Genomic DNA, 274,464 nt, shown 5'->3' with positions numbered 1-274,464 from the left:
AAAAATTAGTGGACATGTGTCACTAGCTAGCTTAATGATGCCACCTAAGTTTGCCCTAAGGATGACACCTAGCACTTTTCATGCATGCTTGCTACCTTGAAACTTTGCAACTCTTGTGTTAACCAAAAGTAATTAAGTAAGAGATTAAAGGAGAAACTAAATGTAACCTTCAGATGCTGCATCCAACGTGAGTTTAAGAAGAGAATAGAAGGGAAGAAGAAGAAGAGGAATTGAAGAAGAAGATTTGATTGAGGTTTTGCATCAACTCCCCCCATTTGGGAATCAAATTTGTTTAAGGCAAGTGTTCTAATCTCTTCCTACAGAATTCTTAATCTTTGTTTTCCTTTTAATTCTTCATAATGCAAAAGATTTCAGCTTAGTACCAAACCGTTCTTTCCTTTTGATACAAATCCATGAATCTGAAATTTTTCGGTAATCTGACCTCTATTCAATGTTTCGGTCATAACATTTTGTAATAAACTCTGATTTAGACAAAACCTATTCCATTTGAAAGTAGACTCAAATATCTTTATTTTGACAATAAGATTGAATGATTCGGAGTTTAAATGCCTACTAAGACTTCTGTTTCAATTAACCCTATAGATTCTGCAAAATAGGGACTGAAATTTCTGACCTTCTATTACTAAATTGCTCATAACTCTCTAGAGAAAATTCTAAACTAAGCAAAACTTAGTTCTTTGGAAACTAGATTCGTGTATCTTTCTTTTGACACCTAGTTGGAAATTTTGAAGTATGTTTGCCTTCTGAAACTTCTGTTTAAATCGATTCTATCAAGTCTGCAAAACAGGGATGATCATTTCTGACCTTCCTTTACTCTATTTGTTGTAACTTCCTGTTGAGAAGTCAAAAAAAATTATAAATCTGAGTTCATCGGAAAATAGATTGATACAGCTTTCCAATGACACCTATTTTTAGTGATTTGGAGCATATTTGGTCACTCAAACAATTCAGAAACTATACCATTCAAATCCTGTCATAATTGAAAACTTTGTTGGGATTTGCCTATTCAATTTTCATCCTATTGGAAAATTGATTTCTGCTAAATTCTTCTTCAATTGAGCTTTATATTAGTCCTTTGAAGTTCTTGTATTGTTCATCCTGAAATTATTGAATATCTGAAATTTATTATGTAATGCTTTGTTTGCATTTCCTTGTTTGATAAAGGCACATGCATATCTTCGTTGTTCCGCTTGTGCTTCTGATATGTGTCAATGTTATTGTTCATACTACCCTTTTGTACTCTGGTGTCTTGTGGGATATTATGAACCTTTGCCAGAAATGGTAAAGGGAGTTATGCTTAGAGCCCGCAATTGCTCCGCCGGCCCCATTGACTTCACTCAGACGTGGGTGGATGGAGCTCCCAGACGTGGGAGACTTATGCTTTGGTGGTCATCCAGAAATGGATGAATCACATTATGTATTGGTCCCACAGCACCATCTATGTTTATTGATATGATATCCAAAGCTTTGTTTATGAGTTCATATTATGCTTTGGATAAAAATGGAATGCATGCTACATCAAAAATGACATACAAGCTTGTGTTTATTACTCGGTTCACTTGTTATACCCTGAAGTGTTTCGTATGTCATTGTTATGCTCTCAAACACTCTTATGCCTTTGATATGTACCTAAATGCTTCATGTGTCATTTGATACATGCCTAAATATTTCTTTTGCCAATGAAATGCTCCAATTTCCTTTCTCCTATTGTTATGTCTAATGCCTGTTTTTGAACGAGGTAAACCTTTGTGATTTTATATCAAGTGAGATGACTTCAAATGAACATTTGTATTTCTACCTTATAACTTGATACTAAACCTGCTTGAACTTCTCCTATCATCATGGATATGTTAGACACTTGCTGAGCTCTTTATGCTCACCCCGTTGCTATATAATTTTTTCAGGGTAGCTTGTCACGCACTGAAAAGCTAGAATTGGGTTAAAGCAGTGAAAGGCTAGAAGATTTTCGAGCTAATCTTTGTTGGATGATGGTTTTTGTTGTATAGTAAACTTTACTTCTGATGTAATGTTAAGGATCTGTTGATACTTATGTGTTGTAAAAGTTTAAAGGACCGCTCATGTGTATGGAATGATAAGTTTAAGTTGTATAAGGATAAGAACTCATGGTAAATAATTATCTTTTTGTGATTGTATATACTTCTATGTTTATGGATTTGTGTTGTAGTTGATGTTTAGTTGGGTTGCCTTTAGATTTTTGTGAATCTCTAAGTGAAGTGGATTATGATTTATGTAACGTTCAAGTTTATGAATTGTGAATATTGATTTTTGAATGATTCTTAGTATCCTCAAATTGTTAGATTGGATCCTGGATTGAATTGATGATGAATTATAATATTATTGATTTTTAGATAGGTCACACCTCCTGAATGTGATAATTCGGGGGGGGGGGGGGGGGGGGGGGCGTGACAGTTGGTGCTAGTCATGGGTGCCCAACAAGCCAATCACGTGAGTGATGGCACGTGTGACATGATACAAAATATTTTTGCTTATTATATTTTAGCATTTATCACTTTATATTAACTATTGCATATATGCATGTATATATTGTGATATCCTTAGATCTATGCAATGGGAATCGGATCGTGATGAGATTACGATAATGAAATCGATTCACCTTTAAACACAGATCCTAAATAATCCCGGTCATAGGTTACTCGAGAGGGATATCGTGATAACCGGACAGACTGGTGTGCTATATACTCGTCCATATGATGGATATAGCTAGTCTCATAGTTGCTCGTGTAGGGATACTAGGGATATAGTACAGGTGCTCATTAGAGAATAAGTTCACTGATTGATCCATTTACGTAATGCTAAATGGTTGATGATGCCTTATTGTCATACAATGATTATGTAGTCCTAGTGGTGTATTTGGTCCTTAGACTTGAGACACCAAGGATGTCCTGTATAAGTGCTCCACTCTTTGTTATCAGACTTATAGGTTTGGATGTCCCAGATCTAGTACAGTTGGTCATTACAGTGGTAGTCAACCTTATGAGGGCTATTGATTATCGATAGAGGATCATCTACTCTCGGCATCATGAGAGGAATATCCCATGTATTCTTGCTCAGACAAATCCCTAGCTAGGGTCATTCAGCTTGAGAGAGAAAGAGTTCTTTGGGAGAATCCGATTAGAGCGAGAATCGAGAAAAAACTGTATGGGTCTGATAGCACCATGCCCGATATACGGTCTCTAGGATATTAGATGGATGAGGGACTATAGGTATATGGTAACTAAGGACAGATAGGTCCAATGGATTGGATTCCCTTGTATCATCTGGGGACTACGACGTAGTGGCCTAGTACATCCGTAGTCGATGAGTCGAGTGAATTATTATAGAGATAATAATTCACTAAGATAGAAGGAGTTCTGACAGGTATTACTCATGGCCAACTTGATAATGGGCCTAGACTATCACATATATATGGTAGGCATTGCAATGAGTAGAAGTTCGGATATAAGATATCCGTCGGAGCCCCTAACTTATTGGATATCCAATAAGCCCCTGAATTATTGGATCCCATGGACGAGATCCAATAAAAGTCCAGGAGAGATTATTGGATAGAGATCCACTAATATAAAAGGCTTGGGTAATTGGATGCAGATCCAATACCCACTAGGGGAGTATCTATTAGGGTTTGATAGGGGACCTTTATAAATAGGAGGGATTCAGTGATTCATAGGCTAGAGCCTTTACTTGTCTCTCCTATTCTCCTCCCCATCTCCACCACAGAGTAGGCCTGGAGTTTTGAGGAGCATCGTTGCAGCCCTACTGTGTGGATCACTGCTAGAGAGGAGGATACTTGACCTCTTTCACCCTCTCCTAGAGATCTACAGGAAACAGGGATATACGATCTCCCTAGGTAACACAATCTATTCTATCTGCGGTTTGTTTCAAGGATTTTTGCACACCAATCTTCGCACGACGACAAACATCTTTTTGGGAAATTGGGGATTTTGTTTCTTGTTCTTCCGCTACGCATGTGATGTCACCCCAAAGATTTCCCAACAGTGATATCAAAGCCAGGTTGTTCATGCGAATGATTAGTTTTGAACTACGTGTGTTGTATTTAGGAAGAATTTTGGCATCAAATTATTAACGTTGCTGCCCTTGTTGCGCTCGAAGATGGCTGCCTGCTTGCTGCCATCTTTATGCAGGCAGGCCACCTACAGCGGTGGCGCGCAAGGGCGGCGCTTGCGGGTGTTGGACCCATAGGCAGAGGTGCTGTAGGGGTGGTCGCCCGGCGGGGCATTACCGTCTGTGGGCGCTGCCTTGCAGGCAGAATCGCCCGCGGAGGTGGCGGCGCCGGCAAGCGAGGGCAGCGCCCCACCCTCCGCCACACGGCCTATCGCTAGCAGGGTGGCTGCGGCAACAGTGGCTGCAGCATGGGAAAGGGAGAAAGGGGCTTAGGGTTTTTGGGGCAAAAGATAGTTTTACCCTTAGAAATTTAAGAAATTTCAGTTTCTGTCCTTTGTCCAAATTATGAAAATATCCTTAGGAATTCTAAAATTCCCTGCATGTCCCTAATTTCAAAAAAATATTAATTAATTAAAAAGTTTAATTGATTATTATTTTTATTATTATCTAGTAGACCTACATGATGATGATTTATATATGTGATGTATGATGTGTGGACGGATGATCATAGACCGTGTGATGTGTGTACTTATGATTATTATTATTGGGGCCTGCGAGCCTCCATTATATTTCTCGTTTATTGTCAGGGCCTGCGTGCTTATGATTAAGTTATAATCACATGAAGAGGCGCAGCGAGAACGTGGTTACGATAGCAGGAACCACGAGACGGACGATCGCGATGCATCGAGATGCATCAAGATGTCGACGGAACCGATGAGGATGAGATGGATGATCACAGGGCATGGAGATGCACCATTGCACACATAAATCTTGATGTGAGTGATTAGGCCTACTGGCTCTAGCCGGATCACATTATGTTATGGTTCATGATCATCTGGTGTGATTACTTATACACATACTAGATTTGTATATATATTTGCATGCGATGTAGATATATATTAAATATGTATATGTATGATATGTTATATTAGGAGACCAAATTATAGAAACCTCTCTCTTGATAATATTAAGTTGGTAAACGTGAGGCAATTAGATTGACCCACGTGGCCTTCCATCATTATAGGTAGGAACCGATTCTCGGTGTAGGTTGAGTTGGTTGAGTCCCTCGAGGCTCACATATATTGTGATTCGCTATCTTGCTTACAACATAGAGATGTCACCGGTGACCTGAGGACATGGTATGCTTGGTTGAGTCCCTTGAGAGTATATCATCAAATCAGACTCCTTGTAACGAAGGTATTGACTTAACCGAACATCATGGTTGGTCGAGTCCCTCGAGACCATGGTGATTCGAAGGCCGAACAGGATGGAAATCATAAAGAGTTGTGATCGGCAAGAGTTGTCTACATTTTGAGCTTAGTGTGATTGGTCGAGTCCCTCGAGGTTACACTACGATGCTGAATGGATCCTAATCCCCACTAGAAGTCTATCAGAGACTTTCATTTCACATGTTGAGGGTATCGCAAGACTCGCTCATAAAATAATGAGAGCATATTAAGATAGAAGTTCATATCTTGATTGTTTATTTCTTATAAAATCTGCATGTTATTCATTTTTGCTGCATCTTTATTTTTAAAAAATATAGCTTTCAAATTCCTTACGTGACATACTTGATGTCAACCGCCTCACTAGTCCAAATTATACGGATTGGCTCCACAACTTGAGAATTATTCTCACGACGGAGAAAATCGTATATGTCCTTGATACAGTGATGTCAACGCCTGAGGAATGGTCAAGCAAGGATGAGATTGCTCGCTACGTGAAGTACATTGATGACTCCACTCTTACTCGGTGCTACATGTTGGGCTCTATGACTCGTAAGTTATAGAGACAACATGAAAAGATGGATGCCAGATCCATTCTCCTATATGTTAACAAATTGTTTGAGGAATAGGGAATGACTCAGCGATATGAGATATCCAAGAGCCTCTTCCACGCTAGGATGACTGAGGGGGCACCAGTTCAGAACCATGTCCTAAAGATGATTGTGTGGATAGAGAAACTCACAGGTCTAGGAATGGTCCTAGAGGATAACTTGTGTGTGGACATTGTGCTTCAATCCCTACCAGATTCCTTTTCATAGTTCATAATGAATTTTAATATGAACAAGCTTGAGGTGACTCTCCTAGAGCTCCTTAATACGTTGAGGGAGGCAAAGAGTACTATCATGAAAGAGAAGCCAGTTCGCTACACTGGTGAGACCAAAAAGAAAGGGAAAGCAGAAAAGTCCCTTAAGAAGGGCAAGGGCAAGGGTAGACCAGGTAAAGCAAAGGTTGCTAAGAAAGACCCAACAAAGGACAAAGGCTAGTGCTTCCACTATGGCAAAGATGGGCATTGGAAGAGGAATTGCAAAGAGTACCTTACAGAGAGGGCAAAACAGAAGTCTTGAGAAGCTTCAGGTACATTCATGACCAATCTCTAATTGTCAAATTTTTATGATAGTGCATTGGTATTGGATACTAGCATTGCTTATCACATCTGCAATTTTTTGTAGATTCTGGAAAAGCCGAGGGGAGATTGGTGAGATGAATATTACATAAAGGTTTGTTTATGCTAGACACTACTCCACATATCATGAATGAAAGTGTGTCTAAGAGAAAACGAGATGAGGTGAACAATGCATACCTTTGGCATTGTAGGCTAGGTCACATTCATGAAGGAAGGATTCAAAAGTTGCTAAAAGATGTATATCTAGATCCATTTGACTATGAGTCATATGCAACTTGTGAGCCTTGCCTCCATGGAAAACTGACCAACTCTCCATTTAGTGGAACTGGAGAGAGAGCCACTGAGCTGTTAGAACTCATACATAGTGATCTATGTGGACCCATGTCAACTCATGCCATTGGTGGTTACTCCTACTTCATTACCTTTACTGATGATTTCTCAAGGTATGGATATGTGTACTTAATGAAGTACAAGTCCGAGGTCTTTGAGAAATTCAGAGAGTATAAGAATGAAGTGGAGAACTAGACTGGAAAGAGTATCAAGACTTTTCGATCAGATCGAGGAGGTGAGTACTTAAATACAGAGTTTACTTAGTTTCTCAAGAACCATGGGATATTATCCCAATGGGCACCTTCTTATACACCTCAGCTCAATGGTGTCTCTGAAAGGAGAAATCGTATGCTATTAGACATGGTACAGTCCATGATGAGTTTCGCTTATCTACCCATCTCATTCTAGGGATATGCTCTAGAGACCATAGCTTACCCTCTGAACAGAGTTCCAACTAAGTTGGTAGTGTCTACACCATATGAGATATTGAAAGGGAAGAAGCCCAATCTTAAGGTTGTTAAGATTTGGGGCTACCCTGCTCACATTAAAAGGCACAACCCCGGTAAGTTAGAATCGAGAACAGGGTGGTGCATGTTCATGGGATACCCCAAGGAAAATTATGGGTATTATTTCTATCATCTCGAGGACCAAAAGGTCTTTGTAGCTAAGAAAGCAGTGTTCCTTGAGAAGGAACATATTCTTAGCGGAAATAGTGGGAGCATGATAGAGTTGAGCAAGGTTGGAGAACCAAGCTCAAGCACCACTCTACAGCCCGAGTCTGTTCAGGTACCTAACATACAAGTTTCAACTTTACATAGGTCTAGCAGAGTATCTCATCCTCTTGAGAGATATGCGAGACATATTAGAGGAGAGAATGTTGAGGACACTGATCCTCAAACCTACGAGGAGGCTATTATGATTATAAACTCCGAGAAGTGATAAGAAGCCATGAATTCTGAGATGGATTCTATGTACTCCAAGGTTTGGAACCTAGTTGATGCACCCGAAGGTATTGTACCCATCGGTTGCAAGTAGATCTTTAAGAAAAAGATCTGAGTAGATGGAAAAGTATAGACCTATAAAGCAAGGCTAGTGGCTAAGGGGTATCGTCAAAGGCAAGGTGTTGACTATGACGAAACCTTCTTACTCGTAGCAATGCTAAAATTCATCCGAATTCTATTGGCTATTGCAGCACACTATGATTATGAGATCTGGTAGATGGATGTGAAAACTGCATTCCTCAATGGGAACCTCGAGGAGGAGGTGTATATGATACAACCTGAGGGATTTGTGTCGAAGAACTACCCAAATATGGTGTGTAGGTTGCTTAGATCCATTTATGGACTAAAGCAAGCTTTCCGAAGTTGGAACATAAGATTTGATGAGGCAATCAGATCTTATGACTTTGTTAAGAACGAAGATGAGCCTTATGTGTACAGGAAGGTAGGTTGGAGCACTATCACCTTTTTGGTGTTATATATGGATGACATCCTGATCATTGGGAATAACGTAGGAATGCTATCCACAGTAAAGGCTTGGTTATCTAAACACTTCTCCATGAAGGACTTAGGGGAAGTATCTTATATCTTGGAGATTCAGATCTATAGAGATAGATCCAAGAGGATGCTTGGCTTGTCCCAATCCAGGTACATAAAAACCATTGTCAAAAGGTTTGGTATAGAAAATTCCAAGAGAGGTCTCATACCGATGAGACATGGGATATCGTTTTCTAGGAGTATGTCCCCAAAGACTCCTGAAGAAAGGGCAAACATGGATATGATACCATATGCCTCAACAATAGGGTCTATCATGTATGTCATGCTATGTACTAGGCCTGATATAGTGCATGCTCTAGGTGTCACGAGCAGGTATCAGGCGGATCCAAGCTTGGAGCATTGGAGAGCAGTAAAGTGTATCCTTAAGTACTTTAGAAGGACTAAGGATCTTTTACTAGTATATGGAAGTAGTAGCCTCATGGTTAAAGGCTACACGAACTCAAGTTTTCAATTTGATGTCGATGATAGCAAGTCAAATTCGGGATATGTGTATACCTTGAATGGAGGAGTAGTGTGCTGGAAGAGTTCCAAGCAAGATACTACTGCTGACTCAACCATAGAGGCGGAGTACATTGCTGGAGTAGATGCAGCAAAGGAGGGAGTCTGGATGAAGAAGTTCATCACAGATCTAGTAGTCGAGCCAACTAGTGAGAAGTTGATTCCTTATATTGCGACAACTACGGGGCGATTACTCAAATAAGGGAACCCGAGTCTCATCAGAAGTGTTCTAAAGAGGTTCCAGCTTATTAGAGAGATCATAACCCGAGGAGATATAGTAGTGAAAAGAGTTCCGTCTGAAGATAACATTACAAATCCACTAACAAAACGATTGTCTCAGATTGTCTTTGAGCGTCACAAGGGTCTGATGGGGATTAGATACTTAGGTGATTGGCTTTAGGTCAAGTGGGAGATTACTAGTCATAAGTGCCCAACAAGCCAATCACGTGAGTGATGGCACATGTGACTTAACACAGAATCTTTTTGGTTATTATATTTTGGCATTTATCACTTTATATTAACTAATGCATATATGCATGTATATATTGTGATGTCCTTGGATCTATGCAATGGGAATTGGATTGTGATGAGATCACGATAATGAGATTGATTCACTTTTAAACACAGATCCTAAATAATCTCGGTCAAAGGTTACTCGAGAGGGACATCGTAATAACCGTACAGACCGGTGTGCTGTATACTCGTCCATATGATGGATGCAGCTGGTCTCATAGTTGCTCGTGTAGGGATACTAGGGATATAGTACAAATGGTTATTGGAGAATGAGTTCACTAATTGATCTGCTTACGGAATGTTGGATGATTGATGATGCCTTATTGTCAGACAACGATTCCGTAGTCTTAATAGTGTATCTGGTCCTTAGACTTGAGATATCAATGATATCATGTATGAGTGCTCCACTCTTTGATACCAGACTTATAGGTTTAGATGTCCCAGATCTAGTACAGTTGGTCATTGGGAGTGGCAATCGACCTTACGAGAGCTATTGAGTGTCGATAGAAGATCATCCACTCTCGGTATCATGAGAGGAATATCTCATGTGTTATTGCTCAGACAAATCCCTGGTCAGGGTCATTCGGATTGAGAGAGAAAGAGTTCTCTGGGAGAATCCGATTAGAGTGAGACTCAAGAAGAAATCATATGGGTCTGATAGTACCATGCCCGATATACGATCTCTAGGATATTAGATGGATGAGGGACTATAGGTATACGGTAATTAAGAATAGACAAGTCGAATGGATTGGATTCCCCTGTATCGTCTGGGGACTATGGCGTAGTGACCTAATACGTCTATAGTCGATGAATCGAGTGAATTATTATATAGATAATAATTCATTAAGTTAAAAGGAGTTTTGACAGGTATGACTCACAATCAGCTCGATATTGGGCCTAGAGAGTCACATATATATGATAGGCATTGCGATGAGTAAAGGTTCGGATATGAGCTATCCGTCGGAGCCCCTATCTTATTGGATATCCAATAAGCCCCTGAATTATTGGATCCCATGGACGAGATCCAATAAGAGCCCATGAGAGATTATTGGATAGAGATCCACTAATCTAAGAGGCTTGGGTAATTGGATGCAGATCCAATACCCACTAGGGGAGGATCTATTAGGGTTTGATAGGAGACCTCTATAAATAGGAGGGGTTCAATGGTTCATAGGCTAGAGCCTGATTAGATATAATGTGGAATAACCTTTGTATATGAACAAGTACTAGAAGACTATAATACGCAGCAGAATTAAATGGAATCACAATCAAATAGAACACCAAGATATACGTGGAAAGCCCCATCAATGTGAAGGGTAAAAACCACAGGGCAAACCAGAGATAATCCACTATAATAATAATGAATATACAAATCTCAATCTCTTGCCCAAAACCCTAACAACAATTACAAGAGAATAACTAGGATACAAGGATCACGTCACTGTGCTCAATATCTAAATCCTCCTTAATTCTCCCCAAGTAATCACAGTAAGAATCTACTGTAGATTTGATCTAACCTAAGATGAGAAAACTGCTAGATGATTGAGAACGGTCTCTCTGCATTGTCCTTGTTTTCTTCTCTTTCTTTCTCCTTAGATTTTTATCTTTTTCTCCTCCTTTTTGCTAAAACGTAGCCACCACACACCCCTTATATTGATCTAGGGTTAGGTCAAAGGGGTATGGGCTGTGGGCTGATAAAGCTTACCATTGGTTGAACCCATTATGGGCTATCAGCCCAACAACCTCCCCCTTCAGCCTATAAGAGAGGCTATCCCATGACTCCTCAATGTGAAGCCATGCCGACCAGTTGTTGGCATATCTCCTATCTTTCTTTTGGTAATGTCTTTATCAACATGTTTGCTCTGTTGTCATTTGTGTGAATTTTCTGAAGCTACAACTGCTTCTCTTTAAATACATTTCGAATCCAGTGGTATCTGACATCTATATGTTTTGGCTTGGAATGAAACATTGGGTTCTTACATAAATGGATGGCACTTTGGCTGTCACAATGCACCACATAATTTTTCTATTTCAGCCCTAATTCTTATAAGAATTCTTTCATCAATAACATTTCTTTGCTTACCTCTGTAGCAGCAATATATTCTACTTTTATGGTGGAGAGAGCAATACATCTTTGCAACCTAGATTGCCATGACACAGCTCCCCTTGAAGAAGTAAGTACATAACCTGAAGTAGACTTCCTTGTATCTATATCTCTTACCATATCTACATCTGTATAACCTATCAACACATGTGGTCCACCTCCAAAGCTTAAACAAACCTTAGAGCTCCCTCTGAGATATCGAAAAATCCACTTCACTGTTGTCCAGTGCTCTTTGCCTAGATTTGCAAGAAATCTACTAGTAACACTAACTGTATATGCGATATCTGGCCTCGTACATACCATTGCATACATTAAACTCTCAACTTCTGAAGCATAAGGAACCTTTTGCATTTTCTCCTTCTCATCATCACTTGACGGACTATGTTCTTAGCATAACTTGAAGTGACTTGTAAGAGGAGAACCAACTGGTTTTGTATTGCTCATACTGAATCTTTCCAATACCTTCTTGATGTATTTCTCTTGTGACAATCAAATCTTCTTATTTTTCCTGTCACGCGAAATCTACATACCTAATATTTGCTTTGCTGGCCTTATTTCCTTCTTTACAAAAGACTCACTCAGTTCCTTCTTCAATCTGTCAATTTTAGACATATCTTTCCCAAGAATAAGCATGTCATCAACATAAAGTAAGAGAATAATAAAATCCTCACCAAACCATTTAATATACACATAATGATCTGAAGCCATTCTTTTGTATCCATTTTCTATCATAAATGAATCAAGCTTTCTGTACCACTATCTTAGAGTTTGCTTTAGCCCATACAAGCTCTTCTTCAATTTGCAAACAAAGTTCTCTTTACCTTTAACTTTGAAGCCTTATAGTTGCTCCAAAGTCAATACATTTCTTTTGACCAAAGTCTTTCACAACCAATCTAGCTTTATACTTTGGTTGAGAACAATATTCTTGAGTCTTCAACCTGAAAACTCACTTATTATTCAAGGCCTTCATTCTATTTGGTAGTAGCACCAAATCATAAGTGTGGTTCTTCTAAAGAGCATCCATCTCTTCTTGTATAACAACTAACCACTTCTCTTTCTGCTCATTTTCAACTGCTTCCTGGTACCTCTGGTTCACCTGCATCAGTAAGCACCACATACTTATCTGTAGAGTATCTTCTGGAAGGTTGACGTTGTCTAGAAGATCTTCTTAACTGAGGTTCTGCAGGAAGTTGCTCTCCAACTTCTTCTTGTTCAACATGTCTTGCAGGTAGATCAACATCAGGCTCTACACCATCTTCCTGCACATCTCTCCCATCACCCTGATATAGTGAAGGAGTAACTAAGTTACAATATGCTAATCCTTCTATAGAAGTCTTGGCCGGTGTCTTCTTCTTCAAATCTTCAAAGGTTTGATCCTTAAAGAAGACTACATCTCTGCTTCTGAACACCTTCTGTTTTTCTGGATCCCAAAGCCTATAACCAAACTGATCATGTGAGTAACTAAGAAAAATACATTCTTTAGTCTTACCATCCAGCTTGGACCTCTTATTGTTTGGAACATGTGCAAATGCATGATAACCAAACACTCTCAAATGCTTGTAGAAAACATATTTCCCTAACCATACATGCTCTGCAACATCACCATCTAGGGCTGTACATGGTGATAAGTTGATCACATCAACTACAGTCCTCAAAGCCTCATCCCAAAATCTTTTGGGTAGATTGGCCTGTGAAAGCATATATCTGATCTTTTCCATGATGGTGTGATTCATCCTCTCTGCAATTGTATTATGCTGAGGTGTACCAAGAACTATCATCTCATATTGGATCCCATGTGACCTGCAATAATCATTAAATAATCTTGTATACTCATCACCATTATCTGATCTTATGCATTTCAATTACCTTTTTGTCTCCCTTTCAACCTTGGCATAAAACTCTTTGAAGATATTAATAACCTGATCTTTGATCTTTAAAGCATAAGCCCAAACTTTCCTGGAAAAATCATCTATAAAAGTGACAAAATAAAGTGCACCACTTATACCAAGAATATCAACAGATCCACCAGGAGTTTTTATCCTTAAATGACCACATACATCTATATAAACACGGTCTAAGGCATGCATTTTTCTAGATAAAGTAGGACTAGCAAATGAAACTATGTGTTGTTTACCAGTCAAACAATCAATATAAGGGTTCAGATGTATACCTTTGAGGTCTAGCAATACCTCTCTCTTGGAAAGAGCTTGCAGCCCCTTCTTGCTCATGTGTCTCAGTCACCTATGCCACAACTCCATGCTGAAGTCTTTTTCTATAGCATTTAATTGCTCACCATAAGCTTTAGCCTGCAACCTGTATAAAGTATGACATTTCTTTCCACTAGCTATAACAAGAGAACCCTTACTGAGCTTCCATTGCCCTCTGTGAAATCTACTATCATAGTCTTCATTATCTAGCCTTCCAACTGAAATTAAATTCAGCCTCAAGTCAACCACATGCCTCACATCCTTAAGCACTAACTTGTAGCCAAGGTTGGTCTTTAAATGGATATCACCGATGCCAATGATATCTGCCATGCCATAGTTGCCCATCTTGACAACACCAAAATTTTCAAACCTGTATGTAGCAAAAAAATCTCTCCATGGTGTAGCATGATGAGAAGCACCTGTGTTAGTCACCCACTCAAGATCCTGACACACACAAGAAAAAATATCATTAGAAGGAGATAAAATCATATAATCACCATCCTGCACTATTGTTGTGATATTATCTTTTGACTCTATAGACTCCACTTCTTTTCCCTTTTTTTTACTATTCTTAGGTTGCTTACATTGGTTCTTGTAATGTCCTTTCTCACCATAGTTATAGCAAACAATATCTTTTCTTGATCTTGACTTGCTCCTACTCATGCGTGAACTGCTTCTAGACTTTGACCTTCCTTTGTTTTCTGAGATAAGTGATTGTGAATCATTCTTAGATGTTGCTGAACTCTTTCTTCTCAACTCCTCATTCAGCAAACTACTTGTTACTTGACTCATAATGACAACACCATCTGGCGCAAAATTATTGAGGGAAACCACTAGTGTCTCCCAACTTTCTGGTAATGAATTGAGAAGTAACAATGCCTGCAACTCATCATCAAGAGACATTTTCATAGAACATAACTGGTTAGTAATACTCTGCATTTTATTCAAATGCCCAACAATAGAAGCACCCTCTCTATATTTTAGGTTCACAATTTTTCTGATTAAAAAAGCTTTGTTGCTAGCTATTTTTCTTTCATAGAGACTTTTCAACTTTTTCTAAAGAGAATATGTAGAAATTTCAGTAGAAACATAGTGAAAGACACTATCATCAAGCCACTGTTGAATAAACCTAATTATTTTTCAATCTAATCTCTTCCACTCATCATCTGTCATAGTTATGGGTTTTGCACTATCCCCCTACAAAGGTTCATACAAATCTTTGCAATACAAGAGATCTTCTATTCTTGGTTTCCATATCATCTAATTGTTTCCATTCAAATTAATCATGCGAGAAATACTACTAGCCTCCATGTTCAAATACAAAATTAAATCACCAAAACCCTACTCTAATACCAGTTGATGAGATATAATGTGAAATAACCTTGGTATATGAACAAGTACTAGAAGACCATAATACGTAACAGAATTAAATGGAATTATAATCAAATAGAACACCAAGATATACGTGGAAAACCCCTTCAATATGAAGGGTACAAACCACGGGTCAAACTAGAGATAATCCACTATAATAATAATGAATATACAAATCTCAATCTCTTGCCCAAAACCCTAGCAACAATCACAAGAGAATAACTGGGATACAAGGATCATGTCACTATGCTCAATATCTAAATCCTCCCTAATTCTCCCTAAGTAATCACAGTAAGAATTTACTATAGATTTGATCTAACCTGAGATGAGAACACTGCTGGATGATTGAGAACAGTCTCTCTGTATTGTTCTTATTTTCTTCTCTTTTTTCTCCTTGGATTTCTGTCTTTTTCTTCTCTTTTTTGCTGCTATAAGGATCACCTCATTGCTGCAGTTTTTCTCCCGAAAACGTAGCCACCTGCCCCTAAAACGCAGCCACCTGCCCCTAAAACGCAGCCACCACACCCCCCTTATATTGATCTAGGGTTAGGTCAAAGGGGTGTGGGCTGATAAAGCCCACCACGGGTTGAACCCATTATGGGCTATTAGCCCAATAGAGCCTTTGCTTGCCTCTCCTAATCTCCTCCCCTTCTCCACTTTAGAGCAGGCCTGGAGTTTTGAGGAGCGTCGTCGCAGCCCTACTGTGTGGATCACCACTAGAGAGGAGGACACTTGACCTCCTTCACCCTCTCCTAGAGATCTGCAAGGAAACAAGGATATACGATCTCCCTTGGTAACACAATCTATTCTATACGTGGTTTATTCCGCGGATTTTTGCACACCAATCTTCGTACGACGACGAATATTTTTTTGAAAAATTGGAGATTTTGTTTTCTTGTTCTTCCGCTGCGCATATGATGTCGCCCCCAATATTTCCCAACAGTTGGGATGATAAACTTGGGAGAAATAATCCTTCAATCCATAGGTGAAGCAAAAGGAAGATTCTCCCATTGAAGCCTGAGGCCTAGTCTAGTAGCTCCATCGGATTCTCAGATGTCTAAACTCTCTTTGCTCAACTAACATACTTGCACAATTCCCTCCAAGATGGCTCAATTAGTGACTTTGATAGACCATTAGATTCAGGGTGCATTATAGAGTTGAATGGAAGAGAAATCACAAAAGTATAGAACTCTTTAAACTCGCATTATTGATTTAGTTACATTGTCCATGATAAGAACATTCGAGACTCCATATCGGGATATTATAATTTTTCAAATGAATCCTTCAGCTTGTCAATTCATAACAGTTGTATGTAGTTCGACTTAAATATTTTCAATGTATTAATGCTATGAAAATAGTCAGTTTTACTAGCATAAATTACATCTCAAGACATAATCAATGACATAGTGACAAGTTTCTTTTAAGTAGTAGCCTTGTCTAAGACCTTATAGGCTAGAAACATCTCACTAATATGTTCTCCACAAGTTTCTTCGAGAACTTTAAATAGAATTTATTCGACCTCATTAGACCGAAGATATCTCTTAGGACCCTTTTTATAAGCTTTTGAATAATGTTTATTGAGTCTGGTTAGTCTAGTTGTTTATTGAGTTGATTTGGTTCAGTTAGAGTTAAGTAGAGGTTTATTTAATATTTATTTATTATTAGAGTTCAAGTCCTGATGGACTTTGGGTGGAGCTCTATAAATAGGGATGTAATTGCTTCTTTTCGGTAATCTATGAAAAATACTATTATTGTCTTTAGATAAATCCTAGGAGGTCGATCCCCTCGAAGTGATCAAGGAGGGTCGATCCCCTTGAAGAGATCAAGGAGGGCCGATCCCCTCGAAGCGATCAAGGAGGGTCGATTCCCTCGAAGCGATCAAGGAGGGCCAATCCCCTCGAAGAGATCAAGGAGGGCTGATCCCCTCGAAGCGATCATTATCATTCCCTTTTCTCCCATTTCTTTCACGATAAGACCTTAGGATCTTATCATTTGGTATTAGAGTGACGATAAGACCTTTAGGGTCTTATCATTTGGTATCAGAGCGACGATAAGACCTTTAGGGTCTTATCATTTGGTATCAGAGCGACGATAAGACTTTAGGGTCATACCATTTGGTATCAGAGCAGCGATCCTCGGCGTTCTCGCTATAGTTCGTCATCTCGTTCAAAAAAAAAAAAAGGAAAAGGAAAAGAAGAAACACGAGAGGAAGAAGAAGCCGCAGCCACCCCTGCGTCCCCTGCTTCCGGCCAGCACACCCGCCGCTGCTTCTCTCCGGCCAGCGCCCACCATCGCCCCGCTTCCCGGCCGGCGACCACCGCCGCCGCTGTTCCCCGGCCAGGAGACGACGCTGCCAACGTCCATCCCAGCCCTACTACCGCCGCCCGCCTCCCCTTGCGTCGCAGCGCAGCCGCTCGACCTCTCCTCCTCGGCGATCGTTGGTGACGCTGCTCCTAGCCGCGCCACCACCGCTGCCTCTCCACCGCCGCCCGCCTTCCCTTGGGTCGCAGCCGCAGCGGCCGATTGTCGCCCTCCTTGCGGCGACCGAAACAGGGCAACTCACGGATTGCCCTTGTTCCCAACCGCATCGCCTCCGCTCGATCACCTGGCCAGCGACCTCTTCTCCTCGCGTTCCCATCTCGCTCGAGCGAGAAGGACCGCCGGCACCGCAGCCGCAACCGCCGGTTGCCGCAGCCCCTCCTTGCAGCGGTTGCAGAAACAGAGCTTCCTCTGTTGCCGCAGCCCCTCGTCGATCGCAGCCACGCCTCGAGCGCCGTCGCCTTCCAGCCGACCCACCACCACTGCCAGCCACATTGCGGCGACCGCTGCTCGCCTCCCAGCCGCCGCTCCCCCTGGCTCGGGCGAGAACGACCGCCGCCACTCACCCTTGCTCTGCCCCCTTGGTGACCGAAACAGGGCAATCCTCTTGCTGCTGCGAACGGTTGCCACCACCGTCGCCGCTGCTGCCCAGCCAGCGACGACGCCGCTCGCCGCCCAGCCTGCCACCGTCGATTCCTATTTTTCCCTGCAGCCTCAACCTCGGCAACACCACCGCAGCCTCCCTCCAACAGCACACGCAGCAAGCTCTGTTTCGGTCGCTTCAACGACACCATTGTGTCCTCAACCGCACGCGATCCATCGACGTCACCAACGCCTTCGTAGTGCGGTAGAGACAGAGCAACGCTGCCTTCCATCCGCACCGTCGCAACCACCGCAGTGACAGGCCCTTGGCGACGCTGCCCCCAGCTGCAGCCACATCAACGCAGTCACCTTCCAACCTCGGCGCTCTCACCCTACGCCTTGATAGAAACAGGGCAGCTACTCTTCCTCCAACACAGCGACTGCAGCACTGCCCTTGGCGTCCGCCTCCTCGGTAACTTCGCATCTACAGTGTTGATGCCCTTGTCCGACACCAAAAACATGAGTTGAGATTACAGATTTGCAGTCTTACGCAATAGCCACCGATAACTCAGTGAAAGCACAAATGGAAGCATTGAAAATTAGAATTGAGAACCGATTACAAGAAGTACTTAATAATTTCAAAAAGGATTTACTGGGGAGCCTTAGTAAATTTCAACAAGGTGGGAGCTCAAGTTCTACATTGCATAGATCTGAAAATACAGGAAAAGGGCCCCAAGATTGTGACACAATCTACTCATACATGAAGGTGGATGGACAGCTCTCAAAAATTTGTCAGACTTCTACAATGTTGGAATATCAGAGTAGGTTTGAAAGATTATCATATCAAGCTAGAGATTGGTCGGAACGATAATTTCTGGATACATTTATTGAAGGTCTTATTCCAGAGATCCGGTGTGAAGTTAAGGCTCGTCAACCTCGCACTATGATAGCTGCGATCTCATTCGCACATCTACATGAGAAAAAAATCAACAGGAAAAATCATGGAAACAAAAGTGACAACCACCAGATGATCAATATGCCACCCACCATATCTATTCCCAACAAAAGCCTTGACACCCAAGGACTAACCCAAGAAGAACTCAAGAAAAATTCAGCAAAGGGTTTGTACTATGATGAAAAGTGGAGTATGGAGCACCAATGTAAACAAGGGCACCATATGTTGATTGAGCCAATTGGAGAGGAACCAAAAGCAGAAGAGTTGGACTTCGATCATGAAGGTATAAATTCTAATGAAGACGTTGAACCTACCATACATACAATGCATATATTAGTCGATTACTCTAACCCGCAAACTATGGAAGTTGGTGAAACTCTGGAACATCAGCCTGTTATAGTTTTGATTGATACTGGTAGCACTAACAATTTTATGGACAGTGAGACTGTTGACCGATTGGCCCACCACATTGAAGACTATGACAGATTCGAAGTAAAAATCGTTGTTGGACGGATTTTCACTTGTGATAGCAAAGGTTCAAAGATAAAATTGATTATACAGGGCCAGAAGTTTCATGCAACGATTGCTATATTGAAAGACCGACTTTTTGCTTACACTATCAAAAAGTGGAGATCATACTTACTTGATCAACGGGTTGTGATGCGTTATAGATAGTCTATGGCTAAAGTGCTGAAAGAGAAGCTCCCCGAGATTGATGCTGCTCAGCCTTGAGGACAAGACTGATTTGAAGAGGGAGGAACTGTTAGGACCCTTTTTATAAGCTTTTGAATAATGTTTATTGAGTCTGGTTAGTCTAGTTGTTTATTGAGTTGATTTGGTTTAGTTAGAGTTAAGTAGAGATTTATTTAATATTTATTTATTATTAGAGTTCAAGTCCTGATGGACTTTGGGTGGAGCTCTATAAATAGGGATGTAATTGCTTCTTTTCGGTAATCTATGAAAAATATTATTATTGTCTTTAGACAAACCCTAGGAGGTCGATCCCCTCGAAGTGATCAAGGAGGGTCGATCCCCTCGAAGAGATCAAGGAGGGCCGATCCCCTCGAAGCGATCAAGGAGGGCCGATTCCCTCGAAGCGATCAAGGAGGGCCAATCCCCTCGAAGAGATCGAGGGCTGATCCCCTCGAAGCGATCATTATCATTCCCTTTTCTCCCATTTCTTTCACGATAAGACCTTAGGGTCTTATCATTTGGTATTAGAGCGACGATAAGACCTTTATGGTCTTATCATTTGGTATCAGAGCGACAATAAGACCTTTAGGGTCTTATCAATATCAAAAATAAATGCAAAAGTATAATATCTTTGGTACAACTAGGGATAATGTCATGGTTGTGTTGATTCTTCATATTGTCAAGGGACTGATTGGGTGGGATCTTGTTTTCAAATAATTAATAATACAATCCATCCAAGCTTGGTTCAATTGTTGGAACAACAACTTATGCTTTGAGATTCCAACATTTCCACAATCACTTGGCTCCTTGAAATTAGATATGCTCTCAATGCGAACTTAGAGAGAGCCTTGACTTTAAAGTCTTGCTCGAACTTGGCAATTTCAAACTTAGGGAGATCGACGATCAACTAATTTACCATGAGTAGACACTTCACTATAGTGGGGAATCAGGCTTCATGGTTGTTAGTAATCTAGTTTACCTCCACTTGTGAATCATTATTGATCGCCATATTGGTGACAAAAAAGTCTTTACATAGTTGAAGTATAGTAAGTAAAGCTTTATATTAGACTCTATTATTGATAGCTTAGAATCAAAGGTTTCCTTAACCAGTCATGCATAATCAAGCCTACCCTATCTTTGGAGTGTTGAATCTCGTATTTTGATGATGAAACCAATTAATAATTATGTTTATGTTTAACTGCATTTTGAGTGATGCAGGTCTACTCGATCAGGATTAGACAGTTAACTCAGGAGGAATTGACGTTGCGCCGGAGGAGATCACATCAAGATATTGGACGGCAGAAGGCTTCGGACGTCGGGCATCGGGCCAAGGAGAGCGAAATTACGCCAAGGATATCGGGGTTACGGAGGTCAACCGCCGATTGGGCAACAAGCTGCAAGAGAGGACGATGCACCGAAGAATCGGACGAAGCGCCAACTAATGACGTGCCGGGCAACAGAATGTCAATTCGCGTTGTAATAATTGTCTAGATCGGAGTAGAGTTTTAGCTTGTGTGTGCAGGATTAACTACGATAATGACGAAGACATAAAGCAAAACAAAGTGTCAGAGTCAAGCACGAAGGATTCATTGAGAGTTCAAGAGTTCGACGGAAGTCCGAAGGTTTGTCGGGAATGCTACCGGAACTAGCCGAGAATGAGTAGGGAGCTTGCTGAAGGGTTTTTCGGAAGCTCGCCAGAAGGTTCGTTGGAAGTTCACGGAGCTCGCCGAGAAAGATCGGAGCTTGCCGAAGAAGCTCGTTGGAACTCGTCAAGATCAAATCGTGAAGTCTAGGAGCTTGCCGGGAGTCCGTAGAATGGTTTCCGAGAGTTTATCGGAAAACCGTCGGAAGTTTGCCGGAAGCTTGTCGGAAAAAGTCTTGACTTACGGACTTTGTAATAGCTTAGAAAATGTCCTTAAATTCATAGTTAGCATGTTAATTAGGGTTAGGATTAGGTGTTAATCTTATAACCCAAGTAGGGGCCAATTGGGCCCGAGTTTGGACTGGTTTGGGCCAAGCTTGGAGCCCAACCAGTGAGCTGAATTGGCCTAGGCGGTGGCACCGCCTAGGCTGGGCGGTGACACCTCCTGGGCTGGGCGGTGGCATCGCTTGGCTGGGCGGTGGCACCACCAGCATCGGGAACATAAGAGAATTCAAATTTTTGGAGCCCAAATTTGAATTCTCTTGAGGCCTATAAATACCCCTCAAGTCTCAGCTGAGAACACAACTTTTTGAGCAGCAAGTGATTGAGAGAAAAGTCTTAGAAGAGTCTTTGCTAGTCTTGTTTCCAATTTGCTAGTGTTCACCTCCTTCTTTCTTGCTGAAAATCTGTAAGAGAGTGAACCGCTTGTAAAAGTTGTAAGAGGGGTATTTCCCCTTCCCTTTCAAGAGATTTGCTAGTGGAAGGTGGGAGCCTCATCGAAGAGGGGCCTTGCAAGTGGATGTAGGTCATTTGACCGAACCATTGTAAAATCGGTGTAATCTCTGGTTTGCATTTACTTATTGTCATTTATATTACTGCAAACCATTTGCACTTTAATGCTATACTGCTTTGTCTCTGTCTTACTTATCTCTTCAAGTTAAAACGCAATCGAAACGGTTTTAAACGAAAACGTTACTTTTATCGTACGAAGTTTTCGAAAAGTGTTTAAATCGTGAAAAGTTTATCGCACTTCACCGCTGCACTAATTCACCCCCCCCTCTTAGTGCCGCTCCGATCCTAACAATTGGTATCAGAGCCCGGTATTTCTCATTTCGGATTTACACCCGAGAGAAATGGCTCTTCATGGCTTTCAAGAGGAATTATCGGTTTTTCATCCACCGTTGTTTAACGGATTGGACTACACTTATTGGAAAACTCGAATTAGAGTTTTCTTGATTTCTATAAATTTGGATTTATGGAATATCGTTGAAAACAGTTTTCAACTTCCCTCTAAACCGATGAACGAATGGTCAGATTTGGAGAAGAAATATTTTTCTTTAAACGCAAAGGCTATGAATGCCTTTTTTTGCGCTTTGGACAAAAATGAGTTCAATCGGATTTCTACGTGCGAAACGGCTTTCGATATTTGGTGAACACTTGAAATCACGCACGAGGGAACTAGTGGAGTCAAAGACTCGAAAGTTAACATTTTATTGCATGATTTTGAGCTTTTTCAAATGCAACCAAACGAGACTATAGGCGACATGTACACCCGTTTCATGGATGTCGTCAATAATCTAAGAGTTCTTGGTAAATCTTTTTCGAATTTTGATCTCGTAAGCAAGATCTTAAGATCCCTTCCAAAAAGGTGGGATTCTAAAATAACCGCAATACAAGAAACAAAAGATTTAAATATTTTTCCACTTGAAGAACTAATTGGTTTGTTGATGACATATGAAATGGTGCACAATGCACATGATGAACAAAATCACCTTCCAAAGAACAGGAAGGATTTGGAACTCCTGACAAATGGATACCACTTGAGCAATGACTCAAGTGATGAGGATAATGATGAACTTGAATTTCGAACACTAAATCTTAATAAGTTTATTAAACAAAAATCTAAAATAAATAATGAACTTGAACGGAGGAAGAGGCCAAAGATGAGGAAGGCAACCAAGGATGAATCAAAAACTTCCAAAGGTGAAACGACGAATTGGGCTTTGACGGGCTTCGATTACAAGGTAAGTAACTCAACTCTCTTGAATTATTTTGAAATTACTTGATGTTTTCCATGATGCATTTTCTCTTTTCTTTTGAATAATTATTTTTCTTGAAAATTGTATGTTTTATGTTAATAGAATAAAATGTTAGATTTAAATAATCATACATATGTGCTTGAGAAGCAAGAATGTGTATTTTGATGATTTCCATATTAACCTTCAATGATGATGCATGATTTTTATATGGAAGGCTTGATGATTTTTTTTAAACCTTGTCTTTGGTTTTCAAACATGATGTATGCTTTTGACATAAGAACAAAACTTGAGCATGCTAATATAAAGTCAATCACATAAATTAAAACTAAAGAAGTTTTAGTTATCTATAAGAATCATTCAAAATTATGTTCAATAAAACCATTGCATAATGATGTAATGAGAATATTAAACATTTTGAAACCATGTTTTAGTGTCATGCATAATGATCATGCTTAATAAATTTCGAAATTATGCATATGAATCCTATGATTTATGGATTATTGATTTTTACCATAATGAAAGTGCCTTATTAATCTTTGTTGTAATAAATCTTACACTTTCGGTTTTAAACATTATACATGTTTTTATTTGGTATAAGTGAAATAAAATCATATGAATTGAAACAACTAAAAAGAGTAAAATATTTTTTCCTTGAAAAATTATTTTTCTCTATCCTATTGATCTTGATGTTTATTATGATAAATCTATGTATACCATTTTGAATCTCTTGAAAGTAATGTTGATATTTTGATGATTTTGATGATTTAAATTTGAAATGAGTTTTATCAAAATCATGATATTGATTTCTTGGAATAACATGAGGTTACCTTTGATGATCATTTTGATTCATGGAATTTTGGATACATGATTTGGTCTTACATTTGTTTATGAGATGGTTGAAATCTTTGTACGTTTGAATTCTTCCCTTCTCCTTTCAATTTATGCATGTTATATGTTAAAGATTTAAAACCATGTTTTGGTATCATGCATATCTAAGAAATATTGATGTGACAAATTGAATAAGTTGAAAATGAATGATGATTTTTCTCTTGAATATAACTTGTGATATTTTTTATATAAATCATCATTTTGATTTCTCGACATTCGATACATAAGATTTTATTATAAATCAAAATTTCTCATTAATCGATCTTCTACGATTTTACTTGCTATTCTCTTGAGAGGAGATTTTCTAAATGAATCATGATTTTTCCTTGTGAGTTCTTGGAGTTATTACTTGATTTTTCTTTTAAAACAAGATCTCTTCTTTGTACTCCTATGATTTTTCTTGATATTTTATTTAAATAAGATATTTACTATATGAATCATGTCTTTTGGTATTCAAATGATTTTATCCTTCATGACATGATTTCTTTGTATTTATGGCTTGCATGGCTTGAAATGTTTTGGTATAATGCATGCAATGATGAAATATTCATAAAGTTAAAATGATGTATGCAATACTTATGATAATAATGTACATGATGTATTTATTGCATATGATGTGTATCATGAATGCTTTAAATGATGAATGTTTGGTATCATGATCAACATGTTGATAAATGCTTAAAAATTTTAATGCTTGAGTATCATGTATGATATGCTTATTAATGATGATTGATTTATTTTTCGGTATCGTGCATGAAAAATAAGGTTATTGAAATTGTGTATGTTTTAATTTGAATATATAATGATGCACAAATAAGAATGATACTTATCTTTGTCATAATATGAAAATTAATATAAGGGTCTTCCCTTCTTTTTGACAATGACAAAGAGGGAGCAAGAATTTCTAGCATGGACATCATGAAAAGAGGCAAACTAACTAGCTTGCACAATTCAAGATGAAAGCAAAAATTGCACTTCTCAAAAGAGAAGATGCAAATGTAACATTTGCCAAATTGTTTGCTTGCCTCATGTAAAACATTATCTCTTGCTAGTTTGGCATTTTTGCTAGCTTGTATGTTGCAAAACTTGATCACTTTTTCAAATATTTTGCTAGCTTACACTTTGCAAAGAAAGCAAAAATGACACTTCTAGAAGAAAGAGCTTGTTATTTTGAACATCACAAGCTTGCCTATCTTAAGAAACAAAAATTGCAAAAGTGCTATCTTGCCTATCTCAAGAAGCAAAACTTGCAACTTGCACATTGCAATAGGAAGCAAGAATTATGAGCTTACACAAGAAAGATATCTTGCATTTGCTTTCGAAATTTTTGCTAGCTTGTATATTGTGAAACTTACATATCGTAAAAATTGCTAGCTTGTAGTCTAAAGAGAAGCAAAAAGTTGCTATCTCAAAAGAAGCAAATGTGCTATCTTGCCTATCTTAAGAGGCAAAAATGCTAACTTGCACATCTAGCAAAACTTGACAAATTTGCATATTTCAAGAAGCAAGAGTTGCTTTCTTGAACATCTCAATATTGCTAGCTTGCATGATATAGAACTTACTATCTTGAACAATACCAAAAGTACTATCTTGTATGCTGTAAAACTTGCATATCTAAAACTTGATAGCTTGAATGTCCTAAGCATGATGCATTACTTGCTAAATTTTCTAGCTTCAAAACTGCATCATGATAAAACTTAATATTATGTTTTTCATGCAATGAGTTGAACTTATATTACAAACACAAAGAATAGTTGTACTTCTCCTTTTTGTTGATGACAAAGGGGGAGAAGTATGTTAATGACATGATATGCATAAGTCTATGCATGAGTTCATAATGACGTGTTGCAAGTATTCATGATGATTATTGCAATGACTTGAATTCAGTTTGAATTCAAGGTTCTATCAATATGGCATATTGATAGGGGGAGTTTGTTTAAACTCCGGGAGTCAAGTTTAACTCCGTCATCAATTGGTTGTCATCATCAAAAAGGGGGAGATTGTTGAATCTCGTATTTTGATGATGAAACAAATTGATAATTATGTTTATGTTTAACTGCATTTTGAGGGATGCAGGTCTACTCGATCAGGATTAGACAGTTAACGCAGGAGGAATTGACATTGCGCCGGAGGAGATCACATCAAGATATTGGACGGCAGAAGGCTTCGGACGTCGGGCATCGGGCCAAGGAGAGCGAAATTACGCCAAGGATATCGGGGTTACGGAGGTCAACTGCCGATTGGGCAACAAGCTGCAAGAGAGGACGATGCACCGAAGAATCGGACGAAGCGCCAACCAATGACGTGCCGGGCAACAGAATGTCAATTCGCGTTGTAATAATTGTCTAGATCAGAGTAGAGTTTTAGCTTGTGTGTGCAGGATTAACTACGATAACGACAAAGACATAAAACAAAACAATGTGTCAGAGTCAAGCACGAAGGATTCATTGCGAGTTCAAGAGTTCGACGGAAGTCCGAAGGTTGGTCGGGAATGCTACCGGAACTAACCGAGAATAAGTAGGGAGCTTGCCGAAGGGTTTTTCGGAAGCTCGCCAGAAGGTTTATTGGAAGTTCGCGGAGCTCGCCAAGAAAGATCGGAGCTTGCCGAAGAAGCTCGTTAGAACTCGTCAAGATCAAATCGTGAAGTCTAGGAGCTTGTCGGGAGTCCGCAGAATGGTTTCCGAGAGTTTATCGGAAAACCGTCGGAAGTTCGCTGGAAGCTCGCCGGAAAAAGTCTTGACTTATGGACTTTGTAATAGCTTAGAAAATGTCTTTAAATTTATAGTTAGTACGTTAATTAGGGTTAGGATTAGATGTTAATCTTATAACCCAAGTAGGGGCCAATTGGGCCCGAGTTTGGACTGGTTTGGGCCAAGTTTGGAGCCCAACCAGTGAGCTGAATTGGCCTAGGCGGTGGCACCGCCTAGGTTGGGCGGTGGCACCGCCCAGCACCCGAGAGCTGGGCGGTGACACCTCCTGGGCTGGGCGATTGCACCGCCCAGCACACGAGCGCTGGGCGGTGGCACCTCTTGGCTGGGCGGTAGCACCGCCAGCATCGGGAACATAAGAGAATTCAAATTTTTGGAGCCCAAATTTGAATCCTCTTGAGGCCTATAAATACCCCTCAAGTCTCAGCTGAGAACACAACTTTTTGAGCAGCAAGTGATTGAGAGAAAAGTCTTAGAAGAGTCTTTGCTAGTCTTGTTTTCAATTTGCTAGTGTTCACCTCCTTCTTTCTTGTTGAAAATCTGTAAGAGAGTGAACCGCTTGTAAAAGTTGTAAGAGGGGTATTTACCCTTCCCTTTCAAGAGATTTGCTAGTGGAAGGTGGGAGCCTCATCGAAGAGGGGCCTCGCAAGTGGATGTAGGTCATTTGACCGAACCACTGTAAAATCGGCGTAATCTCTGGTTTGCATTTACTTATTGTCATTTATATTACTGCAAACTATTTGCACTTTAATGCTATACTGCTTTGTCTCTGGCTTACTTATCTCTTCAAGTTAAAACGCAATCGAAACGATTTTAAACGAAAACGTTGCTTTTATCGTACGAAGTTTTCGAAAAGTGTTTAAATCGTGAAAAGTTTATCGCACTTCACCGCTGCACTAATTCACCCCCCCCTCTTAGTGCCGCTCCGATCCTAACATGGAGGTCATTGTTGAATCATCTACATGAAGTGTCTAAGGTTGCAATCTTGTATTGCATCTGCTGAGTAAGTCAGCTTTACAACAAAGTTTGTCGAAGCTTGAGCCTTTATAATAGTTTAGGACTAATGCAAGATATCAATTTCACTTAGTTCCATTTATTACTTATAGAGTCGGTTTATGAGTCAGGCTCCTAAAAAACTTATCAAAGAGGTTGATCTATCATCACATTTATGGTGTGTACTTGGAAGTATGATCGACACCAAAGTTTTGGTAAGAACTGAACTAAGGTAAACACCAAATTTTTAAAGAGCCTGGAAGTATGATCGACACCAAAAAGTCCTTATAGTAAGAACTGAGGTAAACACCAAATTTTTAAAGTTAGGTAGCACTTTTCATCTTTCTTCTCTTCTTCTCGAGTCAGTACGAAACTTATGATTGACCCTATATCAAAAGATAATATAAAATTCTTGAGCTAAGATACTCATTGGAAATTCTTGGGTCATAAGAGTGCCTAAAAGATAGGTAGACACTTGTCACAAGTGATTGAGATGGATCGGATCAAAGTTGCTATGTGCCAAGTGCATTGTTAGACTTCCTTTACTAATGAAAGAGGCTTCATCTCTGATACTGCTTTAACCTTCTTTGAGTTAATGTTGATTCCTTTTTGATGGATCATGATGCATAAGACTTTACTTCAGTGGATACTGAATGCATACCTAAAAGGGTTTTGGCACATATGAAACCTTTTATGGTGTTAAAGGTTTCTTCTTGGTTGGATAGATGGTTGTGAATAGTTTGAATTTTCATCGTCATACCATCTATATATGCCTCTATGTTGTTGTTTAGGCCTTTAAACATATTATTATCTACTCTTTGATATGAGCCCTAATGTTTTTTTAATCCAAAGGGAATAACTTTATAGTAAGAGAGCCCTCAGCCGAAGTAAATTTCTTATTTTCAAGTATCATCTTAATTTGGTTATACCCTAAGAGAGTGTCCATGAATATCAATAGTTCATTTCTAGGAGTCATGTCTAAGAGGACAACCTTTATTTATATTAATGTAGTCAATGCACATCTATTGTTTTTCGTATCTTTTTCTTACAAGTATGATGTTTATAAGCCAATCTGGATATTAGACCAAGACCTAATACTTTATCAACTTCTTCTAGAATGGATGATTGTTGATTTAGGTAAATTCCCTTCTTATCTATTGAATCGATTGATGAGTTAAGTCAATGTTGAGGTGATGCTAAGTCATGGTTCGATCAATATCGGGCACGTATCACTCGGGGATCAAATAAAGACTTTTGAATTATCTCGCAAGAAGTTGATGAGTTCAATTTTCTAGTCTTCAAGCATGGCAAGTCACCCATGAAGTTTATGAGTTGGGGTCCATGATTTGGTCATTATAGGCAGCCAAATCACACATGAAATTTGTCAGTAGAGAACATTTGGAGCAAGTCTTTATCCCTCAATCTGATCATATAGAAGGTATCATAATAGAGTATCTTAGTTGAGCTTCAAATATCTACCAAGATTCTCTCCGCCCAAAGGTTTAGAATCATAACTAAGATGATTAGGATATTTAGCTTCCTCTTTAAAAATTATCTTTGGATCCCCATTCAGTCTATGCCTTGTGGTCGAGGCTTTTCTAGCATAGGACTATAGGTAGTGCTGCTATCTTTGCCTAAAATCAATCCATCAACTATAATATCAACTTGACACTTGATTGGATCGTACCTTGGGGGTCAGGGTAACACTTCCCTTGATTGGTTGAGATATATCATATGAGATGATCACGTAGATTAATGTTTTGTTTGTCTTTATTTTTCCTACTAAGAGGGATTCATTAAAAATTTACTAATTTGCTTGATATAAGTTAACTAATAACTTCTTGACGACCAACCAAACCAAGCAAAAAGGGACAGACCATTGATGAAGGTTTAGATGAGCATTAGATTAGACATCATCCTCCCTTCATTATTGAATTTGGTAAGGCAGTCAAACAACTTGCATTTAATGAAGTTGAATTCAAGTCCACTAATTTACTGAATTTGGTAACGCAGTCAAACGACTTGCATTTAATGAAGTTGAATTCGAGTCCACTAATTTACTGAATTTGGTAAGGCAGTCAAACAACTTGCATTTAATGAAGTTGAATTCGAGTCCACTAATTTACCATCATTCACTTACATTTCCGAGGAGAAAATTGGGAAAGGCAAACATTCTTTGAGTCAATGACGAGAGACAGGACGAACCAGAGCTAGAATTAAAGGTTTCTAGACCGGACAAGCGCGAACCTTTGACCTCCAATCTCGTTATCTCGTCCTGAATGGAATGTTCCAAGTGAAAGGAGTCTTCACATACAACATATTAAGCTTCTCGAACTACTAAATAGTGTTAATATATATATATATATATATATATATATATATATATATATATATATATATATATATATATATATATATATATATATATATATATATATATATATATATATATCTGCTATTGCTATCTTTGTCCCACAACTTTTATGGTTTGGATTCCAACAAATGCTGTATTGCAAAACTCAAAATGGTCATTCTGTAATATATTGTTGATACAGAACTTTGGCACATGCTGGCAAACTAGATAATTAGAGGTTATAGACATGGTCTCTTCGTTAATGGATTTCCTCCTGCACAAAGGGAAGGGTAGAATGGTATAAATCATATTTATGACAACGATGAAACAAAAGCATGACTACCGGTCGCTCGTAGATCATCCTTAGTCCTCGATCTGCACAACTAGTAGCTCCGATGGAAATGCTAAAGAAGCTGAGTAGGAAAAGGATCTGCTAATAAATTATCTTTTTGGTTGAAAAAGAAAATTACTCATCTCAATCCATCATAATGCATAAGCCAAAACCTTTCGTGTAAGCAAAAGTTAAATCTAAGAAAAAAATAAAAATAAAAAAGCATAATTGCATTAATTTTGTTCGATTCTGAGAAAGCAGCTTGTTGATTCACTCGCTAAAGGTCTTGCCCCTTCTTGGACAAGCCAACAAACTTGATTCAAGATTAAGTTCATATGCTTTTACGTCAATCAAATCTAAGAATAAAATTATCTTTTGACTGACTTGAGCACCGAGCTTAACTTTGTGACTACAAGCGCGGGCAGGCATTCACCTTTCAAAGATTTGGTTGCTTCCAAACACCAAAAGTCAAGATGCCAAGAATGATGGAACAGATGCTGCCCACTGCTAGGGTTTAATAGACATAGACAAGCACGCATTTGATGAGCCTGTTGACATCCAAATGCCTCGGCATAACCACAAGAACTTGGGAAGCTGAGCTTGTACTTGATGTGGAGGTGTCCTCATTCTCATATCAGGCGGAAGCGAAATGATTTTAAGAACCTTCTACAGTAGTATTCTTCGATAGCAAAAACAAGATTTCGAACTTGATCTGTTGAATCACACTGTTAGATAGAGTCAAGTACAAAAACAAGATTTCAAACTTGATCTGTTGAATGACTGGGCTTGTTTCTTCTCACTAGGGGAGTGAAACAATTTGGAGAACCGCAAAGGGTTTGATATGAGAGTGACAGGTAAAACAAACCCACAGAACTCTTGTGATGCCGAGCTTGTGTTTGATACCGTGGTTTTATCTCTTTTTCCTATTGGGCGGAAGCAAAATGATTAAAAATTGTCTCCAATGTGGATTGATTGATACTGTATTCTTCAATCCCAAGTGCCTCCCTGAGATACAGAATTACACAATTAGGAAGGGTAAGCACAAAAGAATAATACTTGTTTGTTTAGGAGCCACTGGATACCTGTTGTGCTCTATGTGTCCAAATATGTCAGCAAGAGATGAGCCTTCACCGTATGGCAACTGAAAATTTCACATACTGTTTTAGCAGAAACAAAAGGATGAATTGATCTTCAAAGAATAACATGTAAACATCAAGGTCGTTGGAGATGGCTTGGAACTTCAGTTATCTTATACATGAGCAATCCTTATTTTATGAACATGATTTGTTGGCTAAAAGCAAATAAAATACTCAAGAAGGCTTCCAAAGTATCAAAAGATTTTCTAGTTTATCTTGTGATTCTAGTTCTGGCACTTCTTCAACAGAAGGAACAATATAATTCTTCTTGAAGAAACATAAGATGATTACTGTATTTACATTAGAAACACTGGAACAATCAAACAAACATTTACAAATAACAACCACGATACCAAGAGTGTCATTATTTGCTATTATGGTACTTTCATCGACTTTTTAAATAGATACCTTACAAACTGATTCAGCCTCTGTTGCTTTTTACGGAATTCATTATTTAATACTGAAACAAGTTTAACTCATAACATCTTATTTGAACTCCTGACAATGTTCCAAGTAAATTATAGTGCAGGTTCTTAATTAATGTATTAAAATAGGAATGAAAGGTAGTCAGAAACAATTTACCTGGTATCTAATGCTCAAGCCATTGGATCCATGAAATGTAGCACCAGGAAATGAAGAGAGAAAAAATGAATCAATTAACAATAGCTTTTGTTTGGCTAACCACCACTCAGAAAATATTCTCAATGGTATACCACCTGTTCATGAGAGGGAAAAACAACACAGAACATAAAGACTGTGAGCATAATCTTGTTAGTCTTTAAAGCGACAGACAAGTCAAAAAATGAAAACACACTAGAAGATTTTACAACAATGTTACTTATTCTGAAGTTCAAAGAACATTCATTATTAAATAGTTCATTAGAGTCCAAGTAGCATCTTTATCACAATTGTTACAAGCAGAGCATTTAAATGAGTAGCATCAAAATCAGCAGAATTGATCCAAGTTTTACATGAACCTGGAAATCATAAATTTTATATATTAAAAAACTGAGAGGGTTAAAGGTGAAATTTTATTATAAGAAAATCAATGATCCCTATCATGCTTGAAACCAACATTCATTAGATTTAGTGGGTTTTTTCATGCTGCTTCATCCTGCAGCAAGACAAATGAATCATTATGACGACACAAATTATTCTTTAATTTCAAGCGCAGAAGTATGCCAATCAGTTGAAGTCCTTTGTACGTAGATCACAAAGAGGTTTAAATTAAGGGCAAATATTTGCATATCCAATCAAATAGTCAATTATATCCTTTTTTACTTCTAACTAAGTACCACTCCGTATCGCTAGGTATGGGCAATATAAACCGGTCCGATAGAAGATCGGTATAGGCAGTACATACTGGTCTGATAGGGGACCGGTATAAGCAGTACATCGGTATATCGGTACGCTCGGTATAACTCGGTACGTACCATGCCGATAACTAATCGATGGTACAGGCAATACATACTGGTCTAATAGGGGACCGATATGAGTAGTACATCGATATATCGGTACGTCGGTATGACTCGATACAGCTCGGTACATACCGTGCCAACAACTAGTCGGTACACTGGTACAGACCGATCAAGCGAACCATGCTTCTAACTCTATATGCACCTACATTTTGTATTTGCTTTGTATGTACATGTGAAGCCTATGAAAGAAACTAGTTCTGATATCTAGAAATTTTAAATTCCTTTATTATATATTTAATAGAACATATTTACAAAGCCCTACCATCAAATTTTTCTAGTAAGATAGAGGAGATAGAGGATTCAACTAAGGTTTGATGTACCGAGTTGTACAACCCAATATGAGCAGTATATACCGGTCTAACAAGGGACCGATACGCGGATCGCCCTATACCGATGTAAACATGTGACCATTAGCTGTTGTCGCACTTGAGCGTCACATCACAAAATTTCGTACTGTTTCTTAGAGAACAACCATGTGTGGATCTCCTTGATCTCCTCGTCAAGAAATTTCCCGCCAATCTCAAAAGGAGCAAGAGGTTTAATCTAAGAAATCATGCTTTTAAATGATGAACACCATAAATCCATATGGTGTCATTCAGGTTCATCTCATACATTTATAACACTGAGAATAAACTTTAGTAATTCTAACTGAAATGAGAATGTTGAGAGACAAATGTAGGCAGGATAAAAGAGAGCAAAGGCGACCTCTAACTCAAATTTACAGATTAGTCAAAAAACGCTTAGTGATGAAACATCTGTTGAATCTCGTATTTTGATGATGAAACCACTTGATATATGTTTATGATTTAATCTGCGTTTTGAGTGACGCAGGCTGCTTCGATCAGGATGAGACAATTAAAACAGGAAAAATCATGTTGTGCCGGCGGAACATATCAGAAGATTGGACGTCGGACCGGTGGATCGGTCGACGTATCGACAGAAGGCTTCGGGTCGTGGACTCGGGCATCGGGCCAAGAAGAGCGGGTATTGTGCCAAGGATATCGGAGTTGCGGAGTCAACTGGCCGATTGGGCAATAGGCCGCAAGAGAGGACGATGCGTCGAATAATCGGACGAAGCGTCGAGGGACCAATGACATACCGGACAACTTGGTTAATTGCTTAGGATTAATTGTCTCGATCGAAGTTTTATTTTACATGTGCAGGATTAACTACGATGGAAGTAAGACATGCAGCAGGAGTTGTGCCGGAATCAAGACAATGATCACGTTGGGAGTTCGAGAGTTCGACGGAAGTTCGGACAATCGTCGGAGGTTCTGCGGGAACGAATCCGAGAAGTCCATGAGCTTGCCAAAAGAAGCTCGTCGGAACTCGCCAAGTGGATCGTCGCAAGTCCAGGAGTTTGCCGGAAGTCCGCAGGAGCATCACCGAAGGTTCATCGGATGATCGACGGAAGTTCGCCGGAAGCTCGCCGGAAGAAGCGATTGACGCACCGGAGCAAGTTGCAGTAAATATCTTAGGAAAAATCGTAGTAAGCACAATGATTAAGTTGGAAATGGGAGGTGATCCCATTAACTTAATCTTGGGGCAATTGGGCCCCTGAAAAACCCAAATTGGGCCGAATGGATCAACCCATTCGGACCCTGATTTCTGCCAGGCGGTTGAACCGCCCAAGCCAGGAGGTGGCACCGCCTGGGCTAAGTCTCCGAGCGAGACTGGGCGGTGCAATCGCCCCAGCCAGGAGGTGGCACCGCTTGGGCTTAGTCTCCGAGCGAGTCTGGGCGGTGCAACCTTCGCTGACAGAGGTGGCACCGCCTGGGCTCGGTCTCCGAGCTCTGGCTGAGCGGTGCAACCGCCTCAGTCAGGAGGTGGCACCGCCTGAGCTCGGTCTTCGAGCTCTGGCAGGAGGTGCAACCGCCCCTGACAGGAGGTGGCACCGCCCAGAGGCTCAGTCTTCGAGCTCTGCCAGGCGGTGCAACCGCTCCAGTCAGGAGGTGCAACCGCCAGATCCCGGAATTCCGGGAATTGACAGTTTTGAGCTCCAAATTCGAACTGGGTTGGGGCCTATAAATACCCCACCCATTCAGCACTGAAAGGGCACTGAACATACACCGAAATCTAGATCTTGTTTTGTGATTTTTAGAGCTCAAAATTGTTGTAAAGGCCAAAAGTTCTTCTCCCTCTTTTCTTCCAAGTTCTGAGCTTTAAAGAGAGGAGAGAAAATTCTGTAAGGGTTGTCTCCTAAGCCCGTCAAAAGGAGTGAAACTGTAAAAGGGTGGTTGGCCTTCGCCTATTGAAGGAAGGCCTCTAGTTGACGTCGGTGACCTTGTCGGTGGAGGAAGCCAAAAGTGGAGTAGGTCAAGATTGACCGAACCACTCTAAATCTCGGTTTGCATTTACTTTGAGCATCTTATCCTTACTGCAAACCTCCTCAATAGCTTACTGCCTTCTGCGCATATACGATCGTGTTTCAAGCTCTGCATTTTCCGAATCAACGTTTAGACGTAAATCGTTTTTATCGTACGAACATCATATTTCAGTTTGCGTTTACGTTCTGATTTCTATCTTAACTGCCAACTGCCTTTATATCTTTGCTTTAACTGCATCGTGCTTGGTTACAAGTTAAAGTGATTTACGAATCGGATTTTCTACCGAAATCGCTCTTATCGTACGAACGCGATTTTAATCGTCGAAAGTTTTCTGCTGCACTAATTCACCCCCCCCTCTTTGTGCTCTTGATCCTAACAATTGGTATCAAAGCCCGGTATTTCTCATTTCAGATTTACACCCGAGAGAAATGGCTCTTCATGGCTTTTAAGAGGGCTTTTCGGTTGTTCGTCCACCGTTGTTTAACAGATTGGATTACACTTATTGGAAAACTCGAATGAGAGTTTTCTTGATTTCTATGAATTTGGATTTATGGAATATCGTTGAAAACGTTTTTCAACTTCCCTCTAAACCAATGAACGAATGGTCGGATGTAGAAAAGAAGTATTTTTCTTTAAACGCAAAGGCTATAAATGCCTTATTTTGCGCTTTGGACAAAAATGAGTTCAATCAGATTTCTACGTGCGAAACGGCTTTTGACATTTGGCGAACACTTGAAATCACGCACGAGGGAACTAGTAGAGTCAAAGACTCGAAAGTTAACATTTTATTGCATGATTTTGAGCTTTTTCGAATGCAACCAAGTGAGACTATAGGCGACATGTACACCCGTTTCACGGATGTCGTCAAAAGTTTAAGAGCTCTTGGAAAATGTTTTTCGGATTTTGAACTCGTAAACAAGATTTTGCGTTCTCTTTCTAAGAAGTGGGATTCAAAAGTAATTGCAATACAAGCTAAAAACCTAAACAACTTACCACTTGAAGAACTAATTGGTTCGTTGATGACATATGAAATGGTGCACAATGCACATGATGAACATGATGAACAAAATCACCTTCGAAAGAACAGGAAGGATTTGGAACTCCGGACAAATGAATACCACTTGAGCGATGACTCAAGTGATGAGAACAATGATGAACTTGAACTTCGAACACTAAATCTTAATAAGTTTATTAAACAAAAATATAAAATAAACAATAAACTTGAACGAAGGAAGAGACTAAAAAAGAAGAACACAAAGTGGGATGAATCGAGCTCCTCCGAAGACGAGGAGAAAATCAAGAAAGGCGAGGTGGCAAACTATGCCTTAACCGCTTTCAATGATGAGGTAATCGAAATCCCCCTAATTTATTTTGAAATTACTTGATGCTTTCATGATGTATTTTCTTTTTTAGTTTAGAATTAATGTTTAAGAAAAAAAAAATTTATGATAATGCTAGTAATTTCGAAAATGATAATATTGCATATTTTATGATAAACAAACAAAATAATTTTGATTGAAAATATGAAATCATGGTTAAGAAGTAATAATGTGTATCATGTTGATGTCCATTGTTATTTCTCGATTTTGAGTATATTAAATCATGTTTAATTTGAAGTTATGATTAATGAGTATATATTTTTGAAATTATGTATGATGATTCTTGATAATTATGGATTATCGATTTTCATGATAATAACAGTGGCTTTAACAATTGATGCATGTTTTGATTTGACATAAATGAAATAGGCATGGTTATATGAAATAGTGTAAGTGTCATGCTTGACGATTGTATACTCAATGATGCATAATGATGTAATAAAAACACTAAATGTTTGGATACCATGATTTATGATTTTATGCATGAGATTTTAAAGTTATACATGATGATTTTTGTGACTTATTGGTCTTGATGGTTTTATGATAAAATTCATTTTACGATCCTAAACGTTGATGCATGTTTTCATTTGACATAAATGAAAAGGCATGTTAACATGAAATCGATCACTTAAGATTGAAACACTTAAAAAAGGGGGAAAAATATATTATTAATGAAATCATGAATCTATTTATGTTATAAATTTTGTGAGCCATAAAAATGATTTTGATAATTTAAATTTGAAATGAGTTGTTGCTAAAATGAAGTATTATAAATGTTGATTTAATGTCATGAATGCTCTAAATGATGAATATTTGGTATCATGATCAAAATGAAGTGATAAATACTTAAAAAATATTGATTTAATGTTCGGTATCATGAACACTTTATTATCATACATGAAAATAGTGATAAATACTTTGAAAATAAATGTTTGTATCATGTTAGATGGTTTGACATATTGTGCATGATAAGCTATAAAGATGATTGAAACAATGATTGAAATAATAGGAATGATGATTTGGAATCATATAATAATGAGTTTATATGTTTTAAAAATATATATGATAATAATGATGCATGCAATGATGAAATATTCATGATAAAATAATTGTTTTGACATTCAAGACTTGAATTTTCATCAATGCTATTTACCTTTGTCATAATTTAGAAATTAACGTAAAGGGTCTTCCCTTCTTTTTGACAATGACAAAGGGGGAGCAAAACATGCATGAAAGCTAATTTGCTAGCTCATATAATTCAAAAAAAAAAGAAGAAAGAAAATAATTACACTTCTCAAAAGAAAAGGAATTGCTATCTTGAACATCACCAAGAAGTGCTATCCTGCAAATCTCAAGATGTACAAATGCAAACATGCAAAATTTGTAATTTTGCACATCATTAAAATTTATGATGCTTTGGTGATTATGCATGTTCTAAAATGTTATGAGATTCACTAGCTTGCATGATGTAGAACTTGCTATATTGAACATCACCAAGGAATGATATCTTGCAGAAGCAAAAAGTTAACTTGCACATCTAGCAAAACTTATATTTCAAGAAGCAAGAGTTGCTTTCTTGAACATCTCAAAATTACTAGCTTGCGTGTCTTAAAATTGTAAATTTGCCATCGTACTACCATGATGATGAGCATGCCTTATCTTCATGATTGTATTTGAAAAACTATGGCAAAAATACGTCCGAATGATTGAACGTGTTAAAATTATTTTTTGAACTTTCTTGATTGAATGATCAAATTACTTGATTGCCATAATGATTTTACACAATTACATGTTGGAAATTATGTGCTTGAATACAAAACTTCCATGATAACAAGCATGCTTTACCTTCATGATTGTAATTGAATATCTATAGCAAAACCTTGTCCGAATGCAAGAAAGAGTCAAATTTCATTTTTGGATTTTCTTGATCCTAACAATCAGATTTTCTCGATACATTACTCTCTTCCGAACTTAACAAGCATATGTCATATCAAGTTTAGTTCATATCATTGATTTTTGACATATGTAATCAACTAGCAAATACATCTCTCATACACATATCATGTGAAAAATATTTTTTTGAGAAATGGATTTGATGAATATGGATGAAAGTGTTTTTACTTGCAAGGATTTGTTTCACATACATATCTTGATCCTTGTAAAAATGAAGCATGATTTAATCTCTCATCGATTTTAACTTCACTCGAAGTAAACTCACAAATAGCATGTATCACAAATAGTCTTCCTCCTTCATGCAAAAAGATAATAACAGATAAAAAGGAAGAAGTTTTCAAAGCTATCTCCATGTCATGTTTTCCTTGAGATGTTTGTATAATTGATATCCTATCACTCACTGTTGGAAAATGACATGAACCTAGTTATGACATGAATAATTACAAGCACTTATGCTTAAAATTTGCTTGTATCGTTCTCCTTTTTGTTGATGACAAAGGGGGAGAAATATATGAATTGATGCTATGAACAATGATGCTATGATTATGCCATGCTTGCATCATCAAGAGATATATGAATTGATGCTATGATTGCCAAATTTGCATTATGTCATGTTTGCATCATGCGTTAAGATATCAAGAACTTGTATCGTAATTTTACGCGTTGATATCTTACCATGTGATGAAATGTTACAATTGATAAACACTTGAAATGTTTGCGTTATGATATCAAAAACTTACATCGCAATTTTACATGTTGATATTTGATAATAGCAAACTTGTATGATGATAAAACTTGATATTATGTTATTCATGCAATGAGTTGAACCAATATCACAAACACTTGATTGTGGTACTTCTCCTTTTTGTTGATGACAAAGGGGGAGAAGTATGTTGATGACATGACATGTTATGCATAAGTTTATGCAAAAGTTTATAATGACATGTTGCTTGGACTTTTGAATCCAAGAGTTTCTATCAATATAGCATATTGATAGGGGGAGTTTGTTTAAACTCCGGGAGTTAAGGTTAACTCCATCATCAAGTAGTTGTCATCATCAAAAAGGGGGAGATTGTTGAATCTCGTATTTTGATGATGAAACCACTTGATATATGTTTATGATTTAATCTGCATTTTGAGTGACGCAGGCTGCTTCGATCAAGATGAGACAATTAAAACAGGAAAAATCATGTTGTGCCGGAGGAACATGTCAGAAGATTGGACGTCGGGCCGGTGGATCGGTCGACGTATCGACAGAAGGCTTTGGGTCGTGGACTCGGGCATCGGGCCAAGAAGAGCAAGTATTGTGCCAAGGATATCGGAGTTGCGGAGTCAACTGGCCGATTGGGCTCGGTCTCCGAGCTCTGGTTGAGCGGTGCAACCGCCTCAGTTAGGAGGTGGCACCGCCGGAGCTCGGTCTTCGAGCTCTGGCAGGAGGTGCAACCGCCCTTGACAGGAGGTGGCACCGCCCAGAGACTCAGTCTTCGAGCTCTACCAGGCGGTGCAACCGCTCCAGTCAGGAGGTGCAACCGCCAGATCCCGGAATTCCGGGAATTGACAGTTTTGAGCTCCAAATTCAAACTGGGTTGGGGCCTATAAATACCCCACCCATTCAGCACTGAAAGGGCACTAAACATACACCGAAATCTTGATCTTGTTCTGTGATTTTTAGAGCTCAAAATTGTTGTAAAGGCCAAAAGTTCTTCTCCCTCTTTTCTTCCAAGTTCTGAGCTTTAAAGAGAGGAGAGAAAATTTTGTAAGGGTTGTCTCCTAAGCCCGTCAAAAGGAGTGAAACTGTAAAAGGGTGGTTGGCCTTCGCCTATTGAAGGAAGGCCTCTAGTTGATGTCGGTGACCTCGTCGGTAGAGGAAGCCAAAAGTGGAGTAGGTCAAGATTGACCGAACCACTCTAAATCTCGGTTTGCATTTACTTTGAGCATCTTATCCTTACTGCAAACCTCCTCAATAGTTTACTGCCTTCTGCGCATATACGATCATGGTTCAAGCTCTGCATTTTCCGAATCGGCGTTTAGACGTAAATCGTTTTTATCGTACGAACATCATATTTCAGTTTGCGTTTACGTTCTGATTTCTATCTTAACTGCAAACTGCCTTTATATCTTTACTTTAACTGCATCGTGCTTGGTTACAAGTTAAAGTGATTTACGAATCGGATTTTCTACCGAAATCGCTCTTATCGTACGAACGCGATTTTAATCGTCGAAAGTTTTCTGCTGCACTAATTCACCCCCCCCTCTTAGTGCTCTTGATCCTAACAACATCAAATATATAAAAATGAGACCCTTATGTACTTGAACTATGTGAAATTGATAAAAGGGTTTATATCTAGGTTTTCTCCGGCTAGGTAACAATTTTAAATCCAACACTCAAAACTTGTGTGTTTTAATATTGACAAAACAGGAACATGTATTATCTAACAAATATTAATATAAAAGCTTGAACTGAAAATTTAATTGGTAACAAGAAAATAATAAAATAGACTAGATATCTGGTAAAGCAATTAACACAAATATGGAAAAAGTTAGTACCATCTCGAAATAGTTGCTCTGAAAATTGTTCACCATACAAACCATCACTAGAAGGCACAGGCAAGACAGTCATCTGGGTGGATTCTTCATTTCCAAGCATGCGACCAATTAAATTTATCATTTCTCTTGACAAACTAATTTCTGATATGTTTTGTACGGATATTGTTCCAGTGCCACGAATGCACATCTCAAGGTCCGAAATTATACTTTTTGAATGACTTGGGATGTCAAAGAGATTCTCTTGTATTTTTTTACATAGATTTTCTATCTCCATGGAGCTGACATCCGAAGGCTTTAACTGAAAATTATAAAGCCAAAACACATCAGCTGTGCTTAATCTATTAAACAACAAAAAGTCATGATTAAGGAAGCACCTCAAGCTCAAGATAATTTCCGAAACGCGTTTTCAGATGCTGTGGGCTTCCAAGGCATTTCAGTTGGCCACCAACCTTTATAAAGAAGTGAAAATGATGAAGACACAAAACTTAAATTTCACTACTATTGACCATCATGATATTAAGCTTGCTGGATCTAAGGTTACTTTGAGAAATAGTACCATAACACCAATCCGGGTACAGAGGGCTTGAGCTTCATTCATGCTATGTGTAGTTAAGATAACAGCAGTCTTTCCTTGCCTAGTTGACAAGCGAGATATCACATCCCACATGAACCGTTTTGCAATAGGATCCATGCCTAGAATGGACATAAAAAAATGAGACTCAATACACAAACAATGTTTAGGTAAAGAAGTGAGAAATACGAGCATATAACATCAAGGTATTTAGTTGAGCAGCTATTTTTGTACATAATATTACCAGTAGATGGTTCATCAAGAATCACAATTGGAGGATCACCAATCATAGCAATAGCAACAGACAACTTCCTCTTGTTTCCTCCACTTAAACAATATGATGGTTTATCTGCATACTTCCACAGATCAAATTCAACCATCTTCTCCTTAACAACCTACCATATTTGGAAAGATGTAGGAATTAATACAAAATAACATGGTTTCTTTTGCATCATAATCTGATTGGCGATTTGAAGATTATGCAAGTTACTCTAGAGTTGAATTATTGTACATCATCTAGGTTGATTTCAGGAACACCCTTTAATCTTGCATAGAGTTGAAGATGCTCACGAGCTGTCAGATTCTCGAGAAGTGCATCAAACTGTGGGCAGTAACCAATCTTTGGAAAAGAGAAAGATGGAAGGAATCATAAGATACCATAACAATAAACAAACTATTCAGTATGGAAAACAGTTAAAGAAAATAATGATTAAAATTACATGACGACGAGCAGCCTTTGGATACAATCTTATGTCTTTGCCAAAAATATATGCAGTTCCATCTGTTGGTTTCTCTTCTCCTGCACAGAAGCAAACAGAATCAACAGTCCTAAAAATAAGTTGGTGCCTGCATGCTAACTCAGTTTGAAGACATCTAATGTACATGCATTCTCGTGAAAATGTTTGCAAGATCACAAACATATTAGCAATTATGCATTATTGTCAACATCTTTTGCAAGCAATAGGGTACAATCAGAATTGCACAGGTGATTTGACTTTTGTGCAAACTAGGATATGTAAAGCAGCAATTATACTATAAATCAAAAGATTCAAGGCATCACAATAGGAAGGATACTAATAACAGCATACTGATTTTGTCTCCATATGCATTAACATGAGTCTTTACATACATTGAAATGGCACAGAATATATTGCAAAGCACTGTGCTACTAAGTGATAGCTGGGTGGAAAACTAACAAACAAGTCCTATATTCAAGATGTCCTAAATTTAGAACCCAATGAAGCTATTTGCTAAACTGAGGAAATAAAAGAAAATAAACATGGATGAGAATGATTCAACAGCAATAATGATAAACAAGAGTAGTTTAAAGAAAAATATCATAATGATGCTAGTATAAACAAATCACATCAAGGAACAGAAAAGATAGAAATCATGTGTTTAAATTAACATTCTAACAACATAAAAATATTTCTGCATATATTTTAGCAATCCCTACAGACACTTTTCAAGGTGGTTCAGCAGTTTGATAAGATTGTCATTGCTTGATATAAAACATTTTTTTCAACTGGAAACTTGTATTATGGTAGGTATATGCGGAAGGCAAGAATATACTGGAGAAATTTTTTGGTCATAGTGTTCAAAATGAATGAACAACTCCACCATTAACTCCCAACTTCATGAAAATAAATCTTGGAAGAAAATTACAAATAACATGCAGTATCACTCATTACAGTCTTTTGCCTCAAATTACCATAATTCTTGACACACCTTTGCTTTATGGTAGATTAAACAAACATCACCTCATTTAGTAGATAGACAATGTTAGGCCTCAATCATGATTACTAAATAGGTGTGACAATGGTCAAGGCATCAACCAAGTTGTGCATGGATAATTGGAATCAAAAGTAGCCTCACTTTCCCACAAGTCAAAGGGGGAGAACCTCATGGAATTGTCTAGTGTTGTTGATAGATTTCCGGAGTTCAAGAGCAAGACCTATTTTCTTTAGTCAAAAAACTTGTTCAAATGACCAAATGCATGGATTTAGGTTAGTCCTAATCATAGTTACCTGGAACACGGAATGCTTTGGATCATGGAATGGGTAAGAGAACAAAGAACAAAACTTGGTTTGGTATATGTAGGCAGCACTGTGGGTGTGGGTTGGTTCGTGGCTAATAATGAAGCACATTTTAGCCACTTGCTATGTTAGTTAAGAAACAGTGGGTTTGTTTGATATTACATATAAAAAATTCACATCTAAGTCATTTGCAACATAAATTAGGATATTTTAACCTAAGTGATTATTAATGTGGTATCAAGTGAACAAAAAGTGATGGTAGAAAACCTCACAACTACCTTGCTTGGTGATTCTAAAGTTTCTATGTTAGCGAAATTTTGAATAGTTATGTCTACAAAATTTAGCCATCAGCTTATATCTATACTCTGAATTTTACAGAACTATCCTCAATTTTATATTCTGCATACCAGACCATGATGATCATAGAAGCAAAAGCAACAATAATTAGGATATGGAACAAGGATGGTCGATTCAGGGGAGCTAATTGATCTTGGTAACTGCATTACTAATCCATGCTGGGTTAATAGTGATAATTAATCTTAAGATCAGAGAAACGAAAGCTTGGAAATGGAAGACACATACGGGGTTGGAAAATATGGACCTTACTGACAACCAAGGTTTCAGATCTTAACAACATCAGTCTGCACGGACCAGTTTTTATTGGTACAACAAATATCAGTATTGAAACCATAGCTCGATATCAGTACAACACTACTGATTTTTATTTTTTTATTATTTTATTCAATGATATTGGACTGTGTAGGTCAGTATACCACCCAGTATAGTGATTCTGTATCAATCTAGTATATCATGACTGAGATTTAATCCTTGCTAGCACCAACTAGTTAAGGATGACAATTTGCTTATCTAGCCTTCTATCCTCATTTCACACTTATTCTCTAGTTGTATTGGATGCAACTAGACCGAGCAATACCAATTTTGTACCAGGCAAGGTTCGTAATTTCGGTCCGTACAAGCATCCCAAGCCTTGCTCGGTATGGTACATACCAAGGTGTACCAACGGTATGCCTAAAATGAGCTGAAAACCCTCCAAAAATACCTGAAAATAGAAAAGGAAAGTTATGATAGGGGTGAAGTGGCAAAAGCTTCCTAGAACATAAGCCTATTGGGAGCCCGAAGTCACCCTACAACATAAAGAATCAGTAATTAAAGCCTACCAGCAAGTGTCAAGATAGACATCAACAGATTAAGTGGGGGAGAATATCACGGATGTCCATTGCAGACCTGCATCACCTTCATCAACAAACCGTTTGTCGCTTATGTTTTGCTTGTGCAGTTGTTTGGCATTGTGTTTGGCCTTGTTTTTGAATGTTTTTACTGGGATTTTATAAGCAGAAGCAGTTTGCAAAGCTACACAACAATCACTCGCCAGACTGGGCAAAACTATCCTAAAATGGCCACATTTTCGCATGCTATGGTATGTTTTCACAGGCCGTGGTGCGGTGCAAAGCATCAACCATCTCAAACCCATGGAACCACCCGAGTGGCACAAGGATGGATGGGGCTTTGGGGTAATGTTGAGCCTTGTTTGGATAAACAAGTTTGTGCACAAAGTGTGTGTAGACTTGCATTACACCTTGACACTTAATTGAACGGCCGTTTGTGGACTTGCTATTATTCTTTTACTTTCTAAAGTCCCTGTTTTCTTTCTCTCTCTTTTTTCTCTTTGCCCACCAAGTGTTTACTGAATTGCTTGTAAGCTGCACTCTTTTGCAAGACATCAGGACTTATCTGTTACTCATTTTTTGAATTGATCAACTTTGGCTTTTACAAATCCTTCAAGACCTATTCGAGATTGCTTCTAGGGCAACCCTTTGCGGATGGATATTGCAAGGGCGTCTCATAGCTTAGATAATTCTAGCTAGGTCCATGATAGGGTGTATTTTCCGGTTTATCTTGGTATCAGATTGATAAATACTGTCTATGCCGAATCGTACCAAGCAGTATTGCAAACCTTTTAAACCCTCTAACTGTATCCTATCTAATCCTAGAAAAATAGCCTCCTAAAGTTTAGCTAAGTTTAAAATATTATAATAATAGTTAATGATTTAAAAATGTCTAAATTAAATTTTGCAGGCCTTGTTAGACTATTATCACAGATTCCAAGATACAATAGTTTTCATATTAAATGATGTCCAGAATCTGCTCAAATAGATTATTGTCCTTCCTTGTCCTACTCCAACCATACATCGTCTGGTACTTTGCTGACTTCATATAAGAATCCATGACTCCTATTTCTCAGATGTCAGGTGACTATATTTCACAGCAAGTGGGACTTCTAACTTTACAAGGAAATGGTTGGGGTTCTCAATATCTTTGTCCACCTAGGCCATGGGTATGGCAAGTCTTTATGGATGGCTCGGTTAGGCTTGGTCCAACTAGGCCCACATTGTAACATCCAATCCAGTATTGGGGTTGGTTCTAGGGAGGAATCCAAGAAAGTAAACAATAATGAGCCTCAAAGCAACCTATGGATCAATTGCATCTTATTAATGACAATAACTGCCTTGTTTTTGCTTGGGTTCACAATTGATTTAAGAATAAGAACGAGAAAGCTAAATAAAAGAAGTCGAAAGACATCCACAATAACTTAGATTACAGAACTATGAAGTATATACCAGTTAACATTGATAATGTTGTTGTCTTCCCTGCACCATTTGTTCCAAGAAAACCAAAGCATTCTCCTTCCTGAACTGAGAATGTCAATGAATGGACAGCAACTTTTCTAGCATGGTTTTTCCTGGCATGATAGACCTGATATCTGGAATTGGTTAGCTACAAGTGCATATATATGATGACCGAAATCTATTTATATCAAAATGGAAATCTATGTCCAACTAATGTTTTATTGTCACTCAAAGCATGCATGATAGTGAATCAAAAAGCAATGATCATCAGCTATTTAATTAAGACCAAATGTTTCAAAATAGACTTTAAGGAAAATAAGCACCTTCCGCAGATTATGCAGGTAGATTATGGCATTATCAACAAGGCCACTATTTATCCTCTGCCTTTCTGCTTTAACATCAATGTCCTCATTAGCTATGGAAGATGATGAATCTTCATATGATCCCAGAAGATGCTGGAAATGGTCATTGGATCCGTCATGCTGGAGGGTGAGAACATTTTGCCACCACTCTTTGATTGCCATCAAATTTAGCTTTTGAAAGGGAAGAATTTCAAGTGCAATTGTAAAGAGGAAGTACATAATGCTCTGCGATTAAGAAGGTAAAACATTCTTACAATGCCATAATAAACATAAGACATGTTGCAGCAACAAAACACATCTTCTATGTGGTCATTCATAAATGATATGTATGTAGCCTTTGTTCTTGAACAGAGAGAATGATTCACAGAACAAAATACTGTGCTAATATGCTTAGAAGATTATATCATGCCATGATCATTAAGCAAAAAATATTGAAGTTGGAGAAACAAATGGACATGAATTGATTACAGCAACAATGACCATTGGGATAATGTAACCATGTCAGGAATGGTAGGGAGTCCAAAGTGGGTGCCATGGATTTCAGATAATCAGAAAACTTCAGAAAAGAGATAAGGAATATGAAAGAGTATAATGGAAGTTACAGCATATCTAATTTTGTTTCAGCATATGATTTGAGGAACTTACTTCTAGGTCTGAATCTCCATTCCTAAGCATTTTCCAAGATAGTTGTGACTATATAGGCCTGTCATTATCGTTAAATTTCCAATTCTAGTCAATCAACTTGTACGGAAAAACTTTTAATATCCTATGATCGTCAAGCAATTACCAGTGAACATTCAACTGATCCCCTTCTATGAAAGAGTTGAGTAGATTCTTAAATGCCAGTTTGTTTACAATTTTTGTTCAATGAGTATAAAGGACTGAAGCATATCTAACTTTGGCTCAGCATATGATCTGAAGAATTTACTTTTAGGCCTGAATCTCCATTCCTAATCTTTTACCAAGATAGTTATGACTATATAGCAAGGTTCTCGATTTCAATCTGTACTGGTGTACTGAGCCCTACTCGGTACAGTACGTACTGAGGCATACCGACAGTATGCTGGGGTGTACCGGCAATATGCTCAAAAAGAGTTTAAAAACCTCCAAAAATACCGAGATGGACCAATTGATACACATCGGTAATGGTAAAAATCCGAGGTGCACCGATCGATACACCTCGGTAACGATCGAAATCCAAGGTGTACCAATCAGTACACCTTGGTAACGATCGGATTTCGACTGTTACCGCCCAGTACAGATCCTGTATCGCCTGATATGGGGTCAAAACACTGATACCACCCGGTAGAGGGCGGTCTGTGTACTGGTATCCTTGTGGACCGGTACATACCGCCCATACTAAGCGGTACACATCAAAATTGAGAACCCTGCTATATAGTCACTCAACTTGCATGGAAAAACTTCTACTCTGATTGTCGAGAAATTACATATAAACAACATTCAACCGATCCTCTTCTATGAAAGATTTGAGTAGATTCTTAAATGTCAGTTTGTTTACAAATTTTGTTCTTGTAGTTGCCTTTCATTCTTTTTTTTGTTTTGGGAGGGCAGAGTAAGCAACAAACCACCACTAAAAATGGTTAACATTATGAAAAAAAGATGACCAAAAAAGTTCTAATGGGAGGGTGGGGGGAGAGTAAGCAACAAACCACCACTAAAAATGGTTAACATTGTGATAAAAAGATGACCAAAAAAGTTCTAAGTAGTCATATGAAGAGCAAATACAAACTTCATATAAGTAAAAAAAGTATATGACGTATATCTTTCATCCAAAAACATATTAAAAAGACTAATAGCTAACACTAAAGCATTGTAGTTTAAGAGAAAGAATCTGGCTTAAATTTGAAACTAAATACAAAGAAGCAACTTTAACATACACCAAGGCCAACCTTCAAACTTGAATCTGCATAACCACATAAAAGATATCTGAACTTGTTGTCAATAACAAAATTATATGGCAAGAAAAGCATTTTTATGTACTCAGTTCTTTTATACATAACTATAAAATCAGAATTTGGCTTCTCCATAAAAGAAGATTGAGTCATAAAGTGACAAAATTATGGTAAACACTATCATTTCTGCACCCATCGCATAAAATCCAGTAATTACATAGGCCTTAAAAAAAAAACGTAAATTTGTAAATGAATAATGTGGGCCTAGTATCTAGCAAGGTTTTGAAACAACAGGAATAATTCCTATGGACATGTACATAATGACACATTACAATGTATCAAGGTACACAATAAACTAAAATAAATACCTGTATGGTTAGAGCATTAACATACAGGTGCACTAAGCACAGTACAGATACCACAGTATCTGAAACCATCGCATCTAGGACCATCAAAAAGGTAACTTCATGGATGAGGTCTTAATACGAGGGATGTTAAATTTGAAGGAAATGGGAGGCATACTAACAAGAGTTCTTTATTGTGTTTGCTTGGTTCACCAATGTTTCTAATTGTTCATGGTACTCATGAAGAATTCTTCATGCACTTCATCAAAAAACAGGCAGTAATAATAGATGATGCCCAAATAGCTCTCACTATGATAATATATGAATGTGGCTGACAAAACTATCTTGCAATTGTCATCCTAAAGAATCTCATCAGATAACTCTCAAACTATATTTTAAAAAAGACTGAAACATTTAAAAGACCATATGTAAATTAAATAACCTCAAATGCTAAATAGCAGATAGAAGCCCCAGTCACATTCCAGTCAAGGGTACTACTTCCAGATCCCTGCTTCATTCCTTGACGTCTAAGAGCAAGTGATGCAAGGCCATCAGCAAAGCAAAACCCAGGTGATAACCTAAAGAAATTCTGCAAGAATTGCTTAATGTGAAATAATGAACATCAATTCACAAAACTAACAGAACTGAAATCTTTGCAAAGGATGATAGTACATGGTTCATAGTATAATCCATATTAAGAAGGTACAGCTTAATTTTCTTTCATAATAAACCTTGAAATTGCATAATTAACCTCAAAATAGCTTTAAAAAAAAATCAGAGTCCAACAGCATTTTGATGAGCCATTAATCAGCATAAACCACTAAAAGATTCACACAAGATGGAAATTTGATTTTCCAAAGTAGAAATATGCTACTTGAAACTTGCACCTGCAGATGTGCAATTTCAACTTTTGCAGGAAAGCAAAAAGGCCTAAATGAAAATACAAACAAAAGAACTGCATCACCAAAATTTGACTTTTTTTTTGTGCAGCTGAACAACAAAAGTTAAATTATCAAGAGAGTAAAGCTAGGAGGTATTCTCTAATACACTGTACCAGGCAGAAAGAAGGCAATAACACTGTACAGTAGGTGTAACACTAGTATATATTAAAAAAATACTGTACTATTGTTACTTCAGTATGATCAGAATGTCAAATACTAATATTGAGTCAGTCTGATGAATGCTGGTCTCAAAAATCACTAGGTCTCAGAAGTTAGACAACTCCTTGGAATGGTCACAAGAGGCAATTTTATTGCTACAACAAGTCCTTGATGATGAGAACAATTTCAATAATAGCTTTAGTGCACCGAATCACTAGGTCTCAGAAGTTAGACAACTCCTTGGAATGGAGACAATTCTTGGTTTGGTCTTCCACTTTAATCATAGTAAAAGAGATTGTGGATTGACAATGTGATACAGGTATTGTGCACAGCAGGACAACATCCTCATTATGCAGCATGATGAGGTAGCCAGTTTATTTATGCTTTAGGCAACATGTAAGGGGCTTGCAATAGGCTTAGCAGCTCCATTTTGATTCGGTTTTGTAGTCATTTCTGACTAGTAAAGGCAGCCTATGTGCAGTCGTTGCATAGAGGCAAAACTATCCAAAAACGAGTGTTTACCATAGGCGAAGGGTGGCCAAAATGTGAACCATCTCAGCACCCTAGAGTTGCATGGGTGTTTACCATAAGCGAAGGTCGGCCAAAAATGTCAACCATCTCAACACTCTAGAGTTGCATGGGATGGGCTTCTGGGGTAGTGTCTTGGTTGGTCCATCACATGGTTCTACAATGGTGTCGCATGGGCACTCATTAATAGGCGACTTTTGATCATGGAAAATTGCCTTGAACCTTTCGTCGCACGACCATTCAAAGCTTGCAAAGTCCATCTTTCTATATACAGAGTGTTTGCTGAAATATTTTCATGTGGAATCTCGAATTAACGCTTCCACTAATCCATTTTCGATATTTTAGGTCCTTAGGGAACCTACGAGGTTACAAAGGTCGATCCTTTACGAACGAACATGCAAAGGTACTACAAGATTTCAACATAACCAACTAAGTTTGTGAGATTAGAGTAATTTCTAAGTTATGATTCATTTTATTTGTTGTACAAAGATAAATTAACACAAACACACACACACACACACACACACACAAGTGAGTTTTACCAAATTTCAATATATTAAAAACCAAGGTTTTAAATTTCGGGTATCAGACCCCTATTGGTCCAAGCCATTTTGGGTACCAAAGTCATACTCTTACAAGCTATAGGACACCGTTCTCATTATGCAGTATGACGAGGTAGTTTGATTTATGGTACTTTTCTAAATCATGATTCATTTTATTTATTTATTGTACAAAGATAAATACACACACATTATATTTACTTTTTAAATGACTTCACCAAATTTTCTAGTGGGATAGGTATCACACAGTTTACCCTGTTTTGCTTGGTAGGCTATTGGAACTAATAAATATCATTCGTACCCAACCATACCAAGCAGAAAGGTCCGCAATTTTGTGCAGGGGTAGTGCATAGGCTTGGACCTATAATAAAAGGTTCACCATGCAAACCTGTCCCAGGTGATACATATTAGTCCGACAGGATCTCGGCATACAAACCACGCTGTATTGGGTGGTCCATAACAAGGGACTCTGTATCGCCCGATACGAGGTTTGTACCAAGGTTTGAAATTTCGTACCGTACCGGAGTTTCGATGATCTCTCGGTACGGTACGGAACGATATACCGCTCGGTATACCGAGCGGTATACCGAGTGATATATGTATATATATATATAATATATTTTTTTTTTTTATTGGCCGACGTCGCATCGCCTCGGCGACGTCGCCTTTTCCTTCCCCACACGGGGCGACGTCGCCGAGGCAACGTTTATTTAAATTATATATATATATATATATATATATATAGCGACGTCGTGTCGCCTCGGCGACGTCGTGTCGCCTCGGCGACGTCGCCGAGAAAGGAGACGTCGTGTCGCCTCGGTGACATCGCCGAGGCAATGCGACGTCGCCTCGATTTTATTTAAATTATTAATATATATTTATATATATTTATATATATATATATATATATTATTTTATTATTATTATTCGTTCCGCCCGGTAACGGGCGGTCCGCGTACCGATATCCCATCGGACCGGTACGTACCGCTCGTACCGGGCGGTACGGGTCGGTATGGCAAACCTTGATTTGTACTACTCAAAACAATTGAAATCCGACCATTACCAATTTATATCGATCGGTAACGGTCAGATTTCGACCGATACTGCTTAATGGTTCGGATTTGTTGAATTAAAATGGTCCATTTGATAGTTTGAACTAGATCTAAGAGTTCTTAAAATCTCTTTACCTACTTATTCGCTCCCCTTTCACTCTCTCTAACTCATCTACTCTCTCAATCACTTTCTCACTCAAATTTTTCAAATTTACTTATTTGCACTCTCTTGAACTCCACAAAGCTGTAATTTGAGGATTGGATCAAGCTTGGGAAGCTAATCAAGGAGCATTAACACCTAAATTAAGGGAAGAACTCTCTAATCAAAGGTATGTAGATAACTTCTCAATTATATTCAATAACCCGCTCGGTCCGGAAACATAGCAACAACATGGACAACAATGCCTCGATCAACGAACGCAGCGACATCAAGGAGTCGATGGTCCGATCTCCACAATTTGAGGGTGTTGCATAGACCAAGGAGCAGAATTTTACACAAGCCACCCAACATTCAAGTCATGAAGTTCAACATGATAGTCGGTCATTCTTCTCCAAGCAATAGTACGGTGATCAATCTTATGATACGAGAGCAAATCAGAAGTGAACATAGAAGTTCTGACATTCTCCATACTTTGCACCAATACATGCCACAATCATACTTGTCTCGAGAGCCGCCTCAAACACATGTGGTTCATGGCGCTCAGACTACGACCATCATCCCATTGATACACCAATAACATACGATGTATCTATATACTGTCATAAGATCAATTTCGAGATTTGATCCGACAAACATATCAAATTGGTATGCAGATACATAAGATTAGCAACTAATGCATTGTCGAGCGATATTCAAACTTTGTAAAAGACTATTTCAAGAAGAATGGAGAAGGGAGAAGTACTAAATGTCAAGGGTGGTGGGCAGCATGATAGTGAGTGGGCAGAAGTGGACGATTCACCAAATTATGCAATCTTGCCTAGTCCGAGTTCCATCGAAAATACTATGCATTTCAACCAATATAATCAAATATAAAGTCTTTGCTATATATGTTCAGTCGGGCTGCAACCCCACCAGTGGACCTAACAAAAGCTGCACCAGCCAAATTTTTCTTAGATTTCATGTTCTCTTTAGATTTTGTGTCAGATATACGAAGGACTATAATAGACTTTCAAATTAATGATTGAGTCATCCAAAAGCTTATCTTGAGATATCTTGTGAGAAGAAAAAGAGTCTTTCACCTGCAAAATTTTGAGATAAGTGCTACAACCAGCAAATCTTTGAGAGTAAAAATAGGAGAGAATCGAGAGATTGACCTACATTAGCAAAATTTAAGAGAATCTCATCCCTCATGCTAGAATCATTCTAAGTGATCCTTTGTTCAATTGTTCACTCTAGCTTAAGACTCAACACTCCTTGTGAGTTTGATTCAAAAGGTGAGTGTCACCTTTCTTCTAAGAAATCTTATAAATGATTATCTCTAAGCTTCTAATAAGAAAAAAAAGGTTTTCCTTCTTCAAAAGTGATGGCTTAGCTTTGAGATGGAAAAAAAGAGTGCAGGTTTTAGTTCCTAAGCCAATAAAAAGGAACCAATTGGTTTTGGTTCTTAAGCCCGCGAAAAGTAACCGAGGGGGTTTTGTTCTTCAACCTAGGAAAAAGAACAAGTTGTGGGTTCCATCTCATTCTTGTGAAAAACGTTATTTGTTTGATCTCTGACAGTAGAAAATGATTGTAGATTGACATGCCTCGAGCAATTATGGGGCAATTAGGAGTGGACATAAGCCACTGTGTCAAACCACAATAAACTTGTATCTTGATTGTTATACTTCCCTTTCTTATACTTGCTATTAAGCTTTTGATATGACTTGCTTTAAACAGTTTTGAATTTTTTAGACTCAGTACATACTAACACAATCTGAGACTCAGTTGTGCATATCAGAATGTACAAAATTTCATTTGTTACTTGTGGACTCAGGGACGGTGTAAGGAGTATATTAAGCATGTAAGACCAGAAGGGACAAGAATATAAAAAAGAAATAAGAAAAAAAATCATATTAAGCATGTAAGACAGGAAGGGACCAGATTATAAAAAAGAAATAAGAAAAAAAAACATATTAAGCATATAAGACCAGAAGGGACTTGTAACATCCTTCATTTTTGAAAATTTAGTAAATGCATGTTTGTAAATATGAGGATTATTTAATAATTTTTTTTATTAAATGATATTATATTAAAAAATTATGATTAGAGACCTAAGAGTGAATATTAAAAATTTGATATGATTTATGAAAGATTCAGATTTAAGTTAAAGAAAAAAAAAATGATGGACATGTGTCACTAGCTAACCTAAGGTTGGTGCCACTTATGTTTGCTCTAAAGATGACACCTAGCCCTTTTCATGCATGCATAACACCTTGCAACCCTTGTATTAGCCAAACCTAAGTAATTAGAGTAATTAGTTGAGAGATTAAAGAAATGAAACTTAAGTTTCTGCAACCAACGTTAGTTTGAGAAGAGAAGGGAAGAAGAAGAAGAAGAAGAAGAAGAATAGGAAGCTTTGCTTGAGGTTTTGCATCAACTCCCCATATTTGGGAATCAAACTCTTCTAAGGAAAGTGTTCTAACCCCATCCCACAGTAATTCATAATCTCTGTTTTCTTTTTAATTCTTCATAATTCGAAAGATTTTAGCTTAGAACCAAACCTTTCTTTCGTTTTGATACAAAGCCATGGATCTATAATTTTTCAGTAATCTGACCTCTATGCACTGTTTCGGACCTGACTTTTAACACTAAACTTTGATTTATACAAAGCCTAATCCATTTGAAAGTAGACTTAAAAATCTTCATTTTGATACTGAGATTGAATGATTTGGAGTTTAAATGCCTACTAAGGCTTCTGTTTCAATAACCCTACAGATTATGCAAAATAGGGACTGTAATTTCTGACCTCTTGTTGCTTAACTGCTTATAACTTTCTGCTGGGAACTCAGATTCATACAAATTATGATTTATTGAAAACTAGACTCAAACCTCTTTTTGTACTTGTCTGATTTGAAATTTTTGGAATACAAATGCAAACTGAAAACATCTATTTTTATCGACCCTGTGGATTCAGTAAAACAGAGCCGATGTTTTCAGACCTTTCAATATGAAATTATTTGTAACTCCCTATTGTAAACTCCAATTCTAGCAAAACTTGATTTATCTGAAAATAGATTAACACATCTTTCGAATGACACCTATTTTATATAAATTGGAGCATAATTGGTTATCTAAATAATTTATGCAATATGCCTCTTAAATTCTGCCAGAATCGAGCTTTGGTCGATTTTGCCTCCTCTTGTTTCTTCTTTTTTGAGATCGATTTCAACAAAAACCCTTACTTAAGTTGACCTTTATATTATTGCCTTGAATTCCTGTATACTTTTGTCCTTCAATTATTTGTATACCTGCATTTATTATGTAAAGTTCAAGTTTGTATCGCAATGTTTTGTATAGGCATATGCATTCCATTGTTTCCGTATGTGTTTCCGATATGTCCTAATTTTATTGTTCACTATCCTTTTGTACTCCGGTGTTTGTGGGATAAATGTGAACCTTTACCAAAAATGGTAAAGGGAGTTATGCTTAGAGCCCGTGATGCTCTGCCGGCCCCCTATGACTTCACTCAGACGTGGGTGGATGAAGCTCCCAGACGTGGGAGACTTATGTTTGGTGGTCATTCAGAAATGGATGGACCATATTATGTTATGATCTCACTTCACCTTCTATGTGTTTGACATGATATAAAGGCTTTGACTGTGTTTCTATGCATGCTTTGGATAAGAATGAAATGAATGCAACGTCATGTGACATTTGAACTTCTATTCATGTTTTGTTCTTTGATATGTTTCCAAAATGTTTATATATCTTTGTTATACCTTGAAATATACCATATGTCATGGATATGCGCCTTATGCTAATGATATGCTCCAATTACCTTTCTATGAACAAAACATGCTTCGAACGAAATGACATCGTAATTCTGTATTCAAACAATACATGCCTCTGTTTTCATCTTGTATCTCTGCTTTGTATTTTTGATACCTTATTTGTTTGAAAACTATCCTCTTTGCTACGGATATGTTAGTCACTTGCTGAGCTTTATATGCTCACCCCGTTGCTATATAAAATTTTCAGGATAGCTTATCACTCGCTAAAATATGTAAATTGGGTTGAGGCAGTGGAAAGCTAGAAGATTTTGGGGCAAATATTTCGTACTTGATAGGTTGATGTTGTATATGTTCCTTTTGTGTGTAATGAAATATCAATGACAAATCTAGATCGATGTATCTTGTAAATATTTAAAAAGTACCTCTCATGTCGGGATTTTGGGAATGTTAAGTTTAAGATGTGTAATGATATAAACTTGTGGTATATGTTGGTTCTGTGATTGTATAGATTGCCACGCTTTTGAATTTATGATGTGGTTATAGTTTAGTTAAGTTGGCTTTGGATTTTGTGAATCATTAAGTGATACGATGGTAAGATTATAAACTGCACAGGTTTTATGAATTGTGGATTATATAAGTGAATTTTGACTTTAGCGTTTTCTTAGTGGCATCAAATGTGTGATTGGATCATGGATTGTTTGTTGAATTATAATATTATTAATTTTGAGTTAGGTTCACACCTCCTGAATGAGAATTAAATTTAGGAGGCGTGACAGGACTAAATGACAGAAAAGGAAATAAGCACAAATGGTTCCAGCACTTTCATTTCCGCATTATATCATAATTGCATATAATCCAAAATTTTGGCTATTGAATGGTTGTTTGCAAATTGCAAGAACAGATCAAACCCTAGAGAATTGATCGGTTAGTTTCTTGAGCAAACACTAAAATTAGAATGAAACCTAAGGATTATATTTGAAAAACACAAAACTAAGGGTATCACTTTCATAGAAAGTCATTAAAAGAAGTGCCAAAGCCACACTATGCAAGAACCTAACTGATCTTGTTCTCTACACAAGAAAACTACGATCTGTTAAATTCCTACAAACAAGATGAATTAGTTAAATTTCTGCTGTATGAAACGGTAGACACCAGAAAAGCTCAAAAGATATAACTTTAGCGAAGATACTGCCAATTATTTTTTAAAAACCAGATAGACCTTACATACCTTTAGCAGAGAGTTTGCACTTTTAGTGGCATCCATAAGCCCCAAAACAAATGAAATGACCATGAGAATAAGCCCACTAAAAAAGTGAATCAGCAAAACCACATTCTGCATCAACAAGCAAATCAAAATATCTGACGTCTAAACTAGCATATAAAAAGTCTAGATGAATCACAAAAATATCTGAAATATACCTGGGCAATTGTGTGCTCAGAAAAGAAAAATGTAAGGCAATATGTTGATGAACCAATTGCTAATCCATATTCCAAAAAGAGGACTATAGTTGGTAAGAAGCATCCAGTTCCAACAAACTGATTCAGATCTAGAAGCAAGATGGTTTGTTAAATGCTAGCAATTCTCTATAAAACAAAAGAAAAGCTCTAGAATGAAAAACATAATAAGATTGAAGCAGCAGAAATTTGGAAGGCCAGAACAAGAACTAGAAGAATAAACAATAGACAGGAAATTATTATCATGAAGTTCAGGAAGAGATTCATTACAGACCGAACATAAAAAATAGTATCACTGCAAGTGATGTCGGGAACAAGAAGCTGACGAAGTCCCATATGTATGTTGAAACCCAATAAGATAATACAGAAACCTGGGTAGAGGTCAATAAAAGTCAACTTGAGGAAACAGCAAATCAAGAAAATAACTATGATGTTTATTGATACCCCGCTAATTAACTGCTGGTGCTTTGCTTTGACTTCACGCTCCTACAACAATTTAAATAAGCACTCCCATCAGCCATCACAGTCAAAAATTGCAAAAGAGAAAAAGTAAGTGGAACATTGTTTACAGATTAAGATGATAGAAAAACACCTAACAGTTTGTCAGACCTCAATTTTTAAGTAACCAGTTATCCTTACTTCGAACAGTTTCAATGTAGCAAAGTACTGGATTCTTGAAGTCTTTTAGCTACAAAACTGACCCACATTAAACAATAAAACAAAGAATTATGATGGACAAGACCCATATTATGTACACATTCAATAAACAGATATATCTGCTACATTAACCATTTTTTCATTTTTTGTTTATAGGTCCTTTGCATAATATTTCAATTGGACCAAAAAAGATTTAATTTAAATTGGACCCAGAAAAGATTCATTTCAAATTGGACCAACAAAGGATTCAATATAACTTACTACTGAAAACTGTAGTGTTTCATTTCATCATACAGGAACACTAATCTTAACAGAGGATGTCTGTTAATGTGGATTTGAGTTGCCAGAGGATGTCCTGAGAAAGGATTCCACAGGTTTTTGTTGCCATTTAATGCTAATCAGGGTGTACCCTGCCACATTCTTCGAGCATAAAGGCATGGTAGTATAACATTGAGGTGGCACAATTCTTGTGCCAGATGTTAGGCTTGAATTACATAAGAAAACAATTCAAGGTGCAGCATAACTAAAATTTTGGTCCCATCTGCAAGGACACTTATGGTAATGGCTCTAGATGCATGCTAACACCATTATCCTCAAGCTGCCATCTATTATCATTCTCAAGACAGTAGTTCAAACTTCAAAGTTCAAACAGTTAAATATAACAAATTTCTAAACAACAAAGAAGTTACTGAATATGGTTCCAGAATTTCCCATGATTTACATAATTTACAAGCAACTTTTGAAGGTTTTAAGGATGAATACTAAAAAACACTTCAAACAAAAAACTTTGGCATGTTGCCTTCTCAAGAAACACCAAACATCAAGAGATCAGCAACTGTTAATTATCGCTACTTGCTAAAGCAATCAGCAGTTTGAAGGGCATGAAGAATAACAAAAATAAGCAAATGACATCAATGGAATGACCTAATATTCATGTATTTGAAGTTCCAAATTATGACTTGAAATAGTAAATTTTTCATTCAATTCCCAAAAAAGAAATTGCAATCAGAACAAGAGATAATTTTGATTGACAAGATATTATTAACTGAAAAGAAAAAAAAATTGGTCTATGGTTTACAAATGGCAAACAAACTAGGAGCTCAAAAATAATCCAGCAATAGGTCCTAGTGTCCTACTAAGTTGTGGATACATAGAATATAGGCGAACAAAAATGTTAAGATTTGTCAACAAGTTATAAAGCGTATCCTGTGTAGTTATAACATTTACATCCAAAAAGTAGCTCCTAAACTATGAATACAAACTAACAGAAGAATGGTAACTGATTAGCCAATTGGCCAAATAAAGGATGATTCATGCCATAAGATAGCAAAGAATGTTAGCAACAAAGAGTAACTCCAAAGATAGTAATGTGACTGAGTGAAAATTTGACATGATTTACGAACATCAGCTAAATACTGGAAGAAACAACAGTGGAAAAGTAAAAAGATTGTTGATTGGCATAATCCATATAGAATCCATCTAAAGTGCTAGTTGCAAACTGATCTACAAATAACAACACAATCAAGGATTAAACACTACTCTGATACTGATTTTGGTAACCTATCCAACGGGTATGGTACTGGTATATCTAAAAGTAGTATTACACCAACCTGCATCATCCAGTATCATTGAATAAAATAATAAAAAATCAAAATGAATGGGCATTGTATCAGGTATTGAACTATACGATCTGATACCAATACTTGGTCAGAATGATAAACCCCGAAAGGTACATACCAAATCAAATATGTGCCAACCCGAGTAGTATTTTAAATTCTTGGACAAAAACTATGATTTGACAAAGTAGCCTTAAGTATTAGAATCATACAAAGTAAATGTGCCACATCTGGTTCAAAACTCCTAACACTGAAAGCACCAGTTGAATGCTAGGTAAGACAATGTGGCAACAAAATTTGGTTTCCAAGACTGTACAGAGATATGCATAGACATTGAAAAACATATGGAGAGTCCACATATTTTTTTAATATACATGCATGAGGCTAAATATGGAACCTAACAGAATCATGTTAAATGTTAAAGAGTATAAGCTAAAAGAAATCTCACCTTAACTATTGTAACAGCAAATGATGCTGGGATGAAAGAAAAGGCAATATTGACAATGATTGAAGCAGAGAATGCATCCAAATCCTAGAGATAGTATGGAAAAACATCAATTCTCTCATGATAGAAATCTAGAACCAATTTAAGTGGGAGCATAATCACCTCTTCAATTGAATTAGTACATGACTCATTAATCAAGTAAACAAATTAAATGAAAAAAATAAATGCAGTCATTCATCACATCCAAGATAACAAAGATGAAACAGAAAAATAATGAGTAAAGTTGGTTGTCTTGACATATGCTCATTATGGCTCAACAGAACTAGTGTGTCATGCTGCTGTTTTTTTCTGTGGGGGGCATGGCCAAGATGTTTAGATATATATTCATTTGTTCCTTGGCCATCTGCAAAGATGAATAAAGGAGCTAATCTTATGCTGCTGAATGAAAAATAAACAGAAAACCTAGAGATAATCATCTTACATTGCTTAAATTAGAAGAAAAAAACAAAATCAAGATAAGTTCTTCCTCATGACCTATGCATTCTTCCCTTCTTTCAGTAATGAATTCCTCTATCATAATCCCTATCTTGTTCCCTTCTATTGCAACGATCATTTACTTAGTTGATAAACTCTGGATTTGATTTTGATTCTAGAACAGCATCTGATTGAAAAAAAGTTGTCTCTTCTTTTGTTATAACTTTGTATTTATGTAACAACTTGCATATAAAAATTGAACTGAGATGAACATTGATTTAGTAGGCCTTTAATCTGCTCAGATAAAAGTAGCAGTCAAAAAATTACTGCCCTAATAATCGTGTCAGTTTAGTAGGTTATTTCAGGATTTAATCTTGAGACTGGTGAATTATTATCCAAAAGATACGAAAGAGCTTATTTCTATTAATCACCTGAACAACTAAAAATTCACAGATATTTTCCCTTATCAGCAATACTATGTAGCTCACTCTTTCACTGGCACTGATATAAAAAGCAGGTGTTTACATACACCTAGGTCAATAATAGGAAAAAACAAGGAATCCAATTTCAGTTGTTTCACTCAGTAGGGTCTGTTATTTACCTGTCGACCTAAAGAACGGTACCATACAACATATGTTGGTAGTGGTATATACTTGTATATATATTTTTTGATACAACACATCAAGGTATAGAAGACTGCTCAGTATTTACCCATTTCGACCAACAACCAGCACTTGGACCGGGTAATTTGGTCCAAATTTGTATGAAACTTATATTTTTTTCACAGATATAATTGTGTTTTCTTTATATTACTTAACCTGAAAAACCATGTCCCATGTTCCTCTATCCCTCTGGACCCTCTCTGGCTTCGCCACTATGTCGTGTACAGCAGTAACAAGTCTACGATGCAGCACCTTCAGTTGTAAATAGTTAGGCCAATGGTAGCCCAACAACCTCATTTTGCATTATCATGTTCAGTTTTTGTTGTACATGTACAAGGAATGTCATATCACAAATTAGACCTATATCGTTTACTAGCTGAATCGAATCGTACCAATCAAGGAGGTGGTCAACGAAGAGGAGGAAGATGAAGGAGAGGACGTTGTGGAGGAAGTGAAAGGAGGAAAAGGAAGGAGGAGGAAGAGGAAGGAGGAGAAGAGGAGGAAGCGTACTTGTGAATGGCAGGTGGCAGGCAACAACAGGCCTGTCGACGATAGCCTGTTGAAGAAAAACATGAAGGGTTCACATTCGAGGCGAAGCGGGCTCGCGAATGTGAGTTCTAATGTTTGTTTCTAGATTTTTTTTAATGGTCCAGAATAAACCGCTCAAGAAGAGGGCGGTCCGCATCATGAACTGGTACATACTGCTTGTTTCATACCGATCTGGATAAAACGTCAATGTACGTGCAGTTTGCATAGGTTGTTATATTCTCTATCAATAGTCCCAGGCCAAAATTAACCCTGCAGCCCATGGCATAGAAAGGATTTTTTTGTGTGTTGTTGCAGCATAAAATCTCAGCCATCTCAGCACCTTGAAATGCTTGAATGACACCAAGCTAGATGGGAGCTTCAAGATAGCAGTAGGAGAGCTTCTGATAATCTATGAGCCTAGTAGTTGTATGTTCTTGCAAGTATAAGACTCTGTTGAGCTCTCCGACACTTAGGACTCTATTGGGCTCTCAAACTACTATCATTCAGAGCTACAGTTATCTTACTTTGGCTTACAATCTTTCCCTATGTTCAATTGTTTGTTAGTGTGTTTTGCTGGACAACAATAGCACATCATTCGCCTCTTCAACTAACTGTTTTCTATTTCATAGGTCCTTAGTTATCCGTTCTATTTCATAGGTCCTTAGTTATCCGTAAAGGGTCAGAACAATAGCACATCATTCGCCTCTTCAACTAACTGTTTTCTATTTCATAGGTCCTTAGTTATCCGTTCTATTTCATAGGTCCTTAGTTATCCGTAAAGGGTCAGAACTAGGTGAATTCTTTGCAAGCAAGCATCTCTAGGATGCCTCACGATTCAAGCAAATCCAACTAAGCACGTAATAGCCTGATGTCTAGCTAAGCAAGTGCTGATGCCAAATGCCTTGCCACAGTTCCTTGCATCGCCACCATGGCTTCTTTCTCCAACTCCAAGACTCCACCTCCTCCTCTCCAGCTCCTCCTCCGCCTCCTCCTCCCCTCTTCTCTCCCTATTTCTCTTTGGTCAGTGTTTTATGTCAGTACGTACCCTATGGGTCTCAGACCAAAACTTGAATCCTTACAACATCATATGTGTAACCAGTTACTAAAACCAATATTAGTCTGAAATCAAATTTGTCAGAACTCAGAAGAGTATCAAATATTTCTTTGATTAAAATTAAAATATTTTACTCGAACCATGAAATATTATCATACTTGTTTAACTTTATTCAGGAACTAAGACATTGATGCTGAGTGACTTGAGTTTGTTTCACAAAGAAAACAGAATTGAAATGGATAGAAAACTTCATTTTACAAAATATGATACAAAAGCCAGCTCAATGCTATGAGGAAGTGTCAGTTAAAACTCAAAAAGTTAAACAATAATTAATACAAGAATGTAAGTAGACTATAGCGTACAGTTGTAGACAACTATCAAGGTGAAGATAAATTAAAAATGAAGGCAGCCATGTCATGAACATATCCATTGCTGTCCACTAGATTAAGGAGATTCTTAATATTATGGTCTTTCATATTAACTTAGAGATCATAAGTTTCTGATTTAGTTTCTAAAGAGTACAACCTGTATAAATGAAAACTACTTCATTTCACAGAAAGCAATCTACATAACCAACATAACATGGGAGCAACATTGATAGATAAAAGAAAGATGCGTACATGCCGTTGTGACCGCTGTGATATTGTCATTGGCAAAGGGTGATTACGAGTTTGAATCATTAAATGTTCATTACCAGTTGCCATTTTTAAAATTGCAGCATTCATCAAATTGATATATGTCGGAGCTGCATGTTGACAAGAACTGTTGTGAAGCACTGTATATCCGACACTACCATCATTTTTCTGATCGTCCATTACGACAGCACCGTACCTTGAAGGAATATCAATGTAAATATGAAAGCAAAAAATTGTTCCAAGATCATGGACATGAAAAACTGAATATGATGCCACAGGCTACAAAGAACCATGTAGTCTCAGTCTGAGATAATATGTTATAAGAGAATTCAGAACTAATATAACCTAGCCTGTCATTAAAGAACTAAAAGTATTGAAGAGGATAACAACATAACTCACACAATCAATACATATGAATAATATTTAGAAAATATCAAGTTACTTAATTCTTCCAGTTCCAGGGAGTGAAGAATTTAAGTCAGCTTTTGCAAATAAAGATCGTCACAAATTGTCACAATCTATAGACTCTAATACCTCATATCTTGAGTTTATTTGTCACCATCACCAGTCCCAAACTAACTTTTAACAAGCTTTAATCCTCACATCAAGACTAGTCAATACATAGGAGCATTGAGATATTTCAAAGTTCAAATCATACGTGAGATAGAATTTATTGGTCCTTGGTTGACAAATTTGCAGACGAGACATTGATCCTTGGTCTAATTCCACTTAGGGTTTCCAAAGACTGCTTGAAATTTAGAGCATACACTAACTGGTGTAGATCTCATGTGAACTAACCAACTTTCCAGAGGATAGTTCATTATATATGAATATTATCATCTTCCTGGTCTATTATTTACGTTCTCCTTTTATGTTACTAGACTCTACTATCAATCTACATGCACAAATAAAGACACAGGAACACATTCACAAACAATACTTGCGTGCACTCACACAGGAACACACACAACAGAACAAAATACTATAATAAAGAAGTTATTTACCGAAGAACATTTTCATCAATAGTTATCTTGAGACAATCTGAAGTTTCTATATTGCCACACCTGAGATATCCATAAGGATTTATCAGAATAAATTGAAAAGTTATGCTCCAATTTGTTCTGCAATCTGATCCAAGAGTTTTAGAATATAGTGGCCATGTGGTATGATCCCCGCGCAACTTGGATCTTACAAATTGTACCACAGTCCCTTTTTTCTTCATAATTTTTTATAATATTTTCCTTAATCAGACAATGAGTTCCTTGGTGCTCCAATTTGAATGTTTTATGGGGCAATTCTTTTTCTGTTTTCAATCTGAAATTCAAGAGGAAAAAAAGAACAGTACTAAACAGAAATAGGCTTGGAGCAAGGACAGTCATGTAGGAGGATATTAGCTTGAATAGAAATTCTAATTATGTGCTAGTAATTGTAGAGTGAATTTGTATACAAGATTGTGTCAACACCAATATATTTAAAACAGTGATATTATGATAACATAGAAGATCACAACCTGATGACTCTTCAGGGCTTTATGTAGGCACTATCATTCAAACTGCTCAAAAAGAGGAACTAAGGTGTCCTTTCGCTGGCCTTGAAATTCATATACATGTACATATACATATAAACACACCTTACATATACTCACATAAGCATATTCAAGTAGATGTTTTAAAAAGTTCGAATCATACATACCATGAATATAGAATTGTAGTAAAAATATAACTACAAAAAAAATGGAATTGAAAAAAAAAACTATCCAAAATACACTAGAGAGTAGAGACTCGAGACTAACTAAAATCATATACATGTCTTTCCTACAGGGGTTCAATGCTCAGATCCTTTCAAATACAAATCTTCAAGCAATTATCTGGAAACAAAAATTAGAAGAGAGCACCAAAGGAGTTCCTTTTTATTTAGCGAAGAAGAGACCATGAAATCAAGTTTATGTGCCAGTAAACTAACCTATATCCAATAAAAGCACAGGAGAGAAAGCAAGGTGCACCTTGGCCAACCCAGGGAGAATTCCTGTCCCTAATCATTTCAGTCTAACATGGTCTAAGACTCTACAATAATGCACGTTATGTGCCAGTAAGCCTGCAATGTACCTATCTGATCAAGGTCTTATATGCCGGAATACTGCAGCAGAAGTCCAGTTTTGACCAAGGTTTACTATTTTACTAACTTTTTTGATTGGTCTGAGTGGTACCAACTACCAAACACCAATACCATACCAACTGGCATGTACCAGTCCGAGTGAGGTCCAATACCATTTTTTTTTTTTAACATGGCATATAAATGCTTGATAATGCAATATGAATGATGTATGAAGGAAATATAACATGGCATATAAATGCTTGACAAGAAAAAGTTCAGGCCAACATAGTCATGCTTGTATGAAGGAAATAAAAGATTGTGAATGTTGTATTCTGATTCAGTACAACATATAAAATACAAGGTAGAATAACCTTTTCATCCAAAATGAGAAACATTACCAAGAATCCAGTTCAACTGATATATTTCAAACAAAATGAAATGATTTTTACTGATTGTAAATCATGAATAATTATTTTATTATTCCAGACAGTAAGAAAAACAAAAAAGATAATACGACCAGAAATATTTCAATCATTAATACGACCAGTGATATGGACTCTGCATATGACAGGCAGGGAAGTCAAACAGGCATAGTGTTATAACTAAATGTAAAAAGTGCATTGAACTCTGCATGACTCAGAAGGTCAAACAGAAGCCTGTACTTATGATGATTGATCTGATTGACTTAAATTAATCTGATTCTTAAAATCATATTCACTAGGCTGGATAAAACCTATTTTAGCAGAAAAAAAGTCCTCTGTACCTCGACTGATATGATTCATTAAAACTAGTAATTAGGTACTCGCTCATGGAAAGAAGAGCAGGGCCCAATTGTGGCCCTGCAGCTTCAATAGCATCAGCTAATATCTTTTCAGAATCAGGAAACCTGTAGGACCTTGGCTCCTGTTTTTGTATCCAACCACCATGAACATGAGATGCAACCTACAAGATTATAATATATTGGACTAAGCAGAATTCCCTGAAAAAAAAGTACATAAATCACAGAAAAATATTTTTTAATTGCTATATTATACAGAGGAAAGTTTACAACATAAAATCATGCTTTCCCCAACATAAAATAAACCTTTTCAGCAATGGATAGAGAGAGATTGAATGGGATAGGTCCTCCACCACCACCACCATTTAGTAAGGGATTGAAATATGATGTTGTTAAGGTGATAGAGTACTGATCAGGATGTGGCTTAATTTTTAGAAAAAGCAAACCAAATAGTAAAAACAAAGCCGGAATGAACAGCTGGAAGATAACTGATCTTCTATCTCGACGACAATATATTGCCCTTTTTATGAGGAGAGCTTTGGAATGTTGCCAAAATATAGACCTTGGAATCAAGCCACAACTACAAAACTTGAGAGTAAATAATGTGACGAAACCACATGCTGCATCAAATATTGAAGTGCATATTCTTCCCAGAGTAGCACATATCCATCTGACAAACTTGAGATGAACTCCAAATAGAAATTTAGAATTTGGTGATTTTGTAAGTGTATAGGTAGATGCTTCAATAATTGTATTCATAGATCCAGTACGAGATATGTAATAACCATTCTCATCATCTTCATGAAAGTTATCTCCTGATACTCTCAAGAAAACCTCCTCCAAAGTTGTAACAGAGATACCATAACTTTCAATGCCCTGACAAAAACTAGAGCAGCTTTCCTGATACTTGCTTGGTCCTCTAATGTAGTTTTCAATCTCACGAAACATATTCTCAAACGAAGTAGATGATGCAAGAGGTAGTCTGAAAGATATTTCTGTACCTACCTGAGAAATAAAATGAAACAATGCTCATACATCATATACAGCTCAATTCTGCTCAGGGAATAATACAGAATATAACAAAGTGAAAATAATACAAATTGTCTTCTGAAATGTAATTTATCCAGAAAAGCAAGCTAAAAGATTGTCATAAATTGCAGTCTCAAAATTTGTGTCCAATAATTATCTAGGTGAGAAATGCTTCAAGGATAGTTCACCACAGTCCGTAAAGCTCAATTCACAACCAAGCATATAGGCCAAAGACATCCATGAACTATGGCCTTGGATAAGTACCAAAGGCAAAATAATAGTTTTTGGACAGGTTAGATTTAGAGCACTTAAACTAAGATTGCAAAATGCTCAATTTTCTAATACCAGTGAAAATCACTTAATCAATCTGATTATACTAACTATAAATAATATGAGAATATTATTTGCTCATAAACAATCACATGCACAAACAGTGCGCCAAAACATGAATGTGCAAAGCAGGGTTCTCAATTTCGATGTGTACCATCTGTATCGGACAGGCGGTACATACCAATCCGAGAGGATACTGGTATGCGGACCGCCCTCTACCGGGCGGTACCAATGTTTTGACCCCGTATTGGGCGATACAACGCCTATACCAGGCGGTAACAATCGGAATCTGACTGTTACCGAGGCGTATCGGTCGGTACGCCCTGGATTTTGATCATTACCGAGGTGTACCGGTCGGTACACCTTGGATTTCGATCGTTACCAAGGCATACCAGTTGGTATGCCCCGGTATTTTTGGACCATTACCTCCAAATATTTTTGGAGGATTTTTAACTCTTTTTGGGCGTACCGCCTGTATGCCTCGATATATCGATACGACCGAAATTGAGAACCTTGGAGCAAAGTACTACTTCAAGTCCAGTAACCTAGCAAACCTTTGACACATAGTCAAGTAGAGTTGTGTCAACATGATTTGCGCTTGGATCTTATAAGTGAAACATAAAATGCCCAACAAATATAATTCATTAATGAGAAAACAGTGTACTCATACAAGAAGATAATGTTTAACCATATTCCATATGTTATTCCAACATATTCAAATGGTAATCTGCCAATGCTGGTTACCAATCAAGTGCATACAAGCAGCTCTGAAGTATATTTATGTTTATACAAGCTTCAGGCTTGATTACTAATATGTGAGCTGTCAATACTGGATAGTTTCAACATGAGCTGATCTATCAAACATTTTCCAATTCCATAAGTTAACCTCCCAATGTATGTCTCCAAATATAGATATCAAGAAAATTTTGGCTTGACTGAGGTAGTGTTAGCATGGCATGACAAAAGTAGGATAACACGATAAGCTGGGAAGTGCTAAGAAAGAAAAGAATTTATTTAATATTTTATTTATAACCCACATAAATGGTTGAGACACCCTAAGAAAGAAGTAGACATGTAAAATCCAAATTTTTAGATGACCAAACACTACTTAGTGATTTATATATTGATTCTGCAATCTTTGAACATCAATCACTTCACATTTTGCCATAGTAAAAGCAAGGAAATTAGTTCAGGTTCATTAACCATATGCATAAATCTTTTCCACTAACAACATGAAGCACAAACAGAAAGTGATCTATCAGATGACAAAACCATGAAAGTTTTAGAGTAAGAAAATTTACATTTGACAAGCATGTAGCAGTTGGAACATGACGATGGACAATATCAGTAGCTACAGAGACACCAGGAGAAGTCTGCATAATAAGGGAGAATAATTTTGTCAGACAACAAGGGCAGGACTAAAATGATGGAGAAATTAAAGAATCACAAACCTGGACTATTGTGAGTGTATAACCAACCCCGTATCTGTGCTTTAAGAAAAGGGAACTACCAAAAACATAAAATTATGTTAATAAGACTCAAAGCTAAAACTGATAAAAGCAGTCACACAGTGTAAAAATTTTTAAAAGATAATTAGAACAAAGAAATAGAAACTGTTGGCCCTTGGCTTAAACTTTGTTAAAAGAACCAATAGAAATGACATCAGAGGCAATCTGAGTCCTTTTAAGATAACTTAATAGAGGAAACCAAAGTTAATTAACACAAGGACTTTGTAGAACAAAGTTATTTGAACTTGTGCCAACAAACTAAACTTAAATATAATGCAAAACACCAAGGCAAATGCATAAAGAATTAAGTTTATTTTAGTTATTTATAAATGACTTATCAATTTTTTACAGAATTTAAATGCGAGTGTTCAATTATTTAGTGACTATCACTAAGAAAAAGGAAAGCATACTTATTCAAAGAACCTCAATATTAGATTTAAACTCCACATGGGCATGCATTTTATTCAGGAGTTGTTTCATTGCCTACAACTAGGTTGTCCAGTTGGTGGTGTCAATTGCATACATTTTACCTGTCATAGGAGCTAGAAAATATAAATAATGTTTAATTTTGTAGAAATTTCTATATTTGATATGACAAAGAATAATCTAACCCCACCAATTTGCAGAATTACCATAATAAGCTGCACTGCTTGCAGCTAGTGAAATAGTTACTGTATGAGGGTGCAGGTGACCAGAAAGCTGATTGGACCATTACCGACAGACATTTATAGTTGCCTGCAATTATATTTATATACATATATAGATACAAGTGACAAAACATCCCTTAAAACTTTTCATTTAGATAAAGGAGATTGCATTACTAGCTGTCAGTCAATTTAGTATTCAAATTTATGAGCATGTAAAAACCTTGTCATTACCCAAAAGAGATGTGAACTGTGAAGCATCTTCACAAATCATCATCACATCAATGCATGGCATGATGCAAAATCCATATTGAACTGATGCTAACAAAAAGGCTAGTATAGTATTATATGATTATAGATTATCATATTAGAATATAAGAACAATTTGGGGAAACAGTTAAGAGTTTGTTTATAGAATGATTATGAAGAGACTACTCATTTGTTTACAAGTAAATGGTAAATGGATGGACGACATGATCTAGGGAGATTGACAACAGCAGATATAAACCTTGTAATACATGAAAAAAAGAATAAAATAAAATTCTGCAGCCATAGACAAGAATGAAATAAAAGTGTTATAGATGTAGAAAATGATATCTAGTCTGATCAGTGCTTGTGCCCCTCAAATAGGACAAGAATATGAGAAATTGTAATAAAACATCAATGGAATTATTTAATGAGTACCATAAGTGAAAAGGATATAACCCCAGAAGATTCACATGGTGACAAAAGGAAAGGGCAATACAAATTTAAAGTAGTGCATAAAGGTCATATTTATAGAGACAAAAATGTCGTGAAGTTAAGGTTTTAGAGTTTGCTATATCTTCTAATACATTATTGTCAATATTCACTTCAATAAAAGAAATGAGGATTTGTTACACGAGTGGGTCTCTCTAGCAGCTATAGTGATGCAAAATTAGACATGTACAATGGAGTTGCGACTATTGTGAGGATTGTGTGGGTTTTTAGCCTCTCACTATAAACTTGTATCTACTCTTCGATTTCAGTTTTTATCTTTGCACACTCTAACAGATGAACTTACAAGACATATACAATATAAACTTCCATGGTGTATGTTGTATACTAGTGATATTGTTCCAAATGTCAATGATTAATGTAGTTGGTTTCTAGCTATAAACAAAGACTCCTGACAAAGACCTGAAATTTTCTCTTTTGTAGACTCAGGACAAATTATTAGTTCGATACAAGTTGAACGAAAAGTACTGAACAATGAGGTTATATGTAGAGAAACAAATGGATTCATGAGAAACATACTGCCTAACAAAATTAAGAATATATTAGTAACATTAGGTCTTCTAGAATAATAAAAATCAAGAGGGCCCTATAAGTACTGAATTTTGGAAATGGTGCTAAAAAATAAGCCAAAAATTGAAAAAATAACTCTAGTTCAGGGTTCTTTGACTCCTGAAGTCACAATTCACATGTAGTCGAAAGTTGCAACTTTATGATAAGTTACCGTTGATAACCATTTGAACCTAGTACTCAGTTTTTAAAAGCAGTCTAGGCAGCTGCTTATATCGCAGCATATGCATATGCTGCTATATAAATTCATTGCATAAGGCTTATGCAAGTCAAATATGGAGTCTAACTACATACATGACATATGCAGTTATATAAAGATGTATATTTTTGCAGGCGCTTATGCAATCCAGATAACTTGAAAATCCAGTCATATATTGATTTAAACTTTAACCTCATTGCTTTTAAATTTCTGGTTTAAAATACAAGATGGAAGGTCCATAGTGTCTTTCTGACATTTCGCAATCTGACCAAGCACCAATGACAACCTATAAAACTTGGTACCACTTGCTATTCCGCTCAAGTTATTGTTTTCGTTCATTTTTAGTGATATCAGGTGGTACAAGTTGGTATATTAGTTGGTATCTTAGTTTCATACTCATCCAACATTGAAAACATTATCCAAACCAAGGACTGTTGCACCACCCAATATGGTATGAAATGGGCAGCATCAGCGATTTAAAAAGGCTCTCGGGCGCTCGCCTAGGCGCTCAGGCGAGGCGAGGCCCGAGCACCTCGCTAATCTTCCAGGCGACGCGCTTCAAAGAGGCGCCGCCTGGGCGCTCGCCCGAGCCCAGGCGCTGGGCGCTTCAAGCGAGCACCTTGGTTAACCAAGGCGACCGAACCAGGATTTTAGGTCTGGTTCGGTCCTGGTTCGGTCTCCGGTGGTTAGTTGGTTCAATCGAACCAACTAAAACCGATATCAGTGACAACCCAACCCTAACCCTCGTTGCCGCTGCCGCTCCCGATCCTAATCCCGCTGCTTGCCGATGTCGCTGCTCGCAAACGCTGCCGTTGTCGCCGCTCGCGCCTCCCGCTGCTCGTTGCTGTCGCTGCTCGCAAACGCTACCGCTGTCGCCGCTCGCGCCTCCCGCTGCTCGCCGCTATCGTTGCCGCTGTCGCCGCTCGCCGCTGCCGCTGCCTCCTTACACTCTGCTACCGCTACCGCTTCCTTTTTTCTCAGTCAGCAGGTTCAGCACCCCCTTACACTTCCTTGTTCTCCTTCTGTTAGCAATATATAGTATACTGTTAATAGTTTACTGTATACTGTTAATATTATTAGGTTTATTTAAAATTATTAATTTTTAATACTATTAATAGATTAATAATATATTATTTTGATTTTAATACTGTTAATTTTTATTTATTTGAAATTAGTGTTAGGTTTCAAGATAAATGGCAAGTGTACAGAACAACTCAATAGAGTCTCAAATGGCATCAAAAAAATATTCAATGAAGATGATTTATGTGAAAATAACGATAATATTGATTATGATGAATGACTTTGATATAAAATTTTATTGTTTGAATTTTGAAACTTTTTGTTAATGTGACATTGTGATTTTGTATCTTAGATTTTCTTAATTTAATAGCATATTTTAATTTAAAATTTTAAATAATTATATTTATTAATTATATTATATATTTTTATATTTTAGCACCTCGCTTCGCTCAGGCGAGCGCCTAGCGCCTCGGACGTTTTTTAAATCACTAGGCAGCATGCACCAGTCCCGGTCTGCCAACTGACCAATATATTGTCACGAACGGTCATCGCGCACCTGCATCAACTCCGTTCAACGAACCGTTCGTCGCTCTCGTCTACATGTACAGTTACTTGGCAACCTGTTTTGCCTTGATTTTGAGTCATTTTGCTTGTAAAAATGTAAGTTCGAACAAGCTGCAGCGTTACAAAGCGACCGCTCACCGAACCGAGCAAAACAGCCCCAAAACAGCTCCGTTTTCGTGTGCCGCGGGCTGATTTCTAGAATCTGTCTCCGCTCACCAAAACGTCAGCCATCTCAGCCCCTTTGAACCTCCCAAGTGGCACAGGGCTGGATGGGGCTTCGGTATAGTACCGGGCGTTGAACACTCATTCGCAAGTTCGCACGTTGCCTTGACGGGAACTTGTTGTCACGCTCGGGACTCGGTGAGCAGTTGTTTGTGGGCTTGCAGCTGTACGTTCAACCTTCTAAAGCCCTTGTTTTTCCCCTCTCCCTCTTTTCTCTTGTGCACGCAAGATGCTCGCTGAATTGCTTGTAAAGCTTCCCCTTTTCGCGAGACTTCGGGACTTGTCCGTTGCTCGTTCTTTCGAACTAATCAACTTTCTCTTTTACAGGTCCTTCGGGACCTACGAGAGGTTGCAAGTGGGCTGCTCTTTGCGGAGCAATATCACAAGGGCGAAGCGCGACTTAGGCAACGCAAGCTAAGTTCGCGTCTTGGCCGCAAGGGTGCCTCGCGCCTTAGGCAATTCCAGCTAAGGCCGTGACATTGTGGTATTAGAGCGGGCAAGCACTTCGAGTGAGCAGCGAAGGAACTTCGCAACTTCGCCATGGCAAAGCATCGTGGCGAATCAAGCAAGACGGGGCAAGCCGGACCCTTGCCCCAAGCAGCTGCAGGTGGGCTGCATGTGCACACTCGCTCTCATACTGTTGGAGCCGCTCAAGAGGAGCGCGGCAGCGAACATGATGAGCGAGAAGTTGGCTACTCTCCGCCAGTGATTGAAAAAGGCGCTCTGGCGCTCGCCTAGGCGCTCGGGCAAGGCGAGGCGAGGCCCGAGCACCTTGCTAATCTCCTAGGCAGCGCGCTTCAAACAGGTGCCGCCTGGGCGCTCGCCCGAGCCCAGGCGCTGGGCACTTCGGGCGAGCGCCTGGGTAAACCAAGGTGACCGAACAAAGATTTTAGGTCTGGTTCGTTCCTTGTTGGTTAGTTGGTTCAATCGAACCAACTAAACCGATATAACCCTTACCCAACCCTAACCCGCCACCGCTGCCACTCCCGATCTCGTTCTCGCTGCTCGCCGCTGTCGTTGCTCGCAAACGCTGCCGTTGTCGCCACTCTGTCACGGACAAACTTCTAAACAAGGTGTTTGATGTAATGCTTATATATGTCCGTGTCGTTTGGCATGTTCATGCCTTGTACAGAATGTAAAGGCTTAATAGTCCCATTTTAGTTGGGTTGGTGGCCTCTTTAGGCTTGTAAATAAAGGTTGTGTCATGTAGACACGTGCGAGAGCTTTTCGGTCTGTAATGGACCATTTTACCCTTTGTTGTGCCACTGTTCAGAGCTTGTAAAGTCTGTTTGTAATTTGCTTTGTCTATGAAGTGTTTTTCGGACATGTTTGCTTGTGGATCCCGTTTGAGGCGTTCTCTTTAACCCGTTCACTCTTTTGTTGGTCCTAAGGGACAATGGGAGGCTTCGGGGAGGCTGACCTTTACGGACGGACGCGCAAGGGTGCCGCACGACTTAGGCAAAACCAGCTAAGTCCGTGTCATATGGTATCAGAGCGGGACAAGCACTCATAGAAACACTTGACATGCAAACGTGGGGGACCTAGCGGGGCTGCGTTGAGGGCAGTCAGCAACGCGCGACCGTTTGAGGGAAAACGGGCATGGAGATGTAGGGAAAAGAGTCGCTCAGAGGAGCGGGCATCTAACATTGGCATTCAGAGGAATGGCCAACCCTTCGCGCAAGAGGCACCACGAGAACAGGCAAGCTTGGAAGAATGCGGAGCGCACAAAGGTTGGGATGGCTGAGTTTGAGCTACGGCTCAACGTTGACAACTTTACTTGATGGTGCTCAAGGCAAGCGAGGCGCTTGGCAAAGGACGAGACCATGCAAAGTTGAATGAGTTGCTCAGCGACCGAAAGAGTTGTGCGAAACTCACAGAGGTGAGGGGAATTGCTAACTCGAAGAATTTGGTACTCATGCATGGGCTTGTATGCGAACGATGGAATGTTCGTGGCCATCCCAAGGCGACCGAGACTCGGCGCCATGGAGCATTGAAACTTTCTCTTCGGCATGTGAAGGATACGTCCGTAGGAGGCTGAAGTGTGCAATGAGTTCAGCATGTTGCTAGGCCTTGAGGGGCGCAGTGGGGGCTGTATTGACGGGGAGGTGCAATCTAGCAAGTGCGTTTGCAGGAGGCAGAACAATGCACAGTTTATTCAGCAGATCGGAGTAGTCCAAGGGGATGGTGGTCTTCGAAACGAAGAGAGATGTTGCTCAAATGGGATAGTTATCCAGGAGGGATAAGTACCGGCTCTCCAGTGGGAGAATCATGTGCGACGGACTGCACATGTTGAGGAGGAGTACCTCAACAAACAACAACTCCACGAAGCTTGATGGACTGAGCAAGCGGCGAGGAGTCGTCGCATGATCTCGCTTGAGAGAATGCATTGGTGGATGCATTGCGAGATTAAGTGGGGGAGCAATCCAAAGCAACTCAAATGGAGGCACACTTGGAGTCGATATGGAGATCGGACTCAAGGGAGGGCTGACCCGTGGAATGGTGGGCACGAGGGCCACCATCGACTCAATGCAAAAAACGAGGAGCGGAGCAACTTGGGTGTAACTTGGCGAAGTACCCAAGCCGCATGAAGGGAGCCAGCATAGAAGTTGGAACATGGAGCAGAGGCACAGTGCTTTCCCTAGACAGAGGTCAAGGACATGAACTCTTGTAGAGACAGGAGTAGAATCATGCTGTTCCATGGGTCCTTCATTCTGACAGAGCGGACTCATCTTGCATGGTGCCAAAGACGAAGGGAGCTTCGGGGCACATGCACCTTATCTCGGAGGAGCATTTGATGGAGGAACTAAGGCGACTCAATTTGCGAAGGCGAAGTTGGGTTCAGAAGGCCTTAGCACGGGGCAAGAGGACGCGGAGGCGGGTACTCTTGAAGAATATGCCACAGTGTTGCCATTCAAGTTGCCATGAGGGAAGCGGTGCGCAGCGGAGATTGTGCTGGTTGGGGCAGAGGCCCAGGATCCAGACAATGGCGCACTAATTGCAGCGAAGTCGGGGGACTTCGGGAGCTACTAGGCGACGGACTGTCCTAGAGTGGTGCTTCATCTAGGTGTAACCCAAGAGTGGGTGGATGAAGGTCGATTGCCAAAGGAGCGAACAAAATCGAAGGTGGAGGAGACCCTGCGATGTATTGGCAGAGGCCACACATGGAGGGTTCACAATTCGAGTTTATTCCACAAGGATCAGAATGCAATGGAGATGTCACCAGGAGGCGACATGGTGCAGCGGATCGTGGTGGAACAGTTCGTGGCAATGCGACACACACGACACAGTCCCGGGAGGGACTAGATCATATGGAGGTATGATCGGGAGCTACTGGGAGCTCCGCTTTGGTGAACAACACGACGACAAGAAGGGCTATGGATTCATGGAGTGAAGGCCATGGTACCGCAGAGGCGGGTCTTCCGGGTGTGCACCGAATTTTGCATCGGATGAAAACCTTGGTCATCAGCATATGGGGGCTGGGTTCCACCAAGGGAAAAGTTCGAATGCAAGTACCAGTGAGTCCCATGAGAGGGACTTGATCATGCAGAGGTATGATCGAAGCAGCTGGAGAGTTGGACTGCTCCAGAGCTCATATTCGCTTAAGGGAGCCCGACAAGTCAAAGGACAAGGTCGAGTAAGCGAACGTTGCTACCAAGGAAGCTAAGGAGAACAGAATCGGTGCAAACCCTACAATGTGATGGCAGAGGCCATGCATGGGAGTTGCAGTCTGTCTTTCCATCGACCAAACAGACTGCTTGGAGAACACAGAGGTGTTGAAGCAGGAGGTCGAAAGGGGCGAGGAAGCGACGACAAGTCCAGAGGGACTTAGCTACCCAAAATCAAGCAATCAGTGAGAATGGAGGTGGACTCAGAGGAGTGTCACGAAGGCATATCTACTGATTGTGAAGAAAAGGGATGTAGATGCGAGGCGACAGATAGTAGAGCCATGGGCATGGCAGCGCCATGGTACCGCAGAGGCGGGACTTCCGTCAAAGTCATTGATCCCTTGCTCTCACGGAGGGAGAGCGCTTGGTCGTGAAAGGGGCCGAGGAGGTGGAGCATGCAGAGGCAATCTCCAAGTACCGAGACAAGGCTGAAGGGCAGAGGCCAAGAAACTTCGTAAGACCGGTGTCAACAAGTTTCTCATCAAGATAGCTGTAAGTGAAGGACTTCGGGTCATGCAAGAGTGCACGACCAAGGAACGAAGCAGGCAGTACGTGGTGCTGTACCTTTGCTACTCAGTGGAGTAGGCGGCAGGGTTGATGGAGAAAACGGTACAATCCCAGAGGCGACCTCATCTATCAGAGAATTACTCCAGGTTGGGGTGAAAACTTCCTGCATTCCAGAAGTTCAATGGCATTGAGAAGGTGAATCACAGTAGCTAACTCAACGCAAGGAGTGCAAACACTTCAAGTGCTTCAGAAGTGTGAGCAAAGAGCAGGCGAAGGCCAGTAACCAGCTCGATGCATGAAGTACAACCTCGAGGAGGCGGGCGAAGTCAAGTAACCTTTGCCTTCTCAACTCTTAAGAGAATGGGCGAAACCGAGTACCCCAGTTCTCTTATCTATCCAGCAGAGGAGCTCTGCACAAGTTCAAAGACCCTTCGAAGATAATGGAAGACAATAGTTGTCAAATCCTCACCAACGGTGATCAGTGCTACTGAGAGTAGATTGTCCGCTTCATTTCCCAACGAAATGCCAATCGAAAGCGGAAGTGATGCGAACCTACTTGGATGTGACAACTAACTGAAAGAAGAGTCCATGAGCAGATTTTGTGGAGGAAGGACCCAAAACTTCATAAGTTTGCGAGGCGATGCTCGTTAAAGCTCCAACAAGCATCCACCCAGTTCAAGCAGCATGTGGAAATTTTGAGAAACTGGCGCAGTAAGAATGGTCTTTTCCTTCATTTGGTGGATCAGCAGGAATCAACGAGGATCAACACAACTCAGCCAACCCCACACCAGAGTCAGAGTCATTGGCGAGTTGAAGCAGCATGGCGGATCAAAGGTTCGACTACTCAAAAACAGCAGCGGAGAGCAGCTGGGAGCCAGGAGGCGCATTGCAGCTGGAGCAGAAGATTGAAGACTCAGCAAAGGCGAAGAGTTGTAGTGTTCACAAAGGCTTCGACGAGGACGTCGAAGGGATAAGTGGGGGAGAATGTCACGGACAAACTTCTAAACAAGGTGTTTGATGTAATGCTTATATATGTCCGTGTCGTTTGGCATGTTCATGCCTTGTACAGAATGTAAAGGGGCGGCCGAAGGCTTAATAGTCCCATTTTAGTTGGGTTGGTGGCCTCTTTAGGCTTGTAAATAAAGGTTGTCATGTAGACACGTGCGAGAGCTTTTCGGTCTGTAATGGACCATTTTACCCTTTGTTGTGCCACTGTTCAGAGCTTGTAAAGTCTGTTTGTAATTTGCTTTGTCTATGAAGTGTTTTTCGGACATGTTTGCTTGTGGATCCCGTTTGAGGCGTTCTCTTTAACCCGTTCTCTCTTTTGTTGGTCCTAAGGGACAATGGGAGGCTTCGGGGAGGCTGACCTTTGCGGACGGACGCGCAAGGGTGCCGCACGACTTAGCCAAACCAGCTAAGTCCGTGTCAACTCGCCGTTGTCGCTACTCGCAAACGCTGCCTCTGTCGCCGCTCGCGCCTCCCGCTGCTCGTCGCTCCTGTCGCCGCTCGCCGCTGTCGCTGCTCGCAAACGCTGCCTCTGTCGCCGCTCGCGCCTCCCGCTGCTCGCCGCTCCTGCTGCCGTTGCCGCTGCTCGTCGCTGTCACTGCTCGCCGCTGTCGCTACTCGCAAATACTGCCTCTGTCGCCGCTCGCGCCTCCCGCTGCTCGCCGCTCCTGCTCCCGCTGCTCGCCGCTGTCGCTGTCGCCACTCGCGCCTCCCGCTGCTCGTCGCTCCCGCTCCCTTTCCCGCTGCCGCTGTCGTTGCTCGCCGCTGCTGCTGTCACCGCTTGCCGCTGCTTCCTCGTTTCTCAGTCAGCAGGCTCAGTATATAGTATACTGTTAATATTAAGTTTATTTGAAATGATAATTTTTAATACTATTAATAGATTTTCTTAATTTAATAACATATTTTTATTTAAAATTTTAAATAATTATATTTATTAATTATATTATATATTTTTATATTTTAGCGCCTCGCTTCGCTCGGGGGAGCGCCTAGCGCCTCGGGCGTTTTTGGACCTTGGCGCCTTTTGACGCCTAGCGCTTTTTCAATCACTACTCTCCGCGAGTGTAGGAAGCGCAATCTGGAGCGCTAACTGGGAAAAAGAGTCACAAGGAGAGACTCACAACGGCGGAAACCCGCCTGGATGTTCTTGAAGCGAGCGTGGAGGAACTCTACCATGGCTAACAAACACTTATCGGGGTAGAGAACTCGCAAGAGGAAGCGGAGTCCAGGATCGACAAGGTCGAGGCCCTAGTCGACCAATTGTCAGATGACACCAAGGACTCCGTGCAACACCTGCAGGAAGTTGTGGCGGAACTCACCTCAAGGGTGACAATGCTCACTAGAGCACTAAATGCGGGAGGAAGCAACACCCGCGTTACACCACCACAAAATTTGAGGGCACCCGAGCCTCATGGATATGGAGGGGCCAGAGATGCCAACGAGCTCGAGAACTTTCTGTTCGACATGGAACAATACTTTCGAGCCACGAGGCCCGATTCTGAAGATACCAAAGTTTCTATAGCAACAATGTCTCTGAACGGAGATGCAAAACTTTGGTGGCGAACTCGCTGGGAGGAGATCCAACAAGGTCGGTGTCGGGTTGACGCTTGGGAGGACTTGAAGCGGGAGTTGAGAACTCAGTTCCTACCGGAGAACACAGAGTTCGTCGCAAGAAGGAAGTTGAGACAACTCCACCAGAGTACCACCATCCGAGACTATGTGAAACAGTTTTTTGCACTAATGCTGGACATACAGGACATGTCCGAGAAGGACAAGTTGTTCAGCTTCCTCGATGGTTTGAAGCCATGGGCTCAACAAGAACTAAATCGAAGGAATGTTACCGATGTGGTCGGGGCAATTGCTGCTGCAGAAAGACTCACCGACTTTGTTTCCTCTGAAGACCCAAGGAGAAGGAAACAATCTTCAAGCAATCGCACTCCAAAACATTCTCGAGGGAAGGAGCTCGGGGGCGAACAAAAGAAGAAGAGTTCCCACAAAGGGCCAAACCCGAAAGGCAAGGTCTCAAAACCTGGAGGATGCTTCCTGTGCAGAGGGCCGCACCTGGTGAGGGAGTGCCCACAAAAACAGGCATTGACGGCTTCCATCCACCACCCCCCCCCCCCCCCCCCCGATCGGACAAGGGCAAAGCTGTTGCTCTTAGTTCGAGCAGTTTTGAATCCAGCAGCGACGACGAGGAGTCGCAAGGACCCCGGATGGGAGCAATGCGTTTGTTGAATGCCATGTGGGGTCAAGTGGGGGAGAACTTGAAGACAAAGCTACAAAAAGCAGGAAGTAGTGAACCGATGTATGTGGACATCAAGTTAAATGGCCAAACGACCCGTGCAATGGTGGACACGGGCGCTACCCACAACTTCATAGCCGATCGAGAAGCACAGCGACTTGGGTTGATCTTGGAGAAAAGCCCAAGCCGAATGAAGGCGGTGAACTCAGAGGCCAGGCGAATCTCCGGGTTAGCGAAGGGAGTCCCCATCAAAATCGGGACATGGAGCGGGAACACCAACATGATGGCAGTGCCACTGGATGACTTCCAAGTGATTCTTGGAATTGAGTTTATGCACGCGGCGAAGTTGGTGCCAATGCCGTTCTTGAACTCCCTATGTATGATAGGAGGTGACGACCCCTGTGTGGTTCCCGTCTCTCGGAGAGGAACCAAGGAGCCCCAACACATATCGGCATTACAACTGAAGAAAGGGGTGCGAAAAGGTAAATTAACATTTGTGGCTGCTATGAAGCTAGAGCAACTCGACGAGAAGGTCATTCAAGAACCTACTGTGGTGGCGAACGTCCTGAAGGAGTTCAATGTCGTTATGCCACCCGAATTGCCGAAGACTCCTCCACCACGCAGAGGCATGGATCACAGCATCGAGCTGGAGCCAGGAGTGAAACCTCCAGCGAGACCACCCTACCGCATGTCCCCGCCAGAGTTGGCGGAACTCAGAAAACAATTAGGCGAACTGCTAAGTGGTGGTCTCATCCGCAGCTCTAAAACACCTTTCGAAACTCTAGTTCTCTTCCAGAAGAAACAAGATGGGAGCCTCCGACTCTGCGTCGATTACCGAGCCCTTAACAAATTGACAGTGAAGAACAAGTATCCCATCCCGCTCATTGCAGACTTGTTCGACCAGTTGGGCAAAGCCAAGTATTTCTCGAAACTCGACCTTCGGTCGGGGTATTGGCAGGTGCGCATCGCTGAAGGCGACGAGGCGAAGACTACTTGTGTGACCAGGTATGGAGCGTTTGAGTTCTTGGTGATGCCTTTCGGCTTAACCAACGCTCTAGCCACGTTCTGCACTCTCATGAACCAACTATTCAAGGAGTATTTGGACAAGTTCGTGGTCGTCTAGACGATATCGTCATATACAGCCAAACGCTCGAGGAGCATGTCCAGCACCTTCGGATAATTTTCAAGGTTCTTAGGGAGAACACTTTGTTCGTAAAAAGGGAGAAATGCTACTTCGCCCAAACGGATATCTTATTCTTGGGGCATCGAATCGGTAATGGTTCCATTCGGATGGATAAGTCGAAGGTGCAAGCGGTTGCGGAATGGCGAACTCCAAAGAAGGTGCTAGAGTTGAGATCCTTCCTTGGTTTCGTCAACTACTATCGACGGTTCATAGCGGGGTACTCGAAGCGTGCAACTCTACTGACGGAGTTACTAGAGAAAGAGCAGCCTTGGAAGTGGTCTGATAAATGTGAAATAGCATTCTAAGATCTGAAGGCCGCTATTATGGAAGAACCAGTGCTCAAATTGCCAGACTATGGGGAGCCTTTTGAAGTCCATACAGATGCTTCGGACTTCGCTATTGGGGGAGTACTCATGCAGAAGGGTCATCCGGTGGCCTACGAGAGCCGCAAACTCAACGAGCCCGAGCGGCGGTATCCAATGCATGAGAAGGAGATGACAGCGGTGATCCACTATCTATGAGTTTGGTGACACTATCTCCTCGGATCGCGATTTGTGCTGAGGACGGACAACATCGCTCTGAGCTATTTCCAAACTCAGAAGAAGCTCTCGCCAAAGCAGGCACAATGGCAGGACTTCCTGGCTGAATTTAATATAGCAATGGAGTATAAGCCTGGGAAAGCAAATGTTGTGGCCGATGCTTTGAGTCGGAAAGTGGAGCGTGTGAATGCCGCACAATTGGAGGGCGGAGGCCAAGCAAGTCAATTACACTCCAACTTCCTTTCCAGGATCAGGGATGGACTGTATAGTGACCCCCAGGCAGTTATCCTAATGTAGCTCATCAAAGAAGGCAAGGCACGACAATTTTGGGTCCAGGAGGGACTCGTCTATACCAAAGGGAATAGGGTTTATATTCCCTGAGCGGACAATTTGAGGCGTGAACTCTTAAAAGAGTGTTACGATTCCCTTTGGGCTGGACACCCAAGTATTCACAAAACGTTGGCTCTCGTGGAGAGGGCCTTCTACTGGCCGAAGATGGGGACTGATGTGGAGGAATATGTTCGAACATGCCTTACTTGCCAACAAGACAAGGTGGAGCAGCGGAAGCCGGTGGGACTTTTGGAGTCGTTGCCCGTACCAGAAAGGCCGTGGGAGAGCATTTCCTTGAATTTCATATCAAGCTTGCCACTTGTAGGGAGACTCGGATCGATACTCGTGGTGCGGTGGTGGTCGATCGGTTTTCAAAGTATGCAACTTTCATTGCTGCTCCCCTACACTGTTCAGCAGAGGAGGCAGCCAAGCTGATGATGAAGGATGTGGTGAAGTATTGGGGAGTCCCACACAATATCATTAGTGATCGAGATGCTCGGTTCCTAGGACGATTCTGGACCGAGCTATTCAAATTGTTGGGGTCAAAGTTATACTTCTCGACAAGCCTCCACCCCCAGACGGATGGCCAGACTGAAAGGATAAACTCGCTCCTGGAGCAATATCTTCGGCACTACGTGAGTGCCAACCAACGAGATTGGGTGAAGTTGTTGGACATTGCCCAATTCTCCTACAACTTGCAGCGGAGCTCTGCATCCAACAAGAGCCCCTTCGAGATCATTACCGGACAACAATCGTCGACTCCGCACACCATGGCCATTAGGTATACTGGGAGTAGTCCGTCAGCCTACCATTTCGCAAAGGAGTGGCATCGAAATGCAGATATTGCGCGGGCTTACTTGGCGAAGGCGGCAAAAAGGATGAAGAAGTGGGCAGACTTGGGAAGGCGACCGCAAGAGTTCAAAGTTGGCGATTTGGTGTTGGTAAAGCTCCAACCAGCATCACTCTAATTCTTTAGGAACAAAGTCCACAAAGGATTGGTGCGTAAGTATGAAGGGCCCTTCCCAATTATCAGCAGGGTAGGCAACGTCTCTTACAAGTTGCAGCTGCCGGCGTGGTTCAAAATTCACAACGTTCTTCACGCCAGCAACCTAAAAGCCTACCACTCGGATCCGCAACATGCTTCCCGAAGTGTTCCAACTCGGCTACCTCCCATCACAGCCTCCTACGAGAAGCGAGTTGAAACCATTCTGGCGGACCGCAAGATAAAGCTACCCAACGGAGCTGAGCAGACAGAGTACTTGGTGAAGTGGCGAAAGCTTCCCCGAACTGAAGCCAGTTGGGAGCCTGAAGACGCCCTGCGACATGAGGAAGAAATCATCAACAACTACCAACAAGCGTCGACGAGGGCATCGACAGTTTAAGTGGGGGAGAATGTCACGAACGGTCATCGCGCACCCGCATCAACTCCGTTCAACGAACCGTTCGTCGCTCTCGTCTACATGTACAGTTACTTGGCAGTCTGTTTTGCCTTGGTTTTGAGTCATTTTGCTTGTAAAAATGTAAGTTCGAACAAGCTGCAATGTTACAAAGCGACCGCTCACCGAACCGAGCAAAACAGCCCCAAAACAGCTCCGTTTTCGTGTGTCGCGGGCTGATTTCTGGAATATGCCTCCGCTCACCAAAACGTCAACCATCTCAGTCCCTTTGAACCCCCCGGGTGGCATAGGGCTGGATGGGGCTTCGGTATAGTACCAGGCGTTGAACACTCATTCGCAAGTTCGCACGTTGCCTTGACGGGAACTTGTTGTCGCGCCCGGGACTCGGTGAGCAGCTGTTTGTGGGCTTGCAGCTGTACGTTCAACCTTCTAAAGCCCTTGTTTTTCCCCTCTCCCTCTTTTCTCTTGTGCACGCAAGGTGCTCGCTGAATTGCTTGTAAAGCTTCCCCTTTTTGCGAGACTTCGGGACTTGTCCGTTGCTCGTTTTTTCGAACTAATCAACTTTCTCTTTTACAGGTCCTTCGGGACCTGCGAGAGGTTCCAAGTGGGCTGATCTTTGCGGAGCAATATCGCAAGGGCGAAGCGCGACTTAGGCAACGCAAGCTAAGTTCTCGTCTTGGCCGCAAGGGTGCCTCACGCCTTAGGCAATTCCAGCTAAGGCCGTGATAATATGGAGTAGCCCGTTTTCAGAGGCATGCAGTTAGGGAGGGTGTTCCAATCGGTATGCCTCATGCATCGGCTGATACACTCGAAATTCAAATGTTACCTATCGATACGGGTTTATAACAATTGGATTTTAACCGCATCGGTCACCTCTCCCATCAAACCAAATTCCAATGGTCAATTGACCGTTGGACCTTATTTTGGCCCTTTAGATCCTCCACCCTCCCCTCTTTCACTAGCTCACTCACTCTCATTCTCGCTCTCTCTCTCACACTCAATTGTTTAATCAGCCTAATCAGTGATTAGTGGAAATCGACCTCTTTATTTGGATAAATGAGAGATTGGAACTTAGGATCTAGTGGAATTTCTCTCTAATTAAGGTATTTAGCTTTTTCCTATGTTTTATTTATCATTTCATATAATTAGAGACTTATTAATGAATATTTAGGCAGCTTATGCGTGATTAAAGCCATTCTCTTATGTTTAGGCCCAATTAGAGCCACTCTCTCAAGTTTATGCCCAATTAGGGGCATTTAGGACTAATTACAACTTGTTCTAGTTTTTTTATTATTAACTTATTGGTTTATTAATGGTTTTCTTTGTATCTAATGTAATTAAAATAGTATTAGGGCTAATTACACCTTCCATTTGAATATAATTTTTATTACAATAACTTAGGAAAAAAATCCAAAAATAGGGTTTTCTTAATTTCGACCAATTTTCAACCCTTCTCCGGAATACCATTACGTATTGATATACCAACACATGGTACACATATACCGAACAATATGACTAATCCATCATGAATATAGTTGGTTTTGCCTAAGCCGTGTCGTACCCTTGTATGTTCGTCCGTAAAGGATCAGCCTCCTCAAAACCTCTTATGGTCTCTTGAGGACCGACAAAAAAGAATATGGGTTAGAGGAAGCGTTTAACTTAGGATACCACAAGCAGATATTTCAGCAAACACTTGATAGACAATGCAAATTACAAATATATACTTTACAAGCTTCAAACGATCACGTGACAAAAGATCTAAGGTGGTCCGTTACGACCAAAAGTCCCCACAAGTGTCCACATGACACTACTATGGAACAAGACAACAAACCAACCCTAGACAATACCTCAAAGGCCTATCCAGCCATGTGCCACTCGAGCAACTCTAGGGTGCTGTACTGGCTGACACTCTGCACCATTCTCCAAGGCTAGAAAACCCCCAAAATGATTACCTGGATAGCTTATTTTTAGACAATTTTGCCTTCGTGCGATAACTGCACACAACCATCGTTTATAGGACTAAAACGACCACAAAAGCCAACCAAAATAGGGTTATCAAGCCTACTGCAAACCCTTTACATGCTATGTAAAATATGAACAAATTGAAAGACACGGGCACACACAAACATTACATCGAACAACTTGTGTACGGATTTGTCCATGGAATTCTCCCCCACTTCCTTCGATGTCCTCATCGAAGCCTTCTGTGTCTCCTCGCTTTTCCTAAATCTTCACTCTTTTGCTTTAGTTGCAACGAACCTCCCTCAGCTGCTCTCCACTATTGTTGCTGAATAGTCAAACTTTGATCCGCTAACACTGCTTCAACTCACTAGTAACTCTGACTCTAGTGTAGTGTCAATCGAATTGTGTTGATCTTTGTCGATTCTTGCGGATCCCTCAAATGAAGGAAAAGACCTTTCTTGTTGTGTGTTAGTCTGTCAAAAATCTCGTGCCACTTGAATTGGGTGGATATCTATTGGAGTTTTAACGAGCATCACCTCCGAGATTTTGAAGTTTTTGAGATCTTTCCTCCTCAAAATTTGTCCATGGATTTCTCTTCTACTTAATTGTTGCCTCCAAGTAGGTTATATCACTTCCGCTTTCAATTAGTATTCTGTAGGGAAAAATAAAGCGAACAATCTACTCTTCGTAGAACCAATCACCATTAATGAGGATTTGACAATTGTTGTCTTCCACTGAGTCTCTTCAAATGGGCTTTAAACATGTGCAAAACTCCTCTACTAGATAAATAAGAGAACTGGGCTTCTCGATTTCGCCCATTCTCTTAAGAATTGAGAAGGCAAATGTTACTTTAACTTTGCTCACCTCCTCGAAGGTTGTACTTTATACATCATGGTCTTTGCCTGTTCTTTGCTTTACACTCCTTGTGTTGAGTTAGCTATTATAATTCACCCCTCATTGCCATTGAACTTCTGGAATACAAGAAGTTTTGCTTGAAAAAAATAAAATTTCGCTCGAACTTAAAGCAAGTCTTTGATAGTTTTGATCACCTTTGAGATTGTACCGTCTTCTCCATTATTTTTGTTACTTCTTTGAGTAGGAAAGGTAAAACACTGTGTACCGCCTACTCTATTCCTTGGTCAAGCACTCCTGCTGACACAAAGTCCCTCACTTTTGACGATCTTGATAAGAAGCTCGTCGATACCAATCTGACGAAGTTCCCTGGACTCTGCTCTTCTACCTTGTTTCGGTACTTGGCGTTTGTCTTTGTATTCTCCACCTCCTTAATCCCCTTTCATGACCATACTACCACGAATAGTCGTTGCGGACTCGCAACAACTTCGTTCAACGAACCGTTCGTCGCTTTTGCATGCTTGAACAGAGACATGGCAGCCTGCTTTACTTTGGTTTTGTGTGTTTTGCTTGTAAAAATACATGTTCAAATAGGTTGCAGCGCTATAGTGCGACCGCTCACCGCGCCGGGCCAAAAAGCCCCTAAATGGCTCCGTTTTCGCGTGCTGCGGGTTGTTTTCTGTAGCTCGCTGCAGTGCCCAAAACGTCAGCCATCTCAGCACCTTGGAACCCCCCGGATGGCACAGGGCTGGATGGGGCTTCGGTATATTGTCGGGCGTTGAAAAATCTTCACAAGTTCGCATGTTGACTTGACGGAAACTTGCCTTCGCGCCCAGCACCCAGTGAGCAGTTGTTTGTGGACTTGCAGCTATTCGTTCAACCTTCCAAAGTCCTTGTTTTCCTCCTTTCTCTTTTTTCTCTTAAGCACTCAAGGTGCTTGCTGAATTGCTTGTAAAGCTTCCCTCTTCGCGAGACACCGGAACTTTTCCGTCGCTCGTTTTCAATCTAATCAACTTTTTGTTTTATAGATCCTTCGGGACATGTACGAGGTTACAACTAGGCTAAACCTTTGCGGATGCATATGTCGCAAAACCGCCTCATGACTTAGGCAATCCCAACTAAGTCTTAGAAATTGGCGCAAGGGTGCGTCGCGACTTAGGCAACCCAAGCTAAGTTCGCGTCTTTGCCGCAAGGGTGCCACACGACTTAGGCAATTCTAGCTAAGTCCGTGACATTGTGGTATCAGAGCGGGAAAACAATTCGAGCAAGCAGCGAAGGAACTTTGCAATTTCGCCATGGCAAAGCATCATGGCGAATCAAGCAAGGCGGGACAAGCCGGACCTTTGCCCCATGCAGGCGCAGGTGGGTTGCAAGTGCAAACTCGCTCATGTCGTTGGAGCCGCTTTGGAGGATCGTGGCAGCGAACATGATGAGCGAGAAATTGGCTACTCTCCGCGAGCGGAGGAGACGCAATCTGGAGCGCCAACCAGGAAGAAGAGCCATAAGGAGAGACTCACAGCGGCGGAAACCCGCTTGGATGTTCTTGAAGCGAGCTTGGAGGAACTCTACCAAGGCCAGTGAAGACTTCTTAGGGTAGAGAGCTCACAAGAAGCTGAATCCCGAATCGACGAGGTCGAGGCCCTAGTCGATCGTCTGTCAAACGACACCAAGGACTCCGTGCAACATCTGCAAGTTTGAATAGGTTGCAGCGCTACAATACGACCGCTCACCGCACCGAGCAAAACAGCCCAAAATGGCTCCGTTTTCGCCTACCACGGGCTGTTTTCTGCAGCCCGCTGCCGCGCGCGAAACGTCAATCATCTCAGCACCTTGGAACCACCCATGTGGCACCATGGGAGATGGGGCTTCAGTATAGTGTCGGGCGTTGAACAATCTTCACAAGTTCGCACGTTTTCTTGACGGGAACTTGTCTTCGCGCCCGGCACCCGGTGAGCAACTGTCTGTGGACTTGCAGCTGTTTGTTAAACCCTCTAAAGTCCTTGTTTTCCTCCTTTCTCTGTTTTCTCTCTTGCACGCAAGGTGCTCGCTGAATTGCTTGTAAAGCTTCCCTCTTCACGAGACGTCGGGACTTGTCAGTCGCTCGTTCTTCGAACTAATCAACTTTCTCTTTTACAGGTCCTTCAGGACCTGAGTGAGATTACAAATTGGCTTACCTTTGCGGATGCATATCGCAAGGGCGCGTCAAGACTTAGGCAACCCCAGCTAAGTCCGAGAAGTTGGCGCAAAGGTGCTTTACGACTTACGCAACGCAAACTAAGTTCGCGTCTTGCTTGCAAGGGTGCCTCACGACTTAAGCAATTCTAGCTAAGTCCGTGATAGAGCGGCGGTATCCGGTGCACGAGGAGATGACAGTGGTGGTCCACTGTCTACGAGTTTGGCGTCACTACCTTCTTGGATCGCGATTTGTGCTGAGGACAGACAACATCGCTTTGACCTATTTCCAAACTCAGAAGAAACTCTCCCCAAAGCAAACACGATGGCAAGACTTCCTGGCTGAGTTTGATATGGCAATGGAGTACAAGTCCGGAAAAGCAAATGTCGTGGCCGATGCATTGAGTCGGAAATTGGAGCGAGTGAATGTCGTACTGTAGGAGGCAGAGGCCAAGCAAGTCAGTTGCACTCTAACTTCCTTTCCAGGATCAGGGATGGACTGTACAGTGATCCCCAAACAATAACCCTGATGCAACTTATCAAAAAAGGTAAGGCACAACGATTTTGGGTCTAGGAGGGACTCATTTACACAAAAGAGAATATGGTTTATGCCCCTCGAGTGGACAATTTGAGGCGTGAGCTCTTAAGAGAGTATCACGATTCCCTTTGGGTTGGACATCCGGGCATTCACAAAACCTTGGCTCTCGTGGAGAGAGACTTCTACTGGCCGAAGATTGGGACTGATGTGGAGGAATATGTTCGAACGTGCCTCACTTGCTAACAAGACAAGGCGGAGTAGCAAAAGCCGATGGGACTTTTGGAGTCGTTGCCTATACCAGAAAGGCCATAGGAGAGCATTTCCTTGGACTTCATATCAAGCTTGCCGACAGTAGGGGGACTCAGATCGATACTCGTGGTGGTCGATCGATTTTCAAAGTATACAACTTTCATTGCTGCACCCCTACACTGTTCAGCAGAGGAGGCAGCCAAGCTGATGATAAAGAATGTGGTGAAGTATTGGGGAGTCCCGCACAATATCATCAGTGATCGAGACGCTCGGTTCCTAAGACGATTCTGGACCAAGCTATTTAAATTGTTGGGGTCTAAGTTATACTTCTCCACAAGCCTCCACCCTTAGACAGATGGCCAAACCGAAGGATAAACTCGCTCCTGGAGCAATATCTTCGGCACTACGTGAGTGCTAATCAACGAGATTGGGTGAAGCTGTTGGACATAGCTCAATTCTCCTACAACTTACAACGGAGCTCTACGTCCAACAAGAGCCCCTTCGAGATCATTACAGGTCAACAACCGTCGACTCCTCACACCTTGGCTATCAGGTATACTGAGAGTAGTCCGTCAGCATATCACTTGCAAAAGAATGGCAACGAAAGGCAAAAATTGCGCTGGCTTACTTGGAGAAGACGGCCAAAAAGATGAAGTGGGCCGACTTGGAAAGGCGACCGCAAGAGTTCAAAGTCGGCAATTAGGTGTTGGTGAAGCTCCAACCAGTATCACTCCAATTCTTTATGAACAAAATACACAAAGGATTGGTGCGCAAGTATGAAGGATCCTTCCCAATTATCAATAGGGGTAGGTAACGTCTCCTACAGCTTGCAGTTGCTAGCATGGATCAAAATTCACAATGTTTTTCACGCCAGCAACTTGAAAGCCTACCACTCAAATCCGCAAGATGCTTCCCGAAGTTTTCCAACTCGGCTACCCCCCACCAGAGCCTCCTACGAGATGCGAGTTGAAACCATTCTGGCGGATCGTAAGATAAAGCTACCCAATGGAGTTGAGCAGACCGAGTACTAGGTGAAGTGGTGAAAGCTTCCCTGAACTGAAGCTAGTTGGGAGCCCGAAGACGCCCTACGACATGAAGAAGCAATCATCAACAACTACCAACAATCGTCGACGAGGCGTCGACAGTTTAAGTGGGGGAGAATGTCACGAACGATCGTCGCGCACTCGCAACAACTTCGTTCAACGAATCGTTCGTCGCTTTTGCATGCTTGAATAGAGACATGGCAGCCTGCTTTGCCATGGTTTTGTGTGTTTTGCTTGTAAAAATACATATTCGAACAGGTTGTAGCACTACAGTGCGATCGCTCACCGCGCTAGGACAAAAAGCCCCAAAATGGCTCCGTTTTCGCGTGCCGCGAGCTGTTTTCTACAGCCATCTCAGCACCCTGGAACCCCCCGGGTAGCACAGGGCTGGATGGGGCTTCGGTATATTGTCGGGCGTAAAAAAATCTTCACAAGTTCGTACGTTGACTTGACTGGAACTTGTCTTCGCGCCCGGCACCGGGTGAGCAGCTGTTTGTGCACTTGCAGTTGTTCGTTCAACCTTCCAAAGTCCTTGTTTTCCTCCTTTCTCTCTTTTCTCTTGTGCACTCAAGGTGCTTGCTGAATTGCTTGTAAAGCTTCCTTTTCACGAGACGTCGGGACTTGTCCGTCGCTCGTTTTCAATCAAATCAACTTTGTATTTTACAGGTCCTTTGGGACCTGTACGAGGTTGCAACTAGGCTGAACCTTTGCGGACGCATATGTCGCAAGGGCGCCTTATGACTTAGGCAATCCCAGCTAAGTCCTAGAAGTTGGCGCAAGGGTCTTCAAAAGTCCTTGTTTTCCTCCTTTCTCTCTTTTCTCTTGTGCACTCAAGGTGCTTGCTGAATTGCTTGTAAAGCTTCCCTTTTCGCGAGACGCCGGGACTTGTCCGTCGCTCGTTTTCAATCTAATCAACTTTCTATTTTACAGGTCCTTTGCGACCTGTACGAGGTTGCAACTAGGCTGAACCTTTGCGGACGCATATGTCGCAAGGGCGCCTTATGACTTAGGCAATCCCAGCTAAGTCCTAGAAGTTGGCGCAAGAGTGTGTCGCGACTTAGGCAACTCAAGTTAAGTTTGCGTCTTTGCCGCAAGGGTGCCTTACGACTTAAGCAATTATATCTAAGTCCGTGACAATACGCTCTCCCTCCATAAGAGGAAGGGATCGATGACTCCACGGAAGACCCACCTTTGCGGTACCATGGCACTGCCGTGCCCACGACCCTATTATCCGTTGTCTCGCATCTGCATCCATTTCTTCGTAATCAGTAGATCCACCTCTGCGGCATTGTAGCACTCATCCGAGTCCACCTTCACCATTCCACGGATCAGCCCTCCATTGAGTCTGATCTTCAAAAAAATTCTAAGTGTACCTTTGTTTGGTATTGCCTAGGGCCACTCCCCCACTTGATCTTGCAATTTGTCAACCAATAACATACGACGACTCCTTACCGCTCTGTCACGGACAAACTTCGAAACAGGATGTTTGATGTAATGCTTATGTATGTCCGTGTCTTTTGGTATGTTCATGCTTTGTACAGCATGTAGAGGAACGGCCGAAGGCTTAATAGTCCCATATTAGTTGGGTTGGTGGCCGCTTTAGGCTTGTAAATAAAGGTTGTGTCATGTGGATACGTGTGAGAGATTTTCGATCTGTAATGGACTATTTTACCCTTTGTTGTGCAACTATTCAGAGCTTTTAAAGTCTGTTTGTAATTTGCATTGTCTATGAAGTGTTTTTCGGAGATGTTTGCTTGTGGATCCCGATTGAGGCGTTCTCTCTAACCCGTTCTCTCTTTTGTTGGTCCTAAGGGACAATGGGAGGCTTCGGAGAGACTGACCTTTGCGGACGGACATGCAAGGGTGCCGCACGACTTAGGCAAAACCAGCTAAGTCCGTGACAGATGGTATCAGAGCGAGACAAGCACTCATAGAAACACTTAGCATGCAAATGTGAGGGACCTAGCGGGGCTGCGTTGAGGGCGGTCAGCACACGCGCAACCGTTTGAGGGAAAACGGGCATGGAGATATAGGGAAAAGGAGTCGCTCAGAGGAGCGGGCATCTGACATTGGCATTCAGAGGAATGGCCAACCCTTCGCGCAAGAGGCACCACGAGAACAGGTAAGCTTGGAAGAATGCGGAGTGCACAAAGGTTGGGATGGTTGAGTTTGAGCTACGGCTCAACGTTGACAACCATACTTGATGGTGCTCAAGACAAACGAGGCGCTTAGTAAAGGATAAGACCATGCAAGGTGGAATGAGTTGCTCAACAACCAAAAGAGTTATGCAAAGCTCACAGAGGTGAGGGGAATTGCTAACTCGAAGAATTTGGTACTCATGCATGGGCTTGTATGCGGACGATGGAATGTTCGTGGCCATCCCAAGGCAACCGAAACTCGGCGCCATGGAGCATTGAAACTTTCTCTTCGGCATGTGAAGGATACGTCTGTAGGAGGCTGAAGTGTGCAACGAGTTCAGCATGATACTAGGCCTTGAGTGGTGTAGCGGGGGCTGTATTGACGTGGAGTTGTAATCTAGCAAGTGCGTTTGCAGGAGGCAGAACAATGCACAGTTTGTTTAGCAGATCGGAGTCGTCCAAGGGGATGGTGGTCTCCGAAATGAAGAGAGATGTTGCTCCAACGGGACAGTTATCCAGGAGGGATAAGTCTTGGCTCTCCAGAGAGAGAATCATGTGGGACGGACCTCACATGTTGAGGAGGAGTACCTCGACAAACAACAACTCCACGAAGCTCAATGGACTGAGCAAGCGACAAGGAGTTGTCGCATGATCTCGCTCGAGAGAATGCATTGGTGGATGCATTGCGAGATCAAGTGGGAAAGCGACCCAAACCAAATCAAATGAAGGCACACTTGGAGTCGATATGGAAATCAGACTCAAGGGAGGGCTGACCCGTGGAATAGTGGGCGCAAGGGCCACCATCGACTCAATGCAAAAACGAGGAGCGGAGCAACTTGGGTGTAACTTGGCGAAGTACCCAAGCCGCATGAAGGGAGCCAGCATAGAAGTTGGAACATGGAGCAGAGGCACAGTGCTTTCCTTAGACAGAGGTCAAGGACATGAACTCTTGCAGAGGCAAGAGTCTCTGCAAGAGTAGGATCATGTTGTTCCATGGGACCTTCATTCTGACGGAGCGGACTCATCTTGCATGGTGCCGAAGACGAAGGGAGCTTCTGGGCACATGCACCTTATCTTAGAGAAGCATTTGATTGAGGAACTAAGGCGACTCAATTTGCGGAGGCGAAATTGGGTTCAGAAGGCCTTAGCACAGGGCAAGAGGACTCAAAGGTGGGTACTCTTGAAGAATATGCCACAGTGTTGCCATTCAAGTTGCTCTGAAGGAAGCGGTGCACAGCGAAGATTGTGCTGGTAGAGGTAGAGGCCCAGGATCCAGACAATGGTGCACTAATTGCAGTGAAGTCGGGGGACTTCGGGAGATACTAGGCGGCGGACTGTCCTAGAGCAGTGCTTCATCTAGATGTGACCCAAGAGTGGGTGGATGAAGGTCGATTGCCAAAGGAGCGAACAAAATCGAAGGTGGAAGAGACCCTGCGATGTATTGGCAGAGGCCACACATGGAGGGTTCACAATTCGAGTTCATCCCACAAGGATCAGAATGCAATAGAGATGTCACAAGGAGGCGACATGGTGCAGCGGATCGTGGTGGAACAGTTCGTGGCAATGCGATACACACAATCTAGTCCCGTGAGGGACTAGATCATATGGAGGTATGATCGGGAGCTACTGGAAGCTCCACTTCGGTGAACAACACGACTGCAAGAAGGGCTATGGATTCAAGAAGTGAAGGCCATGGTACCGTAGAGGCGGGTCTTCCGTGCGTGCATCGAATTTTGCATCGGATGAAAACCTTGGTCATCAGCATATAGGGGCTGGGTTCCACCAAGGGAAAAATTCGAATGCAAGTACCAGTGAGTCCCATGGGAGGGACTTGATCATGCAGAGGTATGATCGAAGCGGCTGGAGAGTTGGACTGCTCTAGAGCTCATATTCGCTTAAGGGAGCCCGGCAAGTCAGAGGACATGGTCGAGTAAGTGAACGTTGCTACCAAGGAAGCTAAGGAGAACAGAATCGGTGCAAACCCTACAACGTGATAGCAGAGGCCATGCATGGGAGTTGCAGTCTGTCTTTCCATCGACCAGAGGGAGCTGCTTGGAGAACACAGAGGTGTTGAAGCTGGGGGTCGAAAGGGGCGAGGAAGCGACGACGAGTCCAGAGGGACTTAGCTAACCAAAATCAAGCATAAGTTAGAATGGAGGTGGACTCAGAGGAGTGCCACGGAGACATATCTACTGATCGTGAAGAAAAGGGATGCAGATGCGAGGCGACGGATAGTAGGGCCATGGGCATGGTAGCGCCATGGTACCGCAGAGGCGGGACTTCCGTGAAAGTCATTGATCCCTTGCTCTCATGGAGGGAGAGCGCTTGGTCGTAAAAGAGGCCGAGGAGGTGGAACATGCAGAGGCAATCTCCAAGTACCGTGACAAGGATGAAGGGTAGAGGCCAAAAAACTTCGTAAGATCGATGTCAACAAGTTTCTCATCAAGATAGCCGAAAGTGAAGGACTTCGGGTCATACAAGAGTGCACGACCAAGGAACGAAGCAGGCAGAACGTGGTACTGTACCTTTGCTACTCAGGGGAGTAGGCGGCAAGGTTGATGGAGAAGACGGTACAATCCCAGAGGCGACCTCATCTATTAGAGAATTACTCCAAGTTGGGGTGAAAACTTCCCGCATTCCAGAAGCTCGATGGCATTGAGAAGGTGAATCACAGTAGCTAACTCAACGCAAGGAGTGCAAACACTTCAAATGCTTCAGAAGTGTGAGCAAAGAGCAGGCGAAGGCCAGTTACCAGCTCGATGCATGAAGTACAACCTCGAGGAGGCGGGCGTAGTCAAGCAACCTTTGCCTTCTCAACTCTTAAGAGAATGGGCGAAACCAAGTACCCAAATTCTCTTATCTATCCAGCAGAGGAGCTCTGCACAAGTTCAAAGACCCTTCGAAGATAATGAAAGACAATAGTTGTCAAATCCTCACCAACGGTGATCAATGCCACTGAGAGTAGATTGTCCGCTTTATTTCCCAACGAAATGTCAATCGAAAGCGGAAGTGATGCGAACCTACTTGGATGTGACAACTAAGTGAAAGAAGAGTCAATGAGCAAATCTTGTGGAGGAAGGACCCAAAACTTCAGAAGTTTGCGAGACGATGCTCGTTAAAGCTCCAACAAGTATCCACCCAGTTCAAGCAGCATGAGGAATTTGAGAGACTAGCGTAGTAAGGATGGTCTTTTCCTTCATTTGGAGGATCCGCAGGAATCAACAAGGATCAACACAACTCAGCCAACCCCACACCAGAGTCAGAGTTATTGGTGAGTTGAAGCAACATGGCGGATCAAAGGTTCGACTACTTAAAAACAGCAGTGGAGAGCAGTTGGGAGCCAAGAGGTGCATTGCAGCTGGAGCAGAAGATTGAAGACTCAGCAAAGGCGAGGAGTTGCAGTGTCGACAAAGGCTTCGACGAGGACGTCGAAGGAATAAGTGGGGGAGAATGTCACGGACAAACTTCGAAACAGGATGTTTGATGTAATGCTTATGTATGTCCGTGTCTTTTGGTATGTTCATGCTTTGTACAGCATGTAGAGGGACGACCGAAGGCTTAATAGTCTCATTTTAGTTGGGTTGATGGCCGCTTTAGGCTTGTAAATAAAGGTTGTGTCATGTGGACACGTGTGAGAGATTTTCTGTCTATAATGGACCATTTTACCCTTTGTTGTGCAACTATTCAGAGCTTGTAAAGTCTGTTTGTAATTTGCATTGTCTATGAAGTGTTTTTCGGAGATGTTTGCTTGTGGATCCCGATTGAGGCGTTCTCTCTAACCCGTTCTCTCTTTTGTTGATCCTAAGGGACAATGGGAGGCTTCGGGGAGGTTGACCTTTGCAGACGGACACGCAAGGGTGCCGCACGACTTAAGCAAAACCAACTAAGTCCATGACAGCTCGCTTGGTCCATTGAGCTTTACGGAGCTATCTTGAGGTACCCCCTTAACAAGTACGATCCGTTACACATGATTCTCACTCTGGAGAAACAGGACTTATCTCTCTTAGATATCTGTCTCATTAGAGTAACTTTTTCTCTTCGCACCCTTTCTTATAGAAGTTTCGGAGACCATCCCCTTAAACTACTTCGTCTTGCTGAATAAACTATGCATTGTTCTATCACCGCGAATGCACTTGCTAGATTACGACTCTTCGCCAATACAATCTCGCTATGCCTCTCAAAGCCTAGCAACATTCTAAACTTACTACACACTTCAGCTTCCTACAAACGTATCCTCCCCATGCTAAGAGAAAATTTCTATGCCCCATGGCATTGAGTTTCAATCACATTGGGATGGCCATGAACAATCCATCCTCAGCATACAAGCCCTTGCATGAGTGTCGAATTCTTCGAGTTAACAATTCCCCTTACCTTTGTGAGCTTTAGACAACTCTTTGAATCGTCGAGCAACCCATCCCTATTTGCACGGTCTTTTCCTTTGACAACCACCTCGCTTGTCCTAAGCACCGTCAAGTTTGGTAAACAACATCGAGCCGTAGCTTGAACTCAGCCATCCCAACCTTTTTGTGCAACGTGTTCTTCCCAGCTCACTTGTCCATAAGGTAACTCTCCCGTAATGGGTTAGTCATTCCTTTAAATGTCAATCTCTGATGCTCGCTCCACTGACCGACTCCTTTCCCTACGTCTCTAAGCTCATCTCTCTTAAACATTCGTGCATGCTGGCTGCCCTCACGCAACTCTATTTGGTCCTCCACATTTGCATGTCAAGTGTTTCTAAGTGTGCTTATCCCGCTCTAATATCATTTGTCACTTAACTGATTTTGCCTAAGACATACTATCACGGACTTAGCTGATTTTGCCTAAGTCATACGGTATCCTTGTGTATCCGTACGCAAAGGGTCAACCTTCCAAAAACCTCTTATGGTCCCTTACAGACGTACAAAAGAAAAGACGAGTTAGAGAAAACATTTAACTCAGGATCCACAAGCAGCGATTTCAGCAAACACTTGATAGGCAATGTCAATTACAAACATAGACTTCGTAAGCTCTGAACGATCAGGCGACAAAGGGTCGAAAGTGGTCCGCCATAGCCAAAAGGCCCTACAAGTTCTAACATGACACTACTGCGGAACAAGGTAGCAAACCAACACAAGACACTACCCGAAAGGCCCATCAAGCCATGTGCCACTTGAGTAGCTCCTAGGATATGTGCTTGCTAACACTCTGCACCACTCTGCGGAGCTAGAAACCCCCAAAATGGCTACTTGGATGACCTATTTCTAGGCAGTTTTGCCTCTACGCGATGACTGCACACAACTTGCGTTTACAAGCTAAAAATGACCACAAAAGCCAACCAAAATGGGGCAACCAAACATGTTGCAAGCCCTCTACATGCTATGCAAAACATGAACAAAACGAAAAGACACAGACATACACGAGCATTACATCGAATACCCTGTTTATAACTTTGTCCGTGACAATGTGGCATCTTTTCGTGTTCATCCGCAAAGGGTCCATCTTTGGAACCTCTTAGGTCCCTTACGGACCTACAAAAGAGAAGATGGGTTAAAGGAAGTGTTTAACTTGGGATCTCACAAGCAAACATTTCAATAAACACTTAATAAGCAATGCAAATTATAAACATAGACTTCGTAAACTCTAAACGATCACGTAACAAAGGGTCTAAGGTGTCCACCGCAGCCAAAAGTCCCCACAAGTGGCCACATGACACTATTGAGGAACAAGGCAACGAACCAACCCTAGACAATAACCTAAAGACCCATCTAACTAAGTGCCACTTGAGTACCTCTAAGATGTTGTACTAGCTGACACTTCGCACCACTCAGCAAGGCTAGAAAACCCCCAAACTGGTTGCATGGATAGCTTGCTTTTCGACAATTTTTCTATAAGCAACTATTACACACAACCTATGTTTATAGGACTAAAATGGTCACAAAAACCAACCAAAATGCGGCATCTAAGCTTACTGCAAGCCCTCTACATGTTCTACAAAGCATGAACAAAACTAAAAGACACGCACATACATGAACATTATATCGAACACCCTGTGTACAAATTTGCCCGCGATAGATCGGCATGAGATAGAGCTCCAAGTTACGGGTTAATACATATCAGTCTTATGAATGTCTGTAAGAGAACCAACCCGTTTTGACGATACACAAGAAAATAAAGGCATACTAGTTGGTACGCCTCTTGTGTTGGGCTATATGGTTGAATGGTTAAGTTTCAACCAGACTAGTGTCTTTTCAATCCAGACCAATCCCTAACGGTCAAATTGACCGATCAAGGCTGTTTAAAACATATAAAAGGCTCTCCCTCCTTGCTTCTTTGCCCAATCTCACTCACTCTTATCCTTACTCTCCCACACTTTCTCTCTCATTCTCACACTCATTAAACTTTATTAAACACTCTAATCGACATTAGTAGAAATCAACCTCTTGAGAGAAAAGAGAGATTGGAATTTAAGGTCGAGTGGGATTTGTCTCCAATTAAAGGTATTTAGCTTCTCTCTATGTTTTCTTTAATATCTCAAGTAATTAGTGTACATGTGTTGTTAATGACAATGAGGCAACAACTATCACCATGTTAATGCATCAATAACATATTTTAATAGTAAAATATGTCATGGGAGAACTTCCAAGATTGTCTCTAAGAAACCTACTATATACACATACAACTTAATACGATTGAGGATCTAGATCCACTAGCTCATCGAGTCCAATAATTCAATTTGGTGATAGATAGGTATAATAGTTTATTTTGTCGATAGTTTGTTTTGCTCAAATCATAAAAGTTTCAACACCTAATCCAATATCTCAACTCTTTTCTTTGTAGGTGATTCAAGCATGGTTCGCCTTACCGGTCCGTACCAACATACCAACTGACCATCGATATGGTACGTACCAAACCATACCGATGTACTGACACACGGTATTATGAGGTATACCAACAAACCGGTATATACCACCCATACCGATCTCCTATTGGATCGGTATGTAGTGCCCGTGCTAGGCGATATATCTTGACACGGCGAACCTTGGATTCAAGAACAATAACATTCTTCGACAAAGAACCATGTGACATACTTGTTCCTCAACGAATCCAAAGAGATAAAAAATTTTCAACCCTTGCAGCCTAGAATTTCTATTCATCTATGACTTAGATATACTTTATTATTATTTAAATATTTATATATATCAAGAAATTAGGAGAAAAAAATTTAGAATAGGGTTTATATATCAAGAAATTCTACTGTACTAGTGGTACACTAATATTTCTATACCACTAATACTAATCGGTACATACTGATCCAACTAGAGATATGCTTGGTCAACACGATACAGTGTTGCTTGATTGGCATGACACAACGTTCCTTCATCCGACAAATATTTAAAACCTTCCTTAAATTTAATTACATTATTTAAAATATTTAAAAAATGCTCAACAACATACCCTTGTTTGGAATACACTTTAGATGTTTCTTATAACTTACCACCCAGGGTTCTCAATTTCGATGTGTACCGCCCGGTATGGGCGGTACGTACCAGTCCGAGAGGATACTGATACGCGGACCATCCTCTATCAGGCAGTATCAGTATTTTGACCGGTACCAAGACTTACCGATTGGTACTAAGGCGTACCGACCGGTACCGCCCCGGATTTCAATCGTTACCGAGGCATACTGATCGATACACCCGAGCGTGGTAAGTTAAGATATTTTTAAGGTTTTATGGAGTACCATCGATACGCCGTAGCGTAATGACGGTACGCCGATACGAACCGGTATTCAAAACCCTGTTACCAACTATATAATTGTTAGAAAGAAAGGTTTAATATCTCAATATACCTACAATGCTATTTATTTTTTATTATTCTATTCAATGATATCAAGTTGTACATGTTAGCATAATATACCACCTAATATACCAATATTGTGCCGTTCTAATGGAGTATTGAAAAAGTTGTTAAATCAAGAATTAAATCCTCGTTAAAAGGTCTGAATACTTGTGTTCATCCATTCAATTTTTTGAATTTACTTCTTGTTTGTTTTCGAATATGTTTTGGTGAATCTTCCAATATGAACAGCACTTGTGCCTGCATATACACAAATCTTCCCTGTATATATAAATTCATGAAAAATGTAGGCCATCAACCACAACTCACCAGCACTTCTTTTCAATTAATCATGCTAGATAACTTTTATTCAACAAACCATAGTACTCAAATGTCACATGAACTTTAAAAATTATGCATATGACTTCACATAATCATCAAGTCCTACCAGAATGTAATCTTTCCCTTGAAGTTTTTTAAGTTGTTTTAATAACAAATGCAATTTTCTTAAATTAAAGAAATAAAAAAAAACAGAGAGGTAACTGTAAAACACTTTGCAAATTGGATGAATGATGTACAGATTTTTGTCAATTATAAGAAAGGATAACAAACAAATGCAGCAAAACTGAAAATCTAATCATTAAATAACTAGAAAAAGATCACTCATGATATAATTAATAGAAATGAATGATTTTGACAAGATACTGACCAGTCAACTCTCCAAGAAAATATATTGAATACTTGAATAGTTCATGGCAAGCATGCTTATCACAGGTAATGTCATCATCATAAAGAACTATGAGGTATCATAGAGGTTACCTTCCACAGCATCTAAGACGACCATTAGCCATGATAGCTATCCGATCACCCAGAACATCAGCTTCATCCATGGAATGTGTGGTCAATAATACTATTCTCCCTTTCTTGATCTTCTTTATTAGCTGCCATGTTGATCTCATTGAATATGGATCCATACCACTAGTTGGTTCATCAAGGATAATAACCTACAAAATGCAAACCATATTCATATTCATGAACAAGAAGATTTTTAAAGAAGAAAGAGTTTAAATTTGTAATACCTTGCTATTTCCAATAAGTGCTATTCCAAGAGACAACTTTCTTTTCATACCACCAGAAAGTGCACCAACCATTGTATTAACTTTATCCATCAAACCAACCTGATCTCAATCACATTAGTGAAGAAGATATTCCACTTCTTTATCTCATGATATAACAAAACAACAGCACAGTTCAAGAGACTCCCACTAATGTGGGACCTTGGACTCAAATATATTATGATATCATAATTACATAAGACAAAGCAATAGAAAGTGCTGTGACCTATGACAATATAATGAAGCAATCAATTTAATCATGAGAAAAAATGGAGTTATTGGAGATATCAAAGATGGATATATCAAGACCTTGATTCTATTAATTTATTGTATATCTCATCCATCAATTATAAAAATTTCATAAATTAACTTTAATGGAATATTTTAGCACCTTAGAAATTAAAGAATAAACTCACTTCATCAATCATCTGAAGCACATTTTGTTCCAAGAAATCATCATCCACACCTTTCAGAATTGCAAATATTTCCATGTGTTCCTTCACCTAGAAGGTTCAATATAAAAGCTTAGGAAGAAGAATGCAAACCATTAACTACTTTGTTGATATGAGGAAAAATAATTTGAAAAGCAACAAAATCCACAACATGTGTATCAAGATATTAAAATATGCATGAACAAAATATAGACTGACTATAATATATAAAACCAGTAAGAATTTTGAATATATAACAAAATATATTAAATATTGGTAAGACAGGTTCAGGATATTATGTATATACAAAGGTAAGTCAGACCAGTATTATACCAATCTGATTTGAAACCAACCTAATTTTGTGCAGACCCAACCTAGATCCCTATAGATCTGTACTAGATTAATGTGGATCCATCTAATTTCCATATATCTTGGGTACAGCAGCATAGACCTATACATGGATCTGTGCAAATCCAACCTAGGTACAAATAGATTTTGGCTATACCGGCATAGTTGTAAACCAAATCCATACACGAATAAGAACTGACGATAGACCAGCTTCTTATGCTTGAGAATAAAAATGGCTCATTGTTTGATGAGGTAGGAGATTCACTATGTTAATGAAGTTCATTTGAACAAATGATGAGGACGATTGTTACATACATACATATATATATATATATATATATATATATATATATATATATATATATATGCTCATACCCGTTACATGATCTATTAAAGCTGCCATTAAACCAAGTGAAGTGCATGATTACTGTGGTTTGCAAAACTGACCAGAACAGTGTATACCGGTCCTAATGACTATAGGAATGTGGACCAAGCCTAACTGAGCAGTCCATGGTAACCTTAGCCAAAGAGACCTGTTATGGCTATTTGCTAAAGAAGAAGATTTAACTCCAAGATCCAGTCTGATTTCTCTCAATTCAAGGTAAACTTAGCCTAATTACTAACCTAATCAAGGACCCCAATGCACAATCATAGACTCATGTCGATTATTTTGATGATAGAAGCAAGTATATACTTCAATCTTGCCTCCAACTTATGATGCTTATATGTTACAATTCCTTTTGACATGTATGTTAGTATATAGTCATATCATCTTTTGATACCATTAGTGATCCTCGTAGTATTTATTGTTTTCTAGTTTGAAATTATTTTATTGTTATCAATATTGATTGTATTTGCCAAAAAAAGCTAAAAAATCCTATTTTTTGACTGATTTTTCAGTTTTTTTTTGTCTTTTGGTATGTACTGGTACATCATCTATTAATATATACCAACTAGTCTGAACCTAGACCAGTATAGATCCAGTACACAAACTTAAATTCCTTGATAGTAACAATTATTATTATAATTAAGAACATTAATGTAAATTAAAAGACTTAAACACACTGCCATTATATACTAGATAAGAATGAACTTTAAAAGGATGAAGACCCATCAACTAAACTTCAAATTGAAAGTTATGATCATTCTTACCAATCACTTCCATGAGGATGAAGTACTAGAGCTTATGATCCCATGGATCTTCATATCAAAATTAAATTCTCCTCTTTTTAATAACATAATTAAGGGTGTCAAATATGGCATGGTTATCTATCACATGGCAACTTGATAACATGTATCCTTAACCACTTCTGCATTCTAATTTGTCAAATCATCAATCTTTTTATAGAGGGTGCAAACCCAACTAGAAGCTATCAGTGGCAGATTATGGCAGAAATTATGGCTGAGATTACGAGATTTATTTTACCATAATTAGAGTGTATTAGTTGTGTATATATTCTTACCTAAAATAAATTATCAATAATCAGTGTATTAGCTGTGTATATGTTCTTACCTAAAGTAGATTGTACAGCGATTCTTATTTAATGGAAAGAATCATCAAGAGGAGGTCATTCAGCCATTTACTCAAAATTTGTCATGGTATCAGAGTCAGGTTCTCGAATCCATAACTGAATATTCGAATTACTTTGCTTCTGTCTTTCGAAGTTTTCTAGTCTGCTTTCATTTTTCTTATTCTGGGTTGATTAATTTCTGATCAACAACTTCACTTTGAGATTTTTTGATTGATCAACTTGTAGTTGACAGCCTCGCAATGAGATCTCTGCATTTGATTTTTCTTTTTTTAAGAATGTCTACTAAGAATCTTTTTGGAAAAATACCTACAAAGACCTTGGCTATCAAATTTACAGGAAAGAATTATGCAACATGGGAATTTCAATTCAAAATGTTTCTGAAAGGGAAGGAGCTTTGGAGTCCAAGGATGCTCTAGAAGATGATAAGGAACCTAGCCAATGGGAGGCAAAGGTTGCTCGAATTATCTCTTGGATTTTAGGATCTATTGAAGCTCATATTGTCATGGACTTAGCTAGAATTGCCTAAGTCGTGAGACACCCTTGCGGCAAAATCCCAGACTTAGCTGAAGTTGCCTAAGTCATGAAACACCCTTGCGCCAACTCCTCGAACTTAGCTGGGATTACCTAAGTCATGAGGCGCCCTTGCAAAATATACGTCTGCAAAGGATCAACCTAGTTGCAACCTCGTACAGGTCCAAAAGGACCTGTAAAACATAAAGTTGATTATATTGAAAACAAGCGACGGACAAGTCCCGACGTCTCGTGAAGAGAGAAGCTTTACAAGAAATTCAACAAGCACCCTGAGTATAACAGAGAAAAGAGAGGAAGAAGAAAACAAGGAATTTAGAAGGTAGAATGAACAGTTGTAAATCCACAAACAACTGCTCACCGGGTGCCGGGCGCGAAGGCAAGTTCCCGTCAAGTTAACGTGCGAACTTGTAAAGATTGTTCAACGCCCGACAATATACCGAATGCTAGTCATAGGTGCCCAGCAAGTCAATCACGTGAGTGATGGTATGTGTGACTTGACACGCAATCGTTTTGCTTATTATATTTTGGCATTTATCACTTTATATTGACTATTGCATATATGCATGTATATATTGTGATGTCCTTGGATCTGTGCAATGGGAATCGGATCGGGATGAAATCACGATAATAAGACTGATTCGCCTTTAAATACATATCCTAAATAATCCCGGTCATAGATTACTCGAGAGGGATATCGAGATAACCGGACAGACTGGTGTGCTATATACCCGTCCATACGATAGACGCAACTGGTCTCATAGTTGCTCGTGTGGGGACACTAGGGATACAGTACAGGTGCTCATTGGAGAATGAGTTCACTGATTGATCCATTTACGGAATGTTGGATAGTTGATGATACCTTATTATCAGACAACGGTTCCGTAGTCTCAATGGTGTATCTAGTCCTTAGACTTGAGATACCAAGGATGTCCTGTATGAGTGCTCCATTCTTTGATACCGGACTTATAGGTTTGGATGTCCGAGATCTAGTACAATCGGTCCTCGGGAGTGGCAATCAACCTTACGAGGGCTATTGAGTGTCGATAGAGGATCATCCACTCCCGATGTCATGAGAGGAATATCTCATGTGTTCTTACTCAGACAAATCCCTAGCCAGGGTCATTCGGATTTAGAGAGAGAGTTCTCCGAGAAAATCCAATTAGAGCAAGACTCGAGTAGAAACCATATGGGTTTGACAGCACAATGCCCGGTATACAGTCTTTGGGATATTAGATGGATGAGGGACTATAGGTACACGATAACTGAGGACAGACAAGTCCAATGGATTAGATTCTCCTGTATCGTATAGGGAATGCGGCGTAATGGCCTAGTACGTCCGTAGTCGATAAGTCGAGTGAATTATTATAGAGATAACAATTCACTGAGCCAAAAGGAGTTCTGATAGGTATGACTCACAGCCAGCTCGATATTGGGCCTAGAGGGTCACACGCATATGGTAGGCGTTGCGATGAGTAGAGGTTCGGATATGAGATATCCGCCGGAGCTCCTATCTTATTAGATATCCAATAAACCCCTAAATTATTGGATAGAGATCCACTAATCTAAGAAGCTTGGGTAGTTGGATAAAGATCCAATACCCATTAGGGGAGGATCCATTAGGATTAAGATTGACAGGGATCCTCTATAAATATGAGAGATTCAGTGGTTCATAGGCTAGAGCTTTTGCTTGCCTCTCATATTCTCCTCCCCCTTCTCCACCTCAAAGTAGACCTAGGGTTTTGAGGAGCGTCGTCGCAACCCTGTTGTGTGGATCACCGCTAGAGAAAAGGGCGCTTGACCTCCTTCACCCTCTCCTAGAGATCTGCAAGGATTCAGGGTTATACGATCTCCCTAGGTAACACAATCTTTACTATACGCAGTTTTCTATTTCGCGGATTTTGCGCACCAATCTTCGCACAACGATGAACATCTCTTTGGGAATAGGGGATTTTGTTTTCTGTTCTTCCGCTACGCATGTGATGTCGCTCCCAAAGATATCCCAACACCGAAGCCCCATCCAACCCTCTGTCACCCGAGGGGTTCCAGGGTGCTGAGATGGCTGACGTTTTGTGTGCCACTGCGGTTTGCATAAAAAAGTTGTGGCACATGAAAAAAGAGCCATTTTGGGGCAGTTCGGCCCGGTACGATGAGCAATCGCACTGTAGCGCTGCGAACTATCGTTGCTTACATTTTCCAAGCAAAAACACACAAAACCAAGGAAAAATATGTTGTCATGTCTTTGTACAAGCATACAAAAGCGACAAACGGTTCATTGAACGAAGTTGTTGCGGGTGCGCGACGACCATTCGTGACATTCTCCCCCATTTAAACTGTCGACGCCCTCGTCGACGCTTTTTGGTAGTTGTTGACGATTACTTTTTCATGTCATAGGGCATCTTCGGGCTCCCAATTGGCTTCGGTTCAGGGAAGCTTTCGCCACTTCACCAAGTACTCGGTCTGCTCAGCTTGGGTAGTTCTATCTTGCGATCCGCTAAAATAGTTTCAACTCGCTTCTCGTAGGAGGCTCTGGTGAGGGGTAGCCGAGTTGGGACACTTTGGGAAGCATCTTGCGGATCTGAGTAGTAGTCTTTCAAGTTGCTGGCGTGAAAAACATTTTGAATTTTGGAGCCACGCCGGTAGCTGCAACTTATAGGAGACGTTGCCCACCCTATTAATAATTGGGAAGGGCCCTTCATACTTGCACACCAATCTTTTGTGTACTTTCTTCTTAAAGAATTGTAGTGATGCTGGTTGGAGCTTTACCAACACCAAATCGCCGACTTTGAACTCCTATGGTCGCCTTCCTATGTCTGCCCACTTCTTCATCTTTTTGGTTGCCTTCTCCAAGTAAACCCGCGCAATATCTGCATTTCGGTGCCATTCATTTGCAAAGTGATATGCTGACGAACTACTCTCAGTATACCCGATAGCTAAAGTGTAAGGAGTCGACGGTTATCATGTGATAGGACCCTGGCAAGGTTGGGTCCTACTCAACCAAGAAGTAGCTAATAAAACCCTGTGAGATTGTAATAAACCCCACCTAGCCGTCGCTATCCTATAAAGAAGAGTGACTAGGGTTTATATTTGGACATTTGGGCTTCCTAGCCGTCGCCCCTTCTACTGGGCTGGTTGGTTAGAGTTGAGGGCAAAAGGGGTAACTCACTTAGGAAGCAGCCCCTAGGGCTAGGGTTAGGAGGTTATTTCTTAGAAAAGCATTAGGAGTTGTAAAGGAATAGGAGTCTTAAGGAGTCCTAGTAGGAGTTGGTTAGAAGTCCTATTAGGAGTTTGGGTTTAGAAGCCCTATAAATAGCCATGTATTCATCCTCTTTTCTTAAGCAATAGATGAATCTTTTCTGCAGCCTTTGAGCAGCAATTTGGAGGAAAGAACCCCTATAGAGTTCTAAGGAGGTCGATCCCCTAAAGAGATCAACCTCAAGCTTAGAATCTGCAAGGGTTCCAACATCCTGTAATGATCTCGAAGGGGCTCTTGTTGGACGCAGAGCTCCGTTGCAAGTTGTAGGAGAAATGGGCTATGTCCAACAGCTTCACCTAATCTCGTTAGTTGGCACTCACATAGTGCCGAAGATATTGCTCAAGGAGCGAGTTTATCCTTTCGGGGGTCATCTGTCTAGGGGTGGAGGCTTATGGAGAAATATAACTTAGACCCCAACAATTTGAATAGCTCGGTCTAGAATCGTCCCAGGAACCAAGCGTCTTGATCACTGATGATATTGTGCGAGACTCCCCAATACTTCACCACATTCTTCATCATCAGCTAGGTCACCTCCTCTGTTGAACACTGTAGAGGTGTAGCAATGAAAGTTGCATACTTTGAAAATCGATCGACCACCACAAATATCGATCTGAGTCCCCCTACTACTGGCAAGCTTGATATAAAATCCAAGGAAATGCCCTCCCACGACCTTTCTGGTACGGGCAACAGCTCCAAAAATCTATACGATGTGCTTTTATGGGTTATAGCACTGCTCAAAAGGGGTTTTTGTGTTATGATGTTGTTGCTAATCATCTGCGTATTTCTAGAAATGTGATTTTCTTTGAACATGAATACCAATTTCAGCAACATGTTTCCTCTTTCGACGGTGTCCTCCTTCCTAGCTTTTGATGATATCTCTCCACCAATTGAGTGTTTTAAACCCAGTATTGTCTATCAGCGACGACAGCCCCCATCATTACAAATCTTTCCCAACCTTGATCCAATGACTGCTCCAGTGGCTCTTCAGAGAACCCCTTGTATCAGTCATTCTCCTGATAGATATGGTTTCTCTGCCACTTTAGCTAATACTACAATTCCTATCTCTTATTCGCAATCAAGTAAACATGTATGTTGGGTGAAAGTTAAGCATGCTCCAGTGGCTCTTTAGAGAACCCCCTGTATCAGTCATCCTCCTAATAGGTATGGTTTCTCTGCCACTTTAGCTAATACTATAGTTCCTATCTCTTAATCTCAGGCAAGTAAACATACACGTTAGGTGAAAGCTACGCAACAAGAACTTCAGGATCTTTAAGAGAATCATACTTAGGATATTGTTCCCTGTCCTACTAGTGTTAAGCCCATTGGTTGGAAATGGGTATATTTCATTAAGCTGCGGTCTGATGGCTCACTTGACAGATATAAAGCGAGGTTGGTGGCACTTGATAATTGACAGGAGTATGGGGTAGATTATGAGGAGACATTTGCACCTGTAGCAAAGATGACGACTGTGCGACATGTTCTAACTATTGTTGGTTCCAAGGGCTGGTCATTGCGATAGATGGATGTTTCGAATGCCTTTTTTGCACGGAGATCTTAAGGAAGAAATTTATATGACTCCACCATTAAGATTATTTTCTACACCCTCTTCTGATGTTTATAAGCTAAAACGATCACTCTATGATTTGAAACAAGCTCATCGTGCTTGGTTTGATAAGTTCCACTCTACACTTATTAGCTTCTCCTTTTTGCCCAAAGTCAATATGATTCCTCTTTGTTTCTTTGCAAGACTACTAAGGGAATCATCTTGCTTCTGGTATATATTGATGATATTGTTATTACAGGGACTGACTCTGAATTGATTTCTCAACTTCAAGAGTGCCTTCAGGCAAGGTCAACCATACCGAATTGTACCGCCCGATACGGGCGGTACGTACCGGTTTGACAGGCTACCAGTAGGCGGACCGCCCGCTACTGGGCGGTACGCCCAAAAAAAACCCGTATCGAACGATACGGGGTAATATCGGGCGGTAACGGTCGAAATTTCGACCATTACCACCCGACACCACTCGGTAACGGTCGATTTCGACCGTTACCACTCGATAACGATCGAAATCGACCGTTACCGCACTGTAGCAGTGCTACAGTGCTCCAACGGTCAAATTGCCGGTTGGAGCCCTTTCTCCTCCTATTTAAACCATTCTTCTCTCCCCTATTTCAGTATACTCTCTTAAACTCTCTCTCAAACTTTTTTTTTCTCTCCTAAACTCTATAAAACAACGATTTATGAATTCAATCGAGGCTAATTTGGGAAGATTAAGATGAAGAACTTTCTAATCAAGAGGTATATATTCGTTTTCTTTAATTAGAGAGTAATTAAGATATTTAAGATTATGATTAGTATTTTTCATGTATAGTAAATTTTGAATAATATTTATGATAGTAAAATAAGTTTAATTAAGTTTTATTAAAGTTATTTAATGTTGCGATTAGTCATTTTAATGATGATTTAATCGAAATTTATTTAATTTTATATCAATTTAATGTCTTTAATACCTATTAGGATATTTGTCATGTTTATAATAGTGAAAAAGAAGTAATTAGTGAAAAATTAACTATATTAATCGTATAATTAGTGTAGATAAATTATAATTTTATCATAATTTGAATCATATTGGATTAAAATTATATATTTAATGTTTCTTTTATGTGTTTAACATATATATGATGGTAAAATAAGTTTAATTATGTTTTATTAAAGTTATTTAATACTGTAATTAGTCATTTTAATAATGATTTAATCGTAATTTGTTCAATTTTATATGAATCCAATATTTTTAATATCTATTAGGGTGTTTGTCATGTTTATAGTGTTGAAAGAGAAGTAATTAGTGAAAAATTAACTATGTTAATCGCGTAATTAGTGAATCTAATGATTTTAATACTTCTTTTATGCATGTAACATATTTATGATAATAAAATATGATTAGTTATGTTTTAATAAAATTACTTAATGTTGTGATTAGTGATTTATGATCGATATTTGGTCAATTTAATATGTTTATACTTTATAGTTTATTTGATTTAAATTTGGTAGGATAATGACACCAAAGGAACAGCCACATGATGATGCATGGGTTCATGCCCGAAAGCTAGATGGAAACCATCATCATTGGCAATGTATTTATTGTGACTACATTGGCAAAGGTGGAGGAATAACTCGAGTGAAAATACATTTGGCTGGTGTGTATCCTGATGTTGCAAAATGCAAGAATGTTCCAACAAAGATCCGTAAATTATTTCAAAGCAAGCTTAAACAAGCAAAGGAAGATACATTAAAAAAGAAGGCTAGAGTTGAGGACGAATATCATAGGGCTACATAGGAACCAGTTTATGATCAGTATGAGGGTTGCGGCAATGAAGTCGACTCGGATCTCACAGTTGGGATTCGTGCATCATTGTAGCATCAGTATACGGTCGATGAAGCAATGAGACATCGACGACCTGACTCACAATTAGAGCATGGCAGTGGTAGTGGAATCCAGAGGTCAACCAGCATGAGGCAACCAACTGCTCCTTCTCAGTTAGGCCGAACTAGTAGCATGAGGTATGGTGGACTCCGTGGTTTTATGAGAGGTCTTGGCAGGAGGTCCGCACCAGATATTGTTGATATTGATCCGCAAGTCTATCCCCCACAAACAGCGAAACAGACTCGGATTGACGATGCATACACAAAAGAAAAAAAAATGGGATATTGGGAAGGCAATCTCAAAATGGTTCAACTTTCATAGGATTCCAGCCAACACAGCCCAAGGTCCATATTATCAGAGCATGATCTCCTCTATTCAAAAGTCTGGCATGGGAATCCAACCTCCAACACCGAAGGAGATTTACGACGTGTACTTAGATGAGGAGGTGGCAGAACTAAAGGATTGGATCAAATCCTTCAAGAGGCAATGGGACGAATATGGGGGGACATTGATGTGTGATAGTTGGACAGGACCAACAAGAATGAGTATCATCAACTTTCTTGTTTATTGCAATAGAAGTGTGGTGTTTCATAAGTCCGTTAATGCTTCTGAAAAGATCCAAGATGCAAACTACATTGAGAGCTTGATGGACACTATGGTAGAGGAGATTGGACCACAGTATGTTGTCCAAATAATAACCGACAATGGAGCGAATTTCAAAAAGGCCGGTTTGCAATTGATGGAAAAAAGAAAAACTTTGTTTTGGACTCCATGTGCAGCTCATTGCATATATCTAATGCTGAAGGATATTGGTGAGTTGGATGCGGTCAAGAAATGTGTAGCTCGAGCACAATCAATTACAAAGTTTATATATAATCATCATTGGGTCCACGCATTAATGCAAAATTATGTAAACGATGAGATACTTCGACCTGGAATTGCTCGGTTTGTTACCAATTTTATTGCATTAAAATCATTACAGCAAAAAAGGTATGGCTTGAAGGCAATGGCTAGCTCACAAGAGTGGTCTGAATCCAGATATTCGAAATTGAGTGATGGAAAGAAGATAGAAAAGGTCATTCTTTCCTCTAGATTTTGGGAGACTATAGCAGAAATTATAAAAGGTGTGGAACCACTTTATATTGTCCTCCGTAAGGTCGATATGGACAAGCGTCCACAAATGTCGTATCTTAAATATATGATGATTTCAGCGAGAGAGGAGGTCAGGAAAGCATTCAAAGATGATTTTAAGGCCGACCAATACGTACGAATCATTGATCGTCGGACCGAAGTTCATATGGATCAAGATATCCATAATGCAGGTAAATTCATATTCAGAATAATTTAATTTATTATTATTTAGATAATAAAAAATCATACTAACAAAATTATGTTTTGCAGCGTATTATCTAAACCCGGTAATTTAATATTGATATGCTCTCGGAACACAATAATTTCCTAACGACACTACGAAATGTTATATATCGGCTCTTGCCAAACACTACCGAGGCAACCGATGCACTTATGGAGGATCGATTATTTCGAGAAACAGTTGGTTCATTCTCCGACGTTATAGCTGTATCGTGCCGTTACACTATGGATCCTGGTGAGGAAAAGTTATGCATATTGATTATCAATTATATTTAATGTTAATTATTTGTTATACTAATAAAATCTTATTTATATCTTTTTGCAATCGAGTGGTGGCTACAATTTGGTGGCAATGCACCACATTTAAAGAAGGTTACCGTTCGTATACTTTCACAGACAACAACATCTAGTGGTTGCGAACGTAATTGGTCAACGTTTGCATTGATTCATACGAAGGTCCGCAACAGACTCTCCAACAGACGGCTAGAGAAACTAGTATATGTCCATTATAATATGCGGCTAAAATTACGATGTGCTGAGTTGGATAAGGAGCCAAAAGAATCAGATATTGATCCCATTGACCTCCAATTCTACAACGAAGATTCAGAGCCAATGTTAGATTGGGTTGAAGTAGTAGAGAACCAAGAGGATCCTCTACTTGATGAGGCGGGAGATCCTCAGCGTCCTTCACGTTTTATCACCGAGGTAATAGAAGAAGAAGAAGCACAACCCCAACAGGTGGAAAATCCCCCTCGATTACAACATGGTAGGAGTCAAACTGCTCGAGGAACTACCGATACCCAACGGTCACACTCGTCTGCCCAACGTGCAAAGGCAAAGGAGAAAGCAGTAGCATCAGTTGCATCGTTGGAAAGAATCGAGTCGGGCGACAAGACACCTTCACAATCACATTCTCTTTCTCGCTCGGTCCAGAGACATGACAGCAACACGGACAGTAGTGCCTCAACAGATGATGGCGGTGATGTCGGGCAGTCGTTGGTCTCGTCTACACAACTTGAGGGTGGTGAATGGACTGAGGAGCAATATTTTACACATGCCACTCAAGAATCAGATCATGGAACTCGACAAGGTACTGGTCAAGTTTATGCGCGAAAGGGGAAGGGGAAGGGGAAGGGGAAGGCAGTGGATGAATATGAACAAATGCGACAGAGCATACATGATATAGACACAGAAAGAGACTCATCGTATTCACAGCCATCGTATTATGGAGAATCATACGGGCAACAATAGTATGGTGATAGTTGGTCATCCTTCTCTGAGCAACAGCATGATACAGAACAACACCAATATATGCCTAAAGAGCTGCCTCGGACAAATATTATTCATGACGATCAATCTACGATCAGCACCACATCGATGCATCAATGGCATACGGTGTATCAATACACTATGTCATGGGATCAATTTCATGATTGGGTCCAACAAACGTATCATATTAATATGTATCGGATCGAGGACCCCGATCCACCACCCGTGGAGGCCCGTCGTTCGTTTTGGTGGTAGAATTAACAATCAGGTATATCTAGATATATGATTATTTAATTTATTTGAATTTTAGAGTTTATATTGTAATAAAATAGTCTAACAATTCAACTGATTTTTCTGTAGATATTTTAATCTACAACGAGCTGAAATACGAACCTCGAACAAGACTACCTCAAAGCCCGAAAAAGATATGTGATACTATTCTTATCTAATTTACATTGATTTTGCTAAATTTATACTATTACTATATTTATTTGTAACTTGAAAACCCTATCCTAACTTTTTTTTAATTTTCAGGTATTTTCGGAGGGTTAAATCGGTGAAATCAGGTGTACCGCTCGGTACACCTCGATATACCGCTCGGTACACCGTACCGTACCGAGCCCGGGTCGAAACGCCGGTACGGTACAATACGGCGAACCTTGCCTTCAAGGTTCTTTTCATATGAAGGAATTCTGTCCTTTATAGTATTTTTTAGGCCTTGAGGCGCATTCTACCTTGGCTGGTATTTCTTACACCAGCATAAATACATCCAGGAGTTAATTGCTTTGGCTGACCTTCAATATGGTCGTTCTGTTGATACCCCCTTGGAAGCGAATGTTAAATATCGTCGTGATGAGGGTGATTTTCTCTCTGATCCTTCTTTATAGAGACAACTGGTGGGGAGCTTGAACTATCTGACTATTACTCGGCTTGATATTTCCTTCGTTATTCAACAAATTAGTCAATTTATGCAAGCGCCTAGGCACCGCGACCTGGCCGTTGGTCGTCGCATTGTTCGCTATTTGTAAGGCACTTCTACCTGAGGTCTTTTCTTCCCGGTGGACTCTCCTATTCGTTGGTTGCATATAGTGATGCTGATTGGGCTAGTTGTTCTGATACTCAATGTTCAATTACTTGTTGGTGCATGTTTCTTAGTATCTCTCATTTCTTCAAAAAGCAAGAAGCAAGATTGGGTGTCTAAGTCCTCCACTGAGTCTAAGTATCGCGTTATGTCCTCTGCATGTTCTGAAATTATTTGGCTTCGGGGACTATTGGGGGAGCTTGGGTTTCCCAAATTAAGCCTACTCCGCTCCATGCCAATAATACTAGCAGGGTCTGCCGTACCGAACCGTACCCCCCGGTACGGGCGGTACGTACCGGTCCGACAGGTTGTCGGTACGCGGACCGTCTGTTACCAGTCCGAGTGCACTGCAGCACTGTAGCAGTGCACTACAGCACTGTAGCAGTGCACTGTACTCGGCACACCTGAGTGTACCGCTCGGTATACCGTACCGTACCGGTACCGAGCCCAGGTCAAAATACCGGTACGGTACGGTATTGCGAACCTTGAATACTAGTGTTATTCAAATTGCTACTAACCCAGTATTTCATGAGTGCACCAAGCACATTAAAGTGGATTGTCACTCTATTCGTAAAGCATATGAAGCTTGCATCATCTCTCTTCCGCATATCACCATCGATCTCCAGCCTGCTAATATGTTTATTAAGGCTCTCTCCCAATACCGACATCACTTTCTTGTTGACAAATTGATGCTTTTTTATCATCCAACATCAATTTGAGGGGGGGTATCAATGGTAGAAATTATGGCTGAGATTACAAGATTTATTTTACCATAATTAGTGTATTAGCTATGTATACATTCTTACCTAAAATAGATTATCAATAATCAATGTATTAGGTGTGTATATATTCTTATCTAAAGTAGATTGTACAGCAATTCTTATTTAATGGAAATGATCCTCAAGAGGAGGTCATTCAACCATTTACTCAAAACTCGTCATAAGCCCTATCATAGAACCTACAGCATCTTAGATTAGCTCATCACACTCAAAGACCACCGCCTATGCATTAAGCAATGCAGGAGTAAGGATAATATAATTTTGATTCCTGGAATATATAGTATTCCCTTTAGCAAATCTATATACCAATGAACCCATATCCTCTTTCTCATAGGACCTAAACCTCATACATTTTAGGCAATAATCTTGATGAAAGGACAGAAACACGCATGGAATTTGACACCCTTTTTTTAAAGAAAACCACACATGAATGATTTCTTAACAAGAAATCCACCAATGGTCATTCAAAACTTTGACAAATGGCAAATAAGAGAGAGTGAGAGGCTACAAAATATACCACTAGTACCAGATATCCCAAAATAGACATTTTGAGAAAACATATCATTTTCCATATAGTACTACTACGAGAAGAACACAATTAGAGCAGAAAGCATAATATTCAAATGTAGAAAATGTACCAAATTTTTCTTACCGTTAGTTCTGGAAAGAGTATATCATTTTGAGGGCATACACCTAGCATTTTCCGTATCTCATCCTACAAGTAAAATAATAGAAAAAACACCAAAAAAATTTTAAATTGCCAGATATATGTGGATCTAGAAAACTTTATATAAATATACATAACATCTTCATAGACAGGTCATTTTTCCTTTAATCATGCAAACATTTACTTGTGTACCTGAATTTGTAGGAAATTTCGCCTTTAAAAAAAATACCGTTCAACATATCTACATGCTATTGCTCACAGCCCACTATTCAATGCATTCACTACAACCATGTCTGTTACAGTGGAGGAATAATAAAAGGTGGAGGTCAGCTCCCATGTTATTGATCTTGATCTCATGGCATTCCCCTTTGGTGTGCATCAATGACAATTATAAGAAAGAGATGAAGAGGTCTAAAGCCAGGAACTAAATTTCATGTTCCAGACATGTAATGGCCGATGCTAGGACTGGTATGAGCCCAGTGCGCAAGGCATATTAAGACAATACAATGATGCATACCAAGGTACAAAAAAAGCCAAAAAATAGGCCAGAAAACCTAATTTAAGATTCTTTCTCACCTATTCTTGGCATATACAAATATACAATCAACATTGATAACAAGTAAATGATTAATCTAGAAAATAATTATACGAAATCAAAACATAATAGCATATATCAGACAAGGATCACATGTAGTATATAAAGAACACATGTACATAGGAAGGAGTTCTAACTAACATATAAGCATAATAAATTATACCTGCTTGGCTGCCTCTACCACCAAAATGATCTACATAAGATAATGGCAGATATATTGGAGTGATCGATACGACAAAATTGTAGATCTATACAATACATCTGAAGGACTTATGACTCTCATGGCTAATACGGTAACGTGGTCGCATCATCATCATGAACATCCCTTGTGGTAGAAGGCACATCGGACAAGTAGGACCATGGCAAGTATAACTTTATGGGATGGAGTTCACTAGAATTGTCTTTTATCACGGTACTACTGTTATAATTATGCACCTCAGGTTGGATTTAGACCAATCCTAGTAAATGAGCACCATATTCCAATGGCAAGTACATATTTTATAGTTATGCACCTCAGGATGAGAATTTGCACAGGAAAATGACACCGAATCAATAGAGTACCAAACTATCATAGCAACATGCAAGTCACTTGGATAACTGCTATGATTGACAATGCATCCACTCCAACTGCATAAATCAAGATGGTTGAATAGCCTGCCTAAAACAGCATTTGACAGATTTTCCCAAATGTGGCAAAATATACAAAGGCTATGTAACAGATCAGGTGAACTTTCAAGGTAGATTAGATGCTCAGAAAGTATTAAGGTTGTAGCAAAAAAGCACAAAGAGAGGAGACAGATAGGCGGACATGTTAGCCAACAATCTGTGATGAGTACAAAGGTTGCAAGGACGATATTGAAGATAATTTCCAGAAATAGTACAACCAACATGATTATTTTCTGCTTCTAAACAATAATACAACGAACAGCATAATATGTACCACTTGAGGCTTTTAAAACCAATTGAACCATAACGTTTGAAGAATAAACCTATGCATAAACCAGTCCAAAATGATAAAACCTACTATTACCCACCAGACAAGCCATTTTAAGAGTTTTTACACTTTGTTCAGTGAGGCCTGACAGCCACAGTCCAATTAAAATTTACATGGAATTGCCTTTTTTAGATCTCAATTATCGTAGTCAGCCTCTGATTCATCATTTGAGTAGAATGGTGCAGGAGAAAGGAAGAAGACAATCAAAGAATAAGAGGAAATTGATATGATGAGATGAGATTGATAAGATTGATAAAAATAAGGAAATGATGATAAGATGAATCTGACTCTCACAAATAGAAGTCCCAACATCAATCCAAACACTGGCCTTCAAAGAAGATGAGAAGAATAGTAAGAGAATTACCCCCATTTTCTTCTTTTTTATATTTTGAAACTTTTTATCATATACCGAGTGGCAAGTATTCGTTTCAGACACTGGACCCATTTTGGTGATCTGGTCAAACCGGTACATACGAATCAGTATCAGTGTACAATGTACTGGCACACCGACACGTATTGGTGTTTCAGAGAAAAAGAAAAAGGAGAAGAGAAAGGGGCAGTGGGGGAAGAGGATGAAGGAGGGAGGAAGGAAGAAGGAAGAAGAGGAGATAGTGTAGGAAGACGAATGCATTGCATGGCGACGATGAGCGGCAAGGTCCCGACATGCGTGAGAGGTTGTGTTGAGAGACTGAGGGCGTGCAACAAACGTGAGAAGCGATTAGGGTTAGAAAAGTTTTATAAGGCGAACTAGATTGCTCGAAACCGGGGCAGTCCACATATAAATTGACCCGTACGTACCATCCATTTCTTTCCGGTATGAGCAAAATGTTATTCTATATCGAGTGGTGTACCAAGCAACACTATTGTAACATACTGATACAATCGTCTATCAATATTCAGCATGGGCTGGCTTTCAAATCCTTGATACCATTCCATTATAAAATACCATAGTTTTCCCACAGCAAGTCAATGCTAACAATTCCACAATTAAAAGGATTTTTGTTTTTTGTAAAAGGTATATGATAAATGCAGGATTTAATCCCAGAACCTTGCGGATCTAATAAGGCTTTATCAGCTAAGCTAGCTAACACCAATCGCTATTAAAACCATTGTTAAAAGCATGGTTTTTAATTTCAATATATACCGATCCGAGAGCCTCTCGACATGCGGACCGCCCGCTACCGAGCGGTACCAAATTTTTGGCCATGTATCGGACGATACGGGGATATATCAAGCGGTAACAATCGAAATTTTAACCGTTACCAACCTGTACTGGGCGGTACCAATCGATTTCGATTGTTACCAACTTGTACTGGGCGGTAACGGTCGAAATCGACCGTTACCGACCTTTTAGCTATTTTAACTAAAATAGCTAACATAGCTGAAAACACTAATACAATATGTATTAGTGTTTCATCTTTTTTAGGTGTACCGAGCCGACCGTTACCGACCTTTTAGCTATTTTAACTAAAATAGCTAACATAGCTGAAAACACTAATACAATATGTATTAGTGTTTCATCTTTTTTAGGCGTACCGCTCGGTACACCCTGGTGAACCGTCGACACACCTCGGTATGTACTATGCTGAGCAAGGCTTAGTATGCCAATATAGACCGAAATTACGAACCTTAGTTAAAAGGATTAACATTTAAATATTGTACATAGTTTATTGTAAGGATTGTAATTTAGATCCGCCCTAGTGTACCGAGCGCTTCTCAGTACGATACGTATCGAGGCATACCAAAGCATATCAATGCTATACCTAAAATCATAAGAAAAACCTTCAAAAATATCTGAAATAGAAAATAAGTTAGATTAGGGTTTTTAAGTTAGAAATAAATATAAATTTAGTATAATTGGACAAAAAATAATATAAATTATGAAAAATAGTGCCATATATCTTTTTTTATTATATTGAATTGATCTAATATCAATCAAATTTCGATTAAATCATCATTAAAACCACTAATCATAGCATTAAAAAACTTAATTAAAACCTAATTAAAGCTATTATACCATCACAAATTAAAGCTATTATACCATCACAAACATATGATTCAATCCTTAATATGCATGAAATATAAAGATTTAACTTATTAAGTATCTAATTTCAAAAAAATAAATATTAAACACACTAATCACAACATTAAAAACCTTAATGACTCCCTAGTTAACACTATTCTACCATCAAAAACATATCAAACAACATATTAGACATTAAGTCATACACCACATAGAATAGACTTAATCATCTCATAAATAAATAAAAATCTAAAAAGAGTATACATATCTAGAAAGAAATTGTAGCTTTGTTGAGTTTAGAATAGTAAAAATGTGAGAATAAGCGAGAGATGAGAAAGTTTAAGAGATTGATAGAGTGAAATGAGTTAAAATAGGGGGAAGAAAGAGTTTAAAAACCCTTTTCTAAGCTTCAAACGATTAAATTGACTATTTTAAATGGGGCAATCTCAGCCCTTAATCGGTAACGATCGAAATCCAACCATTACCGATTAGTACTAGTCAATAACAATCGGATTTCAATTGTTACCACCTAGTACAAACCTCGTATCGCCCTATACGAGGTCAAGTGATTGGTACCGCCCGATAGAGGGCGGTCCATGTACCGGTATCTTGTCGGACCAGTACATACCACCCGTACCGAGCAGTATGCATCGGTATAGCAAACCCTGGTTTTTTGTCTAATTCCTACCTGTTTTATCTTGCTTTCATTCATTGTAAAACAATTGTGTTGGTACACCATTATACCAAAGCTTGCAAGTGGCACACGCAATAGCTACCATTGTCAACATGCCACAAAAAGTGAATTCTTTCTTGAACCATAGTTTTAAATTATGGACACCATAAGCTGCCCAGTTTTTTACCTTTCAATCATGCACATGCAATGGACAAGACCACTTCATAATACCAAGTAGTATCACTCAGTATATTGCTCATTTTCTTTTCAATAATCATTTACAATGGTACAGAGCTATACTAAATATCTTAACATTGGAACTGTTTCAGGCTGCATACTTGAACTTCAAGAACATTTGTCTCCAGATAACAACCCTCTATCATCTTTTTCCTCTACAAAAGACATAATTCTACCCTAATTACCAACACTTGTAACTGCATGCTCCAATTTCGTAGATACACAACATACTACATATAGAGAGTCTTCTAATAGGCAAGACGGATATAGGAAAGTTATTGTTGTATACTTGACCACAAAATATGTCAATATCATCCATATAGTCACATCATGAAATCCAAATAAACCAAAGAGGAAAGCACCTTAGAATGTAAGAGAGTACTCACCATGTTTGTTGTAATATTCTTGCCAAATACCAATGCATCACCAGATGTAGGAGGAAGAAGACCAGCCAGCATAGATATGGTTGTGCTTTTACCAGCACCATTATGCCCTACAGTGTAAATTGAGCCATTCAGTAACAAAACAAAATACTTAAATTAGTGTGATTTTAGAACATATATTGCACTGCATAAAGTTGAAAACCTTGAGTATATTTGGTCGATTTTTCACGAAAACTTTTTAGAATGTTTTCTTAATGAAATGTTGAAGCATAAGCAAAGGGTAAAATAAACATTGGTTCAAAACTACATCATATAATGTCATCGTATTCACCATCCAGTGCCCAACAAATAAGGGTATCACTTTTTTCATACTTCTATATGCACATGGACTTTTTATTTCTTAAGAGTTGTTGACCCAAGATGATGTATTACATAATCATTTGGCATATGGATCTTTTATTACAATGTCATCTTATGGAGCACTAAACAATGGACAAATAAATTTTAAACTTATTGCCTGCTTATGAATTTGTTTTTTTTTTCAATATTATGAGGAAACTCCTTTTCTGTAAATAAATATTCATTTTTTGTTAGCTGAACTAGGAACAGATACATAGCTTTTTTTTGCAAAGCATCATTTGGCCATACCTACAGATTTCAATGTACTATAGGAAATTTATGATGTTTGAATTTAAGAAAATTCATGTCTAAAAAGTTTATATATTGCCATTCTGAAAAAGGAAAGAAAATATGTATGAACAACATCTCAGACAGCCAAGCATACCTAAAAGAGCAAGTATCTGATTTTCATAAAGAGTGACTTCAAGTGAATTAACTGCACAATGTTTTCCCTCCCTTGTCATATAGACCTTATGCAGATTTCTCACCTGGATGCAACTGGAGAAGAAAATACAAATTTAACTGAGCCAACTATCCTATTCACCTCGACTACATCTTTTATGTCAAAAACATACCGGCCATCAAGCTCTTGTTGCTTCATATCCAAGCTTATTATTGCTTCTATAGCAGGTTCACAAACAACTTGACCGGTCCATCTTTTCTCTATTCCTGGTACTTCATTATGTTGTTTGTCGTCCAATCTTCCAGTATTATTGGCAAAAGTTTTATCCCTTATCCAAAGTATCGTAGTAACCAAAAAGTTCCAAGTATGCCAAACTCCATCCTCTCTAGAAAGAATCTAACCAATCAAAAAAAGAGAGAGAATAATCACGACATCAAAATACAAACCTGACAAGTATCTTCAAGTTAAAGACCAGATATCTCTTCATATTAAAAGTTATTTGACAACCAAGTAGAGATATAATTAAAACATTAAGGTAGTAGGAATATGAAACCCAAATAAAAGAATGGTTTAAAAAACATGACAACAGCATGTTGGCATAATATATAAGAAATAGAACTAGTAACTAAGGTCTCAAATCATGAAAATACCTGCCGCTACACTAGCATAGCACATTGTACACTTGTACGTAACAAGTTTTAAAAAAAAAAAGTCAAAAAAAAGGCTGAAAAAATAAAGAAGGCCACCTGGTGCAGGGCCTGCATCGGGCCATGTACCAGGTGATACCATCCAGTATAGGTTCGATACAGGTGTACCGCCCGATTTCATGTGGTTTAGGTACCAATAACATGTCGGACTAGCAAACACCACCTGTACTGAACCATATTGGGCAATGAAACCAACGATTTCAACAGGCACTCAAGCGCTCACCTAGGCGCTCGGGTGAGGTGAGGCGAGGCCCGAGCGCCTCGCTTCATGTCCAAGTGGTGCGCTTCAAAGAGGCCGCCTAGGCGCTCGCCCGAAGCGCCTGGCGCCTAGGCTCGGGCAAGCACCCGGGTTAAACCAAACAGCCTCGGTGCTTTAGTTGGTTCAATCGAAGCAACTAAAGCACCGATATCAGCCTCCCAGCATCCCTCTCGCGACTTCTCCAACCCTAACCCTGCTTGCGATTCTGCCGCCGACATTTTGTCCCCACTATCGTTGTTCTCTACTGCCACTGCCACTACCACTATCGCTGCTCGTCGCTCCTACTACCGTTGTCGCTGCTCTCAGTCAGCAGCATTGGTCTTACTCTTACGCTGCGCTTTCGCTGCCGCTACCGCTGCTTGCCACTATCGTCGCTCTCGCTGCCACTACCGCTGCTCGCCACTACTATCTTACTATTACTCTTCTCACATCGACTCGATAGTGTACTGTTAACAGTATATTAACGGTATACTGTTAACTATATACTAATAATAGTATTTTTTATTTATTAGATTAATAATATATTACTTTGATTTTAATACTACTAATTTTTATTTATTTAAATTTTTTTTTTTATTTTGAGACCCTTTGTTAATGTGATATTATGATTTTGCAAGATTTTCTTAATTTAATATTATTTTTATTTAAATAATTATATTTATTAATTATATTATATATGTTTATATTTTTGCGTCTCGTTTCGTTCGGGCGAGCGCGTAACGCCTCGAGCATTTTTGGACCTTGGCGCCTAGCGCTTTTTAAATCACTGGATGAAACGAACCTTGCTCACAAAAACTTCACTTTATCTTTAATTAATATGAACATCTTCAATTAATTTTCTTTGTCTTCTAAAATAATGTTTGCACATAGATGAACACGCAAAATAGTAAAGTCCAATTTACATTAAAAAATTAATATGAAATATTTTGCAGGCAGAATATGAGTCAAACAGTTCCAAATATAACAGACAATACCTTATCGAAGTATAGCCCGAGGGAACAATACAGAAACATATCAAGCACCATCATTAGGAGGCACACCAAAAAATTAACTCCAGATGATGCCTATAAATCACAATATTAGGATATGGATCTGATTCCTTGAACCCTTAATTGCAGTTTCAAACTGAAAAAATAATTACCTGCCAAACATTGGTCCAGCGAAGACCAACATGAGCACGCTCATAATCAGCAAAATTCACTGTCCCAAGTGCAAAAGCAGTAGGGGAGAGCAAAGAAGCCATCATCTTCCATACCCTAACATCCGCATTAACATATTCACATCAAATTGAAGGTCTCTATGAAGAAATTCAGAAATGCAATAAAATACTAACAAAGGGACAGCAGGGTCATTGACAGTGTAATAAGGAACGTAGGCACCCAGAAAAGAAAGAGTTCCAACTGCTACAGCTGTCTTTGCACGTGAAAAGAATGCAGAGATAAAAAAAGAAAGCATGACTGCACTTAAACCAAACAGGAAGAAGTATGCAAACACCACTGATTTGTCACTGTATCTGAAAATGCTTCCCATCGTACAAGCTGTTATAATTGCTGATGAAACTGCAAACTGCAGGTAAAAAAGTATAAATTCAAATATTCAACATAATGGAAAGAATAAGAAACAAGAAACAAACCAAAATTAGCATTTTTGTCAACATGTTACTTATTACATGTTATAAATTTACAACATCAAATCTTTGCCAGAAAATAATAGAAAAGGAAACACACACAAAATATGGTGAAAAGCAAAAGAGAGATTCGAAGCTTCTATCCTGTGCTCTAAATTAAACAAAAGACAATGAAAAAGTGATAATATCGATCAAGAAAGAATCAAAAATAAAGCAAAAGATACAACCAAGTGTATATGAGTGGACTAACAAAAGATGGGAGGAACCTCACAGAGAATCTATGAATTTCTATCTAAGCTTCCAATGTAATCAATTACTACATGTTATCTTCTTCGGTATATTTTATGGTTGTAACTCTTCATTGTGTCAACATGAAGAAATTATAAGTATCTATTAAAAAAAGTACTCTGCAGGTAACAGAACCAACATGCAAACTTTGGCTACGTTCACAGAAAAGGATATGATAGTTATGACCAAGGATTGAAATTTCGTACCGTACCAAAGTTTCGAGCTTCACTCAGTATGGTACGGTACTGTGTACCGGGCGGTACACCAAATTTAGGCGTAAAATCCTCCGAAAATAACTAAAAATAAAAAAAAAGTTAGGATAGGGTTTTTAAGTTAGAAATAAATATAGGTATAGTATAAGTGGTCGCGTTATTGATGTGAGATGGATCCAGAAAAAGGGGGGTTCCTGTTATAATTCAGAAATGATTCGTGTATATATTTCATAGAAACTTGAAATCAAAGTAGGTGATAAAGTAGCTGGAAGACATGGGAATAAGGGTATCATTTCAAAAATTTTGCCTAGACAAGATATGCCCTATTTGCAAGATGGAACACCTGTTGATATGGTCTTCAACCCATTAGGAGTACCATCACGAATGAATGTGGGACAGATATTTGAATGCTCACTCAGGTTAGCGGGGGATCTGCTAAAGAGACATTATAGAATAGCACCTTTTGATGAGAGACATGAGCAAGAGGCTTCGAGAAAACTAGTGTTTTCCGAATTATATGAAGCCAGTAAGCAAACAAAAAATCCATGGGTATTTGAACCCGAATATCCGGGAAAAAGCAGAATATTTGATGGAAGAACAGGAAATCCTTTTGAACAACCTGTTCTAATAGGAAAGTCCTATATTTTAAAATTAATTCATCAAGTTGATGATAAAATCCATGGACGTTCTAGTGGACATTACGCACTTGTTACACAACAACCCCTTAGAGGAAGGGCGAAGCAAGGGGGACAACGAGTAGGGGAAATGGAAGTTTGGGCTCTAGAGGGATTTGGTGTTGCTCATATTTTACAAGAGATGCTTACTTATAAATCTGATCATATTAGAGCTCGTCAAGAAGTACTTGGTGCTACGATCATTGGAGGAAGAGTATCTAACCCAGAAGATGCTCTAGAATCTTTTCGATTGCTCGTTCGAGAACTACGATCTTTAGCTCTAGAACTGAATCATTTCCTTGTATTTGAGAAGAACTTCCAGATTAATAGGAAGGAAGCTTGATCTGAATGGATCAGAATTTCTATTCTATGATTGACCGGTATAAACATCAACAACTTCGAATTGGACTAGTTTCTCCTCAACAAATAAAGGCTTGGGCCAACAAAATTTTACCTAATGGAGAGATAGTTGGAGAGGTGACAAAGCCCTCTACGTTTCATTATAAGACCAATAAACCAGAAAAAGATGGATTGTTTTGTGAAAGAATCTCTAGGCCCATAAAAAGTGTAATTTGTGCTTGTGGAAATTATCGAGTGATTGGAGCTGAAAAAGAAGACCCGAAATTTTGTGAACAATGCGGGGTTGAATTTGTTGATTCTCGGATACGAAGATATCAAATGGGATGCATCAAACTCGCATGTCCAGTGACTCATGTGTGGTATTTGAAACGTCTTCCTAGTTATATCGCGAATCTTTTAGATAAACCCCTTAAGGAATTAGAAGGCCTAGTATACTGCGATGTGTGATTTGATCAAAATTTTCGTTTTACAGATTCGGACTGAGAAACTGTCATCCCATTAAATCCAATTGGGGTACCCCCGGCTCTGACATGTGTTTTGGGAGAAGTAAAAGTAACACGAAACTCAGAAATATAGGTGTATTCAATACTTCCAAATGCAAGGGGAATTGATCCATGGTCGATTCCGTATAAATAGGAATTGCTAGTTATACCTCGTGAAAAAACACTTTTTTGTGGAATCAGCTATTATATTTCTTTATAGAGAGATTCCGTTTAAGCAAGCAAATATAGCATGGTTACAGAAGTCTATCTATCGCATATATGCTTTAAGGGGCATCATGGGATAACCATCGAGGTGAGTAGGGACCTAAAGGATCGAATAGAACGATATATAGACAAGTAAAAATCCCTTACGAGTCCCAAAGTATTCTTTTAAGGGGATTCATCATTTGACGGGAAGTAGACTACTCAAAAATCCTACATTTTTATTTTGTCATAAGTAATTCGGAAAATAAAAGTAAAAAAAGAAGAATGAATCATTGGTCCTTAGTGGGAACTTGAGTAAGGAGTAGTTCTTTGTTTGTAGGGTTTTTCGAACAAACTTTTAAAATAAGAAAGAATCCCCATTACAGATTGCTCTTCTGTAAATATTGAAATATTTACAAAAAAATCATTTGAATTGTCAATTCATAAATCGTTGCTTTGTAAAGTTTAGGAGTGTAAATGTGAGAAAAAATGAGTTTGTGATAGTTTAAGAGAGTGTGAGAATGAAATAGAGGAGAAGATGAGTTTAAAAACCCATGAGAAAGGGCTCCAACGGTCAAAATGACCGTTGGAGCACTGCTACAGATCGGTAACGGTCGAAATCGAACATTACCAAGCTATGCCGGGCAATTTTGATTGTTACCATCCGATATACCCTCGTATCGTTCGATACAAGGTGGTATTGAGCGTTCTGCCCGGTAGCGGGCGGTCTGCGTACTTGTATGATGTCGGACCGATACGTACCACCCATACCGGGCGGGTATTATTCGAAATTAAAAACCCTACTTATGACCATGGTTTGAAATTTAAAATACTAGTCCGATCATGCTTGGTATGTCATTTTTCTATTTTTTTTCAGTAATATCGAGCAGTATAGGTCAGTATACCACATGCATGATCAGTATCTCATCCATGGGAAAATTAACGAACTTCACAGATCTTTTTTGAAGCTTATGTGTTGGTGTGAACTGTCCAAGCACTTCCATGCAAAGATTATGTTCATAGTTCATTTTCACAAAGGGCAGGACATCTATCCATCTTTGATGTGTAACATATACCATGCATATGTTAAATTTGACACATCTATAATATTAACAACAAGAGACTTAGTGGTGCTTTCCAGTAGACAAATACTATCCAAACTCAAATTTAAAACTTCTAATACCACTTGTGTTATTAGCAATTTCAGTTATGTTTTCTGATTAAAGTTGTACAGGCTTTAGGTTACTTTTCCTAATAGTCTACTATTTTAACAAGAGCAATCACCCTATTAACCTAATAGTCTATTATTTTAACAAGAACAATCACCCTTTTTTTTTGTTAGATATAAAGTTGCTGAGAGCAAAATTAAATAAACGTGTTCACTCAAATTTCTATCCTCATCTCTATTTACAGCCCTTGAATCTCAAAATGATTCATAAAGGATTCTGATTCCAAAAGAAGACTTAATCTGACATGGAAAAACACAAGTATTGTTCAACTATTTGAGAAACAAAAATAGTCTTCAGAAAAAAGAACCCTAATCAGAGCCGTAATTGATTTTATCTCATTATATACCAAATCAGCACTCAGTTGTGCCATTTCCATATGTACATGGTCATTTCCATATAAAATCATACCACTTTTCACTAGTTACAAGACCTTCTATGTGTTTTTCTACCATACAAGATTTTCACTTATCTTCCTTTCTCATATGCTATTTTTTATTTCTGCTGTCCAAATTTGCAGCAATAGTATACTTATCTTTTCAGCTTGGATCAATCCAATCAATCACGTTGGCCAATATTAAGTGGTGAGATCTACAAACAACCAGATCCCAACAGTGTCATGTGCTGATCATGACATCATCACTGCATATTAAGGCATTTCCCATCAATATTGTTCCATGAAATAGCAAAGCTCAGAAGAAAACATGGAATTTTAAAATTCAATCAAAGTATCAAGACAAGGTTGAAAGTTTCCCAATTGTCATACCATTTTAAAAGAGACCATCTTTCTGTCAGAAGAAGGCAGCGCAAAATATCCTATTTTATGATGAATGAAATAGTTGTTCCTAAGTGAAGAAAATAGATGGCCAAACAACTTTATTGTAGGACTGGACCAGTATAAATATTACTTAACTTACAATTGTTTCCCAAATTTTGTGACTTGACAGAAGAACAAAGTGGAAGGCATCCGCATACTCCAGCCCCTGCTCATCTCAACTGAGTTCAGAATTTTGAGAAAGAAAAGAACACAATGCCTACATGATATGAGGGCATTACGTCATACGTATGCCTTTTCCAACACATGCTTTGTTTTTCTCTTCTTTTTTCTTTCCTTTGTGACCAGAACCCATACACTTGCACATTCTTTTACCATTCATATTGTGCCAACTGACAACCAGCATGGTGGGTGTCACTCTATTCTATACTTAGATCAACGAGCTAAAGTTGGCACCCAATCCCAAGCCAAGGTACTATCATTAGACAAGAGAAGGATTCAAGATTGGTCTCCTCCTTATGGGTACTTCTCTTCGAGGAAGAGATGCCTCCAAGAGAACAAGAGATGGAGAGGAATATAACAACAATTATCGGGAAAAAGAAAGTTAACAATCATCATCATAGATCCATGATCCCACTTCTAAGTCCAGTTACAGGCACTATTAAGCTGCAAGTACCCTCAAAAGCAACGTAGGCAATACCGAATGATACCGCCTGGTACGGGCGGTATGTACCGGTTCGACGGCATACCGGTACGCGGACCGCCCGGGAGGAACGAAAAATAATAATAAAATTATATATATATATATTAGAAAAAGGCGACGTTCAGCGACTCGGTATACCGAACGGTATACCGCTCGGTATACAGTTTCGTATCGTACCGAGCAAACGTCAAAACTCTGGTACGAAATTGCAGATCTTGCTCAAAAGCACTATGTATATTTGTCCTGGCCATCCTGTCCAAGACACCCATTTTCTGTGATGCATCCTTCCATGAATTAGAACTCAAACGAAACACCAATGTCATTCATTAAAGTCTAGTCAGATGGTGTCGACACAAAACTTGGAATGCCACATAATCAGGACAATTCGGCAGGAAGAAGCCTCTGGCGAGGTCAGACCTAACTTTTAGTATCAAGCCTGATTTACCATCCAAGACTGATCTGATTTTGGCTGATTTGTCAGCCATATCGCCAGATCAGTTAAAATTGGCCAGATTTGCCCAAACTCAACTAAACATTGCCAATTTTGTCCAACTATAGCCCATTCGTTGCCATAAAAGAGAAAAGGAGGGGAGTGGAAGGACGGTAAGAAAGGGGGAAACCAAAATGTTGAAAAAAGAAAAGTAAGGTTCGTAATTTCGTTTCGTACCGGTGTTTCGAGCTTTGCTCGATACGGTACGGTACGGTACAAGCATACCGAGCAATACGCTAGGGTGTACCGCTTGATATATATATATATATATATATATAAAGGAGGTGTACGTTGCCTCGGCAACGTCGCCTCCTTTTCTTCTCCTCATCGCATCAGATGACAAGACTAGTCTTCTCCTCATATGTGGCGTTCGGTGAAGGTGTCGAAGGCCGCCTCTGGCCTTGGATGAAGAATGCGTCGAATGCCGCAGGCGTCTTCAGCCTTCGGTGAAGAAGGCGATGAAAAAGAAGCTAAGCCGCCGCCTCTCAATTACCTTCTGGATCGGGATCGTCGCGGGAGGGCGACGTCAAATCGAAAAGCATCGAGGTTCTCCCGATTCTCCCTCTTCTTCACCCTCTTCTTCAAGCACCTTCTCCCTCTTCTCCCTCGACGCTTCTTCTTCCTTCGCCGCAGCCAGGCTAATACCGCCCGGCAGCATGTGGTCCGCGTACCGATCTGCTGGCGGTTCAAATTTGTTGGCGGTATCATTCGAAATTAAAATCCTTGAAGAAAAGAACTCTGACTATGACTATGAAACAAAGGAGGAGACAAAACCACTAGAATGTTTGATATTCACTATAAGCATCAGATTTGTTGTATGGCATCATTACTGCAGTGTTGTCCATTCATTGCTAGGAAGTACAAAGGAAATAATATTAAAGGACATACAGGGAAGACAAAGAGTAGTTTTTAATCTCTTACAAAAATAGGATGTCATCACAGAGACAAACTATGAAGAGGACTTGTCCCAAATCCTATAAGCACTATCTATAAATGATTTTTTTCTTTCCTTTGTCGTTACTTTGCCTATACTTCACCTGTATGGTGATTAGAGAAGCATCAAGGCCACCCATTGTCAATCAATTAGCTACAGGTGAATAAGTTTTTACCTTTTTGTAAGATATAATTACTATAACAACATCTTTCTATGATATACTATGATTTATTTTGTATTAATATGTCTATATTATAATGAATTATTCTCCATAACTTGTATCATCCTCATTGCAATATAGTCAAAAGCAAGATTTGAAATATCGTACCGTACTGGCTTTTCGACATTCGCTCAGTATAGTACGGTACAATACAGTATATACCGCTCAGTATATATATATATATATATATATAAAAGATTTTTTATATATAAAATATTTTTATAAAAGGCGATGTCGCGTTGCCTTTAAAATATATAGATTTTTTTTTCCCTTCTCTGGGCAACGTCGCCTTTAAAAAATTTTTTTCCCTTCTCCGGGTGACGTCGTCGAGGCGACACGACGTCACCTTTAAAAAAATAAAATAAAATAATATATATATATACTTATACCATCCGGTAACGAGCGGTCCGTATACCGGTCAATTGACGGACCGGTACGTACCGCCCGGTACAGGCGGTATTATTCGAAACTGCATACCTTGGTCAAAAGCAGTAGTCACTTCATGGCGCAAGGTCCCTTATTACTAATAGTGTTAGGTGCTCATCCAAGCAAAGCAAGGTAGTTGCTTCATGAAAATTAATAAAAATATGTTTAAGGCTTAAGATAATCACTAAAACAAGAACTTCAATAAAATCACTAATTTTTAGATTGTTACATACACAAGATGCTCTCCACCATTATCAACAAAAACAGTAATTAAATCAGTTCATATATAAATTACAAAACAAAAGAAATTCAAAAATCTACCAAACCTAAAGCTCTAATGATCATCAAGATTCACTACCTCATCATCGTCGTCCATTCCATTGATTTATATCTCTCAATCTCTTTTATCTATATACCTTCAAACAATTTCCTCCTCTCTGACATCTACTACCCTTAAACTTGATGGTATTCATGTCAATTGTAGAAGGCTTTTTTTATGAATAGTATCTTAACATGAATGGTTGCTTTGCCATTGGTACATTTCAAGATCTCTGACAGCATCAAAGACAGAACAAGAGTTCATTTATATTTGATAGTTTGAATGTTAAAACAATAGAATAAATGTCAAACACATAACAATCACCTGTACTGAATATGTAATAAACCAAGAAAGGTAAAATATTTTATCTTCAAGTCCCATCATGTACAGACCTTCTTTAATTTTCTGTTCCTGGAAAATAATATAACCAAAAGAATCAATTCCAAACAAACAGAAAAATAATTTATCATCCTCAGAAAAATGATACCAAACACATGTTGTTCAGCTTACCTTCTCAAACACAAAGTAGCTGATTAAACGAGAAATTGGATACAGAAATCCCAAAAGATACCTATTTCACCCAACAAAAACACTCAAATGTAAGAAAAAGGAATCATGAGAAAATGGTTTCCTTTTAGTATATCAAGTGATCTGCAGTCCTTGGAAGGCTACAAAATTATAAGCCCATGTTGAACAATATTGACTAGCTAAAAGTCACAGAACAAGGAATAAGACTTCCAGAAAACAATTTGACAACAAAAAGATCTTGGAAGATGACAAAAATGTAAGTCCATGTCATACAATATTGACTAGTCTGATTACAATAAACAAGGAATGAAACATCAACCACAATCCAATTCACCAATAGCAACATCTTGGAACAAATCATTGCGCCAGTGTCCTTTAGATCATGGAATAAGCTAATTACAAAATAAAAGCAGAATTAAGACAAGAAATGGTACTTACCTATTTAATATTACTTGGTGACTTACCTATAGTCCTAGCCACATTATTAATATGTGAATTATTCAATTATTAAACTAGTCATTAAAAAGACTGAGTCCTAGCAAATTATAGTGGTCATAAAAAGAGATAATTTCACACCATAAGTCAGCTCTAGGTTCATTAATCAAAATACTGGCACCAAATTCTCATTGCAAATTATTTGGAAGAGTGTGTTATACGGGTAATACATGTAGCATAGCTTTATCTTCACTCTTAGACATAATGCAGGTCTAGATTTGGATTCCAATTTTCTAGTTCTTAAACTAAACATGTGAAAAAGTGGTCATTTAAACTTCAGTCATGACAAATTTCTTTCCTGGTCTGGATTCAGTCTCTACTCCGCTCATCGATCAAATAATTAACTTATTCTTAAGGTGACATGTGAAAAAGAGATCTTAAGTTTGAGGATGACATGAAGGTGGTGTCGATATGATTTCCACCATAAACTGATTAATTTCAGTGACAAACCAAATGCTTTAGGTTCTTCCATTAGGAATTACTCCTAATGAGTGGTATTCCCCTTCAATAGAAGTAGAAACCTCCAAAGAGAGTTTAGATTATGAAAGCAAGGAAAAACTAAGAAAATAGAGCATTTAGCTGCTGGAATCAACTGTAATACAGCCTAAGCGTATGCCAGGAGGCTTACAAAGTTAACAAAACAAGACTTTTAAAAAAAACTGTTTCATCCTTCTAAACATTGTTGCCTAAGCCTTTCACTCCTGGCCAAACAACCCAGTTGCATCTTTGCTCCTGTCTGAAGATAAAAAATTTCTGTGCCACTTTGGTCGAGTTAACGGGAGTGTTGGCTCCTTTCCTATTGTCAATAAGAGCTGCTGACTCAATTTTATCAGGACAAGATCTGAGCCCTGTTAAATTGGTTTAGTTTCCCAAAAGAGGCCACAATTAGGGCCAACCGTGGATTCAGACCAAAATAGGTGCAGAAAGCAGCCCAAGAGGGAAGTGGGTCGAGCGGATAACAGCAGTTGTTGCATCAGAAATTTTCTTCTTAGGTTATAGCACATGATAACTGTTTTATAAAATTTTTGGTCAAAATGACAAACACAAAAAAGATAAACAGAGTTCACAAGAAAGTGGAGGGTAGAGTAGGGATATATATAAAGTAAAGGTACATATGGAGATCAACAGGTTCTGCAGGAAAATATGTAGTTAAAGGCAGTTATTTCTCCATTAGATGAGACTTATGCTTTTTTATCTTAATAGGTAGCATTAACAAATCAAGTTTATATCTCTACATGAACGCAAGACACCTTATTTTTATTATTCATTATTCCAATCTCTTAGCACCTAAAGAGTTTGCAAACCAATTGATTGAAAAGGGTAGCTGTACTTGCTGAACTAATTAAATAATGCAACTAATCCATCAGAGAGCAGTCCGAGTATTTTCTCAAGTGAATATTTTCTGTATTGGCCAAAGTTTCTCAAGCCAAAGTTTCTCAACACCAAAGTTTCTTGAAAAGTGACTTGCTGTATTGGCCAAAGTTTCTCAAGCCAATATTGAAAAGTTTCTCAAGTCACTTCTGTATTGAAAAGTGACTTGCTGTATTGGCCAAAGTTTCTCAAGCCAATATTTTCTCAACACCATCCAAACGCAGTCCGAGTAAAAGACAGGTTCACTTTTAACTTAATCAAATGTTAGGGCATCAATCGATATCCTCTTTCCAATTTAGAACCCAATGCTCTTTGAACTTGGCCACAAGCCACAGCTCCTGCTGTCAGCAGAAGCAGAGGAGAGCAAGCAACTAGTTCTTTTGTTTTAATTTTTGCCCATGATTTGATATTCCAGAGGCATTCATTTTTCTTTTTCATTTTATATTTCAGTTCAGGCAGCACCCTCACCACGCCAAGTGACACAGCATTCCAAACATGCTATTCCGCGTTCCAACAACCTAGCCGCACCGGGGTGCCACCAAAATTCAGAACCCTAAATGCAACTACTACAGTATGAAAACTATTATATATGCTTTTGTCTTTTACAAAAAATATCTGTTGTACATGTATTGCTCAGTCAGAAAAAGGAATACTAATTTTCTAAAAGATCCCAGTTTAAACAAATAAAAAAATTTAGAAAATGAAAATGATTATTATACAGTAAATTTTATACTCACAATAATCCCATGACAATCTTCACAATTGACTGGAACTCATCATCTGTATATTCTCGAGTTGGAAATGGTACAATTCTGATATTTTCTGGAATAAACTCCGTCCATCTGAAGTTCACATGAGAGCGAGGTCCAATAAAAGGTGATAATGTTTCTGTTACATTTATACTCTCAGACATAACATTAGTTCCATTTAGTTGTGCAAGAAGAATTATCAATGAATCCATCACCTGCTGCAACTGCAAGAACACATATCAAATTAAATCCCAAAATTGAGACAATTGAAATTAATGCACTCAGGTACAACTAAATCTACAAATGTATCTAAATAACTTAGGCAATTCCAATAAAATTCCAGGAATTGATATTATTCATGCAATGCACTATACAATAAAATGAAGAAGTTGAGTCTTCATGACTGAGTATGAGAATTTATGAATCATGATGCAGTTCAATCGTGACACATGGAGAATTGACCAAGATAACCAATAAACCCTGTGGGGTTTGTGAAACATGAATATGTAACAAAAGAGGTTCAGACAAAGTCATAATTAGCATTTACTCTACAGATTATCCTTGTGACATGATAATATCATTACTCCAAGTACATATTTCAATCTTCAAGTCACCACACACAAGAGCGCCACATTTTCAAAGCGTTGTCAACATGAAAAGAAAACAGCAATACCATTTCACTTGCAAATAAAATCAATCAAGAATATAACATTCAGAAAAAGGTCAATCTAACATGCACAAGTTGTTATTGCCTATAGAAAGAAAGGAAGAGGAACTCATACGGTCAGAAATCCACTGAATCCATATTGAAGAATTGGTACAATGTTAACACCAAGCTCGAGGTCGTTGAGATATGGTCCGTTTACATCCATGATGGTTTTAACATTAGGAAAACCTGAGAAAGCCCATGTGTGATTAAGACGTATGCTATAGTCAAATGTTTGAGGACCTTGTGCGTGAAAAACTACTGCTCCTTTGATCTTGGGATTTGATAGGTTCCTGCAAGAACGATGCTAATCTTTCTGAAACAGATATAGAGCTCAAGCCATCTTCCATAAAGATTAAAAAAAATAATATGCATTAAGAAGTAATAACATGTTGATTCTCAAGCAAAGGAACATTAAGAACCGTAGTTCACACTGAATTAAAATGAGGGTCACCAAGTAATGAGTTACAGCCTTACAGGATTCAATTTATAGAAAGAATCATGACTTACCTCACTTGATCATTGACGCCGTACAGTTCTGACCTTATGTAATTTTCCAGGTCAGCTTCATTCTTGTAAAGTCTGCCAACCATCTATTAATAAAAAGCAAAAATGCCTGTTATACTTAATTTAAAGCTAACATTGTAGATAATGATTAAAAAAAAAAGTGATAGACAGCCAAAAATGTTTATTTTTGTATTATTATTTTTTTCCATTTAGCTCAAGAACAAAAAGAAATGGCATGAAGAACACTAGACTGAATGTCTATTACACCAAGAATTGCGTAAATATTGCATGACAAATTAAATATAAATATACTGAAAAAAAGACAAAATTAACTTTGGGTTCAATAATTATTTCTAAGAAATAATACATTCCTCCAAGAATCAACCTTCCCATCTTCGGGTTCAACATTTTGTGCAAAACAACCTTTTCAGGAAGTTTAACCAAAGAAAAGGGCTTTGAGTCAACATTATTCTCTAAACATCAGGACCTTAAGATTTTGCAAAGAGAAGAATTAATCTGGAGAAAGCATGGAGCTCTCAATATTGAAAATACCCCAAGAATATTTCAAAGGGGAAAGGCTGCATTTTTTTGGATGTTGATGCGACTAGGCGAAACCATGAAGCATCAAAGTTTCTGTTGAGCGGAAAGCCACTACACGCAATCTTGATTCTATGAAAATTACTTAGGATAACTTGTTGTGGGCTCGGAAGGTTAGAGAAATAGGGTCAATGGCAAATTTTAGGCCTGACTTGTAGCAAAATTTTCCAGAAAGTTGATAAAGTGAACTATGAGGAGATTTACTCATAAAGAAATTTATCATAGAGTTACTTTAAATGGGATTCGCTCTCTCAAATGGTGACTCTAATAAGGATATCTACATTCAACAAGACTATAGCTTCAATATTATCGGAATGCTTTGCAAGATCAATGATGCATTTATTGTTCATAATAAGATTAGACACCTTCTCCTATATTGGAAGCTGCAATATCTTTGATTTTTAAAAATTACTAAAGATCTCAAAGTATAAGCAACAGCTATTCTTGTGTCTTGTGATCTCTATGGACGAGAATTAGTCATTATAAGTTCAAAAATCCTTCCTGGCTTACACTCTCAAGTTGCTTGATTTTTAGCTTAAAAAGGAATTGCCACTGTGGATGGCTTTAGAGGTTAGATGCCACAGCAGATACACTCAGTTTTCTTGTATTTGAAGAGAGACAAAGAGCAAGTTCTAGTTCTCCGGCTGTGAATCTCCAGCAACAAATAACTGTTTCTTGCTCATCTGCCTTTAATTTTCCTACAATATATTTTACGGGGTCTCGGTCCTTGGCAGTTCCATGCCCATTATGAAGGCACATTCAAATCCGAAAGAAGACATCAAGTTTCTAATACCAAGAGTCCGTAGATACCATGCTATTTCCGTCCGTCATGAATTGGCAGAGTTCACGCGGAACATGTTTCCAGTGCCGTGTGAAACGGACATGAGAAAACAGTAGGAAAGAAGCAAATAATCGCGGCATGGTACCTTTAGGAGCGGAAACTTCGAAGAGAGCACGTCCAGCATCAACCTTGTTTTGTCGGTGTCAGGTGCAAAAGCGAGATGTTCACCGTTCACGAACAACAACTTCAAAATACTGTCAAAACTTGGAGAGATCTCACTTTTTCCCACCTCAACAAGCATGCCCTTTCTAATATACCTGGAACGAAAGAAATCAAGTACATGCAAAAATCAAAACCACAAGCAGCAACCAAAGACGAGTAATTCACGTAAACACTGAAGCGAGGATAGTAGATGGTGGAAAACAGAAGAGAAAGAAGCGGATAGCCTACGCTTGCACGGGGTGAATTTGCGTGTCAGCTCTAGACCTTATTCCGATGAGCATCAACATCACAATCGTTGGCAGCAGAATCTGAAATATCAAACGACACAAAGACAAAACAAATTGTACCTTAAATGGAGAGAGAAAGAGAAATCACCCCGAACCAAATGAAATAATCCTCTTGAGAGTGGGTTTTGATCCGGGAATTGGTATAATAGGTTTGGGACGATTCACAGGTGGTGCTCTGCGACCGAGTACCTCAGCACAGGTGGCGAAAGGGTGGCGGATTTTGAGAAGCCAGTTCTTGCGGAGCACGGCCCTCAGCTGCCGCTGAGACCTCCCCATCTCTCTTTTTGTGTACCACTCCCCTCGACCCTGCCCTCTTTCTGGCCGAAGACTCGAGGTGATATATATCAACGGAGCTCAAGCCAACAGCAAGGACAGAGGAAAAGGGATCGGCGGGCGATCATCGAAGACTGAGAACAGAGTAGGTGTCGAAGGGAACGGATCTTTCGAGACGAGGGAGCTCCGGTTTTGTGGATTCAGGGGACAGACGAGAGGAAAGAGAGAGAGAGAGGTGGGCTGAGCGCCGCCGCTCCTTTTGGGTGCAGGGGATGTGGTGGCCCGCTAATGCTGTGGGGGACCGGCTGGAAAACGGGTTCAGATGCTGCCGTGAGCCGTACGCTATAAGCAAATATTCTCCTATGAGTACCAGACTTCAAAATATAAACAACAATTTACCTAAAAAAGAAAAAAAAAATCACAGCTTTTATTGACCACAACAAAGAGCTTCGAGTTTTTTAAATATCAATGATGATTTCGCAAAGAGAAGCCAATCGACCGGTCGTAGAAGAACGTACATCGACCCATGTCGAATGGATCGTCTCTTCATCTTCCCTAAATGGATCGATTCATGTCACTGTCTCTTGTCATTTAAGAATGCGGAGGTATCCGATGAGCTGAGGTTAACCATCGTACTTAACGATGCAAGACTTGCTTCTGCGCTTGACGATTATTCTTCTTCTCCTCCTCTCGCTCTTCCGATTCTCCGTGCCTCCGTTGAATATTTCTCAGTTAATACCTCTACCTAATTCATCATCATCTCTTTGCCGCATAGGGCCCTAATAAGTCTTACTGGAAATGGTACTACTTTTCCTATAAATAATTTGTATAATTCCTATGTGGGATGTTTATTAAATAATTTTTTGAAAAATATTTTTTTATTATTATTTTTATTTTGTTATTATACATTTATTTTCGTCATCATACATCATCATATAAATTTGTATCCCAAATATGATCACTAGTCCATTATATCATTTAACATTCATCAACAAATGATATAGAAAAGAATAGTTCAAACTTATTTGTTACTGGTCTTTTAGACAAATTTAAATAATCGAAGCTTATATAAATAAAAACTTTGTATTGACTTTCTAGTGAAGTAGTAAAGCACGTTAGCAATCATTTCACTTTCATTTACCATAATTTGGCATATTACAACATACAGTGAGGCAAATTGGAGTCCCAAATCTAGGTATCAAATGCTTATTCTAAATTCTTTTAGTAAAGAACATATGGGATATAATTTTAATGTTATTCAGTTGATTTTGGTTCATGATAAAAGTGCAGCTGGTCTTTCTATCGTAAACTGATGTATCGGTGCTATAGATAACTTTTATCAATATTTTTGATGGATTATAAACATTTTTTAGATTTTATATATTTTATTTAATTACTGTCCCTAATTTCATAGGCCAAATTTAAAAATCAAATACTTATATTTATTCATTTATATAAATAATATAAAATTATTATTATTATTATTATTATTATTCAATTGGTCTGATGGTGATTTAATTTGAATGCCTAAAAAAAATTATGGATGTCAGGATGATATATTAGATTCATTTAATAAAAATTGAGGATTTAAAATCTTATCCGATAAATTTTTTATATCATAAATATTAATCTGACGGTCGTAAATTAAACTCACTTGTCAAAGATTAAAGTTTCAAAATCTTAAGATGATCATGTACTAAACTCGTAGAATTTAAAACTATGCTGAATGAATCTTATCTAAAGCATTGAGACGGTGATAATTTACCAAATACACTCGAACGTGGCTGTGATTTAAAATATAATCTGACAACATAATGTGTACATATATATATATATACATTTCATGCTCGGAAGAAACCCATGGAATAGATAAACTTATCTAGGGGTTAATAAATAAAAGGTTTATGTTCTAGATTTCGGAAATCTCTAATCAAGGTTCAAAATTATGGTTACCTCATCTCTAATCAATTTTATTTTCCTGTCAACGAAATTAGCAGACACTGAGAAGTCAAAGCCTGCTTACGTATTAGTCTACTTTTTCTTTCTTTGGGGGATGGGGGGGAAGATGAAAGTAAGGATCTAAACAGTAAATTTACACAAAAAGATCTACATGATAAATTTCACACTTGAATCGAATTTAAAAATCTAAGGCCTTTATATTTAATATCACATTAACCAATCATTAGAAAAAGTGTAAAACAATATGTAAAAGTTAACTTTATGATGGAAAAAAAAAAAAGTTAACTTTATGGAAGTGTGAATACTAAAACGACAATAAAATTTTCCCTTTATAAATAAAATTATCTTCTTTTTTTTTTATCGGTTTTCATTTATCTTCAAGGGAAGATACAATATCAATATAAAGATAAATAAAAAGGAAAGTATGAAAGAGAGACCAGAATCTAATAGATATATTGCTAAAATAAAAACCAAAAGATAAATCCATCATTTAAAAAATAAATAAATAAATAAATAAAAACTTTCTATACTATTTTTATCAAAGACTGATCTTTTAGTCTTCCCTATTTTTACGGAGTCAAAGTAGGATCTGTCCAAGGGCTATCCCTGTCTTGAAGGCCAAAGAGCACCAACAGCCATCTTTTAATAACGAGCGATAAATTTGGTACTGTTCCAACTAAGGAAAAATAAACTCTATCTTAGTTAAACAATCGATCTGATTGACAAGTCAAAGCCAACTAAGCCAGAATTCAAGTTGCAATAGGCATCCCCAATGACAAGTTGCACATGTCATGACGTCCGACTCCCTCAGGCGCGAAGTCTTAACAAATAACCAGAGAGCTTGGATACCGAGAGCTTGGCGACAACGGCAGGCATCCCCTTCCTTAATCATGGCCTCCTATTAACGGCTCATGGCCTCCCTGGCTACTTCAGCATACAATGAATGCTCATCATCCTTAAAACGCATCGAACCAAATCATCACAAACAACATGAATTTGACACACTAGGAAAATAGGAGCCCCGGAAATCTTAGCAGTCGTAGAAGAGCCACGGAAAGGCCACACATCATGTCAGCCCCACAAACATACCCTCCAAAGAGCCTGTCATTCAACATTACTAGACTTTTTAACATTTGCGTCATCATCTTTGTGGATTGAGTGAAAATCTTAAATGACAAAGCATAGGTATATAACTATGCCAATAAAGTCGAATTAAAAAAGGTTTATCAATCACCATGACATCAATCGTGAGGCCGGATCCTTCCCAAAAAAAAAAAAAACAAAACAAATAAACGTACATGGGTTTCCCACATCTCAAACAAGAAAAACACATGCTAGCTAAGTTTCAAAGAATGGAAGGATTGAAAATACAAGCTCCATCATCATTATCCTCGAAACACCATTGACCAATAAGTAATTAGTCCCCACGAGATGAAAGATTGAACCCAATTGCCGTTGCTGCCACAACCACCACCATCAGGTAATCATTCCCTCAGGAACCACAGCACGACGATGTTGGTGCAGCAGTGCCATCTGCAGCTGTCTGGTCTGGTTTGTTTATCTTGATGGTCCGATCCTGCAACCAGATGACAGGTTAAATCTTCAAAATTAGAAAGTTGTGATATTTTGACATAGAAAAAGGTTGCTTCTACCTCAGATTTTGAATCAGTTTCTGCAAGTCTCTGCTTGATATCTCTTGCAATTGAAAAGAAGACTTGTTCGACATTAAGGTTCGTCTTTGCACTCTGCAGCATATCAAAGACATTGTTAAAAACTAGCATAAGTAGAGACAGGATAGAAACCAACATAGCCACATACAGTCTCGAAAAACTTAATCCCATATTCATCAGCAAGAGCTTGCCCCTTTGATGTCGGCACAGCCTGAAAAGAACCCAGTTATATAGAAAATGGTTTATAAACTTGGAGCAGAAAAAAGAACACCAGAGGGCAGAGGCAGCAAGGTTTTATGAACTACTGGCCAAACAAATCAACTATCGGACGTTGAACACACAGAAACATACCCTTTTACTTTCATCCATATCAGCCTTGTTACCAACCAAAACTTTGTTTACGCTATCAGAAGCATGCTGTTCAATGTTGCGAATCCAGTTCCTTATGTCTGTATGTTACCACGAATATAGAGAATCTGAATAAGAAAACCAGAAAGTGAACAGGCAAAACTACAGTGAGAACATAAAGAATATTATTACTATTGAAAGAAGATTCATCAGTGACATCATAAACGAGCAAAATGCCCATAGCGCCTCGGTAGTAAGCTGAAAGAATAAAGGAAAATAAGTTATTCATTCAAAGATTTACATAGAAAAGATGGCATACAATAGAAAAACCCAGGGCAAAGGTCAAGATCAAAAGAAACAAGAAGCCTACCAGTTGTGATAGTTCGAAAGCGTTCCTGTCCAGCAGTGTCCCAAATCTGTAGTTTAATCCTCTTGCCATCCAGTTCAATTGTTCTTATCTTAAAATCAATGCTGCGCAGAGATCAGGTAATTGCCATTGGAACTAGAACAAGCTAATGAGATTGGATTGCAAATCCAATTACAAATAAGCAAATGTAAACTATTGCTCCTTGAAACTGAACTCACCCGATTGTGGTAATAAAACTGGTAGTAAAGGAACCATCTGAGAAACGCAAAAGGAGGCAACTCTTTCCAACACCTAAAGAACACAGCATATCATCTCATGTTGCACATAATCAACTAAAAAAAAAAATTGCATAATTAGGGCATCTAAAGTAGATGGATTTTATTTGTGAAAAGGTTCTCAAAACAAATAATATGTTAACAGCCAAGATCCACTTTGCGAGTTTGCTACATGTGGTAGTGATATCCATTTCTCTATATACAATATGCTTTATCACACTTGCATCAGGTTATAAAAAATTGAAGTAAATGTTATTGTATGTTGATTCACATCACTTACAGAATGAAATCTGTAAGGGAAATGAGAAATTTCACAAAAAAGAAAAAGGAAGAGGAATTAGGGGGAAGAAGATGCATGTTTGTTACACCAACTAATATCCTGTGTATTCACAATGACCCTTATTTATAGGCTACTCATTACCCTCTCCAAATTGGAGTTGCATTACATAAAATTATGGACCTAAATACCCGGTAAAAACTTATTCTACTCTCTTTAAGCTGCTGACCAAGCTCTTCTCTTAAGAGACAGTGATTGGCAGTCCCCTATTGCTGTGCACCCAGGTCTTTGTGTTGTCACCTCCTAGTCTTGCCAAGAGAAGATTTGTCAATGGCACATATAAGACTGACACGGCATCCTGTGCTATTTGGAATGGGGTGGCCATTTCCTTTGTATTAGCCAAATCACTTACCTGATCGAGGGGAAATAGGACTTCAGAAAAGGCCCACTATAGTTCCATTCAGCTGAAACCCGATGGAAATCAGAAATCCACCAAACTATTACTGGGTGCAGAACTTCACATAGGCCTTTCCAGCAACTAATAGGTCCCATCATTTCCCAGTCAAAATAGACATCCAAACATACTGTCAGATAACTCTTGATGTGTCTCCAATAAGTGGAACAGCTGGTTTAGTTTTGTTTTAGGTCAAGAGCCCCATAGAAAGGGCTAGCAAAGTCCAGTCATGTTGCCTCAGTATGGCTGATGCCTAATCTCATTTGCTCAGAACTCATGAAATTACTAATAAATCCTATATCTACTATAGAAGGTGATGATTCTTCATAGGAGTTTTCAGTAAGAGTATCATGTGTCAGTGTGAGATTCCATCGAGGCATTCATATTTGTATTTTATAACTTCATAGTTTTTTCAAGATTCATTGCAACGATGGAGTAACCTCATCATCATCAAAATCCATAAGCACCAACTTAGCAAACCCTTGGCGTATCTATTTTAACCTCCATTTCCAACAAAAAGGAGGCAAAATCTTCTTGTTGTTATGGATCAACATGGTCTTTAAATTTTCAAATTTTTAGATAATTCCAGTAGGACTAGACAAGTCTGAAACTTTTGTATTATAACTAACCCAAACTCAAAGATGGGCCTAGGAGTACTTATTAGCTAGTGGGATATAATTGTTTAAATACTTCTTCAACTACCTATGCGTCCAAGAAAGATCCCAAAAGGGATTGCAAATGGCTAGTGGTTCTGTATGCCTATGAGGGACCCCAGGCCACCCACAAAAGCTCCAATCAACGATTCCAATGAGATTTTTAAGAGCATGTAACTTTTCTAAATTCGGCTTTATCTTCCACTAGCATGCCTACTAAGTGAGAAGCCTTAACTCAACAACATAATTTGTCATTCTAGTTAGGATTGAATATTCCGCTAGGAACAGCATGGTGGTGCCAGAATTAGTTTTGGAAGATTGTTGACCCTGTGTATGACGAGGGCTATAATCACGGACTTTGATTGGCTTCTGAATTCTAGTAGTGTTGACCACATGCGAGGAACTATCCTTTCCTCAAGTTCATCCGCCTATGTTAATCCCTCAATAGTTTTGCCTTTATCTGTATAAGAGACAGGGCAACAATGAGTTTGCCTTACCAAGGCCTAGATAGTAGCTTGGACCACAGTTTCAACTATTTGGAAAAGCCCTAGGCATTATCATCGGATCATGGCTCTCATATTCAACTATGCCCATGTCAATGTCGACTTGTTAGTTGAGCCTGTTGTTGATGAAATGAAGCATCAAAAGATTAAAGTGCATCACCCAATTAACAAATCCTTGAGATTTTGATCTTGAAAATGAATGTTGATAGAGGATAAAGTAGAAGTTTTAAGTTAATATAGATCAATATGATGTAGCAAAATCATCCAGTATAAGAGAAACAAGTATATATACTAAAACAACAAGCAAAAACAAAGATGACTACAAAAGCATTAAATTCCAGGACAATAAATGCTGAGGAAGAAGTTAATTCTGATGAAACAGAAGAAGATATTGAGGGTTCTAAATCAAGTAATGAAGAACATGAGCACAATGATGATGTTGATGATAACATGGACATTAATGATTATTAGAGATTTTGGAGTCTCGGACTAATAAATGTTTTCAATGTCTTTTATTTTATTATTTACACATGGCCTAATTTAATTATGTTTTTTTTTAATTTAATTCACTACAGATCTAGATACATATAATTGATGTTTTAATGGTGATTGTTTATATATGTAACGGCACAAGACTCATTTTCAATTGAAATTCATTTTTCTAATGATTATTTTTATCCTTAACTATATATCCATAATTTTTATGAGATAAATGCATTGATTTGCTCGGGCAAGCGCCTATTCAAGTGACTAGCATCACAAGCAATTTAGAACCTTGGTTCCTTTCAGCACCTAGCACTTTTGATAACATTAATTCTAATGAAAAACGTTGGAGTTCAAGAACAAAGTAAGCCAATTACTTTAAAATTATATTCTAGCGAACATAGACATTATCTACCCCTCATGAGCTGTTTATATATCTTCTATAAATCAAATGAAGCATGTTCAACAATTGTACCAAATATTTACAGTTTCACCCTAGGTTTCGATAACCGAATAAATCGATACCCATATACCAAGTGATGAACTGGCCTGTGACACTTGGTAACATCAAAAAAGTAATAACAAAATAAATATTAAGGGGTGAAAGCTTATATGGTCTAGTGCCCATTCTGGTTAAATTGGTGAATACCAGTTTACACTGATCGAAAAAACAAAAATTTGATTCCGTAAATGGTACTATAAGCAAACAACAAACAATAAATAATATTGGAAATAAATCAGATTAAAATAATAAAATAAGTGTAGAATTAACAAAGACATTATATAATAATTACTAGATAGAATTAATCATAATCAACTATTTGTTAATTTGTACCTAAAAATAGTTAATCAGAATATACCTGTTAGGATGAACTTATTTAGTTTTTGGATAATGTTAAACCAACTGAGCCTATTTTTTTTATCTTGTTCTTTTAGAATAACCTTTGTTACAATTCTAAGCCTTTTTTTTTTTACTTCCTCATAAGTGATTTCAATGGTCCCGGAGCAAAGCATCACTCCAAGTTCAGGAAGTGAGGACTCTCATGCATGCAGAGGGAGTATCACAATTTCTCATGCTTTTCAAGTAATTCATAAGAGCATCAAATTGTACCAAAATGTATTAAAATCTAGAAGATAAATACCAGAAAGGTTAGGCAAATTAAAAAAGGATAACGTCGAACAAAACTATAGTGATTACCATAAATATTCAATGTTTATTCATGAGGCCACCAAAATATTGTAGCAAACATTGTATCTCCAAATGTTCAGATTGACTAGAGAATGTGCCTTTTAATGCCACTGGAATGTTAATCATTATATTGCATATTCTGATACTAAAACAGAGAGTCTAACATATAGCCTTTGAAGTATGAATGGCAGATTATTGTTGGTAGATCAAAGTTTCAACATGCTGCCGCGATCTAGAACATCAGAGTGTACATGAAACATTTATGACGAAAAGTAAATGAGCTTCAGTCATGTTACATTATGAATCACTAGAAGAAAATAATAGCATTTCAACAGAGAGCCACCGCATTCAAAAACTATCATGATACCATCAGATGCAAACCGAAATCCATGGTCACTATCTAATGCCAAATATCCATCTTCCTTATTGCAATACACCAAGGCAAATAAAAATCCTAACAACGGAAATAAAACCTCGGTCATGAATAAACACCCAATTCCCAAATTGACAACAGATAAGTCATTATGTTGCTCCTAACGCATATGCGAAACCCTCGAATTAAAACTACAACAATAACGCCTCACAAACCCATACGAACCGAATCAAACAAATACAAAATAGTGATCAGATCCTTACCGCTGTCACCGATCAGAAGAAGCTTGATGAGGTAATCGTAGTCCGCCCGAGCCCTAGCAGGAGGAGCCGCCATGGCAAATCAAAACGAGCTTCAAGAATCTAGGCGGCCAAAAATCCCAAACCGGATGACCTGATCAAGAACCAGCCTCTTCAGATCCAAGTGAAAATCCAAGAGTATAACCATTTAATACGTAGATCGAAAACGGTACACAAACAAAATTAACATAAGATAGATAAGAATTAAGAAAGACATACCAGATTCGGACAGGAACAAGGAGCACAATAAGATCTATGGAAAATGGATGGAGAGGCGTGGGTCAGGGTCGAAGGGGTTTGGAGAGAGAGAGAGAGAGAGAGAGAGAGAGGGTAAGAGATAATTTCGCGATCTCTAGACTTTTATTTCAGAGGGAGAGACGAAAGATGAGTTCGTTCGCAGCGGGAGCGGTACAGACACCGCCCAGTGTGAATAGTATTTTTCATTTTCTGGCAAATAGCCTTATTTTAGGTTCCGGAAACCGTGCAGTTACCGTGAAATGGGGAAGAAATGATTGCTGGCGCACTTTGAAGTCCTTATCAATCCTTACGTGATTTGAATCTTTAATATCCTCTCATATTAATTAAAACTGAGAATATATTTATTATATTATGTGTATTTTTTATTTTTTAATAATATATTAGGTATTATTTCGATAAAATAAAAAATATTATTTTAAAATTATATGAGTGCTCACGAGACCTATAATAATTGGAAGAGGTAAAATATATGTTGGTACGAGAGAAAGATCCCATTTATTTTAAGAAAAATTATAAATATTTTTTTATTTACTAATTAATATAATTATCGTCAAAGATTTATATAGTCAATGACTTTATTATATATATATATATATATATATATATATATATATATATATATAATCTTCTTCTTGATTGAACGGTATGTATATATCTCTGGTGAGCTACACAATAAGCAAGGTGAAGAATGATCACATGGGAATCAAAGCTAGTCCGCAATAAATAATTTAAAATTTATGAAGAAATCCCAATAGAGTTAAATTTGGAACTTCTTCAAACTAATTTCTTTTATAGTAACTTCAAAATAATATTATATATAAACCCTAGCCAAAGATATAATTTTTTTTATTGATTATAAAATACAAATAATTGATTCAAGAGTAGTATAAGACCATTTTTCATTATTTATGGTTTGATTATGATTATATTGATTTTTGTCACGATAAATATTTCAATTTCTGATGGCCTGTTGGTATGTTTTGGCAGGCCTGCTTAATGGACCTGACGTGGGCCCAGTTACAAATTGGGGTACAGTGGGCCCTAGGCATTGAGACAGAGGTTGGATCAGCAGCAGTTCAACCGGGCGACCACTGGGCGTGAATTCCAGAAAGCTCGGTTGAGGACCAACAACCGCTATGGTGGGTCCAAGTCGGCATAGTGGCGTCGTGGGTGAGCAAACAATTGAAAGTGTCAAAGTAACCCGTTGCAGGTATCGAGTTTATTTGGGTCTGGATTTGAACTTAGGCTCACGTTTTAATATAAATTGTGTCAAGTGATTTATATATATATATATATATATATATATAGTCTGCTTTGTGATCAATTTAACATTTATACAAATTATATGATGATATCATCAAGTTGGAATTATTTAAAATTATCAAAAATTTAATAAGTTTAGGTTACAACCCACAACTTATTTTCCTGTAATCTGGTAAAAAAAATTGGAAGTAATCGATCTTCATCAATCATATTATATTTTTAAATATTTTAATTGAAATTTATATATTTAAATATATTAAATTATTATTTAAAAGCTTAAATATCTTTATATATATATATATATATATATATATATATATATATATATATATATATATATATATATATATATATATATATATATATATGTTGATATGTGTTCTAAATTTTTTTATAGATTCAAAATATTTTATATTAAATTTGAATTTAGTTCTCAAATTTGCCTTTCTGAAATTATCTAATTCTAAAATTCTAAATCAAATTTAATTCATTTGATAAACTAAACCCACAAATCAAATTTAAAAAGATTAAAAAGTAAGAAAAAGGTAGGGATAGGTAAAATTGAAAGATGAGATAACTAACTCATTAATTTCATTAGATCTAAATAATTAGTCTAAAATATTAAATCTTAGATTTGAGTCAATCTAACATTTAATCTATATTTTTTAATATGAGAGTAAACTAAAATATTATATTTTTTTTACTTAAAGATTTGACTCTGGTCTCTTCACGACTTTATCCGTTAGTAGTCATTTCCTATTTAAATCTCTCGTTTTATTTGAATGTTATGATTGAAGTAATTAAAATTTCTTAGCTTGAGCCAGTGACACAAATGACTTAAATTTAACTTGATAATAGTACACTAATCAAATTAAGTCAATATAATTTTAACGTTGAGCCCAGTGTTACAAATTTGTGAAAATTTTTGGGTATTACAAATTTCATCCCATGGATTGCAACAGTGTTCCGTGAAATCCTTTCACAAAAAACATTCTTCCTAATATCCAAGCAATTTTTTTTTTTTTTTTTAAGATGATGCACACTGTTGATCTCATCATCCATAAATTTCTACCTATACTCTAACAGTACCAAAACATGGCTTACCGTAATTTCCACTGTAAACTATAAGAAAATAGCATAAGAACATCTCTTACCACGACTAAAGTTAATCGTTAATTGTCATCATATTGTGTGTACTTTAATTGCGTAGTAATTGAAAGAAAACGTAAGTATCACAAAGTGAAGTTATTATCGCAGCAGCAGCTATTGCCACTAATAGCTAGGGAACTTCATTTCATGTAAGTAGCAAAATTTAATGAAAGTTAGTAATAGCTTAAATGCGGAATGAAATAGTTTTATGAGTTGACTTGACTTAGCTTTTCTTTTTGAAACTTGACTTAGCTGTTACAACTTAATTTTTTCTACAAAATATATCATTATTTAGATGATACAGCTGCTCTGTGTAGATGCTTGAACACCTTTTGTAAGTGAAAACAAAAAAAGATATATGAAGTTATAAACTGAATAAATGATGTATTTAGTTTGTTATATGTGTTTGTTGATGTATTTAGTTTTCTTACAAACTAAAAGGGAAAATATTTACCTCCATTAAGTCTTTCGATCCGATCCCCACCACATCAACAAAAGTCAAATAAAAATATTTAAACATATTTTTTATTATGTAAAATATCATAAATGTATGGGGGCGCTGGTTATAAAAAATAAACTAAAACATGATTATCAAAGTTTATCTATTCTCACTCTTACCCTTCCATAGGTTACTTCGAGATTGATACAATATCAATAAATCCATTCGACATTTGTCTTAGTACAAGCTAGATTGTCGTCTAAATTCATTTAGTTTCTCTTAGATGTAAAATCAATGGAGAGAAACTTGGCTCTTATACTAATTGTTAGGACCGTAAACGACACTAAGAGAAAGGTGAATTAGTGCTTTCGTAAAAATATCAGTTTGAAAATTTCATTAGATAAAGCCCGTATCGGAAAGCGTTTAAACTTAGAGAGCAAGTGAGAGTAGTAGACAATCAAATCAATAAGTGACAATGAAAATTAGAAAGAAAGTGCATACCAAGTTTATAGTGGTTCGGTTGTCGCGACCTACGTCTACTCTTGATTCCTCTTTTGTCAAGATCATCGACATTTACTGACGACCTTCTTTCAATAGGTAAAGACTAACTACCCTCTTTACTATTGAATCTCAGATTTTGATAATGAAATCAATTGGTAAATTATTGATCTAATCCATATATTGAGATGAGCGTTGTGGGATTAACTATGATAGCAATGAAGGCATAAAGCAAGATTTTGGGTTGGAGTCAAATATCGGAGGATACGTCGAAGATTTGGACTATATGTTGGTGGTTTGTTGGAAGTTCGCCGAGAGTTCATCAAGAGCTCGTCGAGAGTTCATCGAGAGTTCGCTGAGAGTTCTTCGGGAGTCCACCAAGAGTTCGCCGGGAGTTCGCCGAGAAATTTGCCGGAAGTTTACTAAGAACTTCACTGGAAGAACAATTGATATACCAAACCAAGATTGCTTAGATAATATTTTAAATTATCATAGTTAGACCTTAAGTTGAGTTAGGATTGGAAGGTAATCCCACTAACTCAGTTAGAGGCCAATTGGGCCCTTAACAAGGCTGTATTAAGCTGATTGAATAGCCCATTCAACACCTGAAGTCAAGGCCGGTGGCACCGCCTGGGACTCAGTCTCCTAGATGGTCTATGGCACGCCCCCCGAATTTATTATAGATCAACAATACATTACATTCTAGGATCCAAACACACATTTGAGGATACTAAGAAAATATTCAAATTATTCACATCTATAATTCCTCAATTCATAAACATGAGAGGTTTCATATCATTACATAAATTAAACTTAACACTCCAAAGTCCTAAACATGAGAGGTTCTTCAAACTTTTATAAAACTCATAAGTTCATATTTACCATCAACATTCCAATAGACACCAAGTGTACTTATACAACAAAAATATATCATCCACTAAAGGTTGCCCAAAGTCTTTTAGCTTTCCATAACCTCAGCCCAATTTAAACATTTTAACGAGCGATATCATGAAAATTTTATATAACAATGGGGGGTTAGCAACATATTAATGACGAAAAATGATAGTTTTAAAGCAAATAAGGTACCAAATACAAGGCAGGGATACAAGAGTTTGTAGATAGTCGCTCAAAGAATGCAGAATTATAATGTCATTTTATTCGAAGCATGTTTTATTCATAACAAGGGAGTAAAGACTAATTGGAGCATATCAATAGCATATGAAGTATTTCGAAGTATATCAATAGCATATGAAGCATTTCAGAGCATATCGATGGCATATGAAATGTTACGGAGTATATCAATGGCATATGAAGCATTTCGGAGCATATCAATGGCATATGAAATGTTACGGAGTATATCAATAGCATATGAAGTATTTCGGAGCATATCAAGGATGTATAAAATGTTTCGGAGCATATCAATAACAAACGAAAAATTTCAGAACATATCAATGACGGATGAAATGCTTCGGAAAATATCAATGGCATATGAAGAATTTTGGAGTATATCAATGGTATGTATAGGAAGCATTTCGGAGCATATCAATGGCGGATAAAATATTTCGGAACATATCAATGGTGGATGAAATGCTTCGGAATATATCAATGGCGTATGAAATATTTCATAAAATATCAATGGCGGATGAAATGCTTCAGAACATATCAATGACATATAAAGCATTTCGGAGCATATCAAGGGCGTATGAAATGTTTCGGAACATATCAATGATATATGAAATGTTTCGGAGTATATCAATAACAAATGAAATATTTTGGAGTATATCAATGACATGGGAAGAATTTCGGAGCATATGAATGGCATATGAAACATTTTGGAGCATATCAATAGTGTATGAAATGTTACGGAGCATATCAATAATAAATAAAATATTTCGGAATATATCAATGCTTCGGAATATATCAATAGAATATAAAGTATTTCAGAGCATATCAAAGAACAAATACAAAATAGAAGCTCAAAACGTCGCATTTGATGTTGCACATATTTCATTCTTATCCAAAGCATATATAGAAGCACATAACCTTGCTTGGGATATCATATCAAATAGATAGAGGGTGATGTGGGATCCCAAATATAATATGGTCCATTCATTTCTAAATGACTACCAAACATAATATAGAGCATCGCGGGCTCTAAGCACATAGCCTTTACAATTTATGGCAAAGGTCCATATAATCCCTTTACCATTTCTGACAAAGGTCCAAATAATCCCTTTACTATTTCTAGCAAAGGTCTAAATAATCCAGAGTATAAAATGGTATTGTGAATAATAAATTGGGATATATCAGAAACATATACGAAATAATGGAATGTATGTGACTACACGCAACATTATAATACAAACATGAACTTTACATAGTAGATTCAGATATATAAATAATTGAAGGACAAAAGTATACAAGATTTTAAAGCAATAATGTAAAGCTCAACTGAAGTAAGGATTTTAATTGAAATCAATTTCCAAAGAGATGAAACAAGAATAGGTGAAATCGACCAAAGCTCGATTTTGACAGAATTTGAGAGACACATTTCATGAATTGTTTGGATAATTAATTATGCTCCAATTTGCACAAAATAGAGCTAACAAAGGTTTTATCATGGGTTTCTGAGGTACTGGCGGTACCACCACCTTCACCCCTGACAATTGACGGTACCATTGCCTTGTTTGGATGGTACTATCGCTTGACACATGAGAGACCGTGTACTAGTGGTATTATCGCCAGTCTGGGCGGTACCACCGCTAGTCTGGGCGGTACCACCGGTTGGCACTAATGGTGCCATTGTCGAGTCTTTTGGAAAACGTACACTTCGTGCATTCTAGCTCATAGGTGGTTGCACTACTAAGGTCTGATAGTGCCACCACTTGACCCAACTCTGGGTTACTGAATGGGTCTCCCATTGGGCCCAACTCAGCCCCAGATTAGGCCCAATGGGGCCGTAATTGAGTAAATAGGGTTACACATGAAACTAACTCAATTTATGATCTAATTACGATAATTAAGACCTAAACAATTACAAGACAAGAAATCTAAGTTGTCTAGCATGTCATTGGTTCATCCGAACTCCCGACGAACTTCCGGCGCGTCGTCCAAACCTTCGGCATATCGCCCGATCCATTGGTATATTGACTTCCGCAACATCCAATCTTAACGCAACGTCCGAATCTTCTGGCTCGATCTCTGATTTTTGACTCTAGCACAATGTCTAATTCTTCTTGCTTTAATCATTTTATCTTTTTTGATCAAAGTTAGTCGTGCATTACTATTCGTAAAGCATAGATTATATCGTAAACTCATCAATTGATTTCATCTTCAAAATCCGGGATTCAATACTAGGCATTTCTAAATTATGTTTATATTTTGACACTGAAAAATCTATGTTATTTGCCTATACAAATATAGATATAGCTAGTAAAATTAATTTTAAAAAGTTTACCTCTAGTTACTCGAGATTAGTTTAAAGGCGGAGCAGTATTTTAGTAGTCAAAACTATAAAAAAAAAAAAGTATTACCTAATCTATTAAAGCTGAGTATATTACTAGTAATTAAAACAGTTGGGACTTGAGCGAGAAAATTTTATTTTATATTGTGATAGTGAAAGCGTTAATTCATCAAAGTAAAAAACTAATGTTAGTTACCATTAGATTTGAGATATATTAGAGACGAAATTATTATATTTTGAGAAAATCCATACTAAATATGATTAAATCATTATTAAAAAAAATTTATTGCATATAGAGAGATAGTAGGGATGGAGGCTCTCCGCAGATGGTTGTGAAGGGGAGATTTGTTGGTGATCCCACCCATGACTTAAGTGGTGGGACCCATAGGGATTAATTAAAATATAATCATGATCTTATATGATTATCATAGGAAATAAAAGAATTTTCATCGTGATTCGACTATTGGTTAGTGAAATTGGTTTCGATTGTTATGATTTTTTGATATAGATAATATGCTCTTAGAATTGATCCGTGTAAATTTTGAAGATTGATTCTTATATTTAGTATTTCTCACTTGGTTTATTGAAGCTCTATGAGTATTTGATTTTTATATAATATTGATATCCTCTGGTAGTTAATCTAGAGAGAGTGATATTATAATATTAATTTTTTTTCTTTCATATTGAAAACTTTTTTCAGATAAATCTTGTTTTATAATTTGTTTAATATTTTATCACTAATCTAATTGATTTATATTATTAGATTATTTGTGACATATTTAGAATTAAATTATATTTTATTTAATTTATATAAAAAAAGATTTATTATTACTTTCAGATATTCAAAACTCTATATCTATGTTTTTTTTTGTTTTTCCAATAATAAGATGGGAATGTTAGAAAATAAATAGATAAACAAGTTATAGAAGAAGTTGATTGTTATCAATATATCCCCCTTCCTTTTATACAGGTTAGAAGGGAGAATTTTCCTCAACAAGTTAGAGGATTTCCCAAGTTGACGGCGGACAACTTGATCGCGTACAAAGTGGAAGTCGATAGCAATATGTTTCATGCGGGAGTGGAATACCGGATTAGCGCACAGATAGATAGCTCCAATATTATCACAATATATTGTAGGGGTAGAATCGATATTGAGTTCCTGGAGTAGATTCGTGATCCAATTGAGTTCTGCAGTGGTAGCGGCAATGGCACGATATTCAGCTTCAGTTGTAGACCGGGCGACTGTCTTTTGCTTCTTAGAACTCCAACTGATTGGATGAGCACCAAGGAAGATAATATACCCCGATGTGGATGTTCTATCATCAAGATTACCTACCCAATCAGCATCGACAAAGGCATGAAGACGAAGTGGAGAGTGTTTAGGAAAAAAGAGTCCATGATTTAGGGTCCGTTTAAGATATCGTAGAAGTCTCTTGACCACAGACTAGTATAGAGTAGATGGTTGCTGCATAAACTATGATAATTTGTTGACAGCAAATGAGATATCTGGACGCGTGAGAGCTAAGTATTGTAAAGAGCCAACAACTTGGCGGTATTGAGTGGGTTCCGTAGCAGGACTTCCATAGATTTCCCTAACTGTTGGAGGAAATCTCTCTACTCTGTTGAGGAAAATTCTCCCTTCTAACCAGTATAAAAGGAAGGGGGATATGTTAATAATAATCAACTTATTCTACAACTTGTTTATCTATTTATTTTCTAACATGGTATCAGAGCAGTTCCTCCTTGGCAACAGCAGTATCGCCGTGTGTTAGCCAAGCGGCCACAGTAACACGCTGCCTCAAGCGGAGTCATTGAAGAAACACAAGACATGGATTCAGAGCCAGTGCTAACGAGCACCGTCTTGGCTCTGCTCATCCACTCCTCTTCCTTCATCGTCGGTCTTGCTTTTCTTTGCCGGCCTTGCTCCCTCTCCCATTTGCTGCCTACAACAGACACTCTCCGTCGCCGTCACGCAAGGAGGAAAACATTCTCTCACTGCCTCCTCAATAGCGGTGAACGGTGAACAGCGGTGTCTTCCTCGCTTCCCGGCCAGCAGAAGTCGCAACTACTGCATCTTCCTCTACCGCAGCAACTTTCGCTGCCACTTCCCTCTACACAACGACGCCTCTTTAACGGCGGTGTCCTCCTCCTCAATAGAGACGAACGGCGAACGACGGTGTCTTCCTCGCTCAGTCTTCCTTGCTTAACGACGGCTGCTGCGTCTTCCTCCTTTGTTGTCGCAATCGCTTCCCGGCCAGCAGCAGCCGCAACCGCTGCATCTTCCTTCCTCTACCGCAGCAGCTTTCGCTACCGCTTTCCTCTATACATCTAATTGCTGCAGATTTCTCTCACTGCAGTTTCCTTGAGTACCGCTGCAGATTTTCATGGCCATTTCCCGGCGAACCATAGTCTTGAGTACCGTTGCAGTTTTCGCGGCCATCTTCCGGTGAAATGTAGCCTCTACAATCTGCTGCAGCAAGCAGCAATCCACAGCAGCGAACCGCAGTCTTGACGAGTACCGCTGCAGTTTGTAGCAATCCACAACAGCGAACCACAGTCTTGACGAGTACAGCTACAGTTTGCAGCAATCCATAGCAGCGAACCACAGTCTTGAGTACCGTTGCAATTTTCGTGGCCATCTTCCGGCGAACTGTAGCCTCTACAATCTGCTGCAGCAAGCAGCAATCCACAGCAGCCTCTACATTGTCCGCACGCTTCAAGTACATCTCTAGTCAATTAGCTTATCATAGAGATCTTCAAAAGAGACTGGCGAGTCGCGTGCTCGAATTGCAGCAGCCAATTCCTTGTAGTCGGTGTCGAGACCATTGAGGGTATGAATGACAACCACTTTGTCACATAGGGAATGACCTATCAAGGCTAAGTCATCAATGATAACCTTGATATGTTGTAGATAATCAGAGATAGTACTTCCCTCTTGTTTTGTCACCATAAGCATGGATAGAAGACTGAGCTTGCGAATGATTTGCCAGGGTGGTTTGCAATGTAGACCATGCATCGGCAGCTGTCACACATGAAGATATCAAGGGATCAACAGATCCAGCAACTGAAGCTTGAATAGCTTGGAGGATGAGACGATCTTGACATAGTCATAGTTTGTAAGCTAGATTGGGTACTGGACTGGGATCGCGCGGGGATGTTGAGCATGGCCGGAGGACAACTGAAAGAGCCATCAATGTAACCTAACAAGTCATATCCAAATAAAAGATTAAAAAATTGAGCTCGCTAGGACGCATAGTTGCCACCCTTTGATAACTTAAAGGGGATCAGCGTGGCAGCATTGATGGAGATAAACCCTGTAGAAGAACAAGAAGTGTGAGTCCCTACAGGAACTGAAACATCAGAAGAAGTGAACGAAGACTTTTTTTTAGAAGAGATGTAGTGAACCTTGTGTGATACTCAGGTCACACAAGGTGGAGAATGAGGGAGGAGGCTGCTGCTATAGATTGTTGTAGCAGATTGGGCAATCTACAACAGTGCCCAAAGCTGCCGGCAGCTGCTGTGGATTACTGCTTGCTGCAGCAGATTATAGAGGCTACAGTTCGCCGGAAGATAGCCGCGAAAACTACAATGGTACTCAAGACTGCGGTTTGCTGCTGTGGATTGCTGCTTGCTACAGCAGATTGTAGAGGCTGCAGTTCGTCGGAAGATAGCCGCGAAAACTGCAGCGGTACTCAAGACTGCGGTTCGCTGCTGTGGATTGCTGCTTGCTGCAGTAGATTGTAGAGGCTGCAGTTCGCCGGAAGATGGCCGCGAAAACTACAGTAGTACTCAAGACTGCGGTTCGCTGCTGTGGATTGCTGCTTGCTGCAGCAGATTATAGAGGCTGCAGTTCGTTGGAAAATGGTCGCGAAAACTGCAGCGGTACTCAAGACTGCGGTTCGCCGGGAAATGGCCGCGAAAATCTGCAGCGGTACTCAAGGAAACTACAGTGAGAGAAATCTGCAGCAATTAGATGTATAGAGGAAAGCGACAGCGAAAGCTGTTGCGGTAGAGGAAGGAAGATGCAGCGGTTGTAGATACCATGTTAGAAAATAAATAGATAAAACAAATTATAAAAGAAATTGATTGTTATTAACATATCCCCTTCCTTACCGGTTAGAGGATTTCCCTCAAGAGAGATTTTCTTTAGGTTAGAAGCCAATCGACGTTCGAAGTCTACCATCGAGAACATCCCCCAACATAAATTTGGTTTTATTATATTATTTGTATTGTCGGGCGAGAGCATTGATGACTTTTTGACATAAGAAGCTTCCAATACATTGGACTCCAGAGAGGGCTGCCACATTGCAGTGGCGTGAGGACAAAAGAGTTGGCCAGCGCGGAGGAATGGGGATCTAAAAATTCTGCACCAGGTTCGTCTATCTAGAAGCACGCTGGTCTGCAGAAACGGACGACGTAGAAAGAAACACATCATCCATCACGCAACCATTACAATGACAAGGCGTGGACTAAAATAGTCCGCTGACCATGCATTCGTCTCCCTGATGAGTCATCATACGCACGCCGTGGTTGTTCTAGAATGCAGACGCCGAAGGAGAACAGTGGCCAGATTTGTCCTTCTCCCAATACCGGAGGGTTGGTGTTAGGTAATCGCATCAGGTGCCCACGGTAAGCAGAGGAAAAGGTTGAAATCCCACTATATCAAGTGTTCGTTTCAGGCTGCAGCATACGCAGAAACAGAGCGAGGAGAAGGGAGCGAAAGAGGTTTCCATGGGTGTAGAAAGGTTTCGGTTTGCGGTCGTGCTCATGTTCTTGGTTTCCTTCCATGTCCATGTCTCCAGAAGCACAGAGGCCAGACCACTTCTCATCGCCAAGGAGAACAGTAAGAGCAATAATACAAGAACCCTCTCTTTCTTTCTACCTAAGGATTCTTCTGAGCGTGTTATTTGATTGGAACGATTCAGGGTATGTCCAGGTGTTGCAGTCACTTGGAATCACATGCCGCTGCTGCGATGGCGTGGGAGGTGAATGCCGGAGGAGTTGGGCGTACCCCTGTGCTAAGCTGGAGTGCCACCCTTGCAAGTTCTCGTGAGTTTTGCCTGGGAGCGAGTTCCGTTATGTATGTGTAGGAGCTGGTAGTCTTGTAAATTGTTTCGAGGACTCAAAATATAGCATTGCAAATACTTCTTTTATGTCCAGTAATTGGAAAAAGGATGCTCTGGTAATCTTTCCATTGTTGTGGTTTGCAATGATGTCGAGGATGTATCGAAGCACTGAGTTTGAGGATGGCAGCAGAAGGAAGATTGCGTTCTGAAGGTAAGGCGCTGCGCTGCGCTGCGCTGCTGCTTAAATATTGCCCTTTGAGAGTACATTATTTCAAGATCGACATCATTTCAATGGCTGAATGCGAGAACGAATTGGGAATTTGCATTCTCCACGACAATTGAACAGTCTTAGGATATATATATATATATATATGGGAAGAGAGATTTTCACTTAAGGAGAGATGATTAACAGAATAATCTCATATTTGATTAAACATCATAAGAGTTAGAATTTTATCATGCTATCAAAGTTATGGTTCGTGATATATATATATATATATATATAAAAGAACTAAAAGAGTTGAATTATAGATTTGACTCAAAATTTAAAGACCTGAACTTTCAGATTGAATTGATATGCAAGCTGACTAGTTTGATTGAGTCATACACTCATAATCAATAAATAAATTTCAAAGAAAGAGGGTCTACTTACTTATCTTGTCATGCCAACACTTGGAGAGCTGCTACAACTGTCATAAAAGTATATTTAGAAGAGGTTCTCGTAAGAAGTGCCCATTATTTATTTATTTATTTATTTATTATTATTATTATTAATATAAGTATCATTCTTCAACATTAAAAACTAAAAACCTAAGATTTCAAACCAAGATAGATTATATATAAAATAAATAATTTGTGGGTGAGTTATGCATCGGATGAAGCTTTAATTTCTTAATATAAAATAAATAAGTCGAATATATATTTTATATAAGGCAATCGTTTTCAACCTCATGAGACAAAGGCGAGCAATCGAGAAGGTCAATGGGAAGCATCATGCTAAAACTATTCTTAGCCGATCCTGAAAAATCAGAACACATGATAAGTAAGTTACTTTATTATTTCCCAAAATAGGAATCTGTATTACAAGCTAAAACTACGCACGAAAAGACAAGTGTGCACAAAGAATCCGACTTTTCTGCAGATCCATAAGAATGTGGAGATAAGTAAGTCCCTTTTGTGTCCGTGGGCCTAATCACAATCGATGCCCAGTCATTTTGATTTAATGATTTGGGCTTAAACTTAATTAATAACAATTTAATGATTTGAACAATATAATTCTCGAGCTAAAATATAATTTTATAAAAACGGATGAAAATATTTTTCTCGTTCGAATTTAGATCGATTTACCAGTATTCTTTTTGGGTATGGAATGTGAAGGCAATAGAAACAAAAATAGAAGCTCTTACTTTATCACAAACACCAATCTTTTTCATATACACAAAAAAAAAAAACAAATGTTTTGTCACCTAAACTTAGTTATATCAATATTTTTTAAGTGGAGTTATAATGTTTTAGTCTAATAGTGGAGATATGTCCATCTTCCAAATATATATTTTATATAAAATTCTCGTATAAGTAAGTTATTTATAATAATAATAATAATAATAATTTAGATATGCGAGGAATTAAACTCATTTAATTTCGCCTACAATAAATATTATAAATTAAAAATAATACTGAGTTGCGTCCGTCGGCGGAACCCTTTGCATGGTTTGCAACACACAATAAATTTTGATTCGATGATCATTTATCACCTCATCTGTGTTGAACACTAAACAGCGACTAACCTTTTTGGATCACCCACCGATTGCTTCCCCGAGCACACCTTCTTGGTTGTCGTTCGAAGAGGAAGACTAGCCGATCTGATCACACACAGTTGATGACTCGTAGAGCTTGCTTGCGTAGACGCTTCATCGCACGTAACCGTTCCCAACCTGCATCTACATAGAGAGAGAGAGAGAGAGAGAGAGAGAGAGAGAGAGAGTGAGAGTACGTTCCCTAGCGAAGGTGATCAGAGAGAAAATGGGCATCCCCAGTGCGTGCTCTCTTCTTCTCTCCTTCCTCTCCTTGGTCCTCCTCCTCCTCCCGACCCCTTCCACTGCTAATGACAACAACATCTTGCTCACCGGCGACGTCCTGCGACCTGACTGCCAGCTCTCCTTCCTGGACGCGTCCCTCACCATGCGGAGCGACTGCGACCTCGTGTTGTATGCACAATCGGACCCCATCTTCAGCTCCTCCACGTACGACGAGGGTGCCTTTAACTGCAGCGCCGTCCTCAACCAATACGGCCAAATCGTCATCTCCAACCCCCTCACCGGCCGCGTCCTTTGGGTCTCTGGGGATCCCGGCCCCCAAGGCAAGTACGCCGCCGTCCTCAAGCCCGACGGAAACCTGGGCATCTACGGCCCGCCCATCTGGTCCACGCTTCCAGTCGTCACCGAGGGCCAAGATAACCCCGTGGGAGAGGTGAATTCAGTGACGGCGCCGCTGAAGAACACCTTGTTCTCCACCGAGATCCTCGAAGAGAAAGGCGAGCTGACAACCAGGGATTACACTCTCGCCATGGATGATTCTTGCAGTCTGAACCTGCAGAGAGGAAGTGAGCAATACCTCTGGGTTTCTGGAACGGCAGGCCTCGGTGCTCACTGCTTCCTTAGGCTCAACCGCTTGGGGCAGCTCACCATCAAGGACGACAGGTATAACACCCTGTGGTCGACGGCGCCGTCGTCACAGGGTGAGGGCGAGTACGTGCTTATCCTCCAATACAACGGACAAGCTGCCGTCTACGGGCCTATGTTCTGGGCTGCTGACGCCGAAGACGCCGATGTCACTCGAATCTCTTCTTCGCCAAAGTCTCAGCCGATGTCTCCACAGCCAATGCCTTCACAGCCGGTGTCTCCACAGCCGATGTCTCCACAGCCAATGCCTTCACAGCCGCTGTCTCCGCAGCCGATGCCTTCACAGCCGGTGTCTCCACAGCCGATGTCTCCACAGCCAATGCCTTCACAGCCGCTGTCTCCGCAGCCGATGCCTTCACAGCCGATGTCTCCGCAGCCGATGCCTTCCATGACCATGAATTTTTAGGCCACGTGTAACCACAAGTAATAAACGACAGCATGCGAGTCTCATCTTTGGAACGTATGTAACTTGCGAGACGAGTAATAAACGTACGAACTAATTAGCGTGGTTGTACGTGTCGGGAAGGAACGTGTTAAAGCCGAATAATTCTTTCACTATTTGTATATCAAAATAGGTTCCTCATCCAAATACCAATTTGATATTCAAATGAAAATATCATATCAACCAGCACAGCATAAACAATAGAGTAAAAATCAATCACCAAATCTTTTTAACGTGAAAAACTCAATGTGGGAAAAACCACGGAACCATAGTCCACCTCAAACTTCCACTATCAATAATAATGATAACATGTTTACAGTAGGACTTCTATAGAATAACTAGAGGATCAGAATAGCATCAAGATCATAGATCTTGGCTCAAGAATAGCATATCTTCATCGTATAGGATGTATCTCCTCAAAAGAGAATTCTAGGTCTCACAAAATAAATATCGCAGGAAAGTACCTTAGAGAGGGTAAACTGCAGATCAACACCGTTAGGATTGTAGAGTTTACTACAAGGATTCTCCACATAAAATTTCGACCAAAACTGATAACGTTTGGCCACCGATCGTCAAGCAGAAAATTCAGAAACCTAATCTTTCTCTCTTTATTTCTCTCTCCTCTTTCCTCTGCACGCCGCACGCTCTGATATATTTTTCTCACCTTCTCTCTCCTCTTTTTAATTTTTTTCATGATTTGGGCTCAATGGGTCTAATTGTCCAAGCCCACATATGGGCTAGACCCAACAATTCTCCCCCTCCAACTCATATGGTGGGTTGTACCAAGCCCGCTCTTCACCTACATGCTTTAAGCTTCTCCTTAGGCAAAGACTTTGTCAATATATCTGAACCATTCTCATTGGTATGCACATTTTCCAACTGTAATTCTTTCATCTCAAGCACATCACGAATCCAGTAATATCTCACATCAATATGCTTGGATGTAGAATGATATGTTGAATTCTTGGAGAGGTGAATGACGCTCTGACTATCACAGTAAACAGTATATCCTTCCTATTTCAAGCCTAATTCCTGTAGAAACTTTTTCATCCATAAAGCTTCCTTGTAGGCTTCAGTAATTATTATGTATTCTGCTTCTGTGGTTGATAGAGCTACACACTTCTGTAACTTAGACTGCCAAGAGACTGCTCCTCCTACAAATGTCATCAAGAATCCCAAAGTGGACTTCCTGGAATCAATATCACCTGCCATGTCTGCATCTGTATAACCTTCTAACACAGGTTCATCACTGCCAAAACATAAATACAACCTGGAAGTACCTCTTAGATATCTTAATATCCATTTCACTGTTGCCCAATGTTCCTTTCCAGGATTAGAGAGAAATCGGCTGACAACTCCAACTGCATGAGCTATATCTGGCCTAGTACAAACCATAGTATACATCAAATTGCCTACTGCAGATGAGTAAGGCACTCTGGACATTTCTTCTTTTTCTTTCTCACTTGTAGGATATTGTTTCGAATTAAGCTTGAAATGACCTGCAAGTGGGGAACAAACTGCTTTGGCTTTACTCATATTGAATCTTTCAAGAACCTTTTCAATGTAAGTCTCCTGAGATAGCCAAATCTTTCTTTTCTTCCTATCACGAAGAATCTTCATGCCAAGTATTTGTTTCACCGATCCTAAGTCTTTCATGGCAAAAGACTTACTTAGCTCTCTTTTAAGCTTTCCGATTTTTCTAACATCATGGCTAACAATCAGCATATCATCAACATATAGCAGTAAAATAATAAAATCATCATTTGAAAATTTCTTCGTAAACACACAATGATCAAATGTGGTTCTATCATACTTCTTGTACCACTGTCTAGGTGCTTGTTTGAGTCCATATAAGCTTTTCTTAAGCTTACATACCAGATTTTCTTTTCCCTTGATTTTGAAACTTTCTGGTTGCTCCATGTAAATTTCTTCTTCTAGGTCACCATGAAGAAATGCTGTTTTTACATCAAGTTGCTCAACTTCTAAATTCAAGCGGGCAGCCAAACCAAGAACAACTCGGATAGAGGATATTTTTACAACCGGAGAAAATATTTCTTCAAAGTCAATACCTTTCTTCTGACTGAATCCTTTCACAACTAGTCGTGCCTTGTATATCTGTTGTGAGCTATTATTTTCGGTCTTCAATTTATAAACCCACTTAATCTTGAGAGCTTTCTTCTCTTTAGGCAACTTTACCAAGTCATAGGTGTGGTTCTCAAGCAGGGATCTCATCTCTTCTTGCATGGCTTTAACCCACTCATTCTTAGTCTCATGTAGAATAGCTTCTTGGTAAATTTCTGGCTTTCCCCCGTCAGTAAGCATAACATACTCATATGGAGGATATCTGGTAGAGGGTTGTCGCTCTCTAGTGGATCTTCTCAATGGAATCTCAATTGGTGGTGGAGGTAGCTGTTCAGTTGGTTCAGCATCATCAATTGTAGGTGTATCATCACTTACATTCTCACCATGATCTTCTTGTTCATCTCCCCCATGATCATCATGAACTACAGGTGAAGGAACTGGACCCAAACTCCAAGGAATATAAACAGAGGTTTCTGGCTTCTCAATATTATCACCATCATCAAACAATTGGTCTTCAAGAAACACAACATCTCTGCTTCTAATAATCTTCTTGTTCACTAGATCCCATGTACCCAAACTCTTCATGACCATATCCCAAGAAGATACATGCTTTTGCCTTATTATCAAGCTTGGACCTCTCATCTTTGGGAATATGAACAAATGCTTTACACCCAAAGACTCTCAAATGATTATAAGATATATCTTTTCCTCTCTATACTCTCTCTGGAACATCACCTTGTAGAGGAACTGATGGAGAAAGATTTATCAGGTCAACTGTAGTTCTCATAGCCTCCCCCCAAAATGACTTTGGTAACTTGGCGTGAGAAAGCATATACCTAATCCTTTCTTCAATGGTTCTGTTCATCCTTTTTGCCACACCGTTCTGTTGAGGAGTTTTAGGAACTGTTTTCTCAAGCCTGATACCATGAAACCTGCAATAATTCTCAAAAGGACCCTTGTACTCGCCACCATTATCTGATCGAATACACTTTAGTTTTCTGCCAGTTTCTCTTTCAACACTAACATGAAACTCCTTGAAAGCATCGAGTACATGGTTTTTAGATTTCAAAGCAAAAGCCCACACTTTTCTAGAATGGTCATCAATAAAAGTAACAAAATAAACAGCACCTCCAAGAGTTCTAGTTTGCATAGTACACACATCAGTATGAACTAAATCAATAATATCTGATCTTCTAGATGATGGATATGTCTGAAATGCAACTCTATGTGTTTTTCCAACTAAGCAATGATCACAAGATTTAAGAGATGTACCTTGCAACTTTGGTAAGAACTGCTTTCTAGCAAGAGTTTGAAGTCCCTTCTCGCTGATATGTCCAAGCCTCTTATGTCAAAGATCTATACTTTCACCTTTTCGAATTACATTAATCTCTCCTTTGTGTAGCTTAGCTTCCATGACATAAAAAGAGTTAATCTTCTTTCCTTTTGCCACAATTAGAGAACCTTTAGTGAGTTTCCATTTACTTTCACCAAAATAATGTGCAAAGCCTTCATCATCAAGTCTACCTGTAGATATCAAGTTAAGACAAATATCTGGAACATGCCTTACATCTTTGAGTATTAATTTGCTCCCAATACTGGTCTCCAAGCATATATCTCCAATACCCACAATCTTAGATGTACCACTGTTTCCCATTCTGACATTACCAAAATCACCAGTAGTGTAACATCCCCCATTTTTGAAAATTTAGTAAAATATTTGTTTGTAAAAATAAGGATTATTTAATAATTATTTTATATTAAATAATATTATATTAAAGTTTATGGCTAAGGACCTAAGAGTAAATATTAAAATTTTGATATGATTTATAGAATATTCAGAATTGAGTAAATAAAAAAAAAACAAAATAAAAAAAAAAAAATAGTGGACATGTGTCACTAGCTAACCTAAGGTTGGTGCCACTTATCTTTGCTCTAAAGATGACACCTAGCCCCTTTCATGCATGCATGACACCTTGCAACTTTTGCATTAGCCAAAACCCAAATAATTAGATGAAAAGTTAAAGAAAACAAACCTGAAGAGTTGCAGCCAACGTGAGTTTGAGAAGAGAAGGGAAGAAGAAGAAGAAGAAGAGGAATTGAAGAAGAAGATTTGATTGAGGTTTTGCATCAACTCCCCCCATTTGGGAATCAAATTTGTTTAAGGCAAGTGTCCTAACCTCTTCCTACAGAATTCCTAATCTCTGTTTTCCTTTTAATTCTTCATAAATGCAAAAGATTTCAGCTTAGTACCAAACCGTTCTTTCCTTTTGATACAAAGCCATGAATCTGAAATTTTTCGGTAATCTGACTTCTGTACATTGTTTTTGACCTAACTTTTAGCACTAAACTCTGATTTAGGTAAAACCTATTCCATTTGAAAGTAGACTCAAATATCTTTATTTTGACACTAAGATTTAATGATTTGGAGTTTAAATGCCTACTAAGACTTCTGTTTCAATTAACCCTACAGATTCTGCAAAATAGAGACTGAAATTTCTGACCTCTTGTTGCTTAACTACTTATAACTTTCTGCTGTGAACTCAGATTCATACAAAGTATGATTTATTCGAAGCTCGACTCAAAATGCTTTCTTTATATACCTGATTTGAAATTTTCGGAGAATAATTGCTAACTAAAACATCTGCTTTCATCGACCCAATGAATTCAGTAAAACAGAGCAAATATTTTCAGACCTTTGGCTACGAAATTATCTGTAACTCCCTGTTGTAAATTCCAATTCTTGTCAAACTTAATTTTCCTAAAATTAGATTGATAAAGCTTTCTAATGACACATATTTTGCATAAATTGGAGCATAATTGGTTATCGAAATAGTTCATACAATGTCCCTATCAAATTCTGCCAGAATCGAGCTTTGGTCGATTTCGGCTCTCCTTGTTTCTTCTCTTTGGAAATCGATTTCGGCAAACACTCTTCAGTTAAGCGTTACATTATTACCTTAAATTCCTGTATACTTTTGTCCTTTATTTATTTGTCTGCAGCTATCATCTAAAGTTCATGTTTCCAGCGTAATGATTCGGCACATGCATCCCATTGTTCCGCATTTGCTTTCGATATGTGCCTGTTCCAGTTTCATTTCTTTGGATATTGAATTCATCTAACTTTCTTATTTCAATTGAGCCATATGTGATTTCTTGAAATCCTTGTATACTCCTGCTTTTGTTTCCTTTTAAATCTGAATACATTTGTGAAAGATTCTGTTTGTATCGTATTGACTCGAAAGGCATATGTACATTTCGTTGTTCCGCATGTGCTTCTGATATGTGTCAATGTTATTGTTCATACTACACTTTTGTACTCTGGTGTCTTGTGGGATATTGTGAACCTTTGCCAGAAATGGTAAAGGGAGTTATGCTTAGAGCCCGCGATTGCTCTGCCGGCCCCATTGACTTCACTCAGACGTGGGTGGATGGAGCTCCCAGACGTGGGAGACTTATGCGTGGTCATCCAGAAATGGATGGACCATATTATGTTATGATCCCACTTCACCTTCTATCTGTTTGATATAAAATTCAGAGCCGACCTAGCACTTGGGCAGGGTGAGAGGGCTCGAGTAGGAAAGGGCTACCCGTGGATGGAGTCGAGAACTCATCACGGCGTGGAGCCACCACTGAGTTAATCCTCACATGCAGTATGCTAGAGTACGACGTCTGAGCTTCTATTTCGTATTTGTTCTTTGATATATTCTAAAATGCTTCTTATGCTTCCGAAATATTTCCATATGCCATTGATATGTTCTGAAGCATTTCATTCACCATTGATATGTTCCGAATATTTTCATATGCCATTGATATCTAAAATGCTCTTTACGTCCTTGTTATGCCTTGAAATTACCATATGTCATCGATATGCTCCTTATGCCAATGATATGCTCCAATTTCCTTTCTCCTATTGTTATGTCTAATGCCTGTTTTTGAACGAGGTAAACCTTTGTGATTTTATATCAAATGAGATGACTTCAAATGAAGACTTGTATTTCTACTTTTGTATCTTGATACTAAGCTTGCTTGAACTTCTCCTATCGCCATGGATATGTTAGACGCTTGCTGAGCTCTTTATGCTCACCCCGTTGCTATATAAATTTTTCAGGGTAGCTTGTCACGCACTGAAAAGCTAAAATTGGGTTAAAGCAATGAAAGGCTAGAAGATTTTTTGAGCTAATCTTTGTTGGATGATGGTTTTTGTTGTATAGTAAACTTTACTTCTGATGTAATGTTAAAGATCTTTTGATACTTATGTGTTGTAAAATGTCAAAGGACCGCTCATGTGTATGGAATGATAAGTTTAATATGTGTAAGGATAAGTACTCATGGTAAATAATTATCTTTTTGTGATTGTATATACTTCTATGATTATGGATTTGTGGTGTAGTTGATGTTTAGTTGAGTTGTCTTTGGATTTTGTGAATCTCTGAGCGAAGTGGATTATGATTATGTAATGTACAGGTTTATGAATTGTGAATAGTGATAGATTGAATGATTCTTAGTATCCTCAAATTGTTAGATTGGATCCTGGATTAAATTGATGATCAATTATAATATTATTGATTTTTTTTAGACAGGGTCACACTTCCTGAATGTGATAATTCAGGGGGGGGCGTGACAAGTAGTGTAAGATCTAAAGAAATCACCATGAGAAGTGACATGAAATGAAGTACCAGAGTCAATTACCTAATTACTATCCTGAACTACAAGACTAACACAACCTTCATCACAGACAATAGTGATATTACCTTCAGCAGCAACTGTATTGGTCTCTTTCTCATTTTTCTTCATTTCATTCTGTTCTCGCTTCCAAAATCTACACTCTTTCTTCATGTGACCTGGTCTATTACAGTGAAAACATTTGATATTTCTTCTAGACTTGGATCTTCCTCTATATCCATGTGGGTTTCTGCTATGACTTCTTCCACGTCTTTCTTGTTTTTCAGTACAAATGTCCCAGAAGAAGATTCACCTTGTTCTTTTCTTCTGGCATCTTCATTTAGCAAACTGTCTTTAACCATATCAATAGTTAGAGTTCCCTCTGGCGTGGAGTTACAAATAGTCACCACATACGTTTCCCAACTTTCTAGTAAAGAGCTGAGAAGTAACAATCCCTGCATCTCATCATCTATATTCATTTTCATAGCAATCAACTTGTTTGCAAGACTCTGAAATAGGCTTATGTGCTCAACAATGTTACCAACATCTTTATACTTCAAATTTACAAGTCTTCTGAGGAGAGAAATTCTATTTCCCACTGTCTTTTTCGCAAAGAGGTTTTCTAACCTTTGCTAAATAACATCAGCTTTGGTTTCATCAGAAATATGCTTATGCAAGTTTATATCCATCCATCTTCTAATATAGGCAATAGCTTTTCTATGTTGAACTTCCCATTCTTCATCGTCCATAGTAGAAGGTTTATCTTTAACCTTGATAGGCTTATACAAATCTTTGCAATATAGCAAATCTTCCATCAAACGTCTCCAAGTGGAATAATTTGATGAGTTCAATTTAATCATACCATCTGATTGCTCCATTTCAATCATACAAGAAAACTAACACCAAACAACCTGTTGCTCTGATACCACTTGTTGGGAAGAAACCTATTAAAGCGGAATAATTCTTTCCCTCTTTGTGTATCAAAATAGGTTCCTCATCAAAATACCAACTTGATATCCAAATGAAAATATCATATCAACCAGTACAGCATAAACAATAGAGTAAAAATCAATCACACAGTGAGACCAAATCTTTTTAACGTAGAAAACCCAATGTGGGAAAAACCACGGGACCGTAGTTCACCTCAAACTTCCACTATCAATAATAATGATAACAGGTTTATAGTAGGACTTCTCTAGAATAACTAGAGGATCAGAATAATATCAAGATCATAGATATTGGCTCAAGAATAACATATCTTCATCGTATATAGGATGGATCTCCTCAAAAGAGAATTCTAGGTCTCATAAAATGGATATCGTAGGAAAGTACCTTAGAGAGGGTAAACTACAGATCAACACCGTTAGGATTGTAGAGTTTACTGTAAGAATTCTCCACATAAAATTTGGACTAAAACTGACAACGTTTGACCTCCGATCGTCAAGCAGAAAACTCAGAAATCTAATCTTTCTCTCTCTATTTCTCTCTCCTTTTTCCTTTACGAGTCGCAAGCTGCACGCTGCAAGATCGGATCAATTTTCCTCATATTCTTTTTTTTTTTCTTTTGTTTGCTGATTTGAGTTCAATGAGCTCAATTATCCAAACTCACGTATGGGCCGGATCCAACAATGAATTTGCATGTACCCCAACTGCGCGTAGAGTGACCGAGCTTAATGTTACAACATGTACAAAGAAGCTATAGCTGTACGAACGTACATAGTATTCGCCTTTAATAACTTTTGGAGCTGAGGCTGATGGCTCCCATCTTCTCCTCCATGGAACAGGTGAACTATTTCAACCGGAGGTGTGGGGATAAAGGTTAATGAAACTGGAGAAAGGGAACATAATTACTGCACTAACATGATATCTACTCGCTTGTCTCTTTCTCCTCGAGCCCTTCAGTTCGATTAACTCCCAACTCATCCTCCTCATCTTTCCAGCAGTGAGTATGATGCGAACTGTATTGATATGGAAGAGAGAGAGAGAGAGAGAGAGAGAGAGAGAGAGAGAGATCATTGGCTATAATAGAAGGTTTCTCCTTCCAAATCTTGGGTGCGGCTTCGGATTGTTCGGAGAAAATCTTGACTGCTCCATCGAAGGTGAGAGGAGAACGTCCCCTGTGACATGGCGAAGCTGCAATGTGGGTGAAACGAGGAAGATGGCTTTCGTACTTTTGAGAGTGGCATCCAATTTCTGTGGGTTTTGATGATGAGAGACCCTCGGAGTGGTGGATATTAATTATAAGGTTCTGTAGCCATCTTTGTCGATCATTAAATTCATGCACAAATAAAATACATTTATTTTTAGATACAGGATCTTCATGAAATAAACTTTAATAATAAATAAATAAATAAATAAATAAATAAAATAAATAAATAAATATATATATATAGATACACTCTGATCCATCAATATCCTATGAAAAGTATCTTGGAGACGAGACAATATGGAGTAGAAAAAAAATAAAAATAAAACGGGTACCAACAAAGAGAAGCACAAAATATGGACTTTTTTTTTGTTTGAAAAAATAGGGCTTATACAACAGTCCAGTTTTGAGTTTATAATGCCAAAAATGAATGGAAGTAATAGCTCACCAACACAAAAGTACTACTACAACAACAACAATAACCATGATTTGAATTATTATTTACTAAATTGCTAGAGTGACTACAATCATTTCACCCTTATGTTACAGTACCCCAATGCCACCATCCTTACCGAACCATTGAACAAAATAATAACTATACAAAAAACTAATACTGCAAGTCATCGAACAGTAGTTATCAGCGGCTTAGAAGAAATGTTATAGGGGGCTTTAATGACCCTCATGCTTGATGACTGTTCTCTGTAACTGGGACTGGCCTCGTCGATCGTTGATAACCTCAATGTACAAGCGGAGCCGGCAACGATCTGAATTCGTAAGGGAAAATGGCGGGCTGAGAACAAGAGATGGTGCCTCCACCAGAAGAAAACACAACAAGCATACTGCTTTTGAATACCGAGATGACGCGCTCTGTGTGTTCCCCATCATCTCATCGACCTGTTTATTTTGAGTGGAAAAAAAAGGTGCGTTAGTGCTGTCACTAACGCACGGATCAGCATGAAACTGCAATTATTTGATGTTTTATTGAGATGCTCTTGATAAAAATACCAACCCACAAAATTCCATTTTTGTTAAAATTTAAATGGATAATCAGGTCCGTATCAGTCAAAGTCAAAATGATACTAATATTATTGACCAGAATGAATAATAAGATAATGACTTGTGTTAAATAGAGCTAAAGATTTTACTTACACCACCCTGTCTGCCCAATGTAAGGGCAGATTGGAATATTATTTCCATTGCATCTGGCAGCTTGGTAGCTACTGCATGATTATCAATTTAAGCATCAAAATTAAAGAAAAAAATTATTCTAATTTTAAAAAAGTTCGAAATTAAAACTTATAATCGTACCTGCCATTTGCCTAATTTCCCAGGAAAGCTCCTCGCCATACTCAACTCCAAGAAGAAAGTTTCTCTGAATCTCTGAGGAAATAGCATCTAATGCTTGAGAGCTTGTGCAGTTGATATATTCCACTGTTTTGGAAATGCAATTTTTCTGGGTCTTTACTTCATGCGACGGACTTGCTTCCATACCCGATGCATCATGTGCATGGCAAATGTGCAGTGCTTGCCTCCAGATAGCAAGAACCACTAGCTGAACTGAGAATGCTTCCAGTCGTTGCCCGTTTTCGATCTTTCATTCAGTTAAGTATAATGTTCAATACAGAAAGATATCAAATCAGACCACATCCTCAAAATCAAATAAAACAAAAGTTTCAACTAAGTGATTTAATTGAATGTACATATTCCAAAAAATAGGAAGCAGCCAAGCAAATTGTGCTGAAAATTAAACAGGACTAGTACTGCAAAATCAGTTAAGCATAGGAACAAACATACGAGTAGAGGCATGCAATGATTTTAGATTACTATAAAAATCTCTCTATTTGTTCCAACTACAAACTTAAGATGGAGAATGAAGGTACCAGTGACAATGGGTGTATTTTGTACTACGTAGGATCAAGGTTCTCAATTTCGATGTGTACCGCCTGGGATGAGCGGTACGTACCAATACGATATCGATACGCGGACCACCCTTTACGGGGCGGTATCAGTGTTTTGACCCCGTATTGGGCGAAACAGGGTTTGTATCGGGCGGTGTCAAAATTCGACCATTATCGATTGATATGACCTGGATTTCGATCGTTACCGAGGTGTACCGCTCTGTCACGCACTTAGTTGGTTTTGCCTAAGTTGTGCGGCACCCTTGCGTGTCCGTCTGCAAAGGTCAACCTCCTCGAAATCTCCTATGGTTCCTTAGGACCTACAAAAGAGAAAACGAGTTAGAGAAAGCATCTCACTCGGGATCCACAAGCAATCATTTCAGTAAACACTTCATACCCAATGCACCTAAACGAAGCACAACTCTAGGACAGTCCGTCGCCTAGTAGCTCTCGAAGTCCACCGACTTCGCTGAAATTGATGCACCATTGTCTGGATCCTGGGCCTCTACCCCCTACCAACACAATCTCCGCTACGCACCGCTTTTTTCATGACAACTTGAATGGCAGCACTATGGTGTATTCTTCAAGAGTACTCGCTTCCGCGTCCTCTTGCCCCGTGCCAAGGCCTTCTGAACCCAACTTTGCCTCCGCAAGTTGAGTTGTTTTGGTTCCTCCGTCAAATGCTTCTTCGAGATAAGGTGCATGTGCCTAGAAGCTCCCTTCGTCTTTGGCACCATGCAGGATGAGTCCGCTCCATCAGAATAAAGGATCCATGAAATGACATGATCCCACTCTTGCGTTTACAAGAGTTCATGTCCTTGACCTATGTCAAAGGAAAGCTCTGTGCCTCCGCTTCATGTTCCATCTTCTATGTCGGCTCCCTTCATGCGGCTTGGGTACTTTGCCAAGTTACACCCAAGTTGCTTCGCTCCTCGATTTGCATTGAGTTGATGCTGGTCCTCACATCCACCATTCCACGGGTTAGCCCTCCATTGAGTCTGATCTCAATATCGGCTCCAAGTGTGTCTTCATTTGTGTTACCTTGGGTCACTCCCCCACTTGATCTCGCAATGCATCCCTCAATGCATTATCTCAAGCGAGATCATGCGACGACTACTCGCCGCTCGCTAAGTCCATTGAGTATTGTGGAGTTATTTTGAGGCACTCATCCTCAACATGTAAGGTCCATTACACATAATTCTTCCTCTGGAGAGCCGAGACTTATCCCTCCTGGATATCTGTCCTGTTGGAGCAACTTCTCTCTTTGCTTCCTTCCCTCTAGAAGTTTCGAAGACTACCATCCCCTTGGATTACTCCGCTTTGCTGAACAAACTGTGAATTGTTCTGTCTCCCGCAAACGCACTTGCTAGATTGCGACTCCATGTCAATACAGCCCCCGCTGCATTGCTCAAGACCTAGTAACATGCTAAACTCGCTGCACACTTCAGCCTCTCAGAGAAAGTTTCAATGCTCCATAGTGCCAAGTTTCGATTGCCTTGGGATGGCCACGAACATTCCATCGTCTGTATACAAGCCCTTGCATGAGTACCGAATTCTTCGAATTAGCAATTCCCCTCACCTCTATGAGCTTTACATAACTCTTTTGGTCGCTGAACGACCCATTCCACCTTGCAAGGTCTCATCCTTTACCAAGTGTCTCGCTTGCCTCGAGCACCATCAAGTATGGTTGCCAATGTCGAGTCGTAGCTTGAACTCAACCATCCCAACCTTTCTGCGCTACATATTCTTCGCAACTTGCTTGTCCTTGTGGTGCCTCTTGCGTGAAGGGTTGGCCATTCCTCTGAATGCCAATCTCAGATGCTCGCTCCTTAGAGCGACTCCTTTTCCCTACATCTCCATGCCCATTTTTCCCCAAGCGGTCGTGCATGCCAAGTGTCTCTATAAGTGTTTGTCCTGCTCTGATACCATATGTCACGTACTTAGCTGGTTTTGTCTAAGTTGTGCGACACCCTTGCGTGTCCATCCGCAAAGGTCAGCCTCCCCGAAACCTCCTATGGTCTCTTAGGACCTACAAAAGAGAAAACGGGTTAGAGAAAGCATCTCACACGGGATCCACAAACAATCATTTTAGTAAACACTTTATAGCTAATGCAAATTACAAATAGACTTCACAAGCTCTGAATGGTTACATAACAAAGGGTCCAAAATGATCCACTACAGATCGAGATCTCCCACAAGTGTCCACATGACACAACCTTTATTTATAAACCTAAAATGACTACCAAAATTAAAGAAAATGGGGCTACTAAGCTTATTGCCAACCCTTTACATGCTGTGCAAAGCATGAACAAACCAAAAGACACGGATATACATAAGCATTACATCAAACACCTCGTTTATAATTTTGTCCGTGATAGATCGGTACGCCCTGGTATTTTTTTTCAGTTCTTTTTTGGCATTTTACGGCATACTGTCGGTACACCTCGGTACGTACCGTATTGAGCAAGGCTCGGTACATCGGTATGGACCGAAATTGAGAACCTTGTGTAGGATAACCTAGCATCATTATTTCTAAACGCTAATAGTATTTCTTGGAGGGCAATTTCAAATTCTTGACGTAATTGCACATTAATGAAAATCAGGAGAAACAAAATAAAAGTTAGTTACTTTTCTTGGAGTAGTAAATCAAGGTTCAAACTAATCAAAGAAATATTGATCAAGCAGCATAAACCAACACAAGTACAGTAAATAAAACCACATTTGATGAAATAAGCATTGTTCAACCCTCAATCTTGGGTTATCCCTGGAATAAATGCAGAATGACTAATTGTTTCAGAAAAAGTCAAACAAAAGATATTCCTAGAGGAGGAAGAGAAAATGAGAATCACAATCTTCACCTTTTCTTTGACCACATCTGTTATGACAGATGCAAACTGCTGCAACGATATAATCCTCGTCATGAAGTGACCTGATGGCTGCTCCACAGCATCAGACATATCGATGGATCCATGGGAAGTTTCTGATGCAGGAGAGCCAAAACTTCCCAGGCTTCTTATGGCAGGAGCATTACTGACTGCTGCACCACTTGGCATTGGTGCACTTGATGCCCTAACATTTGGAGATGTAATTTGTGAACCTTCTGATTTGCATGGTGAATTGCTTGGCCTGGAGGGACTTACTGAAGACAAAGACATAAGCAGGGGTGGTCTAGGAACAAGGACATAATCCTGATCAACAAGTTCCAATGAGTCCACAGCCGCAGAATCTACAGATGACAGAGAAGTAACTGGTAAATCTAGAAGCTGTAATATAGTAGGCAACAGTAATAGCCTGAATATGAAAAACCATACCTTTCGAAGAGGAACTAGTAGGCTTTTGTACCATGAAAAATATATCTTTAGCAGGTACACCAGGAGACTCCCTAGAATCATGCCTATGGCCAGCATATCCGGAAGAAATGGCTACAACTTCTGATGGACTACAAATCCGATTTTTATGTCCAATATCAACAGAGAATCCCGAATCCGGTTTCACTGTGCCCTTGAGCATGGAATGAGAAAGATTTCTTTTCTTCCTAATAGATTCCTCATCTAAAGGGAAAGGCAAATAGTCATCATGTGAATTTTCTCCGATGGACCTTGTACGACTGCATTCAACCAGTGGAATGCTTTCTTGCTCTCTATATATCATCCTGCAAAATGCACAGCTTAAGTCAAAATTATTAAGCCTTCATAAAGAATTGTGTGTAGCAATCATTCAAGTATATGAAAAACATTTCTGACCTTGCTATGTCAACGGGAGGCTGTTTGGAAAGAAATTGATGATTGAAGAACTCCTCAAATGTCAAACGTTCCACTGGAAGAAGTTGATTATTTATAATCATACAGAAGGCGATGAAAATTTAAGTTTAAACCATATGTGGGATTCTGAACAAGAAGTTAACATGGTGCATATAATTTTTTTGAGAAAAAGATAACTCTTTTTCCCCTGACAATTTGAAGAGACTCTATGATGTGTTGTCTACCTCATATACCTCCGTACAAGTGAGGTTAAAAAGGGATGGAAAGAATAGGCACCAAAAAAAGGTAGGTAAAAAACATTTGCCACTAGAAGGTTCCACATCCCCAGATAAACTTTAGGTTGAAAACCTCCATAACATAGCAATGCTTCAATACCATCCCCAAGTGTAACAAAAGAACACAAAGAAGATTTTTAAATGGACTTGTCTGACAAAAAGCATAAAGGACTTACATAATTATCAGAATAGCACAAGCTACACAAGAAACAGTAAAAGCAACAAAGATTTGGTTAACCTTTTCCGTTTTAAAAAAATGTTAGTAAATCAATCTACATAGTGATAAAGCACAGTTATCTCCTATAAATGAAACTCCTAGAAATGTGAATTCATTATTCAACTCATCAGTGCAGGCTATCAGCATCCAATTATTTATACATTTATGTCCCTAGGGTTTTCTAGGAAGTATCAAAATTTTATCTAGAAGTTCTACATTTGATTATTCTTGTTGCTGGTTTGACAGAAACTTATGATGAGCCTATTGTACTTAGGTCAAATGGGGCCTGTCTCAAATGTTCTTTATCATAGATGTTTCCGGATCAAAAAAGAAATCATCAAAATTATTGTATTAGATCAGGAATGGCAAAGCTCCATCATTAGCTAGGATATGAGTATAAAAAGCAAATGCAGACATACCGAACCAGCCCAAGGGAGAAAGAAAGAAGTTGAGCATTGAAACAGAGATGAAAGGGATCATGAATAAAGCACCCTGTGACTCTTTCATTCTCTTGTAATGAATGTTCAATATGCTTTTTGATGTTTCTTTGAAATTAACATTTTCTTGTTGAAAAATGTCACTTCTTCTTTGTGCACTATGTCTAGGATGATTTAGGAGATTTGCCCCTTGGTTTCAGGATCTTAAACAACAATCAGCACGGTGGACTCTTGCTATTCACCAAAGAAAATCCTTCTGTTGCTTTGGCTCATCTTTGTTTGGGTTTTGAAACATATTTAGTGGGTTGGCATCAAGTTAATAGCCAGTAGTTGAAAATTGAAATATAGTAAAAAAATTCATTGAGATTTCTATATATTGCTATAGTCCATCACTGGAAGAAGGCTTTTGCAGGTTGACAGATTATCTTTTCATGTGAAAACCAACTGTACATACCAGCATTAGGATGCAATAATTTCTGGCACAAATCCATACAGTCAGAGCTCAAATTGTGATGTGATGGGAAACATAGTTGTTTTGCATTGACTATATTCTGCAGTAACTGCTTGAGAAAGGTCCTTTGTTACTGAAAGAACATACTAGAATACATAGAACAGCAGTAACAAACTAAATAAGCAAACCTCTATTTGATTATTTGCAGTAAAAGGTGTCTTTCCTGTTACAAGTTGATAAAATATAACTCCAACACTCCAGAGATCTGCCTGTCATTTTAGTAAAACATGATAAACAAAATAGGCTGCACAAAATAAATGAATAGTTTTATTATAAGATAGGATTCATTTCTCACCTTTCCATCATACTTCTTCAATTCCATTACTTCTGGAGCCATGTAAAGGGGTGTACCACAAAGAGTATCAGCTAGGGTAGAAGGTGACAGAGATCTGCCAGATGAGTTTAACAAGAAAACACAGCAAAAGAACCATATTGTGAAAAAGAAAAAAAAAGAGTTGTTGGATAAAGTGCCCGAAACAAACACAATCTTAATAGAAAAGAAAGGGAAGAAATAGAAAATTTCAACAGTATTTTTCCACTTCAAGAGATGTGAAGATCTTGAATATTTAAAATGCAGAAGAACAATCAGTATCAACAAGGTTTGACATAACACTAAAAATGGTACGATACATACTGGTCCAACGAGCGATCAATACGCAGACCGTCCTATACCGAGCGGTTTCTATTAGGAGGGGTGTACAAGGTGGTACGAGGGTATATACTGAATGGCATGGTCGAAACTCGACTATTACCGACTTGTACCGGTCAGTAACATTTGGATTTCGATTGATGGCTCAGATTCAAGTGTCTTCAATGGTCAATTTGATAGTTGGCAACATTTGAATGGGCTTTTAAACTCATTCCTCCCTGCTCTTTCAATTTCTTTCACTCTTACATTCTCTCTAACTCATTCTCATTCACATCTCTCTTTCTTAGATTTTCACCCTCTTCAACTCAAGCAAAGCTTTAAGACATTGTAACACTTTATTTAGAGGACGATCACTGTAATCAAGAGGTATGTATTCCCTTACTAGTTCTTTGTTCATTTATGCCATGATTAGCTCTATTCTATGTAGTTAATGCCTATCAGGGTGTTTGATATGTTTATAGTGGTAAAAGTGGGCTAATTAGGGAGTAATATAGCTTAATATTGTAATTAATCGATTTAATATTGATTTCGGCGAAATTAGACACATATTTGGTTAATTCTATGTAGTTAATGCCTATTGAGGTGATTGACATGTTTATAGTGGTAAAGGAGGGCCAATTCAACACTAATACAGTATTTTAATGCTGTGATTAGTTGATTTAATGCAAATTTGATCAAAATTCAACCCATATTAGGTCAACTATATGTAGTTAATGCCTGTTGTGGTGATTGACATGCTTATAATCAAGGTTCGCAATACCGTACCGTACCGGAGTTTCGACCTGGGCTCGGTACCGGTACGGTACGGTATACCGCTCGGTACACCTAGGTGCTACAGTACTACAGTACTACATTACTGCTACAGTATTACTACAGTGTCGGAACGATAACATATGGTCCGCGTACCGAAAGTCTGGCGGACCGGTACGTACCGCCCGTACCGGGCTGTCACGGACAAACTTCTAAACAAGGTGTTTGATGTAATGCTTATATCTGTCCGTGTCTATTGGCATGTTCATGCCTTGTACAACATGTAAAGGGGCGGCCGAAGGCTTAATAGTCCCATTTTAGTTGGGTTGGTGGCCTCTTTAGGCTTGTAAATAAAGGTTGTGTCATGTAGACACGTGCGAGAGCTTTTCGGTCTGTAATGGACCATTTTACCCTTTGTTGTGTCACTGTTCAGAGCTTGTAAAGTCTGTTTGTAATTTGCATTGTCTATGAAGTGTTTTTCGGAGATGTTTGCTTGTGGATCCCGTTGGAGGCGTTCTCTCTAACCCGTTCTCTCTTTTGGTGGTCCTAAGGGACAATGGGAGGCTTCGGGGAGGCTGACCTTTGCGGACGGACGCGCGAGGGTGCCGCACGACTTAGGCAAATCCAGCTAAGTCCGTGTCATATGGTATCAGAGCGGGACAAGCACTCATAGAAACACTTGACATGCAAACGTGGGGGACCTAGCGGGGCTGCGTTGAGGGCAGTCAGCAACGCGCGACCGTTTGAGGGAAAACGGGCATGGAGATGTAGGGATAAGAGTCGCTCAGAGGAGTGGGCATCTGACATTGGCATTTAGAGGAATGGCCAACCCTTCGTGCGAGAGGCACCACGAGAACAGGCAAGCTTGGAAGAATGCGGAGCGCACAAAGGTTGGGATGGCTGAGTTTGAGCTACGGCTCAACGTTGACAACTTTACTTGATGGTGCTCAAGGCAAGCGAGGCGCTTGGCAAAGGTCGAGACCATGCAAAGTGGAATGAGTTGCTCAGCGACCGAAAGAGTTGTGCAAAGCTCACAGAGGTGAGGGGAATTGCTAACTCGAAGAATTCGGTACTCATGCATGGGCTTGTATGCGGACGATGGATTGTTCGTGGCCATCCCAAGGCGGTCGAGACTCGACGCCATGGAGCATTGAAACTTTCTCTTCGGCATGCGAAGGATACGTCCGGAGGAGGCTGAAGTGTGCAACGAGTTCAGCATGTTGCTAGGCCTTGAGGGGTGTAGTGGGGGCTGTATTGACGTGGAGGCGCAATCTAGCAAGTGCGTTTGCAAGAGACAGAACAATGCACAGTTTGTTCAGCAGATCGGAGTAGTCCAAGGGGATGGTGGTCTCCGAAACGAAGAGAGATGTTGCTCCAACGGGACAGTTATCCAGGAGGGATAAGTCTCGGCTCTCCAGAGGGAGAATCATGTGAGACGGACTTCACATGTTGAGGAGGAGTACCTCACAAACAACAACTCCACGAAGCTCAATGGACCGAGCAAGCAGCGAGGAGTTGTCACATGATCTCGCTCGAGAGAATGCATGGGTGGATGCATTGCGAGATCAAGTGGGGGAGCGACCTGAAGCAACTTAAATGAAGGCACACTTAGAGTCGATATGGAGATCGGACTCAAGGGAGGGCTGACCCGTGGAATGGTGGGCGTGAGGGCCACCATCAACTCAATGCAAAAAACGAGGAGCGGAGCAACTTGGGGGTAACTTGGCGAAGTACTCAAGCCGCTTGAAGGGAGCCAGCATAGAAGTTGGAACATGGAGTAGAGGCACAGTGCTTTCCTTAGACAGAGGTCAAGGACATGAACTCTTGCAGAGGCAAGAGTAAGATCATGTTGTTCCATGGGTCCTTCATTCTGACGGAGCAGACTCATCTTGCATGGTGCCAAAGACGAAGGGAGCTTCGGGGCACATGCACCTTATCTCGGAGGAGCATTTGATGGAGGAACTAAGGCGACTCAATTTGCGGAGGCGAAGTTGAGTTCAGAAGGCCTTAGCACGGGGCAAGAGGACGCAGAGGCGGGTACTCTTGAAGAATATGCCACAGTGTTGCCATTCGAGTTGCTATGAAGGAAGCGGTGCGCAGCGGAGATTGTGCTGGTAGGGGCAGAGGCCCAGGATCCAGGCAATGGTGCACAATTTACAGCGAAGTCGGTGGACTTCGGGAGCTTCTAGGCGACGGACTGTCCTAGAGCGGTGCTTCATCTAGGTGTGACCCAAGAGTGGGTGGATGAAGGTCGATTGCCAAAGGAGCGAACAAAATCGAAGGTGGAGGAGACCCTGCGATGTATTGGCAGAGGCCACACATGGAGGGTTCACAATTCGAGTTTATTCCACAAGGATCAGAATGCAATGGAGATGTCACCAGGAGGCGACATGGTGCAGCGGATCGTGGTGGGACAGTTCATGGCAATGCGATACATACGACAGAGTCCCGGGAGGGACTAGATCATATGGAGGTATGATCGGGAGCTACTGGGAGCTCCACTTCGGTGAACAACACGACGGCAAGAAGGGCTATGGATTCAAGGAGTGAAGGCCATGGTACTGCAGAGGCGGGTCTTCCGTGCGTGCATCGAATTTTGCTTCGGATGAAAGCCTTGGTCATCAGCATATGGGGGCTGGGTTCCACCAAGGGAAAAGTTCGAATGCAAGTACCAGTGAGTTCCATGGGAAGAACTTGATCATGCAGAGGTATGATTGAAGCAGCTGGAGAGTTGGACTGCTCCAGAGCTCATATTCGCTTAAGGGAGCCCGGCAAGTCAGAGGACAAGGCCGAGTAAGCGAACGTTGCTACCAAGGAAGCTAAGGAGAACAGAATCGGTGCAAACCCTACAACGTGATGGCAGAGGCCATGCATGGGAGTTGCAGTCTGTCTTTCCATCGACCAAACAGACTGCTTGGAGAACACAGAGGTGTTGAAGCAGGAGGTCGAAAGGGGCAAGGAAGCGACGACGAGTCCAGAGGGACTTAGCTACCTAAAATCAAGCAATCAGTTAGAATGGAGGTGGACTCGGAGGTGTGTCACGGAGGCATATCTACTGATTGTGAAGAAAAGGGATGGAGATGCGAGGTGACGGATAGTAGTGCCATGGGCATGACAGCGCCATGGTACCGCAGAGGCGGGACTTCCGTGAAGGTCATTGATCCCTTGCTCTCACGGAGGGAGAGCGCTTGGTCGTGAAAGGGGCCGAGGAGGTGGAGCATGCAGAGGCAATCTCCAAGTACCGAGACAAGGCTGAAGGGCAGAGGCCAAGAAACTTCGTAAGACCGGTGTCAACAAGTTTCTCATCAAGATAGCCGTAAGTGAAGGACTTCGGGTCATGCAAGAGTGCACGACCAAGGAACGAAGCAGGCAATACGTGGTGTTGTACCTTTGCTACTCAGTGGAGTAGGCGGCAGGGTTGATGGAGAAAACGGTACAATCCCAGAGGCGACCTCATCTATCAGAGAATTACTCCAAGTTGGGGTGAAAACTTCTTGCATTCCAGAAGTTCAATGGCATTGAGAAGGTGAATCACAGTAGCTAACTCAACGCAAGGAGTGCAAACACTTCAAGTGCTTCAGAAGTGTGAGCAAAGAGCAGGCGAAGGCCAGTAACCAGCTCGATGCATGAAGTACAACCTCGAGGAGGCGGGCGAAGTCAAGTAACCTTTGCCTTCTCAACTCTTAAGAGAATGAGCGAAACCGAGTACCCTAGTTCTCTTATCTATCCAGCAGAGGAGCTCTACACAAGTTCAAAGACCCTTCGAAGATAATGGAAGACAATAGTTGTCAAATCCTCACCAACGGTGATCAGTGCTACTGAGAGTAGATTGTCCGCTTCATTTCCCAACGAAATGCCAATCGAAAGCGGAAGTGATGCGAACCTACTTGGATGTGACAACTAACTGAAAGAAGAGTCAATGAGCAGATTGCAGCTGGAGCAGAAGATTGAAGACTCAGCAAAGGCGAAGAGTTGCAGTGTTCACAAAGGCTTCGACGAGGACGTCGAAGGGATAAGTGGGGGAGAATGTCACGGACAAACTTCTAAACAAGGTGTTTGATGTAATGCTTATATCTGTCCGTGTCTATTGGCATGTTCATGCCTTGTACAACATGTAAAGGGGCGGCCGAAGGCTTAATAGTCCCATTTTAGTTGGGTTGGTGGCCTCTTTAGGCTTGTAAGTAAAGGTTGTGTCATGTAGACACGTGCGAGAGCTTTTCGGTCTGTAATGGACCATTTTACCCTTTGTTGTGCCACTGTTCAGAGCTTGTAAAGTCTGTTTGTAATTTGCATTGTCTATGAAGTGTTTTTCGGAGATGTTTGCTTGTGGATCCCGTTGGAGGCGTTCTCTCTAACCTGTTCTCTCTTTTGGTGGTCCTAAGAGACAATGGGAGGCTTCGGGGAGGCTGACCTTTGCGGACGGACGCGCGAGGGTGCCGCACGACTTAGGCAAATCCAGCTAAGTCCGTGTCAGGGCGGTACGGACCGGTACTGCAAACCATGCTTATAATGATAAAAGAGAGTTAATTAGGCAATAACACAGTTTGTTTAATGATGTGATTAGTGGATTTAATACTGATTTCATCGAAATTAAACCCATATTGAGTCAATTCGATGTAGTTAATGTCTTTTAGGGTGATTGACACGATTATAGTGGTAAAAGAGGGCTAATTAAGTAATAATATAGTTTTTTTTAATGCTGTGATTAGTGGATTTAATACTTATTTCATCAAAATTAGACCTATATTGGGTCAATTCTATGTAGTTAATGCTTTTTGGAGTGATTGATATGTTTATAGTGACCAAGTAGGGTTCATTACATATAATCATAGCTTGTTTTTTCAAATTCGATGGCAATTAGGGCTTATGACAGTTTGTTAATTTGATAAATATTTATAGGAGCATGGGATCGAAGGAACAAACATGATGATGCTTGGGATCATGTCCACCATTTGGACGACACTCCTCATCATTGGCAGTGCATATTGTGGCTACATCGGCCGAGATGAAAGAATCACTCGATTGAAGCAACATTCGATCGACGATTATCCCGATGTTGCAAAATGAAAACAAGTTCCGATGGAGATCTATAAATTATTTCAAGATAAGCTACAATGGGCAAAGGACAATGAAGTGCAAAAGAAGGCCAAGGAATAGGAAGAATTCAGGCAGGTTACGTAGGAACCCGTTTATGATTAATAGAGGGTCACGACAATGATGTCAATATGAATATTAGAGCTGGTATTCGTGCATCACTGGAACATCAGTACATGTATGAGTAGACAATGAAACATCAATGACTTGACTCACAATAGGAGTATGACAATGGTAGTGGGTCAAGGCCATAGGGTATCTAGAAGAGGGCTAGCATAAGGCAGCCAATTGCCCCTCTTCAGTTAAGCAAGATTGGTAGCATGAGGTAGGGTAGAATCTAAGATTTTATGAGAGGACTTAGTAGAAGCTTAACACATGATATTGTTTATATTGATCCGCAAGCTTATTCTCTACAAACAACAAAACATAAAAGAATTGATGATGCCTATACAAAAGAAAAGAAGCGAGATATTGGCAAGGCAATAGCAACGTGATTAAACTTCCACAATATTCTAGCAAATGGAGCTCAAGGTCCATATTCTATAGCATGGTGTCTTCGATCCAAAATGCTAGCACAGGGATCCAACATCTTACACCGAATGAGATATATGGTGTTTATTTAGATGAGGAGGTCACAAAACTGAAAGATTGGATTAAATCCTTCAAGAGACAGTAGGATGACACTGATGTGTGATAGTTGGACTGGACCTATAAGAATGAGCATCATCAACTTTCTTGTCTATTGCAATAGAAGGATCATATTTTACAAGTTGGTTAATGCTTTCGATAAAATTTAAGATGCAAACTATATTGAGAACCTAATGGACACTGTGATAGAAGAGATCGGGCCTTAATATATTGTCTAGATTGTGATCGATAATGGAGCTAATTTCAAGAAGCTCGATTTACAATTGATAAAGTGAAGAGAAACACTGTTTTAAACTCCATATACAGCTCATTGCATGGACCTTACGATGAACATTAGTGGGTTACCATCAGTAATAAAGTGTGGCAAGGGCACGACCGGTGACAAAGTTTATATACAACCATCATTGGGTCCACTCCTTGATGTAGAAGTCTACAAATGGTGAGACACTCCAACCCAACGTAACTCAATTTGCTAAAATTTTAATGCTTTAAAGTCAATCTTGCAAAAGAGGCATGATCTCAAGGCAAAATAATGGCATTACAGGAATGATCATATTCACAGTATTTAAAAACAAGTGATGTAAAAAAGATGGAGAATACAATTCATACTTCTAGATTTTAAGAGTCCGTAAATGAAATTATAACAATATGGAACCATATGTTATCCTCCATAAGGTCGATATGGAGATACATCCACAGATGCCTTATCTTCGACATATATTACTTACAACCAAAGAATAGGTAAATAAAGTATTGTCCGATGATTAGAAGGCTGATCAATACTTACAGATCATCGATCGTAGGAGCAAATCCCATAGGGTCTAAGACATCCATAATGCAGGTAAATTTATATTATAGTCATTTACTCATTTATAATATGAATAATCATTATTTGAAAATTTAATATTAACGAAATCATGTCTTGTAGAGCATTATCTAAATCCGGCCATTCAGTTTCGATAGTCTTGGGACCTGACTAGATTTATTAGAAGCACTAAGGAATATTATATATCAACACTTGCCACAAAGTGTCGATGCAATGGAGGCTATTATGGAAGGTCGATTATGCCAAGAAAGTGTCAGTTCATTTTACGATGGTGTAGCTATATCGTGTCATTACAATATGAATCCTGGTAAAGAACAGTTACACACCCACACACCCATCTTTGATTATAAATTGAAATTGACATCAATGATTTGTTATGCTAATAAAGCCTTGTTTATATTTTTTTACGACCAAGTGGTGACTACAACTTAAAAGGTCCGCACCTAATTTAAGAAAGGTTATGGTCCATATACTTTCGTAGATGGCGTCATCGAGTGGTTGTGAATGTAATTGATCAATGTTCGCCTTAATTCACATGAAGGTCCGTAATAAACTATTATATAAATGATTGGAGAAACTTATATACGTCCACTACAATATGCTACTAAGGTTATGGTGTGTTGAGCTAGACAAGGAGTCAAAGGAACCATAGATTGATCCCTTCGATCTTCAATACTATAACCAAGTTTCACAGTCAATGTTAGGAATAGGTCAAAGCAACGAAGAACCAAAGGGATCCTTGATGAGGTGGGAGATCCTCCACATCCTTCTCGTTTGAATCACCGGGCAATAGAAGAGGAGGAACAACATCCCCAACAGCAAGAAGATCTCCCACGGTCAGAACATGGTGGAAGGAGCCAAACAACCTTGAGTTAGACTACTCGAGGTCATGACACATAACAGTCAGTCAGGGGAAGACATTAGCATTAGTCGAACTATCAGAAAGAATTGAGTCAGGCGACGAGACACTTTCTTAATCACATTCAACAACCTGCTCGATCCATAGAGATACCAATGGCATAGATAGTAGCACCTCGACCGACGATGGTGACGACAGGAGAGTCGATGGTTCCGTCTACTCAGCCACAGGGTGGTGAATGTACTAAGCAATATATTACGCATGCCACCTAAGATTCAAATTATGGAGCTCAAGCAGATAGCCACAGTTTATACACGAAAGAGGAAGGGGAAGGGACAGGCAATCGATGATTTTGAACATATGCGACAGAGCCTATATGACATAAACACCGAGCAAAGCTCGTTGTATTTCTAATCATCGCGTTATGGAGGATCTTAAGGCCTATAACAGAATAGTGATAGTTGGTCATAAGGTATGCAATACCATATCGTACCGGTGTTTCGAGGTTGGCTCGGTACGGTATGGTACCGATGTACCGAGCGGTACACCCTGGTGTACCGAACAATTTTATATATTTTCTTCATTACTGTAGCACTGTAGCACCGCTACGATGTAATACTGTAGCACTGTAGCGGTACCGGACGGTCCGCGTACCGGTATGCCGTCGGACCGGTATGTACCACCCGTACCGGGTGGTACCATTCGGTACTGCATACCATGGTTGGTCATTCTTTTCTAAGGTTGATTGATCTTATGATGCGGAGCAACATATTAGTGGCGAAAGTAGAAACTCTGGTATTCTCCATCCTCCGCACCAATACAGGCCACAATCATACTTACCTTAGGAGCCGCCTCGCACATGTGTGGTTCAAGACGATTAGGCTACAACTGTTATCATATTGATGCACCAATAGTGTACAAACTATCAGTATACCATGTCGTAGGAGCAATTTTAGGATTAGATCCGACAAATATACCATATTGATATACAAATATATAGGATCAAGGATCTCGATCAACCGCCTGTTGAGTCCCGTTGTTCATTTTAGTAGTAGAACAAGAATATTCATTGGCCGATTCATTTATTATTTAATTCATTTGAATCTTAAAGTTTTGTCTCATGATCTAACAATTCAAGTCATATCTTTGTAGATAATTTAATATCAATGGAAGAACGACTCGAAATGTGTCGTAAAGCTGCTCCTCAAAGCTTAAAAAAGATAAATCTACTATCCCTTCCTAATTTAGATGATTTTGATGAAATTAAACTAAACTTGCATTTAGTTCCAAATTAAAAACCTGAATCTGTTTTTTTTTTCTATTTTTCAGGTATTTTGAGGGTTCTTGGGATTTTTTGGGACCATCAGTATTCCCCAGCATATTGACACACGATACACTGATACGGAACTGTACGTGTCGTACCACCGACCAACCGATCGGCACAAGAAGACAAACCTTGGTATCAAATTGTATTTAAGATTTAGTCATTGCAAGAGATTATAAGGAAAACAATAGGCTCTAGAGCAATATTCCAGAGCAGACAAGACATCTAAATAAACCAAGAATTTCAGCGATGTAGAAGAGAGTAGCAATGAAAGAGGGGAAGGATGACATCTTAGAGCAACGAATACTTCACATTAATCGAGACTGAAGACCACCTTCTAGAATAGATATTTCATAATTAGATTAAAATCTAAAACAAAATCTGTTTCATGCGAAATCTTGAATTATGTTAAGTAGACAACTTTCACATTCAACTGATTAAAATAAACTACAACAATTTAACATCTCTAATTTTATGGTGCTATTGATGATATATAACAACTCACAAAAGTTTTCCCTAAATGCGACAACCATTAAAAATGAAAATACGAGAAATTCGTTTGCTTAATGACATTCTAGGCCAGAGAAATTACCCTATTTGATGTTGGCTCATCTTATTCCAAAAACCTAATATAATTAGTGATGCAAAAATTCATTGTATTTGCGAATGAATAGATAATATATCATTGGAAACCTTGTAAAACTAATACAACATCACAAGAAAATTTTGTCAACTTGTAAAACTTGTATTAGATATCTTCACACGAATTCGCTAACTTGTCAAGTCATAGGGAATTCACAGTAAACCTTCCTCGTAACTGATGATTAATGAAGAATAAGATTTACTTACATCACATTCCACAATAGATTGGTTAATCCACACATCTGATTTTATAAGTTATGAAAAATTAAAGCTTTGTAAGAAAAATAATAGTCAACACCATAAGAAGTGGCATTCACCTACAGTTAATACAATATTTATGGTCACCAAAATAAATAAATAATTGGTATTCATTAAATAGTAAAAGAATAAGAAACAAAAGAACACACCTAGCAAAGCCAAAATCTGCAATTTTCAAGGTTGCATTTTCATCATATGTCGAGAGAAGAAGATTCTGTCAAACAAAGGATTAAGCTTTAGATGGAAGTTCTGGAATTTAAAACTAAGCTTAGTGACAAGAAAAAGATTATTAACTAGTGACCAGCCAAGAAGCATAATCCAATTTAAACATTGTTTGCATATATTAACACAAATAATCAATAAGCTCGTTGAATATATCAGAATGTTAGAAAGTGAAAAAGACAAATCAAACTATCAAAGCAAGATAAGTTGCAAAAAATAACTAGAGATGAAACATATTCTTGGCAGTAAGGCTGCAAAATCCTAACAAAAAAATAGAGGTGAGAGTCTGAAAAATTCCAAAATTAAGATATAAACACGATCTTTCAGAATGTCCAGCCAGCTTTCAGAACCATAAGCTTCAAATATCAGAGATCAAGCAAAAGTATGGGAGCAAAAAAGCAGAATAAAACCTGTGGCTTCAGGTCACGATGAATGACATTATTAGCACGGAGAACCTGCAAACCAGAAGCTATAAAAAGAAATGTAAATTAAATTAACCGCATTTCTGTAACAATGCTGCAAGAAAGACCATTAAGGAGTGTAGAACATAACAATTTTCCAAAAGACAAACAACAGTACCTAGCTGTTTCATAAAATACATTGCAGTTGCTTCGGAAACTCTACCATGACTCTGTATGTACAAAGATAAATCACCACCTCTGCATAACTCCAATACAAGATATATTCGCCCAGGAATCTGGTATAAAATGATGGGCATAAAGAAAAAAATGCAGAATTATGAAAAGGCATGAATGCTAGGAAACATTTTTTGTTCTATTTAAATTTCTTGCACAAGGATATTAAACCTTGCAACAAGTACTATCTTAAAATTTTGAACCAGAAGAAAAGTACTATCATTTTTAGAAAAAGCATCGAGTCCACAAAGCTCCCAAGTTTTTGGATCTAGGGAGGGTGTTGTACCCTCACTATCATGGATATTGATGCTAAAGCATTAACTAAAAAAAAGGTTAGACTGTTTAAAAGAAACCAAAGAACCAAACCGACTGTACTAGCAGACAAAACGCAAAGAAGATAAGGAAAAAATTTAAAAAAAAAGAAGAGAAAAGAAGGCCTGTAGCTAGTCATATTAGTTACTTTGTCTAAACCAGCTGAAGAATCCTAAGAATAATAAAATTCACTAGTCAATTTAATAATATACAGAGTGTAGCACCTAGGATTTACCAATTTAAGCAAAAACTGGTACACTCTATGTACAACATTGCAGCCTACATTTTGACATTGTCGATGGACAAACCATCTGGTGCAGGTACCATACATACAGTCTGGTAGTTCTATTTTTTAAAAATAAATGTGAGCTTTTAAAACTATTAAAATGAACTAATTGTCAATAAATATGATCACTAATTTAATTAGAAAATATTGGTCTTCCTAGGAAGTAGGAAGCACCTATTATATATAAGAGTCTATCATCCCACCATGAGGGTACCAAAGAGTGTATTGGATCATATATATTCCCAAGATCTGTTCCTAAATGACATCAAACAAACAACTAAAACTCTCAAGTTAAGATCCAAATAAATTTGTTACAATTCCTGATTATTACATCTAAATGGCATTAATAAAACTCAAACAGATTAAAATCAAGTGTCTTAAACAACTCTAAGCTCATGCTGGAATGCATAAATGGCCTTCCTCGGTTGGAATTGTGCCATTAGATTCTTAGAATTTCATGTATGTCTAAAATCAAAAGATCAACATATGCAAAAAAGATTTCATGTGATAAGTATGGAAAAAGAATCCAATCTTTTGATAGTTATCTAAAACCAGATATTTATCCAAAACCTATCCAGTACAAATACCACAAGCAATTTAAAGTATCCATGTTTAACAGTAGTTAATTTATTTATGATAGTTCTACCACAGCATGATCAGCATCCTAACATAATTAACCAAGGAGCTCCTTTTTAATCAATCTATTCAATCAGGTCATATAATATTATTTCCACTATTGATAGAGTTTGTTTTTCACCTATAAAAAATATTTCAACACTATATCCAAAATGTGATGCTCAGACAATGACAACCAAGTTTCCCAATAACGTGATTGTGGTTATAGGTGGCTTTAGGATCTACATTAGAATCGAAAGCAAGAGCCAGCTTAGCATACGGGTTCAGGTATGATTGGCCAAAGATGAATATGAAAATAATAATTCAGAAACAAAAAGTGAAAAAAATAAAAATGTGTGGTCCAACATATTACTATAACTTACTGTTAAGAAATTTTAGTTTTTATAACGTGATAGAAATTCTTTAGAAAATGATTCATTCAAGTCATGGGTTTTCAAAACTACAACTCTAATGACCATATCCCCCTCCAACCCAGCAACATTAAATTTTTTGATAGAATCAGTTGGTATTTGTCCAACTTTTTTATAACATAACTTACTGCTAAGAAATTTTAGGTTTTATAATGTGATAGAAATTTTTTAGAAAATGTTTTATTGTCATCATGGGTTTTGAAAACGACAAATCTAATGACCATCTGCCCTTCCAATCCAGCAACATTAATTTTATGGATATAATCAGTTAGCATTTACTGACATAAGGAACCTAATCTACCTAAAACGAGACTCTGATATAGGATCCAATCTAAATTAAACACAAAACATTAACTCAAGGCTAACATTAAAAAGGTAAGAATGGATAGTTTCACACGAGACTAAATCCTCATCCAACTAACTAAAACTTAACAAAACTCGCCACCAAGGCTGCATCTTTTGCCTCTGTTGTGCATCAACATACCTCATGATCATCTAGCATATTTGTAAATGTTGTAGAAATCCAAAGGTAGTGATGCTCATTCCTTATTTCAGATGACTTCTTCACTAAATCCTAATTTCAGATGACTTCTTCATGAAAAAAAGGCTCAATCGAGCACCAAAATTGAGAGAGGTGTTGAAGTTAATAGCCTTCATAGCAGTGTACAGCAGGTTTGACTGTCAAACAATTGTAGATATTGAAAATCATGGAACGGCCTTAAATCTGTTGATGGTTGTATCTGCATACATTATTGATGACTTCAAAGACAAACAAAGGATTTTGATACTTAATTATTTGCTCAGCAACCATGACCTTCCTGATTATGAACTGCGCTATGAAAAAATCCAAGCGAACTTTAAGATATTGTTAATCCAATTAGTTGCTTAGTTTACATCTACTTGCTAATTGCATAACATCTAAAACTCTTATTTTGGGATTTAATTATTACATTTTGAACCAGAACTGACAGTTGGATGTAAATGAAGATGTTTCTGCACGAACCCTGATATACCAATGTGCCATAGTCTGCACTCAACATACACCAATACGAGTTTATCAAGAATTTTCAGTAGCATTTTCACGGGACCTTTGTTTCTGTTTCACCATCTTTTCAAACCCCACATGGTCGTCCTTGGTCCCTGTTCAATATAATTAGACCATGTTCTCCATGATCCTGTTCATAGTACCATCAAACATCAGTAGGAGTACATTCGTGTGGGTTCTACTTTCCAAGTCCCGAGTCATTTTTTATTTATGCAGCCCCACAGATGAACAACAAGACATCCGTAAGCTAAAATCAACAATCAGGTGAAGATATCAAATCAAAACACATGTCCATGCATATTTTGACTCAAGACGAACCATTTAACAAAATTCATCCTTCTCAGTCGTTAATAAAAACAACAGCAGATAAAACAGAGGTGGTTCAAAGCAACCAAAATCGGCACCTAGTTCCAGCTATTAACTAAAAGAAAGGACCAATGACCACAGCAAGTAAAAAAGAAGAAGCCCAAGAGTTTTATTCTATCGAGGAAGGAAGGCTAAAAGAAAACTACAAGAAAACGGGGAGGACCTGGATGAAGTCGTAGAGAGCGATGATGTTAGGGTGGCTGATGCGACCGAGGATGGAGACTTCGGAGAGAAGGCTGCGCCGCAACTTCTCAGAAAGACGAGACATGGCAATTTCCTTGACGGCCACCTCCGTTCCCTGAATGCGGTGCCGCGCCAGCCACACAGTAGAGAACGCTCCCGCCCCAATCTGTCGATCAATAATGTAATCGCCCACGAGCCGGCGCCCTCTCGCCACACCGCCAGAGGTGCTGGCCATTGCGGCAGACGGCGGAACCCTAGGAGAAGACGAGGATTTTCACTTATTGTCGAATCTCTGATCGAGTCAAACTTGATTCTTCTTCGTTTTCTTATTGGACTACGGTTCGATCGCGAGCAGGAATCGGGAAGAAGTCGGGCACCAAAAGGGAAGCGACGAGAGAGATTCCAGGTCGCGCGTTCGTGCGGTCCAAGACGGAAAGAGGCGGGCTTTATAGCGTCGCTTATTTTATATTTTTATGTAAAAGTTAGCAACTATCTATCTAATCGTACATTTTTAATGTGTTTAAGATAAGATTATGTATCGTCGGCACGTCGGTGATATGGGAATGGAGCCGCGCTACAATTTTTGTTTTCAAAACCTTCCGTAAAAATACATTATAGTATTTTGGATGAATTTATTTTTCGATCGATATTCCTTTTTCTTTCTCCTAAATAATATATATATATATATATATATATATATATTTTAAAAAAAAATATCTCCAATTTTTTTTATTAAAAATTGTTTTACTCATTTTGTTATCAATTTTAAACTATTTTTTATTGGACTCATTTATAATATTTTTAACAATATTTATAATATATTTTTTTTATTGAAGTACTAAAAGTACTATAAACACATGTGGCGTATATCATATTTTTAGACCTATAATTTATAGAATTTTCAACTATAGGTCTTTCAGTATTTTTATTACGGGTGTCAAAATCTTATAATAAAATAATTTTTAATTTTTATTTGAGTGATGTTGTCCTAAACGATTATAAACTTCTATTTAAAATATAGTATTGTTATATCAAATGGTGTTTCTAGGGTGTTTTGGATTTATTTGACTCATACATAATATTTTTATTGTGATGATCAAAACATCGTAACATATAAAAAATATTACTAAAGTACTGAATAAGTGAACAATTATTTGAGGGAAAATTTGGGTTATTTATAATTATTTTTTATTTTTTTTAAAAAAAATTGAGTTGATTCTCATGAGGGTTTATTGAGTACACCCCAATATAATGATTTTATTTTTCTTTTTAGAATCAAAGGAAGCAGAAGAATATTGCATGTGTGAATTCTACCGATGGAACTTCTTCACCTCTCTTCCAAATGCAATCGGATCAATTTGATCGAAGTAATGTTGATTGATGATGATCACAACTTTTTTTTTTCAAAAGAAAGAAAATGTATCTGCTACAAACCTTACCATTGTTTGAACGTCAAATAATTTAATATTGTAGTGGCTAATTGGTCCTCTGGATTTGTTGTTTTTGTTTAAGTCAGGCGGCCGACCAATGCATACACCTATTAACTTCCAAAAAAAAAAAAAAAAAAATTATTGATACGGTTGCATGGAGGATGGATGTTCTTCTCTACGCAACATCTGATTCGATCACGATGAATTGTGTGCCTTTGACACTGCACGTTTGATCCTCCAATCTATCGTAAATTGACAACAACTCATTTTGGAAGCAATACCAGATATACTTTCTTAATAGAAAACTCCCTCTCGTTTAGTTAACTCATCATAAGGTATTCAATTTGATCCCCGGTTGGTTTATGATGAGTTAACTCATCAATGCCGTTTGATCCAACTAACTATTAAGATATATACTTTCTTTCTTAATAGAAAACTACTCCCTTCCTCCTCCTCCTCCTCAACATCATAAGCTATTCCGTCTCATATGACGAGCTTTCTTTTTATTTCCTTTTGATGCTTGTGGATTTTAAATGATTCAATGGATTTATCTAAGGCGAGGAGGAAGGGAATTATCACCCTCCTTTGCTCCTTGAACTGCTATTCTTAGCCAAATTATCACCCTCCTTAAGGCAATTAGTATTTTCCTGGTCGCCAAAGTGTTCGATTTTAAGCTTTATCATAGTGCTAATTAAAAAGATTCATAAATTTATAGAAAAAGAATAAGAGAAGAATATGCGTTATTGATATCCCTTTCATTATTACAAAAAAAAATAACAATTATGTACATCCTAGATTCTTAGTGTCCCACAGGTCTTGCGTTGGTTTGCAATCTATCGTGTTTCAATAAAATAGAATAACTAACATATATACAAGCATAGTGCAACTATTTATTAAAAGAAGAGCAACTTTTTTTTTTTTTTTTTTGTTCTTTCTCTTATACGTGGCTTTGATTTCTTTCTTAGAAATCTTCTCCTCCTAAGTAACACGCCAAAAAGGTATTCAATCAAATGTATATTCCATATACCATCGAGAAGAAGATTTGAGACAACGAAATTACTAAAAATAAAGAAATCCAAAGTTGGTTTAAAAAATTTAAAATTAAAATTTTAAAAAGCCAATTATCCCTAAACACATTTATAGAATCACCACATCCAATTATATAATTAAAACCATTAGCCAAATCAGAACTTAGTAAATATTCTCCGACCCATCTAGATTTTTTGTTTGTGTTATGGGAATGACCTTTTTTTTTTCTTTCTAATATTTAGCTAATACCACAAATTTCCGCAAGTAGTATTTCAAGGGTATAACCTTCCTTCCATATTTAGCTAATGCCACATTATCCCACAAACATTGTTTCAAAGAGATAACCTTTCATATTTAGCTAATGCCACATTATTCCACAAGCACTCCATTAACATAAAAGAGTAGATGTGTTTTACATGTGAACCAGATCTGATATACAGATCATGAATATCAAACCTAAATTAGACTTGGTCTTTCTTTTTTTTTTTGATATTGCAAATCTCTCATTGATTTTTCAATAATGTTTATGGCCCTTCTTCGCATCCATGTAACACTAAATATATGTATAGATGTTGATAGAATCAATTTGATTAGAGTGAGACACCAGCTTGGGGTAGCTTAGATATGAAACAATTTCTAATTTGTTTTATATTTGATTAAATTGAGTTTCAAAAGCTGTAATCGGAGGTTTACAAGGGCATATCATGGCACCGAGACATTTGAATGAAAATGTTCTTTTCGAGATGTTAAGTGAAGTGCAAAATTTGTTCTCTAATTGACCTATAGGAGTATTTATAAGAAAGAAAGAAATTTTCTGATTTTTAGTGACTACTTTTATGAATTCTTAATTTTTCATATGCATAATTTTGTTTTTGTAGAGGAGTAATATTTTTTTATTAGCCTTGAAAGCCTATAAGATGGTTGATGATTAAAATTAATCACATCAAATTGAAATTGAAGCTATAAGAAAGGTCACATGAGACTGTGTCACAAGAAAATCACACCTATGGAATCTTATAAGAGAGTATCGATAGAGAGAAGCCTCTGCTTCGTCATAATGATTAATCATATATTTGGACACCTTACCTTCTCCTTTTTCAAGACCATTTGTCTTCCTTTTACTAATAGAGTGGAATTCTAACTCAAATCATCGTGCTTACTAAAGCCTTGATTAGCCTCACCAAATACGTATAATCTCTAATTGAGATGATGCAGATCATCATCCCCTTTATCTATAATTGACATAGCTAATAGCAGCGCATATTCCTGACTGCTAATCAGCCATAATCAAAATATTGCACATCAGTTTGGTTAGCAATTGAATCGATTACATAATTACTTCCTCAACTATCGCAATCTTTTCCTCGACAATGCAATTCGATTCAGCTCAACTGCCTCTACATAAATAAATATATGGCACACCAGACCAGACAAATGAGACAAGAACCTTTCCCAATGGCAATTCGAGAACGACCGTAGATTCCCTTCCCTTTCCCAATTCATTGAAGTCTTTATTGGCCTCCCCAAATAGGGCCAACCTTTAATACGGAGGATGCAAATATCCTCTTCTCTCACAGTGTAACATCTCTCTCTTATTTTTTTTTTAATTTTATAAATGCTTATTTATAAATTTGAGGATTAACTAATATTTTTTTTATATTAAATAATTTTATATTAGAAATTTATAGCTAGGGATCTAAATGTGAATATTAGAAATTTGATATGATTTATGAAAGATTCAGATTTAAGATATATATATATATATATATATATATATAAGGTGTCACTAGCTAACCTAAGTATGGTGCCACCTATGTTGGTTCTATGGATGACACATAAATCTTTTCATGCATGACATCTTGCAACCCTTGTATTAACGAAATCCAAATAATTAGATGAAAGATTAAAGAAAACAAAACTTAAGTTTATGCAACTAGCATGGGTTTGAGAAGAGAAGAGAAGGAAAGAAAAGAAGAAGAAGAAGAAGATCTTTGCATCAATTTTCTCATATTTGGGAATCAAACTTTTCTAAGGTAAGTGTTTTAACCCCATCCAGACATTTATTTCGTTTTGATACAAAGTCATGAATCTGTAAATTTTCGGTAATCTAACTTCTATACATTGTTTCGGATCTAACTTTTAGTACTAAATTTTGATTTAGGAAAAGTCTAATCCATTTGAAATTAGACTCAAAGGCCTTTATTTTGATATATAGATTGACTGATTTGGAGTTTAAATACCTATTCAAACTTTTGTTTCAATTAACCCTATAGATTCTATAAAATAGGGATTGTAATTTCTGACCTCTTGTTGCTTAACTATTTATAACTTTCTGTTAGGAATTCAGATTCATGCAAAGTTAATTTATTGGAAACTAGACTCAAACATCTACACTTACCTGATTTGAAAATTTTGGAATATAAACAAAAACTGAAAACATCTATTTTTTTCGACCCTATGGATTCAGTAAAACAGAGCTGATGCTTTTATACCTTTCACTATGAAATTATTTGTAACTCCCTGTTGTGAACTCCAATTCCTACAAAACTTAATTTACTTGAAAATAGATTAACATATATTTCAAATAAAATCATTTTGTATAAATTAGAGCATAATTGGTTATCTAAATAATTTATACAATCTGTCTCTTAAATTCTACTAGAATTGAGCTTTAGTCGATTTTGCCTCATCTTGTTTCTTCTCTTTGGAAATCGATTTCAGCAAAAACCCTTACTTAAGTTGAGTTTTACATTATTGCCTTGAATTCTTGTATATTTTTGTCCTTCAATTATTTGTATACCTACATTTATCATATAAAGATCAAGTTTGTATCATAATGTTTCATATAGGCACATGCATTTCGTTGTTTCCACATGTGTTTCCGATATGTCTCAATTTTATTATTCACTATTATTTTGTAGTCCGGTGTTTGTGGGATAAATGTAAACCTTCATTAGAAATGGTAAAGAGAGTTATGTTTGGTAGGATCAAGAGCACTAAGAGGGGGGGGGGGGGGGGGTGAATTAGTGCAGCGGGAAACCTTCGACGATTAAAACTGCAAAACTGCATTTGTACGATAAAATCGTTTCCGATGTAAAATCATTTTCAGAAACTTAACTTGAAAGCGAGTTCATAAAGGAGTACAACAAAAGTGATGAGGAAGTAAAGCACATATGGAGGTAGTTTGCAGGTAAGATAAATAGCAAGAAGGAAATGCAAACCGGATTTTAGAGTGGTTCGGTCAAACGTGACCTACATCCACTTTCGGCTTCCTCCTCCGACAAGGTCACCGACGTCCACTAGAGGCCTTCCTTCAATAGGCGAAGGCTAACCATCCTTCTACAGTTTTACTCATTTTGATAGGCTTAGGAGACAACCCTTACATAATTTTCTCTCCTCTCTTGAAAGATCAAAACTTGAAAGAAAATAGGGAGGAGAACTTCTAGCCTTTATAACACTTTTGAGCTCTAAAAATCACAAAGTAAGATTGGATTTTCATTGCCTTTTGGTTGCCCTTTCATGTAGGCAAAGGTGGGGTATATATAGGCCCCAAACTGGTTTGAATTTGAAGCTAAAAAATATCACCTCCTGGATTTCTGGGGTCCTGGCGGTACTTCCTCCTGACTGGGGCAGTACAACCACCTGGCAGCTCGGAGACTGAGCCTTTGGGTGGTGCCACCGCCTGACAAGGGCAGTTACACCCCATAGTCTCGCTCGGAGACTGAGCCCAGGTGGTGCCACCGCCTGACTAGGGCAGTTGCACCGCCCAGTCTCGCTCGGAGACTGAGCCTAGGCGGTGCCACCGCCTAGCAGGAATTCTGGTCCGAATGAGTTGATCCATTCGGCCCAATTTGGGTCTATCAAGGGCCCAATTGCCCCTAGATTAAGTTAATGGGATCACCTCCCATTCCTAACTTAATCTACATGCTAACTACGATAATTCTTAAGACATTTACTACAACTTGCTCCGGTGCATCAATCGCTTCTTCCGGCGAGCTTCTGGTGAACTTCCGGTGAACATCCGACGAACCTTCGGTGATGCTCCAGCGGACTTCCGGCAAACTCCTAGACTTGCGATGATCCACTTGGCGAGTTCCGATGAGCTTCTTTGGCAAGCTCCTGGACTTCTCGGATTTGTTCCCGTAGAACCTTCGACGACCATCCGGACTTCTGTCAAACTCTCGAACTCCCAACGTGATCATAGTCTTAACTCCGATGCAACTCCTACTGCATGTCTTACTTCCATCGTAGTTAATCCTGCACATATAAAACAAAACTTCAATCGAGATAATTAATCCTAAGCAATTAACCAAGTTGTCCGGCATGTCATTGGTCCCTCGACGCTTCGTTTGATTCTTCGGCACATCGTCCTTTCCTGCGGCCTATTGCCCAATCGGCCAATTGACTCTACAACTCCGATATTCTTAGCACAATACCCGCTCTTCTTGGCCCGATGCCCGAGTCCACGGCCCTAAACCTTCTATCGATACGTCGACCGATCCACCGACCTGACGTCCAATCTTCTGACATGTTCCTCCAGCACAACATGAGTTTTCCTGCTTTAATTGTCTCATCCTGATCGAAGCATCCTGCGTCACTCAAAACACAGATTAAAACATAAACATATATCAAGTGGTTTCATCATCAAAATACGAGATTCAACAATCTCCCCCTTTTTGATGATGACAACCACTTGATGACGGAGTTAAACTTAACTCCCGGAATTTAAACAAACTCCCCCTATCAATATACCATAGAACCTTGAATTCAAACTGAATTTAAGTCATTGCAATATTCATCATGAATACTTGCAACACGTCATCACGAACTTATGCATAAATTTATGCATAACATCATACTTCTCCCCCTTTTTCATCAACAAAAAGGAGAAGTCCGACTATTCTTGTGTTTGTAGTATTAATTCAACTTATTGCATGAAAAATATAATATCAAGTTTTATCATCATGCAGTTTTGAAGTTAGAAAATTTAGCAAGTGTTACATCATGCTTAGAACATTCAAGCTATCAAGTTTTAGATATGCAAGTTTTACAATATACAAGCTAGCAAATTCAAAGATATGCAAGTTAGCATATTTGCTTTTCTTGAGATAGGCACGATAGCACAATTTTGCATTTTCTTGAGATTTCAAGCTAGCAATTCTCGGTGATATTCAAGATAGCAATTTCTTCTCTTTTGAGAAGTACAAGTTTTGCTTTCTTCTTGAATTGTGCAAGCTAGCTATCTCCCCCTTAGTCATTGTCAAAAAGAAGGGAAGACCCTTTATGTCAATTTTTAAATCATGACAAAGGTGAGTAATCATTCTTATTTCAAAATTTCATAATTGAGATAAACCTTGAATTCAAATTAAGGCAATTTTAATCATGATTCACATCATATGCAATACATCATATATATCATAATAAAAAGCATAAGTATTGCATGCATCATTTTAACAACAAATTATAGCATTTCATCACATGGCAAGATATTAGCAAGTATAATTACGATGCAAGTTCTTGATATCTTAACATGATGCAAACATGGCATATGACAATCATAGCATTTCGATTATCAATTTACCATATATTTCGATGCAAGCTTCTTTTGATATCTTAACATAATTCAAATTCAAATATGGCACTTATAGCATCAATTCATATATTTCTCATTCAAATATGGCACTCATAGTATCAATTCATATATTTCTCCTCCTTTGTCATCAAAGGAGAAGTAGCTCTAGCTATTTTAAAAGATATGCAAGTTTTTGTAACATGAAGCTAGATTTTCATCACAACATATAAGCACAAAAGCATAGCAAGATTCTTAAGTTCAATCATGGCAATTCAACACTTTCTTCTTGTGCAAGATTGCACTTTGCTTTTCTTTGCATGTTTTAACTAGCAAAAGCTTTCTCCCCTTTGTTTTTGTCGAAAAGAAGGGAAGAGTACAAGCTAGCTAGCATTTGCCTTGAGCTAGCAATCTTTCTCCCCCTATGTCATTACCGAAAAAAAGGAGAGGAACCAATGATTTAGACTTTTACATAAACTATGAATTTGCATCAATCAATATTTCAATTATCACATGATTCATACAAGACAACAATGCAAAGAAATCATGTCATGAAAGACATCAATTGTTAAACATGATATGATAATAGTCTCAAAAATTTCAATTTGTGATACATGTTATACATTGCGATACATTAAAAAATTTAATGCGATGCTTTTAAGGATATCAACCAATTATATTGCAAGTTTTATAAGTTTTATATTTTTTGCTTCTTTCGAGATAGCAATTCTTTGCTTCTCTTTATATTGTAAGATTTGCAATTCATTGGTAGTGTTCATGATAGCAAGTTCTTTCAATGAAATGATCCAGCTAGCAAATTTTCCTTCCTTTGAAATATGCAGGCTAGTAAACTAACTCCCCCTTTATCATTATAAAAACGAAGGGAGAAATCAATGGCTAAAAAATTTAATCATTATAGAAGCCATATTACAAAATCATGTCATGATATCAAGAAAATTCAAGAAGGACATGATTCATTTGACATATCTTTTTAATAGAGCAAAAGAATTATAGATCATAATTAAAATATATCAATATTATAGATCAAGTCATGATTCGTGATTCATCATAAAGCAAATTCATTTTTAATCATCACATAAGGCATTTAAAGAATTTTTGAAACATAGGAGAATGATTAATTTAAGCATGCAATGTTTCAATCAAATTCAAGTCATGAATACCAATACTTTCATATTGTGAGTATAATTCATGAATACCAAAAGATATTATTTGTGATTCTAATTTTACAAGATCAAGATTATGATTTAGATAAAACTCATTCAAGTCAAATCGTTAATTTGAAACTCATAATCAAGTCATCAAAATCAATTTCGAGATTCACAAAATATCATGAAATCATTAATCTCGATCAGATGGGAAAGGCATTTTTTAAGTGACTGTTTTTTATTTAAGCATGCCTTAGTCTTTATATGCCAAATCAAGATAAGCATGAAGGTTCAAGACATAAAGGCAAAATCTTATAAAACAACTCATCAAGCAGGATTTTAAACATCTATTTTCAAGCCATATAAAGAGTAAGTCAAGGATTCAATAATCTCATGTCATGAATTCCAACAGGCATCTCAAATTATCAACATCACATTAAAAAGATATTTCAAAAAGATATATCGATAAGTGATTCATTTGTATCATTTCATTCATTCAGAAGATTCTCCTCTTTGGTAAATAAATCTAGGAGAACAAAATGAATAAAGGGAGATATAACATGATTGAAGTATTGAACATGATTCATATTTAAAATGTGTCTCATGTCATAAGTATGAATTAAGCATTTGTGAAATCCGAAATCATCCTCAAAGTCACATTCAATAAATTCATATATGACAAGCATAGATTTATTGAAAAGTCAATAAGATAGAGGATCGCATTTCATTTTTATAAATTTCTATTCATGTGATTTGCTTCTTATAAGCATGCCCTTACCTTTAATAAAACAAGTGCCAACATTTAAGATGGAAAGGTAAATTTTATAAAATAAATCATCATGCATGATTCCATGATAACATCCTTTTAATATCTTGATATTCATCATCAAATATGATTTCAAAAAGTATGTTCAAAAGAAATCATTAAGACCAAATGCATGATACACTCATTTATGTTTAAAATATTCATCATGTTTATTTTCATGAGATTCACAAGATTGGTAAAATAAATTCATTAATCTCAATAGGCTAGAAAATTCATTTCCATTTCATACAATTGATTTCATGTGAGGGTATTCAAGTCTTTTGTGAAAACATGTATCATTATTTAAAATCGAAACATAAGTTTCGTCATGAAACCGTCAAGACCAAACTCATCATGATATCACATCTATCATCAAAAGACTATCAAGAAATTCATACATAGATGTACATACACTATGTTATCTTAATATGTCATGAGAATATTATCTTAATTCGTCATAAAAATGATTAGACCAAAAACATGTTAATCTAAAATGAGAGTTTCAAATCAACATTTACTTCAAAAACTCATGCATGACATAAAATCATCAAGATACACATGTATGAATCATCAAGATACACATGCATGGATTAATCCTAAGCATTATCACATATCATATAATTATCATCCCTAATGTTGCATACATCATTCAACATTTCAAAACATAACATGCATCAAACCTTAGCAATATACTTTTCATGATCAAATTTTTAATTTTTCAAAGATGCTAAAAAGAAAAACATGATATAATTTTTTAAAAAATAATTTTTTTATTTTCTATTCCTACTATCTAAATTAAGCACTCATGAAAAACTTCAAGTAATTTCAAAATAATTCAAGAGAGTTGAGTTACTTACCTTGTAGTCGAAGCCCGTCAAAGCCCAATTCGCCATTTCACCTTTGGAAGTTCTTGATTCATTTTTGGTTGCCTTCCTCTTCTTTGACCTCTTCCTCCGTTCAAGTTCATTGTTTATTTTAGATTTTTCTTTAATAAACTTATTAAGATTTAGTGTTCGAAGTTCAAGTTCATCATTGTCCTCATCACTTGAGTCATTACTCAAGTGGTATTCATTTGTGCAGAGTTCCAAATCCTTCCTATTCTTTGGAAGGTGGTTCAAGTGCTCATCGGGTTCAAAATGTTCTAAAAGTGTCATTTTATAAGTCATTAATGACCCGATTAATTCTTCTAATAGAAAATCATTTAAATTTTTTATCTCTTGTATTGCGGTTATTTTAGGATCCCACCTTTTTGGAAGGGATCTTAAGATCTTGCTTACGAGATCAAAATTCGAAAAAGATTTACCAAGAACTCTAAGATTATTGACTACATCCATGAAACAGGTTTTTATGTCGCATATAATCTCGCTTGGTTGTATTCGAAAAAACTCAAAATTATGCAATAAAATGTTAACTTTCGAGTCTTTGACTCTACTAGTTCCCTCGTGCGTGATTTCAAGTGTTTGCCAAATATCAAAAGTCGTTTCGCACGTAGAAATCTGATTGAACTCATTTTTGTCCAAAGCACAAAATAAGACATTCATAGCCTTTGCGTTTAATGAAAAATACTTCTTCTCCAAATCCGACCATTCGTTCATCGGTTTAGAGGGAAGTTAAAAATCATTTTCAACAATATTCCATAAATCCAAATTCATAGAAATCAAGAAAACTCCCATTCGAGTTTCCCAATAAGTGTAGTGTAATTCGTTAAACAATGGTGGATGAACAACCGATAAGCCTTCTTGAAAGCCATGAAGAGCCATTTCTCTTAGGTATAAATCCGAAATGAGAAATACAGGGCTTTGATACCAATTGTTAGGATCAAGAGCAGTAAGAGGGGGGGGGGGGGGGGGGGTTGTGGGGCTGAATTAGTGCAGCGTAAAACCTTTGACGATTAAAACTGCATTCGTACGATAAAATCGTTTCCGATGTAAAATCATTTTCAGAAACTTAACTTGAAAGCGAGTTCGTAAAGGAGTGCAGCAAAAGTGATGAGGAAGTAAAGAACATATGGTGGCAGTTTGCAGTTAAGATAAATAGCAAGAAGGAAATGCAAACCAGATTTTAGAGTGGTTCGGTCAAACATGACCTACATCCACTTTCGACTTCCTCCTATGACAAGGTCACCAGCGTCCACTAGAGGCTTTCCTTCAATAGGCGAAGGCCAACCACCCTTTTATAGTTTCACTCCTTTTGACGGGCTTAGGAGACAACCCTTACAGAATTTTCTCTCATCTCTTGAAAGATCAAAACTTGGAAGAAAAGAGGGAGGAGAATTCTAACCTTTACAACACTTTTGAGCTCTAAAAATCACAGAGTAAGATTGAATTTTCGGTGCCTTTTGGTTGCCCTTTCATGCAGGAAAGAGTGGGGTATATATAGGCCCCAAACTGGTTTAAATTTGGAGCTAAAAAATGTCACCTCCCGGATTTCTGGGGTCCTGGCGATACTACCTCCTGACTAGGGTGGTACAACTACCTGACAGCTTGGAGACTGAGCCTCTGGGCAGTGCCATCGCCTGACAGGGGCAGTTGCACCCCCTAGTCTCGCTCGGAGACTGAGCCCAGGCGGTGCCACTACCTGACTAGGGCGGTTGCCCACCTAGTCTCGCTCGGAGACTAAGCCCAAGCGGTGCCACTGCTTAACCTAGGCGGTTGCATCGCCCAGCTTTCCTGGGAGACTATCTCCTGGGCGGTGCCACCGCCTAGCAAGAATTCTGGTCCGAATGAGTTGATCCATTCGGCCCAATTTGGGTCTATCAAGGGCTCAATTGCCCCCATATTAAGTTAATAGGATCACATCCCATTTCTAACTTAATCTACATGCTAACTACGATATTTCTTAAGATATTTACTGCAACTTGCTCCGGTGCATCAATCGCTTCTTCCGGCGAGCTTCCGGCGAACTTCCAGCGAACATCCGACAAACTTTCGACGATGCTCCAGCGGACTTCTGGCAAACTTCTGGACTTGCGATGATCCACTTGGTGAGTTCTGATGAGCTTCTTTGGCAAGCTCTTGGACTTCTCGGATTTGTTACCGTAGAACCTCCGTCGATCGTTTGGGCTTCCGTCGAACTCTCAAACTCCCAACGTGATCATAGTCTGACTCCGGCGCAACTCCTACTGCATGTCTTACTTCCATCGTAGTTAATCCTACACATATAAAATAAAACTTCAATCGAGATAATTAATCCTAAACAATTAACCAAGTTGTCCGGCATGTCATTGGTCCCTCGACGCTTCGTCTGATTATTCGGCGCATCGTCCTCTCTTGCGGCCTATTACCCAATCGGCCAGTTGACTTTGCAACTCCGATATCCTTAGCATAATACCTGCTCTTCTTGGCCCGATGCCCGAGTCCACGACCCGAAATCTTCTGTCGATATGTCGATCGATCCACCGACCCGACGTCCAATCTTCTGACATGTTCCTCTGGCACAACATAATTTTTCCTGCTTTTATTGTCTCATCCTGATCAAAGCATCCTGCGTCACTCAAAACGCAGATTAAAACATAAACACATATCAAGTGGTTTCATCATCAAAATACGAGATTCAACAATGCTTAGAGCCTATGATGCTCTGCCGTGGATGGATGGAGCTCCTAGACGTGGGAGACTTATGTTTGGTAGTCATTCAGAAATGAATGGACCATATTATATTATGATCTCACTTCACCTTCTATGTATTTGATATAATACCCAAAGCTTTGGCTGTGTTTCTATACATGATTTAGATATGAATGAAATGAATGCAATGTCATGTGACATTTGAGCTTTTATTTATGTTTTATTCTTTGATATGTTTTCGAAATATTTATAAACCTTTGTTATACCTTGAAATATACTATATGCCATGGATATGCTCCTTATGCTAATGATATGCTCCAATTACCTTTTCTTGATTATATGAACAAAACATGCTACCAACGAAATGACATCGTAATTCTGCATTCAAACAAAACATGCTTCTGTTTCATCTTGTATCTCTACTTTATATTTTGATACCTTTTTTGTTTGAAAATTGTCCTCTTTGCTATGGATATGTTAGTCACTTGTTGAGCTTTATATTCACCCTATTGCTATATAAATTTTTTTAGGATAGCTTATCGCTCGCTAAAATGTGTAATTTGGGTTGAAGCAGTGGAAAGCTAGAAGATTTTTGGGCAAATCTTTCGTACTTGATATGTTGATGTTGTATAAGTTCCTTTTGTGTATATCAACGATAAATCTAGATTGATATATCTTATAAATATTTAAAAAATACCCGTCATATCAGGATTTTGGGAATGTTAAGTTTAAATTGTGTAATGATATAAACATAGAGTATATGTTGGTTTTGTGATTGTATAGATTCCCATGCTTATGAATTTATGATGTGGTTATGGTTTAGTTGAGTTGGCTTTGGATTTTATGAATCATTAAGTAATATGATGGTATGATTATAAACTGCACAGGTTTTATAAATTATAGATCATAGAGGTGAATTTTGACTTGAGTGTTTTCTTAGTGGCCTCAAATGTGTGTTTGGATCTTGGATTATTTGGTAAATTATAATATTATCAATTTTTTGTTAGTTTCATATCTCAGGATTAAATTTAGGAGGTGTGACATATAGTGCCATAGTTAACTACAATACATAACCCCTTATTAGACAATGAGAAGATTTCGAGTTTGGTCCTGCCATCAATCGATCCAATAGCACAATTTCTTTCTCAAGCACCACAATTTTTTCCTTAAGCAATCCAATTTAGCCTCAACCACCTGTATTGAATTTTGTTATGTACTTGGTCAATAAAATGAGTCCTATTTTGCATGAGCAATTATAAGAAATAGACAAGCACATTGACATAAAATATAATATTCAACCTAGGAAAGAGTCTGACTAAGAGAATCTCTATTACAAGTATTGTTATCCACCGAATATCAAAGAAATCTATTTCCTCTAAATTTTACCTCCCTTGCGTAGTAGAGATTTTTGATGTATGCATTGACCATGAAGCATGTGGTTGCCTTCAGGGTGCTTATGGTTTTGTATGTCATTTCTAAAGCACTCGTGTGTCAATCTTTTTCAAACACTTTATGAGAAAGTATCATATATTCTTATCTTCTTGCCATATTATAATATCCTTCAAGGAATTAGTGAAAAAGTTTGAGCTCTTAATGAATCAATATATGAGAAAATCTATAATAATATTGATGGTAGTTCGATAAGGTGGGAATGAGTAGTTAGTTAGCTACATCTGGAGATTGAACGATAAACACTTAAGTAATTCCTTTGGTCAATAGTTAAAAAAAACTCTCAATAACATTCGCCAATCTACTCTAGAAGAAAAATCAAACACATAGCCATCACAATCACCCTTATTTCAACAGAAAGAAATAGAAACAAAGAGGTAACACAAAGATAAACAATCTTTAGGATTTTAGCCTCCATCTTCTCATGATGATGACTATATTTAGAGGGGAGCAATGTATATGTTGATGAACTATGAAACATAATTACAAAAGTATTTTTAGATAGTGAACTTTAAAAGCTATTTATATACATTTAGCAGAGAGGATTTTCCTTGATTGCTCAGAGATTTTCTTATGCAGTTAAGGAAATCTTATTTGCTATCATGCCCTTGCAAGATTGAGCTTCTATCAAGGATCCCGATCTTGGACCGATGTAATGAAAAATGTTTGCGAGAGAGAGGCTTTATAAGTGAGTCTGCTAGTTGATCAGTCGTATGCATGTGAGAAGCACATAGTTGATGTCTAACAACTTGATCTCGTATGAAGTGGAAGTCAATGACAATGTGTTTCATGCGGGAATGAAACATTGGATTGGCACATAAGTAGGTAGCTCCAATATTATCACAATATCTTGTAGGAGTAACTGTGGAGTTGATGTTGAGTTCCTTGAGCAGATTTGTGACCCAATTGAGTTCAACAACGGCGATGGCGATGGCACGATATTCAGTTTCAGTTATAAACCGTACGATTGTCTTTTATTTTTTAGTGTTAGGATCAAGAGCACTAAGAGGGGGGGGTGAATTAGTGCAGCGGAAAACTTTCGACGTTTAAAACTATGTTTGTACGATGAAATCGTTTCCGACGTAAAACCGTTTTCAGAAACTTAACTTGAAAGCGAGTTCGTAAAGGAGTGCAGCAAAAGTAAAGAGGAAGTAAAGCACATATGGAGGTTTGCAGTAAGGTAAGTAGCAAGAATAAATGCAAACCAGAAAGCACCACAATTTTAGAGTGGTTCGGTCAATCTTGGCCTACATCCACTTTTGGCTTCCTCCTCCGATGAGGTCACCGACGTCCACTAGAGGCCTTCCTTCAATAGGCGAAGGCCAACCACCCTTTTACAGTTTCACTCCTTTTGACGGGCTTAGGAGACAACCCTTATAGAATTTTCTTTCCTCTCTTGACAGATCAAAACTTGGAAGAAATGAGGAAGGAGAACTTTTAACTCATACAACACTTTTGAGCTCTAAAAATCACAAAGTAAGATTGGATTTTCGGTGCATTTGGTTACCCTTTCATTGCTGAAAGGATAGGGTATTTATAGGCCCTAAACTAGTATGAATTCTGAGCTCAAAATTGTCATCTCCCAGAATTCCGGGGTCTGGTGGTTGCACCGCCTGATTGGGGCGGTTGCACCGCCTGGCAGAGCTCGGAGACTAAGCCTCTAGGCGATGCCACCTCCTGTCAGGGGCGGTTGCACCGCTTGGCAGAGCTCGGAGACTAAGCCTCTAGGCGGTGCCACCGCCTGACAAGGGCGGTTGCACCGCCCAGTCTCGCTCGGAGACTGAGCCCAGGCGGTGCCACCGCCTGATTGGGGTGGTTGCACCGCTTGGCAAAGCTCGGAGACCGAGCTCAGGCGGTTCCACCACCTGTCAAGGGCGGTTGCACCGCCCAGCCGAGCTCGGAGACTGAGCCCTGGGCGGTGCCACCGCCGACTCAAGCGGTGCCACCGCTGGCCAAGAAATCTAGGTCCGCATGGGCTGATCCATTCGGCCCAATTTGGGTATGTTAAGGGCCCAATTACCCCAAGATTAAGTTAGTGGGATCACCTCCCATTTCTAACTTAATCATCGTGTTAACTACGATATTTCTTAAGACATTTACTGCAACTTGCTCTAGTGCGTCAATCGCTTCTTCCGGCGAGCTTCCGACAAACTTCCGTCGATCATCCGATGAACCCTCGGTGATGCTCCTGTGGACTTCCGGCAAACTCTTGGACTTGCGACGATCCACTTGGCCAGTTCTGATGAGCTTCTTTTGGCAAGCTCCTGGACTTCTTGGATTTGTTCCTGCAAAACCTCCGACGACCGTCCGGACTTCCGTCGAACTCTCGAACTCCCAACGTGATCTTAGTCTTGATTCCGGCGCAACTCCTGCTGCATGTCTTACTTTCATTGTAGTTAATCCTACACACTTATCTCAACATATGGATTAGATAACAAATGACAATTGACTTCATCATCAAAATCCGAGATTCAACAATCTCCCCCTTTTTGATGATGACAATAAATTGATAATGGAGTTAACCTTAACTCCCCCTATCTATATGCCATACTTGAGATAAGTCATTCTTGAATTCAAGGCCTTTGAATTCAATAGACTTATTGATAAGTTAAGAACTCTTAACCTTATCAATTACTCCCATTATGATTCCTATCATGATGTATCTTACTAAAAATGATATCAATATTTGACATCCATTCTCAAGTTTTACATTTCAAATATGAATGATGGTAGCAGTTCAACATAAGATATCAACATGTAAATTTACAATTTAAGCTTTTGATATCTTAACATAAAGCAAACATTTCAAGTGTTTAGCAATCGTAGCATCACATGGCAAGATATCAACAAGTAAAGTTGCCATGCAAGTTCTTGATATTTTATCATGATATGACAATAACATAGTGCAAATATGACAATAACATAGTGCAAATATGGCACTCATAGCATCAATTCATATATTTCTCATTCGAATATGGCATTCATAGTATCAATTCATATATTTCTCCCCCTTTGTCATCAACAAAAAGGAGAACGATATAAGCAAATTTTAAGCATAAGTGCGGTAATTATTTATGCCATAACTAGGTTCATGTCTTTTTCCAACAATGAGTGATAGGATACCAATTATACAAACATCTCAAGGAAAACATGACATGGAGATAGTTTTGAATACTTCTTCTTATTTATTTGTTATTATCTTTTTGCATGAAGGAGGAAGGCTATTTGTGATACCAGCCATTTGTGAATTTACTTTGAATGAAGTTAAAATCGATGAGAGATTAAATCGTACTTCATTTTTACAAGGATCAAGATATGTATATGAAACAAATCCTTGCAAGTAAAAACACTATCATCCATATTTCAAGAAGAAATTTACAAGCAAGAATCATTTCATCAAATCCATTTCTCAAAAATTTTTTTTCACATGATAAGTGTGTGAGAGATGTATTTGTTAGTTGATTCCATATGTCAAAAATCAATGATGAGAATCAAACTCGATATGACATATGCTTATTAAGTTCGGAAGAGGATAATGTATCGAGAAAATCCGATTGTTAGGATACCACTAGTTAAGGGAATCCGAAAATGAAATTAACACTTTCATGCATTCGGACAAAACTATATTATAGATTTTCAAATACAATCATGCAGACAAAACATGCTCATTGTTATGGAAATTTTTGTATCCAAAACACATAATTTCCAACCTGTAATTAAGGCATGTAATTATGTAAAATCACCATGGCAATTAAGTGATTTGATCATTAAAAAATTCAAAAAATAATCTTAACAAGTTCATGCATTCGGACATATTAACATTCCTAATTCTCTTCTAATGAAATCAAATTGTTCTTCACTTAGTGGTTTTGTTAAAATATCAGCTAGTTGATGTTTAGTATTATGGCAATATAATGACACATTAACATCATGGCAATACATCAACATCATGGTAATATCATGACACATCAATTTCATGGCTATATTACTTTCTCAAATCATATTTATCATGGAAACCAAGACACAAGGTTTTCAACATCCAAAAACTTTAAAATATGAAACATTAGGTTTTTTGTTGTTCCACAACTCATAAGGAGTTTTGGAAAGTAAAGGTCTTACTAGAACCCTATTCATGACATAGCATGTCGTATTTACGGCTTCGCCCCAAAAATATTTAGGCAGGCTATGTTCATTTAACATGGTTCTAGCCATTTTTTGTATGTTTTTATTCTTTCTTTCTACTACTCCATTTTGTTAAGGATTTCTTGGAGTAGAGAAGTTGTGGTTGTATCCATTAGATTCACAAAATTCTTGAAAATCATGGTTTTGAAATTCACCACTATGATTCCTTCGAATTGATGAAATCATAAAACCTTTTTCATTTTGAACAAGTTTACAAAACTTAGAGAAATACCTAAAGCAATCATTTTTGTGTGCTAAGAAGTAAGTCCATGTGTATCTATTATAATCATCCACGATGATAAATGCGTATTTGCTACCTCTTAGGTTTGATGTAAAAATTGGTTTGAACAAGTCCATATGGATTAATTGCAAAGGTCTAGAGGTGCTTATTTGGTTCTTAGGTTTGAAGCTACATTTTATTTGTTTTCCTAATTGACATGCATCACACACATTATCTTTGATGAACTTGATATGAGGAATTCCTCTTATAAGTTCTTTAGATGAAATTTGAGTGATTAGTTTCATGCTAGCATGACCTAATCTCCTATGCCAAAGCAAAGCATCATCATTCAAAACCGAAAAACACATTTCATTTCAAATATCATTAATGTCAATGATGTATACATTATTTTATTTTAGTACAATCATAGATATGTTTTTGTGTGATTTTTTAATAATGCAAGCATTAGATTCAAATTTAACAATATATCCTTTATCACATAATTGACTAATGTTCAAGAGGTTATGCTTTAAGCCATCAAATAACAATACATCTTCAATAAAGAAGTTGGATTTGTTACCTATGGTTCCTTTGCTAATGATTTTACTCTTGTTGTTGTCTCCGAAGGTGATATATCCTTCGTCTATGCTAGAGAGCTTAAGAATTGAGATGGATCTCTGGTCATATGCCTTAAGCATACACTATCAAGGTACCATCTCTTGCTCCTAGCTTGTGATGGTAAATGTTTCTATAAAAAAGGATGATTTTTAGGTACTCATTTGACCTTGGGTGCTTGAAAAATCGATCTTAATTGCTTATCATATTGTATTGAGTCATTTGAGGTTCTTTTAGGGACCCAAATCAATTTATGAGGGCTTCATTTCTTGAATGGACAATGATAAGCTATATGCCCAAATTTATAACAAAAGTTGCATTTCTTTTGGGGTAAAACATGCAAGGTAGGGCCTTTAACAAAGGTGGTTGGATTATGGTGAGAGCTACTCACAAATCCGATTATGCCTTTTCTATGAACGTGACCCCTGTTGGCAAGGATCATGTTCAATGACTTGCTTCTAACCTCAAATTTCTTCAAGGTATCTTTGAGTAGCAAGTTTTCCTTTTGAATTATTTTTAAATCTTGACATTTCGTACATGGAGCTAAACTATCATTATGCTTAATTTTTAATTTATTGAAATCACTAATAAGAGAATCATGCTCCTTTTTTAACAATTTATATTTTTTCCTAATTATTTTTCATTCATCAAATAAATCATGAAAAGCATTTAATAGTTTATCAAATGATAAATTTGCATCTAATGAACTTGTTACCTCATCTCCAATGGCCATTAGCGCATAGTGAGCAACTTTCTCGGTGTTGGTTAGCTCCTCTTCTTCGTATGCGCTTGAGCCATCCCATGTTGCTTTGAGTGCCTTCTTCTTTGGTGTCCTCTTCTTAGCTTGGGGACATTCACTTTTATAGTGTCTCGGTTTCTTGCATTTGTAGCAAATTACTTGATCTTTCTTGGGTTCAAATTTATTTTTAGTATCATTTTTAAATTTATTTCTTTTAATGAATTTTTTAAAATTTCTTATTAAAAGTGCCAAGTCATCATCAAAGTCCATCACTTGAGTTTTCTCTCAAGTGGTCTTCTTATGTTCTCAATGTCATATCCTTTCTGTTCTTTGGAAGGGTGTCATCAAGCTCTTCATGAGTTTTATATGTCATTTCATAGGTCATTAGTGACCCAATTAGTTCTTTAAGAGGAAAATTATTTAGATCTTTGGTCACTTGAATAGCCATTACTTTAGGGTCCCAACTCTTTGAAAGAGATTTTAAAACTTTATTAATGAGTTCAAAATCTGAGAAACCTTTACCAAGTCCTTTTAGACCATTGACGACATCCGTAAATCGGGTGTACATGTCTCCAATGGTCTTACTCGGTTTCATTCGAAATAACTCATAAAAATGAACTAAAAGATTAATTTTTGACTCCTTCACTCTACTAGTACCTTCATGAGTCACTTCGAGTGTATGCCAAATATCAAAAGTCATTTTACAAAACGATACTCGATTAAACTCGTTTTTATCTAATGCACAAAATAAGGCATTCATAGCCTTTGTGTTTAAAGAGAAAGTCTTCTTCTCCAAGTCACTTCAATCGTTCATTGGAAGAGAAGACTTTTGAAATCCATTTTCTACAATATTCCAAAGCTCAAAATCTATTGAAATCAGGAAGATCCTCATTCTTGTCTTCCAATATGTGTAATCCATCCCATTGAACATGGGCGGACGTGTAATTGAATGACCCTCTTGGTTACCGGCAAATGCCATCTCTCTTGGGTTTTAAACTAAACGAGAGTGAACCTTGCTTTGATACCAATTGTTAGGATCAAGAGCGGCACTAAGAGGGGGGGTGAATTAGTGCAGCGGAAAACTTTCGCTATTTCAAAAAACTTATTTCGATTAAAACCGATTCCAACGAGAATGGTTTTAATCTAATCCATTTCAGAAGGAATTTAAACTTGAAACCTTTCGTGAAAGTGCAAGAGAAGACTAAGGTGATTTGCAGCAATGTAAATTACACAAATGAAAAGCATTGATTTCGTAAAGTCTTTGCACGATTAAAGTCGATCTCGAAAAATGTTTACGTGAAAGTGTATGTAGACGTAGTTAAAGCACAGTAAGGAGGAGAGACAATTTGCTATAAAAGAAAGTTGCTTAAAGTAATGCAAATTGAGTTTTAGAGTAGTATGGTCAACATGTCCTACATCCACTTTCGGCTTCCTCCTCCGACGAGGTCACCGGCGTCCACTAGAGGCCTTCCTTCAATAGGTGAAGGCCACCCACCTTTTATAGCTTTTCTCCTTTTGTCAAGTTTAGGAGACAACTCTTATAAGTTTCACTCCTCTCTTAAATGATCTCAACACTTAGAAAGGGAGGAGGAGAACTCTAGCACTTTTATAACTCTTTAATACTTCAAAAACTCAAGAATATATCAAGATTTCGTTGCCCTTTCATGCAGAAAAGGGTGGGGTATTTATAGACCCCAATGACTTTTAAAAATGGAGCTAAGAAGTGTCTCATCCCAGATTTCCGGGGTACTAGTGGTACCACCGCCATTACTGGGTGGTACTACCACCTGACACCTCACATTGGGCGGTACTACCGCTCAGTTTGGGCGGTACCACCGCTTGACAGCGGCGGTACCACTACTGGCAGCAATAACTACCGACGGTACCACCGTTGGTAGTAATAACTGCCGGCGGTACTACCACCTGACAGGGGCGGTACCGTCGCCCAGAATTCATGGGAGACCGAGTCTCCTAGGTGGTGCCACTACCGGTCAAAAATTTTGGGTCCTGGTTGGGCCTTGAATCCAGCCCAAACCAGCCCATCTTAAGGCCTAGTTGGCCCCTAATTAAGTTATTGGGATTACCTCCCAATTCTAACTTAATTTGCACTCTAACTATGATAATTAAGACATGATTACTGTATTTCATGTTCCGGTGCATCAATCGCTCTTTCGGCGAGCTTCCGTCGTACTTCCGACGAACATCCGATGAACTCTCGGCAATGCTCCGACGGACTCCGAACAAGCTCCTGGACTTTGCGACGATCTTCTTGGCGAGTTCCGATGAGCTTCTATGGCAAGCTCCTGGACTTCTAGGTTGGTTTCCGTAGAACTTCTGACGAACTCTCGAACCCCCAACGTGATCTCGATCTTGACTCTAGCACATCACTTGCTTTTTGTCTTACTACCATCGAAGTTAATCCTGCACACTTTTCTCAACATATAGATTAGATTAAACAAATTATAATTAACTTTATCATCAAAATTTGAGATTCAACAGTACTGCCCAAGCACAGTCTCCCAAGCAGTGGTACCGCCAGACTAGGCGGTGGTTCCGCCTAGTGTCAGTGCTGCAGGCGGTGGTACTGCCCAACACAGGCGGTAGTACTGCTAGGACCCGAGAAACCCGGGATGAGATATTTTTAGGCTCTAAGTTTGAATCAACTTGCGGTCTATAAATACCCCTCTCATCCTTGGTTAACATACACAAGAATTGAGAGTGACAAAGAAAGAAACGCTGCTATAATCTTGTGTGAACTCCTCTAAAAAATCTAATTGTTAGAATAGATTGAGAGAGGAGTATATGGGGGTATAAGGGTTATATCCTAAACCCGATAAAAGGCGAAAGAGTTGTAAAAGGTGGTTGGTCTTCACCTATTGAAGGAAGACTGATAGTGAATGCCGGTGGTCTTGACGGAAGAGGAATTGACGGAGTGGATATAGGTCACGACGACCAAACCACTATAAACTCGGTTTGCATTTCTATTTGTGCAATTTACCTTTACTGCAAACTTACTTGCTTTACATCCACTAGGCTCTTCCGTACGCTTTCAATTTTAAGTATCTTTCTGAAATCGACTTTAATCGAATGAGTGATTTTGAATCGACGTAATTTTTACTGCTGCACTAATTCATCCCCCCCTTTTAGTGCCGACTCGTTCCTAACACTATACATAGGTTATCTTCTAGGAAAATTCCTAAACCTATGAGTTTCTCTATCCACTCATAGATCTTTAGGACATGGTTCTAAACCGATGTCCCCTCAATCATCCTACCACGGAAGAGGCTCTTCAATATCTCATATCGCTAAGTCCTTCCCTATTCCTTAAACAGTTGCAAACATATAGGAGAATGGATCTAGCTTCCATCTTTTCATACTACCTTTGTAACTCAGAAGTCATGGAGCCCAACATGTAACAAACACTAAGCAAGAGTGGAGTTATCTATATACTTCATGTAGCGAGTGATCTCATCCTTGCTTGCCCCTTCCTCGGGCATAGGCTTCACTCTATTAAGGAGGTATGTGATTTTCTCTATCGTGAGAACAATTCTCAAGTTACGGAGCCAATCTGTATAATTCAGACCAGTGAGGCAGTTGACATCAAGTATGTCATGTACGGGATTTGAAAGTGATATTTTCTTAAAATAAAGATGTAGTAGAAATAAATAACATGTAGATTTTGTAGAAAAATAAACAAATAAGATATGGACTTCTATCTTAATCTACTCATACTATTTTTCTAGCGAGTCACGTGACACCCTCAATACGTGAAATGGAAGTCTCCGGCAGACTTCTAGTGGGGATCATGATCCAATCAGCGTCTTAGTGTAACCTCGAGAGACTTGATCAATCACACTAAGCCTAAAAGGTAGGCAACTCTTGTCGATCATAACTCCTTATGATTCCCATCTTGTTCAGCCTCTGAGCCACCATAGTCTTGAGAGACTCGACTAACCATGGTGTTCGATTAAGTCAACACCATCATTATAAGATGAGTATGATTCGATGATATACCCTTGAGAGACTCGACCAAGCATAACATATCCTCAGGTCACCGGTGACATCTTTGTTGGGAAATCTCGGGGTCGACATCACATGCGCAGCGGAAGAACAAGAAAACAAAAATCCCCAATTTTCCAAAAGATGTTCGTCGTCATGTGAAGATTGGTGCAAAAAAATCCGCAAAACAAACTGCGTATAGAATAGATTGTGTAAAATCCGCAAAACAAACTGCGTATAGAATAGATTGTGTTACCTAGGGAGATCATATATTCCTGTTTCCTTGCAGATCTCTAGGAGAGGGTGAAGGAGGTCAAGCGTCCTCCTCTCTAATGGTGATCTACACAGTAGGGCTGCGATGACGCTCCTCAAAACTCCAGGCCTACTCTGAGGTGGAGAGGGGAGGAGAATAGGAGAGGCAAGCAAAGGCTCTAACCTATGAACCACTGAATCCCTCCTATTTATAGAGATCCCTTGTCAAATCCTAATAGATCCTCCCCTAGTGGGTATTGGATCTGCATCCAATTACCCAAGCCTTTTATACTAGTGGATCTCTATCCAATAATCTCTCATGAGCTCTTATTGGATCTCATTTATGGGATCCAATAATTCATGGGCTTATTGGATATCAAAAAGATAGGGGCTCCGGCGGATATCTCATATCCGAACCTCTACTCATCGCAATGCCTATCATATGTGTATGACCTTCTAGGCCCAATATCGAGCTGGTCGTGAGTCATACCTGTCAGAACTCCTTCTAACTTAATGAATTATTATCTCTATAATAATTCACTCGACTCATCGACTATGGATGTACTAGGCCATTACGCCGTAGTCCCGAGACGATACAGGGGAATCCAATCCATTGGACTTGTCTGTCCTTAGTTACCATATACCTATAGTCCCTCATCTATTTAATATCCCAGAGACTGTATATCGGGTATGGTGTTGTCAGACTCATACGATTTCTTCTCGAGTCTCACTCTAATTGAATTCTCCCGGAGAACTCTTTCTCTCTCAATTCGAATGACTCTGGCTAGGGATTTCTCTAAGCAAGAATAAATGAGATACTCCTCTCATGATGCCGAGAGTGGATGATCCTCTATCGACACTCAATAGCTCTCATAAGGTCGATTGCCACTCCCAATGACTAACTGTACTAGATTTGGGATATCCAAACCTATAAGTCTGGTATCAAAGAGTGGAGCACTCATACAGGACATCCTTGGTGTCTCAAGTCTAAGGACCAGATACACCACTAGGACTACGAAATCGCTGTCTAATAATAAGGCATCATCAACCATCCAGCATTCCGTAAGCAGATCAATCAATGAACTCATTCTCCAATGAGCACCTGTACTATATCTCTAGTGTCCCTACACGAGCAGCTATAAGACCAGTTGCATCCATCATATGGACTGGTATACAGCACACCAGTCTGTCCGGTTATTCTGATGTCCCTCTCAAGTAACCTATGACCGAGATTATTTAGGATTTGTATTTAAAGGTGAATTGATCTCATTATCATGATCTGATCATGATTCGATTTTTATTGCACAGATCTAAGGACATCACAATATATATATATATATATGTAATATTTAATATAAAGTGATAAATACTAAAATATAATAAGCAAAAAGATTTTGTGTCAAGTCACACGTGCCATCACTTACGTGATTGGCTTGTTGGGCACCTATGACTAGCAATCTCTATGTTATAGGTAAGATAGCAAATCGTGATATCAGTGAGCATCGAGGGACTCAACCAACTTAACCTACATTAAGAATTAGTCCCTAATTATAACGATGGAAGGCCACATGGGTCAATCTAATTGCCTCACGTTTACTGACTTAATATTATCGAGAGAGGGGATTTTGATTTGGTCTCCTAATACGATATGTCACACACATACATACATATTTAATATATATCTACATTATACGTAAATATATATACATATCTAGTAAGGGTACAAGCAATCCCACATCACATGAGCAATCACACCAGATGATCATTGACCACAGCCTAATGTGATTAAGCCCAAGCCATTGGGCCTAGTCACTCACATCAAGATCTATGTGTGTAGAGGTGCATCTCTATGCCCTATGATCGTCCATCTCAATCTCATTAATTCTATCGGCATCTCAACGTATCTCCATGCATCGTGATTGTCTGTCTCGTGGGTCCCAATATCGCTTCTATGCTCCCGCTGTGCCTCCTCATATGATTACAACTTAATCATAGGCACGCTGGCTCAACAATAAACGAGAAATAAAATGGAGGCTCATAGGCCCCAATAATAATAATAATCACAAGTATACATACATCACATGATCCATGATCATCCGTTCACGTCATACATCACTTGCACACATCATCATCATGTAGGACTACTAGATAATAATAATAATAATAATAATAATAATAATAATAATAATTTTAATTAATTAATATTTTCTAAAATTAGGGATATATAGGGAATTTTTTAAATTATTAAGGGTATTTAGGTAATTTGGATAAAAGGATATATTATGGAAATTTTTAAAATTCATAGGGGTAAAAATGTCTTTTGCCAAAAAACCTAATTCCCTAATGTTCTCCTACATTGTGGCCATCGCCACCCCGCCAATTGGGCCATTGCGCAAGGGAGGGGGGAGCCATGCCCTTGCCCCCGGGCGTAGTGCCCGTAGGCGGCTCGCCTATGGGGCGACACCCCCCTTTTGCGGGCATTATGCCACCCACAAGCGCAACGCGTGCAAGCGCCGCCACCCTAGCAGGTGAATCGCTAGCAGGCGATGTCACTGGCGAGCCTCGCCCTTGCAGGCGGCTCACTCGCGAGCGGTGCCGCTTGCTGGGTATCTTACACAGGCCTAGTGCCTGCAAGCGCCGCCCTTGCGTGCAAGCGTAGTGCATGCACGCAGGTGGCTGTTGCTATAGGCAGCCTTGCTTGTGGGTGCCATGCCTGTTGTAAGTAGGCCGCAAGCGCCTGCACGTACAGATGTGTTAGAACCCTTGTAGATTCTAAACTTGGGGTTGATCTCTTTAGGGGATCGGCCTCCTTGGAACTCTATAGGGGTTCCTCCCTCCAAGTTGCTGCTCAAAGGCTGCAGAAAAGATTCATCTATTGCTTATCAAAAGAGAAGGAATACATGGATATTTATAGGGCTTCTAAACCCTAACTCCTAATAGGACTCATACTCAAGACTCATATTCCCTTACAACTCCTAATTCTTCTCTAAGAAAAAACCTCCTACATGAATGTCCCTCTCAATTAGGACTCTCCTAGCTAGAGTCTTAACAGAATGTCCCTCTCAATTAGGACTCTCTCTCTCAATTAGGACTCTCCTAGCTAGAGTCCTAACAGAATGTCCCTCTCAATTAGGACTCTCCTAGCTAGAGTCCTAACAGACCCGCCCTCTTCAAATCAGCCTTGTCCTCAAGGCTGAGATTCCATGAACCTAGGGAACCGGGTCTTTAGCTCCTCATATGGTTCCCATGTGACGTCTTCAAGTGGTAGATTATTCCAATGCACTAGTACTTCAGTAGAGGGATATCAGCGATGCATCACGATCCTGCGATCGAGGATGGCTTGTGGTTGGGTTTGAATAACTCCATCCTCAGTTGTGTTGGGCAGTTGGATCTGGGGTGACTCGTGTTCTCCTAACTTGGGCTTTAGGCATGATATGTGGAAGACAGGGTGAATTTTGGCATCCTCAGGTAATTTAAGTCTGTACGCCATGGCTCCAATACGCTCTGTGATCTGATAGGGCCCATAAAAACGTGGGGATAGCTTCATGGAGGCTCGAGTGTTGATAGAGAGTTGCTTGTATGGTTGTAGGCGAAGATAAACCCAATCTCCTACTGAAAATTCTCTTTCACTTCGTCGTGTGTCGGCTTGCTACTTCATTCTGGCTTGAGCAGTAGAGAGATTATCTTTTAACAGTTGTAAGAGTTTGTCCCTATCAATCAATTCTTGGTCAACCTGATCTACCTTGGCCGAGCCAATTACATACTTTGGAATCACAGGGGCTGGTCGACCATACAATGCTTCATAAGGGGCACATTTTGTAGATGAATGATATGTAGTATTATACCACCATTCGGCCCAGGGAAGCCATTTCGCCTACTCTTTTGGTCGGTCGCTAGCGAAACACCGGAGGTACGTTTCTAAGCACCTATTTACCACCTCTGTTTGGCCGTCAGTTTGTGGATGATACGCTGTGCTCATCTTGAGTTTGGTGCCTTGTAACTGAAATAACTCGGTCCAAAATTTACTAGTGAAGATCCTGTCACGATCACTTACGATGGACCTTGGCATCCCATGTAGTTTAACAATATTTTCTATGAAAATCTGGGCAATACTAGCAGCAGTGTAGGGATTCTCACAGCAAAAAAATGAGCATATTTCGTAAGTCGATCAACCACCACGAGAATCGTGCTTTTACCTTTGGAAGATGGTAGCCCTTCAATGAAGTCCATGGAGATGTCAGTCCACACTGAGTCTGGTATGGGCAGTGGTTGTAGCTTCCCTGGATTTGCCACAGTTTCACCCTTGTGCTGTTGACATACATCACATTGTGCCACATATTCAGCAATAATTTTTTTCATCCCTCTCCAATAAAAATTTTGCTTCACTCTTTTGTAGGTTCTTAGGAATCCAGAGTGCCCTGCTGAAGGTATGGAGTGCATTTCATGCAAAATGATTGTGATGCAAGGGGAGTTAGGTATAAGCACAATGCGACCTTTGTAGCGTAGATCCCTCGAATCCCAGGTGTAGTGGGCTATTGCACTTGGATCCTCCTCCAATTTTTTTATGATGTTGCTAATCTCTGGATCCTTCTTCCATTCTTCCCTAATATCCTCGAGGAGATCGGTGGTAGGAAGGGAGATGGCTGAAAACTTAGCTTGTTCAGGTAGCCATGAGAGTGCATCTGCAACAACGTTTTCTTTCCCCTTTTTGTAAATAATTTCATAATCAAATCTAAGAAGTTTGGTTACCCATTTTTGCTGCTCAGGGGATGATATCTTTTGCTCCAAAAAGTATTTGAGGCTTTTATGATCAGTTTTAATTTGAAATCGCCGGCCGATCAGGTAGGGTCTCCACCTCGTTACTGCGTGTATAATGGCAAGCATCTCCTTATCATATACTGACATGTTTTGATGGGAGGGAGATAATGCCATGCTAGTGTATGCAAGTGGTCGACCATTTTGCATGAGAACGGCTCCAATTCCGACTCCAGATGCGTCGGCCTCAATGATGAAGGGTCTATTAAAATCTGGTAGCGCAAGCACCGGCGTCGTTGTCATGGCCGCTTTAAGTTTGTCGAAGGCAGCAGAGGCTTTGTCCGACCATTGGAAAGCATCTTTTTTCAGTAAAGAAGTGAGTGGTGCACTGATCTTCCCATAGTCCTTAACAAATTTTCGGTAGTAGCCTATTAGTCCAAGGAACCCCCGCAGTAATTTTACGTTTGTAGGTTTCAGCCAGCCTTGCATTGCCTCAATTTTTGTTAGGTCTACTACCACTCCTTCTTATGATATTATATGCCCAAGGTACTCTACTTTTTACTGGAGAAAGCTGCACTTTGGTTGCTTTACAAGAAGAGTATTCTCCCGAAGGATCGTCAAAACAATCCGTAAATGCTGAAAGTGAGTCTCAAGAGAAGGGCTGTAAACGAGAATATCATCGAAAAATACCAGCACAAATTTATGAAGAAAGGTTCGAAAAATATCGTTCATGAGACTTTGAAAGTTTGAAGGAGCATTAGTGAGTCCAAAAGGCATTACCAAGAATTCATAATGGCCATTATGTGTGCGAAATGTAGTTTTTGGAATGTCATCGTCACATACCCGAATTTGGTGGTAACCGGATCGGAGGTCCAACTTCGTGAAGACTCGAGCTCCTTTTAATTCATCAAGAAGTTCATCCACCACTGGTATTGGGTACTTGTCCTTAACGGTGATGCCATTTAAAGCTCGGTAGTCGATGCACATCCGCCAAGTTCCGTCCTTCTTGCGTACAAGTAGCACCGGTGAGGAAAAGGGGCTGCAACTTGGCCGAATCACCCCTGTTTCAAGCATCTCCTTTACGATCTTTTCAATTTCATCTTTCTGGAGGTGAGGATATTGGTACGGTCGAGTGTTCGCTGGTGGCTTGCCCGGAAGGATTGGAATTCGATGGTCATGTTGCCGAGAAGGAGGAAGACCGCGCGGTTCAGCAAATATGTCGGCAAATTCAGTAAGCAATTGGGCAAGATTTTGATCTTCAATTTCTATTTTCTTCTCTTCTTGTTGTGGTTGGAGATGCATCAAAAAGCAACTATTTACCTTGTGCAAAACTTTCTCCATTCGTTGGGTCGAAACAGTGGTAACGTTGCTTCCGCGCTTCCTACGTAGGATGATCTGTTTGCCCTTACAGTAGAATTTCATAATTAATTTAGAAAAGTTCCAAGATGTTGAATCTCGGATTTTGATGATGAAGTCAATTGTCATTTGTTGTCTAATCTATGTGTTGAGATAAGTGTGCAGGATTAACTACGATGAAAGTTAGACATGCAGCAGGAGTTGCGCCGGAGTCAAGACAATGATCACGTTGGGAGTTCGAGAGTTCGACGGAAGTTCGGACAGTCGTCGGAGGTTCTGCGGGAACAAATCCGAGAAGTCCATAAGCTTGCCAAAAGAAGCTCGTCGGAACTCGCCAAGTATATCGTCGCAAGTCCAGGAGTTTGCCGGAAGTCCACAGGAGAATCACCGAGGGTTCATCGGATGATCGACGGAAGTTCGCCGGAAGCTCGCCAGAAGAAGCGATTGACGCACCGGAGCAAGCTGCAGTAAATATCTAAGGAATAATCGTAGTTAGCACATTGATTAAGTTGGAAATGGGAGGTGATCCCATTAGCTTAATCTTGGGGCAATTAGGCCCTTGAAAAACCCAAATTGGGCCGAATGGATCTACCCATTCGGACCCTGATTGCTGTGGGAGGTGCAACCGCCCAAGCCAGGAGGTAGCACCGCCTGGGCTAAGTCTCCCAGGGAGACTGGGCGGTGCAACCACCCCAGCCAGGAGGTAGCACCGCTTGGGCTCAGTCTCCGAGCGAGACTGGGCGGTGCAACCACCCCAGCCAGGAGGTAGCACCGCCTGGGCTCAGTCTCCGAGCGAGACTGGGCGGTGCAACCTCCCCTGACAGGAGGTAGCACCGCCTGAGCTCGGTCTTCGAGCTCTGGCAGGCGGTGCAACCGCCCAAGTCAGGAGGTGCAACCGCCTGAGCTCGGTCTTTGAGCTCTGGCAGAGAGGTGCAACCACCCCTGATAGAGGTGGCACCGCCCAGAGGCTCAGTCTTCGAGCTCTGCCAAGCGGTGCAATCGCCCCAGTCAGGAGGTGCAACCGCCTGATCCCGGAATTCTGGGAATTGACAGTTTTGAGCTCCAAATTTGAACTGGGTTGGGGCCTATAAATACCCCACCCATTCAGCATTGAAAGAACAGAACTTACACTCGAAATCTTGATCTTTTTCTGTGATTCTTAGAGCTTAAGATTGTTGTAAAGGCCAAAAGTTCTCCTCCCTCTGTTCTTCAAAGTTTTGAGTTGTAAAGAGAGGAGAGAAAATTTCTGTAAGGGTTGTCTCCTATGCCCGTTAAAAGGAGTGAAATTGTAAAAGGGTGGTTGGCCTTCGCCTATTGAAGGAAGGCCTCTAGTTGACGTTAGTGACCTCGTCGGTGGAGGAAGCCAAAAGTGGAGTAGGTCAAGATTTACCGAACCACTCTAAATCTCGGTTTGCATTTACTTTGAGCATTTTATCTTTATTGCAAACCTCCTAAATAGCTACTGCCTTCTGCGCTTTTACGAACGAGTTTCTAAGTTCAGAGCTTTCCGAATCTGCGTTTAGACGTAAATCGGCTTTTTCGTACGATCATTACATTTCAGTTTACGTTTACATTTTGATTTCAATCATAACTGCAAACTGCCTTTTGCGCATTTATAAAACATATCTCAAAGTTCAGTATCTTCAAAATTGGCATTTAGACATAAACCAGTTTTATCGTACGAACGTCGCATTTCAGTTTGCGCTTGCATTCTGATTTTCATCATAAACTGCAAACTGCCTTCGTAGATTTACTTTAACGTCATCTCGCTTAATCTTAAGTTAAAGTAATCTTAGAATCGACTTTTACATCGAAATCATTTTTATCAAACGAACGCAGCTTTCGATTTTAATAGTGAAAGATTTCCGCTGCACTAATTCACCCCCCCCCCCCTCTTAGTGCTCTTGATCCTAACAATTGGTATCAAAGTAGGGTTAACTCTCAAACGGATTAAAACCCAAGAGAGATGACTTACGCCGGAAACCAAGAGGGCCATTCTATTACATGTCCACCCATGTTCAATGGGACGGACTACACCTATTGGAAGACCCGAATGAGGATCTTTCTTATTTCTATGGATTTTGAACTTTGGAATCTTGTCGAAAATGGTTTTTCGAAGTCTTCTCTTCCGGTGATCGATTGGAATGATTTGGAGAAGAAGGCTTTCGCTCTTCATGCAAAGGCTATGAATGCCTTATTTTGTGCACTTGATAAAAACGAGTTTAATCGTGTTTCGATTTGTGAAACCACATTTGATATTTGGCACACACTCGAAGTGACTCATGAAGGCACAAGTAGAGTGAAAGAGTCAAAAATCAATCTTTTGTTGCACTCTTTTGAACTTTTCCGAATGAAACTGAGTGAGACTATTGGCGACATGTTTACCCGTTTCACGGATGTCGTCAACGGTCTAAAAGGACTCGGAAAAAGTTTTTCGAATTTTGAGCTCGTAAATAAGATTCTAAGATCCCTTCCTAAAAGTTGGGATCCTAAAATCACTGCTATTCAAGAGGCGAAAGATCTAAACAACTTCCCTCTTGACGAACTAATTGTTGAATCTCGGATTTTGATGATGAAATTAATTGATGGGTTAATTGATCTAATCCATATTATTGAGTTAAGTGTGCAGGATTAACTACGATAACCAGAAAACACAAAGCAAGAATACCAGAGTCAAGATCGATGGACGTTTAAGAGTCCGAAGAATCGTCGGAGATGCTGCCGGAACCAACCGAGAAGAAATCGGGAACCTATCGAAATTTTCGGAAGTTCGCCGAAGAGATCGTCGGAGGTTCACGGAGATCACCGAGAAGGCTCGGCTACTCGTTAAAGTCATCACAAGATCTGGAGCTTGATGGGAGTCCGTCGGAAGAAGTTCGTCGGAAAGCTCGCCGAAACAAGACTCGGCGTTCGCGGTTGAAAGCTTGCTTAGGATGTGTTTTTGTTATGTAGTTCACTTGTAATTAGGATTAGGATTAAGAGATAATCCTATATCCTGGTTAGGGGCCAACTGGGCCCAAAGTCAGATATGGTTTGGGCTAAAATTAAGCCAAACCAGTGAAATCGGAGAGCCAGGCGGTGGCACCGCCTGGCTGGGCGGTAGCACCGCCCAGCACCCGAGAGTTGGGCGGTGACACCTCCTGGGCTGGGTGGTTGCACCTCCCAGCACCCGAACGCTGGGCGGTGGCACCGCTTGGCTGGGCGGTGGCACCGCCAGCATCGGGAACCCAAAGAGAATTCAAATTTTGGAGCCCAAAATTTGAATCCTCTTGAGGCCTATAAATACTCCTCAAATCTCAGCTGAGATTACAACTTTTGAGAAGCATTTGATTGAGAGAAAAGTCTTAGAAAGTCTTAGCAAGTCTTGTTTTCAATTTGCTAGAGAGTTCTCCTCCTTCTTTCTTATTGAAAATTTGTAAGAGGTTGAACTGCTTGTAAAAGGTTGTAAGAGGGGTACTTACCCTTCCATTTCAAGAGATTTGCTAGTGGAAGGTGGGAGCCTCATCGAAGAGGGGCCTCGCAAGTGGATGTAGGTCATTTGACCGAACCACTCTAAAATCAGGCGTAATCTCTGGTTTGCATTTCATTATCGCTATTTACATTACTGCAAACCTTCTTACATGCATTAGTTCCTTATTACCTTTGCGGCGCAACTCTAAGAATACGTTTTCAAGTTAAGCTTTTCAAGTTCCGTTCTTATCGTACGAAAGATTTTTCTAAAACCGAAGTTTTAATCCGCTGCACTAATTCACCCCCCCCTCTTAGTGCCGCTCCGATCCTAACAAGTGGTATCAGAGCGAGGTTATCTCTCATATTTGGTTTAATACCCAAGAGAGATGGCTTACTCCGGCATGCAAGAGGGCCATTCTATTGCACTACCACCTTTGTTTAATGGGTCGGATTACACATATTGGAAGACTCACATGAGGATCTTCCTTATTTCTATGGACTTTGAGCTTTGGTCTATTGTCGAGAATGGATTTCAAAAATCTTCTCTTCCGATGAGCGAATGGAATGAATCGGAGAATAAGGTTTTTGCTTTAAATACAAAGGCTATGAATGCCTTGTTTTGTGCACTAGACAAAAACGAATTTAATCGTGTTTCAATTTGTGATTCGGCTTTTGATATTTGGAGAACTCTTTAGGTCACTCATGAAGGCACTAGCCGAGTGAAAGAGTCCAAAATCAACATCCTTATGCACTCTTACGAACTTTTCCGAATGAAACCAAGTGAGTCCATCGGAAACATGTACACCCGGTTTACGGATGTCATCAATGGACTCAAAGCTCTTGGTAAAGATTTTACTAACTTTGAACTAGTAACTAAAATCTTAAGATCCCTCCCTAAAAGTTGGGATCCAAAAGTTACGGCCATTCAAGAGGCCAAAGACCTTAAAGCATTCCCTCTTGAAGAACTCATTGGGTCTCTAATGACCTACGAAATGACATGTCAAGCTCATGACGAGCTCGAGAACCCCCTTCCAAAGAACAGGAAGGATATGGCACTCAAATCACAAGAAGACCACTTGAAAGGAACATCAAGTGATGAGGACAGTGACAATGACATTGCACTTTTGACTCAAAAATTTAAAAAATATTTAAGAAAGAACAAATTTAAAAATAATATAAAAAATAAATTTGAACAAAAGAAGGACCAAGTGATTTGCTATGAATGCAAAAAACCGGGACACTACAAGAACGATTGTCCTGCCAAAAAGAGGACATCAAAGAAGAAGACGCTCAAGGCAACGTGGGATGATTCAAGCGCATCCGAAGAAGAGGAGTCCAACACCGAGCAAGTTGCTCATTACGCGCTAATGGCTTTAGGAGAAGAGGTATGTGATTTATTTAATGAAGATTTATCTTTTGAAGAACTCTCTATCACTTTTCATGAATTATTTGATGAATGTAGAACTGTTAGCAAGAAGTTAAGTATCTTAAAGAAAGAGCATGCTTTGCTACAAGAAAAGTTTGATAATCTTCAAACTCCTCTATGCTCTAAGTGTGAGCATTTAGAAGCAATAAAAAATAAAAATTTGCTTCTTAAAGAAACCTTAAACAAGTTTAAGGTTGGTAGCAAAGGATTAGATATGATCCTTGCACACAAGGGTCACATCGCAAATAGAAATGGAATTGGATTTGTAAAAGGATTACATCAAAATCCTACCACTTTCATAAAAGGACCTACATTACATGTTTCCTCTTATATGAAATGCAACTTCTGTTGCAAATCCGGACATATTGCCTACAAATGTCCATTTAGGAAAATGAGCTCACAAAAATTAATATGGGTTCCTAAAGGAACTATAAAAGATTCAATAATAAATAACAAAGTTAGTGGGTCAATTTTTGAGGCACCCAAAATCAAATGGGTACCTAAAAATCATCCTCTTTTGTAGACAAACCCACAAGCTAGGAGCAAGAGATGGTATCTCGATAGTGGATGCTCAAGACATATGACTGGAGATCCATCTCATTTCTCTATGCTCACTAGCAAAGAAGAAGGGTACGTCACCTTCGGAGACAACAACAAAGACAAAATCATTGGCAAGGGAACTATTGGTAACAAATTTAGTTTTTCCATTGATGATGTTTTACTAGTTGATGGACTGAAACACAATCTCTTAAGTATTAGTCAACTATGCGATAAAGGTTATATCGTTAGATTTGAATCAAATATGTGCATTATTGAAAAACCAAATCATATCATGACTATGATTGCATTAAAACAAAATAATCTCTATGCCATCAATCTTGATGAACTAAGTAATGAAATGTGTTTCTCCGCCATAAATGATGATGCTTGGCTTTGGCATAGGAGATTAGGTCATGCAAGCATGAAAACAATATCTAAAATCTCATCTCAAGAATTAGTACGAGGGATTCCGAATATGAAGTTTATTAAGGATAAGGTATGCGATGCATGTCAACTAGGCAAACAAATAAAAACAAGCTTCAAACCAAAAAATCAAATTAGCACCACTAGACCATTACAATTGATCCATTTGGACTTATTTGGACCAATTGATACAATAAGTCTAGGTGGAAGCAAATATGCTTTTCTGATTGTGGATGACTACTCTAGATATACTTGGACCTATTTCTTAGCTCACAAAAGTGATTGCTTCAAGTGTTTCTCTAAATTTTGTAAACTCACTCAAAACGAAAAAGGCTTCATGATTTCATCAATTCGTAGTGATCACGGTGGTGAATTCCAAAACCGTGACTTTCAAAATTTTTGTGAAGTTAATGGGTACAATCACAACTTCTCAACTCCAAGAAATCCTCAACAAAATGGAGTAGTTGAAAGGAAAAATAGAAACCTACAAGAAATGGCAAGAACTATGTTAAATGAACATAGTTTACCCAAATATTTTTGGGCCGAAGCCGTAAATACGGCTTGTTACATCATAAATAGGGTCCTAGTAAGACCATCTCTATCAAAAACTCCCTATGAATTATGGAATAACAAAAACCCAAATATTTCTTATTTTTAAAGTTTTTGGTTGTAAATGCTTCATTTTAAATGAAAAGGATGCCCTAGGTAAATTTGATGCTAAATCCGATGAAGGCATTTTTCTTGGTTACTCCTCCGTTTCTAAGGCCTTTCGTGTATTTAACAAAAGGACCTTAGTAATAGAAGAGTCTATTCATGTAGTTTTTAATGAAATTTCTGATTTAAAGAAAAATGATTTTGATGATGATCTTGGTTTTGATAATTTGAATTTAAACGAACCCCCTCCTCAAAATAGCCATTTGAATGCATCTTCTTCCAAAATTTCTTTACCCAAAGAATGGAAGTATGTAGATGCTCATCCAAAGGAGCTAATTATAGGAGATACAACAAAAGGGGTTCAAACTCATTGTTCTTTCAAGAATTTTTGTGCTAACGCCGCTTTCCTTTCTCAAATTGAACCTAAATGCATTGACGAAGCCTTAAAAGATGATTTTTGGGTCATTGCAATGCAAGAAGAATTGAACCAATTTGAGAGGAATGAGGTATGGAAGCTTGTTCCTAGACCAAGTGACCACTTAGTCATAGGTACTAAGTGGGTCTTTAGAAACAAGCAAGACGAAAATGGTATCGTGGTTAGAAACAAGGCTAGATTAGTGGCCAAAGGTTTCAACCAAGAAGAAGGTATCTTCTTACGAAGAAACCTTCGCTCCCGTGGCTCGATTAGAAGCCATAAGGATGCTCCTTGCCTATGCTAGTAGTAATAATTTTAAACTATTTCAAATGGATGTCAAAAGTGCTTTCTTGAATGGTTTTATTTCCGAAGAAGTATATGTCGAACAACCTCCCGGATTTGAAAATTCTCTTCTTCCTAATCATGTATTCAAATTGACTAAAGCTCTCTATGGCTTGAAACAAGCTCCTAGAGCTTGGTATGAAAGGCTTAGTTCCTTTCTTATTTTAAATAATTTTACCAAAGGCAAGGTTGATACTACATTGTTTATCAAACATTTTGAAAATAATTTTCTTATTGTGCAAATTTATGTTGATGATATTATTTTTGGCTCTTCGGATGAATCACTATGTGAATCATTTGCCAAATGTATGAGTCATGAATTTGAAATGAGTTTAATGGGTGAATTAACTTTCTTTTTAGGATTACAAATCAAACAACTTAGTGATGGTATATTTCTTAACCAATCCAAATATACATTAGAATTGTTAAAATGATTTAACATGGATAATTCAAAAGCAATAAACACCCCTATGAGTACTACGACTAAGTTAGATATGGATGAAAATAGTGAAAATTTCGATCAAAAAACATATAGGGGAATGATAGGTAGTCTACTCTACCTCACCGCGACTAGACCAGATATTATGTTTAGTGTAGGACTTTGCGCTAGGTTTCAATCTAATCCTAAATTATCTCATCTGAAGAGTGTTAAAAGAATATTTAGGTATCTTAAAGGAACTCCAAATTTAGGATTGTGGTATCCAAAATCTGAAAAATTCGATCTAATAGCTTATGCAGATGTCGATTTTGGCGGATGCAGGATAGATAGAAAAAGTACATCCGGAACATGCCAATTTTTAGGACATGCACTTGTTTCTTGGACTTCCAAGAAACAAAATTCAGTTGCACTATCTACGGCGGAAGCCGAATACATTGCTGCAAGTGCATGTTGTGCACAAGTCATTTGGATGAAAAATAAATTAGAAGACTATGGAATTCACTTTAAAATCATTCCCATAAAATGTGATAATACTAGTGCCATATGTCTTACTAAAAATCCAATTCTACACTCTAGAACTAAGCACATCGACGTTAGGCATCATTTCATACGCGATCATGTCCTTAACAATGATGTTGTTCTAGAATTCATTGACACAAAGCATCAATTAGCAGATATATTTACAAAAGCTTTGAACGAAGATCAATTTGAATTCATTAGAAGGGAATTAGGCATGTTAAATTGTCCCTAAAATGAGCTTCACGAAAAATGACTCGTCCTTTTCCTTTCTTTTGTGGATTTGCTTTCTTCCTTCTTCTTCAATTCAAAATGATCCATTAAAGTATAACTTATGATCTTGAGGGAAGAAGCTAAACAAAAGGGAGGAAGAAAAATTTTTTTTCTTTCCTCCGCAGGATGCCAGCGGTGGCACCGCCAGATCCGGCGGTTGCACCGCCTGGCGCTCGGGCGCCAGGCGGTGACACCGCTCGGTTTGGCGGTGGCACCGACCGAGCGACCCTTATTAACCCGAGGGGTTAGGGCCGACGGTGACACCGCCCCCAACCCGAAAAAAAGGCTCTCAAAACCCTCTCCCATTCCCTCTAACTCTCATTCTAACTCTTAGAAGCATTGGAGAAGGATTCTTGGTGGTCCAAGCTTTCCATCTCTCAACATAATCTCCATAAGGTAACACTTGAAATCCTTCTTTTTGGTATCCCATTCCCTCTTTTCTCTCCTCTTTCCCTTGCTTATTTTTCACAATTTCATCATCATCTTGTCTAGATAATGGCTCCTAAGAGATCAAAAGGAAAAAGGATTGAAGGAGATTCATTTGACCATGATCTTTTTAGGTCAAAAGAGGTAGCCCTTAGCTTTCCAAAATTTGAAACACGATGTATCCATAAGGGAAAATACGTTGATCTGGATGAACTAGAGGACTTAGAACCCATAAGGTGGTTTGCACACCTAGAAGCTCTACCTCTACTACAAATAGATGAACCAATCTATCCGCAATTAGTTAGATTGTTCTAAGCACTTACCTTCTAGGAACACCCATTAGAATATTTGACAGCACTATTTATGAGCTAATTGGCATAACTGAAAAAGATAGGGGATGCTATTTTAAAGGTAAATGGGACGTCAACACAATAGGAGCAACTTATACCGAAGCCATAGAAACAATTTTTGCAAATCCAAACCTTGACTTCCTACCCAAGAGCTGTGAACACTTACTGCCTTTCAACTCTAAAATTCTTCATCACATTATCACAAGCATCATATTCCCCAAACAATTTCATCTTGACGAAATCAGTCAAATAGAGATAGGAACCATGTATTGGATTATGACCGGTCAGCATAATTGCTTTGGGTATTTAATTCGCCAACACATGCAGGATATTATGGCTAAAGATACTATATTGCCATATGGGAGGTTAATCACTAGATTTCTTCATGCCTATAACATTTGCATTCCACCCGATGAAGAATCTATTCAAAATGATCGATATAACATAATAAATAAAAACCTACTGAAAAGACTTAGGTGCACTTTTAGCAATGGCATATGGGTTAGGCAGCCTAGAAGGACGGATCCAATTCCTCAACCAATAGAACACCCCGAAACACCAATTCTTATGGGAAATGAATCTCCTCCTCCTAGTCCCTTTGGCACAGCACCTTCAGCTCCTATTTCCTCCTCTGAAGATCTCATTATGGCGGAACTGTCTCAGATCAAATCTCAGCAAGTACAAATTCAGAATCAACAAGTTGAAATTTTGAAGACACTACGACAAATGAATGAAAATATAGATATCCTGTATCAGCACTGTGGATTACCTCCTAAGGATTAAATTGATGTATCCTTTTATTCTGTTCTGTTTGCTTTTAACAACAAGTTCAAAGTTTGTCATCGATTGAACGATAACTGATCCTTCCTTTTAGATAACTACTGTTTTGATCTGCATAAATGATGATGTCTTTTGGATAAACTATTTCTGGCAAATTTGAATGATGAACTTTGGTTCCTATTAAATGCTAAACCTTTTTTCTATGATCATCAATTAGCTGGCTTGTCTCTTTTTGTTGATGACAAAGGGGGATAAGTGATGACTAAGTGATGACTTACACCATAACAATAGCATGACTTATATGAATTACAAAAACTTGTGTGATATGAATGTCTTATATGCCTTGCAAAATCCTTGAAAATATCGCAAGATTGATTGATCATATTGCAGGCATGCCTTACATTTACATAATGAAATTCATGTTGAAAATCTTTATCTTCTATCGTAGTAAAAATTGTCTCTTATCATGATTTTCATCGAAGTTTTGTATTTACTATTGCTTAATGAGAATGACGATAAGTTCTACGGTTAGAACTTATCGGTTTATGCTTGAATTCTATGGATGGAATTCAAGTGTTTTCATCTTCTCATAATATGGCATATAGATAAGGGGAGTTATGTTTAACTCCGTCATCAATTGATTGTCAACATCAAAAAGGGAGAGATTGTTGAATCTCGGATTTTGATGATGAAATCAATTGATGGGTTAATTGATCTAATCCATATTATTGAGTTAAGTGTGCAGGATTAACTACGATAACCAGAAAACACAAAGCAAGAATACCGGAGTCAAGATCGATGGACGTTTAAGAGTCCGAAGAATCGTCGGAGATGCTGCCGGAACCAACCGAGAAGAAATCGGGAACCTACCGGAATTTTCGGAAGTTCGCCGAAGAGATCGTCGGAGGTTCACGGAGATCACCGAGAAGGCTCGACTACTCGTTAAAGTCATCACAAGATCGAGAGCTTGATGGGAGTCCGTCGGAAGAAGTTCGTCGGAAAGCTCGCCGAAACAAGACTCGACGTTCGCGGTTGAAAGCTTGCTTAGGATGTGTTTTTGTTATGTAGTTCACTTGTAATTAGGATTAGGATTAAGAGATAATCCTATATCCTAGTTAGGGGCCAACTAGGCCCAAAGTCAGATATGGTTTGGGCTAAAATTAAGCCAAACCAGTGAAATCGGAGAGCCAAGCGGTGGCACCGCCTGGCTGGGCGGTAGCACCGCCCAGCACCCGAGAGCTGGGCGGTGACACCTCCTGGGCTGGGCGGTTGCACCTCCCAGCACCCGAACGCTGGGCGGTGGCACCGCCAGCATCGGGAACCCAAAGAGAATTCAAATTTTGGAGCCCAAAATTTGAATCCTCTTGAGGCCTATAAATACCCCTCAAATCTCAGCTGAGATTACAACTTTTGAGAAGCATTTGATTGAGAGAAAAGTCTTAGAAAGTCTTAGCAAGTCTTGTTTTCAATTTGCTAGAGAGTTCTCCTCCTTCTTTCTTATTGAAAACTTGTAAGAGGTTGAACTGCTTGTAAAAGGTTGTAAGAGGGGTACTTACCCTTCCATTTCAAGAGATTTGCTAGTGGAAGGTGGGAGCCTCATCGAAGAGGGGCCTCGCAAGTGGATGTAGGTCATTTGACCGAACCACTCTAAAATCAGGCGTAATCTCTGGTTTGCATTTCATTATCGCTATTTACATTACTGCAAACCTTCTTACATGCATTAGTTCCTTATTACCTTTGCGGCGCAACTCTAAGAATACGTTTTCAAGTTAAGCTTTTCAAGTTCCGTTCTTATCGTACGAAAGATTTTTCTAAAACTGAAGTTTTAATCCGCTGCACTAATTCACCCCCCCCCCTCTTAGTGCCGCTCCGATCCTAACACTAATTGGGTCATTAATGACCTACGAGATGACTTGCAAAGCTCATGAAGAGCAAGAAGACATCCTTCCAAAGAACAGGAAGGATATGACACTTAGAACTTCAGAAGACCACTTGAGAGAAAACTCAAGTGATGAGGACTGTGACGATGACTTAACACTTCTAACAAGAAAATTTAAAAAATTTATTAAAAGAAATAAGTTTAAGAATGACAAAAAAAACAAACCTGAACCCAAAAAGGACCAAGTCATTTGCTATGAGTGCAAAAAGCCGGGACACTACAAGAGTGATTGTCTCGAAATCAAAAAGAGAACACCAAAGAAGAAGGCGCTCAAAGCAACATGGGATGATTCGAGCGCATCCGAAGAAGAGGAGTCCAACACCGAGCAAGTTGCTCATTACGCCCTAATGGCCATCGGAGAAGAGGTAACGGATTTAATTGATGCAGATTTACCTTATCATGAGTTATTAAATGCTTTCCTTGAATTATTTGATGAATGTAAGACAATTAGTAGAAAATATAAATTGCTAAAAAAGGAGCATGATAGTCTTATTTGTAATTTTGATAAGTTAAAACCTGAATATCATGATAGTTTAAGCTCATGCCATGATCTAGAAACTCTCCAAAAGGAAAACTTGCTACTTAAGGACACCTTGAAGAAATTCGAGGTTGGTAGCAAGTCATTAAACATAATCCTTGCAAACATGGGTCACGTTCCCAAAAGAAGTGGAATTGGATTTATGAGAAGTTCTCACCAAAATCCAACCACCTTCATAAAAGGCCCCATCTTACATGTTCGACACCAAAGCAAATGCAACTTTTGTTGCAAACTTGGACACAAAACGCATTATTGTCCATTCAAGAAGATGAGTCCGAATAAATTAATTTGGGTCCCTAAAGGAACCATGATAAACTCTATGCAACATGATAAATAATGTAGATCTATCTTTGAGGCACCCAAAAGCAAATGGGTACCTAAAAATCATCCTTTCTTGTAGAAACCCATACCATCGCAAGCTAGGAGCAAGAGATGGTACCTTGATAGTGGATGCTCAAAGCATATGACCGGAGATCCATCTCAATTCTCTAAGCTCACTAGCATAGACGAAGGCTATGTCACCTTTGGAGACAATAACAAGGGTAAAATCATTGGCAATGGAACCATATGTAACAAATCCAACTTCTTTATTGAAGATGTTTTATTAGTTGATGGTTTAAAACATAACCTCTTGAGCATTAGTCAATTATGTGATAAAGGATACATTGCTAGATTCGAATCTAATGCTTGCATCATTGAAAAACCATATAAAAACATGTCTATGATTGCATTAAAACAAAATAACGTATACACTATTGACATCAATGATTTGTGTAATGAAATATGTTTTTCGGTTTTGAATGAGGATGCTTGGCTATGGCATAGAAGATTAGGTCATGCTAGCATGAAACTAATCACTCAAATATCATCTAAAGATCTTGTAAGAGGAATTCCTCATATCAAGTTCATCAAAGATAATGTATGTGATGCTTGCCAATTAGGTAAACAAATTAAGGGTAGTTTCAAATCTAAGAATCAAATAAGCACCTCTAGGCCCTTACAATTGATCCATATGGACTTGTTCGGACCAATCTCTACATCAAGCCTAGGAGGTAGCAAATACGCCTTCGTTATTGTGAATGACTATAGTAGATACACATGGACTTACTTCTTGAAACAGAAAAATGAATGCTTTAGATCTTTTACCAATTTTGTAAACTTGTTTAAAACGAGAAGGGTTCTATGATTTCATCAATTAGAAGTGATCATGGTGGAGAATTTCAAAACCATGATTTCCAAGAATTCTGTGAACTCAATGGATACAACCATAATTTCTCTACTCCAAGAAATCCTCAACAAAATGGAGTAGTAGAAAGAAAAAATCAAAATTTACAAGAAATGGCAAGAACCATGTTGAATAAACATAGCCTACCCAAATATTTTTGGGCCGAAGCCGTAAACACTGCATGCTATATTTTGAATAGAGTTCTAGTTAGACCCTTACTCACCAAAACTCCTTATGAGTTATGGAACAACAAAAAACCCAATGTTTCATATTTTAAAGTCTTTGGGTGTAAGTGCTTTATCTTGAATGAAAAAGATAACTTAGGAAAATTTGATGCTAAATCCGATGAAGGAATCTTTCTTGGTTATTCTTCGGTTTCTAAAGCTTTTCGTATCTTCAATAAAAGAACATTAATTATTGAAGAATCCATTCATGTTGTTTTCAATGAGATTTCTGAAATCAGGAAAAACGATTTTGATGATGATGTTAATTTTGATTCCTTGAATTTAAATGAAACCCCGTCTCCAACTAGCAACTTGAATGTATCCACTTCCGAAACATCCTTACCCAAGGATTGGAAGTATGTAGATTCTCATCCTAAGGAGCTAATCTTAGGAGACACATCAAAGGGGGTTCAAACACGATCCTCTCTTAAAAATTTTTGTGCCAACACCGCTTTTCTCTCCCAAATTGAACCCAAATGCGTTGACGAAGCCATGAAAGATGATTCATGGATTATCGCAATGCAAGATGAATTAAATCAATTTGAGAGAAATGAGATGTGGAAGCTTGTTCCTAGGCCAAATAACCATTTAGTTATTGGTACTAAATGGGTCTTTAGAAACAAGCAAGATGAAAATGGTATCGTGGTTAGAAACAAGGTTAGACTAGTGGCCAAAGGTTTCAACCAAGAAGAAGGTATCGATTACGAAGAAACCTTCACTCCTGTGGCTCGATTAGAAGCCATAAGGATGCTCCTTGCCTACGCTAGTAGTAATAATTTTAAGCTGTTTCAAATGGATGTTAAAAGTGCTTTTCTTAATGGTTTTATTTCTGAAGAAGTCTATGTTGAACAACCTCCTGGATTTAAAAATAATAGCCTCCCTAATCATGTGTTTAGATTAACTAAAGCTCTCTATGGTTTAAAACAAGCTCCGAGGGCTTGGTATGAGAGACTTAGTTCTTTTCTTATTGAAAATAATTTCATAAAAGGCAAGGTTGATACTACATTATTCATCAAGAATTTTGAAAATAATTTTCTCATTGTTCAGATTTATGTTGATGATATTATCTTTGGTTCCACGAATGAATCTCTTTGTGAATCTTTTGCTAAAACTATGAGTCTTGAATTTGAAATGAGTTTAATAGGAGAGTTAACATTCTTCTTAGGTTTACAAATCAAATAACTAAGCAATGACATCTTTATTAGTCAAACTAAATATGCTATGAATTTACTAAAAAAGTTTAATATGAATAACTCAAAAGCTATTAACACTCCTATGAGCACCTCCACTAAGTTAGAAATTGATGAAAGTGGAGAAAGTTTCGATCAAAAAACTTATAAGGGTATGATAGGAAGTTTACTTTACCTCACTGCAACTAGACCAGACATCATGTTCAGTGTAGGACTTTGTGCTATATTTCAATCAAACCCTAAGATATCTCATCTCAAAGTAGTTAAAAGAATACTTAGATATCTTAATGGTACCACAAATCTAGGATTTTGGTACCCAAAATCAGAAAATCTTGAGTTAATTGCTTATGCTGATGCAGACTTTGCTGGCTGTAGACTAGATAGAAAAAGCACATCAGGAACATGTCAATTTTTAGGACAAGCCCTTGTTTCCTGGTCATCTAAGAAACAAAACTCGGTTGCACTATCAACAACCGAAGCTGAATATATTGCAGCAAGTGCATGCTGTGCACAAGTTGTATGGATGAAAAACACTTTAGAAGATTATAAAGTTCATCTTAAAAATATTCCCATTAAATGTAATAACACAAGTGCAATATGCTTAACAAAGAATCCTATACAACACTCAAGAACAAAACATATTGATATTAGACATCACTTTATACGAGATCATGTTACTAATCATGATGTAATCATAGAGTTCATTGCCACCAAACATCAACTAGCCGATATTTTTACAAAACCTCTAAGTGAAGAACAATTTGATTTCATAAGAAGAGAATTAGGAATGTTGATGTGTCCGAACACATAAACTAGTTAAAATTATCTTTCGGACTTTATTGAATGATTAAATCACTTGATTGCCATGTGATGAAATGTTTTGTCTTTTGATTGTATTTGAAAACTCGAATGTATGAAAGAGTTAATTTCATTTTCGGATTCGCTTAACAATTGGAATGCTAAAAATCGGATTTTCTCGTACACTCTTATGAAAATTTTTTTTCTGAAATGGATTTGATGAAATGATTCCATCTTGAAATATGGAAGATAGTATTTCTATTTACAAAAAGTTGTTTCACATATCTTGACTCAAAGCAAACTCACAAACAGCTTGAATCAAAGCAATCAACATATCATGTTTTCCTTTATGTGCTTGAACAATTAATTTCCTATCATTTACTATTGGAAATAACATGAATCAAGTAAAGGCATGAAACAATCATCGCACTTATACTCAAAATTTACTTGTATTGTTCTCCTGATATCACAACTACCATGCTTTTTGTTGATGACAAAGGGGGAGAAATATATGAATTGATGCTATAAACACTGATGCTATAATTATGCCATGCTTGCATCACCAAGAGATATATGAATAAATGCTATGATTTGCATTATGCCTTGTATCGTGTCAAGATATCAAACAAAAACTTGCATCGTAATTTTACGAGTTGATATCTTACCGTGTGATGAAATGCAATACTTGCTAAAATATTTGAAATGTGTACTTGAAATGTGTACATCATGTAATGATATCAAAATCATACTTCACAGTTTTACATGCTGATATCTTACAATATGATGAATTGTTACTATTACCATCATTCAAACTTGTAATGTAAAATTTGAAAATGAATGTCAAGCCTTGACATCATCTTCAGAGAGATACATCATGATAGGAATCATGATGGGGATATTGATAAGTTCAAATGATTTTAACTTATGTCTCTTGAATTCTTAAGGTTTTGAATTCAAGAATGACTTATCTCAAGTATGGCATATAGACAGGGGGAGTTAAGGTTAACTCCATTATCAATTGATTGTCATCATCAAAAAGAGGGAGATTGTTGAATCTCGGATTTTGATGATGAAGTCAATTGTCATTTGTTGTCTAATCTATGTGTTGAGATAAGTGTGCAGGATTAACTACGATGAAAGTTAGACATGCAGCAGGAGTTGCGCCGGAGTCAAGACAATGATCACGTTGGGAGTTCGAGAGTTCGACGGAAGTTCGGACAGTCGTCGGAGGTTCTACGGGAACAAATCCGAGAAGTCCATAAGCTTGTCAAAAGAAGCTCGTCGGAACTCGCCAAGTGTATCTTCGCAAGTCCAGGAGTTTGCCGAAAGTCCGCTGGAGAATCATCGAGGGTTAATCGGATGATCGACGGAAGTTCGCCGGAAGCTCGCCGGCAGAAGCGATTGACGCACCAGAGCAAGCTGCAGTAAATGTCTAAGGAATAATCATAGTTAGCACATTGATTAAGTTGGAAATGGGAGGTGATCCCATTAGCTTAATCTTGGGGCAATTGGGCCCCTGAAAAACCCAAATTGGGCCGAATGGATCTACCTATTCGGACCTTGATTGCTGTGGGAGGTACAACCGCCCAAGCTAGGAGGTAGCACCGCTTGGGCTAAGTCTCCCAGGGAGACTGGGCGGTGCAACCGCCCCAGCCAGGAGGTAGCACCGCCTGGGCTCAGTCTCTGAGCGAGACTGGGCGGTGCAACCTCCCCTGATAGGAGGTAGCACCGCCTGAGCTCGGTCTTCGAGCTTTGGCAAGCGGTGCAACTGCCCCAGTCAGGAGGTGCAACCGCCCGAGCTCGGTCTTCGAGCTCTGGCAGAGAGGTGCAACCGCCCCTGACAGAGGTGGCACCGCCCAGAGGCTTAGTTTTCGAGCTCTGTCAGGTGGTGCAACCGCCCCAGTCAGGAAGTGCAACCGCCTGATCCCGGAATTCCAGGAATTGACAGTTTTGAGTTCCAAATTTGAACTGGGTTGGGGCCTATAAATACCCCACCCATTCAGCACTGAAAGAACAGAACTTACACTCGAAATCTTGATCTTTTTCTGTGATTCTTATAGCTCAAAATTGTTGTAAAGGCCAAAAGTTCTCCTCCCTTTGTTCTTCAAAGTTTTGAGTTGTAAAGAGAGGAGAGAAAATTTCTGTAAGGGTTGTCTCCTAAGCCTGTCAAAAGGAGTGAAACTGTAAAAGGGTGGTTGGCCTTCGCCTATTGAAGGAAGGCCTCTAGTTGACGTCGGTGACCTCGTCGGTGGAGGAAGCCAAAAGTGGAGTAGGTCAAGATTGACTGAACCACTCTAAATCTCGGTTTGCATTTACTTTGAGCATTTTATCTTTACTGCAAACCTCCTAAATAGCTACCGCCTTCTGCGCTTTTACGAATGAGTTTCTAAGTTCAGAGCTTTCCGAATCTGCATTTAGACGTAAATCGGCTTTTTCGTACGATCATTACATTTCAATTTACGTTTATGTTTTGATTTCAATCATAACTACAAACTGCCTTCTGCACATTTATAAAACATATCTCAAAGTTCAGTATCTTCAAAATTGTCATTTAGACGTAAACCGGTTTTATCGTACGAACGTCGCATTTCAGTTTGCGCTTGCATTCTGATTTTCATCATAAACTGCAAATTGCTTTCGTAGATTTACTTTAACGTCATCTCGCTTAATCTTAAGTTAAAGTAATCTTAGAATCAGCTTTTACATCAAAATTATTTTTATCAAACGAACGCAGCTTTCGATTTTAATAGTGAAAGATTTCCGCTGCACTAATTCACCCCCCCCCCCCTCTTAGTGCTCTTGATCCTAACACAAGAGACATCACCTAGTGTAGTCAGCCATTCTATACCAAGCACTGCCTCATAGTCATCGATTGGTAGGAGGAAGAAATCGGTGATAATTTCTTGGTCTTGCAGTAATAGTTTCACTTGCGGGCATCTTTGGTCGCACTTTAAGATTCTGCCGTCGGCAACCTTTACATCGAACTTGCTGCAACCTTCAATATGCAGTGTCATCCGAGCAGCAACCTTACAATTTAGGAAGTTATTAGTGCTACCCGTGTCGATGAGAACTGTAATATCCCCCACTTTTAAAAATGTATTAATAAGGATTTATATGTAAATTGGGGGACCTATATGTAAATATAGAAATTACAAGGACTAAACTGCTAAGTTGCAAAAAGAAAAAAAAAAAGAAAAGGAAAAACCGAAAATTCGGTATTATCCCACCGCCTCCCACGCACTCTCTGTTTCTTTCGAGAAACAGAGAGGAGCGGTGGGGCATGAGGAGTGAAGAAAAGAAGAAGAAGAGGGAAAAGAAGAGAGGAGGAAGAAGAGAGGAAGAAGAGGGAGAAGAGAAGAAGAAGAAGAAGAGGAGGTGGCTGCAGCGAGGGCTGCAGCGAGGAGCTGTGGGGCGTGGGGAGAAGAAGAGAGGAAGAAGAGGGAGAAGAGAAGAAGAAGAAGAAGAAGAAGAAGAAGAGAGGAGGATAGCTGCGGCATGGCTGCAGCGAGGAGGTGTGTGGCTTTGGGGAGGAAAAGGGAAGAGGAGAAGAAGAGAAGGAGAAGAAGAGGGAAAAGAGAGGCAGCTGCAGCAGCCAGGGCTGCAGCACCTCTGTTTCCCGCAGGTGGAAACAGAGGAGAGGATGTGTGGGGCGTTGAGGATGAAAAGGGAAGAAGAAGAAGAAGAAGAAGAAGAAGAAGAAGAAGAAGAAGAAGAAGAAGAAGAAGAAGAAGAAGATAGCTGCGGCAAGGCTGCAGCGAGGAGATGTGTGGCCTTGGGGAGGAAAAGGGAAGAGGGGAAGAGGAGAAGAAGAAGAAGAGGAAGAGAAAGAGGTGTGATACCTCTGTTTCCTGCAGAGGAAACAGAGGAGAGGGTGTGTGTGACGCCGGGGAAGAAGGGGCTGCAGCTGCGGCGATGGCAGCTGCAGCTGGAAGAGAAGAAGAAGAGGAAGATGAGCAGGGGAGGAGGGAGAGGTTGCGGCCGTGGCTGCGGCCGCGACTGCAGCAGTTGCAGCGGGGAGAGAAGAAGAAGAAAGGAAGGAGAAGGAAGAGGAGAAGGGAAAGAAGTAGCTACGGCTGCGGTTGTGGCAGCTGCAGCTGTGGCAGGGAAAGAGGAAGAGAAAAAGGAAAGGAAGAAGAAGAGAAAGGGAAGGAGAGGAAGAAGAGAGGAAGAGGAGAAGGGGCTGCGGCTGCGGCGATGGCAGCTGCAGCTGTGGCTGGGAAAGAAGAGAAGGAAAGGAAGAAGAAGAGAAAGGGAAGGAGAGGAAGAAGAGAGGAAGAGGAGAAGGGGTGGCAGCTGCGGCAGTGGCAGCTGCAGCTAGAAGAGGAGGAGGAAATAGAGCAGGGGAGGAAGAAGAGGCTGCGAGTGTGGTGGCTGCGACTCCGGCTGCGGCTGCGACGTTGGCTGCGGTAGCGGTGGTGGCTGCAGTAGCTGCAGTAGCTGCTTTTGGGAAAGAGAAAGAGTAGGAACGAGAGAAGGGAAGAAGGAAATAGTGCAGTGGAAGGGGGCTGCGGTTGTGACCGCAGTTGCGATTGTGGCAGCAGCAGCGGCGGCGGCTGTGGCAGCTGCGTTTGGGAAAGAAAAAGAAGGAATGAGAGTAAGAGAGAGCAGGTGACTGTGCCTCGATGTTCGACACGTGATGTAGTTACGAAGAAAGGAAGAAAACGGGAGCACAAAACGAAACAGAGAGAGGACACGGAGGAAAAGTAGAAAGATTGGACTGGCACCTTCCTTGGATATTCAGATCAAAATATTTGAAAGGCAAGTTTCCCACTTGTTTCGATCCTTTCTATTGCAAGTTTCCCACTTGTTTCGATCCTTTCTATTGCAAGTTCCCTGATCGTTTCTCCTATAATTGCTCTGATATGTCTTATTGCAAGTATCCTGATCTTCCTCACTGCCATTTTTATCTCTACATTTGCTTTGAATATGAGGAACTTTGAATTGTTCTAGCCTTGCATTTGTTATATCTCCTGTTTAAACGTAACGATTCGAATCTGTGCAACTTTTGAGATTCTGACCTTTTGATACCGAGCTGCCTATAAGTCTTTGTTGGAAACTCTGATTTGTTCAAAACTGATTTCATTGGAAACTAGACTCGTAGACCTTTCTTTGATATATGGATTGAAAGATTTGGAATCCAAACACCTGCCCAGTTATCTGTTGAATCTGACATTATGAATTCTGCCAACAGAGATTTTGTTCTACGACACTTGCTTACCAAATTATTTGTAACTCTCTCTGTTGGACAGTTCAATTCCTATGAAGCCTGTCTTATCTGAAAGTATTATCCAATGATTATTTCTGAGTAAATTGGAGCACGATTGATAGTTTGAATCATTTGTTCAATGTGCCTCTTGTATTCTGCCAGAAATCGAGCTTTGGTCGATTTCTCATATTCTGGTTTCATTCCTTTGGAAGTTGATATCCTTTAGCTTTCTTATTCAATTGAGCTTTATATTACTGCTTTGAGTTCTTGTATACTCTTGTCCTTAAAATTATTGCATTCTTGAAAACCATTGTGGAACGTTTATGCTATATCGTATTGACCCATATAGGCATATGTATATTCCATTGTTCCGCATTTGCTCCCGATATGTGCCTATTCCAGTTCATTCATTTTGACATTGAATTTATCTAACCTTCTTATTTGAATTGAGCTATATATGATTGTTTGGAATCCTTGAATGCTCTTGCTTTCATTTCGTTTCCAAATCTGAATACATTTGTGAGAGATTTGTTCCTTGCATCATATTTGACTCGTAAAGGCACATGTACGTTTGTTGTTCCGCGTGTGCTTCTGATATATGCTATTTATTGTTCGTACTGCCCTTTTGTACTCTGGTGTTTGTGGGATTGTCTGGACCTTTGCCAGAAATGGTAAAGGGTATGCGCTGATTTGCCCGCTTTGTGGGGTCCCGCTTTGTGGGATATTCTGGTATGCGCTTATTTGCCCGCTTTGTGGGGTCCCACTTTGTGGGATATTGCTTAGAGCCTGCGATGCTCTGCCGGCCCCTTTGACTACACCTAGACGTGGGTGGATGGAGCTCCCAGACGTGGGAGACTTTTGTCAGGTGGTCATTCAGAAATGGATGAATCACATTCTGACTGAGATCCCACTACACCTTCTGTATGTTTGATATGATATCCAGAGCTTTGGTTATGTGTTTCTGTACATGCTTTGGATAAGATTGATATGTTTGCAACGTCAAAGACGACGTTTGAGCTTCTGTACGATATTTGTTTTCGATATGCTCTGAAATGCTTCATTCACTGATGATATGCTTCGAAATGTTCCATATGCCGTTGATATGCTCCGGAACATTTCATATGCCATTGATATGCTCCAATTACTCTGTGCTCCTTTTGCTATGAACTGATATGTTCTGAAATGTCCTATCTGCCATTGATATGTTCCAATTACTCTGTGCTCCATTTGCTATGAACTGATATGTTCTGAAATGTCCTATCTGCCATTGATATGTTCCAATTACTCTGTGCTCCATTTGCTATGAACAGATATGTTCTGAAATGTCCTATCTGCCATTGATATGTTCCAATTACTCTATGCCCCATTCGTTATGGATCAAATATGTTTTGAATGACATGATACGTATGATTTGGTATCTATTGAGATGGTATCCTTGAGAATTCTTGTATTCTGCCTTGCATTATGATACCTTACTCGTTTGAAACCGTTCCTTTTGTTCTGAATATGCTTTGTCACTTGCTGAGCCGTTTTTGGCTCACTCCGTTGTTATATAAATCTTTCAGGTCAGCTTGTCACTCTTCGAGATGTTTGATTTGGGCTGAGGCAGTGGATAGCTATTCAGAATAATGGGCAAGTCTGGTTGGTTATTACGATATTGTTGTATAAGTATGTCTTGTATATAATGAAATGTTGTCGATGAACCGAAATAAATATACTGTGTCCAAGTGTTTGGAGATCTCTCTTATTTGGAATTTCAGAATGTTAAGTCTAATTTATGGTGATATGAACTTGTGGTGAATAGTTGGAGTTCTGATTGTATAATTCATTTAGCTTGTGGATTTATAAATGTTGTTCATGTTTGTCAAGTTGGCTTGGGTTGCCATAAATGTGAATTATCGAGTGATGTGATATATGATTATAAACTGCACAGGTTTTATGGATGTGAATATGAATAGAATGTTTTCAGTGTCCTCAAACGTTAGTTTGGATCCTGGATTGGTCTGTGACGAAAATTTTAAAAGTCATGGATATTTTGAGGGGCTTGACAGAGGTGGTATCAGAGCATTGTTTGAGGATTACTGAAATATTTGATATGTTGACATGCAAAATATATTGAGGTCTAATGAACTATAGTGATTGGTGGAAATTTTCTTTGATGTATTTTAGGAATCTGGGATGATGAGGACATTTGGTCCTCCTATTTCATTGTTTCTGATTAATTAAGGGGAATGAAAGGATTGTTTGGGGATATTGAATCAGAGTGGCGCAGCGGAAGCATGGTGGACCTAATTTCATTGGTGGTAGAAAAATGGATGATGCAAATGGAGAAGATATTTGATATACAAAATTATTCTAATGATCAAAAGATTTCTTTTGCTACGTTATATTGGAAGTAAAGACTTATTATTGACGGCAACAATGAAAAGAATTTTTGAAGATCAATGGCAAGAATGACAAGAACAAGTTTACCAATAAAAATATGATTGGAAATGAATCAGTAAGTAACAACAAGAGGATCAAGACATTTGGATTTGAAATTGGAGGTCATCATAAAAGACTCAATCATGTGTGAATTATAAGTTAAATTATGAAACAAGTTTGTGTTTTCGGGTGATTGGAGTCTATTTTACTTGTAGAAAGTTGGATCATAAAATAAAAGTTTGCCCTTTGAACAAGAAGAAAGAGTCACTGCCTCCTAAATCATCAGCCCATGTAAGAGTGTATGCTATCACTGAATATGATTCTGAAACTTCTGAATTAGTGGTCAAAGGTATTATGCATGTTTATGAAAGAATGCAAATATTTGTTCGACCATGGGTCCAATCTACGATTTGATTCGTAATATTTTGCTTATCACTTGGGTATTCAACCTAGACCACTACATTATGTGATATATGTAAGTACAATCATTGGAGATTCTTTGATAACGAACTTAAATCTAGTCCTCTTGTCTGATTCTTATTGGAGAACTTGAACTTTTGCTGATTTAGTTCTCCTAGAGATTTGGAGTTTTGATATTATACTTGGTATGGATTGGCTATCTTCCTATCATACCAGTATGGATTGGTATATAACAAATGATCACTTTTTGCATATTTGATCAGTCGATCTTTTATTTTGAGAGTATTGGACATTATTTATCTCCTTGCCTAATGTATCCCAGGATGACTTGTTTGGATTACCTCCAAATGTGATTTTGCTTTTGATTTGGTCCTTGGGACAATCCTAAAATCTAAGCCTCTCTACAGAAAGATATCATTTGAGTAAGTGGAATTAGAAAAGCAACTACAAGGATTATTAAATGAGGATTTTATTTGGCTTAATATTTCATCATGAGATGCTCCGGTGTTAGTTAAAAGATGGATGGAACATTGAGGCTTTGTATTGATTATAGATAGTTGAATTAGGTGACCATCAAAAAACGAGTATTTTCTAAAGTGACCACTTGTTTGATTAACTACAGAGTGCACAGGGATTTTAAAAGATTGTTTGAAGGTCGGGTTACCATCTATTGAGGATCAAGGAGGAGAATATTTCGGTCACTCTTGGAAAATTGTGTAATTGTATTGAATTGATGAAATTATTTAAGAGTAGGAGGAGGAAATAAAGAAATCATAATCCTCATCTTTTCATCGATTGAGCTATGACCAATTTAGAGGACTAAATTTTCTTTTAAGGGGGGGGAGAGTGTAATATCCCCCACTTTTAAAAATGTATTAATAAGGATTTATATGTAAATTGGGGGACCTATATGTAAATATAGAAATTACAAGGACTAAACTGCTAAGTTGCAAAAAGAAAAAAAAAAAGAAAAGGAAAAACCGAAAATTCGGTATTATCCCACCGCCTCCCACGCACTCTTTGTTTCTTCGAGAAACAGAGAGGAGCGGTGGGGCATGAGGAGTGAAGAAAAGAAGAAGAAGAGGGAAAAGAAGAGAGGAGGAAGAAGAGAGGAAGAAGAGGGAGAAGAGAAGAAGAAGAAGAAGAGGAGGTGGCTGCAGCGAGGGCTGCAGCGAGGAGCTGTGGGGCGTGGGGAGAAGAAGAGAGGAAGAAGAGGGAGAAGAGAAGAAGAAGAAGAAGAAGAAGAAGAAGAGAGGAGGATAGCTGCGGCATGGCTGCAGCGAGGAGGTGTGTGGCTTTGGGGAGGAAAAGGGAAGAGGAGAAGAAGAGAAGGAGAAGAAGAGGGAAAAGAGAGGCAGCTGCAGCAGCCAGGGCTGCAGCACCTCTGTTTCCCGCAGGTGGAAACAGAGGAGAGGATGTGTGGGGCGTTGAGGATGAAAAGGGAAGAAGAAGAAGAAGAAGAAGAAGAAGAAGAAGAAGAAGAAGAAGAAGATAGCTGCGGCAAGGCTGCAGCGAGGAGATGTGTGGCCTTGGGGAGGAAAAGGGAAGAGGGGAAGAGGAGAAGAAGAAGAAGAGGAAGAGAAAGAGGTGTGATACCTCTGTTTCCTGCAGAGGAAACAGAGGAGAGGGTGTGTGTGACGCCGGGGAAGAAGGGGCTGCAGCTGCGGCGATGGCAGCTGCAGCTGGAAGAGAAGAAGAAGAGGAAGATGAGCAGGGGAGGAGGGAGAGGTTGCGGCCGTGGCTGCGGCCGCGACTGCAGCAGTTGCAGCGGGGAGAGAAGAAGAAGAAAGGAAGGAGAAGGAAGAGGAGAAGGGAAAGAAGTAGCTACGGCTGCGGTTGTGGCAGCTGCAGCTGTGGCAGGGAAAGAGGAAGAGAAAAAGGAAAGGAAGAAGAAGAGAAAGGGAAGGAGAGGAAGAAGAGAGGAAGAGGAGAAGGGGCTGCGGCTGCGGCGATGGCAGCTGCAGCTGTGGCTGGGAAAGAAGAGAAGGAAAGGAAGAAGAAGAGAAAGGGAAGGAGAGGAAGAAGAGAGGAAGAGGAGAAGGGGTGGCAGCTGCGGCAGTGGCAGCTGCAGCTAGAAGAGGAGGAGGAAATAGAGCAGGGGAGGAAGAAGAGGCTGCGAGTGTGGTGGCTGCGACTCCGGCTGCGGCTGCGACGTTGGCTGCGGTAGCGGTGGTGGCTGCAGTAGCTGCAGTAGCTGCTTTTGGGAAAGAGAAAGAGTAGGAACGAGAGAAGGGAAGAAGGAAATAGTGCAGTGGAAGGGGGCTGCGGTTGTGACCGCAGTTGCGATTGTGGCAGCAGCAGCGGCGGCGGCTGTGGCAGCTGCGTTTGGGAAAGAAAAAGAAGGAATGAGAGTAAGAGAGAGCAGGTGACTGTGCCTCGATGTTCGACACGTGATGTAGTTACGAAGAAAGGAAGAAAACGGGAGCACAAAACGAAACAGAGAGAGGACACGGAGGAAAAGTAGAAAGATTGGACTGGCACCTTCCTTGGATATTCAGATCAAAATATTTGAAAGGCAAGTTTCCCACTTGTTTCGATCCTTTCTATTGCAAGTTTCCCACTTGTTTCGATCCTTTCTATTGCAAGTTCCCTGATCGTTTCTCCTATAATTGCTCTGATATGTCTTATTGCAAGTATCCTGATCTTCCTCACTGCCATTTTTATCTCTACATTTGCTTTGAATATGAGGAACTTTGAATTGTTCTAGCCTTGCATTTGTTATATCTCCTGTTTAAACGTAACGATTCGAATCTGTGCAACTTTTGAGATTCTGACCTTTTGATACCGAGCTGCCTATAAGTCTTTGTTGGAAACTCTGATTTGTTCAAAACTGATTTCATTGGAAACTAGACTCGTAGACCTTTCTTTGATATATGGATTGAAAGATTTGGAATCCAAACACCTGCCCAGTTATCTGTTGAATCTGACATTATGAATTCTGCCAACAGAGATTTTGTTCTACGACACTTGCTTACCAAATTATTTGTAACTCTCTCTGTTGGACAGTTCAATTCCTATGAAGCCTGTCTTATCTGAAAGTATTATCCAATGATTATTTCTGAGTAAATTGGAGCACGATTGATAGTTTGAATCATTTGTTCAATGTGCCTCTTGTATTCTGCCAGAAATCGAGCTTTGGTCGATTTCTCATATTCTGGTTTCATTCCTTTGGAAGTTGATATCCTTTAGCTTTCTTATTCAATTGAGCTTTATATTACTGCTTTGAGTTCTTGTATACTCTTGTCCTTAAAATTATTGCATTCTTGAAAACCATTGTGGAACGTTTATGCTATATCGTATTGACCCATATAGGCATATGTATATTCCATTGTTCCGCATTTGCTCCCGATATGTGCCTATTCCAGTTCATTCATTTTGACATTGAATTTATCTAACCTTCTTATTTGAATTGAGCTATATATGATTGTTTGGAATCCTTGAATGCTCTTGCTTTCATTTCGTTTCCAAATCTGAATACATTTGTGAGAGATTTGTTCCTTGCATCATATTTGACTCGTAAAGGCACATGTACGTTTGTTGTTCCGCGTGTGCTTCTGATATATGCTATTTATTGTTCGTACTGCCCTTTTGTACTCTGGTGTTTGTGGGATTGTCTGGACCTTTGCCAGAAATGGTAAAGGGTATGCGCTGATTTGCCCGCTTTGTGGGGTCCCGCTTTGTGGGATATTCTAGTATGCGCTTATTTGCCCGCTTTGTGGGGTCCCACTTTGTGGGATATTGCTTAGAGCCTGCGATGCTCTGCCGGCCCCTTTGACTACACCTAGACGTGGGTGGATGGAGCTCCCAGACGTGGGAGACTTTTGTCAGGTGGTCATTCAGAAATGGATGAATCACATTCTGACTGAGATCCCACTACACCTTCTGTATGTTTGATATGATATCCAGAGCTTTGGTTATGTGTTTCTGTACATGCTTTGGATAAGATTGATATGTTTGCAACGTCAAAGACGACGTTTGAGCTTCTGTACGATATTTGTTTTCGATATGCTCTGAAATGCTTCATTCACTGATGATATGCTTCGAAATGTTCCATATGCCGTTGATATGCTCCGGAACATTTCATATGCCATTGATATGCTCCAATTACTCTGTGCTCCTTTTGCTATGAACTGATATGTTCTGAAATGTCCTATCTGCCATTGATATGTTCCAATTACTCTGTGCTCCATTTGCTATGAACTGATATGTTCTGAAATGTCCTATCTGCCATTGATATGTTCCAATTACTCTGTGCTCCATTTGCTATGAACAGATATGTTCTGAAATGTCCTATCTGCCATTGATATGTTCCAATTACTCTATGCCCCATTCGTTATGGATCAAATATGTTTTGAATGACATGATACGTATGATTTGGTATCTATTGAGATGGTATCCTTGAGAATTCTTGTATTCTGCCTTGCATTATGATACCTTACTCGTTTGAAACCGTTCCTTTTGTTCTGAATATGCTTTGTCACTTGCTGAGCCGTTTTTGGCTCACTCCGTTGTTATATAAATCTTTCAGGTCAGCTTGTCACTCTTCGAGATGTTTGATTTGGGCTGAGGCAGTGGATAGCTATTCAGAATAATGGGCAAGTCTGGTTGGTTATTACGATATTGTTGTATAAGTATGTCTTGTATATAATGAAATGTTGTCGATGAACCGAAATAAATATACTGTGTCCAAGTGTTTGGAGATCTCTCTTATTTGGAATTTCAGAATGTTAAGTCTAATTTATGGTGATATGAACTTGTGGTGAATAGTTGGAGTTCTGATTGTATAATTCATTTAGCTTGTGGATTTATAAATGTTGTTCATGTTTGTCAAGTTGGCTTGGGTTGCCATAAATGTGAATTATCGAGTGATGTGATATATGATTATAAACTGCACAGGTTTTATGGATGTGAATATGAATAGAATGTTTTCAGTGTCCTCAAACGTTAGTTTGGATCCTGGATTGGTCTGTGACGAAAATTTTAAAAGTCATGGATATTTTGAGGGGCTTGACAGAGGTGGTATCAGAGCATTGTTTGAGGATTACTGAAATATTTGATATGTTGACATGCAAAATATATTGAGGTCTAATGAACTATAGTGATTGGTGGAAATTTTCTTTGATGTATTTTAGGAATCTGGGATGATGAGGACATTTGGTCCTCCTATTTCATTGTTTCTGATTAATTAAGGGGAATGAAAGGATTGTTTGGGGATATTGAATCAGAGTGGCGCAGCGGAAGCATGGTGGACCTAATTTCATTGGTGGTAGAAAAATGGATGATGCAAATGGAGAAGATATTTGATATACAAAATTATTCTAATGATCAAAAGATTTCTTTTGCTACGTTATATTGGAAGTAAAGACTTATTATTGACGGCAACAATGAAAAGAATTTTTGAAGATCAATGGCAAGAATGACAAGAACAAGTTTACCAATAAAAATATGATTGGAAATGAATCAGTAAGTAACAACAAGAGGATCAAGACATTTGGATTTGAAATTGGAGGTCATCATAAAAGACTCAATCATGTGTGAATTATAAGTTAAATTATGAAACAAGTTTGTGTTTTCGGGTGATTGGAGTCTATTTTACTTGTAGAAAGTTGGATCATAAAATAAAAGTTTGCCCTTTGAACAAGAAGAAAGAGTCACTGCCTCCTAAATCATCAGCCCATGTAAGAGTGTATGCTATCACTGAATATGATTCTGAAACTTCTGAATTAGTGGTCAAAGGTATTATGCATGTTTATGAAAGAATGCAAATATTTGTTCGACCATGGGTCCAATCTACGATTTGATTCGTAATATTTTGCTTATCACTTGGGTATTCAACCTAGACCACTACATTATGTGATATATGTAAGTACAATCATTGGAGATTCTTTGATAACGAACTTAAATCTAGTCCTCTTGTCTGATTCTTATTGGAGAACTTGAACTTTTGCTGATTTAGTTCTCCTAGAGATTTGGAGTTTTGATATTATACTTGGTATGGATTGGCTATCTTCCTATCATACCAGTATGGATTGGTATATAACAAATGATCACTTTTTGCATATTTGATCAGTCGATCTTTTATTTTGAGAGTATTGGACATTATTTATCTCCTTGCCTAATGTATCCCAGGATGACTTGTTTGGATTACCTCCAAATGTGATTTTGCTTTTGATTTGGTCCTTGGGACAATCCTAAAATCTAAGCCTCTCTACAGAAAGATATCATTTGAGTAAGTGGAATTAGAAAAGCAACTACAAGGATTATTAAATGAGGATTTTATTTGGCTTAATATTTCATCATGAGATGCTCCGGTGTTAGTTAAAAGATGGATGGAACATTGAGGCTTTGTATTGATTATAGATAGTTGAATTAGGTGACCATCAAAAAACGAGTATTTTCTAAAGTGACCACTTGTTTGATTAACTACAGAGTGCACAGGGATTTTAAAAGATTGTTTGAAGGTCGGGTTACCATCTATTGAGGATCAAGGAGGAGAATATTTCGGTCACTCTTGGAAAATTGTGTAATTGTATTGAATTGATGAAATTATTTAAGAGTAGGAGGAGGAAATAAAGAAATCATAATCCTCATCTTTTCATCGATTGAGCTATGACCAATTTAGAGGACTAAATTTTCTTTTAAGGGGGGGGAGAGTGTAATATCCCCCACTTTTAAAAATGTATTAATAAGGATTTATATGTAAATTGGGGGACCTATATGTAAATATAGAAATTACAAGGACTAAACTGCTAAGTTGCAAAAAGAAAAAAAAAAAGAAAAGGAAAAACCGAAAATTCGGTATTATCCCACCGCCTCCCACGCACTCTTTGTTTCTTCGAGAAACAGAGAGGAGCGGTGGGGCATGAGGAGTGAAGAAAAGAAGAAGAAGAGGGAAAAGAAGAGAGGAGGAAGAAGAGAGGAAGAAGAGGGAGAAGAGAAGAAGAAGAAGAAGAGGAGGTGGCTGCAGCGAGGGCTGCAGCGAGGAGCTGTGGGGCGTGGGGAGAAGAAGAGAGGAAGAAGAGGGAGAAGAGAAGAAGAAGAAGAAGAAGAAGAAGAAGAGAGGAGGATAGCTGCGGCATGGCTGCAGCGAGGAGGTGTGTGGCTTTGGGGAGGAAAAGGGAAGAGGAGAAGAAGAGAAGGAGAAGAAGAGGGAAAAGAGAGGCAGCTGCAGCAGCCAGGGCTGCAGCACCTCTGTTTCCCGCAGGTGGAAACAGAGGAGAGGATGTGTGGGGCGTTGAGGATGAAAAGGGAAGAAGAAGAAGAAGAAGAAGAAGAAGATAGCTGCGGCAAGGCTGCAGCGAGGAGATGTGTGGCCTTGGGGAGGAAAAGGGAAGAGGGGAAGAGGAGAAGAAGAAGAAGAGGAAGAGAAAGAGGTGTGATACCTCTGTTTCCTGCAGAGGAAACAGAGGAGAGGGTGTGTGTGACGCCGGGGAAGAAGGGGCTGCAGCTGCGGCGATGGCAGCTGCAGCTGGAAGAGAAGAAGAAGAGGAAGATGAGCAGGGGAGGAGGGAGAGGTTGCGGCCGTGGCTGCGGCCGCGACTGCAGCAGTTGCAGCGGGGAGAGAAGAAGAAGAAAGGAAGGAGAAGGAAGAGGAGAAGGGAAAGAAGTAGCTACGGCTGCGGTTGTGGCAGCTGCAGCTGTGGCAGGGAAAGAGGAAGAGAAAAAGGAAAGGAAGAAGAAGAGAAAGGGAAGGAGAGGAAGAAGAGAGGAAGAGGAGAAGGGGCTGCGGCTGCGGCGATGGCAGCTGCAGCTGTGGCTGGGAAAGAAGAGAAGGAAAGGAAGAAGAAGAGAAAGGGAAGGAGAGGAAGAAGAGAGGAAGAGGAGAAGGGGTGGCAGCTGCGGCAGTGGCAGCTGCAGCTAGAAGAGGAGGAGGAAATAGAGCAGGGGAGGAAGAAGAGGCTGCGAGTGTGGTGGCTGCGACTCCGGCTGCGGCTGCGACGTTGGCTGCGGTAGCGGTGGTGGCTGCAGTAGCTGCAGTAGCTGCTTTTGGGAAAGAGAAAGAGTAGGAACGAGAGAAGGGAAGAAGGAAATAGTGCAGTGGAAGGGGGCTGCGGTTGTGACCGCAGTTGCGATTGTGGCAGCAGCAGCGGCGGCGGCTGTGGCAGCTGCGTTTGGGAAAGAAAAAGAAGGAATGAGAGTAAGAGAGAGCAGGTGACTGTGCCTCGATGTTCGACACGTGATGTAGTTACGAAGAAAGGAAGAAAACGGGAGCACAAAACGAAACAGAGAGAGGACACGGAGGAAAAGTAGAAAGATTGGACTGGCACCTTCCTTGGATATTCAGATCAAAATATTTGAAAGGCAAGTTTCCCACTTGTTTCGATCCTTTCTATTGCAAGTTTCCCACTTGTTTCGATCCTTTCTATTGCAAGTTCCCTGATCGTTTCTCCTATAATTGCTCTGATATGTCTTATTGCAAGTATCCTGATCTTCCTCACTGCCATTTTTATCTCTACATTTGCTTTGAATATGAGGAACTTTGAATTGTTCTAGCCTTGCATTTGTTATATCTCCTGTTTAAACGTAACGATTCGAATCTGTGCAACTTTTGAGATTCTGACCTTTTGATACCGAGCTGCCTATAAGTCTTTGTTGGAAACTCTGATTTGTTCAAAACTGATTTCATTGGAAACTAGACTCGTAGACCTTTCTTTGATATATGGATTGAAAGATTTGGAATCCAAACACCTGCCCAGTTATCTGTTGAATCTGACATTATGAATTCTGCCAACAGAGATTTTGTTCTACGACACTTGCTTACCAAATTATTTGTAACTCTCTCTGTTGGACAGTTCAATTCCTATGAAGCCTGTCTTATCTGAAAGTATTATCCAATGATTATTTCTGAGTAAATTGGAGCACGATTGATAGTTTGAATCATTTGTTCAATGTGCCTCTTGTATTCTGCCAGAAATCGAGCTTTGGTCGATTTCTCATATTCTGGTTTCATTCCTTTGGAAGTTGATATCCTTTAGCTTTCTTATTCAATTGAGCTTTATATTACTGCTTTGAGTTCTTGTATACTCTTGTCCTTAAAATTATTGCATTCTTGAAAACCATTGTGGAACGTTTATGCTATATCGTATTGACCCATATAGGCATATGTATATTCCATTGTTCCGCATTTGCTCCCGATATGTGCCTATTCCAGTTCATTCATTTTGACATTGAATTTATCTAACCTTCTTATTTGAATTGAGCTATATATGATTGTTTGGAATCCTTGAATGCTCTTGCTTTCATTTCGTTTCCAAATCTGAATACATTTGTGAGAGATTTGTTCCTTGCATCATATTTGACTCGTAAAGGCACATGTACGTTTGTTGTTCCGCGTGTGCTTCTGATATATGCTATTTATTGTTCGTACTGCCCTTTTGTACTCTGGTGTTTGTGGGATTGTCTGGACCTTTGCCAGAAATGGTAAAGGGTATGCGCTGATTTGCCCGCTTTGTGGGGTCCCGCTTTGTGGGATATTCTGGTATGCGCTTATTTGCCCGCTTTGTGGGGTCCCACTTTATGGGATATTGCTTAGAGCCTGCGATGCTCTGCCGGCCCCTTTGACTACACCTAGACGTGGGTGGATGGAGCTCCCAGACGTGGGAGACTTTTGTCAGGTGGTCATTCAGAAATGGATGAATCACATTCTGACTGAGATCCCACTACACCTTCTGTATGTTTGATATGATATCCAGAGCTTTGGTTATGTGTTTCTGTACATGCTTTGGATAAGATTGATATGTTTGCAACGTCAAAGACGACGTTTGAGCTTCTGTACGATATTTGTTTTCGATATGCTCTGAAATGCTTCATTCACTGATGATATGCTTCGAAATGTTCCATATGCCGTTGATATGCTCCGGAACATTTCATATGCCATTGATATGCTCCAATTACTCTGTGCTCCTTTTGCTATGAACTGATATGTTCTGAAATGTCCTATTTGCCATTGATATGTTCCAATTACTCTGTGCTCCATTTGCTATGAACTGATATGTTCTGAAATGTCCTATCTGCCATTGATATGTTCCAATTACTCTGTGCTCCATTTGCTATGAACAGATATGTTCTGAAATGTCCTATCTGCCATTGATATGTTCCAATTACTCTATGCCCCATTCGTTATGGATCAAATATGTTTTGAATGACATGATACGTATGATTTGGTATCTATTGACATGGTATCCTTGAGAATTCTTGTATTCTGCCTTGCATTATGATACCTTACTCGTTTGAAACCATTCCTTTTGTTCTGAATATGCTTTGTCACTTGCTGAGCCGTTTTTGGCTCACTCCGTTGTTATATAAATCTTTCAGGTCAGCTTGTCACTCTTCGAGATGTTTGATTTGGGCTGAGGCAGTGGATAGCTATTCAGAATAATGGGCAAGTCTGGTTGGTTATTACGATATTGTTGTATAAGTATGTCTTGTATATAATGAAATGTTGTCGATGAACCGAAATAGATATACTGTGTCCAAGTGTTTGGAGATCTCTCTTATTTGGAATTTCATAATGTTAAGTCTAATTTATGGTGATATGAACTTGTGGTGAATAGTTGGAGTTCTGATTGTATAATTCATTTAGCTTGTGGATTTATAAATGTTGTTCATGTTTGTCAAGTTGGCTTGGGTTGCCATAAATGTGAATTATCGAGTGATGTGATATATGATTATAAACTGCACAGGTTTTATGGATGTGAATATGAATAAAATGTTTTCAGTGTCCTCAAACGTTAGTTTGGATCCTGGATTGGTCTGTGACGAAAATTTTAAAAATCATGGATATTTTGAGGGGCTTGACAAGAACAGTGATCGGCTGTTGTTTGAGAAGGCCTCCAACTTTCATCGTTTGCGGATTTGAGTAGCCAGCTAGTGCGTGTACCGTAATGTCGGTCGGCTGTGGCTCTTCTTCCATATCTTCTTCTTCATGTTCAAGGCTCTCTTCTAGATGTTCAATGACCTCTTCTCCTACTGGTTCAATCATAAGAAGTCTACCTTTTTTACAGCGATGCTCGCGGCTCCACATCGTCGCAATGCCAACATAACCCCTTCGCAGATCGCTCCCGAAGTTCTTCTCTTGTTAACCTTTTCGGTGCAGGGACTCAGTTGATAGTAGGGGGGGCTGAGGGCTTTAGTATTGTAGGTCGTGGAGTGATCCTAGTCCTCCGGGCTTCATGGTTCAATCGCTCCTCTTGTAGTCATGCGAAAGAGATGGCTGCCATAAGCATGTAAGGTTGTTGCGCCTTAACTTCTCCCCGGATCTCCGGCTTTAAGCCCTCAATAAAGGTTCCCAATAACTGTTTTTCAGACCAATCATGAGTTTGATTAGATAACCTTTCAAACCTGGTCTGGTACTCCTGAATGGTGGAGGTTTGTCAGATCTTTGCTAGTTGTCCGTCAATGTTCTCATAATAAGTTGGTCCGAAGCGGATCAGTAGTCTTTCTTTGAATTGTCGCCATGAAAGGACTCCCTAAGTGTGTTCAAACCAGTCAAACCATTGTATGGCATCCCCTTCAAGATGTATAGCTGCAATTTCCACCATGGATGCATCCGCAGTTTTATGGTACCGAAAATATCGCTCCGCGCGCGAGATCCAACCAATTGGGTCTCCTTCTTCCCATCTAGGGAAGTCCACTCTCATGCACGAATAGTTGGGGTCGGTCATAGAGCCTCCCCTCTCTTGGAAGTCATCTCTTTGGGCATGATGTGATTGGTTAGAGCTCTCTCCTTGATGTGATTTCTTCGGGCTTGGTGGTTGGCCCAAACTGAATTCGATAAGGAGAGTCCGAATCTTATCCTCCATTCGTGCCTCAAAGGCTTCAAATTTTGCATTGATTGTCTCCTCAGATGCCATAGTATATGACTCCAAATCTGTGATGTTAAGATCTCTCTTTTGTTGATAGGTTAAAGGCATATATAGGTTTGATAGAAATCCGTGAAAGTTTGCTGCAGAATTGTGTTATCTTGTAAGAGCAGAATTATCGTCGAAGAAATAGCGGTTTCTCGATGAAATCTCCACAAAAAATTTGAGAGATTTGAGGAGGGAATTGACAGCAATATCTCAGTTTATATGACAGTAAGGATGTCCAATTTAATCAAGAAAATTTTGGCAATAACAGCAAGAAAATTGGTGTAAGTTGCGATGGCAGAATTTTTGTCAAAAAATTTCAGCAACTTACGATGAAAATTTGCAGCAATATAGGAACGAAATTTTTTTTTTTTTGGATTTTCGAATAGGGATAACTAAATTGCAGCAACAGTAAGGTAGGAAACCAGAACCTATTGCAATTCACGGGGAGATCAAAGGATGATCTGTGTTGGTGGAGATGACGGGGGAATTTGACGACGATCTTTTAAGCAATTGTGGGAATTGCTTTGAGCGGTTGTGGAGGGTTGATGGATGACAGTAGAAGGGCAGCGAGATGCCAAGAACGCTGCTCTGATACCAGGTGTTAGAACCCTTGCAGATTTTAAACTTGGGGTTGATCTCTTTAAGGGATCAGCCTCCTTGGAACTCTATAGGGGTTCCTCCCTCCAAGTTGCTGCTCAAAGGCTGCAGAAAAGATTCATCTATTGCTTATCAAAAGAGAAGGAATACATGGCTATTTATAGGGCTTCTAAACCCTAACTCCTAATAGGACTCCTACTCAAGACTCCTATTCCCTTACAACTCCTAATTCTTCTCTAAGAAAAAACCTCCTACATGAATGTCCCTCTCAATTAGGACTCTCCTAGCTAGAGTCCTAACAGAATGTCCCTCTCAATTAGGACTCTCCCTCTCAATTAGGACTCTCCTAACTAGAGTCCTAACAGAATGTCCCTCTCAATTAGGACTCTCCTAGCTAGAGTCCTAACAGAATGTCCCTCTCAATTAGGACTCTCCTAGCTAGAGTCCTAACAAGATGGCAGCGATGCCATCTGTGAGGGCAGCAGCAGTTATTGCCCTTTCTCGCTATTGTGTCAATGATTTTGATGTCAAAAGCTTCTCTAAAATACAATGCATAGTTTAAAACTAATCTATCACATGAATAACCTGGCTCTGATACCACTATTGGAAAATCTAGGGGGCGACATCACTATTGAATCTCAGATTTTGATAATAAAGTCAATTGATGGATTAATTGATCTAATCCATATTATTGAGTTAAGTGTGCAGGATTAACTATGATAGCATGAAGACATAAAGCAAGTTTACCGGAGTCAAGTTCGATGGGTGTTCGAGAGTCCGCCGAAAGTCCAAAGAATCGTCGGAAGTGCTGCCGGAACCAACCGAGAAAGAATCGGGGACTTGCCGAAGTTTTCAGAAGTCCGTCGGAAAGATCGTCGGAGGTTCATAGAGATCACTGAGAGGGTTCGGATACTTGCCAAAGACTCGTTGAACTCGCCACAAGACTAGGAGCCCGCTAGGAGTCCGCTGGAAGAAATTTGAGGGTGTATCAGAAGTCCGATGGAAGTTCGCTGGAAAGCTCACCGGAAGAAAACTCTACGTTGCTGGTTAAAATTTGCTTAGGGCTATGTCTTAATTTCATAGTTTGTATATAATTTGGGTTAGGATTAAGGGTTAATCCTATACCCCGATGAGGGCCACTTGGGCCCGAGTTTGGACTGGTTTGGGCAAAGTTTGGAGCCCAACTAGTGAGCTGGAACAGTCCAGGCGGTGGCACCGCCCAGAACTCGAGAGATCCAACGGTGGCACTGCTAGTACATTGCCGGACTCGGCGGTGGCACTGCCCATAACTTGAGAGATTCGGCGATGGCATCGCTAGTACACTGCCGGACTAGGCGGTGGCACCACCCAGAACCTGAGAGGACTGGCGGTGGCACCGCCAGTACACTGTCAGTGTTAGACACTAAAAGGCTGTGGCACCGCCACTGACAGGCGGTGGCATCGCCAGCACCGAGAAAACCAAAAGCAATTCAAATTTGGAGTCCAAATTTGAATCCTCTTGGGGCCTATAAATACCCTTTAATTCTCAACAGAGATTACACCTTTTTGTTAAGTTAGAAAGTGAGAAAAAGTCTAGCAAAGTCTTGTTTTCAATAGCTTAAGTGTTCACCTCCCTCTTTCTCTTTGGAAAAATATGTAAGAGTGTGAACCACTTATAAGAAGGTTGTAAGAGGGGTATTTGGTCCTTCCCCTACGAAGTGATTTGCTAGTGGAAGTTGGAAGCCTCATCGAAGAAGCTTCGAAAGTGGATGTAGGTCATTTGACCGAACGACTATACATCATGGTGTTCCTTGAATTTGTGAGTGTTTAAATTTCTGAACCATTTCTCTACTTAGCTATAATCATTCGGTTTTCATCTCCCTACTCTTGACTACCTTTACTTGAGCTATATTAGCTAAGTCATCCTTCATCGAATCAAAATCTCTACACATTTACGAAATCGATTTCAAACTTACGAGTTTTAATCCGCTCCACTAATTAACCCCCCCTCTTAGTGCTGCTCCGATCCTTGCAATTGGTATCAGAGCAAGGCTCACTCTCATATTTGGTTTAATACCCAAGAGAGATGGCTTACTCCGGCATACAAGAGGGTCACTCTATTACACATCCGTTTATGTTTAATGGGTTGGATTACACATATTGGAAGACTCATATGAGGATCTTCCTTATTTTCATGGATTTTGAGCTTTGGAATATTGTCGAAAATGGATTTCAAAAATCTTCTCTTTCGATGAGCGAATAGGATGAATCGGAGAAGAAGGTTTTTGCTTTAAACGCAAAGGCTATGAATGCCTTATTTTGTGCACTTGACAAAAATGAATTTAATCGTGTTTCGATTTGCGATTCGGCTTTTGATATTTGGAGAACTCTTGAGGTCACTCATGAAGGCACTAGTTGAGTAAAAGAGTCCAAAATTAATATTTTTGTGCATTCTTATGAACTTTTTCGGATGAAACCAAGTGAGTCCATCGGAGACATGTACACCCGTTTCACGGATGTCAATGGACTCAAAACTCTTGGTAAAGATTTTTCTAACTTTTAACTAGTAACTAAAATTTTAAGATCCCTTCCAAAGAGTTGAGATCCAAAAGTTACGACCATTCAAGAGACCAAGGACCTTAAAACATTTCTTCTCGAAGAACTTATTGGGTCTCTAATGACCTACGAAATGATATGCCATGCTCGTGAAGAGCTCGAGAATCCCCTTCCAAAGAAGAGGAAGGATATGATACTTAGAACACAAGAAGACTGCTTGAAAGGAATATTAAGTGATGAGGACAGTGACGATGACAGTGCACTTTTAACTCGAAAATTTAAAAAATTTATGAGAAAGAACAAATTTAAAAATAACACAAAAAACAAACTTGAATATAGAAAAAAAAAGTAATATGCTACGAATGCAAGAAGCCGGGGCACTTCAAAAATGAATGCCCCCAAGCCAAAAAGAAGTAACCGAAGAAGAAGAAAGCTTTAAAAGCAACTTGGGATGACTCAAGTGATTCTGAGAATAAAGAAGCTAGCAACAAAGAGGAGGCAAACTTCGCGCTAATGGCTTTATGAGGAGAGGTATGTGATTTAATTAATAAAGATTTATCTTTCGATGAACTTTCTATCGCTTTTCATGAATTATTTGATGAGTGTAGAACTATTAGTAAGAAGTTCAATCTATTAAAGAAAGAGCATGTCTTACTACAAAATAAGCTTGATAGTCTTCAAACTCCTCCATGCTCTAAGTGTGAACAATTAGAAACAATAAAAAATGAGAATTTACTACTTAAAGAGACCTTAAACAAGTTTAAGGTTGGTAGCAAAGGCTTGGACATGATACTTGCAAACAAGGGTCACGTCGCAAATAGAAGTGGAATTGATTTTGTAAGAGGATCTCACCAAAATCCTACCACCTTCATTAAAGGACCCACATTATATGCTTCACCTTATTTGAAATGTAACTTTTGTTGTAAATCCGGACATGTTGTTTACATTTGTCCATTTAAGAAAATTAGTCCACATAAATTAATATGGGTTCCTAAAGGAATTATAAATAATTCAATGATAAATGATAAAATTAGTAGATCAATTTTTGAGGCACTCAAATTCAAATGGGTACCTAAAAATCATCCTCTTTTGTAGACAAACTCACAAGCTAGTAGTAAGAGATGATATCTTGATAGTGGATGCTCAAGGCATATGATCGGAGATCCATCTTATTTCTCTATGCTCACTAACAAAGAAGAAGGGTATGTCACCTTCGGAGACAACAACAAAGGTAAAATCATTGGCAAGGGAACCATAGGTAACAAATCAAGTTTTTCAATTGATGATTTGTTGCTAGTTGATGGATTAAAATATAATCTCTTAAGCATTAATCAATTATACGATAAAGGTTACATCGTTAGATTTGAAGCATTATTGAAAAATCAAACAATAACATATCAATGATTGCCTTAAAACAAAATAATGTCTACACCATCAACCTTGATGAACTTAGTAATGAAATATGCTTTTCTACTTTAAATGATGATGCTTGGCTTTGGCATAGGAGATTAGGTCATGCAAGTATGAAACTAATATCTAAGATTTCATCTAGAGAGTTAGTACGAGGGGTTCCCAATATGAAGTTTATTAAAGACAAAGTGTGTGATGCTTGTCAACTAGGAAAACAAATAAAAACTAGTTTCAAACCTAAAAATCAAATTAGCACCACTAGACCATTACAATTGATCCATTTAGACTTATTTGGACCAATTGACATAACGAGTCTAGGAGGAAGCAAATATGCATTCGTAATTGGAGATGACTATAGTAGATACACTTGGACCTATTTCTTGGCTCACAAAAGTGATTGTTTCAAATGTTTCTCTAAATTTTGTAAACTTACTCAGAACAAAAAAGGATTCATGATTTCATCAATTCGGAGTGATCACGGTGGCGAATTTTAAAATCATGACTTCCAAAGTTTTTGTGAATCCAATGGATATAATCATAACTTCTCCACTATGAGAAATCCTCAACAAAATGGGGTAGTTGAAAGAACAAATAGAAGTTTACAAGAAATGGCAAGAACTATGTTAAATGAACATAGTCTACTTAAGTATTTTTGGGCTGAAGCCGTTAATACGGCTTGCTATGTCATGAATAGGGTTCTAATAAGACCATCTCTATCAAAAACTCCCTATGAATTATAGAATAATAAAAAACCAAATGTTTCTTATTTTAAAGTTTTCGGTTGTAAATGCTTTATTTTGAATGAAAAGGATGTCTTAGGAAAATTTGATGCTAAATCCGATGAAGGCATCTTTCTTGGTTACTTTTCCGTTTCTATGGCTTAAAACAAGCTCCTACAGTTTGGTATGAAAGGCTTAGTTCCTTTCTTATTTTAAACAATTTTACAAAAGGCAAGGTTGATACTACATTATTTATTAAATAATTTAAAAACAATTTTCTTATTATTCAAATTTATACTGACGATATTATTTTTGGTTCTTCGGATGAATAACTATATGAATCATTTGCCAAATGTATGAGTCATGAATTTGGAATGAGCATAATGGAAAAATTAACCTTTTTTTTAGAATTATAAATTAAACAATTTAGTAATGGTATATTTCTTAATCAATCTAAATATACATTAGAATTGTTAAAACGATTTAACATGGATGGTTCAAAAGCTATAAACACTCCTATGAGTACTTCCACTAAGTTAGACATGGATGAAAGTGGTGAAAGCTTTGATAAAAAAATATATAGGGGAATGATTGGTAGTTTACTTTACCTCACCGCAACTAGACCGGATATCATATTTAGTATATGATTTTGTGGTAGGTTTCAAGCTAATCCTAACCTGTCTCATCTTAAAAGTGTTAAAAGAATCCTTAGATATCTTAAAGGAACTCCTAATTTAGGATTATGGTATCTAAAATCCGATAATTTTGATTTAATAGCTTATGCAGATGCTGATTTTGACGGATGTAGGATAGATAGAAAAAGCACATTTGGAACATGTCAATTTTTATGATATACACTTATTTCTTGAACTTTTAAAAAATAAAATTCGGTTGCACTATCTACAGCGGAAGCCGAATACATAGCTGCAAGTGTATGTTGTGCACAAGTTGTTTGGATGAAAAATACATTGGAAGACTATAGAATTTACTTAAAGAATATTTCCATAAAATGTGATAATACAAGTACTATTTGTCTAACCAAAAATCAAATTCAACACTTTAGAACTAAGCATATTGACATTATGCATCACTTTATACGAGATTATGTCAATAATAATAATGTCATTCTAGAATTTATTGATACAAAGCATCAATTAGTGGACATTTTCATAAAAGCCTTAAATGAAGATCAATTTGACTTTATTAGAAGGGAATTAGGCATGTTGAATTGTCCTTGTGAATAAGCTTGATTGTATATATTTTCCAAAAAATTTTCATCATCTTTTCGTTTTTCGTGGATTTGACTTCTTTCTTATTATTGTAAACCTCTATGCTACCTTGACATGCGTTTGACATTATCCTAGTATATGATGTTGGATGTTTCTTTCCGAAATTTTGTCAACATTTTGATGGCACCTTCATGTTATTTTGGATGATTTGATGTCTTCCTTGAATGATCGATCTTAATGCCAAGTTGAAGCTTTATCAATTTTAATATTTCCTTTTCAAGATTTTTCTTCTTATGAGATGATTTTATGAATGGCTTCAATGATACGAGTTTTATGCTTGAAAACTCATCTTCTTTTTGTTGATGACAAAGGGGGAGAAGAATATACAAAAGATTTGACCGAACCACTATACATCGTGGTGTTCCTTGAATGTGTGAGTGTTTAAATTTCTGGACATTTCTCTACTTAGCTGCAAATCGCTCAGTTTTCATCTCCCTACTCTTGACTACCTTTACTCGATCTATATTAGCTAAGTTATCCTTCGTCGAATCAAAATCTCTACACATTTACGAAATCGATTTCAAACTTTTGAGTTTTAATCCGCTGCACTAATTCACCCCCCCCGCCCTCCCCCCTCTTAGTGCCGCTCCGATCCTAAATATCACATGCGTAGCGGAATAACATAAAATAAAATCCTGAAATATCCCAAAGATGTGTTCATCGATGTGCGAAGATTGGTACGCAAAATCCACAAAACTGAAATTTGTATATATAAAAGATTGTGTTACCTAGGGAGATCATATATCTCTGAATCCCTACAGATCTGTAGGAGAGGGTAAAAAAGGTCAATCGTCCTCCTCTCTAGCGGTGATCTACATAGTAGGGCTATGATTATGGTCCTCAAATCTCTAGGCCTGCTATCTGAGGAGGAGAAGGGGATATGAGAATATGAGGTGGCAACCAAGAGAAGCTCTAGCCTCTGGACCTTTAGTTCTCTCATATTTATAGAGGCCTCATGTTAACTTAACCCTAATGAATCCTGCCCTATTAGGTATTGGATCTCAATCTAACTATCAAAGCCTCTTAGATTAGTGGATCTCTATCCAATAATCCCTTATTAACTCTTATTAGATCTTTTCTATAGGATCTAATAATTCAGAGGCTTATTGGATATCCAATAAGATAGGGTCTCCGACAGATATCTCATATCTGAATCTCTACTCATCGTAATGCCTACCATATGTATGTGACTCTCTAAGCTCAATATCGAGTTGGCCGTGAGTCATACGTATCATAACTTCTTCTAGCTTAGTGAATTATTATTTCCATAATAATTTACTCGACTAATTGATTACGGATGTACTAGGCCACTACACCATAGTCCCTAGACGATATAGGGGATTCTAATCCATTGGACCTATCTGTTCTCAGTTACCATGTACCTATAGTCCCTCATCCATGTAATATCCTAGAGATCGTATACCGTGCATGGTGCTGTCAGACCCATATGGTTTCTACTCGAGTCTTGCTCTAATCGGAGAACTATTTCTCTCTCAATCCGAATGACCCTAGCTAGGGATTTGTCTGAGCAAGAACATATGGTATATTCCTCTCATGATACTGAGAGTGGATGATCCTCTATCGACACTCAATAGCTCTCGTAAGGTTGGCTACCACTCCCGATGACCGACTGTGCTCGATCTGGAACCTCTAAACCTATAAGTTCAGTATCAAAGAGTGGAGTACTCATACATGACATCTTTGGTGTCTCAAGTTTAAGGACTAGATACACCACTAGGATTAGGGAATCACTATATGAGAATAAAACATCATCAACCATCCAGCATTCCATGAGCGGATCAATCAATGAACTCATTTTCCAATAAGCACCTACATTGTAACCCTAGTATCCCCACATGAGCAACTATGAGATCAACCACCTCCATCATATGTACGGGTATATAATATTCCAGTCCGTCCGATTATCTCAATGTCCCTCTCGAATAACATATGGCCGGGATTATTTAGGATATGTGTTTAAAGACGAATCGGTCTCACTATCATGATCCGATTCTCATTGTACAGATCCATGGACATCACAATATATATATACAATGAGTAATATAAAGTAATAAAATATCAAATAATATAATGAGCAAAAAGAATGCGTATCATGTCACATGTGCCATCACTCACGTGATTGGCTTATTAGGCACATATGACTAGCAAGATCTGAAACTTCTACACCTATAAGTTCAGTATCAAAGAGTGTAATATTCATACAGGACATTCGTGGTGTCTCAATTCTAAGGACTAGATAAACTATTGAGATAATGGAATCGTTGTCTGACAATAAGGTATCATTAACTATCTAACATTTCATGAGCAAATCAATCAGTAAACTCATTCTCTATTAAGCACTTGTGCGGTATCCCTAGTGTCCCCACATGAGTAGCTATGAGACTAGCTACCTCCATCATATGGACAGGTATATAACATACCAGTCTATCCGATCATCTCGTTATCCATCTCGAGTGACTTATGACCGGGATTTTTTAGGGTCTATGTTTAAAGGCGAATCGGTCTCATTTCGTGATCTCATCACAATCTGATTCTCATTGTGTAGATCCATGTACATAACAATCCGATTCTCATTATGTAGATCCATTCAATGACTTGGAGCCACGACAAGCAGTGGCACTACTAGGACTAGCGATGGAATCGCTTGAAGCTCGACCTCCCAAGTACTGACTAGGTGGTGGTACCGTCGGTAGTTAATGCTATTAAGTGGTGGTATCGCTAGAGCCCAATCTCTAAGACTCTATCAGGCTATCGTACTGCTCAGACCAGTGATAGTACCGCCAAAGTAGGGTTGTCAGGCGATGGTACCGTCCAATAATGATAGTGGTACCATTAGTACCCGGAAACTCGAGATAAGATACTTTTTGACTTCATTTTTAAAGCTATTTGAAGTCTATAAATATCTTGATTTTTTCTGCTTGTCTAAGCACGAAAAGTGAACAAAAAAATTATGATCTAAGTGAGAAAACGCTGTTATAATTCCTTGAGAGTTTCCTTCCTCTTTCATAAGTGTAATTTCTGTTTAAGGGAGGGCTGAGAGAACCATAAATGTTATCTCCTAAAATTATGAAAAAGAGAATAGAACGGTAAGAGGGTAGTTGATTTTTACTCATTAAAAGAAGTTCAATAGTAAAAATCAATAACCTCAACGAAAGAAAAATCGAGAGGGTAGACATAAACCACTTTACATCGTCATGCACTTCTACAGATCGGTTGTTAGGCCTTTATCAGAAAGTTCATTGTTCTCAGCCTTTGCTAGGTAAAGTGACAACATAGCACATTTTTTGATGGATCCACGTGGCTGTGGAAGACTACAGCATATGTTGATGAACTTCCTGTCTTCGGTGCTGATTTTTCATTGGTTTTATCCAAGTTTACTTTCTTTTAGTATCGATTTATGTTACTTTGGTTTATCAATTGGCCTACAGAGGAATAAATCTTGAAGTTGATTTAGGAAGATACCAAGGAACACGGAAATCTCCACAACCAACTGGAACTTGTCAGCTAATGTTCTCTGTTCTCTAGTCTCCACAACCAACTGGATAAAGCCATCTTTGTTGGAAGTTACTTTCTCTACGCAGCATGCTCTTTGCGCTTTGTGAGTTTGATTTACCATGTTTTTGAAATGGAGATGCAATCTTAGTGGTCCACTACACTGTTTTGACCTCTTGAATCAACCAGAACCAGTTTCGACTTGCTTACTTTGGAGAAACTGCAGAATTGAATAGTTCTATCATCGCATCATCAATAGAGGGATACAGAACAACATTAACATTACGCGTGTTCGCTAGAAATATCTAGACAGAAGTACAAACCTATATTTAGCACACATTGAGAAGATTCCACCACGAAACATTGACAAATCAAGTGACAGGACAGTTTCAAATACTAGATTTATACGAACATCCACATGTCTTATAGTTGCTCTTCCTCTTCTACTCTTCTTCCTCAAATGCCGGCACCGGGAAGCTGTCGGAGAGCCCAGTGCCAGTCTTGAAGGTGATCTTCCCGGAGGAGGGATCGTCGATGAACACTTCGACGACAGAGAGCCAGAGAAGTAGCTCCTTGGTCTTGACACCTGTGATCTTCTTCAGCTTGCGTTGCTCCACGAAGGCGGTCACCTCGTTGGCATAGGAGACGTGCTGCTTGATTTTCTTGAACGTGTGCTCTATCTTCTTCTTCTGGACGAGCCACATGAATCCACTTGCGCGGTGGTAGCCGAACTCCTGGACGTCCTCCAGGGGAAGCAGTCCCTTGGGGAGGCCCAGCTCTTGGAGTAGTTGCATGGATTTCTTCTTACAGAGGGCAAGATCTCCATGGTAGACCTCGGCCTCAGCCTTGTAGTTCTCGATCATCTGCATCGCCATCCTCGCTAACTAGCTTGGACTATAAACACCGAGAAACGAATTAACGAAGAAGAAGAAAGCTTCAGGGGATGAGAAGGCTCAAGGCTGGTGGTGAAAGATGGAGGAGAGGTGGAAGAATTTATAGGACGGGACTGCTGCCACAAACAACAGTCTTTGGACCAATGCATTGGCAAAGGAAGTCAACTTCGATGGGCTACTTCTCGCTGCATTCTTGACTTTGGCAAAGGAAGTCAACTTCGATGGGCTACTTCTCGCTGCATTCTTGACTTTGGATAATTTAGCTGTGAGAGCTTGAAATCGTCTCCCATGGATCTGACGTCCTAACGTAAATGCAACGTAGCATTTACGTTACAGGCGCAGTTTGGTTGGAAGTTGGACGTCTACGCCAATCTCTGTGTTTATTTGAATGGCAGTGGAAGTAGGAGCGGTGTAATAATAAGACCTTAAACAAGACGCTGAAATGTTGTCGCGGTAACTCGAGGCTGAATTGCTCTTTTCTATGAGTCAACGTTGGAGTTCGGCTTAGCTAAAACATTCTAATTATATATTTTATTATACAAATAATTATTGGAAAAGACGTTAAAGCGGAATAATTCTTTTCCCCTCTTTGTGTATCAAAATGAGTTCCTCATCAAAATACAACTTGATATCAAAATACAAATATCAACCAGAACAACATAAACAATAGAGCAATAAATCAATCACAACAAAGTGAAACTAGTGAAAAACCCAATATGAAAAAAATTACGGGACCGTAGTCCACCTCAAACTTCCATTATCAATAGTAATGATAACAGGTATAGGAAATCTTCTCTAGAATAACCAGAGGATCATAATAACATCAAGAACATAGATTTTGGCTCAAGAATAACATATCATTATCATATATATAGATCTCATAAAAAAATTCTAGATCTCACAAAGTGGATATAGCAAAGAAAGTAGGTAAACCATAGATCAACACCGTTAAGATTGTAGAATTTACTATAAAAATTCTCCGTATAAAATATGAGCTAAAATTGACAACGTTTGATGACTAATCGTTAAATAGAAAACTTAAGATCTTAATATTTCTCTCGTTTTTCTCTCTCTCTCGTGCTGCCACTGCTGCCCACGTTCACCGCTCACGCTCGCTGCCCTCACCTTTTACCTTTTAATTAATATTTGGGCTCAAAAAACTCAATTGTCCAAGCTGGCTATAGTGTAGTCTTGGCACTCAAGTTGCAAGCCTCGACCGAAGTCCAACATCTCCATCAATCTCATATACTAATTTTATGTGGCAGGAGCAAGACTGGTTCAAGTGGCGACAATTGGCCCCTACCAAATTGAGGCTGACTTCCCTAGTAAATGCCGAGTTGGAGGTTTGGCTTCAGGCATTTTACTTTGGATTGTTTTTCTTTTCTATATATTAAAGTCTTCTTTTTGATATGTTTGAATGCAATAATCTGAAATGAACATTTTATGCAAATGAAAGTGAAGGAACAATCACAAGTAAGATCAAGCATACCCAAGTTTGATCATAATTTAGTAGTATAAGTGATATTTCACATTTTGTCGGAACATCAAATTTTAGAAGCAATTGGTTTTAATCTTGAACTATTAATTAAAAATATTTTAGTGTAAATTTATAATAATATATTTATCAGACCTTTATAAGTTAGTCTAATTTTTTTATCAACTTTCAATGTAACTCTAGATCACACATTACAATTGATGTGATTGACCTATAGTTATTAGAATTGAATCAAAAAATAACCCGATCAAAACGGTAGAAAGAAAAGAAGAGATACTGAGTTGGAGAGGAGTTGAGAAATGATGCAAACGACAAACAAAACTTTATTTCTTGTAGACAAGTTTCTACACTTTATTTTCCTCATGTTTTCTAATACTTTTTATCATAACAAGTTTCATCTATTTATATGGACATAAATGAGAGTTACAAGACTCAATTATTAAGGC

General features: G+C 39.0%; 6 protein-coding genes and 1 long non-coding RNA gene across 18 annotated transcripts; 3 read left to right on the top strand and 4 right to left on the bottom strand.

The window, feature by feature from the left end:
* Positions 1–30,882: 30,882 nt before the first annotated feature.
* On the bottom strand, positions 30,883–139,614 carry LOC103973989 (ABC transporter A family member 1). 8 transcript variants are annotated; one of them, XM_065189765.1, is made up of 42 exons: positions 139,262–139,611; positions 139,014–139,093; positions 138,709–138,880; positions 137,189–137,271; positions 136,755–136,971; positions 135,961–136,196; positions 133,340–133,400; positions 133,154–133,240; positions 129,880–129,945; positions 125,223–125,455; positions 125,031–125,145; positions 124,864–124,953; positions 123,096–123,319; positions 122,906–123,018; positions 122,125–122,231; positions 117,202–117,264; positions 102,943–103,029; positions 102,491–102,589; positions 102,231–102,415; positions 69,746–69,800; positions 69,596–69,667; positions 67,242–67,940; positions 66,921–67,099; positions 64,049–64,259; positions 60,714–60,797; positions 58,437–58,478; positions 58,267–58,363; positions 57,957–58,084; positions 57,766–57,870; positions 49,810–49,956; positions 47,072–47,335; positions 46,740–46,875; positions 45,035–45,160; positions 42,784–42,863; positions 42,576–42,683; positions 42,309–42,459; positions 42,050–42,186; positions 41,868–41,942; positions 41,494–41,791; positions 32,392–32,525; positions 31,756–31,814; positions 30,883–31,678 (listed from the first exon to the last, which is right to left on the bottom strand). In XM_065189765.1, the coding sequence occupies exons 1-42, from the start codon at positions 139,346–139,348 to the stop codon at positions 31,597–31,599; spliced, it is 5,874 nt and encodes a 1,957-aa protein (XP_065045837.1). In that variant the 5' UTR covers positions 139,349–139,611; the 3' UTR covers positions 30,883–31,596. The 8 variants fall into 8 exon arrangements, 6 of the variants coding, with proteins under 6 accessions (XP_065045837.1, XP_065045845.1, XP_065045852.1 ...); XM_065189773.1 differs by lacking the exon at positions 129,880–129,945 and having other exon boundaries at positions 139,262–139,610; XM_065189780.1 differs by lacking the exon at positions 45,035–45,160 and having other exon boundaries at positions 139,262–139,609.
* Positions 139,615–142,476: 2,862 nt separating this feature from the next.
* LOC135677412 (ras-related protein RABE1c-like) lies at positions 142,477–148,632 on the bottom strand. The gene is made up of 9 exons (XM_065189752.1): positions 148,415–148,632; positions 148,160–148,289; positions 143,908–143,980; positions 143,693–143,793; positions 143,515–143,580; positions 143,326–143,423; positions 143,123–143,185; positions 142,957–143,049; positions 142,477–142,880 (listed from the first exon to the last, which is right to left on the bottom strand). The coding sequence occupies exons 2-9, from the start codon at positions 148,230–148,232 to the stop codon at positions 142,797–142,799; spliced, it is 651 nt and encodes a 216-aa protein (XP_065045824.1). The 5' UTR covers positions 148,233–148,289; positions 148,415–148,632; the 3' UTR covers positions 142,477–142,796.
* Positions 148,633–159,779: 11,147 nt separating this feature from the next.
* LOC103973988 (uncharacterized) lies at positions 159,780–160,418 on the top strand. The gene is made up of 2 exons (XR_670867.3): positions 159,780–160,108; positions 160,191–160,418. It is a non-coding gene; the product is annotated as an uncharacterized LOC103973988 (long non-coding RNA).
* Positions 160,419–162,353: 1,935 nt separating this feature from the next.
* On the top strand, positions 162,354–163,418 carry LOC135679489 (mannose-specific lectin 3-like). Its single transcript, XM_065193303.1, has one exon. The coding sequence runs from the start codon at positions 162,354–162,356 to the stop codon at positions 163,416–163,418; it is 1,065 nt and encodes a 354-aa protein (XP_065049375.1).
* Positions 163,419–172,809: 9,391 nt separating this feature from the next.
* LOC103973987 (serine/threonine-protein kinase ATG1c) lies at positions 172,810–194,997 on the bottom strand. Of its 3 annotated transcripts, none has more exons than XM_009388695.3 (13): positions 194,569–194,997; positions 191,295–191,412; positions 191,126–191,184; positions 190,643–190,707; positions 179,739–179,832; positions 179,572–179,652; positions 179,387–179,492; positions 177,986–178,058; positions 177,554–177,894; positions 177,101–177,468; positions 173,653–173,935; positions 173,494–173,564; positions 172,810–173,238 (listed from the first exon to the last, which is right to left on the bottom strand). In XM_009388695.3, the coding sequence occupies exons 1-13, from the start codon at positions 194,821–194,823 to the stop codon at positions 173,014–173,016; spliced, it is 2,139 nt and encodes a 712-aa protein (XP_009386970.2). In that variant the 5' UTR covers positions 194,824–194,997; the 3' UTR covers positions 172,810–173,013. The 3 variants fall into 3 exon arrangements, with proteins under 3 accessions (XP_009386970.2, XP_065045811.1, XP_018677209.2); XM_065189739.1 differs by having other exon boundaries at positions 173,494–173,561; XM_018821664.2 differs by having other exon boundaries at positions 191,295–191,346.
* A 49,726-nt stretch (positions 194,998–244,723) lies between these two features.
* Positions 244,724–260,427, top strand: LOC135677401 (vicilin-like seed storage protein At2g18540). 3 transcript variants are annotated; one of them, XM_065189709.1, is made up of 4 exons: positions 244,724–246,426; positions 248,440–252,233; positions 254,247–258,019; positions 260,033–260,427. In XM_065189709.1, the coding sequence occupies exon 1, from the start codon at positions 244,949–244,951 to the stop codon at positions 245,984–245,986; it is 1,038 nt and encodes a 345-aa protein (XP_065045781.1). In that variant the 5' UTR covers positions 244,724–244,948; the 3' UTR covers positions 245,987–246,426; positions 248,440–252,233; positions 254,247–258,019; positions 260,033–260,427. The 3 variants fall into 3 exon arrangements, with proteins under 3 accessions (XP_065045781.1, XP_065045771.1, XP_065045790.1); XM_065189718.1 differs by lacking the exon at positions 260,033–260,427 and having other exon boundaries at positions 244,731–246,426; positions 254,247–259,538; XM_065189699.1 differs by lacking the exons at positions 254,247–258,019; positions 260,033–260,427 and having other exon boundaries at positions 248,440–253,752.
* An 11,413-nt stretch (positions 260,428–271,840) lies between these two features.
* LOC135587501 (uncharacterized) lies at positions 271,841–272,616 on the bottom strand. The gene has a single exon (XM_065078998.1). The coding sequence runs from the start codon at positions 272,503–272,505 to the stop codon at positions 272,074–272,076; it is 432 nt and encodes a 143-aa protein (XP_064935070.1). The 5' UTR covers positions 272,506–272,616; the 3' UTR covers positions 271,841–272,073.
* Positions 272,617–274,464: the final 1,848 nt, after the last annotated feature.

This window comes from Musa acuminata, chromosome BXJ1-1 (genome assembly GCF_036884655.1).
Source record: "Musa acuminata AAA Group cultivar baxijiao chromosome BXJ1-1, Cavendish_Baxijiao_AAA, whole genome shotgun sequence".
Classification (NCBI taxonomy): domain Eukaryota; kingdom Viridiplantae; phylum Streptophyta; class Magnoliopsida; order Zingiberales; family Musaceae; genus Musa; species Musa acuminata.
This window is presented reverse-complemented; position numbering and strand designations above follow the sequence as displayed.

Bases quoted from the DNA above. Each gene is read 5' to 3' on its own strand.
- LOC103973987 (XM_009388695.3), bottom strand. From the start codon at position 194,823: ATGGCCAGCACCTCTGGCGGTGTGGCGAGAGGGCGCCGGCTCGTGGGC. The intron at 191,413-194,568 runs GTCCTCCCCGTT...ATTTTATACCAG, and splicing joins CTCTCTACGACTTCATCCAG to ATTCCTGGGCGAATATATCT. The intron at 191,185-191,294 runs GTACTGTTGTTT...TTCTTTTTATAG, and splicing joins GTATTTTATGAAACAGCTAG to CTTCTGGTTTGCAGGTTCTC.
- LOC103973989 (XM_065189765.1), bottom strand. From the start codon at position 139,348: ATGGGGAGGTCTCAGCGGCAGCTGAGGGCCGTGCTCCGCAAGAACTGG. The intron at 67,100-67,241 runs GTTTATTTTATG...ATAATCTTGTAG, and splicing joins CTCTATCCATTGCTGAAAAG to GTTGCATCTCATGTTCATGG. The intron at 57,871-57,956 runs GTATATTTCAGA...TTGTTGATGCAG, and splicing joins CTGAGCACACAATTGCCCAG to AATGTGGTTTTGCTGATTCA.
- LOC135677412 (XM_065189752.1), bottom strand. From the start codon at position 148,232: ATGGCGGCTCCTCCTGCTAGGGCTCGGGCGGACTACGATTACCTCATC. The intron at 143,581-143,692 runs GTAGGCTTCTTG...TTATTCTTTCAG, and splicing joins CTTTCGAACTATCACAACTG to CTTACTACCGAGGCGCTATG. The intron at 143,050-143,122 runs GTATGTGGCTAT...GATATGCTGCAG, and splicing joins GGATTAAGTTTTTCGAGACT to AGTGCAAAGACGAACCTTAA.
- LOC135587501 (XM_065078998.1), bottom strand. From the start codon at position 272,505: ATGGCGATGCAGATGATCGAGAACTACAAGGCTGAGGCCGAGGTCTAC.
- LOC135679489 (XM_065193303.1), top strand. From the start codon at position 162,354: ATGGGCATCCCCAGTGCGTGCTCTCTTCTTCTCTCCTTCCTCTCCTTG.
- LOC135677401 (XM_065189709.1), top strand. From the start codon at position 244,949: ATGAGGAGTGAAGAAAAGAAGAAGAAGAGGGAAAAGAAGAGAGGAGGA.